The sequence below is a fragment of the Diuraphis noxia genome, unplaced genomic scaffold (assembly GCF_037042655.1).
Source record: "Diuraphis noxia isolate RWA-SAM2 unplaced genomic scaffold, SU_Dnox_SAM2 contig0003, whole genome shotgun sequence".
Classification (NCBI taxonomy): domain Eukaryota; kingdom Metazoa; phylum Arthropoda; class Insecta; order Hemiptera; family Aphididae; genus Diuraphis; species Diuraphis noxia.
In genome coordinates this window covers 79,758,005-80,016,961 of record NW_028301713.1, presented here as the reverse complement: position 1 = coordinate 80,016,961, position 258,957 = coordinate 79,758,005, and the positions used below count along the sequence as shown (strand labels likewise).

The 258,957-nt window shown below is 27.2% G+C and overlaps 9 protein-coding genes, 2 non-coding genes and 2 pseudogenes across 11 annotated transcripts; 7 read left to right on the top strand and 6 right to left on the bottom strand.

Annotated features, from left to right (window-relative positions):
• Window positions 1–9,161: 9,161 nt before the first annotated feature.
• pain (transient receptor potential cation channel family member painless) lies at window positions 9,162–15,209 on the bottom strand. The gene is made up of 4 exons (XM_089223832.1): window positions 15,062–15,209; window positions 12,902–12,988; window positions 12,244–12,810; window positions 9,162–12,185 (listed from the first exon to the last, which is right to left on the bottom strand). Exons 3-4 carry the CDS (start codon window positions 12,780–12,782, stop codon window positions 9,908–9,910), a joined length of 2,817 nt encoding a protein of 938 aa, XP_089079958.1. The 5' UTR covers window positions 12,783–12,810; window positions 12,902–12,988; window positions 15,062–15,209; the 3' UTR covers window positions 9,162–9,907.
• A 2,361-nt stretch (window positions 15,210–17,570) lies between these two features.
• Window positions 17,571–21,061, top strand: LOC107162683 (EF-hand domain-containing family member B-like). Its single transcript, XM_015509692.2, has 9 exons — window positions 17,571–17,663; window positions 17,754–17,859; window positions 17,926–18,058; window positions 18,117–18,266; window positions 18,358–18,583; window positions 18,948–19,224; window positions 19,289–19,425; window positions 19,546–19,741; window positions 20,971–21,061. The coding sequence occupies exons 1-8, from the start codon at window positions 17,571–17,573 to the stop codon at window positions 19,735–19,737; spliced, it is 1,314 nt and encodes a 437-aa protein (XP_015365178.1). The 3' UTR covers window positions 19,738–19,741; window positions 20,971–21,061.
• A 31,989-nt stretch (window positions 21,062–53,050) lies between these two features.
• Window positions 53,051–53,497, top strand: LOC149057832 (uncharacterized). The gene has a single exon (XM_089223503.1). It carries the CDS (start codon window positions 53,051–53,053, stop codon window positions 53,495–53,497), a length of 447 nt encoding a protein of 148 aa, XP_089079629.1.
• An 8,074-nt stretch (window positions 53,498–61,571) lies between these two features.
• Window positions 61,572–193,331, top strand: LOC107162685 (neuropeptide CCHamide-2 receptor-like). The gene is made up of 3 exons (XM_015509693.2): window positions 61,572–61,780; window positions 186,312–186,719; window positions 190,727–193,331. Exons 2-3 carry the CDS (start codon window positions 186,355–186,357, stop codon window positions 191,478–191,480), a joined length of 1,119 nt encoding a protein of 372 aa, XP_015365179.1. The 5' UTR covers window positions 61,572–61,780; window positions 186,312–186,354; the 3' UTR covers window positions 191,481–193,331.
• LOC149057831 (uncharacterized) lies at window positions 110,067–112,333 on the top strand. The gene is made up of 4 exons (XM_089223500.1): window positions 110,067–110,127; window positions 110,170–110,324; window positions 110,471–110,659; window positions 110,891–112,333. The coding sequence occupies exons 1-4, from the start codon at window positions 110,067–110,069 to the stop codon at window positions 112,331–112,333; spliced, it is 1,848 nt and encodes a 615-aa protein (XP_089079626.1).
• A 15,020-nt stretch (window positions 193,332–208,351) lies between the features above and the next one.
• Window positions 208,352–208,423, bottom strand: TRNAD-GUC (transfer RNA aspartic acid (anticodon GUC)). The gene has a single exon. It is a non-coding gene; the product is annotated as a tRNA-Asp (tRNA).
• Window positions 208,424–215,531: 7,108 nt separating this feature from the next.
• Window positions 215,532–215,603, bottom strand: TRNAD-GUC (transfer RNA aspartic acid (anticodon GUC)). Its single transcript has one exon. It is a non-coding gene; the product is annotated as a tRNA-Asp (tRNA).
• Window positions 215,604–220,327: 4,724 nt separating this feature from the next.
• On the bottom strand, window positions 220,328–220,892 carry LOC149057828 (uncharacterized; annotated as a pseudogene).
• A 3,176-nt stretch (window positions 220,893–224,068) lies between these two features.
• Window positions 224,069–227,603, top strand: LOC149057827 (uncharacterized; annotated as a pseudogene).
• Window positions 227,604–229,228: 1,625 nt separating this feature from the next.
• On the top strand, window positions 229,229–231,574 carry LOC149057826 (uncharacterized). Its single transcript, XM_089224320.1, has 2 exons — window positions 229,229–230,807; window positions 230,865–231,574. The coding sequence occupies exons 1-2, from the start codon at window positions 230,717–230,719 to the stop codon at window positions 231,572–231,574; spliced, it is 801 nt and encodes a 266-aa protein (XP_089080446.1). The 5' UTR covers window positions 229,229–230,716.
• A 1,189-nt stretch (window positions 231,575–232,763) lies between these two features.
• Window positions 232,764–234,035, top strand: LOC149057825 (uncharacterized). Its single transcript, XM_089223497.1, has one exon. It carries the CDS (start codon window positions 232,764–232,766, stop codon window positions 234,033–234,035), a length of 1,272 nt encoding a protein of 423 aa, XP_089079623.1.
• Window positions 234,036–234,143: 108 nt separating this feature from the next.
• Window positions 234,144–235,065, bottom strand: LOC149057824 (uncharacterized). Its single transcript, XM_089222883.1, has 2 exons — window positions 234,336–235,065; window positions 234,144–234,273 (listed from the first exon to the last, which is right to left on the bottom strand). Exons 1-2 carry the CDS (start codon window positions 234,939–234,941, stop codon window positions 234,190–234,192), a joined length of 690 nt encoding a protein of 229 aa, XP_089079009.1. The 5' UTR covers window positions 234,942–235,065; the 3' UTR covers window positions 234,144–234,189.
• A 45-nt stretch (window positions 235,066–235,110) lies between these two features.
• On the bottom strand, window positions 235,111–236,182 carry LOC149057823 (uncharacterized). Its single transcript, XM_089222882.1, has 4 exons — window positions 235,654–236,182; window positions 235,486–235,584; window positions 235,336–235,425; window positions 235,111–235,281 (listed from the first exon to the last, which is right to left on the bottom strand). Exons 1-4 carry the CDS (start codon window positions 236,122–236,124, stop codon window positions 235,210–235,212), a joined length of 732 nt encoding a protein of 243 aa, XP_089079008.1. The 5' UTR covers window positions 236,125–236,182; the 3' UTR covers window positions 235,111–235,209.
• Between the last annotated feature and the right edge of the window lie 22,775 nt (window positions 236,183–258,957).

The following is a 258,957-nucleotide window of genomic DNA, read 5'->3' as shown; positions in this document are numbered from 1 at the left end:
TTTTGTAAACATTGCCCTGTTGGCATATGGCGGCTGACCTCAATATTATCCCGTAGTCGGCTATCTAGGTGTTTTATATGTCTATATATGATACTATCAGTTATCACAGATTATTATATAAAAATATTATATTTTAATATAATAAAAAAATATTTTATATAATCTGGTTTTTTTTATATACAGGGTGTCCCACAGAGATCTGACAAATGAAATAACTTTTGTTCTAATCAATATTTTAAAAAAAATTTATTTTAAATATAATTCATAGACACTTGCGCTACATTTTTAGAATACATTTTTTATTTTTTAATACTGAAAATAAAAAACTTAAAAATTGATAAATTTTTTTTCGAAATATTCAATATAGCCAATTTGTAAATCTGATTTTTAGAAAAATTGATATGGTAAAAACATTTATTTAGGTCAAATGGTCAATTTTTTACAATTTTTTTAAATATCAAAATTTTCGTTAAGTTGTTAAGTAAATTATAGTTAATTATAGTAATTTATAGTTTATAATCACATATTATTAAAATAAATGCAATAAAAAAAATAATTATATTTTAACATGCACCTATTTAAAAATTTTCTTATAAAATATTTTTAAAAAACTTTATATTATTTGAAATTAAAATGTTTCTAACATAAACTAGATCGTAATTTTTAATTTTAATTTTTAACGAAAATATTGATATTTAAAAAAATTGTAAAAAATCAGCCATTTGACTTAAATAGGTGTTTTTATCATATACATTTTTCTAAAAATCAGATTTACAAATTGGCTATAATGAATATTTCGAAAAAAATTTTTATCAATTTTTAAGTTTTTTATTTTCATTATTAAATAATAAAAAATGTAGCTCAAGTGTCCATAGATTATATTTAAAAGACATTTTAAAAAAATATTGAAAAGTTATTTCATTTGTCAGAATGTCAGATCTCTTTGGGACACCCTGTATATATACAATCCGTGGTACCATCAAGTACACATCTATAAAGTATAAACTTAGTTTATTCATTTTTAAGGAATTTTCATCTAACAATAATATTTTGCTCAAAATAAATAATCAATAAATTATAGTATGAAATATAATTATTTCACTTTTGTTCCTCATAATAATTTAAAACAACAATGCTAGAAGTAAATGGTTGAAGTTTATTAAGAAAAGTTATAATTTATTTTAAAAATAAGATTTTATTATTATATCTAAGGTACCTACTTAATATTCAAGGAGGATACTTACCTATAATAATACTAAATTATATACCTAATCTAATTATTAAAATTTTTAATATTTATATAAATAACCATTCATTGTTTTGTTTATTCTTTTTTTTATTACCTATTATAATTAATACCCTCGGCAACATGGACCATTTAGGCTCACAGTGTGAAAATTATAAATTACAGAAATTACAAAAATTGTATATATAAATATAAGTTGCATTAAATTTTGGATAGAAGATTGGTGGCTGTGATAAATTGAATGATTTTGGTAATTGATTGAGGGTGATTGCATAGAGTGATTCGGGTAGGTTAGGCATTCCGTGAGTAATGAGTATGTGGTTGATGGTGACTTGGACACCGCAAGTTGTGCATATTGCCATATTGGGGTTCTTCTATGGACATTAGGAAACTGTGGGAGATTTTCGTGTGACCAATAATTTATTATTAGTATGGTTATTTTTACTTTGAATTTTCTATGAATTTCAAAGGGAAATGTCCAATTATTTGTGTTATGTTTTATATGGTTTAATTTCGTGTAATAAGATGATGTCCCCCTTTGATGCCATCTTTGTTGACATTTCTTTGTAATGAGCTTGTAATGAGCATTTTTGGCTGCAAGATCAGCGAGTTCGTTTTCTTTTATGTTAGAATGTCCAGGTATCCAAAAGAGTTTGATTTTTAAGTCATTATGGTATTGTAAGGTGTAGATTTTTTTTTGAATATATAAGCCAATGTCTGAAGGACTATATATGTTTTTTATATTGTTGGATCGAACTGAGGGAGTCAGTAAAGATAATAGTGTCTACTATCTTGTAATTGATAATCGGATATTATTTCGAGCGCTTTTAATATGGGAATTTACTCAGCTGTGAATACTGAGCAGGAGTAGTTTGTTTATTCTATATGAGACCATAAATTGAGAATATAATACAAAATTTGTTTAAACTTTAAACCTAAATTAGTTAAAAAAAAAAAAATTGAATATTTTATTAAAAAAATATAGTTGTATAAATTCTTGCTATATGCCAATATATCTATTTTTGTATCTACAGCTGATTATACTTAGTATTGTTGTAATAATACGAAAATAATAAAATCAAATATTGTTTATAATAATATTTATACGAACACGCGGATTGGAGAATCTTCGTAGAATTCATCTAAAGTTGTCATAAATAGGAAACTAATTAGGTACCTATGTATATATTGAATTGATCCATTGGCGCAAATAGGTGGGGGCTTGGGGGGACTTAGTCCCCCCAAAATAATTTGTCTATTTGCGCCTATTAAATGATCTATCTTAAATCCTAACTCTTAGTATACGTAAAAGGTAATTAATAACGGAATATAATAGGTAGGCCCGATTTTTATTATCCGGCAAATATTGAAGACTACTATTTGTAGTACTTACGAACACGATAAGGACTTGTTTACGATTTTTGTAGATTTTAAACAAGTTGAGGATTGAAAATATTAGAATAAGTTTCCTGTAAGTCTATAATCGAATTATAGTAAACACTATATATAAATAAATATTAAATAAATAGTAAACACTATATATAAAAACATTTAATTTCAAATTGTGAATTAATTATATATTTAAACGATGAACACGATTTTATTTATTTTGTTTTAATTTAAAACTATTAATTATGGGTATAATCGTATACTTACAATTTTAAACCTTGTATATTATTTTATTTTATATACACAATGACATTTCAAATGCAAAGTTTTCAGCAAAAATGTATTCATATTAATGTATTTGTGTATTACCTATACTAATAAAAAAATAAATTACTTTAATAGCAATAATAGGTGCTTAGTAAATACTAAATAGTCAAATAGACAGGCAGTCTTCTCTCAGAATCGTTTTTTATATTATGTAATGATTTTATATGATTGAATTAAAATTTAACAAAAATCAATTATTACAGTGATAATCCACACGATACCTTATGCACAGTATAGCGGTATTTACCCATTTTCCAATTTTTTTTTTATTTTTGCTTGCTGTTTTCCAAAATAATGATGTACCTACCTAGACTATAGTAATTGATAATTGGTTATATTGTAAATTTTTTAAATTTTCTATAGTTTCTGATAGTTATTTTTTATCAATAAGCGAACTAAATAAAAACCATAAATGAACCATATTTAATATTTTTACGAATTTAATAGCATAACACTGCAGGCAAGGCCGCAATGGCCAAAAGGCAAAAAGTAAATGTACAACCACGGATGTTCCCAAAGTTATTTTTGGTATATTAATACATATTAGTAGACAGATTTACTATTATTTAAATTAAAATTAACATTGGTACATTACATTTTTTATTTAGAATCTAGATCATAATAATTGAATTCAAAATTCTCTAATTAATTACCTTTATGACTTGTGCAATCGACTTATAGGTCGGCACATAATTAATTAAATGATTGATTTAATATTAAGTTCTAAGAAAACATTTTATTATATGTATTTCTTTATTCTTACAAACTATGAACATGGATCTTGACCTTCGCACCTTTACATTTTGATTGTCGGTACATTGTCTGGTATAATAATAATATTAGTGTTGATAAAATGTGTTGTATTTGTTAAGTACAATTCGAGGTATTCATTTATGTTTATAATTTTGTATAAATATCTAAAATTCAATACGTACGACGTACCTACTTATTAGTTATTGCCATTATTGGTATTAAATCTATTGATATTAGGTATTTAACAAAGCGTTAAAAACACATTAGGTACATAGGTTATGGATTATAGCTATTTTAGTAGGTAGGTAGCTAAAAATTAAAATACTGATTATAAAATGTAATAACTTATATTGATTACAATAAAATATTGTCACATCTTCATTTTAATAACTAAGTTAGTAAGCACTGCAGTTTCCATAAGAATTGGATATAATATAGTGTGGTCACTGATGGGGGCACTGTAGCCACAATAGGCAATAACACGATATAACATAACTATAAATGTTGACATTTATTAAAAAATTTAAAATTTACCACTTCGTAAACTTGTAGAATGATGTTTTAATATTTTTAATTCCTGTTTGGAAGAGTAAATCAACTATCATTAAGTACTTATTACTTATTCATAAAATTTTTTGCTTCAGAATCTGTTAGAAAATTCAAAATTTCATTACGATCATACATTTATACGTTTTTGTTATCTGACAATGACAACAGTACCTATATAAGATTGATAATTTGCATACCTATATACCACGATCTCTGAATAAAATGAGTATTTACCCAGGTGCGTATAATTGTCCTAGTTGTAATGTTGTATATTTACTTGGCATTTATAGAAGTATTTTTATAGTGTTTACACTAGCTTTGACATGTGTTATCGCCCAGCCACCATGGCGTATACAAATTTATCACTCCACCATCGGACATGACCAACTATTGTATTCAGGATTCAGGAATGATTCATGTATAGGTACGATAATACTGTAATAGAATTTTCAAATAAAAGTTAATACCATTAGTATATTGCTTATAATTAATAAATCAACGAAAGCAAAGATAATAATTAATATTTCAACCGTAATATTATTACAACTTACAAGTAGATAAATTCAACAAAATGAGAAAAATTTCTTAATCCTTTCGCATGCTAGATTAACTTAAGATTTTTTTTATCATGTCTCTGTTTCATATAGAACAGAATATATGAGTGTAACCCACTTACCAGCTATGGTATCCAGCTGCATGTATATTTTAGTCTGTTCTAGTAAACAAAGCGTTGCGTTGTGGGTATTTCCACTTTTTCACTTTTTTACTCTCTATACATTCTTGGATTTTCACTTTACTGCCCATCGATTAGAAACAAAAGATTTACTGTCCACTGGACGGAAAAGGTCATTTTCGAACGATTTATTTGGCATCGAAAATTAACTTTTCAGTGTAGGTGTGACAGCAAATTTTGTATATACAGCTCAATGACAGGGTGATAATAAAGATAAGTGTCGAACATACTATTAGGTAGCCATTTTATATTTATATTTAGAAAATAAATGTTGGTACAATGTTATAAATTTATAATGTTCTACAATTATATTAATGCTTATAATAAACAAATTACAACTGGATTTATGCACTACAGCGTAGGTACAGTTTATGTGGTTTACCATTGACGAGTACCTATATATTTGTCTCATAAAATAAAAATGGTTTAAAATAAAAATAATATATTATATTATAATTTATTTATTATATATATCATTGATATCATTTAGGCTTGTGGTTTATTTATTTTATAATACCTATACCTACTATATAGTCTTAGTCTATATGTCTATATGGGTTTCTTCGTTACACCGTTTTACCGTTGTGTCGTTATCGTAAATTACACATAATATATAGATAGGAACGTAATTATCTTTGTGAATACTTGTAAAACTTTCTTAAAACCCATTCCCCGTTGATTTTTTATTTTATTTTCTCAATTATTAAGAAAACCATTAGGGTAAATATACGATAAAATATGTTTTATAGAATTATAACGCTTTCTATAAATTAAAAAAAAAAAGAAAGAAAGTTAAAAACAAACTAAAATACCATTGTAACTTGTGTATTATTGTGCTTCCCCCATAATATCTTACTTGCTTCATATTTTTTGATGTCTATCCAAAGTGTATTATATTTCAATTGTGCTTAGTATTTATAAAAAGTGTTTTAAGTTGATTATATATTTAAAAAAAAATTGAAAATAAATTAATACAATTTAAAAAACATCTTTAACGTGCAGAACGCCGTACCATCAATGTGATAAAGACTAAGAGAATAATATATCTGACAAACTCCATTCTGGGACTTAAAAAGTAAAAGTAAATTTATTAGACATAAGATATAATGTATAATATATATATGGTAATTTTTTTTTAATAATCCTGTATGTAAAAAACAGTGAACTCACAAAAATGTTTCTCTTGGAATGTGATAAGTTCACTTCATTATTATATACTCTTAATTTATAACAAAATAGGTACATTAAACAATGTCAAAGTTTCTATAACAAGTTATTTTGAAGTTCTAAGAACTTGGGTATTTAACTTATGTGTGCAACACTGCATGAAAATTAAAAATAATAATGTTTAGTTTTAACGCATAATTTATAATCATTTAAAATATTTAGCAAACTGTCAACTGGGAAACTTGAATTGAAAGTTTGTACTTATCTACGTTTTAATTTTATATTTAAAACAATTTAAAGATAATATACCTAATGATTATTATGTAGGTAACATTTTCCTAGACACTACTACGCACTTTTACTCTGTGTCATAAAAAATCGGGAGATTGTAATTTGCACCAAATTAAAGATATATAACCTGCACCACTGCTGGTAGCCAAAAATAGTGGTTGTTATTTGCACCAAAATAAGGGTATGTAATTTGCACCACCCTCAGGTAGTCGAAAATAGAATTTGTAAATTGCACCAAAATGATTATTTATTTGTTCAATTATCGAATATTCGATTTTTCCTCGGTATCTTCGTAGACGTCGAGACTAGACTGATATGAATGAAAATAATAATTTTAATAATAATAATAATACGATTTAATAACATTTAATTTTTTTAATTGGCCAACTTTTTTGATATTCATAATTATACAATTTTATATAAATTTAGTACTTACATCAATATATGTGTATAAGCTCGGCTATTTTATAAATAAAAACTAAGCCAAATTTATATTAGGATATAAAAACTTATAAGTTGTACTATCGAAATACTATCGAAAAAATAATCGATTTTAATTTTGGTGCAAATTACAATTCCTATTTCTTACTACCTGAGGATGGTGCAAACTGCAAATGACATATCTTTATTTTGGTGCAAATTACAAACGCACTTTAAAAAAATGGTGCAAATTACACATGTTGTAAATATTTTGGGTCAATTTTGGTGCAAATTGACTACAGCCAAAAAATCATGTTGAACGTAATAAGTAGTATTTTATTTTTAAGCGTATACCTGTAAAAAAACGTCATAATGAGTAGGTACACTACATTATAATAAAATTATAGGTGCATTAAAAGTCATCAGAACTGTAATGTATTATGACATTTTATTTTTAAGTATTATACTAGTACATGGGCGTAGACACGGGGGGGGATATGGGGGATGGACCCCCCCCCCCCTCATGGACTTTTAAAATATTTATTTATATATACTTTTAACTTTATATAAAATACCGAAAATAGAAAAACTGATCTATAGTCTATACTAATAAAACGTACTATGTGACCCTACAGTCCCTACTTACTACTAGCGCTCTACAGATGTGGTGAAATTATGCACTAAACCCGTAACATGTTCTGACCGCAGCTATCAATACAGTTTAGGTGAACGATAGCTAACATGTATATCTTAAACCGTGGTTTATTTTGTTATTATCACGGCTATACTATCTTTAACCACGATCTTTTTCTGGCAACATTGACTTTCAAGAATTTGAAGAACTTGTACATTTTTATCTTGACACTGATGTTCAGACAGTAATTGCAGAGTTCAAAATTGAATTTAACAAATCAACATCCTACGATAGCTATAGATGCCCTGAGACTATGAAATTCCTCAATATTTCCAAATGTGCATCAACTACTTAAAATACTGTGTACCTTACCAGTTTCCACATAAACACCCGAAAGAACGTTCTCATGACTTAAAAGGCTGAAAACATACTTTAGAAATACGATGGCTGAAGTAAAAATTAATAGTTATTTTTCGTCTTTAAGGTTGGTATAAATCTATTTTTGTACCATTTAATTTTCAGACTCAATTAAATGGATTAACATTGTTATCAATTCATCGGGAAGTTACTATAACGCCCGAAGAAATTCTTGATATTTTGTCACATAAATCTAGGAAAATAGACATTATATTGTAGATTGACACATTTTGTATAGAAAAATAAAAATATTTTTTTTTATTTTCGGTATTTATATATCCCCCCCCCCCCCCCCCCAATGAAAATTTCTGTCTACGCCACTGTACTAGTAGCCAGTAGTCTCAGCCCACGCTTTCCGTGCAAAAGATTTAAAACATAATATATATAATATTTGTGATAAAATGTAGGTAATATGTCATATTTGAATATTTCTACTAATTACAATATTAATATAACATTTAATCAATGGTACCCATTTAAATAAACAAAAAAATATTAATTTTTCGTGTGAGCTACCCTTAAGCTACCTCTATAGAGGTTGAAAAATATAGGTATTAGCACCCATCAAGTATCATAAAATAATTATTCTTTATTTATTGAAAACGGTCCAGTAGTTTTTAAGACTATTAATTTCGGATAAATCAACATCTACATTTACCTATATAAAATATATTATTAAAATCTGACATCGCCATTGAAAAATATTTTAAATTAACTGCTTTTTATCTTGGGTTTTAACTTTTAAGCGTTTCTACTCCAGTTCACAGAATGAAAAACATGTATATGTAATAATTCTATTAATCATTATAGTAATATATTATTAGCCAATAGAAACCCTATATAAAGAAAAAAAAAACATTCTATTTGCGTGGTCCAAAAATAAAAAATGCATGTGAGAGCTACCTTTCAGGTATACGAGTTGAAAAATATGTTAAACAATTCTTTTGAATGTCAAGGAATTTATTGATATAACTTTTTATTGAAAACGGTCCAGTAGTTTTTGATATTTATTACCTAACAAACAGATAAATATCCATTTTTATACAAATAATATATTGTATAGATAATATTATTCCTTTGAATTTTTTATTTATTAATAATTGAAAATGTCAGTATATCATAGTAGTAATTTTAAATTTAAATAATATATTAAAAATATTAAAATTTTTAATAAAAATATAAAAATTTGGTAAAATTTAAACTTTAAACTAATATAAAATAAATAATACAGTTAATCTTGCTTAATCTATTTCTGGAGTTATATTTCATAATTTTATTTACCAGCATTCTTACCATTATATAATTTTTACTGTTATTGAGTAAACGTCATAATATATACATAATATGGTATAACATTGTTGAACAAGAAGAATATAAATAATAATATAACATCAACGTTAAACATTTTAAATTGCAATTAGAGCTAAAATATAACATATAATTGTATTTAATCTTAAGAGTATGGTAAACAAAAAAAATATATAAAAAGCATATACTATAAAATAATTAATAAATATACTATAAATCAGTTAACAAAATTAATCACAGTTTAAAATAACTACCTACAGAAAATTATTAAAATACAATATTTTTTGCTCTTGTATAAATATATAAAAAGTAATTATTGTATAGGTATCGAATGTTAAATTATGTAACAATATAGCTAAGGAATTATGATAGTTAGGATTAATATTATTACTATAAAATATAAAATATCAAAAACTTATTGTCATCAAAATTATAAATAATACAATTAATGAGATATTGTTTTGCAATAATTTTACATAAACATTGTATAAATGTTTTAATTGTATAGTGTTTAAAATGTTTAACTGCGTATTTGCATAATTTCGATTTGATTTTTAAAGTGTAATGGAAATCGTATACATTAAAACGTGAAGCAGTAGTTATTAGTGTATTACTATTTTGACCGTCCGTAAATAATAAATGTGATTCATTAAAACATCAGAAAGCATTATTTTTAGCCATTGTATGATCCATTTACAACATGAAAATTACTAGTAGAAGATATCGAATCTATATCATTTCTTGTGTTTAGTGCGTTTAACATTTTTTTAATTTCTTCCACTGATTTTTCTACGGTATTAAATTTCTCAATAAATACATCAAGAATTTCCATACAACTTTTGTCTGCTCCCTCTGAATTCAATTTAACTATTGATTTAGCCTCATTTACAATTTCTTTCTCAAGATAATAACCTTGACAATTCGCAATACACCCTATTTGACTTTTTTTTGTAGATGACCCAAAATCAACAAAATTTCTTTGATTAGTTAAAATTTTTATTTCCGAATCTTGTAGAGCATCTGGAAATAGCCTTATTTTAAGATAAAATCGTCTTGTACATATCGAAGGGATACTGTACCCAAAATCATTTATATGGTTTTGAGCTTTATGAATCCACGAAAACGGGTCACCTATAGCCATTTTTTCAAAATAATGTATGAGTTTAACCCGGGACACGTGAGCGACAATTTCTGCATCAGCTCTAATTGCTTGGGTGTCACTTACAGCAAGACCATTTAAAAGATTTACTAAGACAATAGCAATAAGGAATATAAATAAAAGAAATAATGCATGACTTACTATAGGATGCAAACTAAAAGGCAGTGAACCAAATGTATCAAACTCTCCAGTCAACATGACGATAGTTTTGAATGTTGCGGAGCTGGGATCGTTAAATTTATTATCGCTGTCTGCGTCATTTCTAAATAACATGTAAAAACTTAGTGCAAATGCTATTATTAATATTGAATACCATACGAGAAATTGTAAAAAGTTTTTGGTAACGCGCTTAAACATCTCTAGGTGGGTGGCAAGTGCTGGATGTCTACCGACGAGAAGTATAAGTTCACCCCAAGAAAGTAGAATTACAATGGCAGATATTTGGTTTCTATTTGATATACAAGACATTTCATACAATAATAAAAATGAAGTCAAAACGATGAGACTTATTTCTAACCAATTTTCTAAGCTCATTATGTACGTAATCGGAGATGAGATCAACTGGAATAATTCACGAAATATCAAAGCAATTAGGAATCCCAATACCATAACCCACAAATAAACAGCTGTATCACTACTAAATGGTACACTATTCGTGGAAAATTCTGTAATATTATCTTGAGTAAGTGACAAATTGCTATTTTGAACACCTATTTTAAAAGTCAACAACGTGTAAATGGTTAAAAGTGCCCAGAATCCTATATAAAATGCTAAATTCACTTTATAGTATCTTTTTATTGCAAACCATTTTAAATGAAGGAAGCTTGTTAAAACAGGGTGTTTTAGAAGAGGTCTGAGTTCTGGGACTTCACTTATATATAACAATGGATCGGTTTCTGGGATATTTTCGGGAATGTACTCTAGGCCTTCTAATTGCGATTGATAATTATCAATATCTTTCTGTTTGTAAACTTTTGGAGGGCATAAAAAATTGTATGAACATATAATCTCGTAGTTAATATCTTTTGGAGATTTCCCATTTGATTTTATGCATTTATTTAAATGAGATTCTAATATATTAGGACTAATATCAGCAAGTGGAGGATCTCCAAGTACGTTTCTTTTCCCTATATAAGCACCTTTCTCTAATAATGACAATATGGAATCTCGATCACCTATTTTTGCCGCGTAATGTAGACAAGTATTACCTTTATCATCTGATTGATTAATATCAAGTTCAAAAGGACTGGTTTCACTTTTTCTTAGTAATATTTTAAATGACTTATCATGATCACATAAATCCGTATTTACATCTAATGAGTTGTGGTTTTCATCAGAACCTTTAATTACTTCAAGAAGTGCTGACCCATTACTTGTTTGATAACATATACATTTTTTACTATTCAAAAACAATTGTATGATATCTGCAAAACCTCTGAACGAAGCAATAAAAATTGCATATTTAGTATTAGATGGACATATACCATTTGGATCTACATCAAGATTGAGTAAAACTTGAACAACTTTTGGTAAACCAAAATCACATGCATATTGAAGATAAGTGTGCCTTCCATCATGATTGTTAAGGTCAAGTTGTTTTGTGGAAGTTATATATGAAATAAATCCTTCTACGTCATTTGAATAGAGGAATGCGAATGGGTTATCGCAGTGGTCCGTAATATTTCGTGTACCTTCTGGTGGCATTTCTTCTACGAGATGTGGATATTTCTCATATATCACACTTCTTAATGATTTATCCCAAATAAACACATCCAAGTCAACTTTTGGGCATCTAAAAAAAAAAAAACTCATAAAATAAATTATTTATATGTTATTTTTTACGAATTTACCTAATGAATGCTATCATTAATTCATCATTTTTTTTCTTTGAAGTAGCTGCCAAGTATGCTGGAGTAAAGCCTTTCCTATTCAATTGATTTGCTTTAATATTATCAGAATTTAATAGCAATTCTGAGCATTCTACATTTCCAGATTTTGCTGCAAGGTGTAAAGCCGAGTTCCCATCACTATCTAATAAATTTATATTGGTTGGAGGATGTTCTAATAATACATCTAATACGTCTTTACATCCATTCGCAGCCGCTAAATGTATTGGAGCCTTTTTCCGATTTTTATTTATAACGTTTACATCTAATCCTAAAGATAATAGTATTCTGGCGAATTCTGATCTACCCGTTGATATACAACATATATCTAATATTGTGCCATGATAAGGTTCGTCAAATATATAATTCAAATCTATTGATGAATTTCCCAACCCTATTTCTAGGAGCTTTTTGAATAATTCTATATCATTTGATTGAATGGCTTTGAGAAGTTGATCGTTTATTCCAATTGAACACACATTGTTTAACTCGACGTCCTCCATTTTTCAGTTGTTTGGAATTTTTTCAGACCTAAATATAAATATTATTAATTTACTATTGATTATGAATTATAATCTTGTATTCACAAAAAATCGATTAATAATTATTATAATTATTATACCTGTTTTAATATGACCGGATATAGATATTATTCCAATGATTATTGTCAGAGCAGTCAATATGGCAAGTAGATGACACCATAGGTAAACTGTAAATGGATATTAAATTATTTATTACTGTAGTTAATGCAAATAAATATCAATTTATGAAATAATAGTGAAAAGAACCTGAATACACCAATTTTTATTTTTATTTGTATACCAATTATTAGGTGACAATAAAGTTAGTATAATTGCCCTCGGGTTTCAATTATAGTTCGGCCTATAACATAATGACTATCATTTCGTTTTACATTTGTATCCATGGAAATGCATTCCATTGGCACAATAAACTATATTTTAATAATTGATTTATAACACAGGGTGTAACAGAAAGACCTGACAAAAAAAAAATTATGCTAATTAAACGTTTTCATATAAGTAAATTCTCAAAAACCATATTTTTAAAAAAGTTATTACGTTCTAAATTAATTTAATCAAAATAATATTGAATTAAAAAAAAAAAACAAACTACTTGCCTTAGATAAATCTTTTATCATCAAAATTGTTCTTATAATCAGATTCATAAATAGGTTATTTTTATTAAATTAAAATTTTTTTTTATTTTCAGTTCTAAAAAATAAATGTAGTATGCATGTAGCGTTAGGGTTCACTTAATGAAAAAAAAATATCAATTCGAACAAAAGTTATTCCAAAAGTCAGTTCTATCTGTTACACCTTGTATATTACTACTACTAATAATATTGAATAAAATTAATGTGTATGTACATCTCTACCTATAAAATATATATTTGAATAAAAACTTAAAATTATATATTTCAATTTTAATTAAAAATTTTATCAAGATATAAATTTATAATTATTTATTATTATTAGAAATATTTAATATGTTATGTTTGGTCGTTGTTTTTTAGTAGTAGCCTTAATAAACACAAAAAATCAATATAAGTGATGTAATGAAACGCTATTTATAAATTACAACAGACGAATTTGCATTAGATAGATATAGATTACGTCAGAAAATAAAGATTACATATACATTTTTTTTAATAGTTTGCTGTTTCTTTAGTCTATAACTTATTATTTTTTATTTATACGTTTTAAGCCCAAAATTATGATATTACATATTATTTTAAAACATAAATATCTTCATATTCTATGTAAGTGTTATGAAATAATTAGAACGAAAAAAATGTGATTATAGTATAGGTAACCAGTAAGCTTTTTGTAATAAAGTCAATTACTAATTACTAACAATATTTATTATTATAAATTAATAAGTAAACAATATTTATCCTTTTCGATAATAAAATAACATTGTATATTATATTAAGTTTATGAAGTACTACATTTTTATTTAATACAAAATGTGTAGTTATGATTATTTATATTAAGAATAATTTATTAGTTAGCACCGTTAGGAGTCCAAACATTTAATTAGATGCTTAAAATATAATATATGGATAATTAATTTAATTTAGCGTTAAACCGATAAAATAGTAATAACCTGTTAATCTATGTGTATAACTTAATAGATGACTACATTGAGTAATCTATTTCTACTTTATAAAAACTAAATAATTAGAATCATTAATAAATTAAAGGTAAATATTATTGGCTTGTATGTAAAAATGTTACTTACTTGCTATTACTCAGAATTTCGAATATAACTAGTAGTTGTAACTAAAACCAATGATATAGATAATAAGATTATTTACATTAGTTTATCTAATGAAACATTATGGTAAAATTATTAATAGTGATGTATATAATAATTGTACCTATATATGTAGGTAACTACTAACTGTGTATTTTTAATTAAATTTTACTCAATATTTCGTGTTATGACCTGACATGTACCCTCTAGTTGTACACACTGAATAATTTGTTTCTAACCATGTTAACTTATTCAAAAAATACTAAATCAACATCATTGTATTAAAAAATAAAAATTTTACTAATTTTAAAGGATTTTACGTTTATATTCAAGGTTTGCCTTGTACCTACAAATAATTCGCATTCACACTATAATTCCATGGCATAGGTAGTTGGTGTATTAGATCATAATATTCTAGTTGTATTTTATATGATATAATAATTTGCGACTATTTCATACGCCCAAACTTCGTTTATTTAGGCGAAGAAGATTGAAATGTACTTACTGTAGGCGGTTCAGAATGAGCACATCGAACGAGCACATATACAGTTGCACACACACGCATACACGATCACGGTACCACGTACTCGGTAGGTACTCCCCGCACGACTGAAACGAACGTCGGCGGTGGGTACTAAACAAGTCACTATTGATACAGGACGTTAGCCGATGGTACCCCACCAACAAAAATAATAATAATAAAAAAAAAAACAGAATAATATAACAATCGGACAACATTCTAGACCGTCTCCTACGCGCCGTCGCTTTTTCTGTACGCGTAAACATTATACGCAGTGTGTACGCTGTATAATAGTTCGGATACTGTATGGGGGACCACTTATTAATACAAAAAATAATTTTGTTCCATGCCGCCGACGGTGGAGTCAGCGCAATTCATGATTGTACACCATGGCCATTTGTCTGCAATCCGCGTGTAAAACATCAACATTATAGATTTTTTTTGATTTTTTTCTTTCGTACGTCACGCTACGCTCACTTATAGGCAGGTACGCGTAGAACTTCAAATTCCATATTGTTAAAATGTTAATGTCATTATTATAATAATATAGGTACTTCATAATATTATCACAGCTGCTGCGGGCACACTTGTTGATATTTCCCAAATTAATTTTCGTTACGATGTGCGCAGTGTTCGTTTTTTTATATTAGAAATTATGAAATAATTTCATAAAATTATAAATCATATTATTGACACTATAGTGAAAAAAATATTATATGAAATAATAAATTTTTGGAAATGATCCGTTCGTTGAGAACAGTTGTAAGTAATAATAGGTATGATATGGCGGACCTGTATCATTATAGTCACTTTTTCTGTACAGCGTATATGGTTATTATATATAGATAGTGCGCACGCGCTATAGTTCGGATACTGTATGGTGGACCACTTAACACCAAAAATAATTTTGTTCAATGCCACCGATGATGTATAATGTATACATCTATTATATGACTATAGTCAGCGCGATTCGTGATAGTAAACTACGGCCTAGATTCGTTTCGATGCGTTACGTGTCCGCACTCTGTATGTAAAATAAACCATAGATTCATTGTTAAGCAGATAAAGGTTCATCGTATTACACATAACAGTATAACACATTTACACATATGTGTAGAACTTAAGATTCCATATTTTGAATTATTATAGTATAACATCATTACAGCTGCAGCAGGCATACTTTTTGATATTTTCCAAATTTATTTTCGTTATGATATGTGTAGTGTATTTATTTTGACATATTTATCATAATATAAATGATCAATCATATAATTTGACTTCTTAATCATCCTAAAAATATATAATATAATATTATTATAGTTGTGTGTGGTCCATTAATTTGATATGGATATCCTAGCACAAAAATTAAAAATACAGTCGAACAATATAATAGCTGTGATAGCTCAAAATAAAAATCATGAGTTAAGAAAAAAAGTATAATGAATGAGAAAAAAAAGTTGTATTTCTTATTATTACCAATGATTATTTACTATTAACTTTTTAGTAGATAGTTACTTGCTATCATCTTTAATATACTGTTATTTTTTCTAGGATACTATACATTCCGTTATTTAAACTGAAAATGAAAAACATTGATCCAACAATGCATTATTTAGACAAATTATTTATTACATTTCCATTTGATAGTTTGTTTAAAAACAAAAACATGACGCAGTTTTTGTAAAAAAAGAAGTAGAAGTTAAAGTTAACAAGAATTAGAATAGTGCAGACAAGACAGTATAATTGTATCATATTGTTTGAGTAATCTGAATTCAGAGCAAGGCTTGAGGCGTGTTTTTTTAGACCGCAGAATAGAATTTTTTGTAATCTGAGAGCGAGACCCAAAACGACATAAAAGTGCTGAAGGTCCAAGAAAAGGGTACTTAAGTTGCCCCCTGCATAAGGTTGGTTTTAAGAATGATAACATGTTAAATAAGTTGCATTATGCCTTACTATCTTGGATTATGTTGTTTTATAGTTACTTTAGAAGTTCCAAATGTTATTAGTACCTAGTATAAGGATGTATTAATTAATGAAAATTTATCAAAGACTACATCCATGTAAAAAATAATAAAATGTTTCATAGAACAATTATAACTTTGATTAATTTTTAGATTCATCAATATTATTTCTAACATTTAATGTTTGGATTTATGGTAAGTAGGAGAGGATCGATAAAAAATATGTAAGTATCACATTTGTCTAAAATGTTTTAGTAATAGTGGGCATTAATTTCCATTTTTAGTTGATGCCTATTTTAAGAATTTTGATTTCTATAAAGTATTTTAAGTAAGTAAATAGGTATTGTATCTTTTCATTTTATTTTTACACCTTGTAATGATCAACATTTTATTTATCTGAAATAATTTTATATTTGATAATGTGAATAATATCTTTTTAGGTTCTGGTCAGTTTGGATAGTTAATTTCTTACAATATTTTAAATTCGCTTAGCAACATATTTCATGAACTAAAATTATATAAATTTTTAAAATATGAAACCAATTAATATAGACGAATCGTGTATTCGAGATTCGAATTATTCGCAGTTGCAAGGAAAGTGCTTAGAGCCAGGTACAGCTGCGCATGTGAGTTTTCTTTAAAAATCCATTTTTTTTTTAAATTGGTATAATATATGAAATACATTTAAAAATAAAAAAAACAATTATAAATTACAGCTTTCTTCATATAATTATGATCCAATGGTTCAGAAGAAAACATTTAACGATCCATTATTACCCAAAAACTTAGATAAAAGTACAATATTTGGAATTATAACAAAGAGTAACTACCTATATGAAATTATTTTTTTGTGAATTTTTATAATATATGCCATTGTTTTTATTAAAGCTAAATTAACAGCTGGTGATGTGATTTTTCCGAACAAGTCCCCTGGGAAAATTGGTATTGAAGACAAAAAAGAATTAGAATTCTATAAAAATTCACATCATTCGTATGGAATTGGTGAACAATTAAATCGAAAGTTAGTGCTAAACCTATTTACCTTTGAAACTAGTTTGTTTATTTTTAGAACTATTTAGGTATACAAACAGTTTTGATCCAGATAATCGGTTTGGCAAACCTTTAAAATGGTTACCAGCTGGTGTGTGGTTTAAAAGTAATGTTCAACCTAAATCGTCAAATGAAAATAAAAACACGCTTACTGATTGTGTTAGTAAATTATTAGAAAGGTATGGTACAAAAGTAAATTATTTTAATATGAAAGTGCATACATTTTAAATAATTCACTTTTGAACATATTGTCAACAAATAATAACATAGTGAAGAGAACACACAATGTCGTTATCCGTATATCGACAACCGGCAAGGAAAATTCATAGGCAGATCGTATTTAAGAGCAAAAGATATTTTAACCAGAAACGAACCAGATAAACAATACTTTGAGGGTATTGATTATTCAACAACAGTCAGTAGATTAAAACATCACATCAGAGAAAAGAAATATGATATAAGGGAATTGCATGAAACGTTCAAATCGTTTGATAAGGTATAAAAGTTTTAATACAAATTTATAGTTATTGTTATCATTATTTAAATTTGGTTCAATTATACGAAATATGACAATAAAAGACGAGAGTAAATTTTTATGTTATTTTTATAAACAAGAAAGACGACGACTACAGTGTAGGCTTAAACAATTAAAACATTAATAATATTTTTGTAAATTTTGAAATCATGGCTTACTCACTAACGCATATAACAAATACTACTCTTATACTATATGAACTGGATATAAATTAATATCTAGTATCTAGGAATATGGTGTTATGTTTTATATCTTTAGTCGTTAAAATAAATACATTGTACAAAGTTTGAGAGGACGTGTTGTACAACAAATTCGATATGCTTAGGAATTCACGGGGTGGCTACCACTGGAACAAGTTTATAAAATCTGTTACCAACACAAAATCAAGCCCGAGAAGAAATTGTTCGATCTTGCCTTAAATTCTATTAATGCCATTAATAACAACAATGTCAACTATAATTTATTTCTGGATTTACTAAATCCAAACGTTAAGTTCTCGACCGGTTTCAAGAAAAATAACCAAACAGATATCGACAGATTCATTCCAACGTATAAAAACGATTATGGTGATACATTGGCTTGTAGCATTAAATTAAATAAAAGTACTGTAAAATAATATGTACGTAGGAAAAATGTGTAAGTGACTTTATACCATTTTGGTTTCAGACCTCAACAATTATAGACCAGTTAAGCCAATGATCTTAGCCTATCTGGATTGTTTTGGATCCGAAACGGACGTAAAAACGTTACTGAATCCGACAATATATTCAAACTATGGATTGACTTACAGAGACTTTTACATAGTAATATTAGTAATAACTATAATAATGACATAATTATTGTGGTTTACAATACAGTGTTAGAATTAATCGTATTTTTCATGAACGAGTATAATACATAACACATTGTTTTATTAAATACAGGGACGTAGTAAAGACGTAATGAATAAACTGTTCCAAGACATGGGAGTGATCTTACCAAATGACATTTTCAATATTATCTGGGAAAATGCGTACCAATGTGATGGCGTCGACGACAAAGTTAGCGTAGAAGTTTTTAGGCAGGCTCTTCAAGAGCTGGCAGACAGAACGGTTGACCAACGTGACGACGAATAGATCAGTAGTTCAATAATATTTTATTAATTTATACTGCTTACCACATAAATTAAAACTTAAATTCTAATTCTAAACCTTTATTTTAAAACAATAAGCTTGCATATTATGATAAATGCGCAGAAGTGTGGAACAACACAATCGACGCTACCCACATTCATCGTGGTTGTAATTACCACCATACTCTGTTTATGAGTCTAAGCTATTAGGTCTAAAGTATAGTAAATCTTTGTATCGTTATTTGTATCGATTATACGATAACAGGATTATCGTGAATTCGAAACCCATGCAAACAATACGTTCTGTTCTGTTATCTAGATAGTGTTTACAATAATGACCTTTGATCAGTCACAAAGGGCAATATAGGTACTATTTTTGACTTTTGTCATCAAAAGCCAATGTACAATTATAATTTATTTTATTACAAATAATGCTTATTTATCTTTTTTTCAATGTTTTATCGGTATTTTAGTTGTTTTCTCTCATGCTCTGTAGAAACTATACCAAGACGATGTATATTGTGTTGTCTCCGTCGTACAAATGCGTAGTAGGTATAGCAAATTTTACGCTCAGAAGATCACGTTTACTTCATTTAGTTTAAAATTTAGAGTAAATTGACCTCATATAAAAATTAAAGGTAACAATATTATCTAGGTATCTCATCGGTTTGTTGTTATTTTAAAGCAATTTATGAGTATTTTAAGACGTACAAACAATTTACAATTTTAAAATATTCATAACTAGCTTTTAAATTAAAATATAATAAAAATCCCATGACATGCCCGAGATGATAATCTTACCTCTAATTTTTATAATAGGTCAATTTACTCAAAATTTTAAACTAACGGAGCTAAACGTGATCATCTGAGATTCTGAGCGTAAAATTTGCTATACTATGTATTTGTACGACGAAAACAATACAGCGGATGTGGCATCCTCTTAAGACTCTCAATCACACGTCAGTATCCAGGACTGGACCAACATCAATGATTTTAAAATTAAAAACTATTTTATCAAAAATCATTACCTACGTTTGTTCTGTAGATTTCAGAAAGAAGCGATGAATGTATTGATTTTATAATGATGTGTGTGTGTTTTGTGTTGTCATCACTTTTTGTATTGTTTTATAAATTCGGGTCAGTTTTAAAAGTTCTTAAAATAACTAAAATAAAATGTGAAGTTTTTTTTTAAAAACGTTCATAAACATTTGTTACCTATTATTTTTTTTTTTTTTAGTTATCATTTAGATGGAAAACGTGACTATGCCTGGCAGTCAATTAATGTGTAAATTGTTGTAGGTACATTTTTTAAACGTTGGAAATGGGAGTAGATGAAATCTAAAAATGACTCAGGTACTATGAATACTATATGTTATATGAAACTGATTTTAAAATAATTCAAATAAGTAATAATAAAATATATTTTTTTTAATTATAATAAAACATGTTTGGCACGGTCATCACGATATTTACGCTATATCAAAGAAGTCACGAAATTTGTATAATTTCTTTGAAACTCTCAATGTTAAATCGATGAATACATAATTTAAAATACCTACGTATGTTTATTGCATTATAGGTAATGACTAATGATTATAATGAGTAAGAAGTTATCATATAAGTTATTGTATACAAATATATATTATATCATTATATCATTATTAATCATAAATAATAAAGTAATTGTCTAGTGAAATAACTTTACAACACAATAAGTATACTTAACTTAGTCATGTACAACTAATTATTGTTATTAAACTATTTCATTGCACTCTGAAGTATTAAGATCTGTTTTTCTATAAAAAAATTCGAAAATATTACGTATAATATTGTATATAAATATAATTATACCCATTATTATATGATATTTTTGATATTCAAATGCAATGGCGTGCAGACAAGACACAAATGGGGCCTAGGCCCCACTTGAAAGTGGGATGGGTGAGGATTTTTTTTATTTAATAAATATTGTCTTTTTATATAACTATATAGAGTCACTTAATAAAACATATTTTTTTTGTAAGTTGTAACTCTTAGTTTGAGGTGGTTGGTGGGTGTAAAAAATTAGATTTGCCTCACATGAAAAAAGGGATCTGCGCGCCACTGTTCAAATGTACCTATTTTGTTATCTTAATTTTAAATAACAATTTTAATCTCAATGCACTTTTAATGCTCGATACACTTATAAGTTATAACCGTTTACCAAAATGGATCCTCAATGCTGTTAAGATTTCATTGTATTAGTTGTATCAACTTAATGATTTTATCACGTCATAATAGTCACTAGGAATAATATAACAGCATCGAAATCTTACTATTCTAACTACTACTATTAATATTTTACGAATTAATTACAATTTATAACATATCCCGGATATCTACGGAAAAACAATGTAATCTAAAATAAGAATCGAGCGTTGCCTAAAAGTCATGTGAAACGACGAAAGGTGTTTTGTATAAATTAAAATGAAAATTCATTTCTTCGATAATAACAGTAAAACAAAATGTTACAGGAACACAAACGTTACAAACGTTTTTAATTAATCTCATAACTCATGTCTCTTGTCATTTCAAAATATAATACTGATAAATATGATTCCATAAAAATTGCGAATGGTTCGTTTAATTATATTTGGGAGTTATCTATAGTCTATACGTTTTCTAGCTAATTTTAAAATATAGCAGTATGCTATATGGACAATGGACTATCAAACCAGAAATTCATAGTACTTTCGGTTAAAATCAAATTTAAAAACAGCTTTTCTCTTTGTGTGTAATTTAAAATTATATTCGGAAATTTTGTGCTTGTCCTTTCCATTATAATTCATAATTATAATTATGAATTTGCTCACTTTACCGTCCACATACGAATTCATCGTAAACAATTTAAGTCAGCATACATGCTCATCCTGAATATACTCAAGTTTTGACGCACCTTTATAAGATAAATATACTTTTTTTAAACACGTGTGCTCTTGAATAAGCAATACTTATTGAATGGCCAATATTTAATGATATTTGAATAGTTTTGAAATTTTTTTATTGAATAGTGTAATAGAAAGTGCTTTGATTTAAATGCGAAATCATAATTTTTTTTAGTCCTGTGCTCATCCACTAAAAAATCAATTAAAAAACTTTTATTTTACATTTTTTCAGAATTTTTAGGCAATTTTTTTAATATATATATATATACAATAACGTCTTTATATATTTAGAGAGTGATTAACGGTTGTGGTGAGTCCAAATTTTAAACCAGCAACAACTTATATAATATGGTAATTTGGTGTTACATCGAAATCGCGTTTATTTCGTAAAGTTCGTATTTTTGTTTCTCAAGAACTGTTAATAAGTTAATTGAAATACAATTTTCAAAGTAAATATTTTGTTAATTTTTAGAGAATTTTTGAATAGTGTTTAGGCATTTTAATTTGGATCCTAGTTGTTAGTGAATAATATTTTAACGTGGATATAATTTATAAACCATGATCAATCTACAGATTTTTTTGTCTACTCTTTTTTGGCTATATAGATAGTGTAATACTTTTTAACTTCCATTTAAGTATTGTAGCATCAATAATTTATTTAATTTAAAAAAAAAAATGGAAATTTCAGTAAATGAATATGTCTAAAGTAATTTTTCATTAATATATAATAATATGCTTATTATTAAGCCAATAACAATGTCTATATTAATAAGTAATACATTGGCGTTCGATAATAATGGATATGAGAATAAAAATGTTTATGTAAATGAATATAGGAAGAATAGCTAGCGATAAGAGAACCAGTATAATGAAAAACGCGTAAGAGCTGAGAATGGGAAAAAGGATCTCAATTACCTATAATTCATAATAAAAAAAAAAATGTAACAGATATTATACAAATGTAATAAAATGTGCAGAATGTGAAACATTATAATAACTTACAATAATGCCTTATTTTAATGTTGTCTATTAGTTATTATTAATTACCTATTAGTTTTAGTTTTAGTTAGTAAAAATGTTTTGGGATTTACGATAAGACGCGCGCCGCAAGAGTCTATGTGGCAGTAACATGTGGTTCCTGAATCGCGGTTTGACTATCCCTACAATATAAAGCATTAGTATTGTAAATAGCTGATTGACGTAATAGGTTTAACTTTATAATATAATTTAAATAAGACGTAATTAAAAAATCTGCTGAAAGTTTATTCTACGAATCAGTTTTTGAAATCGTTTAGTTTGCACTTAATTTATCTATGAACATATTTCGTAAACGAGTTGTTCTGAACATTTTTTAAATTTATTACGAGTAAGGTAAGCTGAAGTATTAATTATGAATTTATGATGTATTATACATAATATTATGAAATATTAATATAACATAAGATAGGTATACAAGTGGGTACCACTTCTTAATTTTAATTTTTGTTTTTACCGATGGTTTTGAAAACTACGGTGAATTTGATTTTTTTGTTAGCTCAAAGTAACTAGAATCAATGTTCTATCAGAAAATATGCTGAAGTAGAGTTTCTAAGATTTTTTTATTGCTTCAAAAGTTGATAACAGACAGAAAAAAACAAAAACACACATCATTGCTGCACTCAGAATCTAAAATAAAACTTACTACATTACTTATTAGTAAGTTTATTACTATAACGTAGGTTAGTTTAATTTTCAGAAAACCAGTAGGTACACTGTGTCGTCACATGTCATCTAACTAATGCTTTGAACATCGAGCGAATAACATTTCATTAGTATTTACTTTTTAGTATAGTTAAGACGTTAACTGAAATTATTGATTATTTTTCGCAATACATTTATTACCATATACTTTTGTACAAACTACGTATATTTCCGTCTGACTGACTGATGTCAATTTGTGTAAATTAAACCAATTAGTGAGAAATAGTGAAAATATTATATCTTATTTTTGAAAATAGGTAAGAAAACTAAAGGGTGTTTCTTAAATTCAACAGGCATTCCACCAATTTTTGTTTTAATTAGTGGACGATACTGGTGGTGAGAATTTAATCCAATTATCAGTGTTTACTTAAAATATATTAGGTAAGTGATAATCGATTATTTTATGTACGTGACTGTTGTTTAAATATTTACTTGTTGATTTGTATAATTAAAGAAATTATAATTTGTAGGGAATTGATAAATTATTATTTAATTGCATTTTTTTTTTATAAAATATAACAAATTACAAGAAAATTAATAATAAGAAACATGAGTATACAGCTAATTCAACTAATCTACTCAAAAAATTATTTATACATTTTATGAATATTGAATATAATATTTAAAATGGTTTGGCAATAATTTTAAATTTCATAAACTTCTGAATTTTTATGTATATTTTATCTTCTTTATGGTTTTTACAAGTTATATTCTTACTTTTATGTTACCTACTGTATGTATGTATACCTACTTATACTCAAGACTATTATGCAATAAATTCTACCTTAATAAATCTTTAATATATTGTATTATACCTTTATAGAAACAGATTAATTTTTATCGATGGCTTGAAATTTCTGTAATATTATTTCGAATGTATAATATTTGTATCCAACATTTTTCGTATTGTCTGAATTCCTGAAAACATCATTGTATTTAGCACAAACATTGGTAATTTATGGTGTATAGAATGAAAAATATACTTATAACAAAATATTTATCTATCGTTAAACTTGGTGACTTATAGTAATTTAAATAACTTATAATAGCATTAAAATATAATTAATTAATTATACGTTATATTTATTTAAGTATATTGTATGGGCAAATATCAACGACTCATGTATAACACGTGAAGTGTGCGCCCTCGAATGCATTTTAGGAAACTTTATAGTGGATTCAGAAACATGACAATATATTTTTTATGTATACCGAAACGAGTATAGTATACTTTCCCGTCCAAAACACCAAATTGAATCAACTTCAATGTTAGTTAAATAACATATATTTTCTCATTACTACTAAAAGACATTATATCGGAGTAAAATCCAAAAAAACGCCGATAATTTTATAGCCAACACTTTTACATCTTTAATTTATGATATATAGACGGCAAATTGATAATATTAATTGATCGTTCGTCTATCTTCACTTCACTTTTAATGTTCTAGTAATTTTGTTTCACGTCGTCCGAACTCTATTTTTGTTTACACGTCTATCAAGTTTGTATTTGCATCGTTTTATTGATCCTTAGTTATTCCACATTATATTTTTTTAATAAAGATTTATAAACATTTTAAGTAATATAATATCATATATAGATTGCTAAACATAAAAGTTCTAAAGGAAAATACTACTATATACCGGAAATAATTGAAAAAAAATACAACTAATGAGAAGTATAATTTATTAGAAATATAATAAACACAACACTGAAAAAGTTACAGAAGGGGACACACAAAAAATAACAAACTTGTTTTTCGTGAAAATGATAACAATCATACACCGAATTCTGAAGAAATTGGTGTTAAAAAATTTACTTTAAAAGTAAAAGAAACAGCATCCATTTAATCTGAGTAAAATCAACAACAAAATTATGGTTTTTTAATCGTGTTCTTCTCAATCATTTTATGCCGTCTATGCCGATATAGGTACCAACAATTAATGCTACGAAAAAACGATTCAACGAATAAAACATCGAGAAAATGCACCTTCAGCCCACCAAACAGTGTGTTTTTGGGCACACAAAGATTGTACTTTGAGTCATTTATCACGAAATAAAGTTTAAATAAATTATCAAGCCATAGTATCTAGATGCACGTTACAAGAAGTGGTAGGTATAATTAAAAATGCATTACTATACCAACAAATAATTAAACTGTGAAACGCGACTATGGTTTATAAAGTTACTTAACTTACTTATATTCTTAAAACGATTATTTTTATTAAATGACTTAAAACCCCGTGATTAAGAATATTTTTCAAGGCGTTTGTAAGTCTTTTGAGCGACCATTATGATTTATGAATAACGGCAGGCTTGTTTGTGACAACACATAAAGGAAATAGGTACATTTATGTGTTAAAGATTTTTTTCTTTATTTGAATTATAGGTACAATCAATATAAATTAACATATAAGGCCATATGATGTACCTAATGATATGGTGAAATAACAACTACGAGTAACAGGTAAGAATATACGCATAAGTGATATTAAACTTGGGATTATTAAGAAAAAATTATACTAGCTTAGCAGTTTTAAAAATTTAAATTAATTTAAAATGCTTTTTGATCGATGTTATTATTAAAACTTTTTTTTTACAGAGTGAATAGATGAAAATGCATCTATTCTATAGGTATGAAGATTATAACCAAAGGAAAAAAAAATTATATTGTCATACAATTATTTTGTTTATGTAATACAAATATAATTTGCGATTCAAAACAAAAATAAAATTCATCTTAAGTATTGCTCTAGACGAATATCTATTTGTACATTAAAAACCAAAATGTAAATAGCTTTAAATATAAGATAAACTAAAATCCTATGCAGCTCAATTCTTTATTTTTCATAAGTCTAATCTATGCTAGAATATTGATCCTTTGAATAAAATAAAAACCCTATAGGCTATAATATCCTAATAGGGAGACTACAACGAATTCAATGCATATTTATATATTTTTCAGATACAAAAGAAGAAGAATTAGTGCAGAGGTACACTAATACCCTCGATAGTGTTACAACAAACAACAGACTTCACTTTATATACCTATATAACTGTATTTAAGTGTACTAGGCGTAAATTCTATTAAATAAAATCTATATTGTATTTAAGTCAAATACAACTCACTCACTTATTCACCGTTACATCATTTCGAAAACTAAAAACGTATGAACTTGACATTTATAATAGTGATTTCTCCAATGATCTAGAGGTGTAATTAAAAACAGACAAACAGACGTGAAAGCGACCTTAAGAAAAGTGTGTAAAAAAGGATTTTTAAATGCATTGTTTTTGAAGAAATGGTCAAACAGAGATCTTGAGATTCATAGTTAAAATTTAAAATTGTTTTGTACATTAATGGTTGTATTATATTATAGTATTCAATCAAAATTACATAATCATAATCATAATTATAACCACAGTAAAGTAATAAATTACTAGGTACCCTTAAAACCCAGTGTTCATTGTTTCATGCATGGAATGTCGAACATTAGAATTTTAACCACATATTTTAATAAATAAGTAAAAAGAGATTTTGACGTACGTTTCCCCAGCCCCCCCCAAAAAGATTTTTTGAAATTTTTTTTCATGTATATTTAGTATGGAATATGTATGAATTTGTACGACTAAAATCAGAATTTGTACGGATTTATTTTCAAAGTAAAAGGCAAAAAAGTGTGGGGGGGCTGTAGAAACGTTTCTCCAGCCCTCCCAAAACGAAAATTCTGTTTTTCCAAAATTTTCTTTCGCCAATATTTAGTACGGAATTCGTATGCATTCGTACGACCATTCGCGAATTTTCCGGAAAATCCCTTCCAACCGAAAATCGCGTTTTCCGCACCGGGCGTTTCCCCAGCCCTCCCAAAAATTAAAATTCTGTTTTTCCAAAATTTTCTTCCGCCAATATTTAGTACGGAATTCGTATGCATTCGTACGACCATTCGCGAATTTTCCGGAAAATCCCTTCCAACCGAAAATCGCGTTTTCCGCACCGGGCGTTTCCCCAGCCCTCCCAAAAATTAAAATTCTGTTTTTCCAAAATTTTCTTTCGCCAATATTTAGTACGGAATTCGTATGCATTCGTACGACCATTCGCGAATTTTCCGGAAAATCCCTTCCAATCGAAAATCGCGTGGAATCATCCATAGGTTATTTAAATTTAAAATTTACTAAAAATATGGATAAACATTCAATTTGTATTAACCTAAGTATATGACATTTACTTTGTTTTCCAGTGGGCAGTAAGTATCTCATATTTTCATGTGCATACAGTTTCATGATCATGGTTTGATCATTTTTTGAGATCATCATCAAAACATGGATGTAATAAATGATTAAATCTGTCACTACGCTCACTAGTCAGTCCGTTAGGTATACTTATATTTACTGTAAATTATGTATGTTTAATATGGATAATTAAAAAAAAAAATAGGTACCTATTTAAAATTGTCTTATATATATATATTACATATAATCATGTATCGGAATCATGTTATAGAATTGGCGTTTTTAAAGGGCAATGAAGTGCACAGGGTCAGCTAGTATATGTATAATATAGATAGTTATTTTAGAAAAAAATGATTTTTGGTTTTGGGGAGGGCCGGGGAAATGCCAAATTTTAAAATCGCGTTTTTCGGTGGGAAGGGATTTCCAAAAAAATTCACGAATGGTGGTCTGAATGCGTACAAATTCCGTACAAAATATTCGCGCAAAACGAATTTGGGAAAAATGATTTTTGGTTTTGGGGAGGGCCGGGGAAATGCCAAATTTTAAAATCGCGTTTTTCGGTGGGAAGGGATTTCCAAAAAAATTCGCCAATGGTGGTCTGAATGCGTACAAATTCCGTACAAAATATTCGCGCAAAACGAATTTGGGAAAAATGATTTTTGGTTTTGGGGAGGGCCGGGGAAATGCAAAATTTAAAAATCGCGTTTTTCGGTGGGAAGGGATTTCCAAAAAAATTCGCGAATGGTGGTCTGAATGCGTACAAATTCCGTACTAAATATTGGCGAAAGAAAATTTTGGAAAAACAGAATTTTAATTTTTGGGAGGGCTGGGGAAACGCCCGGTGCGGAAAACGCGATTTTCGGTTGGAAGGGATTTTCCGGAAAATTCGCGAATGGTCGTACGAATGCATACGAATTCCGTACTAAATATTGGCGGAAGAAAATTTTGGAAAAACAGAATTTTAATTTTTGGGAGGGCTGGGGAAACGCCCGGTGCGGAAAACGCGATTTTCGGTTGGAAGGGATTTTCCGGAAAATTCGCGAATGGTCGTACGAATGCATACGAATTCCGTACTAAATATTGGCGAAAGAAAATTTTGGAAAAACAGAATTTTCGTTTTGGGAGGGCTGGAGAAACGTTTCTACAGCCCCCCCACACTTTTTTGCCTTTTACTTTGAAAATAAATCCGTACAAATTCTGATTTTAGTCGTACAAATTCATACATATTCCATACTAAATATACATGAAAAAAAATTTCAAAAAATCTTTTTGGGGGGGGCTGGGGAAACGTACGTGAGATTTTGGCATATTAATTAGAAAATACGAATAATGACATTACACAGAAAATACCTGGAAGTGACCAATGTTGATATTTCTGATCGTAAGAACTAAGAGCTCACTCTATTGTTATTTATTTCTCTTATAAATGTTAACATTTAACATATAACATATTTTGTTGAAAAGATTATTTATTTTAGATGTATTTAAAATTAATCAACTTTAAAAAATAGAATAAAACAACACAATATTCGTGGTGTTTACGTTTTCTTAATACACGCCATACTGTAATTATTTTTCAACCTACACTGCACGTATATACGATAACGCATGTGAGATTGTTAATGTTATGAAAGCCACCTCAGATAAACTGATAATTTAATTTTCCGATTTTTTTCATGGTTACCTATATTCTGTTGAGATATTCGCATTTTCCATTATTTTTATATTTATTAATTGTTTACGACATAAACAACTAGGTTATTAGTCGGCGTTACATTTTTTTTTGTTTTTGAATTTACATTAATTGCACTACATACATTACTTAATTGCTACTTATTACTCATATGTACATTATGTACATTATTACCTTAAATTTGCATTGATTTTATTTACTATAATAATTGTGCATTCATGTTAATAATAAACTCTCAATAGTTTTTACCGTTTTAAGTTTTAGGCAAATTAAATAATGTTTATTGTAATTATGTAATATGTGAAAGTGGTCATAAAATAATATATTTGGAAGTCATAATATTGATTGTCAAACCTATCACAGTCAAGAAATTTTGAATTTGTCTTAATTTAATAATAAAAAAATATATATATATATATATATATGTATATACTCGTATAGCACTCATCGATATTTAATATCCAATATTTAGTAGCATATTATAAATTATTATGTATAGATTAATTTATGACATCAAATATTTAACGGGCCAAAGCCATATTATTGAAAATATTCTATATTTCTTCGTAAAACATAGAAATCCAAATTATTTCAATCATTTTTTGTATCACACAATTTAAAGTAATTCTTTTTATTTTTGACTATATTTTCTGGCTATTTTTCTGTATTATTATTACTATTGATAAATTGGTGTTCATAACAAATTTGAATTTCACTGCACGCGTCGAGTTATAGCTGTTTGAATGTCACAATATATTAAACATTTATTTATTTTATATTGTTTTTAATTGAATTATAACACGGTTAGCACAAATGACAGCTTTTATACGGAACATAAAAAAAAATAATCTAAAAAAGTAAATTACGAAGGTCTTCACTTAGTTTCCGTGTAGTGCAATTAAATTATTGGTTTCATAATTTTGCATATTTTTTCATGTCAGCCAATATGTTTTAGAGCAGATAAAATGCATTAATTTTCAATTTTAATAGTGGTTTCTGGTAAAAAATGTATTCTTGTTTGAAAAAAAATAAATTAAAAAATAACATTGTGACGCATTTCGTTACGAGACCAATTTTGTTTATTAAAGGACTGACAGAACTTTTTTTAGGTACCACACTGGTTAAAATGGTTTCGATGTATTATAGGAGATTTTTTACGTATTTAAGTCGAGTCTCGTGTTTCTAAATTTATACTCAATTTGGTTCAAAAAATAATCTATTATCGAGTCTGTAATAAAGGCCGAAAAATCAGAAACAAAAATTTTTCTTCTCATTTTATAAACTCAGAACTGTTATTAAATAATATGTTTAAATATTATAGTTAAAGGATCAAATACTACAATATAATTACTAACAACTAATTAAATGCACATGTATTTGATTGAAATTGAATTTCACATATTTATTAGGTACCTAATCGTACTATTATTATTATGATTATTATAATTATTGCCAAATAATTGCAATAACTGACGACCGAATACTTCACTATTACTATTATAAATGTATTTATATTTTTTTTACACTGTACATATGTTGAACTTATTTCATATACTTAGTTAGTTATTATTAATTAATCACTTATAATATAAGATAACAATAGAAAAAACGAGATAGCCGATAAGGTAGTCAAAGATGCAATAATAATTATTAATTAACCCTTTAGCAAAAGCAGTCCAATTCATAACCAAACATGATTTATTACCTATAATAAAACTGCACTGTACCAATATGTGGCTGGCCAACTGGAATTCCGTGCGCACTAAACTCCACGAAATTAAACAAGATGTGTTCATATGGCCTCATCCCTCAAACCTTCCTAGAAAGTTTGAAGTTATACTCACTAAATTACGGATCGGGCATACACAAATTACTCACAGCCATTTAATGAGCAAAAACGATCCTCCAGTATGTCCAACATGCGACACTGAATTATTAATAAAACAAATATTGACCGAATATCGTTCATACTCCAAATCGAGCTGGCCTCAAACCTTCAAGAACATTTATCGGAGTCACTCGGCCAAAACAGTTCATCACTGTCAGCTACCATCAAGTTCATCACAGAGGCAGAATTACAAAATAAAATATGAACACTGTAAATTCAACCCAATGTAACTTAAATTTTGTAACCCAATGGCCTATGTCGCCGAGGGTATATTTCGTGTTGAAAAAAAAAAATAGGTAAAATTATAAATGAATACTAGCTTGGTAGTTAGAATTAAGTATGCAGTATTTTTTGATATTTAAAATAATTAAAATATTATAGGTATTTTGTTAATAATTATTACTTAGTCAAGTATACTGAGACTTGACTAAGTTTACTGAGACTTTTAATATTATAAAAAGCTTATGGATTAATATAGAGCCGAATTATTTTCCTAAGTATTTAAAGTAGAATAATTTAGAAACTTTTCTATCAACTTTCGATTACAATACATCAAAATAATCTAATTCATCATTTTCATTTAAACACCCAGTTTCTTTGAAAAAGCTTTTAAAACTTTTTTGTACCATACTTGTAGCTTTAATTTGTGTCTTAGGATCTAGAGATTTCGTATTGTCTATACTCCATATAAACTAATATGAATTTGTTTGGTGTATTTCAAAGACTTCACAACTTTTTCTGTTTTTATTGAAAGATAGACAATTCTTCTGAATTAATTAATTTGAAGAGCAAAAGAAACAATTTATATATTAAAAACGCACTTCTAAATACACAAATTTTTATTGTGTTAGGAATTTAGGATTAGCAATTATTTTTGCACGAATCTTGCAACATATAATATTCCGTAATAATATGGTGAACTAGTCGTAGTTCAATTGCTGTGTTTGTCCGTATATTTTTATCAGGTAATCAATAAAGTAATATGTTTACTTTTATTAACTTTTTATATAAATTTACATTAAATTGTAATCTGTAAACTATACTAGTATCTTGTCTAATATAATAAACAAAAAACTCTCTCATATTCCCTTATTGTTTCGTCTTAATTGTTACAATCAATTATTAACACTTGCATTAAATATCGTAGTTATCATTTTATACTTAATATATTATTGTGCAATTGTCAATCAAAATCTTTAGAAGAAAAAACCTTTTTATTTAAAAATAATGGAAAACAATTTTTATTAATTATTAGCGTTAGACGATTTTTTTTTTAAATAAATGACGAAAGGGAAGGTTCCACTGTGGCGCCATTATGAAAATATGTAGAGGTTTTCGAGGGCAATCTCAGAATATTTATTGAATATTGATAAGATGATAGAGTTTTTAATTAAACTATAATAAAATTCGAGTAATTACAAATCTAGATTTTTTGACTTCACGTAGAATATTATAATTTAACATAATCTTGTTTTATATGTTTGTATGTTTAGAATGAATAACTCAGCCCTAAGATCTATAATTATGTTTAATTATTTGAATATAATTCGAGTTTAATCAAAAACTTTCATTTTAAACTAAATCCAATTAATATTTTGGAAATTTCAAAAATATAACTGTCAGCAAAATCATTTTTTTATGGCAAAAATTTTTTTTTAATACATCCTGCAGGATTTTTAGTTTTGAATTTTAAAAACGTTAATTTTTAAGTAATTTTTAATATGTTTTCTATCTTAAACATTATTTATTATGAGTGAATTAAAGTTGTAGTTTATGCCATTCGTATAAATAAGTATATAATTATCCAACGATTTTACAATGTTCCATGTGATTTTATTTCAATTTTGTTTAAGAATTGAAAATGTATGAATTGATTAAAATTAAGTTTATTAATTATTATTTTTATGCACGTATACATAACACAAATTGTAAATATTTTCTTTAATATGATACGGTGTGGTAAGTTTAAGTACCAACCGTTCTTTGTAGAAATAAATATACCTTGGTTTTAGGATTTAATGGCTGGTCTTTTATTTAATCAAGTAATATATTATTTAATATTTGTACAATATCTGGGAGGAGTGAGATTCACGGATGCGTCAGTCAGACTTACACAAGCGGACTGACGCGGTGAGAGCTCGTGTTCGACCGACGATGTTATCGTTCGGTCCTATCACATATAATGGGTGTGAGATAATTATATTATATAGAGTTATAAGATATGGGAAGGAGTCCTCCACCAGTAGCGCGTAGCTTGTACAAGCGGCTACTACTTGATGGAAAGGAGCTCGGGTCGACGGTACTTTAGCAAGTGGTCGGTAAGGGAGAGAACGGGATCGATGACAGCAATCGCGTATATAATGTTGTATGACGTTCGGTCCGGTGGTTTCACTTGTCGTCCCGGATACTCAACGTCGTCGAATTTGTTGCTGCCGGTTCGATGGTCTTCGTTCTCCGACTATTATTGGTCGGCTGATTCTGGTCACGCTGCGTTCGCTTCGCCTCGACGCTGGTCTGCTCGGCGATCTGAACTTGAGCTGTAGAGTCGGTGTAGGTTGTTCTTCTGGTCTCTAGTCGTCGGTGTAGTAAGTTCTTGATGACTTGTTGACGATTAGAGATGAAGTTGAAGAGTGAAGAGTTTCTGAAATCTACTGGTATATATACCCATTTGGATCGGTAAAGTTGTTGCTGATTGTTTGTAGATTGTTGGTATGACGAGTCATCATCGTATCGTTGCCTGGTGGCTGTTACTAGCTCAGTGCGGTTTTTCCTCGTCATACCGTTGAAACTTTACTATGTAAAACCTGCCGTTTGGAACTGCGTTTAATATGTGTTGCATGTGGTTTTTAGTTGTTAGTGGTCCTGAAAAGGACCGTTTTATGTCGTACTCCGTTACAAATAGCAGAGAAAAATAATTAAATCGTAATAATATGCGCTTGTTTTGGCGTTATAAGATCCGAACGCCCACTTAACATAATTATTAAATCAGCGTGTAAACGAAACTTTAACGCGATTCTATCCGAGTATTTGGTAAATAAAGAAATTAACTTTAGATTTGTTATATAGCTATTTGAATGCATGTTTATCATTATATACTCGTTAGGATATTTTCGTTTTATTTTTTGTATACCACACGCGTTCATATAATATCTGACCGTCCATTCTTTTATCTGTATCAGTAGGGAATTCTAAATAAATATTTTATAATGTTATACATATAACTGATATTTGATACAAATATCGAGACACTCGATGAACAAAAGTGGTTAAGACTTGGTTAACGCTTTGATGTGCCTACATATTAGTTGCCTTTTTTTTTTTTCTTTGGTATCGAAGACCAGAGAAGGAACTATGTTGCCACATATTAGTTGCCTAGAGAGTCATTATTGTAATGAATATGTTAAATTTGAATCAATTATCATAATAAGTATGCGAAAAACGATTTTGGTTGAATACAATATTAACCTATAGCTACCTATAACTAAGCATATTTTATGATATTATTATAAAAAAATGTATTTTAATATTAACCATTCGATTAAGTACCTTGTTGTTTATTATTTATTAATTATTTACAAGACAATTTATATGAATGACTAATTATGTTTTTTTGCACACTTCCTTTAAGTTGTACTTGTAATGGAAGTGTAATTAATTTTTTGAAGTTTGTAGTAGTATATTTTTTAAGTACCTATAAGCAATTCATCAATTATGAAGCGTAAATAAAAATAAACAATAAATATAGTAACAGCGAGTAATGAGCATAAATGCATTGTTATATAAGGTGTGGGAGAAAAATTGATGGTTATATTTTGATTTTTGATCAGATGCTGTAATTCAAATAATTATAATATTATAAAAATGTTAGTACTAATTTTTAAAACTTCACACAGCATAATAGCGGTATTTAACGAGATTTTAAAACCAAAAGATTTATAAAATATAACCAAAGTTTAATAAAATAGTTTTAATAAAACTTGTATTAAATTTATGTTTCCATATTGATATAATATTTTCATGTTTATACACATTTAAGAACAAACATTTTTCAAATACCTCATCAAAATGTTAGCTCATTGTAAACAAAATCAGTATTTTAATATCTTCAACATACATCTAATTATTTTAGTTGAACTAATTAAGTTACAAGTAATACTTCGTATTCCAGCATAATTAAATGTTATAACTAAAAGCTCATGATTGAAATCATTAAATGTCTTTATATATATATATAAAAAAAAAACACCTAAAACTTAATTGATTTGGCCTAAATTTTCATGGATGTATTTATTTACAAAGAAGTGTGCATCAATAGTTGATTTCTCTCTTTAAAACCAAAATTTATTTTTATAGAAGAAAGAGTGTATGTTATAAAATTTAATAATTCTAATTCCAATTGATTTTTCATACATTTTAAATAAAGACATTCTGACATTCGTATGTAGATACTTAAGTTTAGTTTATTATATTGATTACAAATGGGAATAACCATACTTATTATTCTCAATAATAATGCTGGATATATGCCAGTTGATAATGATGTATTAAATATAAGCTTTAAGTTGATAAATAAAAATAACCTATAGGTACAGGGTGATTCACCAAGCATAATTAACACCTTAAAAAAAAAAAATAATAATAATAATAATAATAATAAATGAATTAAAATTATTATTTTTGGAATTTTTAAATATTCTCAAAGATCATGTTTAAAATTCCTGGTATTTTTTGAACTACTTTAGGAGTGTATTGCGGCAATACAAACTTCTATTTTTCAAATGAGAACCAACCTTATTCACTTTAAATTATTTAGTAAATATTTTTTTTGAAAACTTGTATGTGCCTAATTCAATATTCGAATGTGTAGATTCTTAGCTATTAAAATGTTTGTATTAATAATAATAGTCCTTATACTAGATCTACTTTTATAAATAATTAACGTCGATGGATTAATATTAATGACTAAAATATTTAAACCAACATAGCCCCCATATTTTATGAAACTATTACCTTGAACCTTTTATCCTTTGAACATTAAGTTAAATAATTCAAAAACTTCTTATACGAATTTTGATTCTAGGTAAGTATGTCCAATTTTATAAAAATATTATTCACTGAATGATTAAAAGCTGAAGAGGGGGGCTGTTTCATTAAAAAAAAGAAATTTGTATTTTTTATACTAGGTACAAAAAAATCTGACGAATTTAAAAATATAGTTCTTAAGTATGTTTCAAAATTCCAAAAATCAAGATTTGAATATTACTGAAGAGAAAAGTGAGTGAGAATGCTTGGTGAATTACCATGTGTTTAAAGTAAATATTGAGTTATACCAAAAGTAATTCAGAAAAGGAATAATGTTTAATTTCTAATATGTTTTTTGAATTATATCACGTATATGGAAAGTTTCAAGGAAGTTTGTCTGATTAAGTTTGATCACTGTCTCCTGAAAGTCAATGACATTTCCACTGAATTCAACTAGGTATCTAAGATTCTTATATAATCCAAAATGTACTTACATCTATTATATAAGTATAAAATAGAGGCAACGCTCAAATGGCTAATAATCTAGCTTTAGATACCAAAACTATCATGCAAGAAAAATTTAAGACAGACTCCAAAGAGGAATATATACCTTCAGTAAAAAATAAACTCTTTATTTAGCACATAACCTTACTTCACTTCTACTATTTCTTGATCAATAATGATACTTTATTTGTATTGTTAAAGACTTAATTATTTTCTTAGACACTTAACGACTGGGTGTTTAGACGCCAACTCAGAAACGGGTAAGTGTTACGTAATAAAAATAAAAGAGCATTGTTGCTTATTAAAGAATGAATTCAATTAAGTTATTGACTTTAGAAAGAGTAGACTTGGACACTATGTAAGTGGGTGAATAATTTGTTTGTATGTTAGTAATTTGTTTGAGAGTGAAGATGTTGGATCTTAGAAGATGTTCTTTCTTAATTTATGTAGTTTGAGGTTTAAGGATTTAATTTTAATTTTTATGTGTGTCACCGAGGTTAGATATTTGTGTTTATCCTTCAAAGATTGTTTTTTTTTTTTTTTAATAATTTAAACGTTTATAAGAAAAATATTGTTCTTTATCCATGGAAAATTTAATATATCCAGTATGGAAATATTAAAATAAAATAAATGTTGACAATAAAACAACTAATGTTACTATTAAGTATTAACTAATAATAGCGTGAATAATATGTAGGTGTTTATAAGTTGAATTTTTAACACCTATAACAATATAATTATAGATTATTAACTAAACAACCACTTATTTTTTTAGTATAATTATAATTAATTTATTATGATAATAATTATTTGCTGTTCATTAAGTATAGAAATATTAGTAACGGGCGGGCAATTATTTAAAAAAAAAATACAAGTCTTTTAAAAATCAGTATTGACGAGGTTTTAATAATCATGTGTTATTTTATATATATCTGAATCTGAACTATAATTCGTATAATAAAGAGGTATTTAATTCTTTTAAATTCAAATATATATCAATAAATTAGTTAGAACACGTCGCATAGTCCTAGTAGTAGGTACTTTCGGTTTATAATATACCAAACTGCATATTATAGCTTTCAAATTGTCTGGTTTTTAAAAAAAACTGTATGTATAATGTAGATTGATTATATGATTAATATTGAGCAGTTAATTTAAGATTATATTGTATTATTGTACTTATTTAGTCATATAGTTGGCTACAGTTTTAATAAAGTAATGGTATATTCCATGTGATAAAAGTTTCGTTGTTGTTAAATTTTATGCAAATATAGAATATGATATTATACATGGTGTAAGATGACTGGATTCAGAAATAATTAAATTATTAATTAGACATACAATAAAGTTAATTCTGTCTTAATTCAAATTAGGGTTACATTACAGTTCCTTTACAAAGTTATTCAGCATACTACAGATTTTTATAATGTACCTAAACTTATATAATATTAATTTATTTTGATGGAACGACAATTATCTAATTTCATACTAAGAGTAATGAAAAACTTGAAACAGAAACCTAGTGTTGTGTCCTGGTCTGATTTCGCTCTACTCTATGCAAGATATTATATTGTGGACTATGGTGCATTTCAGTTGTAGATAGTGGTAGGTAAATTTAATATCAGTGAAGTCATTTACAACAATTTAATTTGTCATAAAAAATTTGTGTTTAAAAAATAAAATTAAACATATGCAATAGGCATATACATATTTAGATGAGGCATATAGCCTTTTAAATTATTGCTATTCTTTATAACACTATAACTTAAATTTTCAACAGATGGCGTATACAGTATATTTTCAATAAATACCTAATACACTGGGTCTTGATAACTCGAATCAAAAGTAAAACAAAAATTAATTCAACTTGTGTATTTTTTGAATTGTATAAATTTCAAACTCAACTTAAAAGTTAAAAATACTTCTGATGGACAGTAAAAAGTTATAGAGACTAGACGTTAATTATTATAGAAAAGGTAATTAAAAATTAGAAAAGTAGATAGATAAATGCAGAAAATTCTTCACAAAATATTTAGAAAAATATTCGGTACGATGTTGTGATTCTGCTATTGTTTAATTTATGATGCATAACTTGGCATTTTTTTTACGTGTGTAGTATAAAACTACATGTATGGGTAGGTACTTATTTGCAATTTACTGTTAATTTTTTTTTTTGTATGATACAAATATATCTAATAAATCAATAATTGAATTTTATTATTTTGTTTTTATAGATTCTGTGCAGATAATAACTATCATAAGTATACATAATATATTGATGCATAGAGTTATATTTTAGATTCTGAACGAAGTGATGAATGTATTGATTTTACAAAGATGTGTGATTTTTTTTTTTGTGTCTGTGTACAGCATAACTAGTCGAAATAATGCTTCGATTTCAAATTTTGGGGGTGGTTTCCGATGTAAAAGTGAACATCCTTGGTGCATTATAGAGGTCAAAAGTAAACATTTTCCAACAGCTTTCAAAAAAAACGACAGAAAAGCAGGAATTTTTACGCAAAACTAGTTTTCGATCAAATCGATTTATTGTACGGTTGTAATTCAAAAACTAATCATTGTAAATACTTGAAATTTTCACAAAATGTTTATGTTAGTGTTATCTATATACAGATTAAATCTTCAAAAATTTTTGGCTTTTTTGAGTTATTTATAGACAACTGAAATTATCGATTTTTATGAGAATTTATTTTTTTGAAGGGTCGGTAAAAAAATGTTGGATGACCAAAGAATCTTGAAAATTTAATACAAGGTTCCTTATGAGTTTTTCTTATTGTAGCTAAAAAAAAAATGAAAATCATTTGTCACAATTTTTTTTTATAAGTGTTTAAAGTTAAAATTTTTACGAAATCTGTCGAAAACGCGAAAATTTGCAAGTAATTTTGAAGTTGAAAAATCATAAAATTGTTTGTGTTTATAACTAAGGATTAAAAATACAACACTAAGTTTTCCATAAGTTTTCCTTCAAGTAGCTATAGAGAAAACTCGAAGCATCATTATAGGAAAAATTTTAAGTGCGTTTGAATTTTAAATTTGTACGAAATAGCGTAACGATAACGATTTATCCTCAAACGATTTTATACATTTGTTATTATTCAAAAAGTATAAGTCGTAGATACTTGAAAATTTCACAAGTTATTAAGATTGAAATTTTCTTTACATGATTTAATTTTCAAAATATTTTGACTTTTTTTGAGATATTTATAGACAACTGAAATTTTCAATTTTTCTGAAAATTTTCTTTTGAAGTGTCGATAAAATTTTTTTGGTCCTATCAAAATACTTGAAAATTTAATACAAAGTTCCTCATAAGTTATTCTTATAGTGATAAAAAAATTATAAGAATACATAGGCACAATTTTTTTGTGACAAAAAATCGTCAAAACCATGAATATTTGCAAATTATTTTGTAGTTCAAAATTCATAAAATTGTTTGTTTATATATCTAAGGTTAAAAATTTCAACACTAAGTTTTCCATAAGTTTTTCTTCAAGTAGCTATAGAGAAAATTTGAAGCGTCATTATAGGAAAAATGTTTTTAGCGTTTGAGTTTTAAATTTTTATGAAATCGCGTAATGATAACGATTTATCCTTAAACCAGGTATATGTATATCTATGATAATATAAGATATTATGAATTATGATAACTACATGCAACGTTTTTGGAAAAATTGATTAACCATGCCTTATGCAAAATGCGTCTTAATTGAAAAATAAAATATTTGTTTCAAAATAGAATATATGACAATATTTAAATATAATATATCCTAGATTGACAAATCATCTTTGTTCAGAATCATTTTTTGTATACAATGATATCCATCATTGCATTCAAATCTAACTTACCCTAGTCAGAGGTCCATCCCACCAAATAATCACCTCATATAGTATACATATAGTATGGTAGTTTTCTTTTTTCATTTACAGTTATCAAACGAATAAAGACGGAAATACTAAATTGTCATTTGCAATAATTAAGGTTGATTAAACTCTAGAGATACTCTCTACCTAAACGGTTCTTCGCAACGTGATACGATATTATAATTGTGCATTCGTCCTTTAGGAAAAAATGTTGCATTCCCTAATTCCCCTAGCTAAGGTACAGAAGGTTTAACTGTGGGAATAATAGTGTCAAAAAAATAGTTCAACTTTGTACTATTTTATGAGTTATGAGCGTTTACGATTTTTCATTGGAACAACAATATATCCATATATTTTATATGATAAAATATATAAATATAATGGTATAATGTATTGTTATATTGTAAATTATATACATTTCATTATAACTTTATTATTAATTAATTTTTAAAATGATAAAGTTGAATGGAGCTTAATGTTGATAGAACTTTAATTATTACACAAAGCTAATCAATTACCATTATTTTAATGAAATAATTTAGTCTAAATAATTGTAATGTTTGCTATTTTAAAATTAAAAAAAAATGTTAAAGTTATTTAAAATTAAATGTTATGCATTATTGTGAACTTCAAAATAGCATAACAAGCCATGTTAACTTTTCACATTTATTTTCAACAAATATTACTATCTGTATTTTCAGTAATGTTGAGTCGGAAGTTAAGTGTACGTGAGCTCAACAATCTAAATTTTTAATAAAATCACATAAATAATATATAATAACAGTTATAGAGAGCAATTTATGTTTAACGAAAATCAAATCGAAGAAGGCATGAGTATATTTTAATTGAATTGCTTAATCTATTTTTATTCAGTATCTACAATTTTCGATTTAACCAGAAAAAAATCCAATAATTTTTCTCATTATATTTAGTATTTGAAAAATAATGGTCTTATTATATTAATGGGTTAAAATTTCTAGACTCACATCAGCTATCAAATCCTTTTGTGAAAAATTGATATAAATATAATAACAAAAAGTATTAAAACGCAAAGAGTGCAATGGGATAAAATGAACTACCTATAAACCCGTATTCTTAATATGAGTTTATTAATTTTTTTACAATTTCTTAATAAGATAGTTTTAGAATAGTCATCCTTCTTAATTACATTTTTTTCGTTTATAAATTGTATCCAAGTTATTGTTATAATATAAAAGTTTAAACAAAACTTTATTTATTCTAAAATACCTTAAGTATATATAACATATATATATATATATATATACAGTAGTCCCTCGATAATTCGAAATGTCTATCGATGGGACACACTCTATAATTCGAATTTTTATTTCATGAACCTCTATCATTTAAATAAAAATCTTGCTATTAATAAGTTAGACAACGTTATGGACCAGATTGTGGTCAGAAATTTATCACAAAATAAAACAAAACAACAGATTTCTTTAATATGTAAAATGTAATAATATAATAAATAAGTGTAATATGTACATACACATGTTTTTAATTTGAATTAATTTTTTTTCTCGATTATTCGAATACTCGCTAAATCAAAAACCTCTATAAATCAAATTTTTAACTCAGTGCCTTGAATTTTGAATGATCGAGTGACTACTGTATAAGGTGAGAAAAATATGCTTAACTAATTTGTTATACAGTATATATTATTATAGGAGAAAAGTATTCCTTTTAATTCAAAAGTATTTATTATGTATTTATTTTATTATATTTATATTAATTTATATAACTATGACAGACATTTATTTTATCGTTATTTAATGGTTTAAATAGCTAAATAGTCAATAGCTTAAAATAAATCTAAATATAAAAAAAAAAAAAAAATTGGTAAAAAAATACCAATTTCACACGAATTGTAAACATAAGAGTTATATGAAAATAAATAAAACTGTTATTATTTGATTGGAAATCCAAAATCTATTTCAAATATAAAAACTAAATGAACATTTCAATATACGGTTATTCGTTTTTGACTTACCTATTGTAAAAATAAGAATATCAAAGAAAACTTGTTTTAAAAAAAAAAATTCTGGTTGTTTCCATATTTTTCAGGGTATTTCCAATTATTAATAAAAGTACTGTACCCCCCCCCCCTCCTCCAATGTTACAACTAAATTCACTTCCCTATCAGAAAAGTTATTAAAATTGAAAATTAAAGCATTCTTCTACTATAATAATTGATAAGTATGAAACACTAAAAAAAACTCCACATATCATTATAAACTCTATACATTTATCCCTTTGATAGTTTGATCAAAATCTAAAATGTGCTAACACTAGTATTTCAGTTTTATTTGACACAAGTGAAAACTGATTTTAGTAAAACTGATCAAAACGTGGTTTTTTCCTATATGTAAAGAATTCTAACAAGAATTTTTGGTTTAAATACCAAAATATGCATTTAAAATATTCATTAAAATCAAATTTGAGAAGTCGAAAATAATTTTTGGTGATTTTGGTGCGTGATCTCTGAAATCAGTTTTTAATAATTAAGAATTTTAAAATACATTGGATTTATAAGTAATGTAGCTGAATTTAATATTTTTATTTTTACAATGTTTATTCAATCTGTTTCAAAAAAAAAAAAAAAAAAAAAAAAACAATAAGAACAACTTAGGTAATAGATAGTAATAAAAATAAAAAAAAAGCGTGTAAGTGGGTATCGCTCGATGTACATTGGTGGTGGGGTGGACCTCTGACTAGGGTAGGTTAAATTTGAATGCAATGATAGGTATCATTGTACACGAAAAACGATTCTGATTGGAGACGGTTTATCTGTCTAGGGTATATTATAGATCATTAGAAATTTTCAAATCTTAGATTTAAAAAGAAAATTTTTTATGAATTTCTAGCTTAAAATAATTTGCGAATTTTCGTGATTTTTACGTATGTTGTCAAAATTAACATTTTAATACTTGTAAAAAAAAAATGTGACTGTGTATTTCTTTTGTTTTCAAATTTCCTTTATAGCTATTTGAAGAAAAACTTATGGAAAACTTAGTGTTGAAATTTTTAACCTTAGATATAAAAACAAACAATTTTATGAATTTTGAACTACAAAATAATTTGCAAATATGCATGGTTTTGACGATTTTTTGTCACAAAAAAATTGTGCCTATGTATTCTTATAATTTTTTAATCACTATAAGAATAACTTATGAGGAACATTGTATTAAATTTTCAAGTATTTTGATAGGACCAAAAAAATTTTATCGACACTTCAAAAGAAAATTTTCAGAAAAATTGAAAATTTCAGTTGTCTATAAATATCTCAAAAAAAGTCAAAATATTTTGAAAATTAAATCATGTAAAGAAAATTCCAATCTTAATAACTTGTGAAATTTTCAAGTATCTACGACTTATACTTTTTGAATAATAACAAATGTATAAAATCGTTTGAAGATAAATCGTTATCGTTACGCTATTTCGTACAAATTTAAAATTCAAACGCACTTAAAATTTTTCCTATAATGATGCTTCGAGTTTTCTCTATAGCTACTTGAAGGAAAACTTATGGAAAACTTAGTGTTGTATTTTTAATCCTTAGTTATAAACACAAAAAATTTTATGATTTTTCAACTTCAAAATTACTTGCAAATTTTCGCGTTTTCGACAGATTTCGTAAAAATTTTAACTTTAAACACTTATAAAAAAAAATTGTGACAAATGATTTTCATTTTTTTTTAGCTACAATAAGAAAAACTCATAAGGAACCTTGTATTAAATTTTCAAGATTTTTTGGTCATCCAACATTTTTTTACCGACCCTTCAAAAAAAAAATTCTCATAAAAATCGATAATTTCAGTTGTCTATAAATAACTCAAAAAAAGCCAAAAATTTTTGAAGATTTAATCTGTATATAGATAACACTAACATAAACATTTTGTGAAAATTTCAAGTATTTACAATGATTAGTTTTTGAATTACAACCGTACAATAAATCGATTTGATCGAAAACTGGTTTTGCGTAAAAATTCCCGCTTTTCTGTCATTTTTTTTGAAAACTGTTGGAAAATGTTTACTTTTGACCTCTATAATGCACCAAGGATATTCACTTTTACATCGGAAACCACCCCCAAAGTTTGAAATCGAAGCATTATTTCGACTAGTTATGCTGTACACAGACACAAAAAAAAAAAATCACACATTGTAAAATCAATACATTCATCACTTCGTTCAGAATCTAATAAAACAAATAGAAAGATGTAACAGAGCGTAGAAGCCTCCCAGGGGAGTTACTACAATTTCTATGCATATAAAAACACGAATATTAAGATTGAATTAGTTTGTCATTAGGTTTCTAAACTATTCGTGCTTTAGCCGTTTGGGAAGATTTCCAGGGATAGTCAAGGAAGAGATTTCATGCATGAGTGGGTTTCTGCGGTTTAAAAGGTGGTCATGGAATCTTTTGTAGTGTGTTTTAGTCACGTCTGCAACAAAGGGTATGGAAAGGTCGTGATGGAGTGTGTAATTGGAAACGTAATAAGGTGCTTTAATGATTTGTCTTAGAGTTTTGGATTGATAGGTTTGTATTCTATTGATGTTAGTAGGTTTTACTGACCGCCAGAGCTGTATACCATTAGACCCATATTGTTAATGTATTTAAATATATAATATATAATATTATTTAGAATTATTTAATGCAAAAGATATTTTTTTCTTCATAAAATAATAAAATTTGGTTGTTTACAATATCATAGAATATTTCAAATAATTATTTATTTGAGTTGGACGGCGTGATATATAGGCAATTTTGGTATATCGGTGTTTATGGGTCATTAAAACAGTATTCCATGATATTTTTTGTAAATCGGAATATTATGTTTTGATGGCAGACAACGGCAACTTATATACTACTGAACTGACATGGACAGTGGACACGAGTGATTAGGCACAATTTAATAGTGAACTATTATAAATTCGTGGATTTAAAATGGTATGGTGACGAAGACATTGTTTAAGTTATACCATTGTATTATAAATGGCCTTTTACTTAGTTATTGTTACATTAGGTACTTGTATAATTATAAATGCAATAATGAAGTTATTATTTACATATAGAAATCTACATTTTTGTTTTTTTCTTAAATTGTTTGAGGCATCAACTACAAGGTTATTAGCCAGTGTTACATATTTAATTTATATTAATTTCTTACATACTTGCTTAATTTCTATTCATTACCTATATTTACAGATTTACATTTTAATCTAAGTTATTCAAATCAGTTGACGCAGTTCTGTTGAATTAACGAAATTCAAGAGTCTTTTTTGGTCGTCTCGGGAGTGGGTGATAGCATCTTGTATAGTGTCTCAAGTAGTTTTAGTTCAATCTAAAAATTGTTTTCAGTATTAAAGATGTTTTATAATACTATAAATTCATACGTTTTTTAAGTAGGGCACTTAATATTATTTCATGTCAACATATAATTACCAGAACTTTCAATATTTTTAAATTTGATACCCTCGATTAAAACCATTAAGGTATAAGGTGATTAATATTATGTAATATTGTAATATTTATCATCTAATTAGCAAAATATATTATTTAAACAGTAATCGTATACGTAGTATTTTTTGTTTTTCGTACATAAGTTTATTAAGTAATTATTTTAACCAACATAATAGACTTATTAGTAAACCGAAAACAATTATTTTTAATAATATTTATGTGTTTTAAAATTGTAAATCGTTGTCCACTCAAAAATTTGAACTATTTGTTACTCTTCATTGCGTGATGTAATCAATTATACAGAAAAAAAACTCACTCTGTTTAAATTTTCTTACGTTGAAAACAAAGAAGTAACGTCATGTGAAGGAAAAAGTAAAACTATCGATTCCACTCTTCTTTTCAATTGCAATTAATTATATTTTTTTCATCAGTAATTTAAAGCTATTATTTAATCTTATAATCTGTATATGATAATCAATTTTTAAATTGCATTCAAATAATTTTTTTTTTGTTAAAATATCTTGGTATCTTGGTTAAGTAACATGATAATTAATAACATAAAAATAATTTTTATTTTTAAATTAGTTTTTAATTTTCACGGTATACTAATGATATTAAGGGAAATTGTATCATGTTATCTTTCATCTATTTATAGTTCTTGTAAACTTGTTTTAGAATAAGAAAAACTTTTATTGAATCAATTAAAAAATAATTAAATTGTATATCTGTACAAACAAAGCAGTCTGATATTCTTGATGACATTTTTGATAAAATATCTTAGACAATGTTCTAGATATCATAAATCATTAATTTGGTCGTGTGAATGTACTTCGATAATATATTGTTTAGTAGAGAAAACAATAAGAAATGATAGTGCCTAAACTTTTAATTCTAAACTTTAAAATTGACATATAATTTCTTTAATTTTATTACCTACTTATTATTTAAGTTGAGAAATATAAACACTAGAGTCTCTATATTCTGTAATTAAATCAACCCTACAAATGTATTCATTTTTCTGAAAAAATATATATTTTATTGCGAATCAGCTTTCTTTTATGGACCTTTTTAAAATCATATTCATCAAAGAATTTACATCCGGAACTACGGGAGTTCCATGTTTCATCAACGGATGGTGTTTTTCTCCATTTGTATAGTTGTATCTTGCATATATTAATAAATATACACTTGTAACTTAAAATGTATAAACATATGTTTAGAACATCTAAAATTCTTGTTGAGTACATCCGTCCGTCCGTCCGTCTATTAGTTATAAGTACAGAGATTAATGGTTACTATTGTTGATAGATATTATGGTATTAATTTATTGTCCGTAGTTTTTGTATATGCAATTATAATTTATTGTGTTATATTAATATAGGTCTATAAATCAGTAATTTAGCACGTTTACTGATCGAGCTTTCTTAACAGATTTTTTCTAATGTGGCGGTGGTGAAACCGATTATCGGCTTGCCGACGCTCACAACACACTCGTAAGAACGTGCACAATCGAGGGTTTGAAATTTGCACCAAATTAAAGATATGTAATTTTCACCACCTTCAGGTAGTCGAAAATAGAATTTGTAATTTCCACTTAAATGATTATTAATTTGTTCGATTTTGAAATATTCGATTTTTTCTCGGTATCTTCATAGACGTCGAGACTAGATTAACACGAATGGCAATAATAATTTTAATAATAATAATAATACGATTTAATAACATATAATTTTTTTAATTGGCCAACTTTTTTTTATATTCATAATTATACAATTTTATATAAACTTAGTACTTACATCAATATGTGTATAAGCTCAGCTATTTTATAAATAAGCTAAATTTATATTAGGATATAAAAACTTGTAAGTTTGTACTATCGAAGTACTATCGAAAAAATAATCGATTTTAATTTTGGTGCAAATTACATATCTTTATTTTGGTGCAAATTACAAAAGCATTTAAAAAAAAAAAGCGGGTAAGTGGATGTCACTCTGCTGTACATTAGGTGGTGGGGTGGACCTCTGACTAGGGTAGGTTAGATTTGAATGCAATGATAGGGTATCATTGTATACGAAAAACGATTCTGAACGGAGATGATTTGCCAGTCTAGGATATATTATAGATTATTAAAAATTTTCAAATCTTCGATTTAAAAAGAAAATTTTGTATAAATTTCTAGCTTAAAATAATTTGCGAATTTTCGTGATTTTTACGTATTTAGTCAAAATTTGAATTTTAAATGCTTATAAAAAAAATTTGTGACTATATATTTCTTTTATTTTTCAACTGCTATTGTAAAACTATGTTAGGAGCCTTGTATTAAATTTTCAAATCTTAGATATAAAAGGAAAATACTTTATGAATTTCTAGATTAAAATTATTTGCGAATTTTCGTGATTTTTATGTATTTTGTCAAACTTCAGACTTTGAATGCTTTTTAAAAAAAATTATTCATATATATTTCTTTTATTTTTCAACTGCTATAGTAAAAATATGATAGGAGCCTTGTATTAAATTTTAAAATCTTAGATATAAAAGGAAAATTTTTTATGAATTTCTAGGATAAAATAATTTACGGATTTTCATGATTTTTACGTATGTTGTCAAAATTAAAATTTGAATGCATGTAAAAAAAAAATTGTGACTATATATTTATTTTATTTTTCAACTGCTATTGTAAAAGTTTGTTACGAGCCTTGTATTAAATTTTCAAATCTTAGATCTAAAAAGAAAAATTGTTATGAATTTCTATCTAAGATAATTTGAACATTGCCGTAATTTTTACGTATTAAGTCAATATTTGAACTTCAAATGCTAATAAAAAAAAAATTGTGCCTATGTATTTTTATAATTTTTTAATTACTACAAGAATAACTTATGAGGAACTTCGTATTCAATTTTCAAGTATTTTGATAGGGCAAAAAAAATTTTATCAACTCTTCAAAAAAATTTTTCAGAAAAAATGAAAATTTCAGTTGTCTATAAATATCTCAAAAAAAGTCAAAATATTTTTAAAATTAAATAATTTAAAGAAAATGCCAATCCTAATAACTGGTAAAATTTTCAAGTATGTACGACATATACTTTTTGAATAATAACAAATATTTAAAATCGTTTGAGGATAAATCGTTATCGTTACGCTATTTCATAAAAATTTAAAATTCAAACACACTTCAAATTTTTCGAGTTTTCTCTATAGCTACTTGAAGGAAAACTTATGGAAAACTTAAAATTTGTATTTTTAATCCTTAGTTATAAACGCATAAAATTTTATGATTTTTCAACTCTAAAATTACTTGCAAATTTTCGCGTTTTCGACTGATTTCGTAAAATTTTGAACTATAAACGCTTATTAAAAAAATTGTGACTTACGATTTTTAATTTTTTTTAGCTACAATAAGACAACTCATAAGGAACCTTGTAATAAATTTTCAAGTTTTTGGTCGTCCAACATTTTTTACCGACACTTCAAAAAAAAATTATAATGGTGTGATGAGGAGTAATATGTTATATAGTATACTATACACTCAATGTATAGCATGTTTTTATGATATTTTTAGAAATTATCAACACAAATTACGTAATATAACGCTTAAAGTTTAATATTATTACTAACGGAATAGTTAATATATATCACGTTAAGATACGAGATTTCATTTGAGGTGGTGCATATAATTATCCAACAGACATACCTGTATATCGAACCTACACAGACTGAGAGAAAAATGGTATGTAATTTTTTTATTTTGTTTTGTTTTATGATAGGAAATAATTCTATCCCCATAATTAATGGTTTCTAACTACTTTCATAGTTAGAAGAATTGACGGGTGACACCACTCCAGACATTTCAACGTGTAGGAAAATCATGAATTCATCGTCAGAGAGTCAGGAGATAAGAAACTCCATAATATTCGATCTATAAACGTGTAATGGTAAACTATATAATGGCTAAGAGGAGGGAACTATATCGTTATAATAATTATCCCTTAAACTATATCAGGAGTGGTATGTCAACGAATCGATGTGTGTATGAAAAAATGTGCACACGTACGCATACCGCTCCTGATAAGAGGCGGATTAATATCTATCGTGAGGGAATTAATAAAGAAATAAATTTAAAACTGGGTCCTGCCTCTTCGATATTAACAGATTATCATTTTATTCGCGATACTCGGAGATTACTTGATGTTCAACTGGCTGTTCGCTAGCCGATGCACTTGTATATTCAAATAAGCGGTGAGGTTATTTATGTAATAAATGCTCCTTCACCCACCCACAATATCCATTCAAATATATAATTTTTTTAGAAATATACCCATTAATTAACTAAATAAGTTTATAATAAATAATTGCTTTAAAATATAATCTATTTGTTAATTAATTCATAAGTATTTAACATTATTTAGTATATAGTTGAAATTTATATATATATATATTTATAATTTCTATTAATCCACATTATCTTAATAATCATCCTATTGTATATTTTTAATACCTTTAACATTGTTAAAAAAATAATATATTACGATATTTTTATATTTAGTTGATAATATACAATCCATAACATGTATTGTAAAATCGATTAAATTGTTTTAATTATATTTATATTATATTATATCTCGTGTATATAGTAAAAAATATTTTATTCGAAATACTTCTTAGTATTTATACGATATATTGGTAATAAAGGTCTAATATTGTTAAGTTAATATTATTTTATCAAGTATGAATATTCTTCCTAAGTTTGAAGTGTAATATTTAGTATTTTTATAACTTCTAATTGAAAATATTATAATAGTGAGTAGGTATTTACAATTATCGGACGGTGTTATTAATTCAATATGTCGACGAATCGACGTGTGTATGAAAAAATGCATACACGTACTCATACCGCTCCTGATAAGAGGTGGATTAATATCTATCGTCAAGAAATTAATAAAGAAATAAATTTAAAACTGGGTCCTGCCTCTTCGATATTAACAGATTATCATTTTATTCGCGATACTCGGAGATTACTTGATGTTCAACTGGCTGTTCGCTAGCCGATGCGCTTGTATATTCAAATAAGCGGTGAGGTTATTTATGTAATAAATGCTCCTTCACCCACCCACGGTATCCATTCGAATATATAAAATGTTTAGAAATATACCCATTAAAGAACTATTCGACATATAAGTTTATAATAAATAATTGCTTCAAAATATAATCTATTGTTAATTAATTCATAAGTATTTAACATTATTTAGTATAGAGTTTAAATTTATATATATAAATAATTTATATTAATCGACATTGTCTTAATAATCACCACATTGTATGTATGTTTAATACCTTTAACATTGTTAAAAATATATATATATATAACGATATTTTCATGTCTAGTTAGTTTCTACATGATCTATGATATGTAATGTATATCGATTAAATTGTTTTAATTAAATGTATATATTATGTCTCGTGTATATAGTAAAATATATTTTATTTGAAATATTCCTTCTCAGTATTTATACGATACATCGGTAATAGAGGTCTAATATTATTAAGTTAAAATTATTTTATCAAATAAAAAAATAACATTGTATATTATTACTTTAGTATGAATATTCTTCCTAAGTTTAAAGTGTAATATTTAGTATTTTCTATGACTTCTAATTGAAAATATTATAATAGTGAGTAGCTCCATACAATAATTATTGTACGGTGTTATAAATTTAATATGAATATTATACATATGATACATGTTTTAAAATAATTTGTTTTACCCTATAACATATTATAACATAGTATAAAACTTAGAGAGTTAGCTTTTCAATGATTTTCGGATGTTTTTGAATATATAATAATCTCTAAGGGTTAAGCATATGTTATATTATATACTGATTTCATACATAGAAAAGCCTAAAGCGGAATAGAACGTATAGATAAAACAAGATATTATCGAAGCGTCTTTATGTATATCCAAAATAAAGCCTCTTCGATGTTAGGTTTCATAAACCGCAGCTGTAAAGACTTCGTCAATCCTTTAGCGTTAAAATCACTCTACTGTTCCTTCGTCAGATCATTACTCGATTATGGATCTATAGTATGGTCCCCGCAATCAATCGGTGCTACAAAAAGCATGGAATCAATTAAAAACCGTTTTCTACGTATCATTCAATTCAGATGTTGTATCGAACGTGCACCTCACTCATCATATCAACCATTATTGTCGTATTTAAAGCTAGAAACCCTTGTCAACAGAAGGAAAATACTTGATCTATGTTTTATTTTTAAATTAACGAATGGGTATATTAACTGTCCAGAACTACATTCTTTATTGAATTTTAATATTCCAAATCGTAGAACTAGGCAATTAAATACTTTTTATGTGCAACTCCAACGTTCAAACTATGATTAAAATGCTCCTATGAATAGATCTATGCAACTTGTTAACTATTTAAATGTTGATCTATTTTCCTGCGTTTCCTTAAATGATTTTCATTTTTACATAAATAATATTTTAGCTGTATAAATGTTATAATCTATGTCAATATCTCATTAAGTCGATTTCCAATGTTATACAACTTTACTCTGTATTCTTAACCATTTTTGTTTTCAGTGAATTATTGTCAACCATAAGTGTCTCATCACATACATTACTTAAACCTGTCTATTTACCTAATGCATACTATCTGTATAGCTGTCATATTATAATTTTTAAGATTAGTGTTCATGTGATAGCAAATATTATTATTATTATTATTAGGTATTACATATTTTATAATAATAGACGTATAATAAATGTAACTGGGTCGCCCGTTTAAATTATACAAATAAATAAATAAATAAATAAATAGGTTTAAAATTTATTTAAAATTAAGTGAAGCTAAAAGTTGTTGACCAGTAGCCATGACCGTTGATTTAATTTGATTTGCTTGGTTAATTTTTTGACAAGTAATTACATACGTTTGATACTCATCATTACCTATATTTGTTGAACTCTCTGACGGTAATACACTACAAAGGTCTTCAACACACATATTATGTGATAAATACTCCAAAATATCTTAAAAACAAAATGTAACATACATATAAATAAAAAGCAAATCAAAAAGAAGTGTGTTGAATTTTTTACCATGTAAAACTTATGCTATACGCAGACACACAAAAAAAAAAACACACATCATTGTAAAATCAATATATTAATCACTTCGTTCAGAATCTAAAATGGTGCAAATTACACGTGTTGTAAATATTTTGGCGCAAATTGACTACAGCCGCACAATCGCGTAGTCACACACTTAAAACATCTAATCCACCTTTAAAATAAAGTATAATTTTTTGTTTATTGATCTTGAAATTTACATAAATAAATTTCCGCTTCGACAACACAGGCCACTAGCGTAATAATTTTTATTCATCACGTAACGGCTGATTTTTTTTAGTTCTTTGACATTGTTGTCTAAACTTCTTTCTCATATTTTTTTTGTACATTTAGACATTAGAAAAAATAGATATCATATCTAAATTAAGACCTAGGTAAAGCAAAAATGAACTAGATTGTGATACATTTTTAAGCTAATTAGATTTATATCAATTAATTTAGAAATATATTTTTGTGGACAATTTTAATTTAAAAAAATGTGTAAACACGTTTTACGCTAATAACTATTGTTATTGAAGCGATTTGATTAAAAAATAAAAACAAAAATATTTATAAATTAATAATGAATAAGATGATAATTTTACAATGATAAATAATATTATGCAGTACGTACCGTAGTCTAGAATATGATATTAGTGAACAATACGATACATTTACGTTGTATTACATTTTATAGTTAGAAGATGATAATATAATTACAATAGGTCATGTGATCATTTTTAGAAGAGAAAAATAGTAACAAATGTATGGCTGTGTCAAAGTAATAATAATACCTACTATACTAAATTTTTAACACCGTAAGTATAATAAAAAAAATGTAAGTATTTGTGATTAAAAGTTGTATTTTTATTATTTTAATAATAAATACCTTGTATGTGGTTTTATATAAGTGTTAACGTATACATATATTAAGATTGTTACTTTCATAACGACTTGCACAAATCTTGCAAAAATAAGCTGTTATAATAGGATTAATCTGTATTAGAAGTTTGAAAGTTAAAACCATTAAAATTTGGAAAATGTATGATTACGTCATAACCCGGAATCGTTGTTAAATCCAAAAAGTCGTTATTGCGAGTGCGCCTCACTATTCAGTTATACAGTTAACAGATGACCGGTATCAGCTACCCGTATTAAATGTGTGAATGATGACCCTAAAAACGTCAAGTAAAAAAAAGTTTCTAATAAAAAAAAAAAGAATCGTAATTTGATTAGTTATTGGTTACCAATTTTAATAAAATATAATCTTGATATAAAAATGTTTCAGGCACATATTGATAACGTTGACGTCATATTATAATATACTCGTATTTCATATCTGAATAATATAAGTAATTAGGTTATTGTATCTATTACAATTTGAACTAAATCCTTAGTACTATACACAAACACATAATTATAGTTATAATCATATTTATTTATAGTATTTTATATTATATCTGAAATGAATAGTTGATCGAATGATAGAATGATATATATATATTTTTAAATTTAATTTAGTATTTTTAATTATAAAAAAAAATTTTTTTTCATTGAAAGTTTTTTGAAATGATTGTGTAATAGAATACAAATGCTGAACCACGATAACCAATATTTTATAAAAGATTTAAGATTCCACACTACTCATATTTAAATTGAATACTGGTGTAATACTTTAATTTTATTTTTATGAATATTATATCTATTATAATTTATTATTTTTTATAATGAGTTATGAATAATCATGATATTCGAAAAAAATATTCCAAATCAATGTGTAGTATAACGGTAGGATATAGAAACTGTTTATAAGACTATATAAAATAATGAGTTTACTCATAAAATCAATTTAGAAAATAAACGAAATATGATATGAAACCACTTATGTACAATATGCTAAAAATCTTAAATTCCAAAAGAAGTTTATTACTTATCTAAAAATTAAACTATTAATTTTCGGCAGAGCAGTATAATTAGAACATATTTTGAATTCCAACAAATCCTTTCTATTCGTTGAGTGAAGAATATAATATTGAATGGTGAATAGTGTTATATTTAATAAAATTCATGTGCTTTATAATTAGGGTAAAACAAGAAGTGTAAGATTTAGTTCAAATGTTTTATGGTAGACATTTTATATTATTTATAAGTACTTTAAATATATATACTTTTGATGTTTAAAGTTTAATGTTATGATTCATTAACTGTTATAATAGCTGTAGAAATAATAAAGATAAATGTCTATTGATTTTGATGAGCCACTTAATATGTTAAAAATGGTCTATGACTTATAAGCATCATTACATTGTAATAAATTGATATTAGATGATTAAATTTTTATAATTATACTACCATCCGCCATTTACGAAATCTGTATTTTCCACGATTTGTCAGAATATTTTTTTGAATGTCTCATTATTATGTAACATAGATACATTTGGTAAATTCGTATACTATTATTGATGTACAACTTATTTGAACATTTTGTGCAAAAAATTGTTTTTTCTTTGCATAATGTGGTCAGAAATTTATAAAAATTTAGCTCTTTAAAACTCAGATTTGAAAATTAAATTCAAGATTCTCCGTAGTTTGTCTACTTTTATCAAATAAAAAATGTCTACTGGAAAGTTATAATATGTTATCAATTCCTATACTTGATAACATTTTCGTAAAATTTTAACAATTTTTAAGTTATTTAAAGACATTTGGAATTTTTCATTTTTTTATTAGAAATAAGCTTCTGCAGCGGTGGTCAATTACTGACGTTGTTTACATTGTTTTTACATAATTTTACATAATTTTTACATAGGTAGTTTTGTTTTTACATATTATTTTATATTATTTGTTTACAATAATTTTTCGATTTCAGTTTCTTTTATGAAGTTTAGTGTCTGTTTGATGGCTGATACGTTTGGATCTAATAATTGGTATAGAATTTCTGGGATGTTGTGTTTGGTTCTAGCAGCTTCTGTTTGTTTTTTAGTTTTTTATTCTATAAATGTCAATAAAATTGTATTCATTGGGTCAAAAACCTTTAAAATTTAATACAATGTTCCTTATAAGTTTATATAATAACAGTTGGAAAATATTAAAAATACTAGGCATGTTATTTTTTTTATAACCGTATAAAGTTCAAATGTTGACAAAATTTATCTTATTGAAAATTTACAAATTATTTAGGTAGTTGTTAAAAATTTATTAAAAGTTTACCTTTTATAGATAAGGATTGAAAATTTAAGACATTGTTCCACTTAAGTAGTTAGTTTTGTGACAAAACATCTAAAATCAATACAAACATGGTTTTTTTAAAAGTTATTTCAAGTTCAATTTATAAAAATGTATATTATGTTCAGATCATATTATTTTTTATCTGATATAGGTTATAAATTATTTCTAAAAATAAAAACTTTGTATTAATATGAACTTAGTCTAGATCTTAATCGTATTAAATAATAATTAAAATACATTGGTTAGTTTTAAAATCAGGAAGAAAGAAGTAAACAATATTTTACCTGTGCTATTGAATATTATTATAATTTATACAACAGTATTGATACACAGTCGTATATTATTAAAACAAGTTTAATTAAAATTTACTACTAATTACATAAACTCGAATTATCAACATTTTCATACTTGGTAATTGTAGGTACATATTGATATATCTAATATTTTATAATAAATACTTGATCAGTTGTCATTATTCCAATATTATGAAAGGGATTATTAGTATGTGGACGTTAAGTATGTGCCAGAAAATAGTTACCATAATAGTGTGTAGGTCACCAAGTCGTGTATATTTATAGTGTCAACAGTAATCGTAATTTTTCGTAATTTTTCAATGCTATTACTGGATTCTCAGACAGGTTTTTTCAGGGTACATCTCAACCACATATGATATGTACCTCTATATTGTATACACTCATGTCGTAAAAAAACAATTGATCATTTTTTAACGTCATCAGGAGTATTACATAGATGCATTAATCATTCTGTTTAGATTTCGAGGTGCCATGTATACTATTTTTTGTATTTCAAAATTCCATTTTTTTATTTGTGGTTCAATAATAATAAAAATGTCTATCGATGTACCTACATCTAAACTATAGAACATACTGAAATACATTTGCCGGGATACTTATTTTACTTATTTCCAGTGTTCCTTGGCGATTTCGGATTTATGGCTTTTGTGTGGATATCCGGTCCGTGAAATTACGACGTAGCAGTTAGATCAAATTGAGCACTTCAGATGAGTACCCATAAGCGTGCGCAGGTATTCTTAGCAGGGGAGGCAATACCTTAGCTAAGGAGGTCCAGAATCCAATCCCCCCACCCGATTTTCCACAATTGGTAGGTATAATATTATATTTTGGTGAAGCGAAAAATCTCGCAGGGGAGGCAGCCGTCTCCCCTGCCTCCCCCGTGCGCACGCTTTTGTGAGTACCTATCTATCGGTGATTTTCAAAAATGATTGTGACTATTATTCAATACTGTATAGTTTATACTATAAAATATTATATACTTTAATATTATTATATAGGTATAACATAACTATATCATCGCTCTCCAGATAAAGTGTCAGTCGAAGAATGTTATATTAATTGTTTATTTATTTTGGCATAATCTATTCAATAATATATTAACTTAGTGTAAGTTATAGAATTAAAGCTGATACGAGTACTTACCGAGCTATGCTCGTATAGTCATATTTTCTGATATATTATATAGTTTTATATATTTCGAATATTGTATATTGTTTTTGGTTGTATCCATGGGATTTGAACTAATAAGTGCCATATAAGGAAGATTTATGCACTTGACTATTCTTCGATCTATTATTTATTTTTTAATATCAGGTATGTGCCATTGTATGGAGTTTATTAGGATTTTTTTAATGCATATTTTATAAATGAATAAATTATTTGTTTTCTTAAATATCTCACCTGTTGGACATATTTATGAAAAGGAGCACGTTACTTTTTTAATATGGGAAATATGTATCTATTATATAAAAATTACAGTTTTATTCATACCTTCTAATTATGCTATACCACAACGATATAGTGTTGACCTACACATTGTTATGTATACCTACCTTGGTTTTATGTAAGATTTATTTAAACAACGAATTTAATAAAATAAATCAACTAATCTTCTCAATTTATATTTTATACTCTGTAATGGTGTAAAATATATTATGACCATTTTAAATTAAGATATATCATCAATCATAAATATTTAAGTCAAAAATACTATTTTAATTTGTTTACAATTCAAACTGGTCATTTAACCATCACGTTTATGTATTATGCATTAATTATATTCAATAGAAACTTATGAGCAATTAACGACTTATGCATACTGAATTTATACATATTTAGCGATACCAGATTTTTTTAATCCACTCATATATCGTACGTCAATTTCAACTGTTTGTTGAAATTAACCCATTTATAATCAAAATTAACTAGAGCTATATCACTGGAAAATATGAATAATTTACCAAAAAATATTGAATAATGATACCGATATTGAGTTAATATAAATAAAAAATAGTTTTGGTTCAAAAGATGGTACTGTGGTAGATTCCTATTGGAAGGGACCATAATCTTTGACATAACAATAACTACTACAATATAAATCGTGTAAATTGCTTTACTTATTTTCTTCTATGAAACCAAAATTAGATCAGACCAAAATTCATCTGATGTAACGAATGTTTATTTGAACCATATTATTATTATAAATTGTAATATTTCAAGTTTATCTAAAAATTTTACTTAGTAATAAGTATTTATTTATCATATCGGAATAGATTTTATCGTTTACCCATGGTAGCCTACCATGGTTAGGTTAGGTTATTGGTAGGTATACATTAGTTTTATATTTATGTATTGATATTTAAAATAATGAGAGATGTTTCAACACAATTAACGGTTTTCCAAGTATATAAACTTAATTGAATTTTTTAATTGATTCATTAATCTGTAATTAATTAATTTTTCATAAGTACAAATTATTGAAATTATTTAAAAATGTGTAAGACTGTTATTCATTGTACATAAATTAATTGATTTATAGGTGGATCTATTAGGGTTGAAAATGGTGTTATTAAAATGAAAATAATGTATTGTACAGTAAATAAAAATATTGGAAACTAGAACAATAAGACTCGTTTTGTGGTTAGTGATATTAATTTACTATACTGATGATTAACACTTTTTAAAATCTCATACTTGAAATTTACTACTATGGTAATAATTTTTTTATCGCAAGTAATAAGTAACGAACTAATTAAAAATATGCATAAAGTTATCTTGATAAAATGATATAAACATATGAAAGACACCAAGTTCATAATCACTTAATTAGTTAATTATCAAAACACTTGTATTTATATATACATATTTTTAGTAGGAGAAAGAAAAATGGAAAACATTTTAATTTGTTAAATTTGTAATAAAAGTTATAAATTATTTGTTCGTTAAAGAAAAATATTTATCTTATTTCAAAATTGTATTTAAATACAAGGAGACTGAACAAACATTAAAATATGTTTAAAATTGTACCAACATCAGATTTTAATTCATAATAATTTTAGACAACTCTTAGGACTGCAAAATAATATACCTATTTAAGCCATTGTTTGCAAAACACTGCAAGATAATGCGGTAAAATAATATATATCGGCCACATCACATGTGCATTGTGTATACATGGCCGTGTCTTTAGCGTAATAGTTAAGTACCTAGGTGTTTAAGGCTAGAGGATTTACTTTATGATTTTTTTTTATGATTGAGTAAGATATTCTAACAAAAGATGTTTAGTGGTGAAAAATACTTTGAAACCGACAATCCATTGGCGTCCTGAGTACGGTCATGTCGATACCACCCATCTATATGTATAATCCAGTACCTGTATATTTTATACGCAACGTAAACCCATCGCTAAACATAATGAGTGTATTATAATGACTTACTATGTACAATATTTTTGGCGGGAGGTGGGTGGGCAGGTGATGAACTTTAAATGCATTATGTGGGAAAATTAAAAAATAAATTCCTACCATATAATTATATGCATAGTTGAAAATGTACCTACATATAATATGGACCACACCGATACCGAGGGGACCACCGGGTTAGGACAGGTGTCGTCAGGTGAAATTAGCATTATATCATCGAGAAATTAATTTTTGATTATCTTTCGCGGTGTGGCCACTGGCCAGTGATCGGTTCGCGGCGTGCCAATCGCTGCTCGCGGTGGACGGCGCTAGCGACGGAAACCCGTGACGTCGGCACGTCGCTCTGGACGACTCGATGTTTCGCGCGCAGTCGGTTACCGGCATTTCGACACGCTCTACACAGGGGCTAAGTTGACGCTACCAAAAGTCACGCACGCGTCCCACCCGAGTACCTACATCAAACTATACGTTATACGAAATATCGTCGTCATCGCTGTCGTCTTGTTATATCACAGTCGTTGCGGACGCAACAGGCACTCAGAGTTCCGAAGCACTTGTCGCGGTCCTGAAGAATTCAACAGCGACGTGCAAAGGTAATTTTCCAAGACATTAACGAGATAATGATTAAAAAACTTTTAAAATTATATTATGTAAGTAAGTTTATAGAATAAAAAAAAGATGGATTATTTTTTAAATAATATTATCCTGAGAAACGCGTGTGAATTGAATTCAAAACATTTACAATACTTGCATACTGTATATTTATGAAGTTCGTGACACGTTAATAGTATATTGTAGACTAAAAGGCAAATCATCTATAACTCGTATTTTAAGCTATACGGCAAAGCGATATTTAATAGATTATTATAAAGTGAGATTGAAATTTAGACAAAATTTTGAACAGAGAAAAGTTTTTAAGATCGTTTTTCAAATGTGATAATTTATCATATCCAACAGAGTAGCACAAATAATTCCTGTATCACACTTAAGAAAAAATGGGTGGTTATAGTAGTGATGATTAACTTGCATTACATTTGTTGATGAAAAACTTTTGAATACAGAACCGAAAAATCTCACAGTTATATTAATCTGATAACGAAATATTTAATGGCCACACACTAGAAAGTATAGACAAACATTGATAATGGATGGTTTTTAGCATTATAGAGCTGTAGGTACTCTTTATTTGATAATAATCACAGGACTGCATTGTCAATATTTTCAAAGTTTTATGTAGATTTATGTCTTGTTTTGATAATATAATTTTATTATAACAATAAGTAGGTATGTAAATGAAATTGATTACAAACTTGTAAACAAATATTTTTTAACTATCTATATTAATGTTTATTTATTAATTCATTCTGAAATTATTGCTTATTATTATACATGACGAGAAAGTATAAATAACTAATCATTAATATTGAATAAAATAATCATCTCTGTTATTTTAACAATCAGTCAATCGAATAAATCAAACTAATAACTATGTATTTATCATGAACTTTATTTTGATAAAATATTATTGAAGAAGAAGAATTACCTAATGATTTTTTCAAAAAAAAAAAAGAAATTATACATTTTTACACAATATATTCCTACTTCACGTCCGGAAATTAATTTCGTTCTTTTCTTTTTTTGTTAGTCAAACCATTTATATCTCTATTACCTAAGGTGTTTAATAAAATATCATTCATCAAAAGTAAACTGTCTAGATATTACTATATTAGAGCCGTGGTCAAAGTTCAAAGATAAACAAAATAGATATCGTATAGTAGTATATTTTATGTACCTAAATTAAACACAGTATTTACAATGGCCATGATATATCAATTTTTTTTTAAATTTATGTTTAAATGACAATCATGTGTAAATATATTTAGTATTCAATATGATCTTACAAATAACATAAATATAATGTTGTATTAAAAGATAAAACATATTTATATATATAACTTAATCTAAGCCTTTATTAAATGTTAAGTATATATTTAAAAAAAAATTTTATCTTCCACTAATATCCGATGTTTATACGTTCAATAATATTAAAATAAAACATATTTATATGTTGAACACTTATATAAAATACTTAACAAATCTTAAGTGAAATTAATTATTAATAATTATATATACGATACGATAGTATAGTATCTAACTTCAATGAAGATAGACATTTTACCTATACATTCTATAAAGATACTATTATGTGTACCGATCTATGGAAATTAATCTGAGCACAATGCACTGAAATTCAAGTCTAGGCACGCTGTCACTCAGACCAACGCACTTTTGTTCTTCGATATATTATTTCGATTTTTTTTATTATTAACAATCGTATTTTACCAGATATCGTACAAGATTATGATGTGGAATTAATATCACAAATCATGAGTTCATGAATTTCATAATTATTTATAGGTATTTGTATATAAATATTCCTAACTAACCATTTCCTAATAATTTATAAGTTGTGTAGTGTGTATAGTGTATACTCATAATATTATTATTACCGATGTACCAACATTATTTTATAATTGTTGAATATCATTAAAACTATTTTGCGTAACATGATTTCTAACATAAAATAAGCCGATGATGTGTGATTGACTAATAATTATTAAATATTGATATGGATTAAAGAGCAATAAAGAAATTATGATGATTTTACAAACACATTTTAAAAAAAAAACTGTATTATGGATTAGTTTATTTTATTATTTATATTATGGTCATGTTTAAATGTACGTTTCTATTTTAACTCATATTTTTACAAGGTTTCGTTGCATATTTTTGCTTTTGAAAATTATAATCATTTTTTACCATTTTTTACAATATTTATAATAATATTTATAAGCTTAATTTTTTTTAAAACATACAAATTTATTCATATTTATAACCTAAACTAACCTAACCTACTTTGTCAAAATTCGAAATTAATCAAAGAATACTGAACAACTATTTAAAAAAAAGCTTCATTACACTTACATGAAATCTAGTTTTCATAAGAATTTATAGAAGTGATTTTCACAAAAATTACATAATAGTAATGTAGTTTCATTTTTTACTACCAAATTACTGATAATATTTATTTTATACAATATTTGATTTTTGTGTAATATTATTTCCCATAATAAATGTAAAACAAATTAATCAATTTTGCATATAATGAATATAGATTTAAGACGTAATAAAGTTTTGTATTTAAATGTACACTTTTTGTTACTTTTATAATTTTTGCTAACGATAATTACTATGCCAGTTAATTTCTCATTCGTTTTGCGTTTTCTAGTAATATTTAAATGATTTTTTTAATGTGACAAATGTAATAACGTTTATTTCCATTATTTTTTGTATTATTTTAGTATTTTAGTACATGCTATAGGTATGTAATAATATTTCTAAATTTTATGTAATGAGCATTTGGTAAAGCAACACTAATTGTACTAGTTATTAGATTTAACTATAAATACTATTTTGTGAATCAATTTATAGTTTATATAACCATTTGAATTCTAACTACGTTTGTGTATTGTAAAGTTATGAAATAGTTAGTTTGAAAATGTGACTGATTGCTGAATTTAGAAATATAGCATTAACACATTATAATATCCTAAGTTTTTGGCACCTCTTACTATAATATAAAAGAACCAAAACTATATATTCTAGTGAAATGTAGTCTTTTAAATTTTTTCTATTCGATGTTGGGCTGCTGCATTGACATATATTTATGCTGGATTGTATTAGCGTCTTGTTATTTTTTAAGTTTTATATGATTTAAAAAATATATCTAAGTAGTCAGAGTCTTACTCATTTAGTGAGTTTTAAATATATTTTAATTATTATTTTTTAACCAAAACTTTATGTCTCTGTTTTAAATTGGCAATTACAATAATCCACAACAATAATTAATAATGTGTATTATTATTTATTATTATCGTTTTCAAAAATTTATTATGCTAATATTAAATATATTCTGCTGATTAATCAAGTAAATATTATGTATAAATATAAAAATTTTTTTTAAAGTAAAAATGTGTATATTAGGCAGTAGATTTATCTTATGTATTAATAACATATTGAATCGTATATATTTTATTCTTTTTATGTTAAATTGGACTAGATTAATATTTTAGGATTATAACTTGGGATTATGATTATGAAAATGAAAAAAATAAATGTAAATATTATGCCCAAAAAATATCAAATAAAGGACTTAAAAAGGAATTAATTAGTTATAAAATAATGAGTTAATAAATTATGCTATATATTATTCAAATAAAATATACATTTTAATGTATCTATTTTATAATTTAAATTAAATTATTAGTTATAATAAGTCGTTAATAAATAGCAATAAAAACAAAACGTTAAAAATAAAAAAATTACTTATAGTTAAAAATTCATGAAATAAAAATAAAAATAATATGCCAATTAAAACTTATTATATAATTGTTTCTTTGTCATACCATTTGGGTTTATAATTTGGTATGCAATGTGCATGACGTTTTACGTAAAAACCATTAGCTCATAACTTTAATCATAATAGTGAGTTGCTCATTAAAATATTATGGCCTGATATATGTCTCCATTTTAGATATGATCACTATACTACTGTAATAATAGTTAACTAAGAATATTTTTAGTTTGAACCATTTTACAATATTTTTGGGCGAGTATTAGAGTATAACATGCATATAATATGATTAAAACGCAATATTGATTTGCAACATTTTTGCCACCAACTTTATAATTTCGTTTTTCGTTTTTGCGTGATCTCCACATTAAACAAAAAAAACATATTTTCAGATCTTAACTTGAACAAAATTCAGATGTTTATCAAAGATTTGTTTCATATCCCGTATACTTTGTGTAAAAAATTATATTTTTAATTGAAAAAAAAACATTCGTATCATCTAAAAGTAAGATCATAAATATCACGAGAAAAATTAAACATTTATGTTTCAGAATAAAAATGAAAGACTATTATACTATATAGTCACAAGCCGATCCTTAACACTTGAAACCGATTAAATACGGCAGAATATTGTTTAAAACTTATTGCAATTATTGTGATTTTTATTTATGCTATTATTTAATAATAAATTATGACTGGGTAATTTTACGATATGTGTTTTTTAGTATGCCATACTAAATAAATACATTTTTTCAACAATTATTGATTATGGTATGGAAATAAGTGCACTTTGAAAATAAATGTTTCTATTTTTGATTTATTCAGCCTTTCTATTTTTCACCTAATAAAATACAGAATTTTATTAATTTAATAATTTATTATGTTATCTTGCCTATGTTAATATATTTTTTAACATTGATATATTGAACCCCTAGAATCTAATTTTAAATTTAATTATGTATTTTTTTTTTTTTTTATTAAGGAAAAAGCCTCGGTAACGTGACCATTGGCTCTTTTTTACAGATAATGATAATTTAAATTAAATTGTACTATTCAATATCTTTCAAAAATAAAATTATATTTTGGATGGATTCTTCGTCGGGGCCCACTGCGTCATGAAGGTGTTCCGGTATGTTGAATTTTTGTCTTGCCTCTTTTGTATCTCTGCATTCGGTAAATTATGTATTATTTCTTATAATGATAGTTTATTATTATTATTATTATTTTTTTTTTAGGTTATTACTTATTTTACATAATTACGTTCAGTTTATGTAAATTATATTTAAATAAATTATATGTAACTCACAGTTTATGCATAAATACAAATGTATTGTATCTATCTATTTTTATCAATTTGAACACTATTAAATTAAAATGTGCACCCATTAGATTATAATAATTAGTAATATTTAGCAAGTACACAAGTATCAAGAAATTATATGAATTTATTGTTCTTTAAGCCTATCGATTGACGACCATAGAATATGTGTGTAAAAAGAATAAAGAAAAATATCTAAAGTTTAAACAATTTTTTCTTTATAAACGTACTCGTTTAACACCAGAGCTTTAGTTTAAAACGGTGTAACAAATTAACCTCATTGCTACAAAATACTTTTCTGTCAGTGTTTCATTCTAATATAAAGAGCCTTGGTTCAGGATTGAATGGATTTTACAATGTTATAATGCTACCATTTTTATTTCTTAATAGAAAGTTATACTAAAAGTAGGAACTGGAAGCAATGCGTTTTATACGTCTATAAACATCGAACCTAAAGTATATTATTGTAGGTACCCAGTGGATAATAGTTTCATGTTCTGTGATTCAATATTAGTTTATTTTCCATCTCGGTATTTTCTATATTACTTAAATTTTACACGTTTTTACGAACCAATCGAAAATTACTGAACAAAGTATACAACGTATATGTAAACACATACATGGCTACTTATTAACGCTGTATACATCAGTAGTTCATAGAATTAACAAAAATTAAAAACTCGTATGGGTTATTTTGTATAATGTATTCTAATAATATTGTTATGTTATATGATTTAATATGATATAAAAGCTTTTGAACACTAAGTTCTTTATAATGTACTCAGTGGCGCTATTATGGGAGGGTTGATATGGTGATTTTTTTTTAAATATCCATAATTAAATTCCCGTAAGCACTTGGATTTAAAATATTTCAAGATTTTAAATTAAGAAATAAAAATTCATGGACATTAACATAGTTAAGATTTATTTTAGATTCTGAGCGTAGCGATGAATGTATTGATTTTACCATGATGTGTGTTTTTTTTTTTGTGTCTGTCATCACGTTTTGGGGCAGTAAATATATCCTTCGATTTTTGACTTCAGTACCTCGTTCGATTAGAAAGTGAATCTAGTTGGTACTTTGGGGGGTCAAAATTAAAAAATTCTTAATCGTTAGTATAACAGTATTATTATAATTTATAAATTACAGCCTACAGGGCTAATAAAATATCATCATTTTATATATTAATATATTATGTAAATGATAACATATATATTTTATATTATATTAGTACCATCAAATATCATTATAATGTATAAAAATTAAAGAAAAACATAATCATAAACCGATAATCACTAATAAGCTATGATATCAGTGCGACCATCTAGTGATGATTTTGTCAAACATACCAAAAACAAAAAATTTAAATATTTTATTTTTCATCCAAATATTTGAAAGTGAATATTATTTCTTGTGAAGTATTCCATACTCATAACCCTATTTAAAATCAATGATATTTCTATTATTTTAATGCGAATATTAATATTGTACATTTATTTATTATTATTTAAAATTATATGAAAAAATCAGTTACTTTAGGCTTTAGCTTGTTTAGACTTTGACGCGTAATAATTTCGTGTATCAAGGCATATTCTAATTTAATTGCGTTGAAGACAAAACGTTTATGAATATAGGTTCGTATATAATGGCATCACAAACACAATTAAATACTTCACAGAATATAAACTATAAAAATGTTTTCATCGACGTAATAATGGACAGATAAGATAAACTTAAAATTATAATATAGATAGATAGATATTTATTAAAGCATTCCACGATTATTCTATATTTCCGATAAAAATTGTCAAAATCAAAATGAGATTGCTATAAAAGTGTCCATAATGTATCCCTGCATGTATAGAAGTAGTGAAAATGTCCCTTTTCCCGAAAAAATGTCCGCTATTTGGAGGTGTCCGTTAAGGGAGGTTTCACTGTATTTCCAATAAACTGTCAAATAAATTTTTTTTAATTTTTATGCTTAAAAGAATTTATCAGAATTTTATTAGCATAAGAATACAATAATAATATATAACTTTTGAATAACAAATTATGTAAAACTTCAAAATCTTTATCAAAGCTCTCAAAGTTGTCAATTTCCAGTCAAAGATATTGTGTACCTATGTAATAGGGCATAGGGTGTCCATAAATCAGAATCTAGGGGTTGATATTATCATAAAAAAACTTAGAACCAACAGAATTTCTGCTATTGAATTACAGATAATAGATGTACAACATTTATAAACGATGTATGATGTACATCCTATGTAATATGCCACGTATGTTATAATATCATCAGTAAAAATTGTTTATTATTTACAAATAAAAAATTTATTATCAATTTACATTTGTCAGGGAGGGGGTGATATGTTACCCTCTTGAACCATATAATGGGTGCCATTGCCTATGTGATATTAATTCGATTTTTATTCTCTTTATTTGATCTTGTTAAGTTTTGTACATTGCTATTAATTTAAATAGAACGACGAATTATAAAGGACATATATACATATTATATAGGTTCATCGTATGCTAATCACTGTGAATATGTATATGTATAGGATTTATTTTAGCATTTAAACACGCTTAAAATAATTTAAATGCTAAAAATGGTTTATAATATTTAATACTAATGTAAACAATTTGTATTTGTATGACTTTTGAAAAATAACTGTTTTTAGTTATAACTTACTATTAACTGCTGAAACATAACATTGATCGAATATTGAGTGATTATTTTAACATTAAGCACTTGTTTAACTTGTTAGTCATCATCTTGAAACATAATTACAAAAATATTATTTCATTTCAAACCCTAAACAGGTTAGACAATATTAACCTATAACAACTAGACATACCAATAAATACACTATTATTTTGTGGACATATTAGAACTATTTAGGAGTTATATAAAGAAAAATAAATATAATTTTTTTTATTGGTACCTATTCAATTTAACTCAACGCATAATTAATACTCAACAGTCAACACTAAACTAAACTAAAATATGGAACACAGAACTGACGTTTCCTACAATAAATTATTGGACATGAACAATGCATAAAGATGTAGGTATATTATGGTTAAATACGTTTGTCGCTTCTACATTGTAATAAGACTCATGTAATTTATAGTTTGATAAACTTTATTGATTTTTCAAAGTAACACTAAAAAATGGTTCCGATAAGAATTGCTTGGTAAATATTTTTATTTTAAGAATCACTTGGAAGTTTGTCAAAAAAAAAAAAAAAAAAATGTTTAAGTTACCAAGTTATCTTGTAAACCACTTTTGAGATTTCAGAGATTAGGTCTGGTTAATTATGAACATTTTACTATAGTAGTAAATAAATATTTATCGTTCATATAGTATGTACTAGGAGTATATCCAAAAATAAATATAAATATACTGAACAAAATTATATTATATTATATTTACATAATAAATTCAAAATTACTTTTACACGCTCAAATACAATCGATAAAACATTTCATTGGCTCCAAAAGTTTTAATTCAATTTAACAAAATTGCACTCCTAGAAGAAGTTTTCTTGCCTCGTGCTTTCCATCTGTATTATTCATTGCTATGCCAGAACGCCCTTTTCATCTAATTGACCAGACTATGAATAAATAAATACGTTGCCCAATGGCTTTCAAATTTACGTGCTTACAAAATAACTTATTAATTAATTTGAACTTTCTTATTTAGTTTCATTTATGATTGTGTTTTGATTTATACGAAACTAATGCTCAGTTCTCGATTACCTAACTGTTAATTTTCAATATAACCTATATATTTTTATTATGAGTGAACAAAAAAATGTATCGTAAAAAATGTATGGTGATTTTATTTCATAATATATGCGTATTGCATACATCAATCTTGATATTTATCAACGAGCAGGTTTTCGAAATGTTTATTCATTCTAACTTTTTTTAAACTATCAATTAAAGCCCAAAAAGTTTTATTTGCATACAAAAAAAAAAAAAAAAAAACAAGTGAGTTGTAAAGCACTACTCTATATTAGTACAGAGAAGTTACTCTAATTGATATTATGTTATATTTTTATTCAATGTTATGAAATCGTTGTATTTTAAAAATGATTCTAATGGAAGACAGTCATCAGCCTATGATATTAATAAGTATATTTTATGATATTATGGTATTAGGAAAAGTTCTATAAAATCTTACATTAATTTTTGTTATTGGACAACTTATAAGGAATCTAGTATTAAATTCAAAATCTTAAATAACAGTAAATTTATTTTTAACTATCTGAATTCACATAAAAATTTTGTAACTGATAGTTATGAACTATATACAAATATACAATTCATTTTCAAACTTTTTCATAGATTTTTATATATTTTAGTCGACATCTTAGTGTTACTATGTAATAATTTCACCCTATACCTACACTATATACATGTTAATGATTAGATTAAAAAAATATATAAACAAACAATTTAAATGACTTCTAAAATATAAATAACAACAACATTTTTTATTATCTATTTTAGATTGTCGATCAACCCCTTTGTTCTATGGAAATTTAATTTATGATTTTAAATATCAATATCATAGCCCATAGGTTATTTATATTTTATTTATTGTACCTACCCGAAAAGTATTTTAAAAACGTGAACAAAAAATAGCAGTGGAAAGTTTCAAAAGTTACAAATATAATATATATATATATATAATAATACGTTCCATAAAAATATTAATTTTCATTCAAATCAGAATTTCTTTCAAAATACAATGATTTATTACTTTAATAATCGTGTTTATCAATTTTTTTATATCTATCATAGATATTCGTTGAGTTATTTATTTTTACTACAAGCTTATCACATTAACTCAAACAAATTTTTATTATAAATTAGCTATTCTAATTATTAATAATAGTTAAATTGCTTTGTAAACTATATTTTCCTCTGCACTAACATCATACAAACACATATAAACGAACTATCTGTCTGGTACCAAAATGTGTGGTTTATAGTTTATACCTTTAAACTGAATGAGAAAAAATCATTTTATACATTAGAGAATCTTATTTTTTTTTATAAAATCAATATAAATTGCATACTCTTAAATAGAAAAATCAAATAGTCTTTTTTTGTATATTATGCGACATATTAAGAAATTTAAATTATCTTAAATTCAATCAATCAAATTAAAAGCATTTAATTATTATCAAGTATTACATTTAGTATTATATTTCATAACGCATAAGAAAAACTCACCTGTTAGTTATTTATTATATTTTTAAAATATTACATTTTGAACTCCTCTCGTACCGGTAAAAAAAGTTCATGATGGATGAAGCTATAGATATTTTTTTTTTATTTATTAATTTACTTGTGTCAATACACCGAGTATTTTTACAATGTCATAAATTTACAATTTTGATTATGTGATTAGGTACACAGTATTTACAAAAGCTATAGATAATTCAGCTAGTAAAATTATAAAATGTATAATTTAATGTCAAAATTAATAAGTGTAATTAAATAGTTAGATACTCGTAAGTCAATTGATGTGTTGTTAAATTTAGCCTATAATGCATAACTGATGATGTCTGAATAGGAGTAAACGGGGAGTTCTCGATTAGTGAAAACAAAACCCAAATAAGCTTTTAGGCCAATGGTAAAATTATTTATTCAATATGACATATTAGTTGTCATGTAATACATTGTAAGACTTAAATAGCGTACTTGGGCTAACTCAATATTGGCAAATGCAGGCTAGCAAAATATGTAAGCGTTTCAACAATTCTAATACTCGTAGTATAATAATATTTCAACAATATCCTCGTCGATGTCGGGCTAATGCGCAGAGAGTCATACTAACATAAATCTGACTAGGAAAGCTTTAAGTTATATAAAAAATATGCATCTTAAATATGAATTGGAAAAAACGAGTTTTAAAGTGCTTTTTTCGATAGTTATCCGGAGAAAATCGTTACAGTTAAAAAAATACAAATCGTTTTTAAACATATTATATTATGTTTCATTTGTTACCTTTATTCTAGTTATATAACTATTAGGATCACTGCATAATTTATTGTTGCTATATGTTCTACGCCACATAAATATGGAAAATATCGTATTTTTCTTACATTATCAATATAATGAAATTTAACTAAAGTTATAACCCTTAGTGTTTTATCAACACATGGTTTGGTATTTACATGTATATCATATTTCATATTATAATATATGTATAAAAGGTATTGTTGTGCAGTTTTAATATTAATACACTATCATATTAAATTACTACATCAGGTTACATAACATTTGTTGGGGACTTAATACATTTACTTTCAAACTACAACAATTAAAATGAACGTGTTAATAAACTTTACACAAATAGTTTCTAACTAAAATAAATACAGTATGCGAAAATTAGCATAACATAGATTTAGGATAAAAATAAACTATTAAATTAGTCCACTATATATTTTAGATTTTTAGTGGAATAATTTTACAGTGATGTGGTTTTTTAAATTCTACTTCAGTTTTTAGGATGTCAAAAATGTTAAGATTAGGTGTGAGGATTCGGGTTCAAAAATAAATAATTTTTTGTACTTTTAAAAAGGAAAAAATATGAGAAAACGATAATATATAACCTATAACTTATTTTTAACGAATTCAATTTTTTTCAATGCATTTATGAAATTATTCGCATAGTTTATATTAGCATATATCTACATATGATATAATATTAATTATTTTGACTGTTTTTAGTATATATTATAAAGATAATTGGCATATTTTATTTTTTTCCTAAAAAGGTTCTTCGTAAATAGCTCACACTGTAACAAAAAATTTAGAAAAATATATAAATACGGATTTTTATAGACATTTCACGTTAAAATTTAGAGGATTAAATTAGATATTTAAAAGTAAGATTTTAAAACGGTTTTAGTTATTTTTTTGTAATTTTAAAATATTATTCCTGCATATTTGAAATTGTTCGAATATTTAAAATTAATTTTAAACACCGTAATATTTTCAAATAAAATGTTTTCTGCTTAAATCAATTAAAGTTTTAACTTATTATATTACTGATAGTAAAATAAATTACTTTAATAGCAATATAAATATATTATATAATTAATTTAATAATGTAGGCTGCAGACCGTCTTTACTCAGAATTATTTTTCTTATGCACTTTTTTTTTCATTGCATTAAAATTGAACCGTGACTCACTTAATAATGAAATAATAACTATAGGTACACTCGACACGTAATATTATGCGTATAATAATTATATTTAAATAAATAAAATAAAATTACTGTTATAAAAAATAGATTGTCATATTATACGGTTCATGAACTTAGCATAACATAATAACATAGTATTATTTTATGATTTGTTGGTCACTTATTCACTTTCGGCTTTTCATAAATTATATGAATATCGAGTACTATTATAAAATGTCCAGTAGTTACAAATAAACAGTTATAACTTTTAAAATATAACTAATAATTATAGTAGCATAACTTGAACATTGCGAAAGGATTAGTCAATATAATCAAGTGATAATATAGTTTATATTCATATAAACATTATAACACGATATGTGTTGTACACTTTACGCCACTTATTTGTGTGATACTAACTCTGAATGAAATATTCGTATGATTATACGAGTATGAGTTACTATTACAACTTTAGTTTAATATATCAAAGGTACCATTAAAAACTAACAGTTTAAATGTCAACCTTCTTTAATATTTGACGATTTCACGAGACCGGACCAAGTTTACCATCCATAAGTACATAAAAGAGAGGGTAAAAAGGTTCTACTGGACCCTATAGCAAGATTTATAATGGACTTATGCTGCTCTGGACGTGTTCGTATTTTATTAATTTATTGCTAGAGCGTTACACGCATTCACAGGACCAAGCTATTATTATCGTCAGATTTAGCCTTATGGTATCTTTATCACCTTATTAGTTAAGTTAGTTAGAGTGTTACTTATGGACGTATAACACTGAAACGCCGAATCTATTTCAAACATTGGTAATCGTAAAATTTAAATTATCTTATTTTTTATAAATATTTTTATATAAAAAAGTGTATAAGGTAAAAAATTAAAAGTTAATACTTACTTATTTTTTTTTGGAAACAAAAAATACCTATTTTACTAACTATTTTTAAAGTTATCATGTCTTCAAATTTTACTTTTCTAAATGATTATATAATGGCTAAATTATTTTTTCATTGATTATTTTGAAGCAGAATGTTTTTGCGAGAATTTAAATGTATAAAATTCCAAATGGTTAGTAATAATTTAGTTAATTATTAAATGTTATAACTATATGTATAGAAAATTAGAACATATATATTTTTTTTTTATATACACTCAATACTAAAATCAACGCATGTATTTTATTATAAATTAAATGTTCACGAATAATAAATTTCAATTGATAATTTTTTTTTTAAATTATCAACTTAAAAAAGATTTCATTACCTCTCTGATTTTTTAAATGTTAATGTATTAAATTATTTCCATAAAAATGATTAGAATTGGTAAGTGGTGCAAGAATCAACCCCAATCAACATTTTGCTATCCCAAAAAATCCTTACTAGTTTTAACTCTTCATGATCCCACTAAACATTTTTTTAGGTGAATTCTACAATGGATAAAAAGATCTGAACTGGATAAAAAAAATATTTGATTTTATTAAAAAATATAAATTTAATAAAAAAATATGTCTTGAATAAAAAATGAGAGTGAAAATTCCAGTACGAATAAATTAGATTTCAGATCTAATCAATTTATATTTTTTAATAAATTTATATTTTCTACATCCACTTATAATTTTTATTCAAAATAATTTTTTGATCAGTTTACTAGTTTTTTTTTTTTTTTTTTTGATGGGAAGAAATTTCTGTGCATTTTCAAACTAGGCGTGTGAATTTATGTGAATCGCATGCTAAATACCTGATTCCTAAAATTTTTCTTTTTAGAAGGGGGCTGGTGAGACGTATTACTGGCCCCCACGATTTTCATTTTTTTTTTTTTTAGGGAAAGGAAGGTTGTTTGAATTTCCAAATTAGGCGTGCGAATTCATGCAAATGACGTGCTAAATATCTGCATAATTTGTTTATAGGTTTTCCTTGGGGGGGGGGGGGGTTGGCCAAACGTTCGTTATTATATATTGAAACAAGGTTTATGCGGGCATGGATTATGTTTACGTTGGTTATAACCGATTCTATAAGCAGATACAAATTAAATATTGAAACACCACAAACACTATCATTGCAAATATATTATATTAAATGTATCGGTTTTCCGTCTGTGTTTTTTCATCATTCATCAGCTCTAATTTTTGAACATACAAATAATAATAATAATAATATAATGGTTAAAGAAAAATCCGTCACGTGTGAACAAATTGAATCTCTTTCGTTCCGCACCATAATACTATTATTAAAACGTACATTTTGCACAAACGATATAAATATATAATAGTACACCCGTCGGATACGTACAGCGTAAGCTCACGTATTAATCTTGGATCACACGCAGAGTTCGCCTTGTTCCCCAGGCGGTTTCGACGGTTATAAAATCTCCAGTATCGTAAATTATACAATTGTTCGTCTGTGCATTATTTGCCAGTGTATTAGAAATAGTGATATGGACATTATATTCTGTGTGAGTACGTATAATATCATTGCATAACGATACGTATACCTAGGTACTCTTCCACAAACCAGTGCGTAAACTGGAATTTAATATGGAGGGGGAGAGTTTGTCATCATAGTAATAAAAATATACTTTAGAGCAGGTTAGTAGTTTTAAATGTTTATAAATACATTTACATACCTTAAATGTTGTAAGAGGGTAGGGTTTTAACCCCCTAACCTACCCCCCACCACCATGAATACAATCCTTCCACAAATCTTGTACCTACGTTGTCGTTAGTTACACCAGATGTATATTATTTAATTTACGCACAGCTATATAGGTACTATAATTCTCACTTAATGCGCTTTAAACGAACGTATTTCTGAATTGTAACTCTTCGGAATTATATCTAAATAACAACTGGTATACGAATAGCCACGTATTATAATTACTGGCCATTCAATTTTTTTCACTCATCACAATATTTTATTTTACATTATTGTGATTTTCTTTAGTAAAATTTCAGTAATGTAGTTAGTACAAATATCTTGAATGCTTATTAATTACTTTTTACAGGTATATATTATACTATAGTTGATGCCGTGTACTTCGTTGCCCGTTAAATGTACTAAATCTATATGACTTAAACTTTTTTTGTTAGAAATAAGGCTTCGACATCGCCGGTCATTAGCCTGGAGTAGATTTACGGTATAAAATAAATAAGTAAAGTTAGAACAGGAAAAAAAAAGGTTAATTACAATTTTTACAAATTTTAGGGTCTTAAAAATACGTAACAGGATTTATACAATGTTAAAATCTATTTCTAAGGTTGGTATTGGTTAGAAATAGGATAATTGTATTGATATTTTTTTCATTAAGCGCTTCTTCAATATTCTGTGGTATTCCCAGGTTGTTTCTTATGTGGCGGTATTTTGTGCAATGTACATTAATATGATGTGTTGGACAGTGAGGTCAGCGTGGCATTCATCACAGGTGGGTGGGGTACTTTTGTTGATGAGGAAGGAATGAGTAGAGAATGTGTGCCCGATTTTACATCTAGTGATTGCGACTTCTTGTCGTCTGTTAAGGTGAGCTCCATTATTTCTTTGTATCCCTTTTTGTTATTTTGAGTTTATTGGTGGGGGTGTAACAGGCGATTTTTATCCCCGGATATTTATACCCCCGGTAAAATTATAAGGGGGTAAAATTACCCTAGGTAGAATTTAATTTACCCCCGGTAAAATTGTTCTACAGGAGGGTAAAAATATGCTGGAATAAATTAAACAGATCATTAATTAAATACTAGGATATTTTTACCCCCTTTAAAAATACATTTTTACCAGGGGGGGTAATAATATCTTTGTATATTTTTACCCCCCTTTCGATCAATTTTACCGGGGGTAAAATATTTGAGGGTATTAGAAACCTGTGACAGGGGAACGGTATCCCAAAAATGTTGCCATTTAGAATATATTTTGAGTTTGATTGATGATTGTATGTCGTTGATCGGTAGGTTGGCTGCTTTGTCAGCGATTTCGTTGCCAGTTATTCCCATGTGAGATGGTGCCCACATAAGTTTGAATTTTTTTGAGGTTGATTTCAGTATTTTTTGGATATGTTGCGTGATTTCGTTTGACGGTAGTGGGTTATGAAGGGCTGTTAGAGCACTGTGTGAATCGCTTAGAATGAAAATGTGGTTTGAGGTGATCTTCTTGGCTAATATGGTTGCTTCATAAATGGCTTGAATTTCGGCTGAGTTTCAGGTGAGAATTTGTGAAGGAGTATGATATTATTTTATGAAATTGCAAAGCCGACACCATCGGTGGATTTTGATGCATCAGTATAAACTTTGGTGAAGTGTGGGTACTGACTTTGCATAATTTCATAACATTTTGAGGTGATGTTTGGATTTGTGTCGTGTTTGCTATGTTGAAGAAGTTCGGTATTGATTTTGATTTGCCAAAGCCAAGTGGGGTGGTTTTAATATGTGATTTTGTTTTTCACAGATGTGTGTATATTGAGGTCATTTATTAGTTTGGAGAATATGTCACGTATGGGAGGTAAATAATTTTTTATTGACAACATTCTATTTGTTAAGTGATTAAGAGATTGTCATTGGCTGTAATGTAAATTTGGGAGCCGTATTGTATTTGTGATAATATAAGAGCCTTATAAACTGAGTTGAGTGATTTAATGCTGGTGCCCCATGTATAGTGGGCAAGTGATTTAATGATATTCATTCGGGTTTTACAAGTGGTTTTGAGTTTTTTTATGTGAGGAGTCCATTTGAGTTTGTTGTCGAATGTCATTCCAAGCATGTGGAGCGTTTCCGAGGAGCATGGGTATCGGAGAGTTTTTGAGATATAGTTGTTTGCAGGTTTTAGGGCTAGCGTGAATGGTAATACATTGACTTTTACCGGCAGAAAATTTGAAACCCGTTTCGTGTGACCAATCTTGGAGTATATTTAGTGAATTTTGTAGTATTTCTACTTTCTACAGTTGTTTTTATGTTGTTTCCACTAAAGTATAAATGGCAGTCGTCGGCGAACAATAAGTGTTTCGTGGGTTTTGGTATACTCTTGAAAATGTCGTTGATACCTAATAAAAACATTGTGACACTGATAACGGACCCTTGTGGGAATCCATTTTCAGTTTGGTGTATTTTTGAAAATTCTGAGAGAGCTCTAACTTGTATTTTACGATTTTTTAAGAAATTTTGTAAGAATATAAACATTTTACCATTTATGCCACTGTTTTGAATTATTCTGAGGACTCTATTACGCCATACAATGTCGTAAGCTTTTTCTATATCTAAGGATATTAGTATAAGGTGTTGTTTTTGATTTTTTGCATTGCAGATGTCCGTGTGTGAAGAGTGGCGGGTATATCAATGGTGGAGTGGTTTTTGCGGAAACCACATTGTTCCTTAGTTATTAAATTGGATAATTCTAAGTGCCAAATAAATCGTTTATTAACCATTTTTTTCCATGATTTTTGCAAGAGTATTGATAAGTGAAATAGGTCTATAATTGATGATATTGAATTTGTCTTTATTAGGTTTTGGGATCGGTATTATGATCACATTGTACCACTGATCGGGATATATGCCTTTGTCCCAAATAATGTTGAAAATTTGGAGGAGAAAATTATGACCTATTGTGGTTAGGTTTTGGATAAATGAGAAGGGTATCCTATCAGGGCCGGGGCTTTTACTTTTGCATCCGGATAAGGCATTGTAGAGTTCATTAGGACTAAAAGGGGTATTCAGGTGGTTATCATCTTGATGGAAATTAGCTTCTATTTCATTTATGAGATTATCCTCAACTGTATTTTTGTAGTATATAAATTCTGGGTCATAGTTTGAGCAGTCACTATTATTTTTGAAATGTTGAGCGAATGCTTCGGCTATATCTGAGGGTAGTGGAAGAGTATTGTTATTAAAGTGTAGGTTTGGTGGGAGAGATTGGTAGTTTATGCCCTTAATGGATTTTATTTTATTCCACATTTCCGTTGGAGACGTGTTATGGTTTATTGAACTAGTGAATTTTTGCCACGATTCTGTTTTGCTTTTTTTTGTAATGAAACGAGCTTTTTTTAAGTTAATATGGTCTTCAACTCGTTTAGTTTTTTTGAATCTTTCTAAACTTTGTTCAATTCATTATTTAATAATCGGTATATGGTGTTCAAAACTCATCTTTACTTTTCCGTTACCTGGAATAAAATGCTGATTTGCAGAAGCGGTGAAGACCAAAAGCACAAAAGGTCAATTTTTTTCGATAAACTAAAAGCGCAAAACGAATTTGCGCTTTTGTACCTTAGTAGTAATATAAAAGCCCAAAAATAAAATGTATTACCTAATACAATATTGTACCCGTTACACTATAGGTATCGTTTTAAAATTATTATAGTAGTATTATTTCAGTTTAATTTAGTATTTAGTATTATCGAATTTTATCGCAACAAATTACAATAAAAAATATTTCAAGATTGGATTATTTAAAAGCTGTGGGCTTCAAATTTAATATTAAGGTACTTATTTATTTATTATTTTTATCGATCTTAAACAAAACATCTATTAAATTAAATACAATTTTCATAATTATTTATATATTTTTATATTTAAATACTCATTTTATAATCACAAATAGCATAGTATATTTATAACCGAAAGATTTTAATTATATGTTTTAGATTCTGAACGAAGTGATGAATGTATTGATTTTACAATGATGTGTGTGTTTTTTTTTGTGTGTCTGTGTACAGCATAACTAGTCAAAATAATGCTTCGATTTCAAACTTTGGGGGTGGTTTCCGATGTAAAAGTGAAGATCCTTGGTGAATTATAAAGGTCAAAAGTAAACATTTTCCAACATTTTTCAAAAAAAAATCAAGAAAAACAAAAAAAAAATGACAGAAAAACAGGAATTTTTACGCAAAATCAGTTTTCGACCAAATCGATTTTTTTATATGGTTGTAATTCAAAAACTAATCACTGTAAATACTTGAAATTTTCACCAAATGTTTATGGTAGTGCTATCTATATACGGTTTAATTTACGGACTTTTTTTGAGTTATTTATAGACCACTGAAATTTTCGACTTTTTTGAGAATTTTTTTTTGAAGTGTCGGTAAAAAAATGTTGGACGACCAAAAAAACTTGAAAATTTAATACAAGGTTCCTTATAACTTGTTCTTTTTGTAGCTAAAAAAATTAAAAATCGTGAGTCACGATTTTTTTCAATAAGCGTTTATAATTCAAAATTTTACGAAATATGTTGAAAACGCGAAAATTTGCAAGTAATTTTGAAGTTGAAAAATCATAAAATATTTTGCGTTTATAACTAAGGATTAAAAATACAACACTAAGTTTTCCATAAGTTTTCCTTCAAGTAGCTATAGAGAAAACTCGAAGCATCATTATAGGAAAAATTTTAAGTGCGTTTGAATTTTAAATTTTTACGAAATAGCGTAACGATAACGATTTATCCTCAAATGATTTTAAAAATTTATTATACTATTCAAAAAGTATAAGTCGTAGATACTTAAAAATTGTACAAGTTATTAAGATTGGAATTTTCTTTACATGATTTAATTTTCAAAATATTTTGACTTTTTTTGAGATATTTATAGACAACTGAAATTTTCAATTTGTCTGAATTTTTTTTTTTGAAGTGTCGATAAAATTTTTTTTGCCCTATCAAAATACTTGAAAATTGAATACAAAGTTCCTCATAAGTTATTATTATAGTGATTAAAAAATTATAAGAATACATAGGCACAATTTTTTTTTATTAGTATTTGAAGTTCAAATATTGACTTAATACGTAAAAATTACGGCAATGTTCAAATTATCTTAGATCGAAATTCATAAAAGTTTCTCTTTTTAATTCTAAGATTTCAGAATTTAATACAAGGCTCATAATATATTTTTACAATAGCATTTGAAAATTAAAATAAATGTATAGTCACAATTTTTTTTTTTACATGTATTCAAATTTTAATTTTGAAAACATACGTAAAAATCACAAAAATTCGTAAATTATTATATCCTAGAAATTCATAAAAAAATTTCCTTTTATACCTAAGATTTGAAAATTTAATACAAGGCTCCTAAAATAGTTTTACAATAGCATTTGAAAAATAAAAAAAAAATATAGTATCACAAATTTTTTTTATAAGCATTTACAGTTCAAATTTTGACTAAATACATAAAAATTACTGCAATGTTCAAATCATCTTAGATCGAAATTCATAAAAGTTTTTTTTTTGATTCTAAGATTTGAGAATTTAATACAAGGCTCATAATATAGTTTTGCAATAGCAGTTGAAAAATAAAAGAAATTCATAGTTACAATTTTTTTTTACATGCATTCAAATTTTAATTTTTACAAAATACTTTAAAATCACAAAAATTCACAAATTATTTTAAGCTAGAAATTCATTTAAAATTTTTCTTTTTTAAACTAAGATTTAAAAATTTAATATAAGATTCCTTACAAGTTTTTCAATCTTTATCACAAAAAAATGTTCACCAGAAATGCAAATTACATTTTTATGCAAATTTTTACATTATAAGCATTTGAATTTTAAATATTGAAAAAAATTGTCAAAACCATGAATATTTGCGAATTTTTTTGTAGTTCAAAATTCATAATATTGTTTGTATTTTTATCTAAGGTTATAAAATTCAACAATAAGTTTTCCATAAGTTTTGCTTCAAATAGCTATAGAGAAAATTTGATGTGTCATTATAGGAAAAATGTTTTGAACGTTTGAGTTTTAAATTTTTATGAAATCGCGTAATGATAGCGATTTATCCTCAAACCAGGTATTCGTATATCTATGATAATATAAGGTACTATGAATTATGATAACTACATGATAACTACACTAATTGGTTAACTATGCCTTATGCAAAATGCGACTTAATTGAAAAATAAAATATTTATTTCAAAATAGAATATTATATGACAATATTAAAATATAATATATCCTAGACTGACAAATCATCTCCGTTCAGAATCGTTTTTCGTATACAATGATACCTATCATTGCATTCAAATTTAATCCCATCCATTACAGTAACCTACTGTACAGCAGAGTGACATCCACGACTTACCCGCTTTTTTAACTATGATTTTAATAAAATACAATTTTTTTTATAAAATTAATTTGCGCATATGGGCTACACAGCCCGCAGAAGTATAATATTATCAGGTAGGCAATCTAACTGCGGTAGATCGCGGACCTCGTGCTGTTTGTACGGAAGTGTATGATTTAACTCTAAAGTATTAAAATTATACCAAGTTTGTAATTTTTACTTAATTCAACTGACGGTGGATTAATATAATCAATTAATACAAAATCATTGATTATGCTAACAGTATATTTTTATACATATAAATAGATAGATAAATTACACAGCATTGTCCCAAAAAGTAGTGATTTATACTGTTAGTGATGGATACTTTCTTTAGTCGAATTTTTTAATTTTTATAATGCTAATATGCATGTGCAGATGACAAACTCTCTCTGTCTGATGCATATACAAATTTAGATAACCAATGCGCATTAAAATTAAAATACGACGAAATAAAGCGGTGAATACAACATAATATCTGAATTGAAATAGTCTGACAACTAATAAAACTCATACCTCGCGTTTTATACTATATTTAAAAAAAAACTATGTTTTTTGAAAAGTAAATTGTATTATTTTGGAAAAATGCTACATAACTACCAATTAACCAATATTTCTTTACATACAATATTATTAGTTTTTTCACCAGGGGCATATATGTATAAGTTTTTTTCTGAGCTTACATGGGAGCATGTCACATAAAATTGTCCATGAGTGAAGCAGAGGTCGCTAATGTCAATTCCCGCAACTTTCATTGTCTATCCTTGTGCCTTATTAATTGAAATACCTAGGAAAACAAAGTTTAATAAGAGATTGGATACGTTTAAATTCAAAGGGATACTCGTTTGTTATCTTTGGTATTATTAGGTTACCTATATACTACAATTTGACCACTTGCTGAGCCGCAGCCGGTAAGAATTTCAGTTTCAATAAGGTTTTTTTTTTCAAAGATAATATTTTTAATCTCGTTCCGTTGCACAATTTGGGAGCATTTAAATTTCACATGAGAATAATAGGCCCACCAATTTTTAAATCAAGTTTGTGTGGGGGGATACCTGGTGGATTTAATGAGTTAAGAAATTCAGTCGGGGATATCTATTATAGCTTCATCTTGATTAGTAAGTCAGTAATTGTATCTATGGAAATATAGTTTTTTTTTTTTTATCAGCTTCAAAAATGGAAAAAACTTTTCCGTTTATGATGTTGATGGTGTCGTTTTTAAATGCCAATAATTTTGAAAAAATTAAAAACCCTAGCATCATAAGCATAACCGACAGTCGTCGGACACGCTGGATGATCCGGGATGATCGAATTGTAGTGATTGTGGAAACCCAGAATGCTTGCATTGTTGTCAAGTCTACGTAACAGGCCATTATTTATAATTATTGATAACCCCTTTGTTTATTAAGTTAGAGAATCGATCAAATGCTATAAACCTTTTCTACAATAATGAGCTCTTTAATTTAAAAACAAAAATCATAACGATCGGTTTAGTAGTTTCCGACAACATAGGCCTCAAAGGTTTTTATTTTCTCATTTATATAATAGATTATAAAATATATATGCACATCCGAAATCATACATACATTATATTGAGCGTAAGTACAAATTAATTATTAACATCTTAAATTTTCAAAATGTTTATTTATACCTTACATAATAAATATCTTACCCGAATCTTAGTGAATGTTTTATCTACTATATTATAAATGTGTCCATTCGCGTCAAAAATATCAAAGTCATCATCATTTTTCAAATGACAAAAACCCTTCGAAAACTTCCATTAGTAGAAGCAAAGCATTCAAGAAATATTTTTCTTTGGTCAAAAAAGTTATCTTCTTGGAACTTCATACATTTGTCAAACCTATATCTTGTGAACATCTACACATAACGTATTACATACGACAATTCGATTAAATCCTCATATTCCCCACACACAAACGCACAATAAAAAAAACTACAAATGCACTCAGTTTCTTTATTTCCCATGATGGAATATCTAAGCAAACAACGTTTCAAATGTTTCAATGTTGGTTAAATCACGAAAATTATAATATCTCCACAACATTTATTTAATTTTGTAACTTTGATTTTATATTCCCATTGAAAAATAATTAAATTATTATTTATAAAAATTGACAACTAACGTTTTACCGTTTTAAAATGTAGTTGATCACCCGTTTGAGCGTTATCGCGGTCCAAACACTCTACTTCATATCCTATATACCTTTTATTCAATTATTTATGGCTATAACTTGTCGAAAATTGTCGTTGATCTTCCGTTATCACGATTCATTATTAATAAAATATAGATACTACAATTGAAGATTCCCAACTAAGCTAGTGATCGAAAAATTATATACACACTACTCTATATTATATAGTTACATACATATAAATATATATGCGTAAAACTAAATACGTATAACATAATAATTACACTTTTTAATAAAATATTATTCTGGTTTTTGTTTTTGTGGAATATGTAGATATAAATGAGGCAAATTGTTATTCAGAAATGCATATTTGAAAAAAAGGTACAGTTATCAAAAAAATTATATATTTAACATATATTTAAATATATTTAACTCGAAATGTACTAAATTTTGATCAACGTACCTTTTCGTGGAAATAAATAAATCATGTGTGATTATGATAAAAATAATTTCAGATACTCAGAGAAATAGTATTTGAATTAGTTTATCGATTCGATTACTTTATTTTAAAAAAAACACCAACTAACTAAATTAAAATTGCATCTTATACCTATTGTTGTTTTAGATGAACATTGCAATTGATTTCTCTTATATTAGGTATATAAATTTAATAATTTCCAATCAATATAATTAATTAAAACAATTTAATTAATTAAATATCTACCCTTATGGATGGTAGGATTTAGCACTATCGACACGGTAGTTACAAAGTTAAATTGTATGAACAGTACCGTAACCATCAATCAGTACACGAAAAATAGATAGATGCTAGTTCCTATACTCAAATAGTTCAAATAAGTGATTAAACTTTAAGAAAATTTAGTTTAAGTAATAAATATGTAGGTAGTGTTATTTCATCATGTATCACTATCTCAGTGCACGCTTAATTAATAAATTTGATTATAGAAAAAGTAATTTAACTCACAAAGATAATTGATCTTATCAGTTATATCATATACTTGCAATTTGCATGGTTTCTTTTTGGTATGATACAATGATATTCTAAGTATGTATAGGGTTAGGTAAAACACTAAAATATTCAGTATTCATAAAAAATATCCTTTTAGCCTATAAAATGTATAATATATGGTTTTTTTTTTTTTTAATGTAAATTTGTCTTTAAAATATTGACAAAATTTGATATTTAAACAAAGGAACTACCTGTTTTAGTTATTTTGCTGTATTCTAGAAACATTGTTCTTGGGGATTTGTAACTTTTATGTTTATATATTATTATTTTTTATATAGGTAGGTACAAAATGACGTTTTGAAATGCTATGCTATTGCTTATTTATTCCACGGACCTATAACAGAAGATACCAAGATATTTTCAATAGGTGACATTATTATATTTTTGTAAAAAAAAAACATTTAGAATTTTTATATTTGGGTGATTCACCAAATACGCCCACGCCATTTTTCTTCGCTTTTAAATCTAATTTTTGGAATTCTCAAATGTACTCAAAGAAGACCACTTATTTTTATTCTTGAATTTTTTAGTAGTACTTAAAGTACTAACTTTTTGTACCGTACCTTTATTTTGCAATTCAATAAGTGGACAATTTTTTTGAAAATATTATAATGTAACCGACCCAAAAATCGAATGCGTAGTTTTGTAGTTATTAAAACGTATGTATACAAAATTATATCTTTGGAGTAAATACGTACTATAATTTTTAAATATTTTTTTGTAACTAAAAATATTACTAATTGGCACATACGAGTAAATAATTTTTTTTTAAATTTTTTTGAGACTGTATCACTTAAATGTTTGAAAGACATTTATTAATATATTTTGCAAATGTATAATACATTCTAAATAGCCACTAAATATTAGTAAAATTTACAATATAAATGAAGGCTTTCTTCCAATGAAGAACCATCAGACGTTTGATGTCCTTAAAGTTATCTATTATTTGGATTGCCAACAGATTGCTACGGTGGTCTGACCTCGTCTCGTGTTTGTGATTTCGTCTTTGAATTTCACCTGTTATCGATAGTCACATATATTAGTTTCTGAAATTAACATTAATCATTTAATAAATAATTAATATATTACTGTTACTTGTTCTATAACTATTTAAAATCAAAATAGTATTTTAATTTTTAAACGTTTTTCGAACATATAGTAATACATAGTGCACATTTTTAGATGCATAATGCGTATTTATTGAAATATAATATTTTGTGATTTAAAATTTTTTAGTACCTACATGATATAAATTTGAGCCCAACTAATAATCATTAGGTTCTTGATAAATAAATCGAGAGTATTATTCTCGAAAAAAAACCCAAAGAACTCGCTCTGCTGAATACTAAAGGTGTTGAGTGTACCTCGCCATCGAATCACTGCTTCATTGGAAATGTTAAATTTTGATTCAAAAATAAATCAATGTACTAAATGAAAAATGCTTTCTATTTGAAACATTTTAGAAAAACTAATAATATTTGATTATTATTCTACTTAACTAATCATTTTGAGAAATCCATTTTACTTCTATTTTTCTATTATATACATATTATTATGATTAAGATGACTTTAGGTATACTCATATCGATTTTTCCTGTAAATATTAAAAATACTACCCATTAGGTGACTAAAATATTTCTCAGCATGATAATATTATCGTGTCATATAATATAATAGGTAATTAAAATATCCACTGACCTATAATTTACATGACTCTACGGTAATTGGGCATTTACTCAAAAGTTAATAAAAATAATCTAAGGTATAAATATATACTATTATAATAATTAAATAGATACCTATTATATTTATGGATTATATTAAATAATCAGGAATACAAAACAACATTCATATAAAAATATAAAAACATAACTGTTATAATTTGTACATAATTTAGTAACACATAATGTTGCATTATTGATTTGCGCATTGAAACGCACATTATAACAATTTAATGTTTAAATAATATTTTTATTATGTATATCAAAGTTAGTCTTAAAAATAACAATCACATATTTTTCAAATTAACATATTATAACAGATAAATGGAAGTCGATGATATCATATTCAGATGTGTTATGGGTGGTGCAATGATGTTTATTTTATTTTGTATCAGACATCATTAATTAAAGCAGTAAAAATGTTTCAATATTAAACTTGAATGGTAGCTTTTGGTAGAAAAATGTATATATAGTTGGCGCTAGTCAATATTAAAAAATTCCAATTATTTTTCAAATCAACAGAAAAAACCTAATAAAATAAGATTACTAATAAGAAATACTCAACGCCATTTTTTATCAAAATTGTTTTTGATTACCAACAATTGGTATTTTATTTTTTCAACTTTCCGATAATATACGAATGATAAATTTACAAAACGATCAACTATGAACTAGATTTTTCAATCATTTTAAGTCTCAAAAAAATGTGAAACCAGCTAAAACGTGTATATTGTACAATGTTGCATGCATATTGTGCACATTGCCAGATTAAATTCCAAAGTTACCGAAAAATCTCTACTTTCATATAAGTCATTTATTTGCATCTATTTCTTTCCATCATCCACCAAAAATTAATGTGAGAAACTTAGTATACTTTCTAACTTTTCATCTCAAAATGAAATTATAGTTATAAATAATAACATTAAAAAAATTAAGCTTCTGGTTAAATACTACTAATGAATAAAATAAACTTTATTTTATCAATATTAAAGTAGGCATTTAATATTCTCTTTAAAACAGAAAACACTTAATTATCTATTCATATCTTTAACTTATTTGATACATTATGCTCATCGCTTTTTATAAAAATAGATTTTAAATTTACATTTTAAAATTTATTTATAACTTAAATATTTTTTAATTCAATAAACATTTAGATTATTGTAACTGTCATACCTATACATTTATTACATTAAGCAACTAGAAATTTATTGATATTTTCTATATTAACCAAACGACGGTTGTCTGGAAGTATATTTTTGTAGCGGAAAAAATTTCTTTCAACATCCGATGAATTTTTTATTAGGAAAGAAAATGTAGAATCTGTACACAATAATTACAATAAACAAATTTTATGTATTTCCGATGAAGTTATGGGTGCATATTTAAAGTACGACTATTCATTCCATTGACGTTGTTTCCCTTTGATTGCAAATTGCAATGTCTGCCTCACTAAAAATGTGCTGGACCTTATTTTTGACGGATTTTACTGTGACTATTGATTCATGTAGCGGGCGCTTATGTTTTTTGAGTCGCGTTATTGTTGCCGGTAAAAAACACGATTCGTATGAATGAAAATTAAGTTCATTTCATTTCCACAGGACTGTCACTTACAATGATTTTAGATTTTATAATAGAAACCGCATTGCTGAAATCTAGAAGTTGTAAAACTTTGTATGTTTCTTTAAAAACTTGACAGTAGTATGACAATGCTTGTAGCCATGTCTCTCAAAGTGTTATTATGAGTTCAGCTTGAAGTGGAATTCCATGAGCTTCAGTTTTAGATAGTATTGTATGAGTTGGTGTATGATAACTTTCATTTGACGATTTAACAGCCGCTCCTGTTTATTTGTTTTTACATGCTGTTAGTGATCGTAAATCGTTTTTCATAATTTACTTAAATTTTACAGATCTTACAGAATTGAATACTACCGTCTGTTGAAAAAACACTTTCATCAAATTCTAAAACAAATTTTTTAGTTTTTTACATTTTCAGCATATTAAACAAATTTTACAGAGCATGGACGAGTTAAAAACATGCTAACGTTTACACACAGCTGTCAACTGACGGAGAAAAATGTACCTGCCCACATATTCAATCATACGCCTATAAATACATTTATTATACAGCACATTTTAATCATTAATCTAATAGCGATTAACGATAACATCGGTAACATAAACATTACATAAACGAGTTTTATACAAAAGATAATATTAGATGTTAGTAGTTAGTGCAATAAAGATAAATAAATTCCGTTAAATGAATACTTGATATGGTAACTATATGGTTACGGGTACAAAATGGCGAATATATGGTATGTTAAATAATCGAAAATAAAATAAGGAAAACATAGTTCTCAAAGAAAAAACATCAATTATAGAAAACTTTAAACAAGCATAAAAATTGAGAAATATAATTTTTTTCTAAAACTAAAAAAATATGTGAAAAAATTAAATTTTAAATTTTTATTCCTTAACTGATCATAGTACAGAACGAATTTTTAGCTTGGTCTTCTGCCAACTCCAGTATGCAACTCTACAACTTCCAAGCCCTAATTATTAAGCCATGCTAGATTTTCTGTCTTCAAGATCATGTTGATTGTGCAACGTGGATAACTTGAAGATGTCGAGTGTGATCATATTTCTAACTCTAAACATGGATTTTACTCATTTTTCATACCATTCATCATTTAAATCAACTTGCTTTCACTTTGTAAATTTCGAACATACAGATAACTAATGTGAACTATCTACAGGAAATATCATATTCATATCGCGTATCTCTTATTTCTTAATAGTTAATAATATTTACAGTTACCTAAATAAAATATAGTATATTAGGTTTCTAAACTTAGGAGTAGTACACATTATTTCCTTCCTTACATTCGTTAGTTAGCAATACATAGTTAATATTGGTGATTTTTATTTATTTATTTTCATAGTTACAGTACATGCGGACATCGTAAATATGATTATAACTTGTTTCATTGTATTAAAACATATTTTTAAACCGAGAAATCGGCACGCTCGTAGAGTAAGCATTCCTAACTTGTTTCAATCATAATTATTAATTACTTACATATTATTTCACTACCCCCATATAGTATATAAATCGTATAATCTAACCAATATCATTGGGGTAGATAATATCTATACTGTAACACGCTAATATTTATCACGAAAATGGCAAGTATTTGTTTTTTTATCAAATTAGTATCCTTTGGATAGTTTAGTGGGTTTTGCCAACTAACACTTTATCCAGTTCAGGTCTTATATGTTTATCATAATTATCATATTCCAACTGAGCTCAGAGAGTTTAAGCTGAAAAATATTTTACTCGAAATAAATAAACAAAAATAAAAGTTGTTAAAAAGTGGCCAAACGAGAAAAATTCGAGTTTTTGATGCAACTATATTAAATTACAAAATCTATAGTGACACAATTACAAAAGTACATCGATCGATCTGAATAATAGTTATTTGGAATAAACCGTATACCTCTATGATTTTTCGGAATTTTAAAAAGTTCTAAATTTTAACTTATTACTTTCTAGATGATCTTATATAAAAATAATACCAGACATCGCAAAATGTTTATCCACTAAAAATGACAAGTTTATATTAGCTTAGCATTGCTGCTAATTTTGGATTAATATCTACTTAACAACATTTTTGCCACGAAAGAAAGAAAATTATGGTATTTATAGTCACGTAGTTGAAAAGAAATTCTATCCATTTACTAAGGTCATTAAAATACGATAGTTATGACCTCTACTAGAATTTCAGAACTAGGTTGCCAACCGTTGCTTAGTTAAAAAGGAAGAGTAGAGTTTCCTACAGCACTTATACCAGCATTATAAGATTATATTTTAGGTTACTAGAAGAGTGATAAATATTTTGATTTTATAATTACTTATGTTTTAGATTCTGAATGAATTTAATATATATATACCAATAATATAACCAGGTATATGTACATATACCTGGTTTGAGGATAAATCGTTATCATTACGCGATTTCATAAACATTTAAAACTCAAACGCTCAAAACATTTTTCCTATAATGACGCTTCAAATTTTCTCTATAGCTATTTGAAGCAAAACTTATGGAAAACTTAGTGTTAAATTTTATAACCTTAGATATAAAACAATATTATGAGTTTTGAACTACAAAATAATTTGCAAATATTCATGGGTTTGACGAATTTTTGTCAATATTTGAAATTCAAATGCTAATAAAAATTTAATTTGAATTTCCGGTGGACATTTTTTTTTGTGATATAGATTGAAAATTTTTTAAGGAATCTTGTATTAAATTTTCAAATCTTAGATTTAAAAAGAAAATTTTTTATGAGTTTCTAGCTTAAAACAATTTGCGAATTTTGGTGATTATTACGTATTATGTCAAAATTCAAAATTTGAATGCCTATAAAAAAAAATTGTGACTATGAATTTATTTTATTTTTCAACTGCTATTGTAACAATATGTTAAGAGCCTTGTATTAAATTTTCAAGCTTTTCTACCCAACAAATAAATTTTGACTGATAATAATTTAAAAACAACTAATAATGATCGAAAATTTCAAATGCCTATGAATAGTTCAACTTAAGTTGAAATTTTTTGAAATTTGGATGGTGGATAGAATATACTTATATAAACATTCGGTGAAAATTTTATGTCTCAATTGTCATTTGTTTAAAAGTTACATCAAAAATCAAAATCGATTTTGTCGAAAACTGAGTGTGCGTAAAATTTCCCGTTTTACCCTTAATTTTTAGTTAAGAGTTAAAGTATAAGGCCTAGATACTTGAAAATTTTACCAGTTATTTAGATTGGCATTTTCTTTACATGATTTAATTCAAAATATTCTGACTTTTTTGAGGTATATATATAGACAAATGAAATTTTCAATTTTTCTGAAAATTGTTTTTGAAGTGTCGATAAAATTTTTTTGGCCCTATCAAAATACTTGAAAATTTAATACAAAGTTTCTCATATGTTCTTGTTTTAGTGATTAAAAAATTATAAGAATACATATGCACGATTTTTTTTATTAGCATTTGAAGTTCAAATATTGACAAAAATTCGTCAAAACCATGAATATTTGCAAATTATTTTGTAGTTCAAAATTCATAAAATTGTTTGTTTTTATATCTAAGGTTAAAACATTCAACACTAAGTTTTGCTTCAAATAGCTATAGAGAAAATTTGAAGCGTCATAATAGGAAAAATGTTTTGAGCGTTTGAGTTTTAAATTTTTATGAAATCAGGTATATGTATATCTATGATAATATAAGTTATTATGAATTATGATAAGTACATGCAACGTTTTTAGAAAAATTGATTAACCATGCCTTATTAAAAATGCGTCCTAATATATTTGTTTCAAAATAGAATATATGATAATATTTAAATATAATATATCCTAGACTGACAAATCATCTCCGTTCAGAATCGTTTTTTGTATACAATGATATCTATCATTGCATTCAAATCTAACCTACCTAAGTCAGAGGTCCATCCCACCACCTAATGTACAGCAGAGCGACATCCAATTACCAGCTTTAAAAAAAAAAAATTAAAACATGATTTAATCTTTGATGGAAAACTGGATCTAGTCGGTAATTTAACAGTTGCAATTGTCCCGAAACTAGATTTTGACAAAACTTAATTAGTTTTTATAGTTGTAATTCAAAAATAAATAGACCATAGACAATCTATATATTTAGTGCTTTTTGTGATATTTATAGATTTTTTACTTGTTCAGTTTTTTTTCGATTGTTGTTTGGTTAAATTTTGTTTGGGAGTAAAAAACTTTAAATGTTTAATACAATGGTTTTTTGAAGTTGTTATTTTAGAAAATAATAAATATCAGAAATATAATATTGTGATGATTTTTTTTATAAAGATTCAATGTTCACCAAATAAAATTTTAATTACGAATATTTATAAATAAATGTGTACAACATTGTCACTTTATTTTCCGAATAAAATTTGAATGGATAGGCTATTTGTCGTAAAAATACATTATTAACATTATATTTTGATAAATATTAAACATTTATTCTACACAAAATTATCTCAAAAATTGAAAAAATATGATTAAATAAGTTTATCCGGTTAAAACTTATTTGACCTTAAAATACCATTTTATGATAATATTTTATTAGGGTTTCACTTATAATTTACTAAAATTTTCTAAATCCACTAGGTAGTAGGTATTGTTACTATAGGTAGTTACCTAATTTAGTTTTTGGTTAATTAGTTCCTATTCATTTTTTTTTTTTTTTTTGGGGGGGGGGGGTTTGATTAAGTATAAAACTATTACAGCTCAACAATAATAATTATAATAACTTGATTAATATTAAATAAATAATAGTGAAATTAAAATAAATAGAAATATTTGTCGGTGAATATGACATTATTGGTATTTAGACTAATGAGATAGAGAAAAAATTAACTATGGAATGGATCAATTGTGTAGTACGCTTTTAAAGATGGAATTAAAGGGATTAATTAGTGAGGAAAGTTCTGAAATAAATTTGGAAAAAATATGATCAATAGTGGAATTATTAAATAATGGAGTATTATTAGGATCGGCGACGAAAGCGTAGTAGGCTTTTGGAGGGCGAGGTGATGGTTTGAAAATATTAGACGTGTGTATAGTATTTAGATTTTTATAATTTGACTGAATTGTCTTGCAATGTTTGAGTAGTGCTTTATATTTTTGTAATCCTTTGTAGTTTAAGCTGTGGTCACCCACGCAATGGGCGCACATCGCTGCGTTTTTAATGACATTTATACGACGCGGTTAACGGACTGACTTAGTTGAGAGCAGTATGGAGAGCATCAAATATGTCTGAGATGATGGTCGAGTGGTACAGATTTCTTATGATGATCTTATAAGGATGACTTGATTTAATTAAAAATATTTACAGGTATTAATTTTATAACTATTGTTATATCCAACAAAAACATCATAACTTGAATATTCATAACATTTTGTTTCAATAAAATTTAAACAACTATTCTAAAAACACTTTAGTGAATATTATGCACCACATTGTAATGTATATTTAAGTGCGATTATTTATGATAACTTCCAAATATACGAGTATAATGATAATACACCTCTATATCATACAATGAGATGATTGGAGCGAGGAAAATTTCTATATTTGGAATTTATGCTTATATTTATATTATCTGAATTGTGTATCCTTTCAAAATCACATTAAAATAACACAAATCATGTAGGTAATGCCATTTTATCATAATTAAACAATTACCTACTGTAGTTTATAGTGTACAATGTAGTTCACTAAGTAAATATGAAATTATTTCACTTGGTATGAACATTATTTTAGATTTCACATAAAGAGATGAAATTATGTGTCTAACTTTAAAAACTATTATTATTCCAATATTGCAATTATTGTTAGTTATTTATGTATGACGTATTTTTGTGAAAATCCTTATACTGCAGAAAAAAGTGCATCTTTTCAAATGTAAAGTAAACCAATTGTAACTTTTTTTATTTGTTGCAATATCACATTATTTTTCAAGAAATTTTCCAATAAATAATCTAATTTTTTTAATTAAATTTTTGATTTTAGTTATAAAAATGGATTAGTTCTGAAAAAAAAAATTGAGCTAAAATCAGTTTTGGTTTCAAAAAATAATAATCCACAAATGTTGAGTAACTCAACACTGTGATACGGAAAATTAAAAGATCAAAATAAAAACATAAATGATAAAATATAAAATTTATTTAAGAATTTTTAATCAAAATCATTATTTACTATTTCAAAAAAGAAAAATTATTTAAGTTGAAAAATATTTTCATTGTTCCAAAAAGGTGATGCCAGTTACAAAAAAACATTCACTCCTCCTCGTTTAAAATGACAGCAGACGAGGCTCTGAGTGACCAATACTACTTCTCTACTGTTATCGTTTATTAATAATTATAATAGACTAATACAACCACATACGTAACATATTAAACACACAAAATAAAAAATTGTAATTTAATATATTCATCACTTAGCTTAGAAACTAAAATAATAATATTAATGCTTCTTATTTCTTTTCGTAGATATGTATATTATATATTTTATGATTCGGTTGTTACGATACAATTTTCAAATGATTATGTAATATTCAATATTCATATCAAATTAAACTAATTAAAGTAATAAAATATTAATAAAAGTTATTAAAATGTACGAGAATAACTAAATTAAATAATTTTCAGTAAGTTATATTATCTTTTATGAACATCTAAAAGAAAAACTATAAATGAGATTTTCATGTTTAATAAACATTTAGAAAGCATATTCTTATTACTTAACACTGTTCTAATTAAGTTTATTTTGATCATTAAAAATATAATTTGTGTTCCAATTTTGTATAAATACTTAAATAAGGATATGATGACGACACTTTAAGAATTTAACTGAAAGAAAATCCCGTTGACTATTTTTTTTACGCAAAAAATTGATTTAGTTATTCTTACCTGATATGATTTCGTATATTGTATTGGTATCAGTGTATCACAAAGATTATTCATCAGCTAGTTACGCAACATGTATTTTAACAATACTAATTTCGTGTTAAAAATTAATCCAAAATATAAAAGATTCAGCAATAAACATAATTTGAAGTTAATAAGAAGCAAACATTTTTTTTAAATTGTAGATGTTTTTTTTTTTTAATTATAATTTAAAGAAATAAACAAATACATATTGTTTTATTGATTTTTTTTTTTTTAACGTTTATTTAAATATACACAATCTGTAAATGTTGTTTTACAATAAGTGCATGTGATGGAGGTGATATGGCTTTTGAGAGGCTGGAAATAAGAAACCGCCCATTGGAGGCACTTAAGGTTAGGGTTTTAGCTAGGATTTTAGTTTGCTAGTAGGAGAGGGCGTGATTGTTTTATTGAATAATCGCGAAATAAAATAAAATAAAATATTGTACCAAATAATATGAATGTATAAGAGTTAAAAATTATTATTTTTGTATTATCGATAGGTACCGAATCATAAGGATTACTCAAAATTGTAACCATTAATTTTATTTTATTGTATTGAAAAGTGTATTTTAGGCATTTATAGATTACATAAATCCAAATACAATGGAATATGATTTGTATGTATATTATGAATTAATATAATTTATTTATTAACAGCATAATAATAAAGTGATATGCTCTTATAATAATTATATTAACATAATATACTATTATTATATAAATTGTAATGTTTTAAAATCCAGTAACCCGACAAAACAATAAAAATAATTTAATATCATGATTAAACCTAAAGTTAATTTCGCAATATAATTTTGTTATGTGTTTTTACTATTTTTTTTTCTTTGTCCATTGGTTTGATTTATCGTTTATACGACCGGGAGGAAAAAAAACACAAACATTTGTCTTAATCGAAAATCTAGTTCTCGACCATTATTGACATTATACTTAGACATGATAGCGTTAAAGGTTTTCAGTAGCTGGCGTTTAGCAATTTATTTTTTCTTAAGTCACAGTATTTATATTAGAAAGCAAATCTATCAAATTATAAATGTACCTTGCGTATACATGAATGTTCATTGTGAGGAAGAAGAGGGTAAATATATAGTATATACCTGCACTAAAACACTATCAATTTTTTTTAACAACAAAATTATTTTTATTTTTTTCTACAAAATGTGTTAATCTACAATATAATGTCTATTTTCCTTGATTTATGTGATATAATGTTAATAATTTCTTCGGGCGTAATAGAAACTTCTCAGTGAATTAATAATTATGTAATTGAGTAAATCCATTTAGTCAAGTCTAAAAAGTAAATACATAAATAGATTTATACTAACTTTAAGGTCGAAAAATAACTATTTATTTTTAATTTAGACATTGTACTCCTTAAGTATGTTTTCAGAATTTTAAGACATGAAAACATTCTTTCGAGTGTTTAATACTGTTAAGTTACATAGTATTTTAAGTAATTTATGAACATTTGGAAATATTGAGAAATCACATAGTCCCAGAGCATCTATAGCTATCGTAAGATGTTTATTTGTTAAATTCGGTTTTGATTGCTAGACTTTTCACTCTACAATAATTACTGTTTAGAAATCAGTGTCAAGATACAAATATACAAGTGAAATGTACATTTGAAGACAAATTTTTGAAAATCAATGTTGCCGAAAAATATTATACATTGATAACGTAGACAGAGTCCAAATTTAATAATTTTTATAAATAGTATTTAATAACGATAAATAATTTAAATATTACTTTGGTACCTTTTAAAATATTTTTTTGAACAAGAAACCTTTTTGATAAATTAATTATGTACAGGGACACTATTTTAAGTCTATAATAATTTGAATCGTCGATCCTCAGAAAATATATTTGCCCGATTCGCCTATTTCTTATTTGTTATGCATTTGATAGATTTATTAATATCCAAAATATCTGACATTTTCTAATTATATTTTCTAAATTAATATACTCTATCTATTCCAATATTCCAATAATAATTGTATGGACAGTAACAATTAATCTACCTCAGCCATAAAATTTAGAGCAGTCGATTCTGAAAGAATTTTTGCTTAATTTAAATACAATTTAAACAATTTTTATTTTATTCATTTTAATCAAACTCAACACATAATATATTCATAAATTAGTGCATACTTTCAAGTTTAGCTGAAGCCAAATACTGACCAGTTAAATTATTTAAAAAAAAAAAAAAATATTAAAATATTTTAACATTATTATTTTTCCATTGTTCAAATAAAGTATATGTAGGAAAAAAAGGTCATGGGGGGATCCATCCATTTCATTTGAAATTACATTTTAAAATACCACTGTGTGTATAAAATATAAATTAACCTTCTCTTAAACGTACAAGTTAGTACGCAAATTTTAAAATACAAGAAAATAACTAAAAACATTATTCTAAATTTTAATAAATAATTTCGTCCTAATTTGAACAAAAAATATCTGTAAAAAACAACTGTGTTTGTAAATTTTTAAATTTTTTTTTTTACAGCATGAACTATTTATGAGCGAATACTCATTTTAAATTTTAAATTCTTTATTCTAAAAATAAATACATTTTTAATTAAAAAATAACTATCAAATTTTCGAAATTATGATGAATAATTTCAACTTTAAATACCTACTTTTAATAAAAGTTGTAATCTAACCTCAAGATCATTCAAATTTTTAAACTGCTGTAATAACTACTTATAAGGAGCCTAGTATGTATTAAATTGCCTAGCTGTTTAACCGAAAGAATAAACAGTTATTTACATTGACAGAATAAAAACTAAAAAAAATTCAAATTTCAACTCTATAAATAACTCAAATTGAGTCAGAATAAAATTTTAACAAGTAAAGAAATTATAAAATAAAAATTTCAATAATCTCTTAAAAATAAGATTTATATGAGAATTTGTTAACTTACATTTTACGGGTGAATATCTAATTTCTAGTTTCAAATGTTCGTAAGAAATAAATTTGAGTTTTCATAAACTTTTTTGTTAAATATGGGGAATATTGTTTTAAATTTTCAAATCTTAGGTATAAAAAGAAAATTTTTTTGAATTACTTCTAACTTAAAGTTATTTGCTATTTTTTGTAATTTTTACAAATATTTAAAAAAATTTAAAAATTCAAACGCTCATAAATATTGTGGATTTAAGCTCATTTTTTTTTTTTAATTTCAACTTTCAACAATTTACGATAAACCTTGTATTACATATTCAATTTTTTCTTCATCAGCTATTATTAAAAAAAAATATGAATAATAATCAAAAATTCTATACACCTATATATTATAACTCAACATATTGTGTAAAAATATTTTCAAAATTATTTGCAAAAAAAATCTTAGTTTTTAGAAAATATTGGTGATTTGATTACTTAGGTGAATTGTAATTAATTTAATTCTTGATATAATTCTCAAATTGATTAGATTATCACGAATTATTATAAATAATATTATATAAAGCTAGATAATTAGTATATATTTGTATTATTTCATAAAAATATAGCTATGCCAGAATTTCTATAACCAAATTAAAGAGCTGTAAATGGGTATTAAAAAAGGGCGAAGCATGGTGTACCATGTAAATATAACTTAATCCAGTCATTAAATCCTTTACAAGCCCCTTTGGTACGGTAAACAATATTGAGCCAGGTTAGACATGCGCTGCATGTACGTGTAGGTATATAATGGAATTATTAAACGAATACAACTGATTGAACCTATGTTTGTATAATGTGTATGGTATATAAAGCACTAAAGCAGTAAATATATTAATATACTTATAAAGTTAAAATATAATTAAAGCACCTAATAATAACAATATTAATGTTGTTATGGCGTAAAAGAGAAACACACGAATATCACCAAACACTTGAAACAAATCATTTTTTATTGTTATTTCCATTCTTATATATAATTTTGTTTTAAATAAATTAAATGTCATTCAACTCTCTTCAAACTTAATTATAATTTTAATTCACGTTTAGTTGAAATTTGAATAACGATTTTCAAAACCAACCCCAATAATATGTTAAACGATCATGTTAAACCTTATTTTCATCAGTAAATAATGAATTTATGTTTAATAGATGCTTAAAAAAAATTAAAATACTTGATAAGAAATTTTTCTCGTAATTTGTTTTTATTAAAAATAAATGTAAGTAAATACTTTTTAGGTGAATTGATCAATTAGATATATTTATAAATATATATCATTTGATTATAATATATTTATCAACATTTAAGTTGCACTGATGTAAGCAATACATATTTTGTTTCTATAGACTATCCTAAACGAAATTGTGTCTTCTAATTAATTTATCAACTAATAGTAAATAGTTGTACCTACCTTCAAAAGGAGTATGTTGAATTTATAATCTGCGAACGAAAAGTTTTGTTCTAAACTAACAAGTTATTGACGTCAATTGATGTCATTTCTAAAGATTATGTTACCATATCCAGAATTATGGCTTCGGGAAAATTTTAAATGCGTTGTCGTACAATAAGTAATAAATTTGTTTTTTCTAAGTAGATAAGCCATAAAAATTGTAATGAAAATAATTATCTAATGTACCTATCGTTAAAAATCCAATACTTAAAATATTTTAAAACTATAATTTCTATGTTTGATTTTTAAAAATCTATCCTCCTGTAACATTCTTTGTTTTTTGATGAAGATTCGTTATTTAATGGTTATAATGGACACAATGTTACTGTCACGCTAGTGTCTATTATGAATATATTCACTTTTGTAATTAATTTATAATGAAAATTGAACTTTCACTAAATGCTTTTGATATATATTTTAGGTTCTTGTTTAAACCCACCTTTGTTTTTAACAACCTAGTTTAACATGAAATTCTATTTATTAAAGTCGTACCCATACGACGCAACGCGTTATGTTAATAATACTATTTGACGCGTAACTAAAACTTTGTTTCTTATTAACATCAAATATTGAAATATATGAGTAATTATTTCAGTGAATTCCTTAAACAAACGAAAATACCTTAGAGTCGTTAAATTAATGCGAAAACAGTCATAAATTAGTAAATTACTAAATAATGATATCTATGATTTTAATGCAATGATAAATCATTGAATTTGGATGTTAATATATAAATAAAGAGACTATATTATTCCCATTTTCAGACTGAATGAGAAACGATTTTACAAAAAATATAAAAATAATTTTACAAAAATCTAGCAGAGCTCGCTAATTTACTTCTTAATTCTTATGTTATGTTTTACTGTTATTTTAAAAAAATATTCTTGGAATTATAACATTTTTATTAGAACAAATAAGAATATATACATATAGCTGTAATATGTGATAACATTTATACAATAGGAAATATGGTGGTGGGGTACAAGTATAATGGATTGGACGGCACGAAGAAAAGGTGAAGACCCTACTTCATAATTCTAGGCAATTTTTTTTCTAATATTAATTATTTAATGTTGTTTTATTTTTGAATGTAAGCAGATTTTCTAGTCAGTTACGCATAAGATAACATGGTGACAAGCACATATTACACTAAATAAATTATTTTTGTAAATATTATTTACGTCTTATTATATCATATTATTAAATTTTTTGAAAAAAAAAAACCAAAATGTAGTAAATTATTGTAAGCGTACATATTATACTATAATTAGTCTAAAATAATTAAATCCAGTACTTTAGTTCAGTTCAAAATTAGATTTCATTATTATTTGGATAAAATATAAGTAATGTAGGTATATTTATAACTATTAAAATCTTACAATCTACTATGGGGGAAAGTACGTGAATGTGTAGGACCAAATTATGTTTCGATTGCTTTATAGGTACTTACCTACACCTACTTAAGCCCCAAACAAAATTCCTTACAATTAACATAATGACAGGCCATTTAGAATATTGAAAACGTATTTACTCGATTTTCGCGGGTTGACAGTAAACGATTGATCGCCGAATAGAATGAGAACAATTTAAAACAATAATGTTGCAGCTGAGTAGAAACGTGTAAGACGTGACGACATTCATCACTGTATCTGAATTCTGTGATTATATGAACGTTGAGCGCGAAAAAATAAACAAAAGACAATTGGAAAATTTTTCACAATACGTAACGTAATCGATAGGTACATATTTGAATTGTGCTTCGACTTCCTATACTGGACGATATAACGTATAATTTAATTCAAAGCTATATTGATGTGGTATTGTGACCAATTTCCAGTCAATATATAGGTATGTATGTTTTATTAGTTATTGTATACAATGTAATTTAGGTTGGTGAATTTTGGATCGTAAATACTTGAGCCAAAAAATAATAATAAATTATTAGTATTTAAATATTGGGAACGATGGAATTATGTGAATTAATTACTCAAATTTAAAATGCATATCTACGTAGTTTACAATTTGATATTTTTTAAACATTGTTTAATGTTCATTAATTAAAAGTTTTTATGATAAATTTACAAATATGTTGTTATTAATATAATTTTTTTCTGATTTAAAAATATACGATTTATCCGTAGTAAAAATTACCATTGTGTGTATTATTTAACAGGAATGATTTTAAGTATTCCAATATCTTTCGATGGACTGAATAACATAAGTTTCCGTGAGAATATATAATGTTAGCTAACCTAAAATTTTACTAAAATTATTTTGCAATAAATAATAAATTTGATGAAAATTAAATATCCAAATATAAAAAAATAATTTACCCCGTTTTCAGCTCACCAAATTCATAAAAAATCATTTTTTTTTTTTATCTGTTATTGTACAGAATCACAAAAAATATATATTTATACTTTCATCTTATCGATGTATACTATTTTCATAACGATAAAATATTTTTTCTACAATCACCACAATAATAATTGATTTTTCCTTTTCATTCCTTGTAAGTACCTATAACAAATATCTATATTCTATGAAAAATACTTATATGGCTATAGGTATATCGTATATTATACGCGTTTAGCGTGTGGCTCATTTTATTAGATAGATACTAGCCTTGTCATTTGTTGGGCAAAGATTTACGCGAAATATATTATATAGGTAAATATAATATATAGCTAGGTCCATTGTACACTTAAGGGATTTGACCATATACCTTCATCGTGGGAGATGAGACTATGCAGTATGTACTTGAATATCCAACCTAACCCCTTGTCTGTCTATCTCTCACTATCTCTCTCGCTCTCCCCAACCCTCTATCAATTCCTATCTCGGTATCTCGCGCTGGTGATGAAAATATCGGGAAAACCGATCGAAACCGAGATGGCCGCGGGAAACGTACAACAAATACGGGTCCACTTGTCAGTGTCACGGTTTTCTGAAAATCCGGAACGTCCCTCTGTTCCCTAGAATATATGTATATATATATTATAAATAGTACACCACGGTGCACGTAATGCTATTATTGCATACACCACGGTAGCCGTCTTCCTAGAGACCTGTACCGGCCGTACCAGTTTGCGACAGTTCACGTATATTATCAAACCCAATGCATTTAGTGCGTATAACGTATAGGTATATTATGATATATGGTACATGCAATCGGTAACTGCGTCGTAATAATATGTTTATACGCACTCGTGTATTATATTACATAGTACCTACTCTTAGCCACTGTCCGGGACACACTAAATTTCAGTCGATATTGCCGTCTCCGGGACAGCCATTTCAATAATATAGATAGCTACCTACCGACACAAATATGATACACGCTTTATATTACGTAGTAGTTTCAATTCGTGTGACGTAGTACGCGTTTCAGACTCGAGGTGATCGGTTGACCATAATATATACATGATACATAATAAAAACAAGACTAAAAATTCGATCTCCTTTTACACAAGAAATAAAAATATTTTATATATAATATACTATATTATTTTTTCAACTCTTGTTTATTTTTGTTTTTTTATAAAACGGAAAGTTATAACTGTCTATTAATTAACAGTTTAATTGAAACTTCAACATGACTGAATTTTTTTTAGACATTTTTGTGTTTATGATAGGTATAATTTATATTATTTTCATAAATACTGTATGCTGTCCAATGTAATATTATTATATCATCCCTATCATACTTAAAAGCATAAACTATAACGTACTGTACTGCATAATTCCGTCGGTATCTTTTAGGAATGGAAATTAATTAATTCTTTATAATATATCAAACGAATTTTATATTTTTATCAATAAATTAGATGAAAATTCGCATCTCTCGTGATAACGGGTTGCAAAATCATAGAGACGAACAATAATATACAGTCTCTATTTAGCAGTAGATGCAAAACAATATGGCTATCTCTTCTATAAATATATAAATGTTTTATATTATAGTTTATGTTATGGTTGTGTTAGCGTGAGTTCCTTTAAAAATTTAAGTGAATACAGCCTTTATAGGAAAAGAAATGATACTAATAATATTATAGCTATTATTGCTACAGAAAGAGTTGTGATAATTAGTTAATTTCATTTAAAACTTACTACATAATAACCTCATAATACTTCGCACCTACCTATCCAGTACCTATCATTATTTGGATATTTTGTCAGCACTGGTAGTTATTAGCTATGTGTAAGTCGAGTGCGGTATCGTTTGCAATGAGTACGAACTCGTGAAAAAAAAATCGGCAGGTTATAAAAATATAATATTGTAATAATACAAAATTGTCGCGTTATATTTCCATGGACGAAGTTTTATGGTGGATGATGGATATATTATTATTTGTATAATTTTTTATTATTTATTATTTAATAGCCCTAAAACGTTCGTTACGGTTTCGTAGGTTTTTTGTACGTGTTGATTCAGATGGTATATAGTGTAATAAATAATTAAAGACCGGATTTATAAGCATTTAAAATTTTAAAATATGTGCTTTAAAATTTTCAAATATCCATTTAGAAACCATAAAATATTCAAAATAATTTTTGATTATTATAGCTATTTATTTATTGTAAAGTTATAAAATCAAAATACTTATGATGAAAAAAAAATTACAAAATTATATTATATTATGATGATAAAAATGATTAAAGATGACGTTTGGCGCTCCGGCGGAAAATCGATTTTTCCGGGGGAAATACTTTGGTACAAATTCTGAAATTTACGGTACAAATTGGTACAAATTATAGTACAATTAATGGTAAAAAAAATAATAAAAAATTCGAACACTGGGGTGCCAGGGTAACCCACCTAAAATAATCGTGTCAATATTTTTAAACCACAAATATGACATCTTAATTATCTATGAATACAAAAATTAATATTTTATATTATTATATTATATTATATTTATAAGTGTTATTAAATATATCATAACTTATACGTTTATGGGTATTAGATTATAACGCATTTTTACAAAAAAAGTTTTAAAAAATTGTATTTTTTACAAAAAATTATAACATTTTATAAGATTTAAGAGGTGTGACTATTGTTATAATTATAATTATTATTAATTATATTATATGTTATGTGATCATTATTTTTTGTTATGTTATTATTTGTTATGACGTTAATATTTTTATAGAGCCCATGGTTTATGTTACACCTTGTAGAATTTGAAATGTTATTTTCTGGGGGTCCTTCGGTGGAGTCATTACGGGTATTGTTTTTTTCGTTTTTCCATCCCTATAAAAAAAAAAAATTAATATTAGATTTTCTCGTATTTTACTAATTTAAAAACGGAGAGGTTCAATCAGGGAGACAATTTATTTTACTAAAAATAAAGAGGGAGAAAAGAAAACAGTTTTTGTTATGTGTGTACGTTTAAGTAGTTTAAATAAAGGGTTTTGATTCTTAATTTTACCAGTCATTTAGATTGGCATTTTCTTTACATGATTTAATTATAAAAATATTTTGACTTTTTTGAGATATTTATAGACAACTGAAATTTTCAATTTTTCTTAAAAATTTTTTTTGAAGTGTTGATAAAAATTTTTTGACCATATAAAAATACTTGAAAATTTAATACAAAGTTCCTCATAAGTTATTATTATAGTGATTAAAAAATTATAAGAATACATAGGCACAATTTTTTTTTATTAGCATTTGAAGTTCAAATATTGACTTAATACGTAAAAATTACGGCAATGTTCAAATTATCTTAGATAGAAATTCATAGATATTTTTCTTTTTAGATCTAAGATTTGAAAATTTAATACAAGGCTCCTAACATATTTTTAAAATAGCAGTTGAAAAATAAAATAAATATATAGTCACAAATTTTTTTTTAAGCATTTAAAAATTCAAATTTTGACTAAATACGTAAAAAATTACGGCAATATTCAAATTATCTTAGATAAAAATTTATAAAAGTTTTTCTTTTTAAATCTAAGATTTGAGAATTTAATACAAGGCTCATAATATATTTTATAATAGCAGTTGAAAAAAAAAAGAAATATATAGGCACAATTTTTTTTTACATGCATTCAAATTTTAATTTTGACAACATACGTAAAAATCACGAAAATTCGTAAATTATTTTATCCTAGAAATTCATAAAAAATTTTCCTTTTATATCTAAGATTTGAAAATTTAATACAAGGTGCCTAAAATATTTTGACAATAGCAGTTGAAAATTAAAAGAAATGCATAGCCACATAACCTAACCATGATATCTATCATTGCATTCAAATCTAACCTACCCTAGTCAGAGGTCCACCCCACCACCTAATGTACAGCAGAGCGACATCCACTTACCCGCTTTTTATTTTATTTTAAGAACTTCTGATGCTAAAATAAACGATTTTGATATGGTGATTTAATTTTACAACAATAAAGTTCGCAACATATTTGCCTCGTGAATCAGTAGTTTCATCAATACAAAAATATATGAATTAACTTCCTGTGTTTGGTATTTTTTTTAAAACATCTGTGTAACATTTGATTACATAATTCTTCCTAAAGTACTTTCATTGGGTATATGTAGATGAGTATATTTTTCCAAAAAAGAAATCAACATTTTGTAATTTATGCATGGTATGTTAGATGCAATCAAAGCTGAACAAAGTTTTTGTAAAATACTGATTGATTTTTACCTAATTTTGGTTAGACTGTTGGTTAACGAATGTTTGTTTAGAAGTCAGAGTTTGAGAATATTTTCATGTGAATTGTTCGATTTGAAACTATTTTTTCTATTACAACTACTCTATTCAAATGCTGATAAAAAAGTAAAAACTGAATTATTAATTGAGGTTTTGAAAAACTCATCTGATTTGTTATATGGTTCAGTATATTTTCTAAGTGATGGTAATTTTGAAAACTTGGACGCTTTGGCATTGTAAAGTAGCAAACATAAACAATGTTATGTAAAACGAACACGTTTTTATAACACGTTGATCGTTGACTATAATATTGCCGAATGTACGCTTCGAATTACAGTCGTCAATCTATATCAGCCTGTGTTCAGTATTATTGACGATAAGTCGATAATGTTAGATGAACTAGATAATATAAAAATATACGGTAGGAAATCCAGCTAGTATGCAATGAATATTCTACCTACTAAGCAGTCCTAACTAATAAGTAATAAACAATAATAATAATAGGAAACGTAATACTACAGTTTTTTTAAATACCTATTTTCAATTTTTGTGTTGTGGAATAAATCTATGTATAATTATTCTGGATGCAATTATCAAATGAAATCAAAATATTTAAGTGTATACGAATTATGCAAAAACATGCGGTTTTTGGAAAATATTAGTACTTATACCAAGATATGCAAAATAAAAATTCGTAATATTATTTATTCAAGTATGATTGATGAAAATCCATTTACTGCATGTAATTGCTTATAAAAATATGAACATGCATTATATTCAAAATCCAGTCTTTAGTAATAACATATGAACATTAAATGCACAATATACATTATGTTTAACATGTACTTTATTCGATTGTATTCTGTACCTACTTGAAAATCCTGAATTCTAACACACACGAGACACAACCTTCCGCCAACCCAAATACCAACTACCATCACAGGGCCTCGTTACGCATATATTATACACAAGTATATTATATTAAAATATTGTTTATTCGGTATAAGTATTACATGGTTTGGAAAATGGTAATTTATTTCATGACGAAAGATAAACTGCGCAAAATTAAAAATAATATTCTCATTCAAATATTCTGTAATGTGTCTTGGAGATTTCTTTGTGATTTTGTGTATAATGTTTCATCAAAAAGTAAGTTGATTTTTATTTGAATGCGTTATTTAATCTGGATTCCTCATATTACACTTCAAAATGTTCAAACATAACTATTTATGAATAATAATATTAATGATAATAAAAAACTCAACACATTTTTATGAAGTTTATGAACTTAATTTCAAAGATTTTTTAAGGTAAATAGTAAACAATATAGTTAAGGATACGTTTAAAATATCTTAACACATTAGTTATAACTAACATTATTTAAAATATTTAAATTTTAAGCCATTAAAAAACTTGGATATATTACATTTATGTAATATTGAATAGATTTTTAATCAGAGGTTTGAGTAAAATGATTGATCACTATTTTTAAACTTATAATAACTCCACATTTGTAGATGTCTGAGTTATAGAGTTATATTATATTCATTTTTAAGCCTTAAACAATATTATAGTTACAAAATAAATATATGTTATAAATATTTATTATAATAACATCATAAATCATAATATACCTATTTGTTTTCGGTGTAAAATAAATATGTTGAATTTATAAAAGATAATGAAATAAAAACATGCTGCAGTAAGTTCGTGTTCGACACCCGACCGTGCAACACGTGTGTTTATCGCAATTTACGTTTTATAGCTTTCGATAGCACAACATTCACGTCGCCGATTGGAAAGGTAATAATGTTTTAATTAATATAACGCCCAACCGTCACATATTCACGCAATGAATAGAAACCAAACGGGCAATATGCCCAGAAATTTCACACCAAATCGTTCTAATTCATCTACCCTAAACAAAACCAAAAATAGTACCTTACCTACTACAACTTGAGAGCATAGATACAAAGCTGGATGAAGGGCTCAAACCAATCATAGAATTCTTCACGGCCAATGACCCTCTACCAGTCACTTATCTCCAATTCAAATATATCTTAAACAATTTCAATAATAAAGCCATGAATATACACATATACACACTTATTGAAAATGCAAATACAAACATACCTACTCTAATGGACTTGCTTGATCGAATTCGACATATAATAAAAGATAGATCAATTAAAACACGACTGACAAAGCTTTCAAATTTGCTTTTCCAAACCCAACCTCTCCAATAAAGTGCAATTTAAATTTAAACACCTAATAAAACACACGCGCCAAAAAATCACTCAAATCTTTTCTATACCTTTTATAAAATTTAATCATGGACTCTATTATCCAATGGAATATAAATGGACTAACAAAACACTATACTGAAATCCACCGTGCCAAAACTGTCATCCAACCTATAGCCTTCTGTTTTTAAGAGACTAACCTAAGACCTGACACCACCTTCCCCATACGAGGATACAACGGATTCCTCAAAAATCGTCAAACAAACCTTCGAGCCAGCGGTGGAGTCGCGATTTTTATCTCTGATCTCGTCGAAAGCACGGAAATACACATTCAACCCCCACTTGAAGTTATAGCTGTCTCTATACGCCTAAAAACTCCCTTATGCATTTGTAATATCTACCTACCGGACAGTACCAATTTAACACTAAACGATCTCAATGATATCATCAAACAATTGCCTAAACCTTTTATTTTTCTCGGTGATTTTAACAGCCGCAATCAAATGTGGGGATCTCATCACACAGACCAAATAGGCAAAACCATGGAAAATTCATAGAAAGCGAACACCTAATTTTATTAAACACTGGAGATTACACCCGTCACAATGCATCCCATAACTCTTTTTCAGCTATAGTTCTCACAATAACAAATAGTTCTTTTGCCCCTAAAACAGAATGGAACGTATTAAATGAGTATAGCAGTAGCGACCACTGGCCAATTTCCATAAAAATCCTTGAACAATCACCTCCAACCCCTTCACTCGACCGCTAGAACTTAAAAAACCCAAATTGGGAACTTTACCGAGACATCATAAGCCAAGATCTCATTGATCACCCAATTAACCTAAGAAATTCATCCAACCAAACCGAAATAAACTCAACGATCGACAATTTTTCTAACATTATATTAAAGGCTGCTAAGCTAACTATTGGCAAAATAAATATCACAAAACAAAAGAAAACAGTTCCATGGTGGAACAAGGAATGTAAGTCAGCTATTAGAGCCTACAAAAAATCATTAAACAAATTTAAAAAGACCAAATCTATCGATGACCACATAATACTCAAGAAACTTCGAGCACAAGCAAAATATATCACAAAAAAAAGTAAAACCGAATCTTGGCAAAAATACACAAATTCAATAAACTCAAGCACATCTCCAACGGACATGTGGAACAAAATCAAAGTCATCAAAGGAATAACTCACCAATCATTACCCTTCAATTTAAACCATAATGGTATCCCACTATCATCCCCCACGGACATATCCGAGGCATTTGCCCATCACTTCACTAAAAATAGCTGCAACTCAAACTACGAATATGAATTTATAAATTTCAAACAAAAAACAGAAGCAAATATTAAAAGGGACCTCGAACTCAATTTCCATCAACAAGAAAACACGCTCAATCAACCCTTCAATATAACAGAACTACACAACGCTCTATCAAAATGCAAAAGTAAAAGTCCAGGTCCAGACGGGATACCATATTCTTTATATTCTTTCATTCAAAATCTTCCAAAATTAGGCCACGAAACTCTGCTTAAAATTTATAACAGAATATGGGATAAAGGCGTATACCCAGATCAATGGCGCAACGCAATCGTTATACCGATCCCAAAACCGAATAAGAACAAATTTGACACCGCTAACTATAGGCCCATATCCCTCATCAATACGCTAAGTAAAACAATGGAAAAAATGGTAAACAAACGCTTCGTTTGGTACTTGGAGACATCTAACATAATAGCAAATGAACAATGTGGATTTCGCCGTAACCATTCAACCCATGACACTCTTTCTTCTTTACATACGGACATAACTAACGCCAAAAACCAGAATCAACACCTAATATTAATAGCCTTAGACCTGGAAAAAGCTTATGATATGGTATGGCGAAATAGAGTCCTTAAAATCATCCAAGAATGTGGAATAAATGGTAAAATGTTCCAGTTCCTCCAAAATTTTCTAAATAATCGTACAATACAAGTCAAAGCCCACAATAAACTATCAAACAGCTACCTAACTGAAAATGGCCTCCCCCAAGTAATCAGTGTAACAATGTTTCTGCTAGCCCTCAATAATATATTCAAAGAAATACCTAAACCTACAAAACATCTATTATTTGCAGATGACTGCCATATTTATTGCAGCGTACAAGACATTAAAACCACAGTGGAAATATTGCAACAAGCACTCAACACTCTCCAAAGCTGGTCAAATAATAAGACTGGCTTCAAATTCTCCCCAGGGAAAAGCCAATGTATATATTTTCACACTCGTACGATAGGGAATCACAAATTATTCCTTAAAGACTCCGAAATACCCTTTTGTAAATCACTACGCATATTATGAATTATCTTTTATCACAAACTAAAATGGACTCACCATCTCAAAAAACTCAAAAGCTCTTGTAAAACCAAAATGAACATAATGAAAACACTTTCTCACCACACTTGGAGGGCTGACACCAAATGCTTTCTAAACATATATAAATCCCTAATACTGTCACAAATAAATTATGGGTCAATTATTTATAGCACAGCCAGTGAAAATCTACTCAAGATATTAGATCCAATCCACAATGAGGGAATTCGTATATCAATAGGTGCATTCAGAACAAGCCCCATCGACAGCATTCTATGTTACGCCGGAGAATTACCCCTTAAACTCCTTAGAGAAAAAGATATACTTAACTATGGCATCAAAAGGAGAAGCACGCCTAATCATATAGGATACAACCACACGTTTATCAACCAAAATACAAATCCAACCACATGATCAGAAAACAAATTTCATCCATACATGACACCTTCTCCCTCTTATGCAACAAATTCAAAATCCACACATCTGTCAAAAATAAAATAACATTCCCAAAATGTCCACCTTGGAATTGGAAAATTCAACTCAACACTGAATTAACAATGTACAATAAACACGAAACAAACCCAATAATTATCACGTCCCATTTTAAAGAAATTATCCAAAACAAATATCATAATTTCTTGCAAATTTACACCGATGGTTCCAAATCCACCCATGGAACAGGCTTTGCAATCATCATGGATGAAACCAAAATCTTACATAAACTCCCTCCAGAAAGCAGCAATCTCTCTGCAGAAAATTACGCCATATTAGAGGCAATCAAACTAATAAAGCTGACAATCTCAAATAACTGCATAGGTACTCATAATTAGCGACTCTCTTAGTGCTCTCCTGGCTCTCCAAAATCCATTTTCGTCCCATGAAATAACTCAAAACATCCAAAACGAATTATTCCTTACAACAAAAAAAATGAATTTATGTGGGTTCCATCACATATGGGTATTGCCGGTAATGAAATGGCCGACATGTCAGCAGATAAAGCAACCAAAACAATCGCCCTCCCTACAATCACTGACATCCCAGTTAATGATATAATACTATCAATTAGACAAAAAACAAACATGGTATGGCAAAGCCACTGGGATTCCGTTCCACCTTCCAATAAACTTAAAAAGATTAAAAAATGCACAAAAAAGTGGCACATCCCGCAAAACCTAAGCAGACGACACGAAGTTGCTCTAACCAGACTAAGAATTGGACATTCTTTTCTGACACATGCTTTCCTAATAAGTAAAGACACACCACCTATTTGCAAAGAATGCCATGAAAACCTATCCATACAGCATATCATCCAAGACTGCCCATCATTCCAAAACATACGAAACACACTATCGATACCAGGCAACCTAGAAGAAGCACTAAATGAAGACAACAGCACAAAAATATTAAATTTCCTCACAAAAATTAATATTATAAATAACTTATAAATCATTATTATCAACATGTACACTATGAAAAATGTTATATGACTCAAAAATATTTATATGTTACAACTTGTATTTTATAATTCAAAATTAATGTAACACTCACTATGTAATACTTACAAGGCTAATAACCTCAGCTGTTGAAGCCTCTTTTCAATAAAAAAAAAAAAAAAAAAAAAAAAAAAAACACGCTGATGTAAAAAGTTATTATTTTGGTCGCGTTCTAACAATATGTTACATCGTGTAGGCATGACTTGCGACTCAATTGGCATACCATTATACTATATACTTACACCTGCTTAAGGTTACGATATGGTTACAAGTTCTTAGTTTTACACTACTTTTTAACTCATTTGAATTATTCATTACTAATATTTAAATCAATTATATTTTAGATTCTGAGCAAAGCGATGAATGTATTGATCTTACTATAATGTGTGTTATGATTATTTATTTTTTTTTGTGTATGTTATCACGTTTTGGAGCATTAAAAATGTTTCGATGTTTCGATTTTCGACTTCAGTACATTGTTCGATCAGAAAGTGAATCTAGTTGGTACTTTAGGGGGGGGGGGGGCAAAAATTCTTAATATTTTTCTAAGTAATCGGGATAAACAAACTATAAATTAAGGTAAAAATTGGAAACTTAACACACAATCAATAAATTGTATTATACGTTATATTCAGTATGAACAATGTATTGAATTATCGATTGAATTTAAATGCTCGAAACGTTTTAATTCGTGTCTACGTCAAAAAAAAATAAATAAGGAATTCAAAGTGATTTAAAAACGTTTCAGTAATACTCAAATGATTTGTATTACATTTTTCTAATGGTTACACTGCCGTATAATACTTAATTATTATAGTGTAATTTATCGTCGCATGTCTAAGCGTCTTAATTTATTGAACATTATGGTGTTTTAAATTAGTGTAGAATACTCATAATTTGTGGGATGACATAAAAAAAATCACACAATCTAAAGAGATTACTTGCAAGAAGCTAAGGTATAATATTATATAGAAATTAATCAGATATAAGTTGAATCGAGTCAGCTGAAGAATAACTCCTATGCTTACCAGTCTAAAAACATTTAAAATTTAAATAACATTGAAGTATTAGACGGAATCGTAAATCGTTACATAAATCGTCAGGAGAAGTAATTTACACTTCGATATTTGGTCTCAATAATATTAATTCAACTATATTTAGTTATTATTAGTAAATTATTATTTGTATAGAGTGTCAAAAATGTAGATATTTAGACTCTTTAAAAAATACAGTTAATTAACTAAGTTGTGTCTTACTTTAGCTGAATGTAACTATACAAATGAATGGTTTGAATAAAGTTTTTGTACATTTGTTTTAAAGTACTTTATAACAACTGCTATAGTTAAACAGCACAAAAAAAGAAACATGCGTTAATGTTTTTTATTTTTTTTTAATTTAGTTGAATAGCTGTTTTACATGACTTGTATTATTTATAAATTCTCAGCATTTGTTATATAGATACAATTTTAAACTCTTATTTTGCATCACATATACCCTTCTTATCGAAATTAAATATAAATAATCAGCTAATACGGCTAAAATATTTGAGTGTTATAATATATAATGTTATAATATATTCTACATACTAAATTTAAATTTTTTCTTAAATTTTTATATTAGTGTTTTTATTTTTATCGTCAAAAAAATGTGATATAATATTATAAGCTATAACTTAGATTATTCCTTAAAAATTATTCTATACTCTCATATTATTTTATTATTCGTAAAATATATAATGATATATATATATATATATATATAAGACACTTAAATTTAATTTAAATAGTTTTTATATTGTACACATTTAAATTTTATTTTCATTCCATATTCAATTTTCGTTTTGTTCTTAAAAGCATTAGATACAATATTAAAATGTTGATATATTTCATTTTATTGCTAATGTCAAATGCAATCGAAACGTTCATTATTTTCCGTTATAAATACTAGTTCTTGTTGTTCAATAATGAAACTCTGTTAGAAACAAATCAAACAAAATCGATATAGTAAATTCAACATTAATGTTATTCCATTATATGTATACATTGGACAATTATTGATGATAGTGATGTGTTGTATTTAATTGTGAAAACCAACAAATATAGTTAAAAAATAAAAAATATATTTACATAAGTAATACGTACTAGCAAAGTTAACTGAATATTTTGAAATTGTAACCATGTAACCAGGTCCAGACTGAGTCACTGTGCTACTAATCTACAACACAGTGAGTTGTGGATGCTGTGGTTATGTAAATATATACATTATACATATACATATATATATATTAAATCAATAGAGTATTCTATAGGAATTCTATTGGATTAAAAAAAAAATAATTATAATTTACGAGGTGGAGTAAGCAGTACTTAACTTACTTTATTTCTACATTTTATATGGGATAATACGTTATAGATATATTAATTAATATGATTCATTTTCCTGTTCGTCAATTTCAGTTTAAAATTATTAAATATTAATATTATTAATAATATAAAATATTAATATCCTTTAATATATTTTTGATTCTTAGTCAATGAGTGATGTATAGTTACATGTTTTATAATAAAAAGACTGCTTTGATCTTTTATTTTCAATGTGGTATCTGATAGAAAATTGTATCAAGTGGAATATTTTTAGGAGGTTGATATTGAAAAGTTAATGGAAAACCGGGAATTTTCACGCAAATAACAGTCTCATCTCTCATTTTGTGGGATGTATTAAAAAACGATAAGGAAATTGGATACTTGACATTTTCACCAAATGCTAGGGTATAATTAACGAAAAATCTTGACACTTTTTGAGACATATCTATATTATAGCCTATAGGTATAGCTGTAAATTTTAAAAATTTAGCGCCTTTTCTATAATGTTTACTTGGTTAAAAAACTTAAAAATGTAATACAAAGTTCCTCATATTAAATTATTATATTATAAAACTTGTAGATAAATGTTGGGTGTTATTCTACAAATATTTTTTATGAGCGTCTGAAGTTAAAAATTTTATGACATTGGATATTCACGCGTAAAAAACGATTTTAGTTTTTTTGTTTCAGTTTTAAAAATATTATTCGTAGAAACTTGAAATATATCACCGTCACTCAAATTATCATTCTATATACTCAATGAAATTTTCAAATATATATAGACTTAATTTAAGTGTATTATAGGCATTTCAAATTTTAGAGGTGTTTGAAGCGGTGTTCAAAATATTTTAAAATAAATTAAATACAAGATCCCACATGAATTGTGCTTTTAGACATTTAAAATACAAAGACATAATTTTTGAAGATTTTTTTAAATTAAGTTCCATAATTTCGAGAATATTTGTCAAAATTATATGAAAATGTGCAAATATTTTTGCAGGAAAAATATATAAAATATTCAAAATACATAGATGATAATTGAATATAAAGGCTTATTAAATTATATTTAAACTAAAAATATTTACTTTATTATTTTGATGTAACTAATTTAAAATTATTATTCGTGGAATTTAATTTTTACGCATTATAATTATGATATTTTATTACAATGGTGAATAACATTTTAGAATATTTAGATTAATAATTGTATGGTATTATCTATTTATTTTATATAATGATTTATTCACACAATTTTACACTAAGTCGATAAAGACTTTAATTGAAAAAAGTTAAGCACAACAATTTAATATATAAAATATATATTTATTATAGGTACTATTTTAATAATTAAATATTAATTGTAAAATAAATATAATGTTTTCGGAAAAATTTAATTTGATCTTCCCATAATTAAAAATGGTATCATATTACTAAAAGTAAAATAGATTAATAATATATCAATATGTCATAAAATATACCTACTTATATTATTATAGGTCGAAAGACATTTACACTCAAAATTGTTATTTTGTGTTCAATTATATATCATTGATTAAAATTTAACATGATACATAACACTATAACAGTGACATTATAATAAGGCATAGTATAATATGTCGTAACAATCGACACTTACTGTGTAGCATAGTGGGTGCCAACTTCCCCCAATTCTTTAGCAATTATATCGCATAACATTTTCAATGAGAACAATTCAGATGAGTTAAATAGAATTTTATATCTTACTGCGTCTTAAATTTATTTTCATAACAATTTAATGTTTTGAATGATTTCAAATACTACATATTTTAGTACTTAAATTATAATATCACCTTTATGATTTTGACTCTTTAAATAGAACAAAAACAGTGAACTTATTCAGTCTTTGAATATAACGGCAAAGAACAATTTATTTATTTTTGTTCTTTTAAGTGGATTATACACTAGGAGATTCAAACGTGTGCGTTTTTAAGACGTCGCTATTAATCGCTTGAAATGAAACGCACAGTTTTATATGGGTTGTATTAATACTTTAACACACATAAATGAGACGCTCGTTTGATAGCGTCAGGTCACGTTAAGTTAGATTAGGTTTTTGAGCGTTTGATCGTGATTTTAAATAATTAAATAATTTTTTCCCAATGCTATGTACTTCCGGTGTTGCAATACACGTGGAAGATTTAAATAACATGACTGACCTGCGTTTATTTATGTTCATTTATAATTTGCACTTGTAATTATTTTGAGACGTATAGTTTACTACATAAGTTACAGTTGTTAATACCAAACGTAAAATATCAACATCATAATAACTATGACATATAAAATATTTTATATCATGACAAAAATGCCAAACACGAAAGTTGGATAAAGGTGGATAAATAATCTCATAATCCTTTTGTCATTGAGGTTAAGTTGCCTTTTAGATTTTTTTTTATTGCATCTTGCATTTGACGATCTTGAGCAACTATGGATTTATATTCTACGTCTAATAAAATTGTACAAAACATATTCAGGTTCTACAAATAGGGTGGTGTGGAAAACGATCCATTTGTTGGATAAAATACTGAACTTGCTCTGACGGTAATTTAATATACGCCTTTTATCGGTTAAGCTTCTTTCAGGGAAATAGCGAACAAGATTTGTGTGTAAAGCAAACGCTTCATCACCAATTATAACGAACGAAGGGTTGCGGAGTATTTCCTTTAACTCCTGGAAAACATTGAAGTCATGGAAAATTAATTTTTACCGAATGCTGTTTTTTTAAATATATTATATATATATATTAGTCACTTTCCTTCCCAAACGACCCAACATCTATAATTGTGAAATACTATTTTGTATCGCAGATGCTCACGAAGAAAATATGGAACAAAGATTCAGGAGAAAAAATGTTTGAAGTTGTAGTATAAAATACTACTTCTGAGTAAATATTTTAGTCGGATGTGTTTCCCGTCTGTAGCTACTACACAGTTCGGAAATTGGATTTTACTATAAAACACCACATATGATATATTATGTATACTCGTATAGCCAATATTCCATTGTTGGTACAACCATTTCGTTTGGTTAAAGAATTATCCATTATACTTCGTATGTTTCATGTACAATGTTTGCAATAGTTGACACGCCCATGAATAATTGAATATTATGCATTGTACATTTGTTAATGTATACTAGATAATTTAAATAATTTAACGCATTTCATATAATATCTATTTTTTTAACAGTAAGTATAATATTATGTAATATTCATACGATTTGATTTGTAATGAACTTTACTAACGTTTCTAATAATATAGTTAGTAATGAGTAACATTATATTAATTTACATTTAAAATTTTAATGTCATGGAACTCCAAAAGAAATAGAAATTTAGATATATTTGAACCGTAAATACTTAACTGTATCCAAAAATACTGGGAAAAGTATTTATTTTTATTTTTTTTTTAACATCGTTATTCTTTCAAATTAATTAATTAACTGAATACCAAAAATTAACGGTGTATATTGAGTTTTTAAATACAATTATACAAATTAAACATCACTTATTTACTATGCCGCCTCATTTCTAACTCATAATTTTCTCAGTACTATTTTTCATCTCCTGGATATTACCATGCCTATAATTCATAGAACGTTCCTATATTTTAATAAATTCAACCACCACTTATCCACCAAGTCCATATGAACTCCTCTAGACATCTAATGAATAGGAGAGCGTTATCCAATTGCTTACTTTTTTCAATATTTGACATATGAAAAATATAACAATATTATCATTAAACGTAGGTACAATACAGAAACTCATCAGTTCACCTTCTAACTCGGTAATCATTAAATTTAAAAGTTTCGTTTTAAAAAAAAACACTATATTTTCCAATTTAATATGGTACTTTAACTACTGTTTTTTTTTCTTAATCGTAGCGGTTTCCAAGCGCCAATATGAAATGTTCAGATTATAGGTACCATATTAACTTAAATATGTTTTATTTAAAAACAATTTTTATTTATTTAAAATATAAAAAAAATTTATTTAAAAACAATCATTACACGTAGGTTGGTAATTTACGAGTATTTATGAATTCCTTTTTAAATTTTAAAATTAATAACATTAAAATCAATGCATTCTTGTAACCATAATGTTTTAATATTTATTATTTATTATATAATTATTTACATTTCATGTTCTAAAAAAATATTGTACATCGGTTATCAAATCATAATATATTCCTACTTACTAGCTCATCAAACGATGTTATCAACATTTGATAATATTTCATGAATTCTTCTGGATAGTTATGAAGCGTCGTGGATTTCACCTAAAACTGGCCGTTCACTGGTCCTTTTAAATTAAAAAGGATGAATCCAATGTCGTTTTTAATTTTGTTGTCTTGTTTTTGTTTCTTGCTGAGCTCACGTTCCTTATATAATGCAAAAAACGCATGCGGCATAATATCATCAAATTTATATGAAAATATGAAAAATAAAAATTGACCAAACAAATTATAGGTACAATGAGTTTTAAATTTCAATACGAATTGTATTTATAGATATCCACGATGGTATAGACAACAGGAGCACTTACATAGTATACAACAAAGTAGAAAGAATTGAATGGTTCAAATAACATTTGGAGCGATTTTTTTCTTTTTTTGAAAAACGCACACAATTACTAATTAGTCTAGTGTGAAAACATTGTGCAAACTCCGACGAACACGTCGTTACACCGTGTGACTTACGCCTCTAATGTGGAAGGGTACAAATTCTCGTATTAAATCGCGACCTTTTTTTCAACTGTGAACGCACACGTTCGTATCGCTTAGCGTGTAAGCCTTTTTAATATGTGCTTGATAGCGGTATATTTTTAGGTTACCACTGAGTTAACTGGATAGTTTTTTTTATTATTGAAAATGTCGATGAATCCAAATCAAAATTCGATTTAGTAGTGTTTCTGTTATTTAACATTGATTACCTAGGATTATAGACTTATGATAATAAGTTTGAAAGATGTGATGGCTGCGATGATTTTTACGGATATTACAGGAATTATAATATCAATATACTAACATTTTATATTTTGTAAAAATGTTCCGAATACTTATGATAAACAGGTGGTAGATTAAGTATTATACTAGTATATTTATGTTGAATTGTTATAGTTTTTTTTTTTTTTTTTTAATTGATGATATTATCTTTATTTATTATAGTAAACTCATAATAATCATGCATATTAAAACTTCAGAAACTACTCGTTTCAATTGTAATTTCGGTATATAAAAACATTTAATTTTTCAAAAAATAATCATCAGCTCAATGACTTAATTTAAAAAAATACTGTCCTTATTAAATCGTATAATTATAAATTTCAATGATCAGAATTCTAATAAGAATAATCACTTGGGTAAGCATTGATTGATGAATAGAGAGCGTGAGTGCTGAGTAATCTAACCATATACCCTAAGTATATATATATATATATAATATTGTGCGGTAATAATGGTAATATGATAGAGTAATTTAATTTTCTCAATACTTAAATTTATTATACAACTATATGAGTATACATAATATATATGTATTATATGTGTATATAAATTATATACATTTAAATATATATTTTCAAAATAAAAATGTACTTATATTTTTGTAACAATTTGATTTTTATAATGTACCTACCGAAAACTTATATATTTGAAATGAAATAATTTTTAACTTTCGATAACTTTACGTTTAAAATAATTATATAATTTAATGTTTTTGTTTACAAATAATCAAACAATAATTAATTAATTACAAACACAAACACAAACATAATAACATTGATTTAAACATGTTATGTAATATCATTTTTTTTATACAGATATAATAATTTCCTTACCTTAAAAAGAAAACCAATTTCATCTGCGGTATGTTTAATTTGTTTATTATTTAATTTATTTTGATTACTAAATAATTCATCAGTTCACTACACTGGAATTATTACGCTATTACATTTCTAATATAGCTTCAACAAAATATTGGATGTTCATTATATTAGATATGTGCCATTGAAACTTGATGGCATGCAGTTTATCCTTACGAATCTTATAAATTATAACAATATAAATGATCATTAAAAAAATTAGTGTAACATATTTTAATTGTAATACTAAACCAAATATGAATTTGTATCCTTTTTAAAATTAAAATTGTATTCACATAATAAGGTACAAACTCAAGTTAGAGTATTAAAAAATGTTTATAAATACAAATAAAATACAACTATCCATGAATTAACGTACATTATAGTTCTACTCGCTAATAACCGATGGATAGTCCCCACCGATCGTAATATGATACATATATGATTATTGTTAGTATAATCAGTATACGTGTAATATCATATAAAATGAATATGCAATAATAACTATTGTAACTAGGTACAAATGCGTCATCTTACATTCCTTCTGAATTATCACAGAATCTCGCAATATAGCTATAACTATTTGATTACCCACTTTACAAAATGTTGTATACAATCTACCAGTTTGCAATATACACATGTACAAAAGTAGCATCTTTCATCGCTCGCCATTCCTCTCAGGCGATTCATCAGAAATGTAAGATATATTATATTAATATTTTACTCCAATATAAATTTTATGATTGTACTTGGTAAAACTAAGTGTCATGTATAATAATATTAACATTAAAAACTTCTCATATTTCATATTAATCTGTCATTGATAATAAAACAAAACATAAATGGTAGTGGTACAAAAAGAAAAAAAAAATGTTAATAATTTAAAATAAACAGGTAACTCTAGCTTGAAAATTTCACTTAATATTATAAACGTGAGATAATTTTTAAATTATTTTGGCTATTAATACAAGCTACAAGTATAATAATATCCTCGAACCTATTCACATCGCTGAACATTAACTTCCGTCAGTATTAATTTATAAATAAATAATAAATAATAATTAATAACTATCATATATGAAATAATATTGAAATAAAAGCTATTTGTGTGTATATAATTTGTTTGTATAAAATTAGTTTTAGCGAGCATTAGTTAAACCAGTTAAACCTACAGTATCATTTATAGAATTATAAATTACTAATATAAATATAAAATACATTATATTAAAATATTCTTGGAAATATATAGGTAAACATATTAACAGATCGATCCTGCTTAAAATCGTGTTCTGAATTCAAACTCAACACATTAATTACTCAGATGTACCTGCTCAATAATGAATTACACTCAAAAGCTACTTTAAAAATTTATTTTCCCAGTTTTTGTTATTTCTAATTTTATTTAAATGATATATTATCATACTTTAAAACAAGAACATTTTACGTGTTCCATAATCTGAAATTAAAAATATTTGTTTTTAATCTTGACCAGCTAAAATAAATTTAAATACTAATTGAAGCGATGTCAATAATAAAATCTAACGTTATTAAAGTGTTATTGGTAGTAAAATAAGCATAAAGCAAATAAGTAAGAGTCCCACAATATAAAATAGTGAGCTATAGGTAACAGTTTTACTGTACAATTATTCATCAATATACGAATCTTTGTTTTTATTAAAGTCGTATAGAATACATTTGAATTTTTCAGATAAGAATCAGAAATAAGGTTTTTTTAACGTATTAACTTCTTCAATGAGTGGTATGAAAAACCAACTCAACTCTCAAGCTTTATATATAATTCGATAGGTCTCGGCACCTCACCATTAGTAAATCATGTGACATTCCTAAAATAAGACATTATATTGGATCTATAGCTCCAATATTTTCATTTTTTCGATAATATCCAATTAAGTCAGAAGTCCTTACCAAGTGTATAAAAGCCCTAATTTCAAGTACATATCAATTCTGTAAAACACTTTTAAAAGTTTGTAAAATCTGCTGGACAGCTTGTTGTGGATAAATAAAACTATTGTTTATTTAATTTCTCATATTCATTTCAAATTTCTTCGTAGATTATCTACAGTAATACAATTTGCTATAACAACACCTTTATGTAACTTTCAACAGGAGATAAATTCAAATTTATTCAAGTGTTGTGAATAAGTATGTAATTAACTCTGTTCAAACTTTAAGTTATTGAAATATTCTATTTGTGAAAATAGTGGAAAAGAAATTTCAACACAAATTATTTTTAGAAGTAGAAAACTTATTTTATCATACAGTTATAGTAAATCTAATAGTTAAAACACCATGAGCAATAGTTGGGCTTTCGATCTGTTGTCATAATATTTCAGCAGATTCGCCTGCAGAACAGTACTGCAGGATACTAACTACTTTTAATTTTTTAATATAGGACTACTTTAAGTCCATTTATTGAAAGATTTATAAAACATAAAATTCTATTATTTTTGATTTACTATTTTAGCTTTCTTCCAACTTTTCTAATTAAATTAAATCTAAATTGAAACGACTCTTAAAACATGCATTGATTCTACAAAAATAGTTTTTATACAATATGACTGGCATATCACTTTATCAAAGGTTAGGGGGTGGCGGATTATTCTGATTATAAAAACTGCTGTATTATCGACCATCTACGTATTTACCAGTTATATCTATATGTGTGAAATATGAGATGGCACCCACATGCATTTTTTTGGGTGGAGTTTAATTTGTTTTTAAAATATTGAGCAATTTTATATTTCGGGTTCTTAATGCCCAGGAGACCACTGAGTTATTAATATTTTATACACCGCACATTAATGAGCACCTATGAAGAGTGTTAGACTGTTAGATGTATAAAAAAAATACCATTTTCGGTCATGAGTTTAACGGTTATCCGTAAATATTATTGTGTTTCGTACTTTTTGACGAAAAAAACATACTAGTGCACATATAATGAAAAGAAATGTGTCTCTTAGGAAATGACATTCCGGTAGCGTTTAAGCAAAGTGGTTTTATCCTTTTAATATTTCGTAAAACGCATACATTTATTTATTTTATACCTACTTATCTTTTATACAGGTACCTATTTAATGTTTACTACCTTTAAGTCACATAAAACTATTTTATATACATAAATATAATGGCCGTAAGAAACCATCAGTTATTTTTTAAACTTGTTGATCGCATCAAATTGTATACCTAGTTATATAACTTTTATATTATATAATCAACAGATTATATTTCTTCGTGAAACATTGAAAACATTATTTTAAAGTTATGCAATTAATTTTTGTGGTTTATTCAATTAAAATTTATGATATGTAACACATTTTACTAATATTATCATGATATTATCAAAGTTTAATCATTTGAATTAAGTTAGATTATATATTGTTTCCCAATGGCTTTTTATTAATAAAAAAAACAAATTATCAAAGTATATTAAATCTTCTTTTTTTTATGATTAAATGATTATTTTTATACAATCTTAAGAATAACTGTTTAATTTTTTATGCAATAAGAAATGTACTCAATGGAGATTTTCATGTACATCTAATATAGGCATTTATAACAAGTTCACGTTTTGTATGAAAAAGTAATTTCTCATTTTTTTTTAAATAAACTACTTGTTGTTTTAATTTATTCCAAATGGTAAGATTACAATAACGATATATCTTTTTTTTTTAATTTTTGAAAAAACAAGTGGGTTAATGTATAGATTACTGTCTCAGAATATTTGATAAAACTTACAATTAATTAATTATTGTCTCTATTTCTTTTCAAAATGAACATAACTCATCATGTTGAATCTTAAAATATTCTTAAATTATATTTGTTTATTTATGGTTTCAGGTATGATTGTATCAAATTAAAATGTTAAAACGAATACATATGCAGTCAACAAGTAATATAAATTAAAATAGTTGAATTTAAAAAAAAAAATAACTGATTTATATATAATAATTTATGTATGTTAGAACTTAGAATAAAATATATTTAACACAAAATGTATTTAAATATAAATATGTTTGCTTTGTATATAATATTTAATTAGTACAGTTTTTAAATATTATATCAAATTAAAAATATTTTTCTATTTGAATTTTACTGTTGTAAGTATAACTGGTGAATTCTTTGTAAACAATTTTCACCATATCAAAGAGGAATTTATTGGATATTAAAATAACTTCATTAATTTTAGCATCATGCTAAAGATTCTACACAACTTCAGGACACGTACTATTTATAGATTGACAGAAATAAAATACATTGTTAAATCGTTTATAAAGTACACATTTTTCATAGAATTATCACTAGGGGTTTGCAGACTAGTTATAATATATTATACAATATAATAATAAATTAATAATGTTTGTATGCGCTTTAGTTTTGAAGCTTGAAATTTAAATTGTCTTTTTGATAACTACAACCACATTCTTAAAATTTATGACTTGCTTTTTGTTCGTACATAATATCATATACAATTAATACATTTATATGTATATTATATATATATAAATATAAATATTACTTAAATATATAGGTCAGGTTATATAATTTCTTCTACTAGGTAGGTAGCATGGATATTTCAGTTTCGTTAATAAGTCGGTACATTATAATACATATAGGTATATTTTAGAAAATAATCGCTTTATACTTCTTGATTCTTGTGCTATGCAGAAAGATGATAATATGCTACTCAAATTACAATTCAACCGATTTTTCACAAAATATACTGATATTAACAGCCTAATACAACATAATTATATAATAATATGGGTAAAACCACATTTTTTTCAAGCTAAATTAAGTAATTTTATTTGATATTCCAAATCTTTAACTGAGCATTATATTATAGCTGTAATTTAATTTATATTCATATTACACTTATTTCAAACATTTAAGCTTAAAGCAAGCCAAATTTATTATATATTTCAGACATGATTTATCGTTTAATTACATTTTTGAATCATTCAAAAACGTATTCTACCTAAGATGTATTTCAAAGATAAACATTTTATAACCACACAAAAACATAAATAACACTAATATTAATAATTTAGTACATCTCTTTTAGATTCTGAGCAGAGCGATGAATGTATTAATTTTACCATGATGTGTGTGTTTTTTTTTTGTTGTCGTCTGTCATCACGTTTTGGGGCAATAAAAATGCTTGGATTTTTGACTTCAGTACCTCGTTCGATCAGAAAGTGAATCTAGTTGGTACTTTGGGGAGTCAAAAGTAAAAAATTCTTAATACTTTTCTAAATAATCGAGAAAAACAAACCAAAAATTAAGGAAAAACGGGAAATTTTACGCACATTCATTTTTCGACAAAATCGATTTTGGTTTTTAATGCATTTTTAAAACAAATGACCATAGATACATGAAATTTTCACCGAATTTTTATATAAGTATATTCTATCCACCATGCAATTTTCGACTTAAGTTGAACTATTCATAGGCATTTGAAATTTTCGATCATTATTAGTTTTTTTTTAAATTAATATCGATAAAAATTTATTTGTTAGGCAGAAAAGCTTGAAAATTTAATAAAAGGCTCTTAACATATTGTTGCGATAGCAGTTGAGAAATAAAAGAAATTCATAATCACAATTTTTTTTATAAGCATTCAAAGTTTGAATTTTGACAAAATACGTAAAAATCACAAAAATTCACAAATTATTTTAAGCTAGAAAATCATAAAAAACTTTCTTTTTAAATCTAAGATTTGAAAGTTTAATGCAAGATTCCTTAAAAGTTTTTCAATCTTTATCACAAATAAAAAGTCCACCAAAAATTCAAATTACATTTTTATGAGCATTTGAAATTCAAATATTGACGAAAATTGTAAAATAGCAGTTAAAAATATTAAAAATACATAGGCACGATTTTTTTTTATAAGTTCAAATTTTGTCTAAATACGTAAAAATTACGACAATGTTCAAATTATCTTACATAGAAATTCATAAAAGTTTTTCTTTTTAGATCTTAGATTTGAAAATTTAATACAAGGCTCCTTACATATTTTTACAATAGCAGTTGAAAAATAAAAGAAATACATAGCCACAACTTTTTTTTATAAGCATTCAAATTTTGAATTTTGACTAAATATGTAAACATTACGGCAATGTTCAAATTATTTTATGCTAGAAATTCATAAAAATTTTCCTTTTATATCTGATATTTTAAAATTTAATACAAGGCTTCTAACATATTTTTACAATAGCATTTTAAAAATAAAAGAAATACATAGTCACAATTTTTTTTTACAATCATTCAAATTTAAATTTTGACAACATACGTAAAAATCTCGAATATTTGCAAATTATTTTAAGCTAGAAATTCATAAAAAACTTTATTTTAAATCTAAGATTTGAAAATTTTTAATAATCTATAATATATCCTAGACAGATAAATCATCTGCGCTCAGAATCGTTTTTCGTATACAATGATATAATTTCATTGGATTCAAATTTAATTTCATCCATTACAGTAGGTAAACCACTTGTAACCTACTGTACAGCAGAGTGACATCCATTTTTTTATTTTCTTATTTAAAGGAAACTTTGTTAACTATTAGTTTCGACAATTATATGTTTAATTTATTACATATTGTGGTAAATTAACTATGATATGCCTAAATGTTAATCCGTAAGTGATTTACTAAGTTGCAATGTGAGATTAGCATATTGTAATAGTATTCTACCACAGATTACTTGTAACTTAATTAAAGCTAAATAACTGTTTATCTATGATATTATGATAATATTATAGCGAACATTCTTAAAACAATAAAATATATATTAAACGAAGTGAATTATATTTTTTTTCCTATATTATTTTGGAAAGTCTAAATGGAAAATTTATTGCTGGTTAGATTTTGGAAATTTATTGGAAAAATGTTAGTTTGATGTTTTGGAAGGCTAACGATAAAACAGTGGTATTTAAGCAGAAAAAAATATTCACGGCGTTCATTTTTAACCTTTGAGTTATTTTATTTTCTGAATAGCATAATTAGTGTAGTGGATGATGAATTTTTATAAATTAGTTAAAAATATAATAAAATCATGATTTCCCATGAAATCTAATGAGTAGCTCTGATTACACTTAAACACATCCGAGTATTAATTCCGTCTTTGCGTTTACTACCACCATTATGTGGCATAAACTCATAAGTCCCTTCTAAACGTACAAAAATCATAATTAACCAAACAGTGTAAGTAGTGTAACCCCACCTCGGCCTTATCGTTTATATATTATTGTTTTTCGGTGTGGAAACATATTTCATGATTGGAATGTTGTGTTATGTAAATCATATTACAACTTCCAGGCCCATGTCATGGTTTAAAATCATGTATTGATTAACATATAAGCAATTAATTAGGTAAATAGTTACTGGAGACTCTGGAATTCCTGATTCTATTACAAATAATTATCTATAATTTATTTGACACTAACTATTTTTTATGATGAAACAAATTTAACTCTGTGTTCTCTGACCTATATTGTGACAGTTGTAATAATATGGTGTTCTATAAATTAAATAAGATTTTACAGAAGTGTAAATATGTTATACACTCATACAGTCATACATAGGTACTTATTATGTACCTATATTTATGTATTATTATATTAATAGGTATAAAGATAAAATACAATGTTGCAAAATTTATTAATCGATATGATACTTAACGTTCTGGATTACAAACATTTATTTTTAATAATATCAGAGGAATAGGTAATTAAAAATGCAACTCGTAAATTTTTCATAGTCTACAAACGTTTTTTGACGGTAAATAAATACATACATCATTTATTTTGTTAAAGTTATTACAATAGGAAACAATTAATTTCTACCAAATAAATCATTGAATTTTCTATTTACTTTTTTTTACGTATCGAAGGTATTAACAAAAAATAATTAATACAAATCTTAAAATACATAAAATACATATAATTAATATAATATTTGATTGAGAAAATTGATTATTGATTACACCATATTCAGATATTCTGTAATCGACAAATGATAAATTCATACTACGTTAAGTATATATCTTTATATAATCTGTACAACCGAAATTTGTTTTAGGATTTAACTAAAACTAGATACCACTTAAATTGAAAAACAACCTGTCCTTTGTATGTGGCTGAATTTGATAGCTCTATAATGAATGAAATAAATAATTTCTCATGGAAAGCTACCTTGGTTATTTCATGACTGATTATTAAATTCACAAAATAATTTTTCACTGACTCTTAGTGTCTGCCTAATTAGTGTGGAAGAGACTCAATTAAATTCATATATAATTTCTAAAATGTAACTATACGTGTTTTGTTCTCTATGTATACTCAAATATCTAAGAAGATTCTATGATGCGCATAATATATTGTTTTTATAAATGATTTATAAACACTAATGTACCTACCAACGATTGCTAATTGTGCGTGTTTTTTTATAATAACACATTTGTGTATTTCCATCCGAAACTCGATAAATGAATGTTTGTTTTTCAGAAATGATACAGTTGATGAAAATGTATTATTATAATTTTATGATTATAAGGTACATACGTCGTATAATAATTAGTTAATTTGAACTGTTATTACTATAATTGTCTATATAATGTTAATTTATAACGAAGAATTATACGTGGGAGATGAATTTTGGGAATATTTTACAATTTTATATTCATACAGAATTCATTATTCTTATACATCTTAAAGTAGATGTTAATGAATATTTCTAGCTTGTAAACTCTTCAATAAGTACCTAGGTACTACAAACTCAACAATAACAAAAAGTTTAGAAGTAGTATTTATGAAAATTATAATTTATAACAAAGTTTTTGTACAGTCAATATTATTTATTTCTCTATGTTCCAAGATTGTAAAAGCTTGAATCTTTCAATAAAAATATAAAATTGATATCATGCTAATTTTACTTGCGTCTAAATTGATTAACAACAGTAAAATAATACCATTATATAAATTCTAAACCTTTAGGTCATGTGCTCATAAATCTCATTAAATGAGACTTATCACTTCAACTAATAAATTAAAAAACTCGTTAAACTTACTTATATGCTATTTTATGGAAACTTTATAAAAATAAAAAAACTATCGTACCTACACTAAAGGATTATCAAAAAAGTTTAGTTCATCTGCTTTAGACATCCAGCCAAATGTAACTTCATAAAATAACGAACAACTATAATAATGTTGTACGGAATACTGCTAACTCGATTTAATGTGTTATACATGTTTAGAACCTTATTTATTCAAGAAATGTACATTTTAAATAAGTTATTTATTAAGTAATCAAATACATATTGAATTTTATAATAACTTTGTCAACTGTATATACTATATAAATATATTGAATGTTCCATAGAATATGGCATGCTATAAAAACATTATTTTGCATAAAAAAAAAATTAATTTTATTAAATTTACCAAAGCACCAGGCAGTCATTTATTAAAAAATATATATGTATATATATATATATATATATATATATATATATATTATATATATATTACATTATTCCTCACTGATAGTATATAAATGGAAAACGTTAATTAGTATTAACACTTTTGTATTCGATGATTATACCAAAAGGTTTCACTATTGTAGTTCATTCTTCTAAATCCTTCAATCATAACATTAAACTATAAGAAGTGAAATGATGACTTGGAATTAAAAAGACCCTATGTTACCATAAAACATAATATTACACATTTTATAAAATACTTATTCCATACATTTTAAGATATTTTGAAAATAGATATTTGTATGAGTATGTTATTTGAAATAAAGATATTGTAAATATTCCATAGTATATTGAAGTGATTCGAACTTCACTTTCAATCGTTATATTCAAGCCATATCTTTTAACATTAGCTTACAACTTAAATAATAATAATAGATATCCATTAAATACTTTTTTTTAATGAGTTATCTAATATCCTAAGTGCTTTGTATTAAGTATAATTTGTTTCCTGTCCAGTTTGTATTTATTTTTTTTTTTTTATGTAAAATTTTCTTAATTTTAATAACGAAATAAAATTAGTTTTTCACAAAATATAGTTACTAAACAAAAACATCAGTTATACAATTATTACGTAGATATTATACTACTTATATATCATAATGTAAGATAGTTTTTTTTGTTCATTCAATAAATTATAACTTTGATACCAGTATAAAATATGATACTTAATCATAATTCATAACGTTTTCCATTCCAGGACGTTTGATGCTATGGGCTTAAAATGTACACTAATAGTTAATCAAATCAGTTTAATGTAGTTAGTAATATATAGCATACAAATAATACACATATAATTAAAATAACAATACCAATAAATACCTGATATCAATATATTTGGTAATATTCTTCTTTTAGATACATATTTTTCTAAGTTATAAATACTTAGATACGATTATTAAAAAATTACAAAAATTAATAAAAAGCATTTTTATGAGTAAAAACAAAACAATGTTAATTTAGATTTTAAATATAGTCAGATAAAGAAATTCAATTACTGTTTCATGAAACATACTTTTGTTTTAAGTACGAATGAGATGCATATCGTACATCTATACGATAGATTTTTATTGAAAAGTAGTATATTCTAATTTATACAAAAACGTTTTAAAATCTGAATCATAAATAATTAATCCATTTAAATCGCACTTTATTGTTTGCGTAATATTTGCATAGATGGAATTTTAATAAATTTTCATCCATTCCGATCAACTTTCAATCGTTATATTTATGAATTTTATAAGTAGTGTCTTTATTTACCCACAGTGATTGTCGATTGTGGTGTCTTATTCAAACAAACTACGACAAATTGATTGGTAAGGATTACATATTTAAATCACCTTTATTAATTGTATAGTGCCTGCGTTTTGCAGTTTGTAATTATTGTTTTAATATAAAGAAGTGTTAAAAATATTAGCAAAAGATAGCTATCGTTTTTCTTTCAATTGCTTTGCAATCAACAAAATTCGGGTATTTTTAGCAGCGTTATTATGTTGAAAAGGTATTAAATAGGGTATATTTTATGGCTATTGATTAAAGCATATTTCGTTAATTTGTATGGAATTTAAATATTGGCCCTAAATATTATTACATTAATTGTATATAAGTTATGGTCACGTTCATTCTTTCAACAACGCAGAGATAATCGATACGTGTAATTCGAATTAATACGATTACAACGACAAGCCATTTAACTGGTAAGTTTTTAAGTTCAGCACTCGGCCAGATTAAGAAGGCATATCATGAAGTATAAAAACTTTTGGAAACTTTCGTCATCACCCCTATCTAGAATCAAACAACGCGTTTGCCAGTATAAAGAAAAAGCTAATGGAATGTCATTGTTCATTGATCAAATGTCAGTTTTGTTCGTCTTATCCTGATATTAGTTACCTTACGTACGGAGAACGTGAAAATAAAATAAACGTATAAATGATTGTCGTTCCAGTTTTAAATCAATACATACAGTTTTGGGAATTATAATTATAAAATATGTAATAACTCTAGTCATCGTAAATAATGTTACTACTTAGTACTTACCAACCGATTTATAATAGCCAACAGGTAAGTAAAATTAATTAAAACTAAAAATTCTGTATGCAGTAGGATTATACGTAATATTAGGTAGTTCTAATTTATCGTTAGTAATAAACGATGTTTTTCCACTTTAACTTTGATATGAAATACAATTACTAACATCCAGAAATTAAATATTTTATGTTGTATGATCTAGAAGTTGTTTTCAAAATAACGTAATTCAATATCTGTATGCAATTTATTATTGTATACCTATTTCGATAATATTTTAACAAGTCATTAGTATTGAATCAAATGAAATATGTATTATTTTTATAAAAATAAATATATAATAATACAATATATTAATAATAATTATAAACATTTTTTATACAGATAATGCACACATAGCTTAGACAAAATATGATAATTATTATACGTCCAAATATTGTGCAATTTATAGGTAGAAATTTTAGCAATATGCATTCAAGCTTCGTGGTTGTTAAACAAAGGTAAATTTAAAATGGACCGTTACCTAACCATTATAAACAGTTAGGGTTTGGCTGTAAAAACTATAAATCACGCATCTAGAAACATTATTGTATTCTGAATCGATTTTTTCGGAAGCATACGAGTTAAATCATTTTCTTGACTATATAGCATCTTCATCTGAAGTACCTATGCACTATACTTATCTTTAGTCACACAATGGATCTTCTGTTAATGAGCCCCCAAGTCTGTAATTATGGGAGTTGATATTGTACTTAGGTACCTACGTCTCGTTTGATGTTCAGTGTAATAAGGACTTGAGATTGAGTTTGTTCAAACTTTTACAACACAAACCTAGAAACCTTTAGTCTTTTGGTTGATTTTGTAAGTAAATACTCAAAGATACGTTTGTAAAATAAAATATTTGCTCTCGAAGTTACATCACACGCCTACGTGACCAATTCCACGGATCTGAACTTAAAGTATATTATTTTTTACATGACGTGCTAAGCTTATTTTTTTATTTTTTCCTATAGTCAATTTTTTAATACGGCACCTAAAAACGTGTAAGTCATCTTACTTTTTTTTAAATTATATCACAAACTGCATTATTAATTGAAATTATATTATAAAAAATACTGTTGAAAATTAGTTAATATTCATTCGACACTTTATAATTTTCTTCTATACTATATATTTTTTATATTTTGTTGAATTACGCCTTCTATACAAATTAAGTACAATAAGCGTAAATGATATAAAAGTAAATACAGACATTGAAAATTTGAATCGGAGAAGCCACCCACAGGCGACATTCCTTAAGGTATTATATACAATTGTAGGGAAGTAGTTGAAAAGAAGGCCACGGCACCATTTCCTTTTCAGTCTTTTGGGAGAATCAGAGATAGGCAAGGGTCAAATATTTCACGAGGTTGTTCGGATGATTTTTTAAAGAATTGTAATATCAAGTATAATAATTTGTAGCAGTTTGTGCGTTTGTTTTCATTTTTAGGTCTAAGTTTAAGGTTTGATTTGTGAAATAGAATGGAGCGTTAGTAATTAGGTGGACAATTTTATTTTAGGATATTTAAATTTTGTTTAAGTTTAATTTTTTGGTGGATCCCCAAATATGAATACCATATATAACATATTAAATTTAATTTAAAACACGGCGTTGCATACATACAAAATTGATATGAATAATGTATAAATATTTATATTTGTGCTTTTAGATATATTTAAATGAAAATATAGAATTTATAAATTGCTCAAAAAATCTACATAGTTTTAAAATCATCTATGAGAAATTATATAATAAACATTCAGTGAATATTTCAAACATCTGCGGTTATTCGTCTTCAAATTTCACAAAAAAAACCAACATCAATTTTGTCAAAATCTGACTCAAAATTGATTGATAGAAAAAAAAATACATACTTATATACATATCATTTTAAATTAATACATTCATCACTCCTCTCAGAATCAAAAATAAATAACTCATAAATAACCAGACTGGCGTAAATAGAATATTTGCACTATGATATCATGCAAACTATAAAAGTGATTCCTTTCAGGCAACATAATATATTATTTTAAGATTGGTAGGTTTTTTTATGAGATGATGAATAGAAAATAAATAAATGTTGTTTTCAATTTTAATATAACAAACAATAATATAGATTTGGTAAATAATGACTAATGAGTTATTATCATATTCTTAAATATTGCAAAATAAATTAAATAAAGCTTTAAGCTAATAAGCTGAGTTGTTGATTCTGTACAAAAAAAAAAAAATCATATGGTGAATACGTAAAAAACATTTTATAATCATGTCTACCTAGAGGTATTTTAAACTAAATTAAAGTTTTTAGAAGAAAAGTATTATTGTATTATTATTATATTGGTAAGTAACGATGATAGATATGTTAGGTTCTTAGTATTAAAAATAATTATCTAAAATATTAAAATGAATCTTATATTTATTGGGAAGTTTATTTTGAGATTTTAAAATAATATGGAAAATGGATATTTCATATTAATAGATGTCATTTAATTATTCATAATTTGAATAAAAAGAATTTTTAAATTTAATTTTTATTTAAGAAGATTCATTTCGAGTTGTAAGTTTAAAATGTCCCGTATTCATTATATAATTAAAATAAAACCAATATAATATCTAGGAAAGCTTTTTGTAATATTAAACCAATTAATTATATATTTTTAATCATTGGATAACCACGTTTTTTATTTTTCATACATGACAAATTACATATTTGTTCTTATTATTATATAATGTGATATTTATAATGTTGTATTGGTTTTATATTTATATTTCTTTTTTTTTATCATATTAATATTACAAAATTCAAAAAATATTATTGATGATAATATTGATGATTATACTAAAAATAATTTAGATCACCATCATTTATTTTCTATTAAAAGTTTATACACATAGGTATAAGTATAGATATGTACTTTTATTCTATAAACTCGTAATACTATTTTTTTTATTTTAAACATAAGACATTCCTAGCCTAATTTTATCTAAATCTATGGATATTTTACAGTTCACATAATAGTTTTAACATTATAACATGATAATTAAAATAATAAAATATTTTTAAAGTACTAAGGATAATTAACAATTGGTAATTTTAAGATTACAATAATATTTCGTCATACTATTATTTGTAATGATATTCAAATAAATATTATGTTATAATAAATGTTTATTATTTTTGGAAACTAAGTATACATTATGGGGGATATATTTTAGTTACTAGCCACTAAATACTGAGTTCACTTGAATGCTATCAAACTGTACGAACATAAAGAAATAATAAATATACACGTTAAAAAAAAAAACATTGTTGATTTCAGTTATTGTTAACTTAAAAACTGAATCTGTTGTTGAACTTTTCTTCCCACATGTTGTTATTTCAACTAAAAAGTATAAGATAATGCATTAACTGTTCTCTAAACATAGTTTTATTGTAATTTGTTGTGAAATAAAAAAAACTCGCAAGCCGTTATTGGGTTTTTGATAAGTTATAAGTACCTATCGACTATCGGTAATATTACATATGCGTAGCATATGTGGTATTTATGATTTTTATTTTGGTTACAACAATATAATTTTGTTGACTACTATAAGGACAGACTTATTTTCCTGGTTTCACAAAGGTGACTGAATAATAGAGTGTAGTTGAGTGTATTCAATTAAATAATGACATATCCATTATTACATGTTGATAGATGTCAAATTAGAGTCTTTTCAATCCATATTATGATATAAAGTAAAAACGTACACAGTTTTGGAATAATGTACGATTTTCACTTTAGTGATTTATATACCTACGCACTTGTCTTTATATAACCGAATACTAATGGGGCTTTAGTGCTTTTATTATACACATTACACATCAATGTATACCACTATTTGTATTTGAGTTTAAGATGTTTGTACAACTTCTAAATTGCAATAACTTATAATAATAAATAAAACACTTGATTAGGATCTATGTATCAACAAAATTAGGTGATAGTTACAATTTAAATAAATGTTTAAACCATTTAAAAATATATTTATTTCTACAATAAGTTACTCTTCTATACGGAAATAAATAATAAAAATAACCATCGTATTTTGAAATATTTTGCAATAGGTGTATTTTGTTAGTCTCATAATTTCATAAATTTAAACAATTTTAAGTAGAATTGTGGAATTACCTATAATTTAATTACATTTGAAACTCGTACATTCAAATTTTTTACGATAATTCACTGTTTTAAAAAATGTTTGTAATCTTAAATAACCTACATTTTATTTTTGTTTATTTTTTAAATGCCATAATTTATTTATAATATGTATGGTAACTATACTCGTATATCTATAAATTACCACAGGTTATGTACCTAAGTTTAATATTTCATTCAATATTGTTTTGAGTATTGCATTTTGAATATTAATTTTAATGTGTAATAATATATATTGTATAGATACATCATTATATTTTGAGTGTTCTGGCACATAATGTATTAAAATTGCATATACGAAGCGCCGTTTCATAAATAAACTGATTTTATTATTATACAATATACATAGTATCATACTATGTTTATAAACTCACAATTAATGTATTTTAACAAATTGGTTAGATTCTAATTTATTTCGTTAATTTTGTGTAAAAAAATTAAAAGACTTCAAAGAGAATATCTCGTTTGAATTTAGTCACAAAACTATCTTCATAGGTATCTGCTAAGTGGTTTGATGTTGTGTTTATCGTGAACAAACAAATCGAGGACACTATCCGTTTATCGGTAAACACGTGTTTTTATTTTTATTCGACCACCAACGTTTTGAGTATATTTCTTATAATTATTATTTGCTCGTTTCAATCTTGTAATTACTATGGCGTGGCTTTCCACTTGCTCTAATATTTTATTATTTGGATAAAAATAAATTAAAATTATAAATACAGTTTTTATGAGTAGTTTCAGATGTCAATAGAGTTTGAAAATTACGATTGACAAATGATAAATACAAACAAATTTTATCAAACGTAATTTATGTGCGATGGACATCGTCATATTGTAGTAAATTAATATTATTAACAATTTAATTGACAATATCCACTACCAGTCGATCGAAAAATTTACCTTTTTAGTGAAATATGCTCCTTGCATACATGGGTAAACTCTGATTATCTTTGTTTTTATCATCCCAATTCGCATCGCTAAAATAATTTACATTTTACATATTTCAATTCAAAGTTAATTTTCAATCAGTGATTCTAAAATATAATATGCTCACATTTTATGGGAATAATCTATGGGGTATCATTATATGCATCATAAATCGTAAGGTAGTAATGCAAATTCATTTGAGGTTTGAAAAACTAAAATACAATTCACGCACAAGAAAAAAGTCACCTGCTGTTTAGAAGATGTTGAGTGTAACTAGCTATTGAAAAGATAACTTGAATATTTTAAATGCATTTGATTTTAAATCAATAATAAATCATTTCATATAAAAAACAATATTCAGATAGAAGATTTTAGCCTCTATTCTAAAAATATATTTTATCACATTTTATGCTGTGATTAATGATAACTTATAAGGGGTTGGTAGGTTGGTTCGACTAATTTTCAAAAAAAAAATTAATTAATAAATAAGATAAAGAAAGTAAGAAAGAAATAACATAATATACTTAAAAATACTTATTTAAAAAAATATAATATATTATTTCATAATATAATATTACTGTGTATATGCAGTCAGTACCAACAAACCATATAGGTAGAAAGGGGTAAATATGTCATTCAATAAAGTTTGAAACAAATTTAAGCACTTTTAATATTTCCTTATGTATGATAAATAATAAAACATACAATAGCTAAAAGTTCCAAGTCCCAACCAATAATATTTTTTGAATAACAATAAAATAACTAAAATCAATATTTTCGTTAAAATTTACTTAACCTAACTTATGAAAAACCACGTAGTGTAAAGCTATTATCATCAAACATTTTATACAATTTTTATTTCAAAATAATTTGAAAATTTTTGTATTTTGTTGAACCATGTCAACATTTGAACTTAAAATGAAAACAAAAATTGCGATTATGTTTTTTCAATATTAACTATGATAAAAATAACTATTACTTAAAGAACATATAAGCCGTCTATTACTAAATGAATCTTGTATTAAATTTTCATGTATATTTCTTTAAAATGAAAATTGTATAATACTTAAATCAAAATAAACTAAAAATAGTAAAACAACTCGTATATCTATAAATACCGAAAAAAGCCTAAGTATTTTTAAACCATATCCTATCCATTGAATGTTATGCGTATATTTAGCAAAAATGTCGAATATTTTTACGTATTATTTAGAATACGTATCACACAAAAGATAAATAATTATGTACGAAAATAATTATTCTTACTATTATTTTATATATTTTAAATAATAGATACAATTATAATACTATCAGAAAACTAAAAGATTAATTAAATCTGGTTATCAACGATTATTGTCAAATAGTTTTATGTTTAGATGTGTGGTCTAAAAGGACGTAAACAAAAAAAAAGTTCCGAGAGCATTATGTAATTATGCATTATTTTGTAATTTATTACAAAGGCAAACTATTTTTTTCCTTATTTTTTCTATTATTTAAGATATTTTTTTTTAACCTATATAGACACTTTGTCATATAAAATAAATATAATAGTAGATGTAAATCCCAGTTAAATCATTCGCCATGTGGCTATAATTTTACATATATAAATTTTAAACTCTACGTTGTTATAAATTATTCTAATGGTATTTCGAGATTCGCGTTTCATCAATCATATAGAGTTAGTTGATTTGACATATAATATATGGAACCTATAGTACATATTGGGAGTTTGTATTTGATGAATAGTGCTGGATTGATGTTCAAAACTAGACACATCAAAATCATTCTAATACAACGCGTGTATACCTACTTTGATAATGGTATGGGATATCTCGTTAAAACTAATAAGTCAGAAAAATTATTATCAAAGTGTTATTATCTAATGTATAGAAATATCTCGATTGAGTAACAACTATCAAATGACCATAAAGATATGTATATGAATATTTCTATAAATTTAAAAAAAATAAAAATAAATACGCAATACACAAAAAGGTAACACAAATGCTTGTTAAAATTTGAATGATTTATAGCATATGATATAAAATCTTATGCCTTACACCAAATAATATTAGTAATAGTATAAAATATCGATAAAAATATTGAATTATTACCTGTTATAATATTATAAAATTAAGACGTTTTAAATGCTATTCTATAATCCTCAATTCAGTGATTGGAGAAGATATCATGTCTCTCTCTTTCAAATATTTAAATTAATTTAAATATTGAATATTTATATAAATAAAAATCATCAGTGAGATACAAATTTAGTGTAAAAAGTGACCCAATACCTATATAAAATACACATTAAATGCAATAGAATTATAGACATTAAATAGTTTAGAAATATTATATGCATCTATTTTTTTTCTTAAAGACTGGTCAGTTTTCCAATTATACACTAAAAATTAGAATTCAATAAATATTTTGAAAAAATCGTTTAAATATAACGTGTACACCTAGAAAATTCTTTGATAGTGATGAATTATTGAGTATCCGATGTACAGTTAACAACTGAGATTGAAAATAAATTATGTTATATATTTCAGAAAGTACCTGTACTTCAAATAATATTTGAAATGATAACTATATAATTGGATTTCAGGATTTGTTTTACGAAATAATACACTATATTTTAAAAACTATTTCATTTTATATATCCCTAATTACTACACAGGGGTGTGCCTAAAAATGTTTTCAAGGTTGGGAGGAGATTAAAAATTGACACATATTTCAGTTGTTTTTTTTTCGGTAGGTAATAATTTTGGCAAATACAACATTTAAATTAGGGGTTCAATAATAGTTCACAAAATTTCATCTTCAGTCTCCCTTTCTATATCTACATTTATACTTCCGAATCGTCTTCCCTCCTAAGAAAAATGTATAATCGACTATAATAATGAATAATTGTTTCAATTATTGAATATAATTTTTTTCTATTCTCAAAAACATAGCTTGTTCAGAGTTTAAAATCGCAATCACATATTATTGATTTCGATAATTTACCTAAAAAATATTTTCAACGCATTTTTTAGATTATTTATGATATTGACAATTTTCATGATCATTATACTTCCTTATCGCATTTAACCATTTTTAAATGGCTGTGTTCTGTGTGACAAATTTTTTGTTTTTTTATGACTACCTTACCTAACCTAACCAAAAGTCGTATAATCTGGTATTGAGTATAATATTTCTAGTCTATACTCCACATGTATAATGGAATATTTGTATACCATATTATGGACTGACATAAATCCATTGTATTCAGATTCAATAGTCAATCTATTAATGCAGTTTTGAATAGAAAACTCGGATATTTAGAAAAAAGCGTATTGCCTCTGCTGCAGCATGCTGTTCACTAATATTAAATAGTTAATTCTAATATACTACCGTTTGTTTAACAAAATATTTTGGACATTAAATTGTCTATTCTTATTTATTCTTGTTTGTAAGTTATGACTAAAACAAAAATGATCTTAGTTGTATAATGAACTTTTTTTCTATATTTATCTGATGTAAATTTTGTGATGGAAAAAGTATTATAACATTTAAAAAAACTAAGTTTGTCAATCGGATATTGAGACTCGTAATCTTATTTGAAACTTTGAAGAGCATTTGCTAAATTTCTCAGGAGTCTCACAGTTCCGCTAAATGTAATAAAAATCTATAAAAAATTAAGAAGTTTTCAATCCATTTGGCTAAGAAGATGCAGTTTTTTCTGATTTGAATAACTTTTTAATCAATGTGATAATATTATGTCATTGATTCCAAACCAAATAACACTATACAAAAAAATTTAAATAAGTTATGTATAAAACTCCACCTTGTATATCACCCCATCGGGTGGCTTTTTTATATTTTTACATTAAGTACCTAATAAATTTGTATGTTTATTATTGTTTAGTTGTCTAAACGAACAATTAAAAACAAAAACACTGTTTGAAAAGATACAATAATATTAGGAGCTTATAAATAATATTAGTGTTTGTTGATTTTTGCAGTATGCGTGATATTTTTTTAAGCGTTTCCAACTTGAGGTTTGTTTAGTGTATCACTTTTATATAGTTTGAAGTAATATTTTTATTTTTATTCATCATGTAACTTGCAACTTTCAACTGAAAATGTACAGTATTGTGTTTGAATTCAATGTTAAAAATTGATTTAATTAAAACTCTTTTAATAAAATCAACTTATAAATATAATAGCAAATCGCAACCATAACCATTTGAAATAAACATAATAGTTACATAATATACATTTATAAACAATATGTATTTTCAAATTTTCCTAATACATACAATTTAAATACTATATTCAAATTCTATTACAAAATAATATTTAAATAATACAGTAAGAAGGTTAATGATTTATAAATTGAAAATTACATTTTTTAAATTATTTAGCTTCTGTAGTGTAGTATAAATAAATGCAACATTTTTTTTCCTGGAATATCAATATAAACATGTTCAAGATACCGCTTAATGTAATTGTAAAGTTTACTACGTTTTTAATGGTTTGTTAATGTGTTTACTGAATGACCGATAAAAAAAAATGAGATTCACATTTAAACGATACAGAAGGATGTTTTCAGGATTGAATAAAACGAAAAATGACTAATTATCATCGTTATCAATGAAGTATCTCATTTATTCTCAGATGATACGAAATTTTGAAAACAAATTTTCACCGATGAAGAAATAGTTATTATTCTGAATTGTAAAGAAAAATTAATTAACTATGATGAAAATTGTGTACAATACATTATTATTCAAAATTCTAGACATATAATATACCCATTCGTATTTGTACGACATATTAAACATTTAGTTTCCATCCAGATTTCATTTTTATTTTTACAATAAATTATAATAAACGACCGAAAGTACAAAATAGATAGTAATATATGATACTCTCCACAGATATCTTTACTATTTTAAAAGAATAAATCAATTCGCCAGACTATTTTAAAGTCAATTATAAAGTTTGGCATTACCTATAGTATGCATATATAGAAAACATAATACTTTTAATAGCCATATCATTATTATTATAACCAAACTAATAACTTACAATAAACCTGATAAATTAAGTAACTATTGTCTATTAGTCACAGCATGTATACATATTATAAATGCACAAAATATTGTATTGATAAGCATCTATTAACTATGATTTGGGAAGGTATTATAATATTCAAATTAACCATTACGAAAACAAAGTGACTTAGCCAGAATATCTGGGAAAGGCAATACAAAATATTAATAAATATAATAAATACTGTTTAGACGACGACGTCGTCACACACTGTAATCACGGTTTGATAGGGCTTCCGAGTTCCGATAGTCGCCGTGACACATACTCTCTCTCGCAACTTTTCTGTACCGTGTAGTTTGTGTGCCGCGAACTACGGACGCGACCAAGTCCGCGATAAAAATACTACCGCGATCGAATACCGAATGTACCGAATACCGACCGAATAGTAGATCCATTTTTTGACCGTGGCACCGAGTACCAGAATTTTGTGTAGTGCGTTACCGACACCATCACCCCGTGGAACACTTCACCGTCTTGTTCAACAAGCCTGTTCAGCGTCCAAACCCAGCAGTCGCCATCACGGTTTTATATACAATTTTATTATTTATACATATTTATATTTTCCTATGTTTTGTTTTATCTTATTATTGTTAGTAATAATTTTAGTGTTAGTTATTTATTAGAATTTCCACTTGCTGGCCAGCACTATTTTTCTGTGCCCCCATACCATTTACGTAACTGATTTTGTTAATAGTAGTCCGTCGATTCATATCACGGCAAACTTAAGTACCGGTTGTTATTTGATTTCGTTAAAAAACCTATAGCGAACCTTTTATACAGTCCACTTATACCAAACATCCAAACAAATACAATTTCTAATGTTATGTTATATTGATTAAATATCATAGATACTGCAAACGTATTCATTTATTATAATTTACTTGTTTATAGAGTATGGACGTACTGATATAAAACCAATAAAAAAAATATATATATACACTGATTGAGGACATGGCCTTTCAACCCCCTACCAACACAACTGACGATGCCACAGTTAACACATAGTAACTTTAAAGGATATTTACCGATTTTCTTATTTTCGTGTCATGAAAAATAGTCAAATATTACTGTATTACACCACCTAATACTTATAGTATTACCGTCATATACTGCGCCTATGGCTTTTTATGATAGAATATGTTATTATTGTTGTTAATCGGATATTTATTAAGACTGTTAAAATTACTATTAACATCCATAAAATTCACTTTGGTGTATAACATTTTATACATTAATATGCAAGCACTGTTTTTTCATTCAAATAACTCCATAGGGGGAAATAGATACATTATAGAAATGATATTATCGAGTAAAGTAGTATAAAAATATTTTTACGCATAATAGTTTTAATATGTTGCTGTTAAGGCAGATAATTACAGACACGAGAATACAAAAACGAAATACAAAAAGCAATAACTTAAGACTTAGGTAACCAATTTATATAATAAAAAATGTATATTTAAATATTGTGTGTTACTTAAATGTAGCAACATTAAAAGGCAATGCAAATGTATGTATTATGTTTTGAATAGCATGTTTTCTCAATAACTTAAATACGAAATACCGGTTCAAATCATAGAAAACCTTCAAACGAATAGAATTAAAAGAAGCACAAACAAACACTAATATGGCGTTATCCAACTGAAATGATTTATTCTGATAATTATTTTTATTGCTGTCGTTTTTCTAAACCATTATACTTATTACATGATTTATATTCAATTAATATAATAGTGTGTATAATAGCTTATAATATTTATATTTTGTTTTACTGTTATCAACTTTTGATTCAATACCGATGACTTACTGTATAGAACATAGGCATTAGCATAACATGTAAAATTAATTTAAATGTAATTTTGTGTGTAAATAATAAACCGAAAGTTTCTTTCAAGTTTACAAAAGTTATATTTTTGAGTTACAACAGAATAATTAATATTGTTATTCTTTGTTTAAAATTGTAAATATCTTATTTCTTCGAAATTTGAACTTCAAATGTTTAAAAAAAAAAAAGAACATTAATAGTATACTAAAAAAAAAATATTATATTACAATAATATAATATATACTTAAATAAACCAACTATGAAGAACTTTTTTCAAATTTGCATGCTCGGGCTATAAAAGTAAACATTTTATACATTCTTAACTACAAAATATTTTACAGATTTTCGTGTTTTTATACAAATAAAATAGTTCCTAAATATTTATAAAATTGTACTATTTGTTAAAAATGCTAATATAAAAATTTAGTCAAATATACGAGTATATGATTTGATTTTTGGTTTTGAGTCACAACTTACTACAGAATAAGATTTTGCCCGAAAATTCTCTCTTCCCTATTTTTTGATTTTTTAATCTCATTTATAGAAAATTATAGTGGTCATTTTCACATTTCAACCCACCCTAAAAGTCCATCTAGATTCATTTTACTAACAGAAAACATATTAAAAACAAAAATTTAACGCTTTTTTACTAAAAAGGTGATGAGTGTTGATAGATACTTTAAAAAATATAATAATAAAAACACATCATTGTAAAATCAAATCGTCATTACTCATCGATTCTCTCAGAATCTTAAATCACTAATTGTAAGTACTTACAATATAATACCAATATTTCTAAACAATATACGTGTCATAATATTGAACACAAACACATTTTCACCAAAAATATAAATTAAAGTAATAATAACAGGTGTGTTGTTTTTATAATTGTTTCAAAAATCGTATGTGATATTTAATATCCAAGAAAGTAAATAATGAAACCAAATAATGTTTGTAAGTTTTGACTATAACACGAAGAAAAGGAAAATCTTTTGGACGCTCAATTGTTTAATCAAGCGTATCGTGCTAAATATCTCTTAACACTTCGGTTGTTGTTGAAATCCATTAAAGTTACAAAGTAAAAGAGTGACATAAAATACTTTTTCAGAATTATATCGTATACCTACACCGCATACTACAGTGTATTATTCACATTTTATCGAGTATCTCATTCTCTGTATTTTAAATAAATAAAATATATTATATAATACATAATTATAAAAAAATTTTATTTCACAAAAAATTATTTTTGGTGATAAGGGTAAGAACAAATACGAGTATTCATTAGAAAATATTATTTTATTTTTAAATAGTTTTATTAATTTTTATCATTATAGCTTTTCAAAATTATTGTCTGTGAATACATCATAAAATTTTAAAATTTACTAAAAAAAATGTACAAACCTCATGTTATTACAAAATAATTACATAATATAAAACAATTGATGAATTTATAAAACAAGCACGATTATGGTGTTTATCGTGATTTGTAATTCAGTTCATTGAATTATGATAGATCCATATAATATTTTAATTTTTTTTTAGATTTATACATTTATAGAAACTTATTTCTATAATTTTTCCTCATTTCCAGATCAAAATAAATGCTATTACTTTTAAGATTTATATATATATTTTTTATATCAAACTTTATGTTACAATTAGTTTTTAAGATATATATTATAATATTTATGCTATACAACTTTGTACGAAAAAAAGTGTATTCTTATTTATTTATTTTTTACATTTATTAGAAAATACACAATCTGTAGTAATATAGTTACAATAAGCATATAAGCTGAAATTACAATGGTTATGAGGAAGGCTAGGATTTGTATGCAACAGCATGTTTTTTTTGCGACTTCTGATCATTGATTTTGTCAGTAATGTCCACGAATCACCTCATGATGAGATGAATGGTGGTGTTTTTATTTTGCATGTTTTTGCATATTTTGGATAAAATGCATATTAAGGCATATATTGAATAAAATGAATATTATTGCATATTTCGATTATAAGAATGCCAAAAATGCATGTTTTATAGTATATTTCGTAATTAATATTTATAATTTAATATTAATAAATTTTTAATCGCTTTGCTATAATTATTTTTTATTAAAATGCAAATTAAAAAAAAAATATATATTAATATTTAATATTTAATTCTAGCTCTACTGATTAAAGTATAAAACTTGGTTTTTTTGTCAAACACAAATTTTATTTTTATAAATACAATCCTATGGTACAATAGGTATGCGATTAAAGATTGAATAGTTTGACGGAGAAAGATAAACACAATTAATAAAAGTATGTCGGTCAATATAAAATCTAAGATAGAAATTAAAATGCATATTTTTGCATATTTTAGTAAATAAAATGCATATTTTACAATTTTTTATTGCATACAAATCCTAGTCCTGGTTATGAGTGCGTGAGGTGAGTAGCAACCCAGCAGTAACACTCGACATGATATTAAAGGTTATTTTATATTATGTACATTTTACATACTTAAGTAAGTGTTTTATTTTTATTTCTAATATTAAAAAATTATTTTTGAAATGCTTTAAAGTGTATATTGGGCAGTGTGTATATGCAAATGTATATACATTTCATTAAATGTAGGTATAAAAACCAATTTTAATTTCGTACCTTTACTTAAACATAATGACATAAAATAATCTGAAATTTTCGCCGCAATAAAATATTATATCAACTATTATTGTTAAAATATTGGAAATTATGTAATTTTAAAAAGTTTAATTTATTTATTTTACAAGTAAGTATCCAAACTTTTCAAACTTTGCGTTTAATATTTAACTTATAATACACGCCTTAGTTTGAATTATAGATTTTTTTATTGAAAACCACTTTTGTTTATTCAATTCCATAAATTTGAATTACATTCGGCATTTCGGCCACAAAAGTTAACAGTATTATTGATCTGTCATTATTCAAGTGTACTTATACGAGTATAATCATAAAATATGTTTTATTTGTACTTTGTATCATGTAATTACGTGTTCTATAAAATCCATTTTAGTTAAACCAAATACAATTAGAGTAAATACGTGTGGCACGTATGCAAATTACGAAAATTGTTATCAAAAACACTCTCAGTCGTTACTGTAAACGGTTTGTATACAATTACAAAATAAAATATTATTATTGTGGGGTATGCGATTTAACATGCCAACCAAAAGGTGTGATGTGAAGCTTGATGAACTGATGAACTGGTACTGTGACAAGATTTTAATGTTTTGAATGTTTCCAATTTATTGGAACCTTAAAAGTAGCTGTTCTTCGTTCTACTTTTTCTTGTTTATGCTACAGACGTTCTCGGTTCTCAGTTGAATGTTAGATATCCGGTTAGGATAGTCGTAAACGTCATAAACGTCTTGAGCATAATACTATTCCTTATAGATAATTGTACCTATTTCATGGTATAGAATTAATGAATAATAAGCCTTCAATAATTTTGGTTTACATAAGTATTTTATTGAAATATTTACCAAAAAAATGTAGGTATTAATTCATTAATTACAATAAAATATCTGAATATACATAACGTTTTATAAAAAAAAATAAAACTTAATCAAACATACGTTTACTAAAAGTTAAATCAAAGTTTAAAAGTTTAAATTAATACCAAAAGTTTTTATAATTTGTATGATATTATAACTTAATTTAGTATTTAAAAAAACAAAAGAAATAATTTTATATTAATAAAAAATACATTTTATATTTTTGATATTATAAAATTGTTCTTAATAAATAATAATTCAGTAAGTATTATAATAATGTTGACTGACATATTCTGAACCAAAAATATTACATATACAATCAGCTAATCATAGTTAAAATATAGATATACATAACTGACTACTAATTCAATAGAATTTTCAAATTCTTTAATACTCACGTAATTGCTTATTTCGGCAAACGACTGATGATTTATGATTTAACAGATCACTTGAATTTCGTTTTTATGGAAATAACAAATCGTTATGTATAAAAAAAACTGTTAAAAAAAGTAGTAGCCAATCTAAAAGCAGATTTGAGATTTGTTTTCGTATGTTCATTGAGAAACTGGAGATTACTAGTCAAAGGCCCTTTAAGGTTGGGTCCTAAGCAGTTGCAGTTGCCATATTCACCCTAGTGGAAATACGGGTCTAGTCTACTGACGAAAACGATTGACATTTTAACACCTCAAATTAACATAATAGAAATACAACGTGCAACTTACTCGTCACACGCCGCAATATAATCTACGAAACTTTCAAAATTGAATTAATTTCACTGATACATAATTTGATTGTACTGTGAAATTAGAGGGTGAAAGGTTCCCATCTTTGTCCCATCTTTGATGCTCGCAACTAAGTTGCTTTTTTGTTTCTTTTTAGTCCTCTCCACATCACAAAATACACGAGAAAATATTCTTGATAATTGTAGAAATTTGTTTTCAAGTCAGCGTCAGTGTACTGAAACAATAGCCGTACAGTCGTACATTTGTAGTATATAAACAAATTATTTTTAGACTAAAATATTAAAATTACAATATGTATTATTGACAAATCGTATTAATCTAGCTGTTTATAATTAATTTTATTACGTATAATAATAATAATATATATATATATATATATATATATATGTATATGTAATAAGCTTATTACCTACTGACTATTTAAAGGTTGGTCTGTTTTAGAAAATATTGTAGTAAAATTGTGTTTATTGTTTAGTTTTTTTGCGTTTGATGTTTGCATTAAATCTGTTTAAAAAATAACAAAATATTAAATATCGAACAAAAAAAAGAAAATTATATTATAATTTTAATATTTTAGATATAATGAAAATAATCAATGTATTATATTAAAAATAATGAATAATAGTGTTAGTTGATATTTATAATGCATAATTTCGCGTGTGCTATAAAGTAGATGTTCTCAAATTGTGTTCTAAGGAGTCCTAGAGTTACGTAATAGTAATTTAAGTATTTTAGGGGCTTTGTGGACATATCTGAATTAAATTAAAATGATATTTGGTTAATCGTGTTTAGTTTATCAATAACTATCCACATACTTTGTTTCATAGTAGAAAACAATGTTGGGTGAAGATTTATATTGCTTTTTTTGTTTATGATTATATTATAAAGAAACAAATTAATTAGCAAATATTTCATGCATCGTTTTTCATGGGCATTCATTTTTTTTGCGAAATAAGAAATCCATAAACAAATAAGTGTGAGGACGCTGCTATACAGGATATATTTGAAACGTATAAAAAACCTCAAAAGAGTTGTTCGATGCCTTTATCCATAGCTCATTTGAAAAATTTCTAATAATGCGATTTGTGTCCTGTTCTGAAATTTGTTGAGATAAAATATTATTAGAAGTCGATCTGACCAAAGTTTTCAGTTAAACCATAATTATATTATGTGATAAAAATTATGTACAGCATTCAACCAACAGTGCGGAAGGAGATTCAAAATCTCTCCGTGATGAACCGGAAAAACGTTTATATTATGCAGATGGATGTGCTGATACTCGAGCTTTAATGAGACCCTAGTATTATTAGTACCCTAGTATACGTGTCTGCGGTCATAAATACAGCCACCGGTGTATTAAATTATGGAGGTATTCATTATGATAAATCTCGTTTATATATTTTAACACGTAGAATACGATGAGGTTGCCTGACCACTTAAACAAAATAACGGTTGTTGGTTGAACGTGATCGGCTATTAAATGTCCATAAAACGGTCATTTTTGGTGGTAGTAAAATGTGGTCGTTTCAATACTATTTGAAGCATTACAATATTGTTAATACTGTTTTATTCTGACCTAATCCTTACGATAACTTCTTTGAATATTCGCATAAAGTTTTTGAGTCATTTTTGGCTCGAGCAGATGTACACTGTACAGTATATAGTGTATAGTTGTAAAATAAATTTCACGAAAATCTCACGTTTATGCCACGGGCGTGTTTTGAGTTCTACACCAATGTTATATATTATTATCAGTATTTTACATTGTTGTTGTTTTGTTTGTGCATTGTTGTTGCCATCAAAATAGCTTCAGTTGTTTTAAGGGATCTAGTTCTGAAGTTGCTATAGATGGTATCTTTAAAGTTGACATTAAATCTGGATTAAATCAAGGGGCAGATGGGTTAATGGCTCGGGCATATAAATAAAAAAACCAAAATATATATTTTTTTTTCTAATATTTATAAGTAAATAACTATCCTTAGCGGTGTAGTATTTACTCAAATTTAATATACATTAAATTTATAAATGGTGTATATATATATATATATCATTTCACATTCAAACATATAGAGCAATTTTTATATTTTAATCACACATTTTGGTAACAGCAATGAGTTCGTAGATTTTACAATAATTCACTTTTTTCAACAATGTAGGTAATCACACTTGTTTACAAAAAGTGCTCAAATAATCTCATATTATGTACTTACTCGTATATTTACCTTTGGTGTAATATTAAATACATATATATTTACAATACAATGACACTAGTCATAGTGTAGCTATTTACTTTATTGTGCCTACACCAGGGATCGAAACCGTTTCATATTTTAACGGTTTTGGTTTCGGTTTTCTAAATTTTCTGGTTTTGGTTTAGGTTTTAAGATCGGTTTTTCAAAATTTTTGGTTTTGGTTTCGGTTTCAAAAAAGGTTTTTAAAAAAATTTATCGGTTTCAAGAACGGTTTTTGAAAATGTTTGGTTTTGGTTTTTAGAACAGTGTTTTAAATTTGTATTATATTTTCCTACATCTAAAAACCGTTGACTCAATTTTTATTATCTATCTATTAACTATTAAGGGCTGAGCCTAAAGCCCTAAAAATTAAAATATAGGTATCCGATTTGTACACTTTGTGTAGAATGTACATACAATATGCCAAGTTATGATCAACAGAACTAATTTCGTGTTCTCAATAACGTAGGTAGTAGGTACCTACCTGCTTTTGCATACAACATAATATTATAGAGATCATTATTCGATTACATTACATTAATATTTAATTGTAATTTACAATAATATTGCATTATATTACAGACTACAGTATAATAAATCTCATGATATGTCATGTTAAATCTCATCTCATGTTATGCTTATGATATTTGAACAAAATATTAAATTTAAATTTAAATGGATAGTTGCTAAAAAAGGTTATTGGAGTATTGACAATTCTGTTATTTAAAAAGGTATAAATACACGTTTAACACACATTTTTAATCCAAGAGATTGTTAGAAATTTACATATTTCTATTTTTTAATAACATTTGTCGTTTTTATTACCAATACTCAATAGGCAATAAATAATAACATTACAATTATTAATATAATATAACAACAATACAGATTACTGATTAGTGATTACAAACATGTATAACCGCATAGGGGCGGACAAAATAATAGTAGTTATATTATATTTTAATTTAGAACCAATACAATAAGTATAGGAATAATATAAAATATAAATAGAACAATATTCGTATTACCAATAGATATTAATATTTCGTAATACTGATTAGTGATTACCTAAGAGCATCGGGATTTTTATTAATAAATTCCAACATTATATTATTTTCTTCGAATGAAAATACTCGTTTTAACTAGAATTATAAATAATATAATTAACATTATAAAATTTGAAGAAACCGATATTTATTTTAAATTTTAATTGGTTTTTCAAGAACTGATCAAGAACGGTTTTTCAATTCTATGGTTTCGGTTTGGGTTTTATAAACGGTTTTTTAAAGGCCTCGGGTTTCAGTTATGGATGGTATTAAATTTGAATTCAATGATTACAATATCATTGTATACGAAAAACGATTCTGAGTGGAGACGGTTTATCAGTCTAGGATATGTTATACTATATTAGTTATATTGTTATAATTTAAAAAAAAAACGTTGTCCATAATTATTTAATATTATAATATCATAAAATCGTACGGTTTTTCTCCTTTAACCGCTTTTATTTCGAGTGCCGTGAAAATCGAAAAATGACCTGTATATAGAACCAGATTAAGAACATTACCTTTCAGAAAAGATGCTACACTTTATACTTTTGAGCAAGTTTAGAGGGAGAAAAAGTGTTTACAGAATAAAAAATAAAAATAATAATCATCATTGTAAAACCAATACATTCCTCGCTCCGTTCAGAATCTAAAATATAATCTTTTTAAACAGATTATTTTGTTTTTAGCAATTTTTTGTTTAAGTTTAATAGTTTTAGCAAGAGTATATTATCGTCATATGTAATATAATTTTTTTTAATTTATCCAATTAAGTATCTTATATATTATATTATACTTTTTATGGTTTTGTTTCACTAAATATTTTTTTAATACGTTTTAAATGGTAATCTCAGGGAAGTTAACAGTGATAATACCCCCAGGACTTGTGTTTGAAGAATTTTAGTTCCCATCAGCTTACTTTCAACTTATGTAAATAAAACATAATAGTAATATTTATATTAAACATATCAATTTGAAAAATAAATATAGTTTAAATAATAAGAATATTTAAAAATTCACTTAGGTAATATATATGTATATTTTCTTCGAGTTTAAATTCTATTTAAAAAATAATGAAGAATATTCATGATTCGTTCTTTATATCAAAGTTGTTTGCTTCGCGAACAAAGCTAAAGCTTAAAAAAAGAAGCACTCGAACTTGTCATTATTACACTCTGCAAAATTTTAAAGCTCAAGTATTACCTCTAAATTTTTGCACTTTGCTGTCAGAACGATTGACACTGTGACCTATACACATTGATGGCTGTGGGTAATATGATCCCTAAGCTAGTCAGTGTGATTTTATTTCACCAGCTATTGGTTCTTCCAAAATTAGGGTTTTTCGTATATTTTAAGTATTTTATATTGTTTCCTTTAATTTAATCATTTTAATCGTGTTGTTTACCTCTCACAACATAAACTTTATATTGTTATTTTATGTTTCCACACAATAATTTAAATTGGACTCGCCTATTTAATCAAAATAAATATTATACATGACAATCCTAGACATGAAGAACTGTATGAGCGCTGTATCCCAAACGAATTGCATACAACTATTGTAATTTTATCTGTAAAGGATTTGAGCCTTAATAACAATAGTAACTGACTAGCTGCCACTTTATGAACGTATAAATTCGACTCTTCACTGACCAAACAATAACGGCCTTGCAACAAAAACTAAACAGTACACTCAAACCCAGGCACATCAAAGCATTCAAAACTAATTTGAAATAAAAAAATATTATCTAATATATTTAATATTCAAGTTAAATTATAATACAATAATTATGATTATGATATAACATATGTTTTTATAATTTAATATCATTTTAATTATTTCATATGATATGCTTATTGAGTGCTTAAATGTATAGCTATGTATAATACATTAATATTAAAATAATACTAATACCAAATAAAACCATGGAAGGAATGTTATGTATAAAAAAAAATTGTACTTCAATAATTGTCTGAATAGGGACTTCAACAATAATTTTTAGTGAGCTTAGTAATTAATTTAATTTATATTTATTTATAATATTTACTACACGATTTTCTAATTTTATAATTTTATAACCACGATAAAACGAATTTGTAAAATTGAAGATCATACATTTAATTTAGGATGCCTCGTACTTGTAATCTACATAAAATGTTTACCTTATAAAGATTATATTTTGATATTATTAATTATACCACAATTTATAATTTAACCATATTAACAGCATTTAGTTAATTATCTAAAATTGTATTTTGAGATAAAAACATAAATATTATTTTGGTGTAAGCTGTATGAACATTTTTTATTATTTTCATTTTAAATTAACTAGATATACATATGTATGTATGTTTGCATTATGCATGTATTTATGTATGTATGTGAATATTTAATTTAAAAGGTCGATCTATCCTTAATTGGTCAAAAACACGCTAATGTAAAACTACTTAATATATATATTGTGTCTAAAATGAATTCAATATATTATGTATAATGTTGTAACTACCTTTTACTAGATATGTATGTTTAAATGTTTAAATAATAAATTCTATTCGTGTAATGTTATTGCTTTTTTCATACATATGAATAATTATATGTCTCTTTTGCATTATATGTTACAAAAGCCCACTCTACTCCACATTTAAAATTCCCGGAACCTTTGTAAGGCTACATTATTATTAATATCATAATTTATTTAATATTATATCTAATAAAAGTGTTTTGTTTTTTTATTTTATTAAAATTATTTACTACCTATCTGTAGTCTATTATATATAATTATTTAACAAGCAAATTTGATAGTTATTAATGGTTAGTGATAAGAGATTATTATTTATGTGCAGGCTTTCAGTATTGCCATCCGACCTCATATATTTTGTTTATTATTATTATTATTATGTCGCCAGGCCATTGTACTTTGAATCTTCTACGTACATTACTAGGAAATGAGATGGATAATAGTTGTTTACTTAGTTGGTTAGTGGTTACTATGAGAATTTAATTTAATAAGACATTTAAAGTTATGTAATTTTGGTAATTGATTAAACGTAGAAATTGTTTAGATCTTTAATGATAATGTTACGAATAATATCTGTCTCCTTGTTTACCAAATCATATCGCCCATATTTTATATGGATAATAAACAATTATCCTGTTCTTAAAACATATAAATCCACTAAATTGTTGTTCTTATACCAACCAACCAGTCACACCTTTTATTTTTATTTTTTTGAATACTTGAACAAATTTAATTTATTAAAACATAAATTAAATACTTTAGCTATTTGCAGTGAAGCCAATATTGTACCCAACTACCAATTTGATAGTTTAAATATTTACTCTACTCTACTCCAAGTTTTTAGTTGTACACACTATTTTACTAAATATTAATTGTTTTAGAAGAAAAACTGTAGACTTTTAGTATATTTTGGTTTATAGGTATCTCTCAAGGTCTTATTATCTGGTATGCAGATATATTTTTCACGTTAAAACGCTTACTATCTATACCTACCGCTTTCAATACTAGGTATGTACCTCTAAAATCAAGCAAGCCTAGTAGATTGCTTATTCTCAGTTATAGCTAAATTGTATCCTCTTCAGTTACATGCAGATGCACGTCAAAATTAATTGCCACCCTACTGGTTTTTAACAGATTTATCTCTGATAAGCCAACTTATAGAGTCATATTCTGATATGTGGCTTGTCACACGAAACAGCTATTATAGTCACTAGTGAAGTTCCTAAGTTAGCTTCTCTACACTTAAATACTCTATAAATACCCTCTTCTGAATATCTAATGTAAGACACACTTTCTCTAAAACCAATTTCTGCCTAATTCATAATCTGAATCATACATTGGTATTCACGTTGAAGGCAAAGTGCTTGCACTTAATAATCTACTTTACCTTTTTCATCTTTTACTTATCTCTAAAACTTTAAAATTACCTACCAATATATTAATATACAATTCACTGGTATGACTTAACTGAACATACCTACGATTTTCTGTTTCGTGGTGCAGATAGCTAATTGTTTACCTACTAAATTCCAAAACATACCAGGATTAATATTATAGGTATCTTATTTTTAAATAATTATTTGATTTTTAAACTAACACCCACCAAGTTTAATGTATTTTAGTTAGTTTCATAAAAAATTTACAATATTTTAAGAGTGAAAATAAATGAATTCTTATTTTACTAAATAATGATTAATGAGTAATAAATTAAGCAATCTTTAAAACTGGTTAATTATTAAGTATAATCATATTAACATAATTCTATATATTTTTTATTATGTTAATTTTAATTTTGTATCGAAGGGAAACATCGCCCAATTATATAATTAGCTTAACGTATGGATTATGAAAAGATATCATAGAATATGAACACAGAATAGGAATGTCTTAACACAATTAATAACTGATTATTTAAGTTACTTTTTTGAATAGGTTTAATAGTTTTTATCTATTTATAAAGATTTATTCATATAGGTACTGCCAATGTACTATAATATTATTATTTTTTTGTTTCAATCATAATATGTAAAACAGTCCTTAAGATAAGTTCTTATGGCCTTCAGGAATATTAACCTCGTCGATGGCATACGTAATAGCAATGTCGTAATGAATTAAAATTAAAATACTTATTAACGAACACAAGTTGATTAAAGTGGATGGTATAAGTTTGTAATGTTGTAATGCAATATGATATTTTAAAAATATATTCTATAAATTTCGAAAAATGTTCTAAAGACGACATGACTGACCAAATATCAATATACCTACTTTTGGTTTATATCAAGGTTGTTGTCAAAAGAAAAGCTATTACACAAAGTTTATATACTGAAAAGTAAACACAAAGAAACAGAAACGTTTTCTTATAAAATGATAATAATATCACGTTTTATTTTTCACGTAATATAGTATAGTAGTAGTATTAGTATATATATAGTAGAAATTTTGAGTACCTACTGTAAGGTTGCAAGAAAATAAGTTGTTTATTCCGTTTTAGTATTGTGTGACGTAGACCCTAAGGTTGGTTGTTAATATTATATTGTCATATAACAGAGTTAACAGACACACATTAACAAACCCTTTGATGTTATGTGTGTACGAACCACAAAGAGCCATAGAATACGACAATGTTTGACCTTGCTGATCATTGATCATTCTGTTAAGAGTAATGGACCTGAGGAGAATTTTAACAAGAGAAATAATATATGAAGTAATATTTTCTGAATTTGTTGAGTTTCTGGCCAAATTACGTATGATTTGTAGATGTACACATATGATATTAATTTTGAATTTTAATCTGTGATCTGTGTTCTTCATATAAATATTTTTTAATTTTGCCTGTATTAATCTATAATTTTACGCCTAGCAAGGCCTACAGCAAGTCCAATATCCGGCGTGAACGGGCGTTTGCGTAGGTGTGTATCAGAGGGACATCACAAGAATCAAAATATAATCATGATCAGACCGCGTGGTATACTCGGTAACTGTGAAATCAAATATTTGTTCATTTAAGTCGTCTTGGCAACGATCATTGTGGTTTATCACACATATAAATCGCGCACGTGATTAATGAAGCCGTGTCGTCGGGAGATGTGGTGAGACGAAAATGAGAAGAGAAAAAACTGAAAAAAAAACGGAATTGACAAGTGAGTTTTAAGGGTCAGTAAGTATTTACCAGGACTCTATAATAATCTCTGCGCCCTCCTCCTACTCCACAGGACATCATCTTCATCGTATAAATAAAAGGTTAATTATCCGTAAATAATCCGAAGAAATTTTACGGAGCACGAATGGTGGCAAAGACGACAATGTTTTATAATGGAAGAGATTTAGAATCTACCGGATAATATGTATACACTATACAAGCAATAAATCAGTTGGCAGTTTTTTCTCATTCTCTCTTCTTCCGTTTAGGGTAGGTAGTAATGGTTTCCAGTGGATTTGACGGTTAAATTTCAATATTACAATTCGAAATGACGCTCAGCATCACGATTTACACTATATCGAATAAACCTTTCATAGATTAGAAATCATATTTCACAAATAATAATAATAATAATAATAATAATAATACATTAACACTAAAGTATACTATATGTAATTACAGATTTTAAATTAATTAATGTTTATTATTAAGTATAAATTATATTCGATTTATAGAGTTCTGTCAGTTATACGTGTACATTTACGTACCTACTGACGTTTTAACGTAGGTAATCGTAAAGTAGGTATACAATGTAATATGACCAATTCATAAATATTATTTGTGTTATTATTAATGTTATCAGTATTAACACATATATTTAAGTTGATTTTAAATTACATATGTTTTAACTGAATTCTAGTTTTAAAGTTTAAACAAATTGTAAAGATTTATCTGTCATTCACAACTATATTTTATTGAAAGTAATAACCAACGCAAAGTCAGATCGTCATTCAAAACTGAATAAATACTTGGATCAAGTTCCTCAACATGACATTCTATAATTGACAAATTAACATGCTGAAACTTACTGCAGTAGAAAAGTCGATTTCTCAAGGAACCCACAACTTTTATTGTACTAATGTATGAACAGACAAACAGCTGACGATTTTTGAAAGATTAACAATGTATAATATATATATTACAAAGGGAGACAACATTTGATTTAAGCTAATGGTACATCGCTCAAACGCTTCCGTCACAAATACGATCGTATTAAAATAAAATAAATATCTGTTTCAAAAATAACATTGAAAATGAATTCAAGCTGCCAGAAAAATGCAATTTACTGTGAAAGTTAAATAATACAAATAAAATGCGCTCATTCGTAAACGATCCAGATGAGCAAATATGTTGGATAAAATAATGTATTAGGATTATAATATAAACAGAAAATTCGTTCACAGATCTCAGTGAGAACCATTCAAAACTGTATAATGAGAGAGAGAACGGATAACCTCGCTATTATAGTAGATAATAATAAAATAAAATAAAAAACCATATATGTGTGTTCCTCTCTACCTACTGCGGAATGTATCAGTTTTTAATTGCCAAATTTCAGAGAAAAATAGAAACATATTAATCACTTCAATCAACGATGACTAGCGTTGATTCTACACATATACGACTTCAAGAAAATAATTAATAGCCTAATTAGTTATAATAAATAGAGTGTTGTTGTTTATCCTCGTGTCTTGTTGTTCAATCAACATTTTCAATGTGGAGAACGATAATATTTATAATAAATAAGGTCTGCCGTCCGTTATATAAGGCTTCCACAACGATGAACGGGCACATATAAAACTACTGGTGGCACGCGTATTAACACGTGAATTATTCTGACACATCTGCACCTCCGCACTCCTCGGAATTTGGAAACTAAACGAGGAATATTTTTTAGTAATATGCTCTGGGTGTTACCACTGGGTAATTCCCCAAAATCATATTACTCATTGTTATTTGTTTTGTATTCTTCTATCTCATCTAATTAATGTACATACTTGTTGTATAGATTGTAGATTGTCTTTTTACTCAATAAAAAAAAAAAAAAAAAAGTAATATGTTGGTTTATACCTACATGACTTTGAAAATTTGTGCAGTAAACAATGTATTTTTAATGATGAGTTAAATAATATAGCATTTGAATGAAGTATCTTTTAATATATTACTGTAAATCTGTAACGTATTGTACTCATTGGTATAATAATAATAATATTATAATACAATATAAAAATATAATATTCTCATACGTACCTTTGAAAAGTTTTGAACATTTAAATTCTTCAAAAATTATAATTTAGATGAATATCAATATTATTAATAATCGATTAATTATATTACATTTGTACATTGTACCTAAATAATTCTTTGTATGCCACATAAACATGAAACATATAATTAATCAATTATTGGAAATACGAGTATATTTCGAAAGAAAGTTTAATTCAAAAAAAAAAAAAACATATACTTTTAACAAGACATAGCATTATGACAATAGATATGTATGTGTACTAAAATACAAAATGTCTTTGAAGCAAATATTCTGCATAATTCATTTTTATTTACCTACTTTTAGATATTGACAGCAATGACTAAATGTCTAAATTTATAAAATTAGGTCAATTGAAGATAGGATTTAAAGTTTATTTGGTAAATATAAAAATTACTTAACGTTAAGTACGGCATATTTTTTGAAAACCGAATAAAAAGTAAATACAATATTTCTTTTGTTATATTCATTTTCTATTATGTATCTAATAATATATTTACCAATATTGCGAGCAATCATATTCGTATTCAGGTTTATGAACATAAAATATGATCAAATTTCATCGTTGAAAAGATATTTTTATTTTTTTTACTCTTAAGTGCTATTCTTAAATAAAATACTGTAAGAATTTTTGCAAACCCACGGAGAATTGTTGAGGATAATTTTTACTTTGTAGAACTTATTGTCGACAAAAAACTTTCTTTTATAAAATATAAAATATAAAATATAAAACTAGAAAATCATCGCAACCACTATTTTGAGAAATATGGTGTTATAAAAATGTTTTTAATTTATTAAGACATAATTAATTCCATTATTTAATGATTTAATACACACATTTTTTAAAACGTTTAAATCATTATTAAAATCATTGTTTTGTAACCAAGGTTAAACCGTCTTCGCCCAGAATCGTATTTCGTTGTATGCAGAGCCCACTTAAGTGCGTACACTAATTATCTCGAATAGTAAAATAATTGTAAGGACCAGGATCTAGTGATAAATTCGATATCGCTGAATTTAAGGTAACAAAATAAATCCAATTAGTCCAATTAGTCGATAAGTTAATAAATGTTTAGGGTTCAAAGCACAATAGAAATATTTAATTTATTGTTATTTATTTTGTTACCTTGGATTTAGCGATATCGAATTTATCACTAGCCCTGGTCTTGACAATTAGGTGTTGTAAAAATAGTAAAAACCACCAATACTTTGAGGAGCTGTATTTCAAAAACCAATTAACGAAAAATAAAAATGTTAGCACGCAAATCCACGAAAAAAATAAATTATTAATATTTAATTCATAATATTTTAATTATGCGTTCCTATTTTAAAATCAAAAGTTGATAGTGATTTCCCCAAAATATATATGAATGAGAAAAATTAAAATATTATAACGTTTTGAAGAACATAAACCTAAATTCATTACTTTTCGAGATGATTAGTGTACCCACTTCAATGAATCACATTAATTAACAATAATATAACATGCAATTATAGCGCCTACTCATTGCAAAGATAAAAACGACTTCTATATAGTACAGCAGAACGCCTAACTCCTATCGTCCTTTTTAAAGTTAAAACTATAAAACACAAATAAAAATATAAAAGCAATTTTTTTAATTTCTAATCGAAAAATAAGAATAATCGTCCTACCTCATATATGATAGTGCAAAGGTACAAAATTATATTATACCTATATAATTTCGTTTTGTTGGACATTTATACTGAACATAATATTGTTAAGTTAAACTTATAATCTAAAACGTAATATTTAAAAAAAATAAATAAAAAAGTTCCCATATTTTAATAGAATTTATACTAAGTCTTTTTCTCTATACTGTGATTCAAATTTCTAGACCGCAATTTTATCCATCCCATAAGTATATAATAAATGTATGTTTTTTTTAGCCACATCAAAAATATAGTAACTACAAAACCAAAATGTAATTTAGTATACAATATTTATATATATTATAAATACACTGGGGTGCGTATTTCCAAACCCTAACTGAGCTGGGGCACTAGTGCCCGAATCCGGTTGGGCTCCGTAGTGCGCGTCTTCACTACGTTCCCTAACTGATTTAGGGCACACTATTAAATATTCATGTAAAAACATAGTTTTGTACCTATATTAATTATATTTATATAAATTACGAACCATACAATATTGTTGTCATAATATACAATATACATATATATGGGAAACTTAGTGTTAAATTTTTTATCCTTAGATATAAACACAAAAAATTTATGATTTTTCAACTTCAAAATTATTTGCAAATTTTGGCGATTTTGACATATTTCTTAAAAATTTTAACGCTTATAAAACGCTTATACTTGATTTTTTTTAACTACAATAAGAACAACTCATAAGGAACCTTATATTAAATTTTCAAGTTTTTTTGGCCTTTCAAAATTTTCTTATTTACATTCCAAAAAAATATTCTCAGAAAAATCGAAAATTTCAGTGGTCTATAAATAGCTAAAAAAAAATCGAAATATTTTTAAAAGGTAACAGTATATAGATAACACTAATATAAACATTTGGTAAAAATTTCAAGTATTTACAGTGATTAGTTGTTTTTTAGTTACAACCATATAAAAAAATCGATTTGGTCGAAAACTGGTTTTGCGTAAAAATTCCCGTTTTTCCGTCTCTTTTTTTTTTGTTTTTCTCGATTTTTTTGAAAACTGTAGGAAATTGTTTAATTTTGACCTTTATAATACACCAAGGATATTCACTTTGTCATCGGAAACCACCCCCGAAGTTTGAAATTGAAGCATTATTTCGACTAGTTATGCTGAACACAAAAAAAAACACACATCATTGTCAAATCAATACATTCATCACTCCGTTCAGAATCTAAAATAATAAAAACACACAACATTGTAAAATCAACACATTCTTCGCTCAGCTCAGAATCTAATACTTAGAAAAAATTGTTAAAACCTAACACTATAGATAATATTATTATATAATAACAATAATGTTGACCTCCAAGTATCATACATTATGTGAACTTGTCTCTCAGTAGGATTACATTGAGCATTCGCTAATATTTTTACAACATCCATACTTTCTTCAGCTGTTATCAATTGTACCTCGTGCATTTTTTTTCGTTCCCGCTGTCGTCATTCCTATACATTATTATACCTTTGTATAGTTTTATTTTTAATTTATCAATGATAATAATTAATAACATATCATGTTATATTATGCTATATTACCTTCTCAAAAGTATTGTTTAAAATTATTTTGAACACTTTTTGAAACACGAAGGAAACTATATGCCTCAGCGACATGAATTCTGTGAGTATGTTCAAAATTATCTATAAAATAAATTATGCAAATTATGTATTTTAATTATGTACGAACGATTTGAATTTTTCATAGCAATAAGATTTCTATTTATGAATCAAAAATAAATAAATAATTTAAATTGTAAAGTATTATATAAATTTTATTTTAAATAATCCAACAAATTTAAAAATTTTGAAACAACGTTTTTTTTATTGAAATATAGCAATATTTTAAACTATATTTTATTAATTGCTATAGATTACATGCGCAGGTACTTACATGTACATTAGAATTCAATCCTTTCTTCATATGAGTATCTCTTAAATTTTTTTTCGTCTTCTTTCGAATAAGAATATCAATATTAGCTGTACAATTTTTGTTGCATACTCGTGTTGCATTGGATTCTACATGTGTAGTTTTATTCTTCACGGAATGTTGACAGACGTATTCCTCACGGTATTCAAATTTTTTGTAATTTGGATGAATTTTGTATACAATCATATTCGTTTTCGTGTGTTCAGAATATTTACGAACCCAATTGTCACAATTAGTACTGTACGAATTATTATCGTCGGAATCAATTTTCGTTTTTAAAACTACTTTATAGCTTTCATTGCTAGTGAATTCAATTTGTTTTCAATAAAAACACTTTCATCGATTGCATTGATAACTGATGTGATGTACTCCATTATAAATATTACAAACTATAACTCCAAACAATTTATAAACGGTAAATGTGTTACAATTTGTGGAATATGGCACCGCACACTGGACACAGCTAATATTCGATTATAAAAGATAATTGTATATTTGTATGACACTTAAAGATAGCTTGGGTGGGAAAAGTTTATCGATAAGACTGACAGTATACCTACGTACTTTATATGTTGGAAATCAGTATCATTAAAGTCTAAAAATACTTATCTAGCTAGCATTATTAACGATAATAAAAGTAACTCCAAATCGCTCTGACTTATTAACATAAAATGTAAATAAATAACAATATTACTTACCTACACAAATTATATGGAATATAAATAATTGTATTAGTTGAAAAATTTACTATACTTACTTCTTTATTAGCATTAAACTACTAAAGCTTAAAAATACTAAGTTAGTTACAAAAAAAATGTACTATAACGACATATATTGTATTAGTTATAAGTTATAACTTTTATATAATTATAGTATGTGTGTTGTGAATATAGTTTATATTATATACTAATTACTAATGTATGTACAAGCCTAATATTTTAAGTTGTATATAGCATATATATGTATATTATGACATCAATATTGTATGGTTCGTAATTTAATGTATTATTATGTAAATATAATTAATATAGGTACAAAACTATTCTTTTACACGAATATTTAAAGTGTGTCCTAAATCAGTTAGGGAACGTAGTGAAGACGCGCACTACGGAGTCTAACCGAATTCGGGCACTAGTGCCCCAGCTCAGTTAGGGTTCGGAAATACGCCACCGGGGCGAACCTTGTAGAGGGATAAAGTGGTCATAATATCCCTCCCCCTCAATAATTTGTTTTTTAACTCTTCGGTAAGCCATTTCACATTTATGAAAATTTAAATAACCGTACATAATGGCCAATTGATTATTTTTATACGAATGTGATTTGTGATAGGTAGTGATGTTGACAAGAATCAAGGTTATTAGAATATACTAAAATGAGTTGTAAACTGTTATCAGTTCGTGAGTGCGTCAGTAACATTAAGAAAGATATGCAGTGATGAGGGAGATTATAAATCCCAATGTTAAGATAATATGAATATTAAATAGCTAACTGGACGTGGTTCTATTGCATCTAATTTGTTATCTGTATGTAATCAGCACTGCAGGCTAATGGTCCCCGATGTCTATAATTTATAATATTAATTGTACGTCACGTTATGCTTATCTGTAATATGTTGATTTGACCTAAGTATTGCTGACAATGAAAAGCCATTTAGCAAATTGAAAATAGTCAAAAACTATTTGAGAACAACCCAAGAAGATTCTATATTAAACAATTTGATGTTGCTTTCTTCTGAAAAAATATTTGGTGGATAAAATTTCTTTAAATGAAATGGCTCAACTCTAAAAAAGAGAATAATAATGATAATGATTAAAAATATTTATAACAAAATTAACAATTTTTATAGCAAAATTATATACATTTTTACTATTTACTTTGTTTTTTTTTGAAAATTAGTATTTTATTAAAATAAATTGCACTTATATACATGAAGTTTGAAAATCAAAGACATTAATAATTTTATTCTTACAGGTCCTTTAGGTCATCTATTAATATCTCTATTTACTTTAATAATTAATAAATTTTAATAGTTTAACAATGAAATGACACCAAAAAAATAACAAAAATAAGTTGTACAGGATAAATTTTTAGAGTTGTCCAAACTACTAACTTTGGCCACCCAATAAAAACCTCCTCGGGAGTCGGGACGCCCATATAAATATTTATATATACTATGCATGAATGTTGCAAAATAACACTAATTTATAATCTTATAAACTATAATCTATAATACATAACTACTTTTACAATGCAAAAGTAACAAAATTTATTATTTCCGATTAAATTAAAGTAAAAGCCACAAAGCTAAAATAATCTAAGGTAGATTAACATTCCCAGGTACAGCCATTATTAGTGGCGTTATTGCGTTAATATACATTAAACATTTTATTACTATTTTACAACGTTGACTATAGAATTTGAAATATGTAAATATTTATCTTTTTAAAAACTATAAATATATTTTCATTTTTCTTTTTGATATTTTAGCAAGTTCCTCAATAACATCATTAATATACACTTCAATATCATGATTAATATTTGGTAAGGCTAAACTATTTAAACGTATTTATCCAGAAGAATTTCTCAATTAAGTTTAAAAAAAATAGAATGTGAAAGATCATTCCCGTGACAGTAAACACTGAAAGTTTTATGAATGTTTAAAAAGTTTAGATATTATTGGATAAACATCTGGACATGTTTGGAATTATACTTCAAAATCATATTTGTTCGGAAGATGTTAAAGTTGAATATTAATATTCTACAAATCTAATTTTCCATTTAATATATGATTATTTAAATTGGAATCGGTACATTCATCAATTATATCTTAATATATGTTTCTACTATTTGCTTAAATTAATCTTTAATGTCTTCAGATATTTTCATCTCTATCTTTGGTAAAATACCACCGAAATTATTCAAAACAATCCTGTGTAGTATAAATCTATCGTTCAATTGATCTAGAAAATGATATATAAAATGTAAGAATACTTTCAAAAAATATTCTGGATTATCTGATTAAAGTGTCAAACTAGTATTATCAAAATTTTCACAGGATTTTATTACAGATAAAAATAATTGTTGAACTATACATAACTTTCTCTAATATCCTGATTATTGTTTTGAGCATTAGATGCAGCTTCTAGTGTGGTTTTTAAATCAAGATTTTCTGTGGAAACCGCTGAGCGTCGCGTGCTGTGTTGGTCGATTATGAAATTAATTGAACATTAAACCATTTTTAAGGGGAGAGAGGTGATACAACTTTTAACCACCCCCTGGATACGCCACTGGCCATTATTGTATAATAAATAACAAACAAATAATAATAAAAATAAAAAAAACACTATAAAAACATTTTACTGTAATGTCACTTGCACACAATACTAACATAAAATTACCTACAACCATCAACCAGTAAATTAAAATTATTACAATACATTTAATGTTCAATAATTTATCTTTAATTTCTAGGTTTCAATTAATAATTGTGTAATGTACTCATTGAATTATACTCTGTGCAATATTATTAAATTACAGTACTATTATTTCATTTACAAGTAGCTATAGGTAAATAGACGTCAACGTATGTAGGTACACGTGAGTAACAAAAAATCATTTATTGCAATCATTTTATACAATATAATAGTAAAAAAAACCGTTCAATAGTCCGAGCCTCTGTAAATGCGTAATAATTATAATAAAGCCCATAATATTCAAAACTAAAAATTAGTAATATTCTTGCTATTTAAATGTTAATTTTGATACCCTGTGAGTGTATACTACTTAAAAGATAAATAGCTAATAATTATGCTTAACTTACCTCATTTTTTTAATTAACTTAAATAATTTTATAATTTATATAATTTACCTATTATTATTTAATTTACCCTTGTGGTGAGGTGAATGATTTGTTTGTGTACAATTTAACATATATTGAAACAATCTCCAATTACCAACTAATGACATTCAGACATCTATCAAACACAAAATTTAATCTAAATGGCGAAATTATTGGGATGCAATTCCTCCCACCAATAAGCTCAAAACAATAAAGAATGATACAAAGAGGTGTATCTACTACCTAAACAGACGACAGGCAGTAGTTGCAATTTTAAGATGTAAAATCGGACACTCATTCACAACCCACTATATTCTCATCAGCTTTTCCCCTCTACCCATTTATGACGAATGCCACGTCAGACTTTCAGTTCAACACATCATCCTAGATTGCATAAAATACCGGGGTATCATATTATATTACAAAATCTTAACTATTTAATTTATTTTAACTATTTAATGAATTTATATTTAAAATTTTGAGCTCATGGATCCCCACAAGAACATATTCAGTGGAGCTCATTATCTTATTGAAGAATAAATAAAAATTAAAAAAAAAAAATGTTTAATTATTGTCTAATACGTTGTATACAATTTGGTAGTCGCGTAGTTGTACTTCTACCAGGTCAGAACCCAAATTAATTTTGGGTAATGATTCACGATTTATAAAATCAGTTACAGAATCTAAATAATTAGTATTATAATTTTTATATTACATGTAATTTGTTATTAATTATCTAAATAATATACAAATATATTATGTGCTGTAAGATATCCACGCTTACAGATATTATATTCAAACTAATAGAGGAAAAGTAATTTCAGTAAATGTGTACAAATTGTACCCGGAGCTCCATGAATAATGTCTATGAATCGCATTAAACTTAAACTGTTATATTATACAGTATACACTTAAATTAAGTTTTACCTTCAGAAGAACTAATAAAAAGACACTTAACATTAGATTTAACCTTTACTCAACAACACCAGCTACTCGCCTGGATACCGTATATATACTTCCACGCGTAGGTATTCAAGTTGCCCATCTGGATCAATTTCAAACTCAGTTTTCAACTTAAAACAGTTATTTTATATACATGAAAATACTACTCATTCAATCAATTCACATCCTTAAATAATCATAAATTATAGCTAGACACTCATAATTTAATAACCTGCCTACCTATTAGGATACCATGCAAGGATAGGTACTGCTGGTGAAATGAGATTCACTTACACCAAGGTGCACAAGAGTCAAAAGCTAGTTATATATTATTGAGAAGAGGTCTATGAGATGGTTAATTACCCAACTTTTATTCTAATGTAGAATACTATAGATCAAATGTTAAATATGTGTTTCAACTTATACCTAGTAAGACGGTGATTATTAGTACACGATGGATTCCTTTCTAACCTTTCTAACCTAACCTGGTCGATAAACGTTATTATTTTAAGGCTTACGATACGATTATTTCTTAAAATAAAACAATAAACATTATTTAATGATCAAATCTTATAATCGAATTTATTTATTTTTTATAATTATTATAATAATTATAAACAAAAATAACGTAGGTCTCATTTATCATGTGGTATTTTGTGTTATTGTATGAAATTAGGTTATATAATATCGTTAATATTTAAAACTATCGCTTTATTCGATATTTTAGAACACGATATATATTGAAATTGGAGTACAAATCGTTATTAGTAATCACATCATAGGATACACCTCAATATAAAGTGCTTCGAAGATATTTCATACAACATGATTAATAATATAAAGTTGAAAGATTAAGATGTCATAATGTTAGGCAGTATACTATAATATGACGATAAATTATCCTTATACAGTCATATAAATTATACATATTGATATGATCGTAAAGTATCAATTTCCACTTAATAAATTATTAACTGTCTCTGAAGTTATAAAGCGAACTAATGATTTCGTATAATATATTGATATCAATTATTAAATATAGGTACCTACCTAATAACAATAATTTTATAATCACTGGTAAAATATATTTTACTAAAATAAATAAAATATAAAAACAATGTTTTATGGTTATTTCTGTATCCTATAATTATCATATTATTTTCGAAAAAATAATATAAATTTATTAAGTTTAAATTTGCATACAAAATGAAGAAATAATGAAAACGTTCGCGCAAAACAAACTTTATTAAAATAGCAGTTAAAACAATTTAAAGATACATCGACACGATTATTTTTTATATACATTTTAAGTTCAAATTTTGAAAAAAAAATTCAGTTAGAAATTGATAAAATATTTTAATTTTATATCTAAAACAAGAAATTTTAATAGATAATTCCCAGTAAGTTTTTCTACCTTAGTTAAAAAAAAAATGTACACTTGATAGTGCAACATTACATTTTATTTCAAATTGTTTACGACATTCCATATTAAGCGGTTCTTAATTATTAAATTTGATTATTAACACACCAAGTATGCTAGGATGACACACCATATCCATTCAGATTTCAGAATCGTTTTCATATTTAATGATTTATCATTGAAATCAAATGTAACTCATCCATTATAACTGCATACTTGGTAGTACATTTTGTCTTTCTTTTAATTTATACTCTTAAGTTTTTGAAAGCAGTACATATATGTAAATTATTTGTTTTTTTCGATAACATTGCTAGATACTTACTTCTGAGTGCTGACTCTAGTAAATCGTTTGGAATTTAAAATATTGAACACTGGCTCGTTGACATATTTTATATTATAAATGTTTTAATGAAATATAAAATGATTAGTAGAGAAAGATAAATGCTCTTAGTTTAATCGATAGAATTTTTATATTAATTATATTTATATTGGTACAAAATAATATTTGAAAACATACATATAAACCATGGATTTTATTCTCAATTAACACTTTGATAACCCCTATACCTACTTGTACCTATATTTAGACTAAAATATTGTATTGGAATATTTTAAGTTAAACATGTTTAACTATGATAAAATATTTAATCTAAAATATATTATTAAACTAAGACTAGGTGTGACGAGTGTGAGAAATCACCACATTGAAATTGTCTATTTACTTTCAAGTAATAAAAAAAATATATAAAATATAAATAAAAAAAAAAAATAATGGTTTTCTAGACAGCCCGCTCCCAATGACTCTTCCGCCCAAACTTTTCACCTCAAATAGGATAAAATCAATTATACAAAAACTTCCATTAGGAAAATTATCCAGACACGATTTGATAACAGCCGAAATAGCCCGGAAACTTCCCGATAAAGCTATAATACACCTCGCCCATATCTCACCTCCATATAACACTTCAGCAGTGTTTCTTGACATTTCACAAGCCTTTGACACAGTCTGGCACCCTGCCACCTGTTCCAATTAAAATCCTTTCTACCCCCGTCATACTACCTATTCTTTAAATCATATTTAAACGAGCGACACTTCTTTGTCAGATCAGGAATAGAATTCTCCAGTATCTCTCCAATCTTAGCTGGCGTTCCTCAAGGCGCAGTTTCATCTCCAATTCTATTTAACTTGTACTCGGCCGATCAGCCCACCAATCCAAATACTCAAATTGCTGAATATGCCGACTATAAAGTAATATACTCCTCCCACACCAACCCGGGCTTAGTTTCAACCTCTCTCCAAAACCACCTGAATGACCTATCACACTGGTACTTTCTCTGGCGTGTCAAAATAAATGAAAGAAAATCTGTACTGCACACTACCTTAGCTCTCCGTTACAGCCAACCTCCCCCAGTACATATAAACAACAAAGCTATACCAATTCCGACACAGCCAAATATCTAGGTCAAATTTTCGACAAACGTCTAACGTGGGCTAAACACATTCATGCAACAAAAATAAAATTAAACAAACGACTCTACTCTCTCAGACCCATCCGTTCTCAAAATTATCCCTCAGAACCAAAATTCACATCTACAATATCCTCCTTAAGTCAATATGGTTATACGGTATACAGGTCTGGGGCACTGCCAAAAAATCGAATATTCAAAAAATATAAGTGTTCCAATCTAAAATCCTCAGACTCATAACCAATGCTCCTCCTTATATCTCTAATCACACTCTTCATATTGATCTGAGATCTCTATATTTCTAAAGTCACTGTAACAGCCCAGCTATTTTACTCTAAATTCAGAAATCTCCTTCATAATCACACTAACCCACAAGTTAAAAAGTTACTATCCATCTCCATCCCCGGAGAACACCTTAAGAAGATTCAAGTGACAATATCCTCGAGATCTTATAAATTAAGAAAAAAAAAACCTAAACAATTTGTAAATTCACGCCGAAGTGTCTTCACTGGTTGGTTCTTCCCTCAAGACACTCAAGCTAATACCTACATATATATAATTTTAGAAAAACAACATAATTTATGCTTATTGTACTTTTTTTTTATGTACAGATTGCATGAAGTCTAAATTAAAAATAAAAATAAAAATAAAATAAAATAATATTATATTTCAAAAATTAAAAACTTTCCAAGCTAAAAATTTAAATTATTAAACCTTTCGGAGTCAATAAATTTATGAAGTTTTTAGTGACATGTTCTAATTTCACACTTCAAATCCGTAAATTGTTGATAACATTATTTACTCGTAAATTTAAACTATAATTTAAAAATGTTGATTTCTCTCAAACATTTCAAAATATTTTACAACAGTAATAACCAATCACAAAATGTATCATTGTTTAATCGTGTAGAAATTAAATTATTTATATACCAAAAAGTAATACAACTTTTTCTAATTGTAAAGTGAAAACAATAAATTCAAAATAAAAGTATAAAGACAATAAATGTAATGAATATCCCTTTAAACATTTATTGTAAGAGCGTTGTTTAAATAAATTTGTTTATTCAAAGGTTCTTATTAAATTAAAAAGTAAAATTGAAAAACAAATTAAATCCACATTTAAAATGAAAGAAAAAATAATAATAGTAACATTATGCATTGTTCATTTAGTTTTATAATAATTAAAATGCAAACAAATATTTTCAAATTCAAGATTTGTTGATTTTGTTTTAAAAATATTATATTATGCAAGGTTGTAAATAGTTAATACCTACTAATATATACCTAACCTAAACTAACCTAGTTATCTTTCGTAATCCAACTTCAGATTGTTAAAAGGTAACTCTACTTCATAACAAGCTTCGACTTAAAGAAGCAGATAATTGTATTAATGTATTATGTAATAATTATATATTATTTAAACGCAATAATAAAAAATATATATAGGTATATAGCTACTTAAAATATATTTCTACTATGAAGAATCAACGAGAATAATATAAGTACGATACATTACTTCAGTGTCAAAAGAAATGGAATGAAATGTTAACCAAACTTAACGAAATCAAGAGATCCGCCTTACCGTATCCTTCTTCAGATAACATCTCAAGAAAACACGAGACCTCTATAAACCGTCTCAGAATTGGCCACACCCACCTTACAGACTCCCACTTAATGAAGAAGGAAGACCCCCCCCCCCCAGTTTGCACATGTTGCGGAACACTCCTTACTGTGAAACACATCTTAACCGAATGCAGAATATACGACAAAGAAAGAAGGCTATATCAAATATCCAACCACCTCGCTGAAGCACTCAATCCGGACCCCAACAATATACACAAGATCATACAATTTCTCAAACAAATGAATCTTATAAACAAACTGTAAATTGTAAATAATACTAATCACTTAACTCCTAATTATTACTACTTTGTCTTGTTTTAAATACTAAATTACTTTGTATATCTTTTTAAATATTAATGTAATATGTAAATATACTAATAGATAATGTACAGTTACATCCAATGGCCATAGACGCCGCGGATAGTTGTTTAATAAAAAAAAAAAAAATAAAAAAAATATAAATACCCTTTTGTGGCTGTATTAGACGTTCTAATAATGCAAATGTACCAAAACTACACGATAACACGTATTATTTTATTTATTGTAATTAAACCAAGTTCATACTATTATCGAAATCAAAAATATCATCACCTACGGAAATTGCATATTAAAAAGTTGTAATAATTATTATTTTAATTTTATAAAGGTATTGTTTAGATTGTTATAAAACATATTTCACAGTTAACTGCATTAAAGTATTAAACTGCTATTACTTTTACCATATCTATACAATATACATTATTTTTAAAGGTTAATGTTTTATTTTTTGTTGTATTATCGTTAGTGATACCGATCGCAACACCTGAGTTGATTTTTGAAGCATCTGTATACATACATTTTTAAGTTTGATGGATTAGTGTCTAAGGTTCATTGATAAGATTGTTATATATTGTATATTTCTTTTTTAATTTAATCAGTTAGACTGGTATTTACAATAAAGGTTGGTTTCCTCAAGAAGACATCAAACTTCTTTCTTTTTTTTATTATTGAATTTGGATCAATATTGGTAAGCAACATTTCATTCATCATACTTAACCCATCATATTAGCAACGAGTATAAAATATACAGGGTTTAACAAGTTTATTTGACTAATGTTGGTGGTATGCATCAAGTGGTCATGTTAAATAATGATGAAATATATGTATTTATTATTGATAACCTACCTTTTAATGGTAAAAAAACACTGATTAGCATGAAATAAATTTTAATTTTAACAAACTTTGAAAATCGTTTAAAAACAATGACGTAATTAAATTAAAAGTCTTAAACGCCAAAATTGTTTTAAAATACTTATTTATAAAATAGTTATATTGGATTATAAGAAAACAATTTAATACAAAATTTAAATCATTTGGTTTTAGATGTAAAAAACAAAATATGATATCACAGGTATATAAAAATTATAACGCAGAGCTCTAGAAATCATTACAAAAAAAAACTTAAAAATATTGAATAGAAAAAAAATGTAGCATTAGTCAAATAGACCTATTACGCCCTCTATTTTAAAAAATATTTGGAATTAAAAATGGTTATGTTGATGTTTCTGGGGAAAATAGGATGAGAGCATAATATAATTTAAAGATAATTTGATACTAAAAGAGAGGTTTCTAGAAATAGATAAAATGCTTGGAATGGAGCTACTTCGAAATGTTTTGGTTGAATCTCTTTGACCACTGTTATGAATTATATCAATTGTTTTTAAAATATTAAGGTTAGCATTTATATAATTGATTGATTCATAGACTAATTTGGATCTAACAAGAGACCTATATAGGTTGATTAAATTATTGCATTCTGCGCCCTATTCAACATTGCATAAGGTTTTTAGAATATTGATACTTTTTATTATTTTGCGTATTCACAAAAAATAGACGTTTCATTTAAATATATACATATATATAAATATATATATATAGCATTTAAGTATACAAAATAACTAGGTAATAATATATATATATATAGACTCTAAACTAATAGAAAATATAGATACCTACTTAAAAAAATTGTGTCAAAATAATTATAGTATTAGTATAGATATTATAACAAAATAATATGCTAGGTTAGATAGTAGGTATACTAAGTAATAGTAACTAAGTCAGCAATCCACCAACAAAACTTTTATTTTTATAGTACAGCGCTAAAAAACATATTAATATATAAATTGCTTACACAATATTCTTAGTCTTTGAAAGTTTTAGACAAATAAACACAGTTAAAAAATTTATTACATCTACCTAGTTTCAACTTTTGCGAAAACGGGAGTTGTAGAAATAACGGAACATAAAAAGGATATATTATTATGATTCATGAATTATTATCGATTTTAAAATGTCAGAACTTCTGATATGAAAATATTTTAATTATGTTTTTTTTTTATTGTTAAGGGAAATTAAATAAAATCAATGCAGGGATGGATTAGCTCATACAAACGACCCAGGAAATAATTTTTTATCCGGCACTAGCGTCTTAATTTTTTTATTTGTATTTAAACCACGCAAACCCTAGTTTTGGCTACATATATATATATATATATACATATATATATATATATACAGAGTGATTATTTTATCAAACAACACTTATATGGTGTTTGTGTGTAAATACCACCTAACATACACCTATAACACACAAACACCACCCAAAACCACTCAACTTTGGGAGGCTATATCTTGTAAACGGATTAACGAAAAATGAAAATTTAAACGTGAAAATGCATTGAAAAAATAGCATTTTTAGCTTATGAGATTTTAAGTATAGGTTGTCATTTAAAAATCAAAAGTTGATAATGGTTTACCTGATAAATATAAGGGTGAAAATATTTAAAAAATATATAGTTCTAGAACAAGATGGATCTACAATTTTGAAAAAAAAAATTTGAAAAAAGTCAATAGTTTTTGAAATAATGAGTGTTGTTTGATAAAAGAATCACCCTGTATATATAATATATATATATATAGGTAGACGCGGCTAGCACAGCATATTAATCATGAATAATATTATTATTATCATTTTACATTTACAAAGGCCCCAGCACTGTTTATTACCAGTCCCAAAAAGCCTACTGCTGACCTTATCAGTTAATTTGCATTGCTGTCTAGCGGGAATTATCGTGATGTCCCTATGGTCAAGACCAACCTTGCATCAATGTTACCTAGATATTGTTCATTTTACATTTGCACATTTCGCAACGCAACTCAAATTATTAAGTTGAAACTTTTTTTAGTCCGACTGATTTTGAAAGAAATTAAAAGTTTATATTATAATTACTTTGCCGCTTAAATAAAGTTTTTTTTTTTATAGAGTCTGTTGGAACTGAGTAGGTCACTGTAATTTTAATACCTAATATACGATTATGTACTTAAAATAATTTTGATTCAATGACTGAGAATGAAATTATGAAAAAATATTTTTAAAAGAGACAGTGTGTCAATTTTTATTTCTAAGCATGTTAAATATATAATATACATATTATCATAATATAAATATTAAACGATTTATAAAAAAATTTATATCTTGGTAAAATGAAATAATAAATCTGTAACTGAATTTTAATTACCTAAGCCAGTGGTCCCCAACCTTTTTTACGGCGGGCCTAATTTGATATACGCTTTGGCATCGCGGGCCAACAGTTTTAGAAATGTGTTGCCTAAAAAAAAAAATTGTTGTCTATCTAGGGATCTAGGATAGGTTATGAAATTGAGAAATAAATAAGAATAGATGAGATTTATTTAAAAAGATGTATGTTTATTTATATAATTTTTTTATTTTATAATTCAAAATTTGTTTTATTATGATACGAGTAAGTTACTTAGTGAGACGTTTGGAACTGCTTGTTTTTTGTAAGTTGTTATGAATAATACCTACCAAAAGAAAATATTATAAATTCATTTTATTTTATTAATCAATTCAATAAAAAATAAATAAAAAATAATATATTATTTTCAAAACATTAATTAGCTTGGCGGGCCGTAGGTTGCAGACCCCTGACCTAAACTATGTAAATATTTTTAAGACCTCACGTCACAAATCGATATCCTCATATAATCGATTTAACTTTTATCTTGCTTTTTATTTTAAGATAAATTAATTTTAGATTAATGCTTTTCTTTCCTTTAAATTCTGTCTTTAAAACCAGTTCTAGTTCTGTGTTTTAGATTTAGATTTTTGGTTCTAACAATTCTGGGTGCTTGCTAATCGAATAATATATTATTATATTTAACTTAATAATATATTGATATTTGTTCAGTTTTTTAGTTATTAACAAACTAAATGGTAATCAAATTTTCAAACTTATATAATTTATTTCAAATGAGATGCAACATCGTTAATGTTACTGAGATGTAGAATATGTATCTTCTCAACTTTATTTTTCAATGCTATCGTTTATATTTCTTATTAAATAATTAAATTTAATAATATTAAACACTGTAACACTTGATTTTAATTTTTGTTTTGTATAAATTAAAACTATGTACAGTAACGATTTATTAAATTCTATGATATAGGTATTACCTATCGCTATTTATATTTGTAAAAAAATAATAAGTATAATTGTGTATATTATTAAACTATGCTGTTATACAGTAAATTACGTAGATATTATACGATGTAGGGTTCCTATCAATTTATAAAAAAATCCTCGTTGTCTACACTAGTGATCAGTTACTTTAATGTGATTAAGTTGTGTCTGAAATAAAGAAGGTATTGTCCAATATTTTATATTTAAATACCATATGCATTTAATTCTATGAGTGTAAAACAACTTCTTGTCGTGTCAAACATAATCTCAATTTATTCTAACAAACAAACAAAACGCATTTTACATAGTTATGTCAATGAACTACGTCATCCATAAAGTTTGTTTTCCAAATATACTGTACCTATACATATATACCAACGCTTTAAGCGCTATGGTCTGTGATAATTACTTAAGAGCTCTGAAAATGTGTCTTGAGGGGTTACACAGTCTAGGAATGCATAACAGCATAATACAATGATAATAATATATACATATAAGATAAAATAACTCGCAAAGAACAAGATTTACATAACTTTGAGCATGTTGCATTAAGTAATTTTGTCTGAGCGGAATTGTCTCATTTAAACAGATACGCATACTTTGAGCCAAAACGTGAATTTTCAAGTCAATAATATCAACTTATTCCCAGTGTTTTACTTACGTGTAATATTGATATAAATTCTATAACTGAAAATTAAAAGAAAAAAAAAGAATCCAAGTTTTATTTTTTTTCTCACAGAACATAATGGAGGATGATTTTTATTTGTGATATCGCTAATATTCATTTATTATTTTATAAATATATTATGTCTCATTCAATGAACCACGTATAATAAATGTATAATGTTGTTTATAGTTAGGTTATACTTGGTTAGGTTATCACGTGTCTCTAACACTTAGCACAACATCATAAATCATAATATATCTACATAAAAATAGATACCTACACCACGTGGCTATACGAGCAGTATCTATTGCAAAACGAGAATATTTCGGAAATGCGGAGTTTGAACCATGTCTGTCCTTGAAATATAATTCATTATATTTTCACTTAAAAATAAAATGCAACATTTTGCTTCATAAGTCATAACCCCACCCCAATTTTTATTATTCACATCACTTTAAAAAAAATAACTCGCATGATATCTCTTATATTATTTTGGTGAGTATTTAAAATTAATAAGTTCAGTCAGGATATTTGGTACATTAGGTTATCAACAACGTACAAAAAAATACGACATTTACACGGCTTAAATGGGCCGACTCTGCTTCCGTGGATATTATAATTTTGCCTGATTACGGTTTACACGTAATAAATTTACTATGGGTCAGTCTAGTTAGGCATGGCCTGACCTAACACTGATTGGATAACATACTGATGGAATACAATTTTTGTTTTTACGATAAATCGTTTTTATATTTATCGTTTGGCCTGTCCTAATAAAATTTTCTAGTTTTACCTACCTATGTATAGATATATAGAATAATTTGGTGGACAGATGCAATCCACGTATTTCTATTAGGTTTATCGTATAATATAAATTTCTGGTCGGCACATTGCTTGTCGTAAGGTTATTTTTGTTTCCCATTCTCAATCAGGTAAAATATGTCGAAAGCAGCAATTTGTTTTAATAGTCTTCTTTCTTAAGGTACTCGTTCTTATAAGTACGTCAAAACGCAATATCCTGATAAACAGCGTCTGACATAACGCCTGCACGTTACGCCCGGCTCGATTTTCTATACTACGTCAAGCCGTCGTGTTTAGCTTGTTAACTTAAATGGTTAAAACCAACAAGTAGTGGATTTTTATTCTCACAGCGGACTTAACGTTGTGGAAACCAATCAAAATAATAATATATGATGTAATAAAGATATATACATTGTACCTACCAAGTACCAATATGTGTATTGCACTGTATATATTATAGGTAATATCAAATATGTTATCTTATATAACAAAAAGTAAATATCTTATAATAATATACTATAAAACACGGTAATCGCGTTCACGGAACTTTCATCCAATTTTCTGATATACCGAAAATGGCTCAAATGCCACACGATATTAAGTACCTTCACAACTATGTAGATGAACAAGATTTTCAAATATTCCAGCATAGCATGAAACACTGAAACATAATATGCACATCGATAAAAATAAACTTACCGTATATTATGATGATATCAACAACCTATATATAAACATAAATTCCAAGATTTTGATAGAGTATGTAGAGTCTTGTCTTTTCTTATTGTAAAATATTTAAATTATAAGTTAGTAGTTTATCTGGATAATAGACTTACCTGGACCCAACACACTAAACATAAAAAAAAAACAATCAAACACACGCCTACACCTCATTTGTCCATTACTGTCTCTTTGATCTTTCAAAGAGTTTAAAAAACAAAACATTAATATACAAGACGATTATTACCCCTCTCTGATCTTATGATATCCAAATCTGGGGTCAAGCCAAACCATCTAATATAAGACCTATACAAGCCTTCCAATCTATATGTCTCACGCAAATAACTGGAACCCTATGTTATATACTACATTTTATGATAATATAACATTATAACAATACAAACTTCCCGGTATTTTTCGATATTGTTATTAGTTACCTACTTTGAAAAAAGTAAAATATAACCACTTCAAATTACTAACTAGATTTCAAATCATTGTCATGAAACTTTTTAATAACCATTATTACTTTAAAAATGTTAACGGACAAAAGAATTTAATAGTAAAAATAATAAAAATATAGAAATAATACATTGATTAAAGATCTTTTACATTCACGCTTTACCCACAATATTTAAATACTTCAGCAATCTCGTTATTAACTTCCTAAAATAATAATAACAAGTAAATAAATTGCCTATGATTGATTTTTAGTTTATTCCAAATTTTTCACTTTAGATTCACTCTAATATATTTTCAATTTTGTCCTAATTGTGTATATTCTATATGTTTAGTTTCCAATCTGAAATAAACCTTTAAAAAGTCGTTTGGGTAAAACAGACAGAATCATAGTATAATCAGCCCTCGAATCTAAGCTTTCAAAACAAACATTGGGCTTAAATTAATGAGTTAAGTGATGGTTCTTAGCATTTTAAAATTCTTACCGAGAAACACAAGTCGTGTTTTGATCTGTTTTATAAACTATATTTAACTAAGCTTTTTTTTATAAATTTTTCTATTTTCTATTATTTTTTTTCATAATAAATGAGTGAAGATGATTAAAAATACTAAACTATTTGTATATCTTTTAAAACTTATACCTTTTTACAAGTACCTATATTTGTATGTATAAACACTATAAACATATTATATGCTATGCAAAATGCATAATATTTCTACTTATTCTATGCGTTATAGGTACGAATATGTGAGACCCGTTATTTTTTTAAAGAATTAATAAAAATAAAAATAAATATTCTATGCATAGTATTTTGAAAATGTTTGCGCATAATATTTTATTATGTATTTTGCATGAAAACCAGGCCTGTCGTGCTTATGAATAGCTACTTACACGACTAGTATTAACTACTATTAAGTTAGTTATACGAAATCTAAATATGTAAATGATATATTATACCGAATTATCGAACAACGAGCACGTCATAATACGTGGAATTATTTGTAACAATTACAAATTCGTCTCCCGGAATTATGTTACCCGAATATGTTGGCGGCATTATAATAATGGCACGTAAATAATTGTCCAAAATTACATGTCAGCATATACCTACTATATAAGTATAATATGATATATTGAAACACTACCATAACTTCCTTTGAAATAATGTATGGCTAACACATTCTACAATCACTTATTATGACGAGTATGCGTAGTTTTACAAAAGAATTTCCTATGGCCCACGAAGACTATTCTAAAAAATAATTTCTGATAAATTGGCAGTGTTAACAAAAACTCTTTGAAAGATTTTGGGCGGGATTTGTTAAGTCTTAACAGAAATTGCATAAAGCTCGATGCTAACGAAAAACAAGTATATAATGGTATACAATAGACTTTTGATTATTTTCTCATATGTCTTATACTTGAGACAATAGAGATAATGATTATCTCTATCTTGCCGCAGAAGTGTTTGGCGTTGGTGAAGTAGATTATTCTTGCGTTTCAGTTCGGACTTTTAGTTATTTACGTTAAAAAAAAAAAAACTATAGAAAGAAACATCAAGAGAAAGCATACAATGACCTTTATATGAACATAATTGTTGTTGATTTAATTTTATAAATAATATAAATAATCTAAGAAATATCCGGCTACTAAATTTACAAAAAATTGTTTAACACGAATTACTCGTACACATTTTGTGGATAATAATTAATAAATATCACAATTACCATAAATTCCTAATTTCATTTAAAATTATAACGATGACAGATTGATGCCAATGGATAGCATGATAAATTAGACAGGTATACCGTAAGGTTTACGGTAAGGTAAAGAGTCAGCCAGAGGATTTCGACGAACTATTGTCCGGAATTATATTTAAAAATTATATTAATACATATACATAGAACTGAATCAGAATTCTTGTTGGAATTTAAATTCAACTGCAGTACCCAATGATTCGGAGTATAATGCCATTACATTTTAAGTTATGTAATGTTTATCGACTGTAACACAATGTGAAATGTAAAGTTTAATCATGCTCCAGTATACCACCGATTTTGAGTGGCCCACGTATAATCATCATACGTTTGTGTTCATTGAGCACGTTCGCGTCATCATAACACATTTCACACGACGTATTATTATTTACAATTAATTTTACTCGTATTCGGCTCAATCGATTGCGCGGATTTTTTGGTTTTTATTATAAATGAAGTAATTAGTGTTTAGAGTATTGTTTAATTGTACAATAAAATCTGTGTAATATGGAACCCGAATAACGTGGAAACCTGGCTTTTATGGAAAAATGTTACGGTCCCGGCAAACCTAATGTATTTTTAAAAACATCGTTCCCTGAATAAGATGGAACCTGTTTAACGTGGAAATGAAAACAATATTTTGTCATGTATCTGTATACCATGGAAATATATTATACATGTACTATTTTAAAATTATTAGTCAATGAATATAATCTATATAAATTATACAGATTATTTTGTTGCAATAAGTTTATTTTATCGATAAGAGTCGTAGTAGTGTTCTGACGTAGACTGTGTGTCTGTGTATAGACGTATATTTAATATGACGTCCAAAAATAAATTTTTAACTCTAAATGAAAAAATTAACCTAATTAAGTCAAGTTAAAAAGATTAACAGTAATAAACATTGGATGAATTTGGAGTAAAATGCAATAATAAATAATATGTAAAATATATGAAATAAATGAATTAATAATAAATTATAAATTATATTTCATAAAGATCAGTCGGGAATTTTTTTTTTTTTTTACAACCTGTATTAAATGGAAACCTTTCTAAAATGGAAAAAATATCCGGTCCCTACTGTTTCTATATTACACAGGTTTTACTGTATTACATTTTAGTCGTATGTTAGTCGTATGTATATGCGCGGTTTCCGTCGAGAAATAACTTATAACCTTGATTTTAATCACATTGCTTTATGTATAAAACATAATTGAGTCAGTGTTGTTCTTGTTATTAATTATTATTAATATATTTATTTTTTAACTTATTTGCTATATACATATTTATATTTATATACTATGCATGCAAACATAAAATATTTCTTTGAACACTAGAAAGAGGAAAATATAATAATGATGTAGATTAAAAAATAATTTAGTTAAATATTTGAAAAAAATTTGCTCAACTTCTGCGAAAGTAGAAATGAGTATATGGAACGTAGTGGAGATAATTTCGAACAATATAGAAAATCGGGAGCGTTCGCATAAACCGATGAAAATCAAAACGTGCGTGTATTTGTAAAATACATTTCCTACGAACTGTAAAACCTTAAAATATTTTGCCGGAATCATAAAACGTAGTTGTTAGGTACCTCAAAATGCACGTATAACGCATTAAAATTTCAATGGTTGCGAATATTGCATAAAATCCAAATTCTAATAATATTTAAGTACCTATACTACATTGTTTGCATAGCTATTGACTATTGTAGGGTCGTATGTACATTTTAACGCTAGCTTTGAGCTTTAGCATCGAAAAGTTCAAAATGAAATATATGTGAAATGATGTGCCAAGTGACAATCAAGTCTAACTAATCAATAATCACAATATTTGTGTAAGAATTTTTTTACACAATGCCAACTTCACAGGGCTTTATTTATAGTTACACAATGAATGTTACACATAAAATATAGCATAATAGTAATCATAAACAGTCGCAAATGTGACTGATGTGAAATTCGTAACCAAAATAAATGATCCACAGCATAAAACTGCAAATTTCTATAATAATTTATTTAATAGGCATCCATGTCTTAATATTTTGATAAAAAAAAAAAAAAAAGTAGACGAATAATATATATACTTAACGTAATGCTCCATCCATTATCCACCATAACACAAGAGGTATCGTTCTAGGAATTTCAATGGAAAACACATTCATGAACATGCACTTTACCGTGACATGCAGACGAAACAGGGCTAATACCTATAATACAGCGATTGTACATCAGTAGTTATTATTTTGTACACAAACTGATTATTATTATTACTATTATTCTACGCTACGATACCCCGAAAGTTGGTCGTGGGTCACTTTATTCAACTTTCGAGAAATTACAATTATATAGTAAATAGGTACATTAGTCTAATGTCAATTAGAAAATAGTATTTTCAAACAATTTGCCACTCGCTGCGCTTGATTATATCCAATTTACAGCCATTACGTGCATTTATATATATATATTTAAAAAAAACAGTCTTATTGACATCAACTAATACAATTGTATTTACATAATTCATCAAATTATCGCCACAAAAAAGTAAATCACTTAGTACCATATTAATATTTTATAATAGGTGACATAATATTATGATATTTTTAATTACTTTCTCTTGCCATATATTAGATTATTTAAATGTATGTAAAATGTAATTGCACATTTGGGCTTTATGCCCGTTATACATATAATAATAAATAAATAAATAATATTATTACTGATGAATGAGTGAAGTATCAAAATATCAAAATATATATATATATATATTATACATCTTAATTCATCATTTCAACATTTGTTGCATATTATGATCGATGACATTTTTATATACTCAGACATATCTATTTCATCCAACAGCTCTTTTTTACATATATATTAGCAGAGACTTCAAATTTTCCTGACTTGAATTTTATCTTAATCTAGTTTTTATTAGTTTCAGCTTAGGTAAGTACTAACAATTCGTTCGCAGTTGACTTCTGAAACTGATGAAGTCTTAAAAATTCATATCCTCCACATAGTGAAGATATGGGCGCCTGAAAGCATAACGTTCCTTTATACGATACGATTTATTATTATTATTATTTTTTAAATCTTATTTTGGTGCTTATGTCTTCCACCGATAAACACAATTCACGATTGTGCGTCTGTTAGTTTTCAGTAATTCTGGAAACTACAAAACCTATCGATACCATGATCGCATAATATTTTCAGGTCTAGTTGGTACTCCCATTGGCGTTTTGTTTTGGTTAGTGCTCGATAAAAAAAAAAATAAAAAATAAAAATTCTATACAAATAATTACTGCAACGTTTGCCGGGTCAGCGCTATTATTGGTATCCGTTTTTTCTACTTGAAACGTTTAAACAGTTTTTTATTCGTTTGTTTTACAGCAATATAGAACCCACGGTGGCAGCGACCACATTTAAATCGGTCATGACGACGATGGCCACGAACGACACGTTGGATGACAATATCTACGAACCGTACTCGAACCGACCGGAAACGTACATCGTTCCAGTGGTGTTCGCCATGATATTCGTAGTGGGCGTACTTGGAAATGGCACGCTGGTGTTGGTGTTCATCAGGCACCGGAGCATGCGCAGTGTGCCCAACACGTACATACTGAGCCTGGCATTGGGCGACCTGCTGGTCATCATCACGTGCGTACCATTCACGTCCACTGTGTACACGGTCGAGTCGTGGCCATATGGTGAGCTCATATGCAAGCTCAGTGAGGCCACTAAGGATGTGTCCATCGGCGTGTCCGTTTTCACGCTGACCGCGCTCAGCGCCGAGAGGTGAGTCGCATTTTGTTTCACTAAAAATATCAATACATTTAAAAGCATTATTTTAAAATTTTATAAAATGATTTTAAACAAGAATAGTACTTATACATAATACTACCATAACATAATATATTACTGGATAATAACAAATTAGTAAATAAATGTACAGGACAGGACTAAAAGACGTTTTTTTTTTCTATACAAATAAAGTGTGACTTATAAATAGCTGAATTCGGATATTTAACTGAAATAAATAGTTGAACATTGAGTACTTGTTAAGATGACTTGAAACCCCTCTCTACAAATTGCGTTCAAGAGTACTTATTATAATAAAGTCTCATCGGCATCAGTGTCGTTGAGATGGAATTATTCTTGGCATGAATTTTGACTAAATGAAAAATGTTCAGATATTTTACTTAATCTAAATGCATTCAATATGTGGAGGGTCTCTTAAGAAAAAGTTTCCTAGTTACCAAATTGTAAATAATAAATTACAATGAAGATATTCAAAAATATATACTGTTGTTCCATATTTTTTTTTAAGTGGGTATACTCAAAATATCAACAAAGTATACTGCTAGAAGGATAATTTGATCTCTACGGTTTTACCAAGACTTTCAAAAGTCTTATTTATATAGGTAGACTAAAATCCAATTTTCCCTAAAGACTCATCACTCATAGGTACTCGAAATGTATTTATCGTTTTTGATCTCCAAATTTATTGCAAATACAGATCGTAACAATCAGAAAAAAAGTGTATCCAACCTTGCAAAAACACATATCATGATTTCTTTTACGACTTGTTACATTTCATTACACAGATCTCGCTCTCGGCGCTCTCGCCACAAATAAACGAACTGTTCGTACCTACCTACATCGCTGATCCGAACATTTAGTATTTGATGGTAGTATACATTTTCAAACCAATTTATCATTTATTCTATTTAATATAGGTACTACACATTTCTATTATTTTCTGATGCGAAAATATCCTTGACATTATTTTCGCGTTTTTATTCCACCGCCATTGTTATAGTTTCAATAGAATACCTCACGTGATCGGCATCCCTATAGCAATTATTTTTAAGATCTCGAGTTCAAGTCCCTTACATAAATTACCTTATACAAATTATACACAATATATTATAAATTGTTATAGAATAATGTATGTTTAAAAATTATTTTAAGCGATTTTCAATTAAGTTCACATGATTTATAAAAATCTTAAATGTATACCTATTATTATAAAACAACAATTCGTTAGTTTAATTTCCACCTTTTATTTTTCTACATACATAAATACAATATAAATAAAAATTATTTAGTTATAAATATGTGATATAATTTTGAGTAGTGGGAAAGGGTTGACTCCAATCTTTACGTTTAAATATTAATTTCCAACTTATTCTATACTTCATACTCGAATCAATTATTTTTTAAACAAAATAATATGACGACTAATATGGTAATAAAGCCATTGAACTTATTTATTTTTTTTAATTTGTTCAATCATTAATTTATTTCAATTATTTTTACTTATCAAAAAAAAAAAAATAATAACTTTAAAATTAACATTTTTGGTATCAAATTTATAATTAATGCATTTAACATAATACATGTTTATCGATAAAAAAACGTATGTATATAATACATTATAATTCATATTATACAATAATTTGTATATTTTATAAATAAATATTATAATAATTTGAATTTATTTCAACTTAATATTTCTTCAACAATTATATACTTATTGAAAATGTAATGAATTCAAATTATTTCATATTAATAATCTTAAGAAACACTAAATAATAATATATTTTTAACAATTTTAAAATTGTTTGGTATAAAATATTTCTATTGCCTTAACTTAACACATTTTATAAAACTATGTGGTATAAAATATAGAATCATTAAAAAGTATATTGTATATGTCGTCACCCATATTAAAATATATTACATTATAACGTTATAATAATAATATTATCATATTAAGTAATGTAATTTTCGACGATATATTTTAAATGAACAAGTTAAATGGCTAACGAGAAATATGTGTACATAAAATATAAATTATTTTAGTAATAAATCAAAACTACAACATTTGTATTCACATGCACTTTGAAATTTGAATTGTATTCATACCGTACTTGTTGTGGCATTTCCATTTTAATTATTACTCAAACGTGCACATAACAATTTAAAAAAATAATTATTCTGGGTGCATAAAACTTTATTTATCGTACGTATGTAGTTTATTCAAACTTATTTCTCTTTCCTATATGAATTGTGGTATAAATACTGAATGATATTTATTCTTTTGTAGGTATACATTCTATACACCTAGGTAGGTAATCATTAAATCAATTAAAATAAAATATTTGTACTGTAAAAATAGGCTTTCGATTTATACAGAATGACTCACCAATCAAGCTTGCCTCTAGTTTTTTCTTTGATAATACAGCTATTCAAAATCTGATTTTTGGAATTTTTAAAAGATATATTTTCAAATTCTTAAGAATTTTTTGTTCTGCCTATTTAAGAAGTGTTAACCTAACTTTTGTTTTTTCAAATGAAACTCTCCCACTTCGATAGATATTTTAACTGATATTCATTTATTTACTTATTAATTTATAAATGTATAAGTATTTTTCATATGACCAAATTAAAATGCGTGAAAAAATCGGGAATGTTTATTGAATTGCTCTGTATAATATTCTAATAGGCAAGAAATTAAAAACTTTTTTCGATAATTCGATAACTCGAAAACCTCGATAACTCGAATTTTTTTTTTTGTCCCTAACAAATTCCTATACACTCAATGCAATATTTGTCGCGATAAGTCAAATATAAAAATTGTTGAGCATAGATAACTCGAAGTCATTTCTTACATTTTATCGTTAGAATAACCGGTTTACAATCACAAATGTACAAATGAAGTTATCCTATGTACAACTGTTGTGCTGTAAAATAATCGGCAGTTGCCGTATATCTTCGCTGTGTAGCGTGTACAATTTGTGTAGTTATGTCTCTTAAACGTAAATTGGTTACATTAACAATTGCTGAAAAAGTGAACATTATAAGTGAGGTGACAAAAAGTGGTAAACAAAAAAATGAAATTGCCAAGCAATTTAATATTCCACCCAGTACACTTTCAACTATTCTGAAAAATAAAGACGATATTTTACAAAAATACGAAACTAATAAAGGGTCCATGAAAAGAATGAAGATTTGTGAGTATCCCAATATAGAGGTTAGTTTACTCATTGGTTTATTCAATGTAGAGATTTAAACATTCCAATAAATGAACCAATTTTAAAGGAGAAGGCTGAATTTTTTGCTTTTAATTTTAATTATAGTTTATAAATATACATATAAATATATAATACTTCTAATAAAAAAAAATAAAAAAATAAATTAATGTCTAACTCGAATTTTTTCGTATTTTTAAAAAAATTCGAGTTATGTAACCCGAAAAATACATAAGTCGAATTTATTTTTATGTCCCTTGACATTCGAGTTATCGAGACTCGACTGTATTTAGAAGGGGTAGCATAGGTGAACTCTCCAGGTATACATTTTTCATTATGTAAATACTACTTGAGATTATAGTTATCATAATAATTATAAAGTAATATAACTACATAATACAATTAGCATGAACCTTTTGTATATTATAATTTATAATCGTTGATAATATTTATCATGGAAACTAGAAGCGGATGAATTACACTACAACATACAACTCTTAAAAGGCAGCTGTAAATAATATATTATAATACCTATAGGTAATACCAATCATTATATGGTGCATTCTTGGCTTGAAAATATTTAGGTTAGGTGCAGAGATTGCTGATAATAATAATATAATGTTATCCTATATTATAATATAATATAATGCTTAGTTATGAGTTTTAAGGAAATTAAGTTTTAATCACTATTAAACAACTTCATATTATAATTATTAATTACAATAATAATAATAATAATAATAATAAAGTTTGTTATTTATCGTTTAGGTACTGCGCCATTGTGAACCCTATCCGACGGCACGTGTCATCAAAGCCTTTCACTTTGATGACGGCCATAGCCATATGGATGTTGGCCGTGGTTCTGGCCACGCCGTCGGCCACGTTTTCGCACCTGGCCACCGAACCAATACCCAATACGAACATGACCATCGAATACTGTTACCCGTTTCCAATGGAGCTGGGCAGCGGTTACGCACGGGGCATGGTCATGTTCAAGCTGCTCGCGTACTACGTGGTGCCGCTGTGCGTGATCGGTTGTTTCTATCTGCTGATGGCCCACCACCTGATGGTGTCCACGCGCAACATGCCCGGGGAGCTGCAGCACGCCGGCCAGTCGGGTCAGATTCGGGCCCGGAAGAAGGTGGCCAAGATGGTGCTGTCGTTCGTCGTCATATTTATGATCAGCTTCCTTCCGTACCACGTGTTCATGGTGTGGTTCCACTTCAACCCAAACTCACGCGACGAGTACGACGACTACTGGCACGCGTTCCGCATCGTCGGCTTCTGCCTGAGCTTCATCAACTCCTGCGTGAACCCTGTGGCGTTGTACTTTATCAGCGGCGTGTTCCGCAAACACTTCAACCGCTACCTGTTCTGCTGCTGCCCGTTCGCCGGTTCCGGTCAAGCCACCGTCGAGTCCACCATCCAGGACATCAACTTGACGCACATCAACAGCACCTCGTGCCGGCGACTCAACTCTGTCGTCACCAGCCACGCGACGACGCTCGGCCACGCCACCTGACAGGCGGCCTGTGGCAGCAGGCCCAACGCCAACGGCAAACGCTCCGAAGACTGCAACGTCGTCTGATAACGATATTGCGTATTATAATGCAATGTCGATGACGAGGGCGGCGATCGCACGGTATTTTATACACGACGTACAGATATTATATTATTTTGTCTTGATAACGTTAGCGATACTATCACAGATCTCGGTACAATAATATATTATAAATAGGTTACAACGAGGCTCGAGCTTTACGCATCACATCGTTCGTATAATATTATATGATATTATTTATAACGAGATGTGTAAATGTGGCGTGATGACTGGTAGTATAGATTTCTTTCCGTCCAGAAGACGTGTCGTCGGTTACCGTCACGTTCACACCAACACACGGCGGTACACCCGGAGGCGGATTTTCACTATTATACGCGTGTGACGTGTACACGTAAAATGGGTTCAGCTATGTCCGACAACACGGTAACGTGGTTGATCATGTGGTAACCTAACCTAATTGATCAATCGCAGCAAATAAGATTTTCGCGAACGCGTGTAGTGGAAACCCGCCAAATGGTGCAGGTCTATACGGCTATATACTTTTTTACCGGATGCATTGACACCTCCTATGGGGCCGGGGCACCTGTAATGTAATTTTGCACCCGGACACTATTTTTTGTGAAACATTTATATTATACGTAATTATTATATTTAAAAAAAAAAAAATATTTATTTATTCGCGTAAATTTGCGTAACGCGCCTACGTTATGTGGTGGGTAACAGCGCACGATAAGGTCGCGGGTCCATCATCACTGCAGTGCCATTTCATCGAACAAATTGCACCCCCTCCCCGTCGTTTGTTTTTAATAATAATAATATGATCTGTGATATTATCGTTATTCGTTACAGTAAAGTTGTATGCAGCAGCTATACGACGACACGCCCTCGCCATCACCGCGCTATATATTACGAGTATTAATAGTATTATACAAAAACGATTTATTTTTCAATGTTGCTCTTCGTCCCCGCCATCTCGTCGTTTCTTCTTTTCGCCGGCACAACTTTTTTCCCGAACTCGACGGCACGAGTAATGTCGGCGCATTACCGCCACTGCCCGCACCGGCTCACTCGTAAATCGTTCCACCGAATCCATATTACTTCCGTAGATGTAATCCACGTTTATATATATTATATTGTGTACGGTATAGATGTGTTCGCAATAGGTGTAAGTACCGACCGACAGCGGCTTTAAGATAAATTTTCTTGTTCGACAAGTTTCCAGCTTCGGTATAGTCAAACTACGTATATGTATATATATATATATATAAAAGTTGAACGTCTTCACTGCACACGAGGCCGTGCACAAAATACGATGTGACAATGTTATTGTTGTTATTATCATATGATTATTATTTTATAGAAGTGATATGTTGAGTTGTAGTTGATAAGCTACTACTATTCGTGGAGCAGATTTTTTACACTATACAACACATCACGTCGGCTTTGTGTCTTACGCGACCTTAATTTTTTTTCTCCACACACGTCTTATAATATTTATGTAATTTATTTGCTTTTAATAATATTGTATCGACCTCTCTACTACCTATCCCGAAACTTTTTTTTATAATTAATTCAATTTATGAAACTTAATTAATTATAAAGACTTACTATGTTTTCTTAATAATATTATATGATAACTGTATATCATATTATGTTTGTATATTTTCACACTTATACCTTACCCAATATTATACTACGTATTATATGTGATATGTACCTATATAATTACAAGATTATATAATAAAACGTACGAATACGAATATTGTTTGCATTTATTTTGCCATGTTAAATAAATATACGTCACAAATGATATTTTATCGATGGATTAATATAATTCATTGAAGACTATTATACCCATTTTGCTATTTTAATTTTTTTATTTGCCAATACAATGTATAAAGCACACACTACGCATCTTGAAACATTTCTTCCAGAACGATCAATGTAAAAAAAAATATATTTAAAGGCTTACGTCTTAAGATGAAGTGTCTAAGAGGTAGGATCGATCTATCCATACAGCTACCAAAATAATATTAATGTTATTTTGAAATACGTTAATCTCTTATCATTGGTGTGTGCATTTCGGAAATTATTTCAACCACATGAATCAAAATAATATTTTGATCTTAAACGTATTACATAGATAATGTTATAACATGCATAATAACAACACCAATAATCATATTTTTAATCAAACCTGAGTAATACAAATATATCAACATAAAACAACTGAAAATAAAGCAGTAGGTATACTTGGTAGTTGGTTACAAATTATACCAAAAATATAAAGTTATATAGAGATAATTTCCATTATTAAATTACATTTTTAGTTGAATATTATTAGAAAATACTAATGTATAGTAAAAATGTTTGTTATTAATACTAGCAACTATTTTTTTTTATTATTCTATAAATTCTAACGTGATTCGAGAAACCAGCAAAGAGCCACAGGTGGTGTGCTGTCATACAACTGTAAATATATTTTGATGCAGTGACTTATATAATATACATACATATACAACGTCTATAACAGGAAATACAACACTCAAAAATTGCTAAAATAATAATCTAATAGATAATGAGTATCAGGTAATTTATGACTATTTATTTAAAAACTTTTGTTCGATAATTGATTTCCTAAGCATTTTTTTATTTATACACATATTGTGAGTTATTTATTTAAAAAGGTTAAATCTGCTTCAAAATTAATCTATCTTAAATCTGCAGTAAATATAGATTGAATACTTAGAAATAATTTACCAATAGAACTAATAAAAGTTATCAAGTATTAATTTAGCCTAAGCTATTTCGTAAAATGTATGATATTCTTAATTTTTACCTTGCTATATTTAAAATTCAATATTCATTCGTAGAAATAAAAAATATATTTAAATAATTTAACAACGTACCTTAAGTATTACGTATATAAAGGGTGATTCTTTAATCAAACAACACTCATTGTTCCAAAAACTAATGACTTTTTCAAATTTTTTTTTTTCAAAATTGTAGATCCATCTTGTTCCAGAATTATATATTTTTTAAATATTTTCACCCTTATATTTATCAAGTAAACCATTATCAACTTTTGATTTTTAAATGACAACCTATACTTAAAATTTCATAAACTAAAAAGGCTATTTTTTCAATAAGTTTTCACGTTTAAATTTTCATTTTTCGTTAATCCGTTTACAAGATATAGCCTCCCAAAGTTGGGTGGTGTTTGTGTGTTATAGTTATATGTTAGGTGGCATTTACACACAAACACCATATAAGTGTTGTTTGATAAAAAAAAAATCACCCTGTATTTTGCATGATTTTTAACTATTTTAAATAAGTATAATCAATGTTTATTACACCCAAAATAAAAGAACAATTATATTTTATTGTTATCAGTTATACATTTTAATATAAAAAACTATACGAATATCAACCACATATTTAAATAAAATCAATTTGTTGTTCTTAGTTGCATATTAATTTTAAAATAATATTTACTTATAGAATATAATGATAAAAAAACAAAAAGGGGTCTTTTAATGTTTCATTCGTTGTTCAAAATAAATTATGAAATGAATATACTCCACCACATCTATACTGCTATTATGTCATATAAAAAAAAAATGATTCTATTACAAGCACTACTGAATTTAAAGTATATTATTAGAAATTAAAAATATATATTATTATTTAGGTTTTTATGAGTTATATTACAATTTCACCGTTAACCTAATATAATGATTAATTCATTTTTAATTATATAACTCATTATTAATAAATATAACAGATAGTAAATTATTAAATAAAAGAAAAAAATTAAATCAACTAAATTAAAGATTAATTCAATTTATTTAATTTAACATAATAATCTTCCATGAAAAATATAATTTATGTATAAAATGTTTTTCCCCCAAGAACAAAAAAAAAATTATCATTATTTTGTAATTTATATATCATATCTAATTTATTATGTAAAGCTGTTTCTATTTTAATATTATTAATCATTAACATAATAATACTAAAATTGTATAAATGAAGTCTGAAAACAAAATACTGTCGAAACAATTAGCTATTTTTTATTTCATATAAAGTAAAATTAATTAGGTAAAATTATTTTCAACAATAATGTCCTTACAGAATTTTAAGCTCAAACTAAAAAAAAATATGCAACTTGCACATTATATTGTAAACAACTATTATTTGTATTGAATTGCTTTTCTTTTATTAAAAAAAAAAATATTTCCTTACTGTTGTGTATTTTTTTTTTTTGGAAAATATTTTCTCATTATATATTATACATATTATAATTAGGTGTTCTCTGTAAATAGATAAGTATTTTATCTTTTGATCATACAATTTTAGTTATATCGTTTAGCTATACATTTTTTTCCCCCAAACAAAATTAATTTGCTAAAAAAGTTACACACACAATCACCCAAAAAAATAAGAATTAAAAAGTGATTATCTAGCGTAAAAGTTATGACAATTTATAGTTGATTGGGTTGAATTTCAAAACAAAACAAACGAAATCATTATCGAATCAACCGCATGCACATAAGTAAGTATTCTTTGAGAAGTTAATCAACATAAATATTTTAAAAAGCGTTCCTTAATTACGCCACCGACTTAAATGAACATATTTTTCGAAAAATACGTATATTTTTAGTATTTAAGTTAATTTTTAACAACGCTGTGATTTATGTAACTTAAAACGAACTGCTTGATACAAGTGCATAACACTTGTGATTCTCAATCATTGATATAAAACAATAAAATGCATTAAACTATCGAAAACTTGTCTTTATTTCAAAGAACACTAAATATATATAAAGACATAGAGTAAAGTTAAAAAGTATGAATAATTTGTTCATAATTGACTACTCAATTTTACAATACAATATTTAAAAAATACCCACACAAGTGTATACAATGGTTAATGTAAAAAAGTTTATGTACAATACATAAAAAAATGGAACATAGTATCAATACCTATTTATTATTTCCAATATGAATGTATATAACATTACAGTTTCAATAATAAAAGTGAAACAAGGATTGTATAAATATGCATAAACAACTAAAAATAAAAACACGTTTATGTTAAAAAACTAAATACATAATATTTATTTAATACCTATAGTTAATATTTTTTATTTTTTTTTTATATTTATGTACATCATTATAATATATAATATCTATAGTTTATAGTGAATACAATATAGGTACCTATAAATGTACAATACAATATGCTATTAGTCAATAGTCTATAAAACATGATTTAATGGAGAAATTAGGGGGTTTGCCCACTCCCCCTAGATGTTTTAAGTCACTTCTGGATTCAATCCAAATCCTCGCGTAAGTAACAAAAAAACTGGCTTGATGGCTCAATTTGTAAAATAATTAATCATTATATAGGTTTAATGTTTATGAATATGTAATATAGTAATAATGTACGAGCTTATGTATAAGAAAAATCAAACAATAAATCAGGTCGACCATGACCGAAACCGATTTCGTGATCTGACTATATAATATGTATAGAATAAGAGACCAATAATTCAATAAAAATTAAATCAAACTCTTAATAATGACATCTCATAAAATATATGTTCGTCTAAAACATATGGCATACACACTTATAAAATAAATAAATAATTATTAACTATACTTATTTTAATGTTGACTTTTCATGTTTAATAACAAAGGAGGACGCTTTTAAATTACTTAACTGTCTTAACTATTGTGATGCTCGAATAATGGGGAGCAACCGGGGAGGCTTTGAACCCCATAGCTCGTTTTTAAACTTAAATTTTTTAGGAATCCCACGCCCGTATATATTAATTAAGCCCTAGTTACGCTGATGTATAACTATAATGTCATTATGACCGATGAAGTGTGTTTTACGTAGACTATACAGAGTGTCCCTTGAGTATATACCCATTAGCAGTAGAGGTAGTAGTCTCGTCACCCGGATAAAAACCAGTTTCTCGCCGTTTTATCCATAAATTAAAAAAATTATTAAAAACCACGAGATTAATGAAAATAAAATATTGAAAGGCAATCATTTTCAGAAAAATATACTCTATAAAAAAGGTACCTTTATTTTTTTCAAAAATTAAAATATTAAAAAATATTTTTTAACTTTGTTAACATAAAATTAAATTTAAAAAAAAATGCATGTAGCCGTTGTCTATGTAAGTCTAATAAAAAATAAATAAAACAGATTTCTGATATATTTATTATCTCAGGAGATATCGCAATGGGTAAATCCTCGCGGGACACCCTGTATAGACTTTTTTACGTTTGATTCGATTTAACGTATGCATATGTACTTTTATAATATGTTTAGTGGTTATCATATATTAAATATAATACTTAATTTCTAAATGCATTTAATAAGATATTTACGAATAATGGATAAGCGGACCAATGAAGAGATGGGTGCATTTTCTCCTTTACCTATCAAACATGACGTGTTAAAATAAGCATAAAGAATTTATAAATAATATTTATTCGAATACAATAAGACATTATTTTAAACTTATCACATTCTGGATTATTTCTTAATTCGATAGATTTCAATTTAGCACAAACAAAACACAATAGTGCTATGATGCCGTTCTACCATACGATCGCTATAATAATATATTAATTATTATTTATTACTTATCACAACATCCAACAATAATAAGCATATAATATAAACAGACATTCCTGAACTTAAAATATATATACGAAATACTTTGGATTCACGTGAAATTCAATACCTACACGAATATTAAAATATTTCAGATATGTAGGTACGTCGTTTGTATAGGTGGTAGTAGGTAGGTACCCTTGTGGTATTATAATTAGAATCTTGGATACGTGTTTATGTAAGCACTATTAAAAATGTTTGTTCATATTCAATGAATTTTAGTAAAATGTGTCGATGGTTAGTGGTTTATAAATGGAGTTAAAGATTTGTAACTACAGGTTTGTTTTTTTCCAATTTTAATTTAAACTTAAAACCCTTCGTTTGTTTATTTTTATATTTGTTTTTTCGAAAGCAAATATTTAATTTTAAATGAATCCTTTAAATCTAAATTATAGTATAGACACTTGTATAGTTTATTGAATACATTAATATAAATACCTACTCAAATAATTTAAAAACCCATTAATAATGAATCAAATAAAATCAATATTAATTAATTTCAATCAAATGACTATTCACAAAAGCACCAACTTTGAACTTCAAATACATAATGAGTATATGACGTACTTCAGTTCTCAGCCGGTGTGTCGCCGAACAAATTATGAAAACCTGGTAAAAATCAGAGATAAGAAAAACAATAAATTATGAAGATATTATTACCTCGTAATGATTACGACGTCATCATACGTAAATAAGCACGTTCTCACTCAGGGCCGTAGCTGTAACAAATTTTCGAGGGGGGGAGGGTTCAAATCAAATCAAATTTTCATTTTAAGTAATTAAAAAAACACTTATTTAAAAAAAAATCACATTTTAGTATTTTACTATGTTAATGCATTATAATTATTTTAAAGTTAATTTATATTATATACATTATACAATATACAATATTATAAATTAAATTTATTATTTGTAAAATATTTAGGAGGGGGGTTGAATCCCTAAACCCCCCTCCACCATAAACGGCTTTGTTCTCACTATTCTCAATCGTAATCACCGTGCTGTGCGCGTTGTGTCTGTGTAATTACTAATTTCGTTATATTTTCATTTTTTCTTATACATTTTATATTAAAAGAGGTACATTAAGTATGGACAAATCAATAATTAAAAAAGTTTCAACTTCGGTTAACACGAGCACGTCGAGCACTGTAGCTCCACTAATTTACCGTTACCGTCTTCATCAAAAATTAATGACAAAACAACAGTAAAGCGTCGTAAGCATATAACGACAACTATTTAAATCTCTGATTCACGTTTATTGTGGTGATGATAATAATCAAATACCTCAGTGTATTGTATGTGGCGTAACTTTATCAAACGAGTCAATGGTACCAAATTAATTAAAAAGACATTTAGAGCAAAATCACAGTCATGTTAGTAGAAAAAGTTCTGACTATTTTACGCGTTTATTAACATCACAAAAAAAAATTCAACGTTCATATAAAAACGTTTAAAATATCTAGTAAATCTCTTTTATGTTCTTTTAAAATTTCTGAGTTAATTGCAAAGAAAAAAAACCACATACCATCGGAGAAGAATTGATTTCACCAACTTGTAAAGAAATTGTTGATTTAATGTTAGGTAAAGAAGCAGCTGAACAAATTTCAAACATATCACTGTCAATTAATGATACTGTTTGTCGAAGAATAAATGTCGGAGAATATTATAAAAAATATAAATGAGTTATAACAAAAAGATAAAGAATTCGCATTTCAACTTGATGAAAGTACCGATGTTTCTGGTAAATCTCAATTAATTTCTTTCATACGATTTGTCAATCGAAAAGAAATAATTGAACAATTTTTATTTTGCCGTGAATTACAAACTACAACAACTGGAGTCGATATTTCAAAAATTTTAATGCTGTTAATAATTATTTCGAAGAAAATAATATGGTATTGTCGAACTGCATTCAATTTGCACAGATGGTGCAGCGGCGATGACTGGCTGATTTAAAAGATCTCTGACTCTGGCAAAAAATAAAAACCCTAACTTAATAACAATTCACTGTTTTTTACACCATGAAGCTCTTATGGTAAAAAGTTCGGATGGGGGAGAATTAAGTGACGTTCTCAAAACTGTAATTGAAATGATTAACTATATTAAAAAACGACCAGTAAAATTTAGAATATTTGAAGAATTATGTAAAAATATTGGTACAGAACACACTATAGGTACTTTTTTGTTTCATACCGAAATACGTTGGCTTTTAAGAGTTAAAATATTAAACCATGTACCTATTGGAACTTCAAGATCAATTATCAAATTTTTTTTGAAGCTGAAAACATAAATAATTATGCAAATAAAATTGATAATCAAATGTGGTGTGCTAAATTAGCTTACCTTGCTGATATTTTTCAAAAACTAAATGTTTTAAATTAGAGTATGCAAGGTCATAAAGAAAACATAATTTCTACAAGTGTTAAAATGGAAAGTTTCAAAAAAAAAATTATTTTATGGTTATCATCCATAAAATATGATGATTTTTCATGCTTTTCTTCAGTTGAATAATCCATTTTAGCGCAAATCAAAAAATATAATATACAAACATTTATTGACACTGCTTTCTCGAAATTTAAAGAGTTATTTTCCATCACTTCTAACAACTGAAACACAGTGAATAGTTTCATTATATGGTCCACGTAGAGAAGAAAATATTAAAAATGCAAACTTATCTTTTACGGAAAAAGAACAATATTACTAGAAATATCATCAGATACCACGTTAAAATCTAAATTTTATATGTCTGAACGTGATTCATTTTGGATTTCATTGCAAAACGAATACCCAGGAGTGAGCAAAAAAGCGTTGCGAATTTTGATTCCTTTTTCGACATCATATATGTGTGAACAAGAATTTTTGACTTTAGAAGTAACAAAAACCAAAAAAAGGTCAACGCTTAAAGATATTGAAAGTGAATTACGCGTAAGTTTGTCAACAATTCGCCCTCGAATCGAAGACCTACCTTCAATTCACCAATTACAAGTATCGCACTAATTTCCATTATAAACTAACACTGTTTTTATTATAATATTTTTTTAATACCTATTTTTATTGTTAATATTTTAATTAAGTAAATTTAAAATGTTTGTTTTTTTTTTTTTTTTATATAAAATGCTAACATGAACCTAAATGTATTAATTTACATAGATTTGTTATTTTTTACTTTTTCAAAAATCCATAAAAGTTGTTTTAAAGGTGTCGCATTTTTATAGATCTACATTAAGGTGTCGTACAAAAAATGTTGAGAACCACTGGTCTACACAGTATGATTTTTCCTCAATGTTTCTGGTTATAACAAATAATAATAATCAATAATGTTAATAATATTATTTAGTGAGTGGGTACCTATCTTATTTTCTAGAGTAAATGTAACTTCGAAACATAATTAAATTAAAAATATTATATTATTTATATTATGACGTGCAGATTTTTTTTCAATAATTACACATATGAATGAAATTAATTTTATAAAATTTATATAGGTAGAACTCGTTTAAATCTTAAATTTATATATTGTATTATACGTAATTTATCCATTGTGTTACTTTATAGTATACGTTGTTGGTTACAGTGCTTACCAGCATTTATATTATTTTTCCATGCATTAATTTGAATAATAAAAAGATAAAATTAAGTTTAGACCAATGATCCAGGACCACCCATTTCAAATCAACTTATCAAGCATAGCATAATATTTTTAAGTACACAATTTATTTTTTTGTTCTTTAAGAAAATAATGGACCTCACTGAATAAGTTCATGCTAAATAAGTTTATGTCCATGCATTTAAAGTTTATGGTAACTAGTAAATATTATGAATTCTACAATATCTGAACAATAAACATTTACTGTAAGTACAAACAATATTTTTCTATAAAATTAATTAAATAACAGGAAGGCACAAAGTGAATGTGTATAACTAAAATATAAAAATATCAACATATGTTTTTATTTATAAATTTATTGAATTGGTTAAGCTTAAAATTATTATTTCTCTTTAAAACCTTTGTATGAAGAATAAAAGCATTTAAGGTATGAATATACTAATATTACACATTTTAATAAAAATTAAAATTCAACTGTTGCAGTTATTTCTTCAAATATGGAATACTTACAACTAAAAATTAAAATATTTTTTTTCTCTTAAGTTAATCGATTGTGCATCATAATTCATAATGCATGTAAAACGTACATGAAAAAAAAAATGATGAAATTAAAATTATTGTGTCCCACCATCATATTAATAAACCGTTCAATTAATGTACATATACGTTTGAGCTATATGTAATTCAATGGCACTCAAATGATCTTTTCATGGTCTGAGGGGCAGGGAGCTGATTTTTAATCATTCAAACTTCAAAATATAATATTCTTGATTATGAGATAATAAATATTAAAGCGTAGCAAAAAAGGTCACGGGAATCTATAATCCCTCTAATCACCTTCTGTTTTACCTACACTGATGTGATTTGAAAGTAATGTAGGTACCTATATATTATGCATTGTATTTTTTATCTGATATTCTGATTAGACCAAAGCAAGTGTCTAAATTCCATAACTTTTAAAATCCTTTTTTTATTAAAAATATTATAATATTATACTATTGTAACCTTAATAGATTATAAGTAGGTATAGGTATTTATGTACTACCCTCTACCCTAACTAGATTTCTCATAGTAGGTTATATAGGGCAGTATAAAATTAAAACTAAGACGATTGCAGAAAATATAATTCTCATCCATTAAACCCTATCTAAACTTTGTTCAAGAATACGTACATTTCCAATCTCTCAAAGGATATTTAAATTATAAACGATAAGAATAAATTAAATTTCTAATCATATTCTATAAATTAAAATTTAAGTCCATCTGATGAGCAATTAGTAAATACCTAATCCTCTATATAGTTATACAAAATGTATTAATATTAAACAACGTGTACAAAAATGACAGTCAGTTTATTTACTATAATTGTAATTTGGGTATTAACTCATCTCCCCGACCATCACAACCATTGTAATCCCTCGGTTGATGTTTGTAATTTCCGACTCATACTTTTCCATTGCTCAGCTTTATCTCAATTAAGCTACTCACTGTTTACTTTCTTATCCAATAATGTCGTAGATTTAATCATTTTTAATTTCAGCGTTTGTTTCAATCCATAACTCATTCAGCAATCTCAATTTTAGTCATTACAGTCCAAGTCACTGTTTAAACAATATGTATAATAATATAAATATATAGTATAAAGTATTAAGCACTAATCGATATTTATAAGTTTATTATACTGTTATATGTATATGATAAATAAAAAGTATTATAATTTTCATCATAAAATAATTAATTTAATAAATTCACTTTAAATAATTATTCTGTGCCATCCCACTATAGGTACATATATTTATTATTTATTGTAAACGATTAAAAATAAAATTTAATTTTCATAGTTAAAAGTGGGTACCTACCAAAATTTCCTGAAATTTCTAAATTTAAAGTGGGTTTGTTTATATAAAGACGTATTTGACAAAATAATGATAAATTGATTGAACTGTTATTTAGTAGGTACCTATATGTATATCTTTATAAGAGCCTTAAATATACCCTATTTCAGTTATTTCCTTTCTTACTGATATATCATACATATATACTGATTCTCGTTTGTATCCGAGTCTTGTTCAGTTTATACAAACATATATTCGTATTAAAGACTAGAGACAGTTGATCTAAGCTAACTAATTTTCCCACGTGTCTACTATTTCGTCTATTTCAGAAATATGTCAGGAGACCGAGACGAGAGTTACTTATAACTAAGTTCAAGTTAACGCCAAGTCATTACTCATTTAAGTTAGTGACTTCTATTTCAAAATCAACTAATTTACAATTGTGTCAACTATAATAAGACAATAAACAAGAAGAACAGATTTGAAATTACAACATAGCCATATAGTGTGATAAAATTAATTTATATATAAAAAATATGCATTTATTTTGTGTAATTTTATTATAATATTAGTTTACTAATAGTTAATAAAGTATGATTGCATCATAAGAAAACACAAATCATTAAACTTCTTAACACGTTTGAGATATATAAATTTTATTATCGTTTACCATTAACAGTAAATTTATGATCCTAAAATACACTTTAATTTTAATAATTTTTTTAGTGTTTAGCATTAAGAGTTAAAAAAAAAATCTATAGACCGTAGAGTAGATATAATATACTACTACTCCTATCAATTTTTTTGATATATTTTAGTATTTTATTTTTATTTTTTTAAGCCATGACAACGCAATTTTTTTTGCTGGTAAATTGGTTCGAAACGCGAGCATGTGGGTTGAGGATTCGTCACTAAAATTCCGGGTGGTCACCCATTCGGGAACGAGCAGTGCCGGACAATGCTTGACCTCAGAATATATTAGTTACTTATACTGAAGCCGACCAGCGAGCCACACCAGGCCCCTAATAGGTATATTTATTTAAACGAAAACTAAATTTAGAATAAACTCTGAGATGATTAAAATATAATATTATAGGTATAATAATTTGTAATTATGCAGCACCTATAAATTGCTTACACATTTAACATAATTAAATTCACTTTAAATGCGCTTATGTATATTGTTTATTCATTGGTTATAAATTATAATAGACTATTCTATAATCAATGGTATGACCAAATATTTATCATGTTAAAATATAATATATAGGTACTTTATCATTTGGCACTAGTTCTATTTGCATAATTTATGGCTCATTGTTTTAATATATAAAATATACAATATAAATAAGATAATATTTAATTTTGTTCATCTTAAGAGTTGTAAATGTAAGGCAATAAAAACAAAGTGTTATTGCTACAATAGCAATTCCTAGTTTTCTCATAGATTATCATAAATTAGAATTAGAATATCAGCTTATTATTGCCTTGTTGCATAAAAGTTGATTAAATTTAATGGTTTACTAAAATGTAACAAACGAATCGTGGGCCATTATGAAATCTTTTTTAAGGGACCATAATATTATAATTTATAGTACACTATTGATTCTTTAAAATTTTAAATGTATAGTGTGCATATAACTACTTATAATATTCGCTTTTTATGAAAATGCTAGCTGCAGCAAACCTTGCTATGTATAAGATTTTCGGTATAGGTATATCAGTATATGTACCAATGTGGATTTATAAGACACCTTATTGGTATCGGTACCTATATGTAATATTCTAATGTATTCTTATATACTTTCAGCCTTCAGAGTTCTGGCTTCACATTACAGCAATCATTTGCAAACTTGGTTATAATTTTCTGTGTTTGGCAAAAGTATTAAATTGTTTCATAATATTAGTTAATTTTTAATTTTTCAAAAGCGGCAAGTTAGTACCTATAAAATGACTTATATTAGTTATATTTTTTTAATTAAATTGAGCTTTTTAACTATTCAGGCTTATATTTAAATAGACTGAATGGCACAATAAGTTATAAATAATTTGCAATATTTATTTGACAAAAAATCTTTTAGGATAATTAATTTCATGGTCAATTAATGGAAAGATCTGATATGTTTACATATTATAAATTTCTATTTCTGAGACTGTGAAGAATTAACGGATTTTATCATTTTTCGAGCTTTAATTTGAGTTTAATGTGTTTGAGAAACCTAACCTAACCTAACCTAACCTATAATACTCGAACGTGTTTATATAACATAAAAATGCTGCAACAATTGCAATTATTAAGTGCATTAAATACGTATAGGTACTTAGCAAAGATGATTACTGTTATTATAGTCTTAATTTAAATGCCCAACGCACATTATAATTATCATAATACATAAATCGAAATGGGTATATATGGGTATATATTTATATTATTACTATATGGTCTGTGAATTATGCATATTTTTGTAATTAATTTATTATAATATAAACGCATTAATAACAATCGATTAGCTAATACATATCTATAAAAAGTATAGGTACCTACAATACTACAAAATACTTTTATTTAAGCCAATTATATTTATTTGATACTATAAAATAAATACCTATTAAATCGTGGAAAACTAATTATGCCCGAAGCTACTACCAATAATTTGCAATTAACTCTATATGAACTAGTTAATTTTGAAATTTGTCATTGTTTCATTAGCAATAAATTATAAATACCTACCTATATTACGTATATTAGCTGTATCTATGACCTAACTTCGTGCAGGCAAAAATGACCAAATATAAAGTACCTACGGCACTATTTGGATGTAATAGCATCGGGTTTTAGTATGCTAAACTGTCGTGTTGGTATAGGTAACTCGCTTTGTGAACTAATGCAAAGAGATGGCCTATGCGCCCGTGGCGGCTTGGATAAAGAATTTTCTATATATATTAACGCAACCGTGGTCCAATATTTACCTTAAAAACTGTTCTGTTGCATCTAAAAAACAATCTCTGAAACTTTTGTCAAATTCGGTTGAGCAGTTTTAAGAACATCATGCGTTTGAGTGAGGTTTACCCACTAAATAAAAATAAAGTAATTTTGCGAGTTCCTTTGTTTGAGCAAATATCATACAGTATAAAATATAAAAGATCAAATTTTAAATAATAAGATAAAATATTGTATCGTAAAATGAATATATTATATTTGTTATACTTCTATCGAACTTAATAATTATAGATATCGTACAGCTAGATAAAGTACAGATACAACACTTATGCCTGAACATTAAAAACGTGAACTCATTATACTGTCGGCTGTTCTATGGTAACGGTTGTTGTTTGTTACAAATTACTATAATGTACCAAATATGGATCGTAAACGATGCATTTCATCACTTCCATAATCCAAGTTTGTCAAAATGAAAGAAAAACGATTGATAAAATATTGGTTAAATGCGTCACAAAATGTTTAAAAAAAGCTCACCCCAATACATTCCAATATTTTAAAACCATAAACGAAAACACGCTTTATGATAATGCTAAATTGCCTAAATACATTGCAATTTTTACAAGCTCACCCAAACGTAAACCACCTGTTTTGGAATGTCGAGTCTATAAGCTACCACATTTCATAAGGACATTGTCTTTTGTTGTACATTTTAACAACAAAAAATAAAATATATTTAATTATAAATATAATTAAGAAAACAAGATGTTTTGAAAGTGAATTTTGATTATTTTCAAATATTGATAAGGTATAACAACAGAAAATCGGAACTGCTGAACGTACATTTTGATATATTATGCGTTAGCTATAAGACGGAGACAACAGACAACTCATGGTCATGGAAACCCTTCTGCTACACCAGCTGCTCACCATACCTATATATCACGCTGTCCCTGTCAATATGCTTCAACCCACAAAAATAATAAAATTCAAGTACTATAATCCAAAGTCTTCCGTGTGATTTCAAATGCCCCGTCATTTGTTCGAAACGATGCGCTGCACACAGACTTCAATTTACCAACAATTAAGAACATAAAGGATCTATCGGAAAGCTTCTCCTGTCATCTACGCAAAGCAAACGGTCAACAACATTCGGGTTAAATGTCGGCGCCATCAATCGAAGTCTAAAACGTGGTCGTCCTCATCATGACGTCCTAAATTAGATTATCTTCAATGAAAATTCTATGATAGATCGTCCATTGCTTATTGTAAGACTATCTTAAATCTGTTAATGTATATCGCTAATTTGTTAACCTAGTTATTTACTACCTATATATTATGTTAATATCGTTTTTATAAATAGCTAAATATTTTGTACATTATACCTAAGTTTAGATTACTTTGTCAGGAAAACTTTATAAATGATTAAAAAAAAAAAATCATATATATTATTTAAGTATAGATGCCAAGTGTATCTCATGCTGCTCGTCATTGAGTAAGCATGCCATAACGGATGTGTTAATTTTTAATTCGATTAAAATAATTTTATACGACGAAAAACGATTCTGAACTAGCGCAGATACTTCCAACAAGTCTTCAAAATTTGAAATTCAACAACTCATATAAAATGATTGTAGACTTGAACCTAATTTTTTTGTTTGTAAGTCCTTGAACACACATTGTTCATATTTACAGTTTATCCTTAAACACCGAAATTAATAAACTTAATTATAAAAAAAAAGCAAAAAATTTTTCCTCCCCGGCGGGGAATCGAACCCCGGTCTCCCGCGTGACAGGCGGGGATACTTACCACTATACTACCGAGGATTACGTTTAACAAACGCAAATTTACAGTTATTTAAATATAATTGATAAAATCTTTTTAAAACCAACTTTATTTAAATAACATAACACTTTTATTTGTTATCTCTCTAGTCCCTAAAATTGTATGTAGTACGACACACTTTATGTAGTACGAAAAATTCAGTGTGTAGTACGAAATTTAAAAGTTTGTTATTCACATTAAACCTTTATAATAATATTCTATAACATTTTAAAACTACAATATTAATACAGGATATCAGTAAGTTCTTCGACCACAAAGAATAAAAAAAAAAAAAAACTTTAATAATTTACATACTTAATATAGGTAATTTAAATTTATTTTTATTTATTTACTGATATTATGTATCATTATTTTCATGCATTTTGTACACTTAAAATGAGATTTATATTTAAAAAAAATTCTATTTCACAAATTTTTTTAAAGAACCTTTAAATTTGTTAAATAGAGGTTCTACTCTATTTAAATAAAATTATTTATTGTAAATGCATAATATTATTAATTGATAGTGTTCACGGCACGCGGGGTCGTGTTGTTCCCCAGGTAATATTATCAAATATAGTTTCTTTTATTAAATATATGTATGTTATTTGTACGGGGCCGTTGGGGCCAAAATACGATTGCATAATAGCATGAGATTCGGAATACAGTCGGTCGGCACTCTGACTGTCGATCGTCGCGAATAAACGCTGCAACGGCGGGCACGTTTGACGTCGGGAGGCGTACATGAGCTACCAACCTCCCGCCGACTGTACCGGCCGGATCTATGTATTATGTAGAGCACGGGTCAGACTGGTCCACAGAGCACCGGTCGCAATAAGGTACACGATAGTTACAAACTTGCCCAATCGAACTATTCTTGGTGACCTGTGTGTATTCTGCGAAGAGTATTTATGTATAATGTCATAATTCCACTGGTAACAGTATGAGGGCTCACGGTGAGCAAAGACGAAGCGTACGGCGACCCGCGCGCTCTAAAGGAGCCCGGGTCTGCACGCCGGCTACGGTGCCACAACATGCAAAACGGCCGGTCCCGTGTTCTGTAACGGAACGGACGCGCCAGCGCGCCTTAGCGAATCACAGGCCGGCGTTTGCATATCTTCAAGCGCTTTAACGAATCACAGGAGCACGGTAGGCGTGGCTACGACAGCAACAACCAGCCACAGACCACCATTTAGGCAACTACAGCAACAACACCGTTATACACACAACGGCATTATAATCGGACTGCTGTGGGCGTGGTTTCGAAGGTGGCAACAACCAATGCATTGGCCAGCGCCGTCACGTGACCGTACGCGATAACCAACTACAGACAATCATGGGCGGTTCATGTTAGTACACAGCGCCGCAGCAGACGAGACCAAGATTATAAAAGGGAGTGCGGAGCACAAAATCAGTCAGTAGTCAGTCCTACCTCACCGTAGCAATACCTACCCAGGCAGACTTGCGCGGTTCGGGACCTTCTGACACGACACATCTACGCCGTAGCAAGACCCACCACGGGCAGACTTGCGCGGTATAAAACACTCACACGGTACAGATACTCCGTAACAATCCTCTAAACAACTGAACCAGCATCAATACAGTCCACTCAAACAATTCCTGTACGGAACAGATAGGTACTATGTATAATTTAGATTGGACTGATTTAGGGCTATATGTGTGTGTAGTACGAAAATTTGGATATTTTAGGGACTGTATCTCTCTTACTAACGGGTACGACTACGTAATATAGCAAATTTACACTCGGTAAATCCACGAGTAGCTTCGTTAGTTAGAAATTAGAGTAAATCCACCTCTTATGAAACTTGATGGCAAGAACATCTATAATGTCTGTGAGTTTTTATACAATAGGTAATACAATTTTTAGCAAGTTTTGCACAATAAGAAAAATAGCATTACAATTTACAATGCTCATAACTCACATTAAAACTGAACTATCGTAAAAGAAACCACTTACAAACACAGCTGATTATGTTCGTATACCACATCAAGTTTCATAAAATGTCGATTCACTCTAATTTTTACACTAACGGACTAACGATGCTATGGAAGTATAGACAGTGCCGTAGAAGCCGCCGGTGCAGGCGGTGCAATGCACCGGAGCACTTGATCTTGAAAGGGTCCTACGCCCTTACCGATTATCTGATATGATGTGACCTAAACTATACAACAAAGAAAAAAGAAAATTATGTTATAAAATTATGGGGCACCTACACCAATTGGCAATTTGCACCGGGGCACACAAGTATCTAGCTACGGAACTGGGCCTATAGACATCTACGTGAACTGCTGAGGATACATTTGGTATGTTACGCACTTGTAAGACGGAGACAATAAATGCCAGTGTCCTCTTAAATTAAACAAATATTAAACTGTAGTTTTGTAGACCAAATTATAATATGGAAGTATGCCAGTAGAGTACCAGCATAGTTTCAAATTCATTTGCATATTTTTCCATTATAAAAGGTTTTGCAAGCAGTCACACATTTTTTTATGAAGCACATAATGCTTATTATAATAATATTATAATAAAATTATATAGCTTTATTTTAGACGTCATATATAGTAATGAGTATTTACTATGTACCTATTTATAGTATTAGTTACAAATCATAAGATCGTAATTTTTATGAATTCCCTTTTATTGTGTTCAAACCATAATAGGTCATTAATCATTACATATTTGAAATTTTAGGCGAACAAAGTTAAAAATATAAGTATTTCTAAGTTTTCTATGAGTGTATTTAATTTTAATTATATTATGACGCTCATTATTAGTAATCGTAAATATACTCAATGGGATGACCAATGACTATATAGCGTAATTTTTTATGTGCCGCAATCGATAAATGTGACACGATTCATAATGTTTTAAATGAGATGTTCAAATTGATTTATACATAAACACAAGTCGGTTACCAACTTACAAATATTTGAATACCTACTACTCGCATTAACTTATGTTTTCAATTATTCTTACATATTTACTTGTATCTATATATGTTAACATTTCTTTTAGGAATTGAGTTCAGCTCAACTAAAAGATATGCGATGTTGACATTCAATAGGTTACTGATTGCCTTTCTTGTCTGATATACACATAAGACATAACACCGTGGTATTTTTAATATCTTCCTCTACTTCAGTTAGGTTTCCGTTGTAACAATTTACCAGAAGTATGTTGTAAACGTTGTACAGGACAAAAACTATTTTGGCAATAACTCTATTTTTACGATGACGACATGGTGGCATAACATTTCTTTTAAATGCTTAACAACCATCCGACATTATAGTTGCAGTAACTAAAGATTTTAGTCCACTAATTAATGTTTGAGTTTTGTGAGCGAGGAAAAAATTGAAACAATAAGGATAATCGATTTATCTAAGAAATTAATTATGGAGCAAGTTTGGAAAGAAAATTTGAAGACTCAAATTATTTCATATTTTCTAAATATTATTTCTAAACGTATGATATCCGTAGCGGAAAAAAGCTAAAATGGAAATGAGGAATCCATTGTGCGATGTGTAAATGTGCAAATATTATTTAACATCATCTTTCCAGATCCAAGTACTAAAATTGGCATATTCATCACTTCGTCAGGCGAACAAAAAATTCGAAAATATTCATTTTTTTCAAACTAAGGGTTTTTAATGGCACGTATCATATTTTACTTATTTTTGAACTTTGAGATGGAAAAAGATTTCAAAACTAATCTGGTAAGTTTACGGGATCAAAACATTTGATTTATTTAAATCTACTAATGTTAAAGCTATTTTAATAAATATATATTTATACAAATAAAATGGAAAATAATCATCACGAATCCAATAACTTTGTCAGAACATGACAAAATAAAAATATATCAGACCAGAAAAAACATAAATATTATTTCAAAAATCGAAATTTGTAAAGCATCTGTTTTTTATCAAAAAACTAATTTATTATTTTTATTTTTCTTATTTATATCGTGTTTAATGTTGGGTAAGCACTACAATGTAGAGGAGATAATATAAGAAATCTTCTCCACATCGTGGTTAGTACGGTGTATTTACTGCACTCTATTGACAAACCGTTAACTTTTAAAAATAATAATAAATCTACTAGATAGCGCTATATGAACATAAAAAAATTAACTTAAAAGTATTTTTTTATTTTTATAAAAAAATATATTTACAATCTGTAATATAATAAAACAATATGTTAATTTGAGATTTTTTTATTTAGCGAAGTAAATTACGAGGCCGATTTAACTTTCAAGTTATAGATGTAATACTGTATTATCAAACACTTATATTAGCTGTGATGGTGTAATTAATTATTATAATTTATAAGCCGAAAACGATAAGAACACCTTGGTATATAAACAACTTAAGATGAGGCTACACCTTGCACCTGCGTGTGTTGTCTTCGTCTACAAGTGCGTAACATAGCAAATTTTACGCTCAGCAGATCACGTTTAGTTCCGTTAGGTATTTTAAAATTTAGAGTAACTTAGAGTTTATAACAGGTAGACACGATTATTGGGCCACTATTACATTTTAAATTGTAATAAAATAATATAAAATATAATACCTACATCTTATTATATATATTGATACAATTCCTAACACTGCAGCGCACACGTAACTTTACTCGAACGATTTCGTATGCCTTATCCAAAAGGTAATAAATTATTCAATATTGTAACTCGAACTACAAATGCCATCGAGTCTTTTCATTCAAATTTCAAAAATAATTTCTTTATGTCACATCTATATATACATATTTTTCAAATGTTTTATTGCAACTTCAATCAGAAATTTATATTAAGATTAAAAATATAGGAACAATAAAAACAAGAAAACGAACTTTAGTTCGACAAAATGTTATTCTTAATGTAATTCAAAAATATGAAGAAGGGGAAAACCCCGATTTGAATATGTACAATCTGTATCAAGTTATTTAAAAAAATAATTATATTTTTGAATATTACAAAAAAATTATTTATTATTATTTTTTATTTGACTGACCTTATGGACTTAATTGTTATGTATCATATTTTTAAGTACCTATTAGAAAATGTTTTTTTTCATATTATTTATTTTTCGACTAACTTTATGGACCTTATTGTATTATATTTGTAAGATTAGTATTGGCATAATTTATGAAAATTATTTCATATTTGACTACTTTTATGGACCTTTTTATATTAAATTAGTAAAATCTGTATGGAAGTATTTAAAAAGAAATATTAACTATTTGACGAATTGTATTTTTATTTGTTAGACAAAAAATAATAATTAGTTAATAAACGTAATATATTCGTATTAATAGTATATGTGTGTGCTATATATACTTTTATGACCTAATCTCCGGGTACACTTTAAAAATTTAAATTTAATTTGTGGCCCAATCTCCGGGTAGTAAAATGTAAAAAAATATTTTACTCGAAACAAGTATAGTTAAAATGTGGCCCAATTCCAGATCGCCTGAATTGGCCTCTTATAAGAATTAAAGTTAACATTATTTTAGAGAGATTCCTATATAGGCTTTTTACTATATTTTAATTTTAAAGTGAGTTATGAGTATTTTAAGATATACCTACAAACAATTTATAATTTTAAAATACACATATCTCACTTTAAATTTAAAATTGAAATAAGTATGATAAAAAGCCTACGAGAAGCTGTCGAAAATAATGTTCACTACAAATGAACGAATTTAATAAACAAATTTAAACTAACGGACTTAAACTTGATCTGTTGAGCATACAATTTGCTACATTACGCACTTGTAGACGAAGACAACACATGCGGGTGTAGCGTCCTCCTAAAATTAGTTCAAACGTGCAGTATTTTAGAAATGTGATTTTGTATAATAAATATACCTATAATATGTAATAGCTACAAAAAGTATCAATATAAAAAAATGGTAACTAAAATAATTGATTCTCAATCAATGTTAAAATCATTATTTTTGTTAAATTGTCCAATACTTTTTATAAATCCACTATACATGACTTGTATTTATTGAAAAAAATTCCCTTGACATATTGTACAGTTACTTAATTAAATATATATATCATCATGGTTTTAAATTATTTTATTCATTTTTTTAGGTTCTATAACATGTGTGGAACATTGAATAGTAGAATAAAATTGTCAAGCCTAAAATTGAAAATTTGAATATATTTTTAACTACTGCGAAAAAATATGCAGAAATCCGGGCTTTAATAATTTAAGCAGTGGTCACTGTCACTTCTTATTATAATCTTCATAGTACATAAGAAGTAATGTTTTCAATTACCTACTATCGAAAACTGTAAATAGGCACAGTCCATATTATTATTATGTATGAATTTGAAAGGTGCATTGGTTAGGTTAGGTTCTTAAAGACAGCATTTTGTGATGTGATGATAATATTATATTATTAAACTATATTATTATGTAATATTAATAATAATGTAATATTAATATTAATAATTATTTTTAAGAATAATATTATTACCTACAAGGCTACAACGTTATAGTTATATTTTTAGACAACCAATAGCTGTCCAACTTTAATTTAATGTTATAGGTAACTTATCAGAAGGTTTATGTTACCTATCCATTTTTCCAGTATTAAATTGATTTCATCGTGTGTGCTATATACCTAACATTACATTACATAAATCAATTAAACTTAAAAATTTGCACTAAAATGATTACCTAGCTGTTATTACTTATTGGCTTATATTTTCAGATTTCTATACTCCGCATAAGATTCCATTAAAAAAGATATGTTGTATAACATATTTTCAAATAAGTAATAAGGTAATAAAAATAAAGTATAAAATAACGAGTAAAGATATAAAAAAAAAAAATGTTGTTACGAATTAATCAGTATTGATAAGATTGACAATGTTAAAATTGCGTAAAAATAAAACATTGGAAAACAGACAGATGGACAACGGTGAAATTCAATATTAGGTACTCAGTTATTTAAAATATAAACATAATATATAAAAAAGTAATTGCATTGATTAATAGTTAATACCCAATGGTAATAGTTTGATATCATAATATAGGTAATTAATTTTACATTATAAAAATTTGCAAAAAAATTTCCTCCCCGGCGGGGAATCGAACCCCGGTCTCCCGCGTGACAGGCGGGGATACTTACCACTATACTACCGAGGACTACGATTAAAGGTCTTAATTTAACAACTCTTCATTTCGTATAATTTTTAATTTATAATACAGTTAGGCACCTAATCGAATTATGAAAAAAAAGTTGAGTAGCTTAATCTGACTCTTCAAAAACGATATTTTGAGATCAGTATATTTTTTTAAATACTTTATTTACCTATTTGGTGTCTACCTACATTTCTACTGCATACATTTATGAATCAATTTAAAATCTAAGATTCTAATCTATTATAGTGAACATAGATTTATGTATTATGTTCGTTGAATTATTCGACGAATATTACATCAGCAAATAGCAATAAATACAATTTAAGATAATACCTAATAAGTAATTAATAATTATATAGACATCATATATCTTCAATTATTGCTGAACTCAAATTAAATAGCAAATAGACAACTATTTATTATTGTCCAATGCTCCAATTTTATAATTTTTTTTTTAATCAATAATCCTTATCGAAATATATAAACATAAATTATAAATACATTTAAGTAAAAACACAAATACATATACTTACTTTTCTACTACACCTACTTATTTTAATTTATATCTATTTGAAAATGGCATATTTATTGTAATCATTTATAGGTACCTATCTACTTGTTAGGTGTTAGAAGTGTTAATCTATATAAATATATAATATGTGGGCAGTGGTGTATATAGAAGTATTTTTTGGGGTGGGTTATAATAGAAGTAACTAAAAAGTGATTAAGCACCTATTGGGTACCTACTATACAGGGTGTATCAGATAGAACTGACTAAAAAAAAAATATGCTAATTAAACGTACAACAAAAATTGTGAAAATTATATAATTAATAACTAATTTAAGAAATATACTCATTTCAGATTGAAAATAATATTTGAAATAAGTTATAACGCTCCGAAGTAATTTATGCAAAAAAATATTGATATTTTAAAAAATTCTAAAAAATAAACTATTTGATTTAGATAAATATTTTTACCATCAAAATATTTCTTTTATTTAAATTTACAAATTGGCTATTTTGAATTTTTCCAACAAAAATTTAATCAAATTTAAATTTTTTTATTTGTACTATTTTTTTTATATTGTACGTGTAGCGCAAGGGTCTCTTAATAATAAACAAAAAAAAATCTTAAAAATATTAATTAGAACAAAAGTTATTCTAAAAGTCAGTTCTATCTGTTACACCCTGTATATTTAACAGTTACGACTGTAATTTCGGGGGGGGGGGGGCTGCAGCCCACTAGCTCCCCTTATAGAAGCCCACTGTATGTGGGTATTTAATAGAGAAAATATAGTAAATCTTTTAGATTATTATTTTGAACAGTAATTTATGTCCACCGGCAGCCGCAAAACTGCATATTTTCTGGACGCTATTCGAACATGTTCCGAAGAAGGGTGAACGGGTTATTATATTAATAAATTAATCGCAGAAAGTCCAACTGGCCAACTCGGTCAGGCATATTATGCGGTCACAATGCGAGGTACACCACACCGGTTGCATCCAAAAACCGCACACTTTTGAATTTGACCCGAAAAATAGATAGACAAAAACCTCACACTTTTCAGTCCTTATATAACAAAATACCCCAAACTTGTAGTGATTAAAACCGCACACTATTTTTAGTGCTAACAACGTATTAGATAAGATAATATTATAAGATATACTACAATATTCATGCTAACACATTTTAAGACTTAAGTCACCACTTGTTATTATTTTATTAGTCGGTCTTGTCTCTTGTGTATACAGTGCTTACCTATAGGTATTTAGTGGTTTTTCAGTTTTATTAAGTTATTTAATAATTTTTAATTAGCCACAATAATGGATTTTAAAATAATTGAGAGTAATAAAGGGGGCAAGTGCTTAATACTCGACAACTTTAAATACCGACAATTTAGAGTGTGTAATAGTGGAAATGTGGTTTGGCGGTGTTTTAATAAAACTTGTACGTCCACGGTTACAACATGCAGTCAATGAAGAATCTACTAAACTAAAAACACACATAAACATGAATAAGTGGAGACATTGGAAATTAAAATTAAATCCAAGAGGTACGTAATGAATGTAAACGATCGTTTGAAGTTTTTAAAAAAATCTTTAATCTAGGTAAGTATGTTTTTGGGGTCGAAATTAAAAATGTTCGGTTTTTGGATACAACATTAATTGTGCGATTTTAACCTATTAAATGTGTGCGGTTTTAACCTACAAAAATTGTGCGGTTTTGTTATGTAGGTACTTTATTAAAAGTATGCGGTTTTAGGAGTCAACGACCAATTTGTCGGTGAGTTACGTATACACGGATAACACACTCAAATCAAAATTCAATAGGCACAGTATTTTTTATTTTTCCCCGATCAAAGTCTGGTATAATATAATATATTAATGATTATAATATTTTTAGCTGATTATGCCGGCATTACTCTTGCCAAATTAGTCAATATCAGTCTTAAATCCAGTTAAATCAAAGTGTATAAAACCATACATACATTTTTAAAAGAATTAATTGGTTGGACCAAATGTGAGATAAAGGTATAAAATGTACTATAATAACTATTTTATTTTATGTAACCAATAAGCAATATAGTGAACCCTATACACACTATATACATTCGTTATCTTGGATGTGGTTCGCTCACACACATTGACGTTTATTAATAAATAATAATTAATGAAAAAGATAATGATGCAACTTGATAGTTGAAAAAAATATTTCGTTACAATAATATTCACTTTGTGTAATAATGTAAAATGTATTGAATTAAAATTATGCAGACTTTTAGTTAAAGTACTCTAAAATCCAATTATTCTACATCGTTACCTACACATAACACGGTTAGATTTGCAGAACTGTATTGATGTTAAAAGCATGAATTACAACCGCAGACTTTTAATGTAGATTGTAGGTACGTTAAAATTTTGTAAAATTAGGTAGAAAAAATAAAAGGACAAAAATGATCCACTTTTATACAATACACGTAATTTGTGTATAATTATTTCAAGTACATGACGAAATATTTATAACAAACGAGTAAGTTTTATTAGTTTACACATTATATAATAAATTTAATAAAATACCTTCCAAAGTAAATTGAGTTTTTAAGAATTAAGCACTTAAAATGCAAATCTTGCTATAAAATGTATATACTTAAAACCATATCTAAAGTAAAAATCTTAATACTGGTTGAAAATTACTCGCTAACAAAATATCTACTATATAAATTAACCAATATGCATTATTTATAATACGATGAAATAAATACATTTTATGTGTTTATATTTTACATATATTTGTATATTAATGGTATATTTAAGTATTCATAAATCAATATGAAAAAATTAAGTTCGTGTATATTTATTTTTATAATTAAGAGAAAAACTCGATTCACTACCTATAATTATAATTTGCTAATAATTGTTGGTTTATATACTATGAAAAAAATAGTGCTATAAGCTAGCTGATTCACCATCCGTGTCTAGACTTTTTTGAAATAATATTAAATGTATTGTTTACATCATTGGATTTAGAATACGTATAAGATACAATTTAAACGTAAATGACAAAATATTTCCATATGTTTGTTGCTTATATAGTCTCGAAAACTACTCTACCGATTTCGGTAATTGCTATAGTCTCTGAGATTGTTCTGAGCGATATCAGAAAAGCATAGAGAGCAGTTTACTACGTTGAAAATTAAAGCAAGTGCTATGTTTAACCGAAAATTTTCCTCTAAGATAAATTGGATTAGTTCACCCACCGATTCCGATTTACCAATGAACTGAGGTCAGAGGTACAATTAAACCATGATTCACCAAGACATCAATAAATTCCCATATGTTATATTCTTGTTCATTTTATCTCGAGCCAAGTCGTGTTATACTCCAGTCAGTGGCGTATCCAAGGAAGAGGGGGGGGGGGGTTTATGGGTTTGTACCCCTCCCCCCCCCCGAAAATTATTCGATGTTTAATTTATAATTTAATGTTTAATTCATTTAATAATCGATCGAAAATTATAAAAAATAAATAAAATAAAATTCAACACAATTTAATGTTATATTTTTTTTAACCCCCTCCCGAAAAAAAATGCTCGATACGACATTTTTTTAACACCCTCCCCCCCCCCCCCGAAAAAAATGCTAGTAGGGTAAAAAAGCCACTACTGGAACCACCGCCACCGCCACCACCACCACCGCCACCGCCACCGCCACCGCCACCGCCACCGCCACCGCCACCGCCACCGCCACCACATCCCACCGCCACCACATCCCACCGCCACCACATCCCACCGCACCTTGACAAGCCATAGGTGCCGCCGTCGGTACACCGCTCCCCGCCCCGCCACCACATCACACCGCCACCACATCCCACCGCTCCTTGCCCAGCCATAGGTGCCGCCGTCGGTACACCGCTCCCCGCCCCGCCACCACATCACACCGCCACCACATCCCACCGCCACCACATCCCACCGCTCCCTGCCCCGCCATAGGTGCCGCCGTCATCCGACGAAGATTTATAAATACGTATATATTTTTTATTTTTTATTAATTTTTTTTTTTTGAGAAAGAAAAGGTACAATATTTGTTTAAGGCAAAAGGTTACAAAAATATATAATATAATATATTTTTCTAATGTAAAATTGATAGATTAATAAATCATGTTATATATATATGTATAGTTTTTTTATTATAATGAATTTTTTATTTAACAATTAATATATAATAGGTGTTAGGTATTAGATTCAATACAAGCTTTTAGTAGTAATTTTTCATCATTTGCGTATTCTTCACCCCAGACAAATCTTTCCAGTGCTTCAAGACAAATATCACTTAAAAAAAAAAAAAAAAATAGCCTCTTCACAGCCCCAAAAGTCGATATCATTTTGTTTATCTATGATAATAGTACATATTTTGTATACTCAATGCATAAAACAATAATAAAATGAACATAATACCGTTTGTTTGTTGTTGGCCAACACAATCGTCAGATTTATGCCTAGCGTCGTTTCTAACCTAAAACAGCATAATATAAAGTTGGTAAGTACTACAATAATATTTTGTCATACTAACTTCGGCAACAGAAATATTGTCTTCCTGGCTTAATAAATGTTCATAAAACACACGTCTCGGTGTATTTGATAGCTAAAAAATATACATAGATTTATATAGATATATAATATCGTATGTATAAATAAACTTGCCATTTCATCAAACTCTCCATTCGCTAAAAAGTCAATGAAGCCCGCTGACACGTTAGGTGTGTTTATATCGGATGCTTGACTGTTGTACGACATTTTAAAAAAAATCTTGGAAACGTTGAAATTTTTTAATGTGTATAAAAAATTATTAGGCACATGAAAAGTATTCGCGATGAACGCAAATGATGCATATACTCGGTACCGTGGATTCGATTAACATGACTGTAGTGACCATGTTTGTCTACATTATTTTATTACACGGGGTGTGTGTGTGGGTGTGTGTGTGTGTGTGTGTGTGTGTGGGTGACACAAAGTCCATGCCGGCATTGTGTGCAGGCATTTGTGACTTTGTGTGGGTGACAGTATGCCACCGAGATGTTTTCGCACACTCAAAATTGCAATTCGACACGTGCACCAGGTAGACAAAGAAGCTGCTATCATTTTTTTTTTTTTTAATATCCAACACTTAAAATCCCTCCCATTTCAATATGAATTAAAAATAATGAAACATTATCTTATTAAATCAGTATAAGTCGTAATTTGTACTAAAAAGGTTTTGTGTTATTAAAAGATGTTTAATTTCAAAGTGATATTTTTAAATTTTTTCATAAATACACTAAGATTCGATCGTCGCAATCGTCCTCAAAATGAATTCAATATTCCTTTCTTATTTCAGCCGTAAGTTTAATATTATCATTGTTATTATTTCATTAACCATATTTGATGTTTAGTATTGAACCAATCATACCGCCACCACCAATCGATTTAGACCATGTTTTCTGGATGATAGAGCAGATTATAGCCGACGCTAATGCCCAAACAGAAAATACACAACAACAACATTTTTTTATTTCGTGAGTTTTATATTATTATAATATTTTTTTTTTTCTAACATCTAAATTATTTATAGTAGTGACGACGAAGAAATGTCAGAAGTGTTTTCTCCAAACATATCATCGGATGAAGATTTGTAATAATAAATGATATTTTAATGAATTTTTTTTATTTTTTCAAATATTATATAATACAAGTTAAAAAAAAAAAAACTTAATCTACGGCTTGATTTATATTTCTCTTTTGATATGATTGCCTTTGGTCTGTAGACATCAGGATAAAACTACTCCGGTAAGGCTGATGCTCTTAACCATCCCCTTGCCAGCTGTTCAGTTGCATTAAGTGTCAGTTGGGCTACAAAACACGGCTTTCTTGTTGGTATAGCGTCACTGATTGTCGCCGGATCGATGTGCAGCAAATAGTCTGTCAATACATCTAATTTGGTATTCTTGGGTATTGGCATTAAAGTTCCGAGAGCTCCACAAATTTCACATGCCTGTAGTAATACTTTACCCCGTATTTCATTTATTTTTGTATTAATTACTTCTTGTATGTTGTCCTTTATGTGCAATAAACGAGATACATTTTCTTCACTCAGCTGAATACACTGGTCATCGAGTATGCATTTAATTGAAAAATAGTTGGATACACGGCATTTGACTACCGACACGACCTTGTTTTCGTCTGAACGAAGATACTTTGACTCCATGAACGTTTTCTTCTCGAGAACAGGTATAAGCGATTAAAAAAATTCGGTACTCATTTTCACGCGTTGAGAATTTACGTTAATATGAACAACACAATTCATTAAAGAGGCTGGATCGATCCCTATATTTAAAAACACGTTGTCATCCAAGAAAAAGGTTGAACAGTCAATAAGTTGATTAGACATTATGAAACACTGGAGGTTATAAGCACCAATTCTGAGAGACAAGGCTACACTGAGATTTATAATAAGTACCTATTACGTTTCATGAAAAATTAAAACACTATTAAGCATTTTTTTTTTTTTTTTTTTTCTGGTAATACGAGAATGCTGACATATTTTTTTTTTTCTCTCTCTTCGTTATATACGGGTATTGTACAGTATCACTGATTTAGTACTGTTTTCACAGTGATATCGCTCTGGTGTGTTTATTGAAATAATAATTCAAAATGTTTAAATGTGATCAATGTGTTTCTGTTTTCTCGCGGAAAGATGCTTTGTTCAGGCATATAAAGTACCATAGTAGTACTAAACAGTTTAAGTGTACTATTTGTCTAAATAATTTTACTAGAAACGATTCTCTCCAACGACACATGAAAAGTATTCACGGTGAGTAAATTTTATACAATATTAGGATTCTATCGGTGAAAATATTATTTTTATCACTATGCTTATATTATTTTCAACCGCTCGCGAGCGTGTGTGTGTGTGCGCGCGCTCGCGCGCTATATTCCAACCATATAACACTGATTTTTATTTTTCACTTAATAAATTAATACTCGTATAATAAAATATGCTATCCGAGCGTTAAAAGGGGTTTAGTATATACAACCCTACGTACATGATAGTAGTATTTAATTCGCGTTTGAAATAACAGTATTGTTCCATTTTAGGTATTTTAAACAGTAATGCACAGACTATTACAACTACAGCTACAAGTAATGCACAGCCAATTACAACTTCAGCTACAACTACAAGTATGATTTATATACATATTTATAGTTAAATAATTTACATAATTTATATTTTACAGATGATACAACCTTTGAAGATGATGATGATTTTTGTATTGCAGTGTTAGATGAGACCGAAAAAAATGGATTGAGTGAAAGTATGTATATTATATCAAATGTTTTGATCTTATACTAAATTAAAATTTTTAACATAGATGATAACAACGGGTTTGATGACGGCAACGATGATGTATGTCTTGAAGCGTTGGACAGGGCCGAAAAAAGTAGCTTATTTGAAAGTACGATACATATTATAATTTTATGACAATATTTATTTGTTTGTTTTTTCAGATCGGTCTAGAATGATTGAAATATCTGATAATATTTACGTCGAGGATATACCACCTGGCTCTTCGAACCAATGTATGTATGTATAATATTATCTTTAGTTATATGACCCGTTTATTCAATTAATTATTTTAGGTACACCCAGGCGAAATCATAAGCGTCCAGTGCCTGAACAATCCAGATACGATGGTATTTATAGTTATAACTTTTTAGTTTTAATATTATACTTATATATATTTTTTTTTTTTTTATGTAGTTAATAATTCCGAAACATCGACCTACAATATAAGAACAAAACGTCGTAGATTATTAGAAGTTTTACAAGGCGGTTTTAATTTAATCAATTCTTCTTTAAACGAGATATGCAGAGAATATTATACAAGAAATTTCGACACCCAATTATTAAATTATAAAACATTTTTAAATAACACTAAACCACATTTAATCCAGTTAATTAACAGTTTTGACGGCGAAATAAAATACAACCTGAAATTGGAAGCGACATACCACAATCCTAAAATTCCCGAATCTGATGAAAACAGGGCTTTCAAAACTGCGGCAAAAGAATTTTTTCTGGCTAATGATATTCACAAACAAATAGAACAAGATTATAATAAATTACTGGAGGAACAGGAAGTGTATAAGTCAAAAGGCAGTGGACTTACACTTAAATCTATTGATGGGCTGCTAGTAGGTGTCTATAAATATATTCCGTTAAGAGGGTCGTCATACATACAACTTCCGAATGACATAAAATTAAAAAAGTGTGTGATTAATTGTCAAAACAGCGATGACATGTGTTTCAAATATTCAATTCTATCTAGACATGTCAATCAACACATTGCTCATAGAGTAGGAAAACATTACGACGATCTCGAAAACCTCTACGATTTTTCTCATTTAATTTATCCGGTAAACTATAAAGACATAAAGAAACAATTTGAAAAATTCAATCCGACAGTTTCAGTTAATGTTTACGGATTAAAAAACGGATCCCGAACAATACAGAACAAACATGCATCAAATAAACCTGATATGACTATCGTATATCCCCTTAAAACATCTACGGAAAAAGATAACCACTACGATTTGCTATTAATATCTAATAACACGAAACATCACTTCTGTTTGATAACCAATTTTTCGATACTTATTAATAATCAAATGACGTCAAACAAACATTATTCGGAGTATTGCAAAAGATGTTTATCTAAATTTAACAACACACCAGCAAAAACCGCTATTGAGGGCCTGCGTTACCACAAGCAATTCTGCGGGGATCATGAATCAATTTCGCCGATTATGCCAACACCTAACACAAAAGTCAAGTTTGATAAAGTGGAACATACTCAGTTCCACCCGTTCATAATATTCGCTGATTTTGAAAGTATACTAGAAAAAAATAATGCTAATGCAGGTCCTAACACTAAGCTTATTCAAAACCATAATTGTATGAGTTATTGTATACATGTAGTATCAAATAACGTTCCTGAAGCGCTGTTGAAAAAATTTAAAATACCTAGGAAACCTATTGTTTATAGAGGAAATGAAAATACGAGTTACGATTCGATAGCTCTGCGATTCGTGAAAGATGTAACCGAAATTGCAAATCGAATTGATATGCTTTTATGTACAAATATAAGTATTAAGATGACAGCGGAAGACATTTTAAAACACTCTAAAGCAACAAAATGTCAGGTGTGCGATAAATCGTTTGTTTTAAACGATGTCACTAAAGTTGAAGATCATTGTCACTTAACTGGGAAGTTTAGGTGTACATTGTGCAGTTCGTGCAACCTTAAACTGAAGCGTCCGGACTTTGTGGCATGCGTGTTTCATAATTTATCAAATTACGATGCACATTTTATCGTTCGACAACTTTGGTTTGACAATAAAAAAATTTCAGTCATCCCCAACAGCGAGGAGAAGTATATTTCATTCACAAAACATATTAATAACCGGTTTAGTATTAGATTTATAGATTCGTTGAGGTTTATGAGCTCGAGTTTGTCCAGCTTGGCAAATGATTTAGTTGCGGCAGGTCAAGACAAATTTAATGAAACGTCGAAAGTATTCACAAAAGATGAATTACCATTAACAACGCGAAAAGGTTGTTTTCCTTATGAATATTTGAGCGATTGGGGCAAACTAAACGAAACATCTCTTCCGGCCAAACATACATTTTATTCCTCGCTTCAGGATGAGCACATTCCAGACGAAGATTATGAACATGCACTTAAAGTATGGGATAAATTTAAGTGTAAAAATCTGGGTGAATACAGTGACTTGTATTTAAAAATTGACACCCTCATACTGGCAGATGTGTTTCAAAATTTTAGAAATTTATGTTTTAAAATTTACGGCCTCGACCCGGCTTATTATTACACTGCCCCTGGGTTTTCTTTTGCATGTATGTTAAAACATACTAAAGTCGAGATTGAGTTAATATCTGATTATACGATGTTGCTCGCGGTGGAGAAAGGAATCAGGGGTGGAATGACGCAGGCTAGCAAACGATATTCAAAGGCTAATCATCCTGACGCAACCAGTTACGATTCCAATAAAGAACATAATTACATTATATACATTGATGCATGCAATTTGTACGGGTGGTCTATGAAGAAAAAATTACCTTTAAATAATTTTAAATGGTATGAAGGCGACGTTAATTCGGCGTTATCATTGTTAGAACAACTGGATGAAAATTCAAATATGGGTTTGATCTACGATGTTGATGTGTCATATCCCGATACTTTGCACGATGAGCACAATGATTTACCTTATTTACCGGAAAGAACAAAACCTGATGGCAGCAATGTTACAAAATTATTTGCGACGTTCCACGTCAAGAAACATTATGTTGTTCATTATATGGCACTCAAACAGTCAATTTCGGCGGGACTAGTAGTGGATAAGGTACACAGAGTCGTACAATTTAATCAAACTGCTTGGCTTGCACCGTATATAGATAAGAACACAGAAATGAGAAAAAATGCAAAAAATAAATTCGAGGAAAATTTTTTTAAGCATATGAATAATGCCGTAAGTTAAGATAGAACTAATTATTATTATTATTATTAATATGTAATGATTTATTTATTTATTTTTACAGATATTTGGAAAAACGATGGAATCTAAACGCAATCGCAAAAAAATTGAACTCGTCACTGACGCCTTGAGGATGCAAAAACTTGTTAACAAACCTACGTTTAAGGACGTCACAATATATAGTGAAAATTTGTGTGCAGTACACCTGAAGAACATGGAAATAACATTTGACAAACCTATTGCATGCGGGATGGCTATATTAGATATTTCAAAAACTCTAATGTACGACTTCCATTATAATGTCATGAAAAAACATTACAAGAATAATATTTCTTTAATGTACATGGACACAGGTATTTTTATTCTTTGTATATAAATACTAAATATTCAATTACATTATTAATTTTTTCAGACTCATTCGTATATGATGTTGTAACAAACGATTATTACAATGACCTCGCATCCAATCCCGATATATTACATCGCATGGACACGTCGAATTTACCAAAACATCACCCATGCTATCGAGAAGAAAGAAAAAAGGTTCCCGGGATGTTCACCGATGAAGTTGAAGGGGAATTCATTGATGAGTTTGTAGCTCTTAGAGCTAAATCGTATGCCTTTTCAGTGTCTGGTTTAGAGACAATCAAAGCCAAGGGTGTCAAAAAACATGTAATTAAAAATAACTTGACGTTAGAAGACCATAAGAAATGCCTGTTTAATGAAATCGGTCAAGATCCATTCAGAGAAATGTATTCTATACGATCATATAAACATAGAATCCATACTATCTTATCTAAAAAGCTAGCACTGAATTCTTATGACGACAAACGGTATGTGCTCGAAGATGGAATTAACACATTAGCTCATGGTCATTACAGAATCGAGTGACTTGAGCTATATAATATATATCATTAAATAATAATTTAATTATATGTTTTACTCAATATGATGGAGAGCCTACAACAAATAAAAACACGGAGTCTTCATTATATATTTTTTTTCTTTATTTATAAACTTGCAATTTTAATCAATTGAAAATATGTATATAATATATATATATATAGTGTAATTTTACAATGTAGAAAAAAAAAATTATAATCTTAAAAATTATTAACATACCATTTTTTTAATGCAAATACTTTATACAATGTACATTGTTTTGGATTGAAATCCTTATGAAAAATACAGCATGGTAGTGTTTCTCCGTTCAATTGACAAATCCGTGGACATTCCAAATTTTCAAAGTTGAATACTGTGGCATGTGGCATAAACTCGTTGATAATCTGTTGTTTTTGAGAGCCCTTAACGTAAATTCTATCGAATTTTAACGATTGAAATATTTTCTGTATTTCTCCATACTCTACATCACCATATTCCAACGTTAAACCGTGATATAAACGCTTCAGCCAACTGTTTACGCTTCGACTTTTTGCATCTTGTTTTAAAGATGTATGTTTAAATATCCAGTGTTGGTTGGACCATGTTTCAGTATCTACTATAGACATTTCTTTGATAAAGTACTTGTTGTTGACTCCGAGAATGCACTGAACGTCCAAGATAGCCGACGACATGGTGTGACATAAAATGGAATTTTTTAAATAATAATAATTCGTTGTACCGAACGGATTGACTTCTGAACAACCACTGAAACTATTTTTTAACATCGTCCTTATGTATCCATGAATTATGGGAATTGGCAAATCCCACCCACTTGACATATATCTGGTCCCCCTTCTTTCGTACAATTTTTTCAATTAAATAATCATTTGGATAATTGGTTTTAGATAATTCTTCGGTGTAAAAACAGCCGGCTATTGGGCCATCATTATAATCGTGTAACTGATAAGTTGGTGGTATTGTTTTATTTATTTTTACTATTGTAAATATTTCTGTTGACCAATTGGGTAAATACCCTTTTGTGAAAACTCCTTTGTGAATGCTTATTCGAACTTTATCGCCGACATGAAATTTTACTTTTCTATTAGTGATTGTACGTTGTTTCAAAGTAACTAGTGAAGGATTTTCGTCTGCCTGCAATGGTGTCATCCCAATCGTTCTGTGTTTCGCATTGTTGTAATTATTGATTAGGTCAGGTAAAATTGATATCCATTCTTGTGAACCCAGAGCAGTAAATTCTCTATACATGTTTGTTTTTAAAGTTCGATTAAACCTTTCCACAAAACAGGCTTTTGTCGTGGAATATGTGCTATACTTTTTTATATTATGCTTAGTCATTAACATGTCAAACTTTGAATTATAAAATTCTTTGCCATTATCTACCTGCAACAGTTTGGGCGACCTATCTACAAGTATTGTAGACATGGCTTTGGTCACTTCACACCCTGTTTTTGTTTTCAATGGTACGGCCCAGGCGAATTTCGTAAAACAATCAATCACACAGAGAATATAATTATATCCTTTGTTTTTCTTTGAAAGTGGAATCATCTCGACCAAGTCAGCCTGCCACAAATCGTTTTTTCCATACACATTTACTCTTCGCCTCGTATAATTTTTCCTAGCCGGTCTGTGAAGTTCGATAGCTATGTTGCGTTTATACATTTGGTATTTTCCTTGTTATACCAGATTCGTACAGTTCTTCAAAAATAGATAATATTTCGTTTGAAACCCCAGTGTTTCCAGCAGATTGAGAGGCTAAAAGAAGTCGCAACCTATCAACCAGCTCATTTGGGTCATTCCAATATACTAAATCATGTGTTTGTAATTTCACTCCCATTCCCGATGGAAATAGCTTGCGAATAATTTGTGTATATTTTGTACCACCTTTCTTAATTTTTGCACCGTCCTGTGTCAAATGTGCTGAAGTTTGTATTAGTATTTCTTTATATGTATTTAAATCATTATCAGTATATTGCATTGGATATCTGAAACATAATAACTCAACAAGTCCAGGCGTTAGCTGATAAGACGTATCTTTGATAATTATTGCGTTGTTTTTGAATTTTACTTCTTCTTGACCTAACTTGCTTTTTCCATTAGAATATTTTTTTGGACCATATATTTTATCTTTTTCCTCTTCTTCTAATGTACGAAAAATTTCAGACTGGCTATCGGATGCTATATATGGGGTACCTTCAGCTATAATTTCATTATTACCGGCTTCGGAATTTTGTAATTTGTTCAACGGTTCGATTATTGGTTTAAATGTTTGCGTTACATAAGATTGAATATCAGCTTCACCTCTTTTCAATGCTTCAAATTTACGTTTAATGTTTTTCTTGGCAATAACTAATTCGTTCAACACTGCACTTCTGTCTTCCATGGTTGAGAATGAACTACATTGTTTTATACAACGACAAATGTGTCGAAACCGTGTCGATACCGTCCGTTGTCACGTTCACAGTCTTTACTTATCACGACGAAATTAAATCTCCCCCTACTCCAACACAAAGTACAAAACTCTTTAAATTCAGAATAGTTCATATCACCCGAACAGTGTTCCATATAAACGTGTTTTAAATTAGTCTCGTCTTGCTTGAATAATATAATCATGTTGCTATTATCTCGAATAAGTTGTTTGGGTATGCGAGCGAATGATTGTGCTAGATAGAACACGTCGATATTGTTGTGTCTACAACGCGTGTAGTAAGAACGTACGATATTTTGATTTTCACATAAAATATCGTCAAATATAAAAACAGAATCTGGTAATGCTTTTTCTGGTGGGATAACCTCGTCGTTTTCGTGAAAAGTGAATAACTGAACGCCCTCTACATCTTTTAAAATTTCACAAAGCATTTTATATTTAGGTTGATCGAGTGTTTTCGAATATATATAAACGTTGTGAAAACGTATACCATTGATGTTAGTCAATAAAGCATAAATCAAATTTGTCTTGCCGCATCCGGAAGGCCCGACAACTAAAGCACGACAAGTATTCGGTAAAAGCTTCCCATGCCTCGATTGGAGACTCGTAGGCGGGTCGACATTTTCCACTGTGAGTTTTATTTCTTGATCTACAAACTTCATTATAAATACTTGGGTAATCTCTGTAATCTAATCATTACACGATGTCACCCGTTCGAAGAAACAACAAGAATAAAGGCGGAGGTATCGTGAACACTCTTATAAACAAATTACCATTTGAACTTCATTTACCGGGTAATTATAAACCATACAACACACATAACATTCAATATAATCGACTCATAATTTTAGGTTATCAGTACTGCGGCCCAGGTACAAAATTGAAAAAACGATTAGATCGCGGCGATAAAGGTATCAACCCCCTAGACTCGTTGTGTAAAGAACACGATATCGCTTATGATCACAGCAACTCTTTGACTGATCGTCAAAAAGCAGATTATATATTAGAAAACCAGGCTTGGAATAGATTCAAGTCAAAAGACTCTAATTTAAAAGAAAAGGCAGCAGCGTGGTTGGTCACTACTGGCATGAAGGCAAAACGAAAAATGGGTGCTGGATGTGGATTCAACGCAGCAGTCAAGGCAGCTAAAAATGTATTAAAAAAAAATATGAAAGAAAAAAACATGATGAAATTAACAAAAAAATGTTTTGTGGCAGCTAAAAAAATATTTCTTAAAAACAGCAAGAAAGCTCGGGTACCTCGTGTTATACCTTTACCGAAAACTGGAGGAATGTTACCACTGATACCAATTTTTGCCGGTTTATCCGCACTCGGAGCGCTGACGGGGGGTATTGCTAACGTCGTAAAGACCGTTAGCGAATTCAATAGAAATGAACCTACACATTTGGGCAGAGGTTTATACCTCGCCCCTAATAAAGGTGGCTCGTATAAGATCGAGAAAGGTAAAGGACTATATCTCTCTTCACAAGGAGGTAGTTCGTATAAAAGAAAGGGAGTCCATAAATCTGTGAAGAAAACCGTAAAAAGGAAAAAAAACTAATTACTACGTTACCCAAAAGAGCTTTGTACGATTATGAAATTATAAAACACGCGCACATAATGAAAATACCTCATTTCATCGGAGTGTTTTCCAGAGATAGGTTACCTAAACGTCCTAAGCATAAAGAATCGGCTGTTATCAATTTGGACGTTGAAAAAAGTACCGGAACTCATTGGGTAGCGTATAAGAAAATCGGAAAACAAGTAGAATATTACGACAGTTTTGGAAATCTACCACCACCACTGGAACTACAATCGTACCTCAGCGGATGTAAAATACAATATAATTACACTAGGCATCAACGTTATAACACATATAATTGTGGTCATTTGTGTTTGAAATTTTTATCATGTACACGATAACATTAAACGGTAATTCCAGCGAAATGTCTTGTGATATTTTCCCGCCGTTAGAAGTACAAAATACCTCTCAGCTGTGCCTTTTAAGCCTGCAAACACATAATTCTATACCAAACGTAGAACCGGATTGCAATACAATAGGTTTTCACGATTCACTCGGAAAATGTGTGACTGTGACTATACCTACGGGATCGTACGAAATAATTAACTTGGAGTCGATGATTCAAAAACTATTACCGAATCATGTTACTTTGTTTCAACTCAAAGCCGATGGTAGCACATTGAAATGCTCGATGACTTGTAGTCATGATGTTGATTTCACTATTGAACATAATATATCGAAAATATTAGGGTTTGAGAATAAAGTTTATTCCGCCAAGACACTACACGAATCTGAACGGATAGTCAACATAATGAAAGTTAACTGTATAAAAATAGATTGCAATCTAATTTCTGGTTCATTCAGTAATGGTATACCGAGCCAGACTATACACGAGTTTTTCCCTTCTTCGCCGCCTGGACATAAAATCATAGAAGTCCCAAAACATCTAGTTTTCTACCGGCTTAATTCTTCGTCTATAAGTAAAGTGAATATAGTACTAAGAGATCAAGATAATAATTTGATCAATTTAAGAGGGGAGCCAATCACAGTTCGTATACAAATTAAACATTAAAATGGCTATTAAGTTCAACAGCTATATAAAAAGAAATGCTATCAAGAGTCGCTACAGTTCTACTAACAAGATTAATACGTCGAGACGTACGCCGATTGTAAAGAAACTAACAAAGAACAATCTATCATTTCTACGGTCTTTAAAAGTTCTATAATCATGGATGACATGTATTTGGACGTGGCCGGCGGATATGAAGATGAATGCAAAATAACTCAAATGCAGTACCACTCTTTCCTCCCCTATTCTTCAACAGCTTTATCCAATAACGACGAAATTAGAATATCCATTCAAAATATGGACGCTTACACTCTCCCCTGCGAGAGCTATCTCTATATTGAAGGTAAATTAAATATACCAGCAGATATTGCATCATATTCGAACGAAATTAATGCGAACGAAATTAATTTTACAAATAATGGTTTGGCGTTTTTGTTTTCTGAAATCCGGTATGAAATTAACGGTGTTGAAATACAAAAATTAAAATCTCCTGGAATATCATCGAGTCTTAAAGGGTTTTGCTCACACACACCGAATGAATTGAACAATCTAAAAAATGCTGCTTGGGACGTAGAAATGAATGTCAGTGAAAATAAAAATTTCACGTTAAATAACAAATTTGCTGGTTGTATCCCGCTCAAACACTTGTTAGGATTTTGTGAAGATTATAAAAAAATACTACTCAACTGCAACCAACAAATCATTTTAAACAGATCGTCTACGGACTCTGATGCGTTGTACGTTTCCGAGACCACTGCGAATGACAATAAAGAAAAACTCAAAAAAGTAGTGATTGAGCTGAGTAAAATTATTTGGAAGATGCCGGTTATCAGGGTGAGTGACAAAGAAAAAATAAAACTATTAAAAGTATTAGACTCTCGTAAACAACTCTCGTGTGCGTTCAGAAATTGGGACTTGTGCGAATATCCGGTTCTCCCTCAGAACACTTCTCATTCGTGGACGGTTAAATCGAGAAGTTTGCTCGAGAAACCCAGATTTGCATTAATTGGCTTTCAAACAGATCGAAAAAATAATTTATTTAATCCGTCTGGACGATTCGATCACTGTTACCTGAAAAACCTTAAAATACATCTAAATTCTGAAGTGTATCCATACGAAGATTTCCGTTCAGATTTCACAAACAACGTTACGGCCATTTTATATAAAGCATATACAGATTTCCAAAAATCATACTACGATAGAGAATATAGTGAGCCTCTACTGTCAAAAACCATTTTTGAACAATACGTACCAATCATAGTCGTAGATTTATCACGACAAAACGACAACGTAAAATCGTCGACTGTTGATTTACGCATCGAGTTCGAAACAGGCAAAGCCATTCCAGCGAAGACTGCAGCTTATTGTCTCATTTTACACGATCAAATTATAACTTATAACCCTTTTAATGGTGATGTAAGGAAATTGTAAATAGTTTGTAAATAAAAATACTTTTTTTTAAACATCAAGTTGTTTTTTATTATCATCGACCAAAGCCACAATAAAAATGTGAGTTTAAAATATTACATTTTTTTTTTTTTTTTTATTTATGTACCAAAGTCACAATAAAATATTACATAATTAATTATTTTCCAAAACTCAATCTACGGCTTGCTATTTCCCTTTCACGTGCTACGAATGCTCTTGTCTTAGGTCTGCTGACTTCAGGCTAAAAAAAAAAAAATGTTTTTGTTTAGTATAAAATAATATGCAAAAATATGTTTGTATTACCTCAATTTTTGCCGAATAAGATAACCAGCCTCTTGCTAATTGTTTGAGTGCTTTGATTTTCAAATCTGCTATTAAGCAAGTACCTGCGACTGGAATACATTCTTTCAGTTTCCTAACTTCGATGCGGTTCAAATAATCTTCAACATCGGTTATGGCTGTATCTTTAGATAACGGCATTTCCTTTCCGAGAAACATTGAAATCTTACATGCCTGATCCAATGCAGTGGGCCGTGTGTACATTGTTTTCATCTGGATAACTTCTTCAATGGCACCACTTAACTGTAAGATCCTTGCAACATTCCCTTTTGTCAACTGCACATTCTGGTCTTGAAGCAAACATTTGATTGACAGTATGTTGTTGCCGTTGCATTCTTCGATTGACATCAATTTAAACTCCTCTAACAGTAAATGTGATGGTAGTGAAAAATTGATGTCTTTAAGTAATACATTAAGCGATTCATATAAGTCCACACTCATTTTTACACATTGCATGTTACTTGTAATACATACAACACAATTTAACAAAAAATCCGGATCTAGACCTATATTTATAAAAATATTATCGTCCACGAAAAAAGTCGAACAGTCGATAAGTTGACTAGCCATTATGATGGATCAAACGCACAAATTGTCACTTCTTGAAGAGCGGGTTACGACTGACTTGTCCCATGCTCGTGTCACACGTTTTATGCAGTGCTGCCGTGTGGAGCGGGGATTAATCCCTACTCTATCCTTTATGGTGGGGATATGTATAACGAAATGAATAACACACATGTTATGATATAAAGAATATTTATTATCATCATTAATAAGATATTATTAAATAAAAAATTAATTTCGTATTCCTCTGAGTTGATTGAGACTTGCCGTCTGTTTAGTCAAACAAAGATGGTGGGGATGGTGAAAATCTGTTAAAGTAAGTCGGCCCATCGTTCTCGTCAACAGCCTGTAATAAAAATTTATCAATATCCGTTTATCAAGTAAATAATGTGTGTATTACCATAGGTTTGATTTTCCGAATTGGTGCCCTCGTTGGTAAACTCGAACGTGTTGAAAAGTATTCTCGAAACCCCCTGTCCTCGTCAGCACCCTAAAAATAAAATAACGGTTAACTCGAGAAAAATATTTTTTTTTTTAATTTTTATATTACCCGTGACTGTGATAAATCGTTTTCGTCATGTATAATCGACGGTGACAAAATTGAGTATCTTGGTGGCGATATGTCAACGTTAAAAGCTTCCGTTTTATTCTGTAATAAAAATAAGTAATCATGATACGAAAATTTTAACTATCGAAATATTTAAATAAATTTTCATACATTTATAGAGTTATTCAGCTTTTCCATCCATTTGATTGCCAGCTGTTCAGTTGCGAGTAATTTTATCTGATGTATGAAACTCTGTTTGTTTTTCGGTATATGGCTTGTGATTAATTCGGCATGAATTCCTTTTGTTATTGAAACTACTTCTTCAAGTTTCGCTGATTTATCAACATTAAAATCGGTTTTAAGGTAGTCGGTTATTTGATCGATTTGATTTAAAATAATAGGTCGTGTGATGGCGATTTTCATTGTTATGGTTTCAAGAATTGTGCTCTCTAAATCTTGAATTGTCATAAGATCTCTTCGATTTAATATAGTTCTACATCCGTCTATTTTTTTAGACTCCATGACCAAAACATGCTCTCCCTTATATACCATACTCGTGAGCAATACAAATTCATCTTCCAAAAAAATAATTTTTTTATAACGAACAGTAGTATCCAGAATGTAAGATAAAACATGGCCCATCACTGAGTAAATACGCCTCAAGAAGTCTGGAGAAATATTTACATAGCGCGACGGTGTAATTATTAATGTTTTTCAGTTTTATTAAGTTATTTAATAATTTTTAATTAGCCACAATAATGGATTTTAAAATAATTGAGAGTAATAAAGGGGGCAAGTGCTTAATACTCGACAACTTTAAATACCGACAATTTAGAGTGTGTAATAGTGGAAATGTGGTTTGGCGGTGTTTTAATAAAACTTGTACGTCCACGGTTACAACATGCAGTCAATGAAGAATCTACTAAACTAAAAACACACATAAACATGAATAAGTGGAGACATTGGAAATTAAAATTAAATCCAAGAGGTACGTAATGAATGTAAACGATCGTTTGAAGTTTTTAAAAAAATCTTTAATCTAGGTAAGTATGTTTTTGGGGTCGAAATTAAAAATGTTCGGTTTTTGGATACAACATTAATTGTGCGATTTTAACCTATTAAATGTGTGCGGTTTTAACCTACAAAAATTGTGCGGTTTTGTTATGTAGGTACTTTATTAAAAGTATGCGGTTTTAGGAGTCAACGACCAATTTGTCGGTGAGTTACGTATACACGGATAACACACTCAAATCAAAATTCAATAGGCACAGTATTTTTTATTTTTCCCCGATCAAAGTCTGGTATAATATAATATATTAATGATTATAATATTTTTAGCTGATTATGCCGGCATTACTCTTGCCAAATTAGTCAATATCAGTCTTAAATCCAGTTAAATCAAAGTGTATAAAACCATACATACATTTTTAAAAGAATTAATTGGTTGGACCAAATGTGAGATAAAGGTATAAAATGTACTATAATAACTATTTTATTTTATGTAACCAATAAGCAATATAGTGAACCCTATACACACTATATACATTCGTTATCTTGGATGTGGTTCGCTCACACACATTGACGTTTATTAATAAATAATAATTAATGAAAAAGATAATGATGCAACTTGATAGTTGAAAAAAATATTTCGTTACAATAATATTCACTTTGTGTAATAATGTAAAATGTATTGAATTAAAATTATGCAGACTTTTAGTTAAAGTACTCTAAAATCCAATTATTCTACATCGTTACCTACACATAACACGGTTAGATTTGCAGAACTGTATTGATGTTAAAAGCATGAATTACAACCGCAGACTTTTAATGTAGATTGTAGGTACGTTAAAATTTTGTAAAATTAGGTAGAAAAAATAAAAGGACAAAAATGATCCACTTTTATACAATACACGTAATTTGTGTATAATTATTTCAAGTACATGACGAAATATTTATAACAAACGAGTAAGTTTTATTAGTTTACACATTATATAATAAATTTAATAAAATACCTTCCAAAGTAAATTGAGTTTTTAAGAATTAAGCACTTAAAATGCAAATCTTGCTATAAAATGTATATACTTAAAACCATATCTAAAGTAAAAATCTTAATACTGGTTGAAAATTACTCGCTAACAAAATATCTACTATATAAATTAACCAATATGCATTATTTATAATACGATGAAATAAATACATTTTATGTGTTTATATTTTACATATATTTGTATATTAATGGTATATTTAAGTATTCATAAATCAATATGAAAAAATTAAGTTCGTGTATATTTATTTTTATAATTAAGAGAAAAACTCGATTCACTACCTATAATTATAATTTGCTAATAATTGTTGGTTTATATACTATGAAAAAAATAGTGCTATAAGCTAGCTGATTCACCATCCGTGTCTAGACTTTTTTGAAATAATATTAAATGTATTGTTTACATCATTGGATTTAGAATACGTATAAGATACAATTTAAACGTAAATGACAAAATATTTCCATATGTTTGTTGCTTATATAGTCTCGAAAACTACTCTACCGATTTCGGTAATTGCTATAGTCTCTGAGATTGTTCTGAGCGATATCAGAAAAGCATAGAGAGCAGTTTACTACGTTGAAAATTAAAGCAAGTGCTATGTTTAACCGAAAATTTTCCTCTAAGATAAATTGGATTAGTTCACCCACCGATTCCGATTTACCAATGAACTGAGGTCAGAGGTACAATTAAACCATGATTCACCAAGACATCAATAAATTCCCATATGTTATATTCTTGTTCATTTTATCTCGAGCCAAGTCGTGTTATACTCCAGTCAGTGGCGTATCCAAGGAAGAGGGGGGGGGGGGGGGTTTATGGGTTTGTACCCCTCCCCCCCCCCCGAAAATTATTCGATGTTTAATTTATAATTTAATGTTTAATTCATTTAATAATCGATCGAAAATTATAAAAAATAAATAAAATAAAATTCAACACAATTTAATGTTATATTTTTTTTAACCCCCTCCCGAAAAAAAATGCTCGATACGACATTTTTTTAACACCCTCCCCCCCCCCCCCCCCCCGAAAAAAATGCTCGATACGACACTGACTGCAGTCATAGTATACAAATTATAAGCCATTATTTTGAAAATCCCGATGGATTTCGTTTAACCCATTACATTTATTGGACTTTATCCTAGTAAAATAATTATAATAAGCTACTTTTATCAGTTGAATATTAACTTAAAGTGTCTAGTCTTCATCTAGTTCATCTATTTAATAACAGTGTGTCACTCTGCATTCATCAAGTTTATTATGTTGGACGTTTCCATGTCCTGTACATGTTATGCCGACATGCAGTTGTTTCAACGATTTTTAACTGTGAACTAATTATTATTATTCAAGTATTTTTTAAAACACGATTTGGAAATCTCAAACAACATCAAACTTTGTGCTTAGAGCGCACTATTTTTCAGGTCTTGACAAGCAGTGCGTAGGTATAGTTTAATACAACTAAACGTCTGTTATGATCTGTACGATATTAATGTTTATTTTAAAGTTTAAACACAATAATGCTGCCTATGCTGGTATCTACTATCAATCGTTATAGTTATATAGATGGAGTCAAACAGACATACAGTCATATTATAATAATATTAAACTCTCTTTAAATGTTATTTAAGTATGCGACTATACTTGTATAATATTTTGAATATAATGAATAATGTTTATTCGGTATTGTCACAATAAAAGGTATACTATAAAAGTAGTGACTAGTGAGTTTTTTAGATTTCAATCGAGATTAAATTTATCATACATATATATTTTGTATGAACGCTCGGACTTGAATGGTTTATTTGTTGTTTTGAATTTTTTTTATTTGTTTAAATAATTTACCATCACTATTACCATTTCTACTGCCACCATTACAAGCGGTGAGTTCAGACTCGTTACCGATTCTCTAGAGAAGTCTGTTTTATGTTTACGAGTCTCCACGTTATTACAACGTCTTCATGTCACTTGACAGTTTCACGTACAGGACTTAACGCGCACACTCTCGTGTATAATATCTATACGCGTATACTTAACATTTAAATTCTATTGTAATTCGTAGGTATACGTAATAACATATTGTATTAACGTAATATTATATCGAGAAACAGCCACCGGCTCCGTATGGCGGCCGTAACCCATTACCCCGCATATCTCGCGCGCGTATTTTATGTATACCTATAACTACATTTTTATATATATTATGGGTATAATAATAATAATAATAATAATAATAATATATTAATCCGTCGTCCCGCGCGTTTGTGTTTGATCACCACACAGGCAGGCCCAAATACTTCATGTAAGTAAGTATATATAAGTACCCAAACACCTTTTCGCCCCGTCTACATAATATACAAACTATTAAATAATTTATAGGTAGGTTCCGGGTGCGTATAGGTATATGGTCGTGTGTGTGTGTATGAATGCGTACGAGCATCGTGTAATATAATGTTGGTCGGTTTATAAAGGTGTCGGAATAGAGGGAAAGAGATAGATCTAATGAGATAGACAAAGGCGTTATAAGAATGAACAATTTTTTTCTCTCTCTAACGGACAGTGAAAACTTGATCTCTGGTATTGGCCCCGAGGCTCTTCAGCGTATTATATATTATTATTATTATTATTATATATATATATAATACACACCGCCGCCGCCCTCGTAGCCGTAGACCGTAGTCCTAAAGTATTGTATAATATATACATACATATAGGTATAGTCGTTGGCGGGTTGGGGTGGAGGTATATCTGCTGTTGCACGGTCGCGAAAACGTTTGCCGCTGCAGATATAATAAGTAATAATAACACGGGCGATAGACGTCCGACGTCAAATTAGCTTTTCGAGATAATATCACGTTGGGCGAAAAATAATAGTAATAAAAAAAAAAAACTAACTCAACGAAATTAGGTCTGCGGGCGATAATTATTGTAACACATTACGTGCGAAAATGATGGATGGGTAATGTGTATATAGAAATAGTTATACATATACGTAAAAGATAAAATTATGATTACGGCGGCTGTCGGTCACGACCTCTCTAAACGCGACAACGGTGATGAAAAACAATCTAAACTAATAGCTCAATATAGGTATATAAGTGCTCTCTTTCTCTCACACACACACACACACACCAACAGCATGAGCACGTGTAGGTAACGCGATCGTGACCGACAGCTCTCCGTCGTCGGTACGTTTTGATTGTACGGCATTGCAAAGCGGATGCTATGCGATTTACGATCGCAATCGAATTCGCAAATAATTGTCCGCGTCCGGACTCCTCGTCATCTGTCACCGGATGTCGGGTTCGTGTCGACGGATTCCACCGCACCGGGTGGGCTCGTCGCGACGGTGACGATTGCATCAATATCACAGTCACTATTTAGTGACCGTAATAAAAGGTAAACCATGCGTCGAGAATATTTTTGTAAACTCGTTTGATCGTTGAAACGTCTCGAGATATGGGCTAGGAAGAGGCATTATTCCCAACATAATGACGTTATTATATTTTATGATTATATTTTTATAATTACTAATTAGTGATATAACTTATAACGAATTGAGCGAAAGAGTGGTTTTTTTTACATAGATAAAAATGTTAATTTCTTTTTTAATTACAAGGAGCTGCACGAGGTATTTGTTCGAAGAATGTCGAGAGACGAGGATATAAGATCATTGCGATAGTTTAAATTTTAAAATAACATTAACGCATTATTATTTATTTCATCGATTCATGAGAATTGAGAATCAGTCATAATTATTTATTTCAATTTCAATTATAAGTTTATTTTTATTTAATGTTTATAATTTATGTACGTTACTTATATTATAAGTATTAAGTTTAAAATGTATAATATTAATATATTATACAAACGGCTAATATATAGGTACCTACCGTGTGTTCAATTTTAAAAATAACAGGAAATATTTCGAACGCATTTTTGAGCAACTTTGATCTTAACAGTTTTTTGATATCTTCAAAATTGCCATTTTTATGACGGTCGAAGGCTTAAATCAGTTAATTCGTAAATATCGCATTTTTCAACGCTCTATCTTAATTACACATTTATAGGTACCTATTATTATAACAATTTATTTTTATTAAAACTACAATGTGTTTTTATTATAACATAGAATTTATAAAAAAATATCATTATAATTTATTTGTTGAAAAATGCGATATTTACGAATTAACTGATTTAAACTTTCGACCGTCATAAAAATGGCAATTTTGAAGATATTAAAAAACTGTAAAGATCAAAGTTGCTCAAAAAAAAAAAAATAGAGCAATCCAAATCCAGTGTCAAAAATAATGATTCCTATTTTAGAAATTTTTATTTTACTGCACAAGATAAAAAACTTAGATAAAAAAAGTTAAAAATTTAAATTTATCAAAAAAATATGTATTTATATGTCCTGTATCCTGTAAAAAAAACCCGAATCAAATTCAAGGTATGCGTTCGAAATATTTCCTGTTACCTTTAAAATTGAACTGCACACGTACACGGTACCTATAATATAATGTTATATTATACACGCTAAGCTTAATGTCGTAATAGGATTTTTTGGATGTTTAATGTTAACTGTTCGACGATAATGCAGTCGAATCAAATTATTAATAAAGAAAGTATTGTATTCTGTTGTTATATTTCTAGCAATGTTATAAATCTATACTCTAAATACTAATAAGTACTTATGTAATTATGACTAAGTAGATACCTGCAGTTTCGTAATATTATCAATAATGCATATTGCAGGTATAATAATAATAATTAATAAGGATAATTATATGATCATTAGTATATCGTTAAAAAGCAAATGTTTTTGGCCAATTATTAGCCAAACACAACATTATTCACTGAAAGCAATGAGAAAAAATGGTTATTAATTAGACGGATCGTCTCGATGTTAACGTTAACTGGGCCAAGTAGATAACGTAGAACGCTATTATTATTTTTATTATTATTATTATTATAATAACCTACTATATTAACGATACCATTAGAAGCAGGTAGTCTTATGAATGGTTTTCGAAAGATTTTATGAAGTACCAAAAATTCCTCACAATCGTATAACTATATTAAATCGTATGGAGTGGGTAGTGAACTGCAGCTGTAGTTGAGATGCAACTATAAATAAAACAAATACAACTATGAATTTATTTTTTCATGTATTATTAGGTATAGTAGGTACTATTTGATATGTATTTCACATTTTTAAACTTATCATACTTAAGTATAATACATTATATTATAATTTAAAATACATAATTCAACTAACAGTAGTTTGATAGGTACTTTAAAAGTAGTTGGAATAGTTTGGTTGCTTGGGGGAAATCAATAATTTAGAAAATAGTTTTTAATGCAACAAAATACAAAATAAATACTAGCTACTTCGAATATTTGGACGATTTTACATTTTATTTGCATTGTATGAAATCATTGTTTAAAATGTTATAAAATATGTATTATTAATATTAGATCCTGGGTGGAACGTCTGATGTGTACTCGTACACATTTTATAATAGAAAAAAATTTGTAACTCTGAAAAAAGTTTCTGATAACAATGACAAAATTTAAGTTCTAGTTTTTATATTTAGGAGGTTAAAAGTGAAGTGTTAAGTTTAAAAGTGTTCAGTATATTTTTCAATATAAAATTCACAATATTATTAATTTTATCTCCTAGAAGCTTGAAAATGTGATACAAGATTTCTCATTAGTTTATAAATAATTAATAGGAATCAAAAAAAAAATTGTGTGTAAAGTCGTAATTGTTTTGTATGAGTAATCTAAGTTCAAATATTGACACAATTCGTCAAAAAAACGAAAAATTACAAATTATGTTGTAGTTAAAAGTTGATAAAATGTTGAGTTTGTATAACTATAAAGCCAAAAAATTTAATAATTTTTTCCTTATAAATAGTTGTTACTAAAATCCAAAAATTGAATAACAACATAGGAAACATTTTTAGTATTCCAAGTAAATATTTTGGAAAAATAGATATTTAAACATAGAATAGGTACCTAACGATTTTAATTATTTTGTTATAATTCAACAATGGTTGGGAGAACTTGACATTTTTAAGTTTATAAATTTATCATTATATTTTACTATACACCCGATAACAATATTATGGTATATTATTTTGATTAATTTCAAACTATTGACTTTTCATAATTTATACCACGGACTTATCTACATCGTTCTATAGTAAGTCGATATTGACTCAGAAGTAAACAACAACAACGATGACATAATTATAAGATATTTATATATATATTATAGTTAAAATCATTTTAAGTTATAATAACTTACGCTACTCATCCGAAATTCGAAATTCAATTTTTATACATCAAAGCACTTAAAGAAATATACTACTTTCGAATAAGGAATTACAAATGCATGTTGTCTTAAAAACATTTTTTTTATGACTAAAATTACGTGAAAGTCATATTTTTAAAAACTTAAGTGTTTTCTGAAATAATTAGTTTTGTATTAAATTATTTAAATTGATATAAGTTTATATAATTATATTAAAAATAGTTCGTGATAGGTATTTTATTGTAGTTAAGTATAAAACAATTGTCGATTTCTGATCAAATAGCATATTATTTTTAATCAAAAAATTAAATTCACTTAAACTATAACTTGGAAAAATCAAAAAATGCTAATTTTATACTGGGTGGTCATATAATTGTTTTCTGTTTCATCTTAATGGAAAGACATTTATGATTAATCCATTTGAAACTTTTAATGGAAAATATGAAAAAAAACAAGTTGTTGATTTTAGCGGAAATAATTTTGGATATAACGAATCTGGTTTTTGTGGAAGTGTATATTTATCACTATACTAAAGAGTTCAACAACTTTATATCCTATTAAATGGTCATCCGAATTGTATCTGATGTCTATAATCTTCATAGGTGTCCAGACTATTAAGAATATTATTATATTATTGTAGTATTCATGGTTATTATCGTTAAGTTGTTATATCATTTGATACCTAATAGTATTGCTCAAATGTAATATAATTTACAGGAGAATGTATAACTTTATTAAATTGTTGTTTTATTGCCAATCAAATTCGAATATCAGTCTTGCGATCGTTTTGGTTTTTAATCTATGTAAATTCTAATAGCCATTAGCCTAGGCTATACCTTCAATCATAGTTTCTATTATATCATATGAATTATGTAATATTGTAATTTATATGGCAATCTTTATGAAACTTTTAAATGCAGTAATTTATTCAAATAATAGAAACAAATATTTGTCTCAACATTTCGAACATCTTAATTTACGTTCATAACATGAGGCCCAAAAATGTAACGATGGGTTCCATCTTCTATCAAAAACTCTTGTAACCAAAAATTAAAATTAAATACTTACAATATTTCCAGTAACATGGCTTTTCCGATATACCGATATTTATCCAATACCACGATACGAGTAGCCGAGTAGGCTACAATATTATAACGCAGTACTACAGTAAGTATTAAAATTTAAAACTAAGAATTATTTATTTTTATAAAGATCAGATTTGTACACATGCATTTTATTTGTTTTTATATGAGACGTATAATATGTATTGTGTATTTAAATTTAACAATTACTTTTGAAATTGTACAAAATATTAAAATAAAAGTAAAATATATTTTGTAGTTTATAAATTTATGACAGGTACAGGAATGATACTAATTAATTTTGTATAGGTTATAATATTAAATATTAATAAAGGCACTTCGCTAAATGATAATAAATTGTTAAACATAGGTAATTAAAGCTTGACAGTTAAAAATTGATGTCGTACCTTGCAAGTTGCAGTATAATTAGAAAATTACACTACTTACAAAAAATTATTGTTTTCTGGTTCTCTTTGCGGAGTAATTTCAGTTTTTAATATTATAAACTATTATTTTACATTTCACTTTAAAAGGTTTTAAAAGCCATATCCTATTAACACTTGAACCCAATAATCGAATTATTTAATAAAAAAAACATAAAATTCGACTTGATAATAAATAAAAGTAAAACAATAAATATTGTAAGTGATATGGCACTGTCCTTCAAATGTTCAAAAATTTGGAGTGTGTGTTGTAAGTTCGATAGGGATTATTACATTTTGTGAAAAAATCGATTTTTTCTAATTAGTTACAAAAGAATTATGGAAATATTTTATTTTTGAAATCTCAAGTATTCTCTCCTTCGATCAATACTATTAAATTTATATAATTGAATCACTTGGGCGTGGCGCATAGGAAATAAGCGTAATGTATATAATATATCTAGTCACGCCCAAATGTTAACATAACTCGATGTTACATGCAGACTGCCAGAGATTCGCATTGTATCAGATTTTTAATGAATAGTTAAAGAGGATTTCCAACAGTAAATATAATTGTGGTTTATTTAAGCAAAAACTATATAAAGGTGTACAAATCGTGTCGGTGTGGTGGTCTGAAGGTGCTCAGATTTCAACGGCTGTGATGATAAATTTGATCCTGCTGTTCACGTCCGACAGAGGTCGGTACAAGATACTTCCACGTCTTTACAATAGTATATACCCACCTACTATATAAGTAGTATAATATAGACACAATAATCCTATTATTGATTTCAATATTAATGCCTGGTTGCACGAACAATTAATTAATTTAATAGTACAATTTAATTTAACGCACTAATTATATATGTAATCCGAGAATTAGCAAACAGGGCAATAATGTTATGCTTGCAGTTATATTTCCCCCTGATGTAAGTTAAAAATCAATTTACTACTGTTTTATGTATGCCTTTTTAGTTAGTACCTACGTACTTGTGAATTTTTTATCTTTGTATTTTCACAATTTTTGTTTTTATATTTGAATCACTAACTAATAACTTATTATAACACCTACTGATTTATTTATTGGGAGAGGAGTAAAGCCCAATATTAAGTTTTACCACATACTACTTGCAAGAATTTACCTCAGATGACGATCATGAGACCAATAATGGTCCACTAAATCATGTCTAAGCAACCATTAGTTCATTATTGATTCAATAAATGTTTTGTGATTGTTCATGTAACCAGGTAAAAGCTTTGATTTGTTTATAAGGTTTATATTTGATCCAACTAAATAATTTAAAATGATAATCTTTTATCTCCTTACACCTCGTACGACTCGAACGATGAAATCCTCGGATCAGGAGAAAAAGATTATCAAATATTCGTCAATAATGAACCTAAGACTCTTATTAACTAAGGACAAATTATTTTTCAGTCAAAACATTATTATTATTTAGTTAATTTTTGTTTTTTGTTAATAAATTAATAATAATTACGTTATTATAACGTTTATCAACATTATTTAAAATAATTTTGTATCACCTCACGAATTTGTCAAAAGACCCTTAATTAAACCGACCATTGAAGAATTCCAGTAAGATAATATTTAAATTAAACTAAATATTAATTAATATTTTGATTTAAAATATTGAATAGTAGTATAATATTATATTATCACCGCAATATTATAAAGACATAACGGTAATTAAATATATTTCGTGGTACTTATTAACGTTTAAAAACAAAGAATTATTTAATTTTGATTTTATACAAACATTTTCAATTTCATTCTTTCCATTCTATTGTATAATACATTTAAAAGTATATTAAACTGATTTTAATTTATAAGGTTAGCATTTTGAAATATATCCTTAATATCCGTTGCAACGAATAAATTAAAAATATTTACAATACCTACCGAGTATATTATAATGTTATACCTGTTAATATAAATTTTATTGTCATATAAAGAAAGAAAGTATAATATTATTATCATTTACATGACTTTGATATTTTAATATCGTAAAATGCTTTCCACTTTGAAATATTTTACTGTTTAAAAAATAAAAAAGCATGGGTGTTTTTTTTACACAATATACAATATTACATTAGAATTTGAGATTACACGCACATATACATGTGTGCACTCTAGGATATTATTATATTCGGGAGTACGGTTTAGTGCTTTCTGTAGATTCAAATACTATACAAGCGAATTGACGTATTGTTTAAGTTATCCTATACTGGCAATTGTGACTATTGCAGTGCAATGTTCGAAATGGGCTTTCATCCTGATGTCAAAATTACCTAGTCCTTTGTATTTAAAATACCTTCAATGTATATTTAGACACCATATTTATACTATATACGTATAATAATATTTGCATTATGCACATTACCATAATCTAATATTCAAATTACACACTGTGATGTTATACGGTGCCACGGTGGTGAATATCTTGCATGTACAATGTTCAACCAAATAAATTAAGTATAACGCCGACAGTGTTTAAATTTGAAATTTTACATATTATTAGATATATTAGATATTATTTTTTAAAGGACGTATTTTCGCCATCTGTAATACCATATCATAATAATATAGGTTAAAGCTATAGGCTTCGGTGTTGTGACTGCGTGTACTCGGAACTACTGTGCACTCGACCGCGAGCCTTAAGGGCAAAAAAATACGGCACTGTCCTCGTTAAAAAAAAAAAAAAACTTAAACGCACAGTATCATATTATAATAATATTATTACTAAGCAATAAATTATGACCGAGCAATTCAATTTATTCCGACCGCTTACCGAAGTACAACCTAAATACAGTCAATAATATGAATAACTTATATTAATGACCCGTTATTGTTCTCGTCCTATATTCGGTCTCGATTTTAATACTCCATGATATATAACTTAATCTTGCACGTCCCTAATTATTGGTGACCACGAATAAAGATTATTTATTGATTATAATGTAGAAATTGGTTACAATGAGTTTCAAGGACCACTAAATTGTTCTCGTTGTATACGGTTAGGATGAGCATTCGTTGTAATCGGTAAATCATCTCAGTAACCGGGTATCCTGGTATCCTGTATATCACAGTATCTTGGTCGGAAGATTGGCCAAACATTAGAGAAATCCAAAAATCAGAACACAATTCAGTATTAACTGCTGATGATCACTTGAGATTTTACCAACACCGATGATGCGCCTTAAAATTAAAACTTTCCTTCAAGTTAGAGGGTTTCCACTGTGGTAGACCTTCCTCCTTATGCCATTTCATGTTTTGTCTATTATATCTTAGCTATCAAATTTACTTATTGTGTTGCATGTAAATATTACAGTTTGTAAATACTATTTTATTTAATGAAGAAAAAAATAATTAAAGCTAAAATATATATATGCATATCAAAAAAATATAACGAGTAATTTGACCTAAATATTTATGTATAGAAAATTTAATCTTGTAATTATAGGAAAAATATAATGACCTGATAAAACATATTTTGTTCCATCATTCGATAGATTTTACTCGTTATAACAATATATCCATAATATATTCATTATAAACGTATATTTTACACACAATCATATATGGACTCGTTCCAGAACCTAACCTTTTGCTCTTTCTAAGCGATGTTCATTCTAGTGATTTCTACTTTACATTAATTCATAACGTTTAATCTCGCATTTTTCGGAATTGTAATTAAATATTGATATATGTATATGTTTTAATTTTCGTTCTACAGTTCCATTTAAAAATACCAAAACGTGATCTTATTTAACGAATTATTCGTCTAATTCTCGCAAACACTTAGTACCTGCCTACATATACGTGGCTATACGTTTTCCGTATGTAAAGAAATACATATATATATATATATATATATATATAAATGTATAATGCCTAATAGTAATATTACCAATATTTGACTAAACTATCCGTTTTAAACAACTGATATGCCGCCTTATCGTTTCAGGTTAAAACCAGTTCTGTTTTAGATTAATGCAGGTGATTGGTGGCCACAAAATTAATTAAAACTCCCAAGACGAAGTTGAAGAAGTAAGAATAAAACAAAACAAAGATTCTAAAACAATTATAATATTAAAGTGAACCGACTGTTACGAAAAGTATATTAATGATATTATAATTTGGGGTTGTAAGATTTATTGATCGCGTTTAAATTATAAGGTAGGTTGTAGTGTCTCTTATCATTCGAATTCTACATATTAGTAGTGGATAATGGATTAATAGTTATATACATGTCTTTTTAGTGTTTGAATATTCCATTTGAATAGTTTTTATTATTATTAATACGAGTATTATTTTATAATACAGCGAAACCACCACACAAGAATTCGTTAAATATAATTTACGTATGGATAACAATGAAGGTCTTCCTTCTTAAAAATAATTCATTAAACAAACATTTATTTTAAAAAGAAGTGTGTTATGTAAAAGTTTCACTATATTAGAAACAAGTAGTTGTTGAAACACAAAATTAATTTTAAGTATTATAGCACTACAATAAACATAACTTATTTTTCTCTGCATTTGTTCATTGAAACGACTGTAAGGTCATTGTCAATGCGTATCACAAATGAGTAGTTGAGAGATTATGTGAATATGTAATCTAGTTATGTATATATATATATATATATATATATATATATATATATATATATATATCACTTTATACATAATATCCAAGAGGAGACATGCGTGGTCTTCACTCCCAGTGAAGTGGGATCTAGTTGGAAACCGGATGACGCAATCGGACGACAGCACGAGAAATTGGTGATCGCGAAAAACTACTCAACCTTTTTCGCACTTTGCTATGAATCGAACCGATGACTGCGTGAGTCGTAATCAACTGCGTGACCACTGCGCCACTTCAGCCAATAAACATAACTATGTACATGCCAGTTGCAACGTGTAATGACCAACAGTACAGTCCATGAGATCAATTCATTGGTGGATTTGAGTGGATTTGCCTAATGCTTTTTTTAAACTTGAATTATAGCTCCGTATCCGTATGATAAAATGAATATGAAATTCGTAGGTAATAACTACAACTTCGAACTTATAAATAAATGATACAACAAAAGGAATTTTTTTTTAATATGAAAATCGGAAATGTGTATTCAGTTACGTCTTTGTTAGTACCTATCAATCTATGATACCGATTCACCCTCTCCTCAAATGATCTTCAGATCCGCTACTGGATCAATCAATCAAATCACCAAATACCTAGTTGGATTATTTATTATATACGTTACTATATTATATATATTAGATGTAGGTACCTACCTTATTAGGTTGTATCAATATACAATTTACAATGGGTATAGGTATTAAATACTTGCAAAAGTAACTTATTGTGTTCAACAATTTATAGAAAGAAATTACGATATTGATAATTTCCCATTACCTAGAAGTTTATTCAAGATTCAAGTAGGTTTAAACGCGATATAATATATTTGGTAAATATTTAGATTTGAGAATATGTGATCAAATATAATATACTGTTTCCGTTATTTGCAATATGAATTATTTGACTATAGAAATTTTAATTTTAGTATTTTACAATTTATAAATACTTTTTACACGGTTTATATTTTTTATGACTATAAGCACGAGGTATGTATAGAATGTACCTATACTTTACCACTTAATTTTATGTATAGTTAGGACTTGAGTAAAACAATAATTATAAATACGTTATTAGTGATATAACTAAAGCATTAGGTATTGATTAAGTCATTAAAATGTATAAACTATAAATTAATAAATATAAATATAATTAATTAATTCGAAGTTGTATATTCACTCCTTCAAAATGCTTTGAAACTTGAAATCAGATATTTAAACACAATATTATAATATTATTCAAGTCTGATGAATTATTTAGCTACATGAACATTACATGCGTATGAATAAATCCCAATGAAATTTAAAACTATACAATTTTGAAAATATTTCAATTAGACGCTGAGCTTTTACGATAAAGTTATTTGAATTTATATTGTATTCATTGTTCACCAACTAAATGAAAATTCTAAGTGGATGAAATTCTCATTGAACAATAAAAGAAAAGTTTTGACATTAAATGATTCAAACGCACATTACTTGCGATTTGACGTTCAATTCACGTGGAAATTCGTATATCTGTATACCTAAGAATCAAACACACTCAGAACCGACGTTAAGTTTCTAAAACGATTTATAACCACTTTGCAATTATTGTAAGTCATTTACTTTTCAATATAGTAATATAATATCGAGAAACCTTTAAATCACAAATCCAAACAATTACCTACCTATGCAGCAATTGTGTCATGGATGGAAACTTAAATTTGTTCAGACATGAACTTCAGAAATAACTAAGATTGGTGTAAAAATTATCACTTCTTAATAAATACTAAATAAACATTAACTATACATTTAATCATAAAACCTGTTAAATAATTTATAAATAAGTATACAAGTATATAAATATGATATAATATAATTTATAATAAGTATATAAGTATAAACAGCCTATAAAAGAAAACATGCATTTAACCGTGATATCGGTTATAAAATATTGTTTATCTATATTTATAAACAACAATTAGTCATCGATTTCCATCCCAATTCTCAAAATCCCTCGTAAGCATTTATTTACACTGTGCATTTTGAAAAATTCCTTCTCAGTTATAACCTCACCTCTATATAGAGGTGGATACAAAGGTACGCTGGAAATTTTAAGTCTCTAGCTATCATAGATAAGCCTTTACTTTAATCAGTTGATCATTCATGAAAGCGTTTTAATTTTTTCTTGAATTTTTCCATTTTTTTTCTATAAAAACCATATTTGGACTATTAGGTACAAATATTTTGTTTAAAAAAAAAGTCAAATCGGTCAATCCGTTCGCAAGTGGTACAATTAACAATGAACAGAATTTAATTTAAATTTATATAGATAGATATAGACTATTTTTTAAATTATAATTATTATTGGCATTTTTCTAATATGCATTATGGGTACGTATTGGGTATGTATTATTAACATCTTCTCCAAGACGGTCAATTTATTAGTAAAAATATTACTAAAATCAGTTGAGTACTCTTCGAGATACGCGCTACTAGCTAACCCCGTGCATTTCATAGGTCATTGCCCGTAAAAATTCCAACCCTGTTTGGTTCAAACTTTGTTCAATTCTTTATTTAATATTTGTCACGTAATGGTATTCAAAACTTTTTTAAAAATAGAAAAAGTAATAATAGTAACCTTTTATGTAGAAAAAAAATACAAATTTCTTCTATTACTATATATATTATAACATGTAGGTACCAAACATGGTAACAATTTATAGAAAATCCCGATGGGATCCCAGTTATAAGGTCTATCGGTATCGCTGGCACGCAGCATTGTCCATGCTAATATCATTTTTTTTTTTTTTTAATTGAAATATTGTAATCAATAGTACCTATTCCTATAAATAAACAAACATTTAGTTTATTCATGAACTGAAAAAAAATTCGTGAGCTGTCTTTTAACCTATAGGGATTGAAAAAATAAACTATAAACACCCTCTAATAGTCTCAAGGAATCTATTGGTATAACTTTTTATTAACAAACTGTCCTACAGTTTTTGAGTCTATTAACTTCAAACTAAATAACATGGGTTAAAAATATAGTGATCAGTATCAACATTATTTTATATGTGACAAATTAAACTTACACGCAAAAATCTCACGGTCTTTTAGTTTACCCTAACTTTCCCAATTTTTTCTTCTTCTTAAATTAATCAGTCATTTTCGATTGATTTTTTATATTCTTACCAACGAATCACTTAAAATTGTATTATATAATAACCCGATTACAGCGCCACCTGCAGAATCCATAATATGTGAATCTAAACTATCTAGGAACCTATTGAACATGCATAAAATATGTATTTAAAATCGGTTCAACCATTTAGAAAGAATTATTATATACCAATTCAAAGGAACTTATTAATATTTAATAGGTAATGTAAGTTGTTACCTGTACTATAATTTAAGTATTATTTAAATAATTTTTATCTTATAAAGAATTAATTGAACTATATTGATTTTCTAGATATTGAATCTTGGCTTTGGTTCTATTCAGGTTCTCTTGGATTTAATGTTGAAATTAAAAACAATCGTCAGAAAGTTTGAAATTCACCCAACTCAACAATACCAGTGCTAAGTGTTCTGTTGACACGAATGTCCTTTGTGAAAGTAACTTGGACAAAACATTTGTACGCCCATTATTCAATTTTCTCATTAAGGAACAGTAAAGTGCTTTATCATGCTATTGTAATTGAAGTAGTTTGACGTGTTAGCTACTTCCTTTTATGCTATATGATTTAATAATTTTAATTGTTAATGGATATTAGAGATAGAAAATAAAATGTATTTGGAATGTTTTATTTTGCTCAAATTGAGACGCATATTCATAAAAATATATGGAAAATTAAAAAATGCATTCCTACTGAATACAATATTATTATTATATTTATTAACTGTTACAGCTTACAAATATCTATACATCGTTAAAACATTTCTTCTCTCAACACGTTGGTTATGTGTTACCTAAATTACAGTTACTAGGAATTTAATAATTGATTGTGATTTGTGGGTTAGGTCTTGGCGGGAGATGGTATTTTGCGCCACATTTATTACTTGTAATTTGCGCCAAAATATAAAAATATAACATGTATTTTGCGCCACTAAAGAAAACAAAATGGAATATATAATTTGCGCCACACTTTCAACTTTAATAGCAGTTGGAATTTACCAGTAGATAAATTTAGCGATATCGCATAGGATATACAATAATACGTTCTGAATTTCTGATGCGTCAGACGCGTGTCTCAATATCGTCGAATTATTTATAATTATGACTGATTTTTATATTTTTATTAATTAACGACAATTTAGATGTTTAATATGCATGGAGTTTGATTTTTTATATACATTTATTTATAATTACGAGTATAATATGACTGATTTTTATAGTATGTTTTATTACTTAACGATAATTTACATAATATTTAATATACATGGAGTTATTTATATTATTATAATAAATATAAGTGACGCAAATTACAATTTTAGTAGGTACTCTAGATTCAAAAAGTAATCACTGTAAATACTTGAAATTTTCACCAAATGGTTATGTTAGTGTTATCTATATACAGTTACCTTTTAAAAATATTTAGATTTTTTTTGAGCTATTTATAGACCACTGAAATTTTCGATTTTTCTGAGAATTTTTTTTTGGAATGTGAATAAGAAAATTTTGAATGGCCAAAAAAACTTGAAAATTTAATACAAGGTTCCTTATGAGTTGTTCTTATTGTAGCTAAAAAAAATTAAAAATCGTAAGTCACAATTTTTTTTAATAAGCGTTTATACTTCAAAATTTTACGAAATCTGTCGAAAACGCGAAAATTTGTTTGAAAAAAGTTTGAAGTTGAAAAATCATAAAATTTTTTGCGTTTATAACTAAGGATTAAAAATACAACACTAAGTTTTCCATAAGCTTTCCTTCAAGTAGCTATAGAGAAACTCGAAACATCATTATAGGAAAAATTTTAAGTGCGTTTGAATTTTAACGATAACGATTTATCCTGAAACGATTTTAAATATTTGTTATTGTTCAAAAAGTATAAGTCGTAGATACTTGAAAATTTTATCAGTTATTTAGATTGGCATTTTCATTAGATGATTTAATTTTCAAAATATTTTGACTTTTTTTGAGATATTTATAGGCGACTGAAATTTTCAATTTGTCTGAAAATATTTTTGAAGTGTCGATAAAAATTTTTTCCCTATCAAAATACTTGAAAATTTAATGAAAAGTTCCTTATAAGTTATTCTTATAGTGAATAAAAAATTATAAGAATACATAGGCACAATTTTTTTTAATTAACATTTGAAGTTCAAATATTGACAAAAATTCATCAAAACCATGAATATTTTTTTTTTGTGTTTGTCATTACGTTATGGGGCAGTAAATATGCTTCGACTTTTAACTTCAGTACCTTGATAAATCAGAAAGTGAATCTAGTTGATACTTTGGGGGATCAAAAGTAAAAAATTCTTAATATTTTTCTAAATAATCGGGATAAACAAACTAAAAATTAACGGAAAAACAGGAAATTTTACGTACAATCAGTTTTCGACAAAATCGATTTTGATTTTTGATGTAACTTTAAAACAAATGACCATTGATACATGAAATTTTCACTGAATGTTTATATTTTTTTTTTTTTTTTTTTTTTTTTATTAAAAATAAAGTATATTTACAATCTATACATGTAAGTGTATAATGAGTAAGTGTGGTGACAGAGTAATAAGTAATATGTGAAAAAAAAAAAAGAAAAAAGTAACAAGAGGAGGAAGGCTCCCAGCAGTGCCACCTGACCAGAAATTAGGGTTTGAGTTTATTTATTTAATGTTTTTTTTTTTTTTTTTTTTATTTAAGTTAGATGTTGAGGAGATCTCTTGGCCATTGCCTTTTTAACCTTCTAGGAATGATGGTAGAGGATAGGCTTTTAATGATGGGGTTTGAATGAGCGCGGAGCGTTGAGTGGAATTTTGAGTAGAAGGATTTGGCTAGGTCGTTAAGGGTTGGCATGTTCAGATCTTTATGGAGGTTATTATTGGTAACATACCAAGGGGCAGAGGTTATTAGGCGTAGGCATATGGACTGGAATGCTTGGAGGGTTTTGGTGTTTGATGGTTTTGCTGGCCCCCATAGTTGGATGCCATAGAGCCAAGCCGGGCGGATTATCGATTTGTATATCGTAAGTTTGTTGGTTAAGGAAAGTTTTGATTTTAGTTAATGTTTATATAAGTACCTATATTCTATCCACCATGAAATTTGACTTAAGAAGTTTAACTATTCATAGGTATATGCAATTTTCAATCATTATTAATTTTTTTTTTAAAATTAAAATCAATAAAAATTTATTTTTTAGGTAGAAAATCTTGAAAATTTAATACAAGGCTCTTAACATATTATTACAATAGCAGTTGAAAAATAAAAGAAATTCATAGTTACAATTTTTTTTTATAAACATTCAAAGTTTGAATTTTGAAAAATACGTAAAAATCACAAAAATTCACAAATTATTTTAAGCTAGAAATTCATAAAAATTTTTCTTTTTTAAACTAAGATTTAAAAGTTTAATATAAGATTCCTTACAAGTTTTTCAATCTTTATCACAAAAAAAAAATATCCACCGGAAATGCAAATTAAATTTTTATAAGCATTTGAATTTCAAATATTGACAAAAATTCGTCAAAACCATGAATATTTGCAAATTTTTTGTAGTTCAAAATTCATAATATTGTTTGTATTTTTATCTAAGGTTATAAAATTCAACAATAAGTTTTCCATAAGTTTTACTTCAAATAGCTATAGAGAAAATTTGAAGCGTCATTATAGGAAAAATGTTTTGAGCGTTTGAGTTTAAAATTTTTATGAAATCGCGTAATGATAACGATTTATCCTCAAACCAGGTATATGTATATCTATGATAATATAAGGTATTATGAATTATGATAACTACACGATAACTACACTAATTGATTAACCATGCCTTATGCAAAATGCGTCTTAATTAAAAAATAAAATATTTGTTTCAAAATAGAATATATGACAATATTTAAATAGAATATATCCTAGACTGATAAATCATCTCCGTTCAGAATAGTTTTTCGTATACAATGATACCTATCATTGCATTCAAATTTAATCCCATTCATACTGTACAGCAGAGCGACATCCACGACTTACCCGCTTTTTTTTTTTGGATGATTTTGGCGCAAATTACATACGCCCGTCTTGTCGTTTTTATGTGAAAATAGAATAAAATCGTAAAATCACGGTTGAGATATTGTATTAGATATTTAAATGTAGTTAACTTTGGTAATAAAAGTTTTATATGAATATATGATACTGAATACCTATAATATTATTTATTTTTGTGTAGATTTCAACACTTTTAAGTGGGACTAAAATGTACGCTTTTTTGTAACCAGGAAAAAACTTTTCTGGTAGTAAACTTCGTTTAAAAGTTTCTTGGTACATGCATGATTGCGCCTGTAAATCAAATATATAAATTGTGATTCGTACACCTTTGTTTCGGCTTAAGTTGGAATTGTTATCTCGCACAATATCCGAATAGTGTGCAGATTAATCTGCTGCAATGTCGGAATACAACCACGAAGAAATACTACAGTTAGAGAGGAATGAATACATTACCTGACAGCTTTCACAGACGTGTTAAATAAATAATAACCAAAAACAAGAAATATTGCACTTTTAAGTTTTCATAATAAATGAAATAAAAATTTAACTGTGTTTTTCCATATCAATGTATCACAACACATTCACGTATGCTAATCATACTTAGATATTATATTCAACTCCTTATCGATTAATGGATTAAGTTCACACGATATAAACTACAAATTTATGATGTATAATCATCATCATAGTTTATTAGTATACTTAGCTATAGAGCTGTTAATTGTTTTACCTAATCGTTATTCACATATTACGATAAATATGAAAAAAAATAATACAATATATAATATATATTTTTATATTATTATATATATACTTGTTACGTACCTCCATACGCAATTATTTAAAACTCAACACGGTCTCCTTACTCTCCTATATATTATATATATATATATATATATACCTATATTGTTGGGGTGGTATCTAAGTTAATGGGACCCCCTCGGGGATATAACATTATAGGTATAAATATTAAATACGCTTAATATACTATATTGGACTAAATTCCGACCGGGACAAGTGAGGTAAAATGACTTACAGCTGTCCATCTCACTCTATCTCGCGCTCATTATATTTTGATTCTAAATAAAATTATCGTGTTCGCGTAGAAAAACAAGTTTTTCGTTAACTCAAAATTAGTATAGCATACAATATTATATTATCTTATACTTAAACATGAAAAAAAAATCAAGTAAAAATACATAGACAATGTTAGTGTCTATTATATCAGGCTTTGTATATTATATAGGATGTATAACATGTACGTGTTCGGGATCAGTCTAAAGAATCCTTTGGCGATTTTAATGTGGTTGCTTGTTAGTGGACCAATATAAAAACATTAATAATATAGTATACATATTATCTACCCGGTTTTCATGGTTATTTTTATGATCCATAGGATGTAGTTTTTAATTAATATATTGGTATATCTGTGAGATCTGCGATGGATAAAACGCGCTTAATTTGTTTTCGAATTCCATAATAGCTATTGGTTTTTGATTTCGTTTTATTACGAGATTTATATTTATTCATTTATTATGTAGCTGTCCAAATAGTGTAACAATAAATAGATCAAATAAACACATAATATAGTCGAGTTATATTTAGCACAATACATTGATGGTATAATATATATTATATAGGTACTATAGGTACATATTATTATAGTTTACACACAGTTTATTACATCTTCATGTCGTTGCAATTACATATTTAAGTGAAATGGTGGAGGAATGGGTTGAAACTTTTTAAATGATCAGTTCTATAGAGTCAGAT

Excerpts from the sequence above, each read along its gene's own strand:
- LOC149057824 (XM_089222883.1), bottom strand. The coding sequence starts at position 234,941 with ATGGCTAGTCAACTTATCGACTGTTCGACTTTTTTCGTGGACGATAAT. Across the intron at positions 234,274-234,335 it reads CTTATTCGGCAAAAATTGAG|CCTGAAGTCAGCAGACCTAA; the intron begins GTAATACAAACA and ends TTTTTTTTTTAG.
- LOC149057826 (XM_089224320.1), top strand. The coding sequence starts at position 230,717 with ATGTCACCCGTTCGAAGAAACAACAAGAATAAAGGCGGAGGTATCGTG. Across the intron at positions 230,808-230,864 it reads ATTTGAACTTCATTTACCGG|GTTATCAGTACTGCGGCCCA; the intron begins GTAATTATAAAC and ends TCATAATTTTAG.
- LOC149057825 (XM_089223497.1), top strand. The coding sequence starts at position 232,764 with ATGGATGACATGTATTTGGACGTGGCCGGCGGATATGAAGATGAATGC.
- LOC149057823 (XM_089222882.1), bottom strand. The coding sequence starts at position 236,124 with ATGGGCCATGTTTTATCTTACATTCTGGATACTACTGTTCGTTATAAA. Across the intron at positions 235,585-235,653 it reads AGCTGAATAACTCTATAAAT|AATAAAACGGAAGCTTTTAA; the intron begins GTATGAAAATTT and ends TTTTTATTACAG. Across the intron at positions 235,282-235,335 it reads TTCGGAAAATCAAACCTATG|GCTGTTGACGAGAACGATGG; the intron begins GTAATACACACA and ends TTTTTATTACAG.
- pain (XM_089223832.1), bottom strand. The coding sequence starts at position 12,782 with ATGGAGGACGTCGAGTTAAACAATGTGTGTTCAATTGGAATAAACGAT. Across the intron at positions 12,186-12,243 it reads TTAATGATAGCATTCATTAG|ATGCCCAAAAGTTGACTTGG; the intron begins GTAAATTCGTAA and ends TTTTTTTTTTAG.
- LOC107162683 (XM_015509692.2), top strand. The coding sequence starts at position 17,571 with ATGAAACCAATTAATATAGACGAATCGTGTATTCGAGATTCGAATTAT. Across the intron at positions 17,860-17,925 it reads ATTTGGAATTATAACAAAGA|CTAAATTAACAGCTGGTGAT; the intron begins GTAACTACCTAT and ends TTTTTATTAAAG. Across the intron at positions 18,584-18,947 it reads CGTTCAAATCGTTTGATAAG|GAATTCACGGGGTGGCTACC; the intron begins GTATAAAAGTTT and ends CGATATGCTTAG.
- LOC149057831 (XM_089223500.1), top strand. The coding sequence starts at position 110,067 with ATGGACTCTATTATCCAATGGAATATAAATGGACTAACAAAACACTAT. Across the intron at positions 110,128-110,169 it reads ACACTATACTGAAATCCACC|AGACTAACCTAAGACCTGAC; the intron begins GTGCCAAAACTG and ends TCTGTTTTTAAG. Across the intron at positions 110,660-110,890 it reads CCCCTAAAACAGAATGGAAC|GCTGCTAAGCTAACTATTGG; the intron begins GTATTAAATGAG and ends ATTATATTAAAG.
- LOC107162685 (XM_015509693.2), top strand. The coding sequence starts at position 186,355 with ATGACGACGATGGCCACGAACGACACGTTGGATGACAATATCTACGAA. Across the intron at positions 186,720-190,726 it reads ACCGCGCTCAGCGCCGAGAG|GTACTGCGCCATTGTGAACC; the intron begins GTGAGTCGCATT and ends TTTATCGTTTAG.
- LOC149057832 (XM_089223503.1), top strand. The coding sequence starts at position 53,051 with ATGTATATCCAAAATAAAGCCTCTTCGATGTTAGGTTTCATAAACCGC.